General features: G+C 46.9%; 2 protein-coding genes and 1 pseudogene across 7 annotated transcripts in view; all 3 read right to left on the bottom strand.

Annotated features, from left to right (window-relative positions):
• Window positions 1-17042: 17042 nt before the first annotated feature.
• On the bottom strand, window positions 17043-141193 carry slc16a12b (solute carrier family 16 member 12b). Of its 4 annotated transcripts, none has more exons than XM_078413743.1 (7): window positions 140910-141193; window positions 102757-102970; window positions 95684-95787; window positions 67905-68048; window positions 60610-61219; window positions 21405-21664; window positions 17043-18927 (listed from the first exon to the last, which is right to left on the bottom strand). In XM_078413743.1, exons 2-7 carry the CDS (start codon window positions 102864-102866, stop codon window positions 18731-18733), a joined length of 1425 nt encoding a protein of 474 aa, XP_078269869.1. In that variant the 5' UTR covers window positions 102867-102970; window positions 140910-141193; the 3' UTR covers window positions 17043-18730. The 4 variants fall into 4 exon arrangements, with proteins under 4 accessions (XP_078269869.1, XP_078269868.1, XP_078269867.1 ...); XM_078413742.1 differs by lacking the exon at window positions 140910-141193 and adding an exon at window positions 140563-140646; XM_078413741.1 differs by lacking the exon at window positions 140910-141193 and adding an exon at window positions 140194-140274.
• A 62405-nt stretch (window positions 141194-203598) lies between these two features.
• Window positions 203599-214267, bottom strand: LOC144601516 (antiviral innate immune response effector IFIT1-like; annotated as a pseudogene). The gene is made up of 2 exons (XR_013548320.1): window positions 214219-214267; window positions 203599-206143 (listed from the first exon to the last, which is right to left on the bottom strand). The product of XR_013548320.1 is annotated as an antiviral innate immune response effector IFIT1-like (transcript).
• A 16298-nt stretch (window positions 214268-230565) lies between these two features.
• The window catches only part of LOC144601517 (pantothenate kinase 1), a 32626-nt gene continuing 2919 nt past the window's right edge, over window positions 230566-260272 (bottom strand). The window contains exons 2-6 of one of the 2 annotated variants that reach the window (XM_078413739.1): window positions 254577-254830; window positions 253239-253415; window positions 248275-248398; window positions 240797-240922; window positions 230566-236741 (exon numbers count right to left, since the gene is read on the bottom strand). In XM_078413739.1, the coding sequence (XP_078269865.1) occupies window positions 236682-236741; window positions 240797-240922; window positions 248275-248398; window positions 253239-253415; window positions 254577-254830 (741 nt within the window). In that variant the 3' untranslated portion in view covers window positions 230566-236681. The remainder of the gene's footprint in view (window positions 236742-240796; window positions 240923-248274; window positions 248399-253238; window positions 253416-254576; window positions 254831-260272) is intronic. The other variant, XM_078413740.1, reaches the window with a different exon arrangement.

Here is a 260272-nt window from a genome sequence, read left to right as displayed (position 1 = left end):
TGATGCTGGGGGAGTGGGTTCCCTGGATGCGGAGGGGGACGGGGCTGTTGCGGGTCGTGTCTCTCAGTCGGATTCCGGGGGTGAAGGTGGACCGCGGGCCCTGGGGGCGCCCTGTTTTTGTTCTTCCCCAGGCCCAGTTGCAGAGGGCGGGGAGAGTGTGCAGGAGCCTGGCCATACACTGGCCGGCTCATCGCTGTTGGAGGTGTCAGGACTCTCCCTCGACATTGATCCCGGGGGTGGGATCATGCCGGAGGGGGGGGAGGGTGCTGGAGCCAGCTTACACAGTGAAGAGAGCGAGCTGGCAGCCAGTGGCAGTCTGCCAAAGCTGGGCCATGACCTTGAGTGCAGGGAGGAGGAAGATGTTGCTTCAGGTGTCAGTGGGTTGGCAGAATGCCAGGACTCCAGTGCTGTGGCTCGAGCGGCCAGTGGGTTGGCAGAGTGCCAGGGCTCCAGTGCTGTGGCTCGAGCGGCCAGTGGGTTGGCAGAATGCCAGGGGCTCCAGTGCTGTGGCTCGAGCGGCCATTGGGTTGGCAGAGTGCCAGGACTCCAGTGCTGTGGCTCGAGCGGCCCAGTGGGTTGGCAGAATGCCAGGGCTCCAGTGCTGTGGCTCGAGCGGCCAGTGGGTTGGCAGAGTGCCAGGGCTCCAGTGCTGTGGCTCGAGCGGGCCAGTGGGTTGGCAGAGTGCCAGGGCTCCAGTGCTGTGTCTCGAGCGGCCGGGAGATTCAACACCAACGCAGTAGGAGCAAAGTCCGGCTAGCTGCCGAACGGTGGCCAGACCTGGGGGGAACTATCCGGACACTTAGTGCTATCCTTAACAGTAGGGATAATGCTCTAGGTGCTTGTGATAAGCGCCAATTCGGGGGAGTTTTTGAAGCTCCTAAAAGAGAGGGGCTTCACTCCCACAAGGAGCTTGAGGAATAAGTCTAGTGAGCGTTCAGTTCACAGTAGTTAGCCTAAATATAAACGGTGGAAGGGGGGACCTTCGTAGGTTTCACCATCTATCGGTCCTCAGAGAGGGGGAAGTATGCAGTGAGCTTTCTACAAGAGACGCACACTGTTGTTAGTGATGAGCCCACCTGGGTCCTGGAGTGGGGGGGGGGGGTCTACATGAGCCACCTCAGTACAAAGTCAAGTGGGGTGGCTTTCCTGTTGGCCCCGACTTTCCAGCCAGAGATTGTGAAGGTGCAGGAAGTTGTGCCAGGCCGTTTGCTCTATCTGGCCGTGATCCTGGATGGCGTGCCGTTACATTTCATTAACGTGTACGCCCCCAGCACCGGCACGATGCAGGCGCGGTTACTTCAGGAGGTGACTGCTCTGCTGAACACCATTGATTGCGGAGAGTGTGTCTTCCTTGGGGGGGATTTCAATTGTACCCTTGAGACGCGAGATCGCTCTGGTATTCAGTGTGCCCCTGCAGTGGCGAAGAAGTGAGAGGTGTGATTGAATCTTTCGAGGCTGGTTGATGCGTGGCGGAATCTCCACCCTGATTCCAACGCGTTTTCGCGAAGGTCTGAGGGGGGTGGTTCCCGTATCGACCGTGTGTACATCTCCAGAGCGTATGTCTCCCGGGTCTCGGCGGCCTCTATGCGGACGGTGCCATGTTCGGACCCACTGCCTGGTGCGAGTGGATTTTATTCCAGCGCGCACACGGGCTGGGTCTGCGTACTGGCACTTTAATAACCAGCTGCTGGAGGATCGCCGATTCCGGGAGTCTTTCAGGCGGTTCTGGGTGAAGTGGAGAGAGAGGCAGAGGGGCTTCCCTTCCCTTAAGCAGTGGTGGGATGTGGGGAAAGCTTACACCCGTCTTTTCTGTCAGGACTACACGGGAGGGTCGACCAGAAGGCGGGACGCGGCAGTCGAGCGACTCGAGAAGGAGTTACTCGACGCAGAGTCTCGCTTGGGCCGGGTCGGTGAGGACTCCTGTGAGTGGGGAGAGTTTCAGGAGAGGAAGGAAGCACTGAGGGACCTGCAGCTTGAGCGTGAGGTCCCGAGGTGCTTACGTGAGGTCGCGAGTCAGATGCTGCATGATCTGGTCCGGGCTTCACCTTTCTTTCCTCTCTCTGGAGAAAGGGCGAGGAGGCCCGCAAACAGCTCGTCGAGCTGCTCACGGACGATGGCTCCTCGGTCAAAGACCCAGATGGGATTAGTGCGTTAGTTCGGTCCTTTTATGGAACGCTGTTCTCTGCGGATGGTGCCAGCGGAGAGGCTCAGCGGGTTCTGTGGGAGAGGCTACCGACTATAGATAGAGGGTGGTTGAACAGCTTGATGACTCCTTATCATTGGAGGAGGTGACTGGTGCCCTGCACCAGCTCAGAAGGGGTAAGTCCCCTGGGCTGGATGGGCTGACGGTTGAGTTTGTTAGAGCCTTCTGGGATGTCCTGGGGGGTGACTACATGAAGGTTCTGGGGGAGAGCCTGGCGACCGGGGAGATGCCCCTCTCGTGGCGCAGGGCAGTCGTTGTCCTGCTACCCAAGAAGGGCGAACTCCGCCTGTTGAAGAACTGGCGCCCGGTCTCTCTCCTCTGTACAGAGTATCAAGTTTTTGCACGGGCGATGGCAAATCGCCTGGGCTCTGTACTATCCCAAATGATCCACCCTGATCAGTCCTATACAGTCCCTGGCTGGTCCATCCAAGATAACATCCATTTGGTTAGGGACCTGATCCATCTGGCCCAGGGCACTGGTCAGTCAGCTGCCTTTCTATCCCTGGATCAGGAGAAGGCTTTTGACAGGGTGGACCATGATTAACCTCTTCGGGACACTGCAAGCGTTTGGTTTTGGACCGCATTTTGTGGCCCGGGGTCCGGCTTTTGTACACCGCAGCAGAGTGTCTCGTGAAGATTAACGGTGCATTGTTGGCTCCCATTCGCTTTGGGAGGGGGGTACGCCAGGGGTGCCCCATGTCTGGGCAGTTGTACTCGGTCTGTGTGGAGCCATTCCTGTGTCTTCTTAGGAGGCGATTGGCAGGCCTGGTTCTACCAGGACCGGGGGTGGAGGTGGTTCTCTCGGCCTATGCCGATGACATTCTCCTTACGTTCACTGATCCTGTTGACCTGCGGAGGATGCACGAATGCCAGCAGGTGTTCTCAGCTGCTTCGTCCGCTAGGATCAACTGGAGTAAGTGCTCCGGACTTCTACTGGGCCAGTGGCAGGTGGACTCCCTGCCGGAAGAGATGAAGGATTATGCGTGGAGCACCACGCACCTCCTCTACCTGGGGATCTACCTGAGTCCCACTGAGGATGCTTGGCCGGCGAACTGGCAGGAGCTAGAGACGAAAGTCGTCGCCCGGCTGGACGCTGGTCAGGCTTGCTTAGGGTTATTTCTTTCCAGGGTAGGGTGCTGGTCATAAACCAGCCGGTGGCCTCAATGTTATGGTACCGGCTGGCCACTCTTGTCCTGCCCTCTACCTTTGTAACTGCTGTACAGAAGAGGTTAGTGGATTTCTTTTGGGGAGGGAGGAAACACTGGGTCTCAGCCGCAGTCCCTGAGTCTCCCGCTAGAGGAGGGTGGCCAGTCCTTGGTATGCGTGCGTACCCAGGTGGCGGCTCTCCGTCTCAGGACTCTGCGGAGGTACGTGTACGCGGAGCACCCTCCCAGGTGGCACGCTCTGGCCACGTATTGTTTCGCAGGGCCAGTGCCTAAGGGGGGTTTGGCGGTTCCCGGTGGCGGGCATCAGTCGGGAGGGGGGGAGAGGGGGGTAGACGGGGGAGAGGGGGTAGACGGGGGGGAAAGGGGGGGAGAGGGGGGGTAAAGGGGGGGAGGGGGGAGGGGGGGAGAGGGTGGGAGCGGGGGGGGGGAGAGGAGGGAAGGGAGGGAGGGGGGAGAGGGGGAGAGGGGGGGGGGGTGAGAGGGGGGGAGGGGGGGAGGGGGAGGGGAGGGGACTGAGATGGTGGAAAGAGGGAGAGAGATAGAGAGAGGGAGAAATGAGAGAGGGAGATAGAGAGGAGAGAGAGGGGGGTAGAGGGGGGAGAGGGGGGAGAGGGGGGGGGGAGAGGGGGATAGACGGGGGAGAGGGGGGAGAGGGTGGGGGAGAGGGGGGGAGGGGGGAGGGGGAGGGGGGAGTGAGATGGTGGAAAGAGGGAGAGAGATAGAGAGATGGAGAAATGAGAGAGGGGAGATAGAGAGGAGAGAGAGGGGGTAGAGGGGGGTAGAGGGGGGAGAGGGGGATAGACGGGGAGAGGGGGAGAGGGTGGGGGGAGAGGGGGGGAGGGGGGAGGGGGAGGGGGAGTGAGATGGTGGAAAGAAGGAGAGAGATAGAGAGATGGAGAAATGAGAGAGGGGAGATAGAGAGGAGAGAGAGGGGGTAGAGGGGGGTAGAGAGGGGTAGAGGGGGGTAGATGGGGAGAGTGGGGAGAAGGGGGGAGAAGGAGGGAGAGGGGGGAGGGGGAAGGGAGTGAGATGGTGGAAAGAGGGAGAGAGATAGAGAGAGGGAGAATGAGAGAGGGGGAGATAGAGAGGAGAGAGAGGGGGAGAGGGGGGAGGGGGGGGAGAGGGGGAAGAGGGGGGAGAGAGGGGGGGAGAGGGGGGGGAGAGGGGGGAGAGGGGGGAGAGGGGGAGGGCGGGTTGAGGGGGGGAGAGGGGGGAGGGGAGAGAGGGGAGGGGGGGAGAAGGGGGGAGAGGGGGGAGAGATGGGGGGAGAGATGGGAGGGGGGAGGGGGGAGAGGGGGGAGGGGGAGAGGGGGGAGAGGGAGGAGAGGGGGGAGGAGAGGGGGGGGAGATGGGGGGAGAGGGGGGGGAGATGGGGGGGAGAGGGGGGAGATGGGGGGTGACGGGGGGAGAGATGGGGGGGAGAGGGGGGAGGGGGGGGAGGGGGGAGAGTGGGGGAGAGGGGAGAGGGGGGGAGAGGGGGAGAGATGGTGGGGAGAGGGGGGGAGATGGGGGGGAGAGGGGGGAGATGGGGGGGGAGAGGGGGGAGAGGGGGGAGGGAGGTGGAGGGGGGGGAGAGGGGGTGGGGGAGGGGAGAGAGGGGGAGAGGGGGGAGATGGGGGGTGACGGGGGGAGAGATGGGGGCGGAGAGGGGGGAGGGGGGAGGGAGAGGGGGAGGGGGAGTGAGGGGGAGGGGGGGGGTGTGGGGAGAGGGGTGAGAGGGGGGGGTGAGGGGTGAGAGGGGGGGAGAGGGGGGTGAGGGGGGGAGAGAGGGGGAGAGGGGGGGGAGGGGGAGAGGGGGGAGGGGGTGAGGTGGGGGGAGGGGGGAGAGGGGGGGAGAGGGGGGGTAGAAGGGGGGGAGGGGGGGAGGGTGGGGAGGGGTGGGGTGGAGGGGGGAGGGAGATGGTGGAAAGAGGGAGAGAGGGAGAGAGATAGAGAGAGGGAGAAATGAGAGAGGGGAGATAGAGAGGAGAGAGAGTGGGTAGAGGGGGGGTAGTGGGGGGGGAGAGGGGGGGAGAAGGGGGGGAGAGGGTGGGAGAGGTGGGGTGTGTGGGGAGAGGGGGGGAGAAGGGGGGAGAAGGGGGGAGAAGGGGGGTGGGGGAGTGGGGGGGGAGGGGGGAGGGGGAGTGTGATGGTGGAAAGAGGGAGAGAGATAGAGAGAGGGTGAAATGAGTGTGGGGGGAGATAGAGAGGAGAGAGAGGGGGAGAGGGGGGAGGGGGGGAGAGGGGGTGAGGGGGGAGAGGGGGAGAGGGGGAGAGGGGGGGGAGGGGGAAGAGGGGGAGAAAGGGGAAGAGAGGGGGGGAGAGGGGGGGGAGAGGGGGGAGAGGGGGGGAGAGTGGGGGAGAGGGGGGGAGTGGGGGGAGAGATGGCGGGGAGAGGGGGGGAGATGGGGGGAGAGGGGGAGATGGGGGGGAGAGATGGGGGAGAGATGGGGGGGAGATGGGGGTGAGGGGGGGAGAGATGGGGGCGGAGAGGGGGTTGGAGAGGGGGGAGGGGGAGAGAGTGGGGAGGGGGGGAGGGGGGGAGGTGGGGAGAGGGGGGAGAGGGGGGGAGGGGGGGGAGGGGGTAGAAGGGGGAGAGGGGGAGAGATGGGGGGGGGAGAGGGGGTGAGGGGTGAGGTGGGAGAGGGGGGGAGGGTGAGAGGGGAGGTGGGGGGGTGGGGGGAGAGAGGGGGAGAGGGGGGGAGAGGGGTGTTGAAGGGGGGGAGTGGGGAGGGGTGGGGAGGGGTGGGGAGGGAGGGGGAGGGAGATGGTGGAAAGAGGGAGAGAGGGAGAGAGATAGAGAGAGGGAGAAATGAGAGAGGGGGAGATAGAGAGGAGAGAGAGGAGAGGGATCATGGTAGAATCAGAGTTATAGAGTGATACAGTGTTGAAACAAGCCCTTCGGCCCAATAATGTCCAAGCTACCCTAGTTTCACTTGCCTGCTTCCACTTGGACCAGAAGTTCTTCCAGATTATCAACGGATATTCGCTTAACAACCGCTGTAGGAAAAGCCTTTTCCAATTGTTGTCATGGTCCTCTTATTTAGACCACAAATAACCCATCCAAAATGGTCCATCCTCTTTGCTGTGGACCACTTCCCAAGGTTCCAATACCTTGGTAGCATTAGTTCCGATGAATAAGTCAATACCAGAGTCTATTTCAGTTATCTTGATATTCTTCAAGTAAGGCCATTGCTCCAGGTATTCCTGTCTAGGAATGCTTAACCGTGAAACAGGAATGGTCGTACTGGTAAGCATTAGTCACAAAATGCTGGAGTAACTCAGCAGGTCAGGCAGCATCTCAGGAGAGAAGGAATGGGTGACGTTTCGGGTCGAGACCCCTCTGGTAAGCATGTCTGGTAGTTGAACAAAATCATTGCTGTCCAGACCAGATATTTCCAAACCAGAAATAACACAACTGGTTATAGACTTCTCTTGATTCATGGTATGCAGGGTAAACGTCTTCCTTTGTCCTGAGACCTTCAGCCTTCTTACCAGGCTTTCGGTGCAGAAGGTAACTGAACTTCCACCATCCAAGAAAGCGTACGTTTGCAACACCATGCTCCCATTGTAGCTGATTACCTGAATGGTGGCCAATTAGGAAAAGGGGAGATGCAATGTGACCTGGGTGTCATGGTGCACCAGTCATTGAAAGCAAGCGTGCAGGTGCAGCAGGCAGTGAAGAAAGCCAATGGTATGTTGCCATTCATAGCAAGAGGATTTGAGTTTAGGAGCAGGGAGGTTCTGCTGCAGTTGTACAGGGCCTTGGTGAGACCGCACCTGGAGTATTGCGTACAGTTTTGGTCTCCTAACCTGAGGACAGACATTCTAGCCTTAGAGGGAGTACAGAGAAGGTTCACCAGATTGATCCCTGGGATGGCAGGACTTTCATATGAAGAAAGACTGGATAGACTCGGCTTGTACTCGCTGGAATTTAGAAGACTGAGGGGGATCTTATAGAAACATATAAAATTCTTAAGGGGTTGGAGAGGCTAGATGCGGGAAGATTGTTCCCGATGTTGGGGGAGTCCAGAACCAGGGGTCACAGCTTAAGGATAAGGGGGAAGTCTTTTAGGACCGAGATGAGAAAACATTTCTTCACACAGAGAGTGGTGAGTCTGTGGAATTCTCTGCCACAGAAGGTAGTTGAGGTCAGTTCATTGGCTATATTTAAGAGGGAGTTAGATGTGGCCCTTGTGGCTAAATGGATCAGGGGGTATGGAGAGAAGGCAGGTACGGGATACTGAGTTGGATGATCAGCCATGATCATATTGACTGGCGGTGCAGGCTCGAAGGGCCGAATGGCCTACTCCTGCACCTATTTTCTGTTTCTATGTTTAGAAAGTGGTGGTGCGATGGAACAAGCTGCCAGAGGAGGTAGTTGAGGCAAATACTACAACATTTAAAAGACATTTGGATAGGTACGTGGATAGGGAAGGTTTAGAGGGGCCAAATGATGGTAGGTGGGACTTGTGTAGATGGTGCATCTTAGTCAGCATGGGCAAGTTGGGCTGAAGTGCCTGTTTACAGGCTGTACATCTCCATGACTATCTATTTCCAGCAATTAGTTAATATAAATGGCATGTTGTTTTTTTTATTGCAAAGGGATTGACATTAGAAATATTAGAAATAATGAAGTTTTGTTACAATTTAGTGTTTACGTGGCCATATACCCCAGGTCTGCTAAGAACCCCCCTCCTGTCTGTAAAGCACCATAGAATGCCAGAAACTTAAATAAAACAAAAATAACATGTAAACTGACTGTGAATGGAAGGACCTGCCGACTCATCCCCGGTTCCCACCGTCTCCCAGGCCTTTAGAAACCAAGCTTCCACACGGAGCACCAGCGAGCCATTCTCACCTGCTGCTGTTTGTCCACTCCCCGCTCCACCAGCGTCTCCCGTCGCTCTGTCCAGTCGGCCTCATCTCCTCCCCTCCCCCCAGAACACCCATATTGAATCAATGACCAAGAAAGCACACCGACACCTCTACTTTCTTAGAAAGCTCAGGAAGTTCAGCATGACCCCAACAACTCTCACCAACTTCCACAGATGCGCCGCAGAAAGGATTTTATCGGGATGCATCACAGCTTGGTTTGGGAATGCAACAAATTGTAGTAAATTGTGGACGCAGCCCAGACCATCACACAAATCAACCTCCCTTCTATTGACTCCATTTATACCTCACGCCGCCTCAGCAAGGCCAGCAGCATCATCAAGGACAAGTCAAACCCTAGCCTTCTCTTCTCCCCTCACCCATCAGGCAAGGCACACCTCCAGATTCAGGGAATGTTCCTTCCCGGCTGTTACCAGGCAACTGAAACATCCTACCACAACCAGAGAGCAGTCCTGAACTACTATCTACCTCATTGGTGACCCTCAGTCTATCTTTGGTCAATCTTTGCAGGCCTTATCTTGCACTAAACTTTATTCACGTTATTCCCTTTATCTTGTATCTGTTCACTGTGAATGGCTAGATTGTAATCATGTATTGTCTTTCCGCTGCCTAGTTAGCACGCAACTGAAGCTTTTCACTGTACCTCGGTACACGTGACAATAAACTAAACTCAAGCAAACTCAAGACACACACTGCTGGAATAACTCAGTGGGTCAGGTATAAACATGGATAAGTTGAGGAGCGTAGTGGGCCATCGGAAGCTGTTGGTGAGTGCCGTGCAGCCGTCCAAGAGAGGTCCCAGGGGTGGGCGGCCATGAACTGGCTAGAAGTTCTAACGTGGCAGATGAGGCTAATGTAGAATTCCCAGACTCCACACCACTAGGGGCACTAGGGGCAGTACAGTAATGCAGCGGTAGAGTTGCTACCTTACAGCACCATCCTGACTATGAGTGTTAGCAGTACCAAGTTTGTACGTTCTCCCTGTGACCTGCGTGGGTTTTCTCCAAGTGCTCCGGTTTCCTCCCACACTCCAAAGATGTACAGGTTTGTAGGTTAATTGGCTTGGTAAAATTGTAAATTGTCCCTAGTGTGTCGGATAGTGCCAGTATGCAAGGGGATTTCTGGTCGGTGCGGACTAGATGGGCCAAAGGGCCTGTTTCTGCACCGAATCTCTGAAGATGAAAGCATTATTGAAGAGGACACATTTTTAAAGAAATTTTGATAATGTTCTTGGTGTTTCCACTAAAGTTGGACACAAAGTGCTGGAATAAATCAACGGGTCAGGCAGCGTCTCTGGAGAAAGAGGATGGGGAATGCTCAAGCACAGGCCATGACAAAGCTTGCTTTACAGGCTTTCGAGATCCAGCGGGGAAACAGGCCCTTCGGCCCACCCAGCCTACCCCGACCAGTGATCACCGCATCAACACTATCCTACACACAAGGGTCATTTACAATTTATAGAAGTCAATTACCCAACAAACTTGTACGTCTTTGGAAAGTGGGAGGAAACTGGAGCACCTGGAGAGAACCCACGCAGTCACAGAGAGAACATACAAACTCCGTCCAGACAGCACCTGTAGACAGGATCAAACCCAGGTCTCTAGCGCTGTAAGACAGCAACTCTACTGCTGCGCCACCATGCTGCATAGAAACATAGACATAGAAAATAGGTGCAGGAGGAGGCCATTAGGCCCTTTGAACCAGCACCACCATTCATTGTGATCATGGCTGATCATCCACAATTCACCTGTGCCCAGCTTCTCCCCATATCCCTTGATTCCACTAGCCCCCAGAGCTCTATCTAACTCTCTCTTAAATTCATCCAGTGATTTGGCCACCACAGCCCTCTGTGGCAGAGAATTCCACAAATACACAACTCTCTGGGTGAAAAAGTTCCTTCTCATCTCAGTTTTAAATGGCCTCCCATTTATTCCAAGACTGTGACCCCTGGTTCTGGACTCCCCCAACATTGGGAACATTTTTCCTGCATCTAGCTTGTCCAGTCCTTTCATAATTTTATTTGTCTCTATAAGATCCCCTTTCATCCTTCTAAGTTCCAGTGAATACAAGCCTAGTTTTCAATCTTTCCTCATATGACAGTCCTGCCATCCCAGGGATCAATCTCGTGAACCTACGCTGCACTGCCTCAATTACAAGGATGTCCTTCCTCAAATTAGGAGACCAAAACTGTACACAATACTCCAGATGTGGTCTTACCAGGGCCCTATACAACTGCAGAAGAACCTCTTTACTCCTATACTTAAATCCTCTCGTTATGAAGGCCAACATGCCATTAACATTCACTGCCTGCTGTACCTGCATGCCAACTTTCAGTGACTGGTGTACAAGGACACCCAGGTCTCGCTTAATTTACCCTTACCTAACCTGACACCATTGAGATAATAATCTGCTTCCTTGTTTTTGCCGCCAAAGTGGATAACCTCACATTTATCTATATTATACTGCATCTGCCATGCATCTGCCCACTCACTCAACCTGTCCAGGTCACCCTGCAAATTCCTAACATCCTCTTCGCAGTTCACACTGCCACCCAGCTTTGTGTCATCTGTAAACTTGCTAGTGTTACTGCTAATTCCATAATTTCAGGAGTTTGGTGATAGGTGCGTAAATAATGTGGGAGACCTTTTGGAACTTTTTTGAGGATGTGACCAAAAACTTCGATGAGGGCAGAGCTGTAGATGTTGTGTACATAGATTTCAGTATGGTATTCAACAAGGTTCCGCATGGTAGGCTGCTCTGGAAGGTTGGATTGCATGGGATCCAAGGAGAGATAGCTGAATGGATGGAAAACTGGCTTCATGGAAGGAAGCAGAGGGTGATGGTGGAAGGTTGCTTCTCGGACTGGAGGCCTGTGACTAGTGGTGTGCCTCAGGGCGGGACCCAATGCTGTTTGTCATCTACATCAATGATTTGGATGAGAACGTGCACGGGAATATTAGCAAGTTTGCAGATGATACAAAAGTGGGTGGTATTTCAGTGAAGATGGTTGCGTTCTGTCACTCCACACCTCCATCCCCCACCAGGAAGGCCTTAAGGCCCTCCGTTTCTTCCTCAACCACAGAAGCATCCAAATTCCCTCTACTAACTCTCTACTCCGCTTCACGGAGCTGGTCCTCACTCTTAACAACTTTTCCTTCAACTCCTCCCACCTCCTCCAGCTATGCCTGCCTCTTTGTAGGGTACGTCGAACAATCCCTGTTCCAGGCGAACACTGGCCCTATCCCCAAACTCTATCTCCGTCACATTGAAGACGGCATCGGTGCTATCTCCTGCACCCATGCAGAACTCATGGACTTCATTAACTTCACCACCAATTTCCATCCTGCACTCAAATTTACTTGGATCATCTCCGACATCTCCCTCCCCTTCCTTGATCTCACCGTCTCCATCACAGTAGTATGACAATCGACTGACGTCTATTATAAACCCACTGACTCCCACAACTATCTCGACTACACTTCTTCCCACCCTGTTTCCTGCAAAGACTCTATCCCCTACTCCCAATTCCTCCGTCTCCGCCGCATCTGCGCCCAAGATGAGGTGTTCCATATTAGAACATCTGAGATGTCGGAGAACGGGGGTTCCCCTCTCCCATCATGGATGAGGCCCTCACTCGTGTCTCCTCGGTACCCCACAGCTCCGTTCTTGCTCCCCCTCCCCTTAGTCGCAACAGTGATAGAGCCCCCCTAGTCCTTACCTTCCACCCCATTAGCCGGCACATATAACACAATCCTCCGTGATTTTCACCACCTCCAATGGGATCCCACCACTAGTCACATCTTCCCACCTCCACCCCTTTCCGCCTTCTGCAGAGATCATTCCCTCCGCAACTCCCTGGTTAACATCCCTTCCCACCCAAACCACCCCCTCCCCAGGTACCTTCCCCTGCAACCATCGAAGATGTCGCTATACCTCCTCCCTTGACTCTGTCCAGGGACCCCGACAGTCCTTTCAGGTTAGGCAAAGGTTCACTTGCACCTCCTCCAACCTCATCTACTGTATCTGTTGTGCAAGATGTGGACTCTTATACATCGGCGAGACCAAACATAGACTGGGCGATCGTTTTGGTGAACACCTTCGCTCTGTGTGCCTGGACCTATCTGATCAAGCACTTTAATTCCCCTTCCCATTCCCAAGCTGCCCTTTCTGTCCAAATGCAAATTGGAGGAACAGCATCTTTTATTTCGTTTGGGCAGTTTACGACCCAGTGGTATGAAAATTGATTTTCCCTACCCCACCCAAGTCCTACCAGCTTCAAATTTGTCTTGTTGGGTCTCATTGCCTGCAGCACTTTTCACCTAATGCACAGCTAATAATGGCCTTTCTTTTATCATCATTACTTTTTTGCATATGTTTAATTAATCTGTTCTACATCTCTCTACATCATCACCTATATCTCTCCTTTCCCTTTCCCACAACTCTCAGTCTGAAGAAGGGTCTCGACCCGAAACATCACCTATTCCTTTTCTCCAGAAATGCTGTCTGACCCGCTCAGTTACTCCAGCTTTTTATGTCTATCTTCTGTCAAAAATTGCAGGAGGATCTTGATCGGTTGTGCAGGTGTGCTAAGGAATTGTTGATGGAATCAAACACAAAGTGAGGTGTTGCATTTTGGGAGCTCACACAGTGAACAGGAGGAATCTGTGGAGTGTTAGAGAACAGAGGATCTAGGAGTACACACATGGCAGGACACAGTGAAAAGGAGGGCTCTGTGGAGTGTTATAAAGTAGGTGAGTCTCAGGCCTGAATCTGGGGTGTGGAGAGAGGGGTGTTTGGGAAAGGGGAGAGCAGGCCAGCCTCACTGGGAAGAGGTCCCAGTAGGCCAGCCTCACTGGGAAGAGGTCCCAGTAGGACAGCCTCACTGGGAGAGGTCCCAGCAGGCCAGCCTCACTGGAAAGAGCAGGCCAGCCTCACTGGGAAGAGGTCCCAGTAGGACAGCCTCACTGGGAGAGGTCCCAGCAGGCCAGCCTCACTGGGAGAGGTCCCAGTAGGTCAGCCTCACTGGGAGAGGTCCCAGTAGGTCAGCCTCACTGGAAGAGGTCCCAGTAGGTCAGCCTCACTGGAAGAGGTCCCAGTAGGTCAGCCTCACTGGAAGAGGTCCCAGTAGGTCAGCCTCACTGGAAGAGGTCCCAGTCACCAACGCTAATGGGAAGATGCAAAATCGTCCGGTCCAATTAGATTTCCCGGTCTGGAAAATAATCTTAATTGTGAAGGTTAAACAAGGAAACAAGTTTCATTTAATACAAAGCAAAATTACATCATATCAATCATCTGAAAGAATTTATTTCTTCATAAAACTGCAGATATATAGAGAAAAAAAGAGGGGAAAACAAGGCTTCACATTAAATCATTAGAATAAAGATGGTCTCCAATAATTCTAAATCATATGATGGTATACTTTAACAATATTTAAGTTAAAATTATCTCATAAATATCAAAATAAATGTATAGTGTTCTCCCATTGTGCAAGTAGTTCATGTCAGTGTTGGAAACTGATTACAGATGCTCCCCGACTAACGATGCTTTGATGTACGATATTTTGACTTTACAATGGTGCAAACGCTGGGCAATAGCTCACTTCTGGCCACATGATCACGTGTATTAAATGCATTTTGACATACGATATTTTGGGTTTACGATGGGTTTATCAGAACATAACCCCATTGTAAGTTGAGGAGCACCTGCAAACCATATTTATGCATGATCAAGACAGACTTTGGTTTTGGGTAAAGCCTTGTCGCAGCATGTACATATACAATACTGTGGTATGAATAATGCCAGACGATGCAAATTAAACCCCATCTCCCAATAGTCAATAGTCAAGTTTATTTGTCACATAGGACTTGGAGGGCCGAAAAGGCCTGTTTCCGGCTGTATATATATGATATGATATGATATGATACACATAAATGTGCAGTGAAATGAAAGATTACCCACAGTCCAACAATAAGAGCAATAAAAATAAGCAATAACACACACAATCATAAACCAACACCAAACAAAAAGAAACATCCATCACAGTGAGTGGAGGAGTCCAGTCACCTCCTCACTGTGATGGAAGGCCAGAATGTATTTTCTCTTCCCCTGCCGTCTTCTCCCGCGGTCAGGCTGTTGAACCTGCCACGTTCCAGGCCGCGCCGGACGGTGAAAGGTCCGCAGCGGGCCGACCCAAGCCCCACGATCCGGATGAATGACAAAGTGTTTGATATGATCGATGTCAAATGTGATGTGAATGTTGATTGCACAGTGTGACAGTCTGAAGAAGGGTCTCAACCCAAAATGTCACCCATTCCTTCTCTCCAGCGATGCTGCCTGACCCGCTGAATTACTCCAGCTTTTTGTGTCTATCTTTGGTGCATCTGCAGTTCCTCCTTCCTACACATTTTGACTGAAGACACATTTTTGTGAATAAAGTCTCTTGTGCTGCGGATGATGCACACTTCAATGTGAATGCTGACAAGTGAATAATGACGTATGGAATTCTGTGAGATGAATGTCGTGTGATGTGAATGCATGTTACATGATATGGATGATGTGATAATTATTTGGAATTGCATATCAACACAAAAAAAACAAAACTATTTAAAATGCTAAAGTTGAATCCATTCTTCAAACAGAAGAGGACTTATATTCCAGTCTCGGATGTTTAGGATTAGCATGAGCTCACTGCAAGGGGCTGAACTGTGACTGAAACTGTGGAGATGCTTTTGAGGGTTTTGCTATTCATTTACTTCTCTCTTCCAAATGCAATGACGGAAAACATAGGAATCTGTCATAATTATTTAAATAGATTCTGCAGTTTCAGTTCCTCAATATCCTGATTCCTCAATATCAAACTGATGAGACAAACAGTACAGCAATCACCCATACACTAGTACAATCCTGCACACCAAAGTCAATTTACGGAAGCCAATACATCTTTGGAGTGTTGGAGGAAACCTGGGGATGCACCTGGGGAAAACCCCTGTGGGCACAGGGAGAATTTACAAACTCCGTACAGACAGCACCCCGAGTCAGGATCGAACCCTGTAAGGCAGCAACTCTACTGCTGTGCCACCGTGCCACCCCAAAGTTCTTTGACCATTTCCCCAGTCATTCACACACTGTTGAGGATCGCATCTTATTTTGCCCCTTCAATAAATCCGATTATAGGACCAAATGGCATGATGCATTTTTTCTGCTCTTTCACCTTATAATTCCCTCAGAGTTTTACCTCTGTGCTTGGAGACCAAGGCTGTGCATTCAAGGAGGAAAATGGAATCAGTAGCTTGCCTCTTATTTCAAAACCCTTCCCATGAGACAAATGGATGCTGTGGGATTTTGAGTTCATGCAAGGAATGGATCTCAGATTAGCTCATGATCTCTCCAACACAAAATGCCCAAACTATCCTTTCCCAGTGTTTTTCCTTGTCTAAATCACTCGCATGCATAGATTCTAGAAGCATCACCCACACCCACTCTTTACCCCCCATGATGTCCCATAGCTTTGTAAACTCTGAGGTGTTGCTAATCAGCCACCATTCTAACTCATCTGTGCTTGTTTCCAAAGAAGAAAACGTGGAAGGGACTCGTAATCCCTATGTGCCAACCTCTGGTCTATTTTCTGACTGGCATACCACTTTAGTTTAGAGATACAGCGCGGCCCATTCGGCCCACCGGGTCTGCGCCAACCAGCGATCCGCGCAGATTAACAGTGTCCTATACACACTAGGGACATTTGTTTTTTACATTTACCAAGCCAATTAACCCTACAAACCTGTAAGTCTTTGGAGCGTGGGTGGAAACCGAAGAAAAGTGGAGAAAATGGTTTCGGAAAAAACCCACACAGGTCACAGGGAGAACATACAAACTCCGTACCGACTGCACCCGTAGTTAGGATGGAACCCGGGTCTCCGGCACTGCATTCGCTGTAAGGCAGCAACTCTACCGTTGCGCCACCGTGACTGCCCACTTGGAGTGCTTCAACTGTTCCCAAAGAAGCCTGGAGTTCAAATCTCCAAAGGGCTTACATGTTTGACTTAAATGTGCAGAAAAAATCATTAAAATGTGAACCATGATGCAGTGCTTCATCCTGCTTCCTGTGCACAAAGTCTCGACATAAAACGTCGCTCATTCCTTCTCTCCAGAGATGCTGCCTGCCCCGCTGAGTTACTCCAGCATTTTGTGTCTACAACTGTAACGGAGATCACTACTCATATTAAAGGAGTCTGCAGCACTAAGAGTGGGTGGTACGATGCTGTTGCCTCCCTCCGTCCTGGGAATTTGCTTTGATACTGACCTCCAGTGCTGTCTGTGGGGCGTTTGCACTCTGTCACCACGTGGATTTATTCCGGGTGATTTGGTTTCCTCCCACATTCCAGAGATGTGTTGGTCAGTTAACTGGCTGCTCTAAATTACATCTAGCATACATGAATTACATCTAGCAATCACAAAAAAGAATGACAAGGGGAAGGTTTTGTGTGCATGTATACAAGAGAACAAGTAGCAGGAGACGGAGAATAACGGATTGGTTTCTGGCAGCCGCCAAAGACTTGATGGACTGAATGGATAATTTTGCAATTACCGATGATTGCAGGAATGAGGTAGCTATTTCATTAGTCAATATCTCATCATTCAACTATCAATCAACCTTCCGTCAAAACAGAAGATGTAGCAGAAAGCAGGACTGTCTCAGTAATTTATACAGACATCTGCAAGAGAAAGGACAGCTTAACTCCACTGGTATACCACGCCTCAACATTAATGAGCAGCACCAAGAAACAGAAACATCCCAACATTTTTTAATTCCTGCTGACAATTTCAAAGAAGTCAACGCAATTGAACCTCTTTACTGGCTGTGTAGGCAGTAAACTAATGTTCCCTACCTCCCCAACAAGGAAAACCAATCAAAACTGCTGCACATTGAAATTCATCTCAAAGCAGGAAACTTGCATGTTTTATTAATATTCCTGCTCCAATTTGTTTACTTCACAAATACAGAAGATGTGAACATTTCACACTTGGATATGCTGTAAATACATTCAGCACTGACTGAGGAATGTGAGCATGTCTGTCGGCAGATTTTGGGAGAAATCACTGTCATCAACATTCTGGTGCAGAGGCAAGGAATTCCAATCTGTCGATGCGTCAGCTTGCTGGGGAGTCAGGAAGTGAAATCAAAGATGGCACCACACAAGCTTCAAAGCTAAGCATTGGAAATGCCTCCATTGACATGCGGCATTCAATTATGGGTGCCACTTGCAATCCCGAGATCTGCGGTACTCTGAATACTATTGAAGATAAGGCTCCCCTTAAAGTACGTGTCGAAGGGAAGTTTGACAGACCCAACCTAAATCATGCTGGTGTTTGACAGGAAACAGATAAGTTGTTGTTTCTATTAGCAAAAAGGTCTACAAGAACTGGAGACAGATTTAAAGTGAGTAGGTAGTGGAAGGAAACATTTTCCTATACCAGAATTAAAGGGATCCGTAATTTCCTTCCAGAATTATGAACTGGATCATAAAATCTGCAAGAATGGTTTATGGAAATGGAAAAGAGAAATAGATAGATAATCAAAATAAAACTACTTCAGCACTGTAGGGCACAAGAGGAGTGCTGGCAGATGCATGACAAGTCACAGGGTTTCCGTCTGTGTGGAGCTATTCTCCATAATTGGAAGCACATGCCTTACGTTACCTGTCAGTACAAAAGACCAGACTGAAATGGAAACTCTCTTCAAGCATGAAAGAAGTTTGCAAAGGTAGCATGAAGATATACAGTGAAAATGCGTCTTGTGCATGAAGTGGAGTGGCATCCGTGAAGCTCCTTAAAACACACACCTTTTCATGCGTTTCTATCATTCCTATCTCATCCTCAAGAATCTCCAGGCATTACAAATTTTGTACAAATCTACCAGTCAAATGAATAATTTGAGTAAACACAGGTGAGTCAATAACAATTCAATCCAAGCTAATTTCTACATGGCAACAATGCTGAGATTCTCGGTCTGCTTTTTCAGCAGATCGCAGTTAAGCTGCATCTCATCTCATCTCTGCACTCTAATGCACTCTGCTGATCAGAATCGTTTATCTGGCAAAAACCTTTTATTACCATTCTTAAAATTGTCCATTGATACAACATTAACATGTGCAAAGAGAACTAGCCATGAACTAACTTATAAATCTGATCCATTATAGGAGTCACCTAGTCATAAATGCATCCTGGTTTGTTTTATAAAAGGACAGCAAGGACAACTAGGCATGTCGAGGCTTGCGTGGAATGTATGAGGGAAATTAGATCATTTAGAGAAAAAACTTCTGAATATAAAAATACTTTGACATTGAAAGATTTAACAAAATATTTACTGATATTGACTCAAGTGTAGAATGCTGACACAAAATGGTTTCCATGTTTTGAGGATCTTCTGGAAGCCACTAAGTTGTTACTCCTGCTTCTTAGCTTAATAATTTTGCATGAACTCCCGACTTTATTTCCGATTGTCTGATGCAGTCTGAAAAGTTATAATGTTGGGATGCGCCTCTACGACGGTGTTTTGAAGGTTCACTGAATTTCTGCATTTCTTTATCCAGTCAATAGAAATGACCAATGTGGAACTGAATATCATGGACAATCCACTGACAAGAAACGCTGCAGTATAACTTCCTGTTATATCCACCAACCAACCTGAGAAGAGAAAAATCAGTGGATCTAAATACATTGAAAAAACTACACGGCACCCACATCACCACCCACCCACATCACCACCCACCCACATCACCACCCACCCACATCACCACCCACCCACATCACCACCCACCCACATCACCACCCACATCACATCACCACCCACCCACATCACCACCCACCCACCCACATCACCACCCACCCACCCACATCACCACCCACCCACCCACATCACCACCCACCCACATCACCACCCACATCACATCACCACCCACATCACCACCCACCCACATCACCACCCACCCACCCACATCACCACCCACCCACCCACATCACCACCCACCCACCCACATCACCACCCACCCACCCACATCACCACCCACCCACCCACATCACCACCCACCCACATCACCACCCACCCACATCACCACCCACCCACATCACCACCCACCCACATCACCACCCACATCACATCACCACCCACATCACCACCCACCCACATCACCACCCACCCACCCACATCACCACCCACATCACCACCCACCCACATCACCACCCACATCACCACCCACATCACCACCCACCCACATCACCACCCACCCACATCACCACCCACCCACATCACCACCCACCCACATCACCACCCACCCACATCACCACCCACCCACATCACCACCCACCCACATCACCACCCACCCACATCACCACCCACCCACATCTCCACCCACCCACATCACCACCCACCCACATCACCACCCACCCACATCACCACCCACATCACCACCCACCCACATCACCACCCACATCACCACCCACCCACATCACCACCCACATCACCACCCACATCACCACCCACATCACCACCCACATCACCACCCACCCACATCACCACCCACATCACCACCCACCCACATCACCACCCACATCACCACCCACCAGCACAGGTAGACAAGGCTTATCCCCACAAATCTGGTTGCAAACATAGACAAATGCAGGAGTGGGCCATTTAGCCCTTCGAGTCATTCAATATGATCATGGCTGATCTTCTAAAATCAGTACCCCATTCCTGCTTTTCCCCCCATGTCCCTTGATTCCTTTAGCCCTAAGAGCTAAATCTAACTCTCACTTGTCAATATCACCTCTCACCAATATCACAGGAAAAATCTGAAGAAGGGTCTCGACCTGAAACGTCACTGATTCCTTCTCTCCAGAGAAGCTGCCTGACCCGCTGAGTTACTCCAGCTTTGTGTCTATCACCAATATCATATCTTATTATCATGCAAATTGGGGAAGATGTTAATTGATATGCACATGTGGATCTGAGTAGTAATTATGGCCACAATAACCCACAAACGGATAACGCAATATGCCCACCAGTGAAAGCAGGAGGTAGACACGACCGAGGGTCAGCCAGCATTCCCCCTGCAACCAAGGTTTGAGAAGCTGTGGGAAGCACCATCGTTTCCCTATGTCCCTACAGAACAGTAACTGCTGGTGATGACAAGATCTTTGTCAGTGTTTGTGTGATACTTGGAAATTATGAAAGGATAAATTTGGCTGGGACTCATTCGGTTAATGTTTTAATTACAGGGTTCTGAAATGTAGGGCTGCAATTCAGTCACACAATTTAACCAGAGTATAGGTCAGGTATAAAGGTAACAGTAAAATTATTCCACTTGTCCAGTGGAAAGAACTCACTCAGCCTTCTGCACTAAGCTAAAAGGTCGGCAATGCTTGGATTGTCCTTCTGCTAAGGAATAAGCATTCATTACAAAACCATGCAGAGCATGAATTCTGCCCGCTGAACCGTCAAAGTGTCTTTTCATGCATCTGCCAGCAGGTTTAAAGGGAGACTGCAATTTCTTCACTTTTCATGGCACACCCAGGCAGCTTTATAACATGCGGTGTGGCTGAGAAGGGCTGAAGCATATTGAGAAATAGTAACAAATCAGTCCCATTCTCAGATTTATTCACAAAATGCTGGAGTAACTCAGCAGGTCAGGCAGCATCTCGGGAGAGAAGGAATGGGTGACGTTTCGGGTCGAGACCCTTCTTCAGACTGATGTCAGGGGGGTGGGACAAAGGAAGGATATAGGTGGAGACAGGAAGATAGAGGGAGAACTGGGAAGGGGGGAGGGGAAGAGAGGGACAGAGGAACTATCTAAAGTTGGAGAAGTCGACGTTCATACCACTGGGCTGCAAACTGCCCAAGCGAAATATGAGGTGCTGTTCCTCCAATTTCCGGTGGGCCTCACTATGGCACTGGAGGAGGCCCATGACAGAAAGGTCAGACTGGGAATGGGAGGGGGAGTTGAAGTGTTGAAGGGAGCAGTTTGACCTGCTGAGTTACTCCAGCATTTTGTGAATAAATCGATTTGTACCAGCATCTGCAGTTATTTTCTTATATATATATAGTCCCATTCACAGTCCACGTTTACAAATAAAATCTTGAATTAGGCATGAGACATATTACTGACCTGCTATTGGTGGGCCAATAAGGAAGGGTATCCCATGGATAAAGTAGACTATTCCCAGAGCAGAGGAGAGGAACGCATTTCCTGCTATGTCCGATGTCACTACTGGGATGAGAGCAACATATGCCCCATCAAAGTATCCATAAAATACAGCATAGGGAACCAGGAGGGGGAAGGATCTTAGAATAGGAGTGAAGAGAGATGAGGCACCGTCCAGCCCAATGGTTACAACGTAACAGTATTTGCGGTATTTCTTCAACCACCTGCGGATTTAAATTGAGAATTAAAAAAAATCATAACTTCTGTACATCAGTAAACAAATAAAATCATTACTGCCTGTTTTTATTGCAGTTATTATAAAAATACTATTTAAAAAAAAATTAGACTTTTAATATAGAATTTCAGTATCAAAACTTGCTGAACAAAACCTGCAAGTAGCAGCAAATGTATCAGATGTATTAAAACATCATTAGGTTGAAGATAAAATATTGAACAATATTAAAAAGCTGGCAGGAAAAGCAGCAATGTCATACAGCTTACCTATGTGATAGTTTAAAACAGAAAAGTGTTTTCACTATAACACCAAGGGACTCAGAGCCTCAATGTGTGAGGCAAGAGTGAGATCAGGATCAAACCCAGGTGTCTGGTGCTCTGAAAAGCAGCTCTACCAGCTTGGTGTACTTGTGTGTACAAGACTTAATTTCAGAATGTTCAGTTAAGTCTAGAGATACAGCATGGAAACAGGCACTTCGGCCCACCGAGTTCACGTGATAATTGATTACCCATTCACATTAGTTCATAGAAAATAGGTGCAGGAGGAGGCCATTTGGCCCTTTGAGCCAGCACCGCCATTCATTGTGATCATGGCTGATCGTCCACAATCAATAACCCATGCCTGCCTTCTCCCCATATCCCTTGATTCCACTCGCCCCTAGAGCTCTATCTAACTCTTTCTTAAATCCATCCAGTGATTTGGCCTCCACTGCCCTCTGTGGCAGAGAATTCTACAAATTCACAACTCCCTGGGTGAAAAAGATCCTTCTCACCTCAGTTTTAAATGGCCTCCCTTTTATTCTAAGACTGTGGCCCCTGGTTCTGGACTCCCCCAACATTGGGAACATTTTTCCTGCATCTAGCTTGTCCAGTCTTTTTATAATTTTATATGTTTCTATAAGATCACCTCTCATCCATCTAAACTCCAGTGAATACAAGCCTAGTCTTTTCAATCTTTCCTCATATGACAGTCCCGCCATCCCAGGGATCAATCTCGTGAACCTACGCTGCACTGCCTCAATTACAAGGATGTCCTTCCTCAAATTAGGAGACCAAAACTGTACACAATACTCCAGACGTTGTCTGACCAGGGCCCTATACAACTGCAGAAGAACCTCTTTATTCCTATACCGAAATCCTCTCGTTATGAAGGCCAACATTCCATTAGCTTTCTTCACTGCCTGCTGTACCTGCATGCCAAGTTTCAGTGTCTGGTGTACAAGGACACCCAGGTCTCGCTGCACTTCCCCCTTACTGCATCTGCCATGCATCTGCCCACTCACTCAACCTGTCCAGGTCACCCTGCAACCTCTTCACAGTTTACACTGCCACCCAGCTTTGTGTCATCTGCAAACTTGCTGGTGTTACTTCTAATTCATTCATCCAAATCATTAATATATATAGTAAACAGTTGCGGCCCCAACACCGAGCCTTGCGGCACTCCACTCGCCACTGCCTGCCATTCTGAAAAGGACCCGTTTACTCCTCCTCTTTGCTTCCTATCTGCCAACCAATTCTCTATCCATGTCAACACCAATACCATGTGCTGTAATTTTGCTCACCAGTGGAGAGGGCCCAGGACATAAAGGTCAATGTGGGAATGGGAAGGGGAGCTAAGATGATTTGCAACCAGGATATCATGTATGCCAAGGCGGAACGATTGTCGAGTCTGCGCTTGGTCTCGCTGATATCTAGGAGTCCACACCTGAAACAGCGGGTACATCAGAGCAGGTTGGAGGAGGTGCAAGTGAGCCTCTGCCTCACCTGAAAGGTCTGTCGGGGTACCTGGAGAGAGTCGAGGGAGGAGGTATAAGGACAGGTTATAAGGACATCCTGTGGTTGTAGGGAAAAGTACCTGGGGAGGGGGTGGGAAGGGATGATTTAAAGAGGGAGTTGCGGAGGGAACGATCTATAAGGAAAGTGGAAAGGGATGGAGATGGGAAGATGTGGCTAGTGGCCAGATCCCATTGCAGGTGGCGAAAATGTTGGAGGATTATGTCTTGTACGCGACGGCTGATGGGGTGAAAGGTGAGAACTAGGGGGACTCTGTCCCTGTTGTGACTGGGGGGAGGGGAAGCAAAAGCGGAGCTGCGGGGTACCGAGAGCTCATTAGTGTGAGGGCCTCATCTATGATAGAAGGGGGGAACCCACAATCTCCCATATGGGACCTTATCAAAAGCTTTCTGAAAGTCTAGAAATGTAGTGGATGTAGTGGTCTACATCCACTACATCCACTGGCTCCCCTTCATCCATTTTACTTGTCACATCCTCAAAAAATTCCAGAAGATTAATCAAGCATGATTTCCCTCTCATAAATCCATACTGACTTGGACATCCTTTTACTGCTATCCAAATGCACCGTTATTACCTCTTTAATAATTGACTCCAGCATCTTCCCCACCACCGATATCAGGCTAACTGGTCTGTAATTCCCCGTTTTCTCTCTCTCTCTTTTGTTGAAAAGTGGGATAACATTAGCAGGAACTGATCCACATGGATCCACAAGAATTCCAATCCCCAGGAACTGATCCTGAATCTATTGAACATTGGAAAATGATCACCAATGCATCCACTATTTCTAGAGCCACCTCCCTGAGTACCCTGGGATGCAAACCATCAGGCCCAGGGGATTTATCAACCTTCAATCCCATTAGTCTAGAGATTGGTGAGGACGCGAACAGCTGAGTTGAAACACACATACTGGTGGAAAGACCAGAAACAGGGCAGATGAAATTTAACATTTTTTATGGACGTAGTACTATTTTAAAGAGGGACCAAGGAACAGAAAGACCTGCGTATGCATGCAAACAAATCTCTGAAGATAACAGGCCAGATTGAAATAGCAGTTAAAAATCATACATGAATTCTGGGCTTCACAGATAGAAACTCGTGAGGAGACATGGATGTTGAATCTCTATGCATGCTATGATGGGAAGAATTCAGATTATGCAAAAACATTTTTGTGCTAAAACTTCCAGACAGGTTGGGGGATCAGAAAAAGGTAATCTTGGATAGATTCTGGAGTTGTGCAGTGCTGAGAGATATATCAGAAGATTTGGTGGGAAATTCAGAAAAGTTGGCATAGACCACAATCTCAGGAGAATGGTCAGGTAGTTTGCAGTTACTCCAGGAATGAAACCTACAAAAGAGCTGTCTGAAGGCAGTCAAGAAATGACACCTTCAATGTGTTCAGAGGTGATTCAACACCCCCTACAATAGAGCAACCACCTACACAGCGGGAAGGACGACATAGAAATACAAGAAAAAGCAGCTTGCAGGCAGACACTAAAATGGATGCACCAGGTGGGGGACAATTATCATTGTCACAATATTGATTTGATGTTTGGCATGTTTGTTTGTTTGTTTCTGGCTCTCATTATTTGTGCAGAAGGGGACACTGGGGCATGATCTGAGGGATGGCAACATTAGGATAGTGTCACCAGGATAGTCTCTCCTGGGCCTTGGATGTTGCGGGAATTCTACACATGTTGATGATATTATGTGCTACTGTAGATGACAAGATGCCCATTTCCAAATTCATTGCCATGTTTGTGAGGGGAGGACTCATCAAAAGCTATTTCCAGCTTGTTTCTGTTGGGGAGAATTAACAATGGTGAAGCCATCGGCAGTAAATAGGAAATGTGGCTGACAGACCAAGCACCAGTTTAATGGAGAAGTCTGAAGAAGGGTCTCGACCCGAAACATCACCCATTCCTTCTCTCCCGAAATGCTGCCTGACCTGCTGAGTTACTACCGCTGTGTCGACCTGCAGGGTGATACTGCACACTTTGATGCAGGGTCTGTGCATGCTGAGGCACCAAGTGTGAATAGTCTGCAGCCATCGCTGGTCATAGAGTCAGATAGCATGTGGACAGCCTTTCAACCCAATCTATCCTTGCCAACAAAGATGCCCATATCCCATATTGCTCTATCCATGTACAAGTGCAAATGTATTGTAAATGCTGTTCTGACCTACTTCATCAATAACCTCTGGCAGCTCACTCTATATACCCACCATTCTACAGATTTCTAAGTAGAACACTACAGCACAGGAACAGGCCTTTCGGCCAACAATCTTTGTGCTGAACATGATGCCTAGTTCCTATTAAATCTCCCCTGTTTTTGGTTCTTGATTCCCTCCTCTGTCCGTGTCTCCTCCCTCGAGTCCATCCAAGGGCCACGACAGTCTTTCCGGGTGAAGCAGAGGTCCATTTGCACCTCCTCCAACCTCATCTACTGTATTTGCTGTTCCAGGTGTGGACTTCTATATATCGGCAAGACAAAGGACAGACTCGGCAATTGTTTCACTGAACACCTCTGCTTATTCCACCTAAACCAGGGGTGTCAAACTCATTTTAGGTCACGAGCCGGAATGGGCAAAATGCAACTTAATGCGGGCCAGATCAGTTGTGCACGCATGAACGCATAAACGCATGGACACATGGACGCATGAACACATGTGCGCATGAAAACATGTGCGCATGAACGCATGGACGCATGAACGCATGAACGCATGAGCGCATGTGCGCATGAACGCATGTGCGCATGGACGCATGAGCGCATGTGCGCATGGATGCATGGACGCATGACCGCATGAGCGCATGAATGCATGTGCGCAAGAACGCATGAACGCATGAACGCATGGAGGCATGAACGCATGTGCGCATGAACGCATGAACGCATGGACGCAAGAACGCATGTGCGCATGACCGCATGGACGCATGTGCGCATGAAAAGCATGTGTGCATGGAAGCATGGGCGCATAAGCGCATGAGCGCATGTGCGCATGAACGCATGAACGCATGTGCGCATGAAAGCATGGACGCATGTGCGCATGAACGGATGAACGCATGGACGCATGTGCACCTGAACGCATGTGTGCATGGACGTCTGAATGCATGTGCGCATGAACGCATGAACGCATGGTCGCATGAACGCATGTGCGCATGGACGCATGAACGCATGTGCGCATGGACGCATGAACGTGCGCATGAACGTGCGCATGTGCCCATGGATGCATGAATGCATGAACACATATGTGCATGGACGCATGAACGCATGAACACATGTGCGCATGGACGCATGAACACATGTGCGCATGTACGCATGAACGCATAAACGCATCGACGCATGAACGCATGAACACATGTGCGCATGAACGCATGGACACATGAACGCATGAACGCATGAGCGCGTGAACGCATGAACGCATGAGCACATGAATGCATGGACGCATGGACGCATGAACGCATGAACGTATGAACGCACGAGCGCATGAACGCATGTGCGCATGAACGCATGACCACATGTGCGCATGGACGCATGAACGCATGGATGCCTGAACGCATGGATGCATGAACGAATGTGTGCATGAACACATGTGCGCATGGGCACATGAACGCATGAGCGCATGTGCGCATGGACGCATGAACGCATGTGCGCATGGGCGCATGAGCGCATGGACGCATGGACGCATGTGCACATGGACGCATGAACGCATGTGCGCATGAAAGCATGAACGCATGGACGCATGAACGCATGGACGTATGAACGCATGAGCGCATGTGCGCATGTGCGCATGAACGCATGAACACAAGTGCGCATGAATGCATGGGGGCATGGACGCATGAACACATGAACGCATGAACGCATGTGCGCATTAACGCATGGACGCATGGACGCATGAACGCATGAGCACATGTGCGCATGGACGCATGGACGCATGAACGCATGTGCGCATGAACGCATGAACGCATGAACACATGTGCGCATGAACGCATGGACGCATGAACGCATGAACGCATGAACACATGTGCGCATGTACGCATGAACACATGTGCGCATGAACACATGTGCGCATGGACGCATGCACACATGAACGCATGAACACATGTGCGCATGAACGCATGAACACATGTGCGCATGAACGCATGAACACATGTGCGCATGAACGAATGGACGCATGACCGCATGTGCGCATAGACGCATGAACACATGGACGCATTAATGCATGTGCGCATGAACACACGTGTGCATGAACGCATTAACACATATGCGCATGGACGCATGTGCGCATGAATGCATGGACGCATGAACGCACGGACGCATGTGCGCATGGACGCATGAACGCATGTGCGCATGGACGCATGAACGTGCGCATGAACGTGCGCATGGACGCATGGATGCATGGACGCATGACTGCATGAAGACATGTGCGCATGAACGCATGAACAAATGTGCGCATGAACGCATGAACACATGTGCCCATGGACGCATAGACACATGAACGCATGAACACATGTGCGCATGGACGCATGAACGCATTAACACATGTGCGCATGGACGCATGAACACATGTGCGCATGTACGCATGAACGCATAAACGCATCGACGCATGGACGCATGAACACATGTGCGCATGAACGCATGGACGCATGAAGGAATGAACGCATGAGCGCGTGAACGCATGAACGCATGAGCACATGAACGCATGGACGCATGAACGCATGAACGCCTGAACGCATGGATGCATGAACGAATGTGTGCATGAACACATGTGCACATGGGCACATGAACGCATGAACGCATGTGCGCATGGACGCATGAACGCATGTGCGCATGGACACATGAGCGTATTGACGCATGGACGCATGGATGCATGTGCACATGGACGCATGAACGCATGTGCGCATGAACGCATGGACGCATGAACGCATGTGCGCATGAATGCATGAACACATGTGCGCATGGACGCTTGGACGCATGAACACATGTGCGCATGAACGCATGGGGGCATGGACGCATGAACACATGAGCGCATGAACGCATGTGCGCATTAACGCATGGACGCATGAACACATGTGCACATGGACGCATGGACGCATGTGCGTATGAATGCATGAACGCATGAACACATGTGCGCATGAACGCATGAACGCATGGACGCATGAACGCATGAACGCATGAACACATGTGCGCATGTACGCATGAACGCATGTGTGCATGAACGCATGTGCACATGGACGCATGCACAAATGAACGCATGAACACATGTGCGCATCAAAGCATGAACACATGTGCGCATGAACGCATGGACGCATGTGCGCATGGACGCATGAACGCATGTGCGCATGGACTCATGAACGTGCGCATGAACGTGCGCATGTGCCCATGGACGCATGAATGCATGAACACATATACGCATGGACGCATGAACGCATGAACACATGTGCGCATGGACGCATGAACGCATGAACGCATGAACACATGTGCGCATGTACGCATGAACGCATGTGCGCATGAACGCATGTGCACATGGACGCATGCACAAATGAACGCATGAACACATGTGCGCATCAAAGCATGAACACATGTGCGCATAAACGCATGGACGCATGTGCGCATGGACGCATGAACGCATGTGCGCATGGACTCATGAACGTGCGCATGAACGTGCGCATGTGCCCATGGACGCATGAATGCATGAACACATATGCGCATGGATGCATGAACGCATGAACACATGTGCGCATGGACGCATGAACACATGTGCGCATGTACGCATGAACGCATAAACGCATCGACGCATGAACGCATGGACGCATGTGCGCATGAACGGATGAACGCATGGACGCATGTGCACATGAACGCATGTGTGCATGGACATCTGAATGCATGTGCGCATGAACGCATGGTCGCATGAACGCATGTGCGCATGGACGCATGAACGCATGGACGCATGTGCGCATGGACGCATGAACGCATGTGCGCATGGACACATGAACGTGCACATGAACGTGCGCATGTGCCCATGGACGCATGGACGCATGAATGCATGAACACATATGCGCATGGACGCATGAACGCATGAACACATGTGCGCATGGACGCATGAACACATGTGCGCATGTACGCATGAACGCATAAACGCATCGACGCATGAACGCATGAACACATGTGCGCATGAACACATGAACGCATGAACGCATGAGCGCGTGAACGCATGAACGCATGAGCACATGAATGCATGGACGCATGGACGCATGGACGCATGAACGCATGAACGCATGAACGCACGAGCGCATGAACGCATGTGCGCATGAACGCATGACCACATGTGCGCATGGACGCATGAACGCATGGACGCCTTAACGCATGGATGCATGAACGAATGTGTGCATGAACACATGTGCGCATGGGCACATGAACGCATGTGCGCATGGACGCATGAACGCATGTGCGCATGGGCGCATGAGCGCATGGACGCATGGACGCATGTGCACATGGACGCATGAACGCATGTGCGCATGAACGCATGGGGGCATGGACGCATGAACACATGAACGCATGAACGCATGTGCACATTAACGCATGGACGCATGGACGCATGAACGCATGAACACATGTGCGCATGGACGCATGGACGCATGAACGCATGTGCGAATGAACGCATGAACGCATGAACACATGTGCGCATGAACGCATGGACGCATGAACGCATGAATGCATGAACACATGTGCGCATGTACGCATGAACACATGTGCGCATGAACACATGTGCGCATGGACGCATGCGCACATGTACGCATGAACACATGTGCGCATGAACGCATGAACACATGTGCGCATGAACGCATGAACACATGTGCGCATGAACGAATGGACGCATGACCGCATGTGCGCATAGACGCATGAACACATGGACGCATTAATGCATGTGCGCATGAACAAACGTGTGCATGAACGCATGAACACATATGCGCATGGACGCATGTGCGCATGAATGCATGGACGCATGGACGCATGTGTGCATGGACGCATGAACGCATGTGCGCATGAATGCATGAACGTGCGCATGAACGTGCGCATGGACGCATGGATGCATGGACGCATGACTGCATGAAGACATGTGCGCATGAACGCATGAACGCATGTGCGCATGAACGCATGAACTCATGAACTCATGAACAAATGTGCGCATGAACGCATGAACACATGTGCCCATTGACGCATAGACGCATGAACGCATGAACACATGTGCGCATGGACGCATGAACGCATGAACGCATTAACACATGTGCGCATGGACGCATGAACACATGTGCGCATGTAAGCATGAACGCATAAACGCATCGACGCATGGACGCATGAACACATGTGCGCATGAACGCATGGACGCATGAAGGAATGAACGCATGAGCGCGTGAACGCATGAACGCATGAGCACATGAACGCATGGACGCATGAACGCATGAACGCATGAACGCATGGATGCATGAACGCATGTGCGCATGGACGCATGAACGCATGGACGCATGAACGCATGAGCGCATGTGCGCATGAACGCATGAACACATGTGCAAATGAAAGCATGGACGCATGTGCGCCTGGACGCATGAACGCATGGACGCATTAATGCATGTGCGCATGAACACATGTGTGCATGAACGCATGAACACATGTGCGCATGGACGCATGTGCGCATGAATGCATGGACGCATGAACACATGAACACATGTGCGCGTGGACTCATGAACACATGTGCGCATGAACGCATGAATGCATGGACGCATGAAGACATGTGCGCATGAACGCATGTGCGCATGAACGCATGAACTTATGTGCGCATGAACAAATGTGCGCATGAACGCATGAACACATGTGCGCATGTACGCATGGACACATGAATGCATGAACGCATGAGCGCGTGAACGCATGAACGCATGAGCACATGAATGCATGGAGGCATGGACGCATGGACGCATGAACGCATGTGTGCATGAACGCATGAACACATGTGCGCATGGACGCATGAATGCATGAACACATGTGCGCATGAACGCATGGGGGCATGGACACATAAACACATGAACGCATGAACGCATGTGCGCATTAACGCATGGATGCATGGACGCATGAACGCATGAACACATGTGCGCATGGACGCATGGATGCATGAACGCATGTGCGCATGAACGCATGAACGCATGAACACATGTGCGCATGAACGCGTGGACGCATGAACGCATGAACGCATGAACACATGTGCGCATGTACGCATGAACATATATGCGCATGAACGCATGTGCGCATGGACAAATGCACACATGAACGCATGAACACATGTGCGCATGAACGCATGAACACATGTGCGCATGAACACGTGCACATGAACGAATGGAAGCATGACCGCATGTGCGCATGGACGCATGAACTCATGGACGCATTAATGCATGTGTGCATGAACACACGTGTGCATGAACGCATGAACACATGTGCGCATGTACGCATGTGCGCATGAATGCATGGACGCATGAACGCATGAATACATGAACGCATGGACGCATGGACGCATGAACGCACGAGCGCATGAACGCATGTGCGCATGAATGCATGACCACATGTGCGCATGGACGCATGAACGCATGGACGCATGAACGTGCGCATGAACGTGCGCATGTGCCCATGGATGCATGGACGCATGAACGCATGAACTTATGTGCGCATGAACAAATGTGCGCATGAACGCATCAACACATGTGCGCATGGACGCATGAACGCATGAACACATGTGCGCATGAACGCATGGACACATGAACGCATGAACGCATGAGCGCGTGAACGCATGAACGCATGAGCACATGAATGCATGAACGCATGGACGCATGGACGCATGGACGCATGAACGCACGAGCGCATGAACGCATGTGCGCATGAATGCATGACCACATGTGCGCATGGACGCATGAACGCATGGACGCCTGAACGCATGGATGCATGAACAAATGTGTGCATGAACACATGTGCGCATGGGCACATGAACGCATGAACGCATGTGCGCATGGACGCATGAACGCATTTGCGCATGAACACATGAACGCATGAACACATGTGCGCATGAACGCATGGACGCATGAACGCATGAACACATGAACACATGTGCGCATGTACGCATGAACACATATGTGCATGAACGCATGTGCGCATGGACGCATGCACACATGAACGCATGAACACATGTGCGCATGAACGCATGAACACATGTGCGCATGAACACGTGCGCATGAACGAATGGACGCATGACCGCATGTGCGCATGGACGCATGAACGCATGGATGCATTAAAGCATGTGCGCATGAACACATGTGTGCATGAACGCATGAACACATGTGCGCATGGACGCATGTGCGCATGAATGCATGGACGCATGAAAGCATGAACACATGTGCGCATGTGCGCATGAACGCATGGACTCATGGACGCATGTGCGCATGAACGCATGAACGCATGGACGCATGTGCACATGAACGCATGTGTGCATGGACGTATGAATGCATGTGCGCATGAACGCATGGTCGCATGAACACATGTGCGCATGGACGCATGAACGCATGTGCGCATGAACGCATGGATGCATGAACGCATGAACGCATGAACACATGTACGCATGAACACATGTGCGCATGAGCGCATGTGCGCATGGATGCATGCACACATGAACGCATGAACACATGTGCGCATGAACGCATGAACGCATGTGCGCATGAACGCATGAACACATGTGCAAATGAATGCATGGACGCATGAACGCATTTGCGCCTGGACGCATGAACGCATGAACGCATGGACGCATTAATGCATGTGCACATGAGCACACGTGTGCATGAACGCATGAACACATGAACACATGTGCGCATGGACGCATGGACGCATGAACGCATGTGCGCATGAACGCATGAACGCATGAAAATATGAACACATATGCGCATGGATTCATGAACACATGTGCGCATGAACGCATGAATGCATGGACGCATGAAGACATGTGCGCATGAACGCATGTGCTCATGAACGCATGAACTTATGTGCGCATGAACAAATGAGCATGAACGCATGAACACATGTGCGCATGGACGCATGGACGCATGGACGCATGAACACATGTGCGCATGGACGCATGAACACATGTGCGCATGTACGCATGAACGCATGTGCACATGGACGCATGAACACGTGCGCATGTATGCATGAATGCATAAACGCATGGACGCATGACAAAATGAACGCATGGACACATGTGCGCATGAACGCATGGACGCATGAACGCATGAGCGCATGAACGCATGAGCACATGAGCACATGAACGCATGAACGCATGGATGCATGAACGCATGAACGCATGAACGCATGAGCGCATGAACGCATGAACGCATGAACGCAAGAACGCAAGTGCGCATTAACGTATGACCACATGTGCGCATGAACGCATGGACGCCTGAACGCATGAACGCATGTGCGCATGGACGCATGAGCGCATGGACGCATGGACGCATGGACGCATGGACACATGGACGCATGTGCACATGGACGCATGAACGCATGAGCGCATGAACGCATGAACGCATGGACGCATGAACGCATGAGCGCATGTATGCATGAACGCATGAACACATGTGCGCATGAACGCATGGGGGCATGGACGCATGAACGCATGTGCGCATGAACGCATGGACGCATCAAAGCATGAGCGCATGTGCGCATGAATGCATGAACACATGTGCACATGGACGCTTGGATGCATGAACACATGTGCGCATGAACGCATGGGGGCATGGACGCATGAACACATGAACGCATGAACGAATGTGCGCATTAACGCTTGGATGCATGGATGCATGAACGCATGAACACATGTGCGCATGGACGCATGGACGCATGAACGCATGAACGCATGTGCGCATGAACGCATGAACACATGTGCGCATGAACACATGTGTGCATGGACGCATGCACACATGAACGCATGAACACATGTGCGCATGAACGCATGAACACATGTGCGCATGAACGCATGGACGCATGAACACATGTGCGCATGAACACATGTGCGCATGGACGCATGCACACATGAACGCATGAACACATGTGCGCATGAACGCATGAACACATGTGCGCATGAACGCATGGATGCATGAACGCATGTGCGCATGGACGCATGAACGCATGGACGAATTAATGCATGTGCGCATGAACACACGTGTGCATGAACGCATGAACACATGTGCGCATAGACGCATGAACGCATGTGCGCATGAATGCATGGACGCATGAACGCATGAACGCATGAACACATGTGCGCATGGACGCATGAACACATGTGCGCATGAACGCATGGACGCATGAAGACATGTGCGCATGAACGCATGAATGCATGTGCGCATGAACGCATGAAATTATGTGCACATGGACAAATGCGTGCATGAACAAATGTGTGCATGAACACATGTGCACATGGGCACATGAATGCATGAACGCATGTGCGCATGGATGCATGAACGCATGGACGCATGTGCACATGGACGCATGAACGCATGTGCGCATGAACGCAAGAACGCATGAACGCATGGACGCATGAGCGCATGTGTGCATGAACGCATGTACGCATGAACGCATGTGCGCATGAGCGAATGAAAGCATGGACGCATGAGTGCATGGACGCATGGACGCATGGACGCATGAACGCATGATCACATGTGCGCATGGACGCATGAACGCATGTGCGCATGGACGTATGAACGCATGAACGCTTGTGCGCATGGACGCATGTGCGCATGAAAAGCATGTGCGCATGGAAGCATGGACGCATGAGCGCATGAGAGCATGTGCGCATGAACGCATGAACGCATGAACGCATGTGCGCATGAACGCATGGACGCATGTGCGCATGAACGCATGAACGCATGGACGCATGAACGCATGGTCACATGAACGCATGTGCGCATGAACGCATGAATGCATGGACGCATGAACGCATGTGCACATGGATGCATGAACGTGCGCATGAACGTGCGCATGGACGCATGAACGCATGGACGCATGAACACATATGCGCATGAACGCATGGACGCATGAATGCATGAACGCATGAGCGTATGAACGCATGAACGCATGAACGCATGAACGCATGGATGCATGGACGCATGAACGCATGAACGCATGGACGCATGGACGCATGACTGCATGAAGACATGTGCGCATGAACGCATGAACACATGTGCGCATGGACGCATGAGCGCATGTGTGCATGAACACATGTACGCATGAACGCATGAACGCATGTGCGGATGTGCGCATGAACGAATGAAAGCATGGACGCATGAGCGCATGGACGCATGGATGTATGGATGCATGAACGCATGATCACATGTGCGCATGGACGCATGAACGAATGTGCGCATGGACGTATGAACGCATGAACGCTTGTGCGCATAGACGCATGTGCGCATGAAAAGCATGTGCACTTGGAAGCATGGACGCATGAACGCATGAGCGCATGTGCGCATGAACGCATGAACGCATGTGCGCATGAACGCATGGACGCATGTGCGCATGAACGAATGGACGCATGGACGCATGTGCACATGAACGCATGTGTGCATGGACGTATGAATGCATGTGCGCATGAAGGCATGAACGCATGGTCGCATGAACGCATGTGCGCATGGACGCATGAACGCATGTACGCATGTGCGCAGGGATGCATGAACGCATGTGCGCATGAACGCATGGACGAATGAGCGCATGAACGCATGAACACATGTGCGCATGGACGCATGAACGCATGAACACATGTGCGCATGGACGCATGTGCACATGAACGCATGTGTGCATGGACGTATGAATGCATGTGCGCATGAAGGCATGAACGCATGGTCGCATGAACGCATGTGCGCATGGACGCATGAACGCATGTACGCATGTGCGCAGGGATGCATGAACGCATGTGCGCATGAACGCATGGACGAATGAGCGCATGAACGCATGAACACATGTGCGCATGAACACATGTGCGCATGAACGCATGGGGGCATGGATGCATGAGCACATGAACGCATGTGCGCATTAACGCATGGACGCATGGACGCATGAACGCATGAACACATGTGCGCATGGACGCATGGACGCATGGATGCATGGACGCATGAACGCATGAACGCATGGACGCATGAACGCATGAACACATGTGCGCATGGACGCATGGACGCATGGATGCATGGATGCATGAACACATGAACACATGTGCGCATGGACGCATGAGCGCATGTGTGCATGAACACATGTACACATGAACGCATGAATGCATGTGCGGATGTGCGCATGAACGAATGAAAGCATGGACGCATGAGCGCATGGACGCATGGACGTATGGATGCATGAACGCATGATCACATGTGCGCATGGACGCATGAACGAATGTGCGCATGGACGTATGAACGCATGAACGCTTGTGCGCATGGACGCATGTGCGCATGAAAAGCATGTGCACTTGGAAGCATGGACGCATGAACGCATGAGCGCATGTGCGCATGAACGCATGAACGCATGTGCGCATGAACGCATGTGTGCATGAACGCATGGACGCATGTGCGCATGAACGAATGGATGCATGGACGCATGTGCACATGAACGCATGTGTGCATGGACGTATGAATGCATGTGCACATGAAGGCATGAACGCATGGTCGCATGAACGCATGTGCGCATGGACGCATGAACGCATGTGCGCAGGGATGCATGAACGCATGTGCGCATGAACGCATGGACGAATGAGCGCATGAACGCATGAACACATGTGCGCATGGACGCATGAACGCATGAACACATGTGCGCATGAACGCATGGGGGCATGGATGCATGAGCACATGAACGCATGTGCGCATTAACGCATGGACGCATGGACGCATGAACGCATGAACACATGTGCGCATGGACACATGGACGCATGAACGCATGAACGCATGAACACATGTGCGCATGAACGCATGGACGCATGAATGCATGAACGCATGAACCCATGTGCGCATGTACGCATGAACACATGTGCGCATGAACGCATGTGCGCATGGACGCATGAACACATGAACGCATGAACACATGTGCGCATGAACGCATGAACACATGTGCGCATGGACGCATGAACGCATGGACACATGAGCGCATGTGCGCATGAACGCATGAACACATGTGTGCATGGACGCATGAACGCATGAACACATGTGTGCATGAATGCATGGGGGCATGGATGCATGAGCACATGAACGCATGTGCGCATTAACGCATGGACGCATGGACTCATGAACGCATGAACACATGTGCGCATGGACGCATGAACGCATGTGCGCATGAACGCATGGACGCATGTGCGCATGAACGAATGGACGCATGGATGCATGTGCACATGAACGCATGTGTGCATGGATGTATGAATGCATGTGCGCATGAACGCATGAACGCATGGTCGCATGAACGCATGTGCGCATGGACGCCTTAGCGCATGTACACATGTGCGCAGGGACGCATGAACGCATGTGCGCAAGAACGCATGGACGAATGAGCGCATGAACGTATGAACACATGTGCGCATGGACGCATGAACGCATGAACGCATGTGCGCATGAACGCATGAACGCATGAACACATGTGCGCATGAACGCATGGACGCATGAACGCATGAACGCATGAACACATGTGCGCATGTACGCATGAACACATGTGCGCATGAACACATGTGCGCATGGACGCATGAACACATGAACGCATGAACACATGTGCGCATGAACGCATGAACAAATGTGCGCATGAACGCATGAACAAATGTGTGCATGAACGCATGGACGCATGAATGCATGTGCGCATGGACGCATGAACACATGAACGCATGAACACATGTGCGCATGAACGCATGAACACATGTGCGCATGAAAGCATGAACGCATGGATGCATGAACGCATGGACGCATGAACGCATGGACGCATGAACGCATGAGTGCATGTGCGCATGAACGCATGAACACATGTGCGCATGGACGCATGAACGCATGAACACATGTGTGCATGAACACATGGGGGCATGGATGCATGAGCACATGAACGCAAGAACGCATGTGCGCATTAACGCATGGATGCATGGACTCATGAACGCATGGACGCATGACAAAATGAACGCATGAACACATGTGCGCATGAACGCATGGACGCATGAGCGCATGAACGCATGAACGCATGAGCACATGAACGCATGAACGCATGAACGCATGGACGCATGGACGCATGAACGCATGAACGCATGAGCGCATGAACGCATGAACGCAAATGCGCATTAATGCATGACCACATGTGCGCATGAACGCATGGACGCCTGAACGCATGGACGCATGAAAGAATGTGTGCATGAACACATGTGCTCATGGGCACATGAACGCATGAACGCATGTGCGCATATACGCATGAACGCATGGACACATGTGCACATGGACGCATGAATGCATGTGCGCATGAATGCATGAACGCATGGACGCATGAGCGCATGTGTGCATGAAAGCATGTACGCATGAACGCATGTGCGCATGAATGAATCAAAGCCTGGACCAATGAGCGCATGAACGCATGTGCGCTTGGACGCATGGACGCATGGACATATGGACGCATGGGCGCATGTTCACATGTGCGCATGGACGCATGAACGCATGTGCGCATGAATGCATGTGCGCATGAATGCATGAACGCATGAACGCATGAACGCATGAATGCATGGACGCATGAACGCATGTGCGCATGAATGCATGAACGCATGAACGCATGAATGCATGAACGCATGGACGCATGAACGCATGAACGCATGAACGCGTGAGCACATGAACACATGTGTGCATGAACGCATGAACGCATGGACTTATGAACGCATGAACGCGTGAGCACATGAACACATGTGTGCATGAACGCATGAACACATGGACTTATGAACGCATGAACGCATGAACGCATGTGCGCATGAATGCATGGACGCATGTGCGCATGTGCCCATGAACGCATGAGTGCATGGATGCATGGGCGCATGTGCGCATGGACGCATGGATGCATGAAAGCATGGGCGCATGTGCGCATGGACGCATGAGAGCATGGACGCATGAGCGCATGAGTGCATGTGCGCATGTGTGCATGAACGCATGGGCGCATGAACAAATGTGCGCATGAACGCATGAACACATGTGCGCATGGACACATGCCCGCATGAACACATATGCGCATGGACGCATGAACACATGTACGCATGGACGCATGAACACATGTGCGCATGGACGCATGAACACATGTGCGCATGGACGCATGAACGCATAAACGCATGGACGCATGACAAAATGAATGCATGAACACATGTGCGCATGAACGCATGGACGCATGAACGCATGAGCGCATGAACGCATGAACGCATGAGCACATGAACGCATGAACGCATGAACGCATGGACGCATGAACGCATGAACGCATGAATGCATGAGCGCATGAACGCATGAACGCATGAACGCAAGTGCGCATTAATGCACGGACGCATGAACGCATGGACGCATGTGCACATGGACGCATGAACGCATGTGCGCATGGATGCATGAACGCATGGACGCATGCGCGCATGTGTGCATGAACGCATGTACGCATGATCGCATGAACGCATGTGCTCATGAACGAATCAAAGCCTGGATGCATGAGCGCATGAACGCATGGGCGTATGTGCGCATGGACGCATGGACGTATAATAATAATAATAATAATAATACATTTTATTTATATAGCGCTTTTCATATACTCAAAGACGCTTTACAGAGATTTTGAGAACATAGGGAAATTAATAGATAGATAAATAAGTAAATAAATAAATGAACAGAGAAAGGAGACAGAAGGTGAGGTGACCTTCAGTGGTTGAAGGCAGTACTGAACAGGTGAGACTTCAGCGATGTTTTGAATGTGGTGAGTGTGGGGGAGTCTCTAACGGTTTGGGGTAGTGAGTTCCATAGGGTGGGAGCAGCGATGGAGAAAGCCCTGTCCCCCCAGGATCTGAGTTTAGTCCGGATGTGGGGGGATAGGAGATTGGCAGCGGCAGAGCGGAGGGTGCAGGTGGGAGTGTGCCTGTGGAGGAGGTCGGTCAGGTAGGATGGGGCCAGGTTATGGAGGGCTTTGTAGGTTATGAGGAGGATTTTGTACTGGATTCTCTGGCGGATGGGGAGCCAGTGGAGTTTATAAAGGACGGGGGTGATATGGTCACGGATCGAGGTGTGTGTGAGTAGACGGGCAGCGGAGTTTTGAATGTATTGAAGTTTATTGATGATTTTTGAGGGTGCGCCATAGAGGAGGCTGTTGCAGTAGTCCAGACGGGAGGTGATGAAGGCGTGGATGAGGGTTTCTGCAGCTGTGGAGGAGAGGGATGGACGGAGAAGGGCAATGTTTTTGAGGTGGAAGAAGGCTGTCTTTGTGATGCGTTTGATGTGTTTGTCGAAGGAGAGGGTTTGATCAAGAATGATTCCAAGATTCCGGATGTGAGGTGAGGTGGATACTGGGAGACCATCAATGTTGAGGATGAAGTTTTGGGTGGATTTGGTGAGCATTTTTGGACCAATGATGATGATTTCAGATTTGACGTATGGACGTATGGACGCATGAACGCATGATCACATGTGCGCATGGACGCATGAACGCATGAACACATGTGCGCATGACTGCATGAACGCATGAAGGCATGGACACATGAACGCATGAACGCATGGATGCATGAACGCATGGACGCATGTGCGCATGTGCCCATGAACGCATGAACGCATGAGTGCATGGGCGCATGGGCGCATGAACGCATGTGCGCATGGATGCATGAGTGCATGTGCGCATGAACGCATGGGCGCATGAGCGCATATGCGCATGAACGCATGAACACATGTGCGCATGAACGCATGAACACATGTGCGCATGAACGCATGTGCGCATGGACGCATGATCGCATGAACACATGGACGCATGTGCGAATGGACGCATGGACGCATGAACGCATGGACGCATGAGCGCATATGCGCATGGACGCATGAACACATGCGCGCATGAACGCATGTGCGCATGGACGCAAGAACGCATGGACGCATGAGCGCATGTGCGCATGGACGCATGAACACATCTGTGCATGAACGCAGGTGCGCATGGGCGCATGTGCGCATGGACGCATGAGCGCATGGACGCATGAGCGCATGAGTGCATGTGCGCATGTGTGCATGAACGCATGAGCGCATATGCGCATGGACGCATGAATACATGTGCGTATGAACGCATGTGCACATGGACGCATGAACGCATGTGCGCATGAATGCATGAACGCATGGACGCATGAGCGCATGTGTGCATGAACGCATGAGCGCATGAACGAATCAAAGCCTGGATGCATGAGCGCATGAACGCATGTGCGCATGGACGCATGGACGCATGGATGCATGATCACATGTGCACATGGACGCATGAACGCATGTGTGCATGAATGCATGAACGCATGAACGCATGAACGCATGGACGCATGAGCGCATGAACACATGTGCGCATGAACGCATGTGCACATGGACGCATGAGCGCATGAGTGGATGTGCGCATGTGTGCATGAACGCATGGGCGCATATGCGCATGGACGCATGAACACATGTGCGCATGTGCGCATGTACGCAAGAACGCATGGACGCATGAGCGCATGGACGCATGAACGCATGTGCGCATGGACGCATGGACGTATGAACGCATGGACGCATGTGCGTATGTGCCCATGAATGCATGAACGCATGAGTTCATGGACGCATGGACGCATGAAAGCATGGGCGCATGTGCGCATAGACGCATGAGCGCATGGACGCATGAACACATGTGCGCATGAACGCATGTGCACATGGACGCATGAGCGCATGAGTGGATGTGCGCATGTGTGCATGAACGCATGGGCGCATATGCGCATGGACGCATGAACACATGTGCGCATGTGCGCATGTACGCAAGAACGCATGGACGCATGAGCGCATGGACGCATGAACACATGTGCGCATGTGCGCATGGATGCATGAACGCATGGACGCATGAGCGCATGAACGCATGTGCACATGGACGCATAGACGCATGAACGCATGAACACATGGACGCATGTGCGGATGGACGCATGGACGCATGAACGCATGGACGCATGAACGCATGGACGCATGAATGAATGAACGCATGTGCGCATGGACGCATGTGCGCATGGACACATGGACGACTGAATGCATGGACGCATGGACGCATGAATGCATGGACGCATTTGGTCTCCAAATTTGAGGAAGGATATTCTTGCTATTGAGGGCGTGCAGCGTAGGTTCACTAGGTTAATTCCCGGAATGGCGGGACTGTCGTATGTTGAAAGGCTGGAGCAATTAGGCTTGTATACACTGGAATTTAGAAGGATGAGGGGGGATCTTATTGAAACATATAAGATAATTAGGGGATTAGCCACATTAGAGGCAGGAAACATGTTCCCAATGTTGGGGGAGTCCAGAACAAGGGCCCACAGTTTAAGAATAAGGGGTAGGCCATTCAGAATGGAGATGAGGAAGAACTTTTTCAGTCAGAGAGTGGTGAAGGTGTGGAATTCTCTGCCTCAGAAGGCAGTGGAGGCCAGTTCGTTGGATGCTTTCAAGAGAGAGCTGGATGGAGCTCTTAAGGATAGCGGAGGGAGGGGTATGGGGAGAAGGCAGGAACGGGGTACTGATTGAGAGTGATCAGCCATGATCGCATTGAATGGTGTTGCTGGCTCGAGGGGCTGAATGGCCTACTCCTGCACCTGTTGTCTATTGTCTATTGTCTATGAATGCATGAGCGCATGAACACATATGCGCATGAACGCATGAACGCATGTGCGCATGGACGCATGAACGCATGAGCGCAAGGACGCATGAACGCATGAATGCATGTGCGCATGAAAGCATGAGCACATGGACGCATGAACACATGTGCGCATGAACACATGGAAGCATGGACGCATGAAAGCATGGAAGCATGTGCGCATGGACGCATGAACACATGTGCGCATGGACGCATGAACGCATGAACGCATGTGCGCATGTGCGCATGGACGCATGTGCGCATGAACGCATGAACGCATGGATGCACGATCGCATGGACGCATGAACCCATGTGCGCATGAATGCATTTGTGCATGGACGCATGAGCGCATGAACACATGAACTCATGAACGCATGAACACATGGACGCATGTGCGCATGAACGCTTGGACGCATGAACCCATGTGCGCATGAATGCATTTGCGCATGAACGCATGAACGCATGTGCGCATGAACGCATAAACACATGGACGCATGTGCGCATAAACGCATGGACGCATGAACGAATGTGCGCATGAAAGCATGAACGCATGGACGCATGTGCGCATGGGCGCATGAACGCATGAACGCATGGATGCATGATCGCATGGACGCATGAACCCATGTGCGCATGAATGCATTTGCGCATGGACGCATGAGCGCATGAACGCATGAACACATGTGCTCATGGACGCATGAGCGCATGTGCGCATGGACGCATGAGCGCATGTGCGCATGAACGCATGGACGCATGAACGCATGAACTCATGTGCGCATGAATGCATGTGCGCATGTGCGCATGGACGCATGAAGGCATGTGCGCATGAACACATGAACACATGTGCGCATGAACGCATGTGCACATGAACGCTTGGACGCATGGACGCATAAACGCATGAACACATGTGCGCATGAACGCATGAGCGCATGAATGCATGGATGCATGGACGCATTTGCGCATGAACGCATGTGCGCATGAACACATGTGCGCATGGACGTATGTGCGCATGAATGCATGGACGCATGAACACATGTGCGCATGGACGCATGAACGCATGAACACATGTGCGCATGAACGCATGGGCGCATGGACACATGAAAGCATGAGCACATGGACGCATGAACACATGTGCGCATGAACACATGGAAGCATGGACGCATGAAAGCATGGAAGCATGTGCGCATGGACGCATGAACACATGTGCGCATGGACGCATGAACGCATGAGCGCATGTGCGCATGTGCGCATGGACGCATGTGCGCATGAACGCATGGATGCACGATCGCATGGACGCATGAACCCATGTGCGCATGAATGCATTTGTGCATGGACGCATGAGCGCATGAACACATGAACTCATGAACGCATGAACACATGGACGCATGTGCGCATGAACGCTTGGACGCATGAACCCATGTGCGCATGAATGCATTTGCGCATGAACGCATGAACGCATGTGCGCATGAACGCATGAACACATGGATGCATGTGCGCATAAACGCATGGACGCATGAACGAATGTGCGCATGAAAGCATGAACGCATGGACGCATGTGCGCATGGGCGCATGAACGCATGAACGCATGAACGCATGGACGCATGGATGCATGATCGCATGGACGCATGAACCCATGTGCGCATGAATGCATTTGCGCATGGACGCATGAGCGCATGAACGCATGAACACATGTGCTCATGGACGCATGAGCGCATGTGCGCATGGACGCATGAGCGCATGTGCGCATGAACGCATGGACGCATGAACGCATGAACTCATGTGCGCATGAATGCATGTGCGCATGTGCGCATGGACGCATGAAGGCATGTGCGCATGAACACATGAACACATGTGCGCATGAACGCATGTGCACATGAACGCTTGGACGCATGGACGCATAAACGCATGAACACATGTGCGCATGAACGCATGAGCGCATGAATGCATGGATGCATGGACGCATTTGCGCATGAACGCATGTGCGCATGAACACATGTGCGCATGGACGTATGTGCGCATGAATGCATGGACGCATGAACACATGTGCGCATGGACGCATGAACGCATGAACACATGTGCGCATGAACGCATGGGCGCATGGACACATGAAAGCATGAGCACATGGACGCATGAACACATGTGCGCATGAACACATGGAAGCATGGACGCATGAAAGCATGGAAGCATGTGCGCATGGACGCATGAACACATGTGCGCATGGACGCATGAACGCATGAACGCATGTGCGCATGGACGCATGTGCGCATGAACGCATGAACGCATGGATGCACGATCGCATGGACGCATGAACCCATGTGCGCATGAATGCATTTGTGCATGGACGCATGAGCGCATGAACACATGAACTCATGAACGCATGAACACATGGACGCATGTGCGCATGAACGCTTGGACGCATGAACCCATGTGCGCATGAATGCATTTGCGCATGAACGCATGAACGCATGTGCGCATGAACGCATGAACACATGGACGCATGTGCGCATAAACGCATGGACGCATGAACGAATGTGCGCATGAAAGCATGAACACATGGACGCATGTGCGCATGGGCGCATGAACGCATGAACGCATGGACGCATGGATGCATGATCGCATGGACGCATGAACCCATGTGCGCATGAATGCATTTGCGCATGGACGCATGAGCGCATGAACGCATGAACACATGTGCTCATGGACGCATGAGCGCATGTGCGCATGGACGCATGAGCGCATGTGCGCATGAACGCATGGACGCATGAACGCATGAACTCATGTGCGCATGAATGCATGTGCGCATGTGCGCATGGACGCATGAAGGCATGTGCGCATGAACACATGAACACATGTGCGCATGAACGCATGTGCACATGAACGCTTGGACGCATGGACGCATAAACGCATGAACACATGTGCGCATGAACGCATGAGCGCATGAATGCATGGATGCATGGACGCATTTGCGCATGAACGCATGTGCGCATGAACACATGTGCGCATGGACGTATGTGCGCATGAATGCATGGACGCATGAACACATGTGCGCATGGACGCATGAACGCATGAACACATGTGCGCATGAACGCATGGGCGCATGGACACATGAACGCATGAACACATGTGCGCATGGACGCATGAACGCATGAGCGCATGAACGCATGAGCGCATGAGCGCATGTGCGCATGAACGCATGTGCGCATGAGCGCATGTGCGCATGGACGCATGAACACATGAACACATGTGCGCATGAACGCATGAACACATGTGCGCATGGACGCATGTGCGCATGGACGCATGAACGCATGAACACATGTGCACATGAACGCATGTGCGCATGGATGCATGAACACATGTGCGCATGAACGCATGTGCGCTTGGACGCATGGCTGCATGTGCGCATGAACGCATGAGCGCATGGACGCATGGACGCATGTGCGCTGCTCCCACAGCTTTCCTTGCCTTCGATTTTTCTACTTGCTCTCATGTGTCTCAGTCTCTGCTATAACTACAAAGTGTTTCACTTTACGAATTTTGTTTCTTATGACGTAGATTGCCTACCAAGCATTACTTTTATGATTGGTATCTAGGCCCTAGATGAGTGGATGTGGAAATAATGTTTCCAGTAATAGGAGAGTCTCGAACCAGAGATCATAGCATCAGAATAAAAGTCATACATTCAAAATGGAGATGATGCTTGTGGAGTTTAGAAGGATGAGAGGGGATCTTATAACATTTTAAAAGGACTGGACAAGCTAGATGCAGTAAAAATGTTCCTAATGTTGGGGGAGTCCAGAACCAGGGGTCACAGTCTTAGAATAAAGGGGAGGCCATTTAAAACTGAGGTGAGAAGGAACCTTTTCACCCAGAGAGTTGTGAATTTGTGGAATTCTCTGCCACAGAGGGAAGTGGAGGCCAAATCACTGGATGGATTTAAGGGAGAGTTAGATAGAGCTCGAGGGGCTAGTGGAATCACGGGATATGAGTTGAAGGCAGGCACGGATTACTGATTGTAGATGATCAGCCATGATCACAATGAATGGCGGTGCTGGCTTGAAGGGCCAAATGGCCTCCTCCTGCACCTATTTTCTATGTTTCTATGAATGGGTAATGATCTGGGGAATTCATTGTGCATAAGCGGTGGAGGCTGACGGTATTTTTGAGGCAGAGATTGATAGGTCTTGATTACGTTACAGGGAGAAAGACAATAAAATGTGGGTGAGAGAGAAAATAGATCAGCCATGGTTGAATGGCAAAGTCGACTCTCCTCTCCCCTCACCTCTCATGTCCTTCTCTACCCTCACCTTCTTGCTCACCTGCCTTTCCTCAGTCTATCCTGGTTTCTCAACACTTTAACTTCCACTCCCATTCCCACACTGACCTCTCAGTCCTGGATCTTCCCAATGTCATAGTGAGGCCCAGCTCAAATTGGAGGAACAGCACCTCATATTTAGCTTGGGCACCCCAGCAGTATGAACATTGACTTCTCTAACTTCAAGTTAACCTTGCTTTCTCTCTTTCCCCAACTGAGGTGAGAAGAAAACCTTTTCACCCAGAGAGTTGTGAATTTGTGGAATTCCCTGCCACAGAAGGCAGTGGAAGACAATTCACTGGATGAATCTAAAAGAGAGTTAGATAGAGCTCTAGGGGTTAGTGGAATCAAGGGATAAGGGGAGAAGGCAGGCACGGGTTACTGATTGTGGATGATCAGCTATGATCACAATGAATGCCGGTGCTGGCTCAAAGGGCCAAATGGCCTCCTCCTGCACCTATTTTCTACGTTTCTATGTTTCTATCCCTCCCTCACCCTAGCTCTCCGATTGTCCCGATTAAATTTTATCTCTGTGTGCTTCGTTGTCACCTTCCCCTAGCTAACAATGATCTAGTCTACATTTTCCTTGCACTTCGTTCCCTTTGGTAACTCGCTTTCACATCTTACCCTTACATATCCCTGTGACTTCCTCCCCCCTGACTCTCAGTCTGAAGAAGGGTTTCGACCTGAAACGTCACCCATTCCTTCTCTCCAGAGATGCTGCCTGACGTGCTGACTCCAGAATTTTGTCTCTATCTTTAGTGCAAACTAGCATCTGCAGTTCCTTCCTACACATTTCGTTTAGGTAAAGGTCTGTGCATACACTTTACAAGTTTATACAACTCTACAAGATCAGTTCTCAACCTCCTACACTCGAAGAAATAAAGTCCTAGGCTGCACAACCTCTCCCTGTGGCTCAGGCCCTCGAGATCCTTGGTAATCTTCTCTGCATTCTTTCCAGCTTCACAACATTCTCCCTCTTACAGGGTGACCAAAACTGAACACAATATTCCAAATGCAACCTCAGCAATGAATTATACAACTGCAACATAATCATCCAACCTCTATACTCAATACCATGACAGCTGAAGTCCAATGTACCAAAAGCTTTCTTGACCCAATAGACAATAGACAATAGGTGCAAGGAGGAGGCCATTCGGCCCTTCAAGCCAGCACCGCCATTCAATGTGATCATGGCTGATCATTCTCAATCAGTACCCCGTTCCTGCCTTCTCCCCATACACCCTGACTCCGCTATCCTTAAGAGCTCGATCTAGCTCTCTCTTGAATTCATTCAGAGAATTGGCCTCCACTGCCTTCTGAAGCAGAGAATTCCACAGATTCACAACTCTCTGACGGAAAAAGTTTTTCCTCATCTCAGTTCTAAATGGCCTACCCCTTATTCTTAAACTGTGGCCCCTTGTTCTGGACTCCCCCAACATTGGGAACATGTTTCCTGCCTCTAACGTGTCCAACTCCTTAATAATCTTATATGTTTCGATAAACCTACGCTGCACGCCCTCAATAGCAAGAATATCCTTCCTCAAATTTGGAGACCAAAACTGCACACAGTACTCCAGGTGCGGTCTCACTAGGGCCCTGTACAACTGCAGAAAGACCTCTTTGCTCCTATACTCAACTCCTCTTGTTATGAAGGCCAACATTCCATTGGCTTTCTTCACTGTCTGCTGTACCTGCATGCTTACTTTCAGTGACTGATGCACTAGGACACCTAGATCTCGTTGTACGTCCCCTGTTTCTAACTTGACACCATTCAGATAATACTCTGCCTTCCTATTCTTACCACCTCACACTTATCCACATTAAACTGCATCTGCCATGCATCCGCCCACTCACACAACCTGTCCAAGTCACCCTGCAACCTCATAGAATCTTCCTCACAGTTCACACTACCACCCAGCTTTGTATCATCTACAAATTTGCTAATGGTACTTTTAATCCCTTCATCCAAGTCATTAATGTATATTGTAAATAGCTGCGATCCCAGCACCAAGCCTTGCGGTACCCCACTAGTTACTGCCTGCCATTCTGAAAGAGACCCATTTATCCCCACTCTTTGCTTTCTGCCTGCCAACCAATTTTCTATCCATGTCAGTACCCTACCTCCAATACCATGTGCTCTAATTTTGCCCACTAATCTCCTATGTGGAACCTTGTCAAAGGCTTTCTGAAAGTCGAGGTACACCACATCCACCGGCTCTCCCCTGTCAATTTTCCTAGTTACATCCTCAAAGAATTCCAGAAGATTAGTCAAGCATGATTTCCCCTTCGTAAATCCATGCTGACTCGGAACAATCCTGTTACTACTATCCAAATGCTCCGCAATTTCGTCTTTTATAATTGACTCCAGCATCTTCCCCATCACTGATGTCAGACTAGCTGGTCTATAATTTCCCGTTTTCTCTCTCCCTCCTTTCTTAAAAAGTGGGACAACATTAGGTACCCTCCAATCCACAGGAACTGATCCTGAATCTATAGAACATTGGAAAATGATCACCAATGCGTCCACAATTACTAGTGCCACCTCCTTAAATACTCTGGGATGCAGACCATCAGGCCCTGGGGATTTATCAGCCTTCAGTCCCATCAGTCTACCCAACACCATTTCCTGCCTAATGTGGATTTCCTTCAGTTCCTCCGTCACCCTAGGATCTCTGGCCACTAGAACATCTGGGAGATTGCTTGTATCTTCCTTAGTGAAGACAGATCCAAAGTACCGGTTCAACTCGTCTGCCATATCCTTGTTCCCCATAATAAATTCCCCTGCTTCTGTCTTCAAGGGACCCACATTTGCCTTGACTATTATTTTCCTCTTTACATACCTAAAAAAGCTTTTACTATCCTCCTTTATATTATTGACTAGTTTACCTTCGTACCTCATCTTTTCTCCCCGTATTGCCTTCTTAGTCATCTTCTGTTGCTCTTTAAAAGAGTCCCAATCCTCTGGCTTCCCACTCTTCTTTGCTTTGTTGTACTTCTGCTCTTTTATTTTTATGCTGTCCTTGACTTCCCTTGTCAGCCACAGGTGTCTCTTACTCCCCTTGGAATCTTTCCTCCTCTTTGGGATAAATTGATCCTGCAACTTCTGCATTATTCCCAGGAATACCTGCCATTGCTGTTCCACCGTCTTCCCTGCTAGGGCCTCCTTCCAGTCAATTCTGGCCAGCTCCTGCCTCATGCCTCTGTAATCCCCTTTGCTATACTGTAATACTGACACTTCCGATTATCCCTTCTCCCTCTCAATTTGTAGAGTAAAACTTATCATATTGTGATCACTGCATCCTAATGGCTCTTTTACCTCGAGTCCCCTTATCAGATCAGGTTCATTACACAACACAAAATCCAGAATTGCCTTCTCCCTAGTAGGCTCCAGTACAAGCTGTTCTAAGAATCCATCTCGGAGACACTCCACAAACTCTCTTTCCTGGGGTCCATTACCAACCTGATTTTCCCAGTCTACCGGCATGTTGAAATCTCCCATAACCACCGTAGCATTACATTTGTGACATGCCAATTTTATCTCCTGGTTGAACTTGCACCCTATGTCGAGGCTACTGTTTGGGGGCCTGTAGATAACTCCCATTAGGGTCTTTTTACCCTTACAATTCCTCATTTCTATCCATTCTGATTCTGCATCTCCTGATTCTATGTCACCCCTTGCAAGGGAGTAAATATCATTCCTCACCAACAGAGCAACCCCACCCCCTCTGCCCACCTGTCTGTCTTTTCTATACGTTGTGTACCCCCTGAATATTCAGTTCCCAGCCCTGGTTCTCTTGTAGCCATGTCTCAGTGATTCCCACAACATCATACTTGCCAATGTCTAACTGAGCCTCAAGCTCATCCACTTTATTTCTTATACTTCGCGCATTTAAATACAAAACTTTAATTTTGGTATTCACCTCCCCTCTCACACCAGTCACCATTGGCCCTGACCTTACTCTCTTATCCCTTCTAGAACTTCCCTCCCTATTCATACGAGAGTCCTTTGCAATTTCTCCTGTATTCGCTTCCCCTTTAACTCCATCTCCATATTCCCAGTTTGTCAACCCCTCCCCCCCACTACTTAGTTTAAAGCCACACGTGTAGCACTAGCAAACCTACCTGCCAGAATGTTGGTCCCCCTGCTGTTAAGGTGTAACCCGTCCCTTTTGTACAGGTTTCCCCTACCCCAGAAGAGATCCCAGTTGTCTAGAAATCTAAATCCCTGCTCCCTGCACCAGCCCCACAGCCATACATTCATATCCCCGATCTCTCTATTCCTGCCCTCACCAGCACGAGGTACAGGCAGCAGTCCAGAGACAACCACCTTCGACATCCTACTTCTCAGTTTTCTTCCTAACTCTCTAAACTCACGTTGTGGTATCTCCTTCCTCTTCCTCCCGACATCGTTCGTGCCCACATGCACAACCACTTCCGGTTGATCGCCTTCCCTCGCTAGGATGTTCTGAAGCCGCCCCGTGACCAGGGAGGCAACAGACCATCCTTGATCCTGCCGGCCGCCACAGAATCTACTGTCTGTACCTCAGACAATGGAGTCACCCACTACTATGGCTCTTCCTGACTTCAGTCACCCCGGTCGAGTTTCCTTGCCTGGGTTAGATCTGCCAACATGTCCGCCGCTCGGACTGGAAGCGTCTTCTGCCCCAACGGTTCCCAGGAGGGTGTATCTGTTTACAATAGGCACAGCCTCCTGGAGTCCACGTTTGCTCCCCCCTGAAACAGTCTCCCACCTTCGCTCGACCTGGACCCTTGGCGTGACAGCCTCACAGTAGGTCCTGTCCAGGAAACTCTCGCATTCCCGGATGGCCCTGAGGTCATCCAACTGCTTCTCCAACTCCACCACACATCCATTCAGGAGCTGCACCTGGACACAGTTCTTGCAGGTGTAGCTCCCAGAAGCTCCAGCGACGTCCCTATCCTCCCACATCGTGCAGGAAACACACTGCACCAACTTAAGTCAAAAACAATTCAGGTGCAAAAACAAGCGTAACCTCCTCGCCTCAGCCTCCTCACCTCAGCCTCCTCGCCTCCTCCTCCTCCTCACCTCAGCCTCCTCACCTCCTCCTCCTCGCCTCCTCCTCCTCCTCACCTCAGCCTCCTCACCTCCTCCTCCTCGCCTCCTCCTCCTCCTCACCTCAGCCTCCTCACCTCAGCCTCCTCACCTCAGCCTCCTCACCTCAGCCTCCTCGCCTCCTCCTCCTCCTCACCTCAGCCTCCTCGCCTCAGCCTCCTCCTCCTCCTCACCTCCTCCTCTTCACCTCAGCCTCCTCGCCTCAGCCTCCTCGCCTCAGCCTCCTCACCTCCTCCTCCTCACCTCCTCCTCCTCACCTCCTCCTCCTCACCTCAGCCTCCTCACCTCCTCCTCCTCACCACCTCCTCCTCACCTCAGCCTCCTCACCTCCTCCTCCTCACCTCAGCCTCCTCGCCTCCTCCTCCTCGCCTTCTCCTCCTCCTCACCTCCTCAAGATTCAAGATAGCTTTATTTGTCATCCAATATTGGACGAAATTCAGTCACCCACAGTCCAACAATTAAATAAGCATTAAAATTACACAACCCCAAAAAACCCCCAAAACACAGTCCAACAATAAAAACATTAAATAGGCATTCAAATTACCCAACCCCCAAAACACACAAAAAAAGAAACATCCATCAAAGAAACATCCATCACAGTGAGTCTCCTCCAGTCCTCTCCTCACTGTGATGGAAGGCCACAATGTCTTCCTCACCTCAGCCTCCTCGCCTCTTCCTCCTCGCCTCCTCCTCCTCGCCTCCTCCTCCTCGCCTCTTCCTCCTCGCCTCCTCCTCCTCGCCTCCTCCTCCTCGCCTCTTCCTCCTCGCCTCCTCCTCCTCGCCTCCTCCTCCTCGCCTCCTCCTCCTCGCCTCCTCCTCCTCCTCACCTCCTCCTCCTCGCCTCCTCCTCCTCACCTCCTCCTCCTCGCCTCCTCCTCCTCGCCTCAGCCTCCTCACCTCCTCATCCTCACCTCAGCCTCCTCGCCTCAGCCTCCTCGCCTCAGCCTCCTCGCCTCAGCCTCCTCACCTCAGCCTCCTCGCCTCAGCCTCCTCACCTCCTCCTCCTCACCTCAGCCTCCTCACCACCTCCTCCTCGCCTCCTCCTCTTTTTAAACTGCCTTTACACACCGCAATTAACACTTACTTTGCTCTCAGGTCTTCCTTGCTCTGTTCCCGACCTTTTCTGACCCTATCTAGCGGTGATGCCACTCGCCGGGAACTATGCACCTGCACTCCTAGCTTCCTCTGCTCTACTACACTACCCAGAGCTCCTCAATTTGCTTATCTGCATTAAACTCCATGAGCCATTCCTCAGCCCACTTGTCCAGCTGATCATGAGGTAGCTGTAATTTCTGATAATAATCTACACTATCTACAATAACACTCACATTAGGGTCTTGCAAACTTGCCTCTCATCCAAATCATTGATTTAAACTACAATGGGCCCAGCAACGATCCCTGACACACAGCTCCAGTCTGAAAACCCCACTTCCACCCCAATCCTCCGCTTCCTTCCATGAAGCCAATTCTCTATTCAGTTTGTTAGTTCTCCCTGGATCCCATGCGATCCAATCTTCCAGAGCAGCTTCCAATCATCGATAAGATGGAGAGTCTAGGACCAGAAGGCATGGTCTCAGTATAAAAGGATGTACCTTTAGAATGGAGATGAGGAGGAATTTCTTCCCAGAGGCCGGTGAATTGGTGGAATTCATTGCCAGGGACAGCAGTGAAGGCCAAGGCATTAAGTACTTTTAAAGCCAAGATTGATAATAATTGATTAATAAGGACGTCAAAGGTTACACGGAGAAAGCAGGAGAATGGTATTGAGAGGGGGAAATAGATCATTCACCGTTGGATGGCAAAGCAGACTTAATGAGCTGAATGGCCCCACTTTGTCCTATATCTTATGATCTTACGTGCAAGGCCTTGCTGAAGTCCAGAGAGGACATCTATGGCCTTGCCCGCAATCCTTTTGATTACTTCAAAAAAACTCAAATAAATTTGTGACCCGATCTTCCACCTGGAAAATCATGCTGACTATTCTTAATCAGTAGGAAAAAAAACTGCAGCAGCTGGTTTAAATCGAAGGTAGACTCAAAACGCTGGAGTAACTCAGCGGGTCAGGCAGCATCTGAGGAGAGAAGGAATGGGTGACGTTTTGTGTCGAGACCCTTCTTCAGACTGATGAGTGACGTTTCGGGTCGAGACCCTTCTTCAGTCTGAAGAAGGGTCTCGACCCGAAACATCACCCATTCCTTCTCTCCAGGGATGCTGCTTGTCCTGCTGAGTTACTCCAGCACTTTTGTGTCTACCATTCTTAATCAGTACCTGTCTATCCAAAGCATATATCTTATCCTTCAATATCCCCTTCATTATCTTACCTACCACAGATTCAGGCTGTGTAGGAAGGAATCGCAGATGCTGGTTTATACGCAACAAGCTGGAGTAACTCAGCAGGTCAGACAGCATCTCTGGAGAGAAGGGGTAGGCGGCGCTTTGGGTCTGAACCCAGACTGAAAGAGGAGGTTTGGGGGGGGTGGGTGCGTGGGAGGGAAATAAACCTGAATCGAGAAAAGGCCAGTATAAATCAGGGCTTGAAGCAGATGACCGCAGGAAGGTTGGAGACATTAATGACCCATTGTTGACTGGGGAACCCGACTTCCAATTCCTCTGTTTATGCTGCACTTGCTCCCAGGGTGAGCTGTTCCATATTAGGACATGAGAGTTGTCCTCATTCTTTAGGGAATGTGGGTTCCCCCCTTCTATCATAGATGAGGCCCTCACACTAATGAGCTCTCGGTACCCCGCAGCTCCGCTTTTGCTTCCCCTCCCCCCAGTCACAACAGGGACAGAGTCCCCCTAGTTCTCACCTTTCACCCCATCAGCCGTCGCGTACAAGACATAATCCTCCAACATTTTCGCCACCTGCAATGGGATCTGGCCACTAGCCACATCTTCCCATCTCCATCCCTTTCCACTTTCCTTATAGACCGTTCCCTCCGCAACTCCCTGTTTAAATCATCCCTTCCCACCCCCTCCCCAGGTACTTTTCCCTACAACCACAGGATGCAACACCTGTCCTTATACCTCCTCCCTCGACTCTGTCCAGGTACCCCAACAGACCTTTCAGGTGAGGCAGAGGCTCACTTGCACCTCCTCCAACCTGCTCTGCTGTACCCGCTGTTTCAGGTGTGGACTCCTAGATATCAGCGAGACCAAGCGCAGACTCGACAATCGTTCCGCCTTGGCATACATGATATCCTGGTTGCAAATCATCTTAGCTCCCCTTCCCATTCCCACATTGACCTTTATGTCCTGGGCCCTCTCCACTGGTGAGCAAAATTACAGCACATGGTATTGGTGTTGACATGGATAGAGAATTGGTTGGCAGATAGGAAGCAAAGAGGAGGAGTAAACGGGTCCTTTTCAGAATGGCAGGCAGTGGCGAGTGGAGTGCCGCAAGGCTTGATGTTGGGGCCGCAACTGTTTACCATATATATTAATGATTTGGATGAATTAATTAGAAGAAATACTAGCAAGTTTGCAGATGACACAAAGCTGGTTGGCAGTGTGAATTGCGAAGAGGATGTTATGAGGTTGCAGGGTGACCTGGACAAGTTGAGTGAGTGGGCAGATGCGTGGCAGATGCAGTATAATATAGATAAATGTGAGGTTATCCACTTTGGCGGCAAAAACAAGGAAGCAGATTATTATCTCAATGGTGTCAGGTTAGGACGGGGGAAGTGCAGCAAGACCTGGGTGTCCATGTACAGCAGTCACTGAAAGTTGGTGTGCAGGTACAGAAAGCAAATGGCATGTTGGCCTCCATAACGAGAGGATTTCAGTATAGGAGTAAAGAGGTTCTTCTGTAGTTGTATAGGGCCCTGGTAAGACCACATCTGGAGTATTGTGTACAGTTTTGGTCTCCTAATTTGAGGAAGGACATCCTTGTAATTCAGGCTGTGCAGCGTATTTTCACTATATTGATCCCTGGGATGGCGGGACTGTCATATGAGGAAAAATTGAAAAGACTAGGCTTGTATTCATTGGAGATTAGAAGGATGAGAGGGAATCTTATAGTGACACATAAAATTATAAAAGGACTGGACAAGCTAGGTGCAGGAAAAATGTTCCCAATGTTGGGCGAGTCCAGAACCAGGGGCCACAGTCTTAGAATAAAGGGGAGGCCATTTAAAACTGAGGTGTGAAGGAACTTTTTCACCCAGAGAGTTGTGAATTTGTGGAATTCTGTGCCAGAGAGGGCAGTGGAGGCCAAATCACTGGATGGATTTAAGGGAGAGTTAGATAGAGCTCTAGGGGCTAGTGGAATCAAGGGATATGGGGAGAAGGCAGGCACAGGTTACTGATTGTGGATTATCAGCCATGATCACAATTAATGGCGGTGCTGGCTCGAAGGGCCGAATGGCCTGATCCTGCACCTATTTTCTATGTTTCTCTGTCAGAGTAAGGCCAAACACAAATTGAAGGAACAACACCTCATGTTTCGCTTGAACAGCTTACAGTGGTATGAATGTTGATTTCTCTAATTTCAAGCAACTCTGCATTCCTTCACCCCCTCCCCTACCCTAGTCATCCAACCTGTTCCTCTGTATCCTAGTATCCCTCTTTGTATCTATCACATCTTCCACAGCCAACAGTGGGCCATTATCAGCTCCACTCTTCCTGAGATCATCTGTTACCGGCCCTGATTTTTCTGGTCTTTTCTCTCCTGCAGTTTACATCCAACACCCCACCGCTACTTTCAGTCTGAAGAAGGGTTCCAACCGGAAATATCACCACTACTTTGCTCCATAGATGCTGTCTGACTATCTGCGTTACGCCAGCATTTTGTGTCTATCATAGATGGTTAGGCTCACTAACACATAGAAAATAGATGCAGGAGGAGGCCATTTGGACCTTCGAGCCAGCACAAACACTACTTCCACCTGCCTGTGTTTGGCCCGTATCCTTCTAAACTTGTCCTATCCTTTCATTTCTCTGCTTTTCTATCTTCCCCCTTTGCCTTCGGTTATGTGGACACGAGGTATTTGGGAATATAATTGCTTTTATTGAAGGAAATTTAATCTGCAGTTTAGAGCCAGCATGAAAGCAATCCTCTCCTTGCTTTGGCAACGGACTGGATAATGAGAGCCAAACTGAATCATTAGACAGACCTGGCTTCTTTTTATTTTCAAGATATGACATTGATTACTGGATTTCACAGAATAGGCCATTCAGTTGGAAATATCAGCCTGAGGAATAAAGTATTAAATATACCTTTCTCTACACCCCACCTAGTTACCAGATGGAGGAGAAGATCCTGGTACCAGAAAATACAATCAAAACCCAGATCACTGCCGCCAGCCCACCAGCCCACCAGCCCACCAGCCCACCAGCCCACTAGCCACTGCCGCCAGCCCACCAGCCCACCAGCCCACTAGCCACTGCCGCCAGCCCACCAGCCCACCAGCCCACCAGCCCACCAGCCACTGCCGCCAGCCCACCAGCCCACCAGCCCACCAGCCCACCAGCCGCCAGCCCACCAGCCCACCAGCCCACCAGCCCACCAGCCCACCAGCCCACCAGCCCACCAGCCACTGCCGCCAGCCCACCAGCCCACCAGCCCACCAGCCCACCAGCCCACCAGCCCACTAGCCACTGCCGCCAGCCCACCAGCCCACCAGCCCACCAGCCCACCAGCCCACCAGCCACTGCCGCCAGCCCACCAGCCCACCAGCCACTGCCGCCAGCCCACCAGCCCACCAGCCCACCAGCCACTGCCGCCAGCCCACCAGCCCACCAGCCCGCCAGCCACTGCTGCCAGCCCACTAGCCCACCAACCACTACCGCCAGCCCACCAGCCCACCAGCCACTGGCACCAGCCCACCAGCCACTGCCACCAGCCACTGCCGCCCGCCCACCAGCCACTGCCACCAGCCCATCAGCCACTGCCACCAGCCCCTGCCACCAGCCCACCAGCCCACCAGCCCACCAGCCCACCAGCCCACCAGCCCACCAGCCGCTGCCACCAGCCCACCAGCCGCTGCCACCAGCCCACCAGCCGCTGCCACCAGCCACTGCCACCAGCCCACAGTACTCCAAAAGTGCCCAATAAAGGTTTTATAGAGGTGCAGCACGACTTAAGAACGCTTTGACTCAATGCCCTGAGTTCATGCAGTACACCTTCCTTATCAACCTATCCAATTGTGTGCCACTGTCGGGGATCGATTAACCTCTAGCAACACTAATTACACCACCTATATTTCATCTAAATCATGAACATAATTACAACCATTTATAATTCTTGCGAACACAAGAGGCCCAGTGAGAGAATCAACCCACCAATACTGCCATCTATCTTCCACAATGTCAATTTTGTATGTAACTTAACAACTCATTCTGGCTCCCATGTAACTTCATCCGAGTTTGTCAATGTAATATGTTGGGCAGCCATGTGGTGTGTGTACATGGTGTGTGCCAGCCATGTACAAGGAGAGGACACCAGTAAATGGGCAATTAGGGGAGGACAGTGGGAGAGCTGGGAAGGGGGAGGGGAAAGGGAGGAACGGAGAACTGTGCCCTCCCCAGTTCTCCCACTGTCCTCCTGTCTCCCACTACATTCTATCTCTGTCCCACCCCCTCTCCTGACATCAGTCGGAAGAAGGGTCTTGACCCGAAACGTCACCCACCCCTTCTCTCCTGAGATGCTGCCTGACCCGCTGAATAACTCCAGCATTTTGTGATGCCAATGCAGAGAACGTTTGTTCGTTCTTCCAATGCAAACACACAGAAAACAAAGTTGAATAATTATATCCTGCTGCAACCAAAGCAATTTCACTTACTCCCCATTTAAAAGTAACTACGATTGTCTCCTCAGATGGTAGCCTTAATAAAATATGCAGCAAAATAGTCCTCACAAACCATTATTTTATTTAGAGGTGGCTGTATGTTTTTGAAAGCTCATCACACAAAGGAATAAAAAGGGATGGAACATGTGTTGTGCAAACTCTCCACATTAAAGGGGAAATATCACAAGCAATTAAGAGCAGTGGATAGAAGTCTGATATGGACAACACTTTAACAATAGTTTTGAAGAGCTTCATAAGTTTACGTGATAGGTGTAGAATTAGGCCTTAGCCCATTCAACCATGGATTGAACAGTAGACACTAGTCTACGGATTCCAGGCTTTTCCTTGCAGCCCTTAGATAGAGGCCCAACCTTAGCAATCCTCCAGTCAACCAGGCACATAGCCTGTGTCTAATGATAATTCATACATCTTAGCCAAGGCTCCCACAATTTCTCACAGTGTCCTCACACATATATCTGATTAGGCCCTGGGGATTTATTTACCTTCATATGCACTTCATAAGGTCAGTATCTCCTTGACCTTAGTTTGGACAATCCTCAAGACATCCCCATTGATTGTCCCAAATTCGAGTCCTGGAGAGTCATACAGCATGCAACAGGCCCTTCGGCCCAACATTTCCCATCTACATTAGTCCCACTTGGCCGTGTTTGGTCCTTCTAAACCTGTCCCATTCATGTACTTGTCTAATTTAAAAGTGGGATAACATTAGCTACCCCTTAAAAAGTGGGACAACATTAGCTACCCCTTAAAAAGTGGGACATCATTAGCTACCCCTTAAAAAGTGGGACAACATTAGCTACCCCTTAAAAAGTGGGACAACATTAGCTACCCCTTAAAAAGTGGGACATCATTAGCTACCCCTTAAAAAGTGGGACATCATTAGCTACCCCTTACTTCTTGTATCGCTGACCATGACAATGCAGCCTAGAATGCTGTAAATCACCCGACAGACAGCCCTCAAGTCTCATCATTCTCACACAGTATCAAAGAAACATTTGTTTTTTTTATCCTTACCTTCTATCTGTTAACCAGCCAAATGAGATGTTTCCGACAATGTCCACAATGCCAAGGATTGACATTAAGAAGGCAGCTTGTTGCTGGCTGACCCCAGCACTAACAGCGTATGGCACGAGATGCACAAACGGAGTACTGCAGCCATAAGCCATGAACAGCACAGATACGGCAAATACAAGGAAGTCCGGGGTCAGGAGGAAAGCATACTCTTGATGGGATGACCAGCAGGTACAGAGCTGCTTCTTATCTTTTTGTTTTTCGATGGAGGTAGGATCCACAGAATGAAAGGACAGTTGAGGATCTTCATGTGACACTTCGTGGTTACATTCGTCAGCGGCATTTCCAACGGTAGAACTAGATAGATCCTTTGCAAGTACAAGGGGTCGCAGCAAAGCACCACAGACACAAATATTGGCTACAAGGCCCCCGAGGATGAGCAATGCCCCTCGCCAAGAGTACTCTTCAATTAGCAGCTGAACCACTGGAGCTAAAATGAAAGTCCCAATCCCACTCCCAGACATGGCCAATCCATATGCCATGGCTTTCTTTTTGCTGAAGTATTTTCCCACAATAGCAATAGCAGGAGAATAAGCTAAAGCATATCCACAACCTGCAACAAAGAATACAATTTGTTAAATCATGTGTCTCTTGCCCAAAAGTAGGTGAATCGAGGACTAGAGGACATAGGTTCAAGGTGAAGGGGAAACAATTTAATAGGAATCTAAGAGGTAACTTTTTCACACAAAGGGTGGTGGGTGTATGGAACAAGCTGCCAGAGGATAGACACAAACACTGGAGTAGTTCAGCAGGACAGGCAGCATCTCTGGAGAGCAGGGATGGGTGATGTTTTGGGTCGAGACCCTTCTTCAGAGGTACTTGAGGTTGGGACTCTGCCAACATTTATGAAACATACAACTGCATGGATAGGACAAGTTTGTAGGGATATGGACCAAATGCAGGCAGGTGGGTATAGATGTGTAGGGAAGAACTCCTGACGCTGGTTTAAATCGAAGGCAGACACAAGATGCTGGAGTAACTGCAGCATTTAGTGGACAGGCAGCATCTCTGGAGAGGAGGAATGGGTGGCGTTATGGGTCGAGACCCTTATTCAGATTTAAAGGGTGTTGACCTGAAATGTCACCCATTCCTTCTCTCCAGAAATGCGGCCTGTCCCGCTGAATTCCTCCAGCATTTTCTGTTTACCCAGGTGGGACTAGTGTAGCTGGGACATGTTGGCCAGTTTGGGCAAGTTGGGCTGAAAGGCCTGTTTCCACACTGTATCACTTTATGACTCTAGGTATAAAATGGAGTTCTGTCAAACGTCCACAGTATCACATTTATGTTTCCAGTGCTTCGAAAGCCGTGAACATCCTCCTTCAGAATGCTACAAAACCTATTTTATTCTCTTAGCTTTAATGCCAGAAGAAAGATTTCCAAATCGCTGCTCCCACTCATTGCTCTGTGCCAGGCGGCCTTGTGGCAACGAGACAGGAGGACTAAACTCAGACAGAATAATCCTTAAAATGAGCTTGAGAAACAAAGAGATCTTGCTACCCGGGAAAACATTAATATGAGGCAGATCTAGAAATCTAACTCCTTCAACCATTCTTTGTTCCAAAAGGTGTGAATAACAAAATCACGAGGGATGTCCTTCTGACTATTTATGTTATTCAAATGCCTGCACCATAAAGGACTCAACTGGCTAACAATTTTGCAAAAAATTGTTGCCACTGTATCAACCTTATTTGTAACCATGATCAGCTTAGTGAATACAAACAAACATACTTTAAATGCAGAAACAACAAAAAAACCCTGAGCAAAACTCAAAGTACTAGAGGAACTCAACAGTTCAGACGGAATCTGTGGAAGAAATGGAAAACGATGTTTTGGGCAGTGACCCTTTTTCACACTGATGGGAATAGGGGGAGAAAGCTGGAATGCAAAGCAAAGGTAGGACGGACGGGACAATACCTGCCACATGATAGATGTATACAGGCGATAGGCATTATGGAGTCATAAAGTCATAAAGCATGGAAACGTGCCCTTTGGCCCAACTTGTCCATGCTGACCAAGATGCCCCATCAGCACTTACCAGTATTTTGGCCCATATCTTTCAAAACCTTTCCTATCCATGTACCTGTCCAAATGTCTGCATCTCTAGTCAAGTGAGCCCAGCAGCGTTTGCACTTTCTGTGCCGGATGAGAAGGGCACACCTCCCCCATCCCATCCCATCCTCACCACTTTCTACAGAGGCACCATAGAGAGCATACTGACCAGGACTGCAAAGCCTCAGACTGGAAGTCCGTGCAGAGAGTGGTGAGGACGGCTGAGAAAATCATTGGGACTTCACTTCCTTCCATCCAGGACATTGCACACAAACACTGCTTGACCAAGGCCAACAACATTATCAAAGACCCCACCCATCTCCATCATGGACTGTTCACCCTGCTGCCTTCTGGTCAAAGGTACTGTAGCACACAGAGCAGAACAGCCAGCTTCTTCCCCCGAGCCATCAGACTCTTGAATTCACAATAATCTGCCACCATTATTTTATGTGCGAATCACTTATTTGTTTTATTTTATCTATTTTTATTATTGTGAGCCAGATGCAACGGAATTTCGTTCAAATATGAAACTTGTCTGGTGTATAGTTTTTGAATGACAATAAAGTTATATTCATTCTTTCATTGATGTTGTAATTGTTGAAATACCACCCCTGGCAGTTTGTTTCATATACCCACCATCCTCTCTCCCATTTAACCTTAAGCCTATGTCCTCTGGTTCTTGATTTCCTCTGCACTGGTTGTAAGACTCTGCATTCACCCTGTCTATTCCCCTCTTGATTTTATACAACTCTATAAGATCACTCCTCAGTCTCCTGCATTTCAAGGAATAAAGTCCTAGCCTGCTAAACCTCTCCCTGTTGTTCATGGTGTCAGAGTCCTGGCAACATCTTCATAAATATTCTCTGCACTTTTTCCAGTTGAATGACATCCTTCCTATAGTTGGGTAACTCCAAATGTTGCTCACCAATGTGTTGTACATCTGCAATGTAACATCCCAACTTCTACATGCAATACCCTGATTCATGAAGAGCAATGTACAACAACTCTTCTTCCAGCTCGTCTGCACCAATATCTTCTACCTGTAATGTCATTTTCAAGGAACTGTATCTCTGTGCTTTACAACACCCCCCGCCCGGGCCCAACCATTCACTGTGAAGTTGCTGCCCTGGTTGACTTCTCAAAATGCAACACCTCATATTTATCGCCGTTAAAGCCCATTAGCTGAAATTCCTCAGCCAACTAGCCCAGATGGGTGGAGTAAGTAACAAAGACCGGAGGTGAAAAGGGAGTTAGCTAAGGTGTGAAAAGGAGGAGTGAAATGTAAAGCTGGAGGATATGGATGGAAGGGACAAAGATAGGGGGTAGGAAGGGAAATAGGGGACTGAGAGAAGGTTGTCACACTCCTACTCTTTAAAAGCTTTCTCCTCGCTACGCCATCTGTCTGAAGAAGCATCCTGACCCAAAATGGTGTCTATCCATTTACTCCACAGATGCTGCTTGACCCACTAGGTTCCTCCAGTATTTTGTGTGTTTGCTACTTTAAATACAAAAGGGAAAATTGACCAGTTAACAGTAACAGTTAAAAGAAACACAGCAAATGATGACAATTATCCTTATCTTTATTTTTATTTATAATGAATGATCTCTTGCTATCCACTTTGCTGCTGTGACACTGCAAATTTCCCCGGTGTGGGACAAATAAAGGAATAGATTATTATTATTTAAATTGTAATTACCAGAAATGTATAAAAACAAGAATCTGGATATAACCAGCAGAGCATCTTTGCAAGAAAAACAATGGCCACAGGATGTGTTCAAAGCGCAAGGACTGGTCATCATTATGTTCCTGATGAAAGATGACCTGCAACTATGTCAGCAGGGCAGCTGAGTGGCTGCCCTGTCACTTTATGTCACTGAATGTCAAGGACAGTTGCTAAGATCTCTTTTTGGAGACAGTCATTGCCCAGCCACTGTGCAGAATCCAAAGGAATCTTTCCCCATTCTTGCAACATACGTTAGCAGAGCACTTCATTTTCTGAGGAGCTGCAGATGAAACTTAGTCATTGATCCAAGTGCCACAAGAAATTAGAAATGTAACCAGTTCTTGTTCGAGTCATAGATTGATTCAGTGTGCAAACAGGCCCTTCGACCCAACTTCCTGCACCGACCAACATGTCCCATCTATACTAGTCCCACCTGCCTGCATTTGGCCAATATCCTTCTAAACCTGTCCTATCCATGTACCTGTCTAAAACATTCTTAGACAATGCAATAGTATCTCCCTAAACCATCTCTTCCAGCAGCTCGTTCCATATACCTACCACCCTTTGGGTAAAAAAGTTACTCCTCAGGTTCCTATTAAATCTTTCCCCTCAGACATTAAACCTGCTTCCTCTGATTTTCGATTCCCCTAGAGACTTTCTGCGTTTATCCAATCTATTCCTCGCAAGCTTTTGCACACCTGTATAAGATCACACCTCAACCTCCTGCGCTCCAAAGAGTCCGAGCCTGCTTAAACTCTCCCTACAGCTCAGGCCCTCGACTCCTGGCAACATCCCACTAGTCACAGGCCTCCAGTCCGAGAAGCAACCTTCCACCATCACCCTCTGATTCCTTCCATGAAGCCAATTTTCTATGTAATTAGCTATTTCTCCTTGGATCCCATGCAATCTAACCTTCCAGAGCAGACTACCATGTGGAACCTTGCCGAATGCTTTGCTGAAGCCCATATATATATATATATATATATATATATCTCCAGCTCTGCCCTCATTGACCTTTTTGGGCACGTCTTCAAAAAAACCGAGATTTGTGAGACACGACCTCCCACGTACAAACCTATGCTGACTATCTGTAATCAGCCTTGTCCATCCAAATGCCTGTATATCCATCCCTCAGAATACTCTGTGGTAACTTTCCAACTACAGATGTTAAGCTCACTGGCCTATAGTTCCCAGCATTCCCTGCAGCCCTTCCTGAATAGAAGCACAACATTTGCCATCCTGCAATTTTTCGGCACCTCTCCTGTATTTAAAGACGACTCATACATTTCAACCAGGGCCCCCGCAATTTCCTCTCTGGTTTTCCGCAATTCCCTAATCAGCCCTTGTCCATCTAAATGTCTGTATATCCTATCCCTCAGGATCTAGGGAGACAGCAAGGTAATTCCCTGAAAATGAGACACAGGTGGACAGGGTGGTGAAGAAGGTGTTTAGCACGCATGCCAGCATTGAGTAGAGGAGTTGGAACGTCATGTTGCAACCATACAAGTCTTTATTGAGACTACGCTCGAGTACTCTGAACAGTTCTGATTATCCAGCTATAGAAAATATATAATTAAGTTAGAAAGGATGCAGGAAAGAGTCACAAAGATGTTACTGAAATGAGAGCAATTGAGTTATAAACCTGGATCCTGGGCCTGGAGCCGAGGATCCTGAGGGGTGATCTCAGAGAGGTATATAAAATCTTGAGGGGCACAGATAATGTAGATGGACACAGTCTTTGTCCCGTTGCAGTGAAGTCCAAAACAAGAGGGCAACACAAAGTGCTGGATGTTACTCAGCGAGTCAGGCAGCATCTGTGGAGGACAGGGATAGGTGTGGTTTTGGGTCTGGGACCTTCTACAGACTGACTGTTGATAAAGTGGAGAAAGCTGGCAAATAGTTGGGGGCAAGGCAAAGCCTGGCAAGTAATAGGTAAAGACAGATAAGGGGGGTTGTTAGGCAGGTGGAGATTGTGACAAAGGCTAGAGATGAAAAGTTGACAAAAGAGTGTCCGTTAAAGAGAGAAGGTTTAAATCTAGAGGAAGGGAGAGATGTGGAAGGTGTAAGGGGAGGGGGGAGAGAGATAAGGGGGTGGATAGTGGGCGATGTGCGTGGGGGGATAGGGGCACAGGAAAGAGAGAGGGAGAAGGCAGTGTTACTTAAAACTGGAGAATTCAATATTCTTATATTGGTTGTAAGATACCCCAGCTGGAATATGAGGAGCGATTCCTCCAGTGTGTGGTTGTGGCCTCACTCTGGCAATGGAGAAGGCCAAGGACAGAATGATGTGCATGGGAATGGGAAGGGGAGTTAAAATGGGGGAGTGAAACCACATTGACTGGAGGAAGGAACATCTGAGTGGGAACAAAATCTGAATTTCTGTGGAATGTCGGATGTTGAGGGTGGAATTAATCGAAATATATAACATTCTGAGAAGCATAGATAGGGAAGACAGTTAGAACCAGAGTGGAACTGTCTAACACTAAAGGGAAGCTAGAAGGTGAGAGGGGGAAAGTTTAAAGGAGATGTGCGGGGCAAGTATTTTTACACAGAGGATGGTGGGGCCTGGAATGCATTGCCAGGCTTGGAGGTGGTGAAGGCAGAAATGATATTGGCATTTAAACGGCTTTTGGATTAGTGCATGGAAATGCAGGGAAAAGATGGATATGAATCATGTGCAGGCAGATAAGATCAGTTCAGCTAGGCAACATGTTCAGCACAAATATTGTCGGTCGAAGGGCCAATTCCTATGCAGTACAGCTCTGTACTCTATGTTTGCTAATTGTTTGACACAGAGGATGATGGGTATATGGTACAAGATGCCAGAGGACACCAGCAGGCCTACAATTACAATTATAATGTTCAACAAACATTTTGACACGTCCATGGATTGGAAAGATTTAGAGGGATTTGCTAAATGCAGACTAGCACAGGTGGACAACTTAATTGCTTGAACAAGTTGGACCAAAGGGTCTGCTTCTGTACTCTATGACACCAAATACTTTTGCCTAATAAAACTGGAACTGGTGCTGGCTTGAAGGGCCGAATGGCCTCCTCCTGCACCTATTTTCTAAAAGGAATTGGGCCAGGCCAGTGAGTTTAAATTTTTCCATGGCAATGTAAAATTCAAATGTTAAATGAATGGGTCACAGCATTGAAGCTGTTTCTACACAGCTAGAGTGACAACCTTTGTGATAGGTTTGCACGTTCTCCCTGTGAGCACGTGGGATTCCCCTGGGTGTTCCAGCTTCCTTCCACATCTCAAAGAAAGGTCAGATAGGCAAGAAAAGTGCCGGAAACCATTCCAGGTGTGGACTGAGTTCTGATGAAGGATTTCTGAACTGAATTGTGCTGGATTTCTCTTTCCATAGATGTGGTTTCCCGCTGAGTATATGAGTATATTTTTTCAGATTTTCAGCATCAGCCTGTTTTAATTTCTAATCGTAACATAGTTGGGGCTCTTACCAGTCAGAACTCCCAGTGAAAGGTATAGATACTCCAGGCAAGTGGCGAATGAACTGAGAATAAGGCCACCAGCAGCCAATAGTCCTCCGAGAATCACTGCTACTCTGGTAGAATAACGGTTACTAATAATACTCCCAACAGGAGCTAAAGAAAACAAAGAAACAAAGGTCGTGAAAATCATGTGTTGTTAATGCAAGTCCATGCTACATTTCCACTCTGTAAAAGCATAAAAACCATAAAACCATAATTCTCCATCAGTCTTGGAAACAATGCAGAAGGTAATATGATCAACGCTGTCATTCCTTTGGATCTTATATTCCAACTAATTCTACTCATCGGCCTTTCGTAAGGGATGTATTGATTTACCAAACCTCATGGTGTGTTCTGCACTCTGGAGATACATTCTGGGAGATGAAGTCCCTGGGCAGAGTCCTTCTGCCCCTCTTCTGTGAGAATGGTTTTCCCCAGTGGTTTGTCCCCCAGGATGGGGACCAATATAATGCAGTCCGTGTTGAATCAGCACCTTCACACAGTGACTGCTTGGGTTTTCTTTGTGTGCTCTGGGCTTCTCGCATATTCCACGATTATGTTGGCTGATAGATTAATTGGCTGAGGTCAATTACTCCTGGTATGCAGGCAGGTATAGAGTCATACTGTGTGGAAACATTGTCTTCAGCCCAACTTGCCCACGTCAACCAACATGCTCCATCTACACTAGTCCCACCTGTCTGCGTTTAGCCCATATCCTCCTAAACATATCCTATCCATGAACATATCCAAATGTTCTTTCAAATGTTACGATAGTTCTCCTCTGGCAGCTATTTCATATACCGACTATCTTAAAAAGGTTGCCCCTCAGGTTCCTATTAAATCTTTCTCCCCTCACCTTAAATAGTTGAGTATGTACTTTAATAGACTTCAGGTGGACTACACTCCTTCTCCCCCTGTTTCCTGCAAAGACTCTACCGCCATCTCCAATTCCTCCGTCTGCATCGCATTTGCATCCAAGATGAGATGTTCCATACTAGAACATCCGAGATTTCCTCATTCTTTCGGGAGTCATCATAGATGAGGCCCTCACACGTATCTCCTCGGTACCCCACACTCTGCTCTTGCTCCCCCTCCCCTGAGGCACAACAGGGAAATAGTCCCCTTCGTCCCCACCTTTCAGCAGTTACATACAACACATAATCCTCCGACATATTTGCCACCTCCAACAAATCCCACTATTAGCCACATCTTTCTACCTCCACCCCCTTCCGCTTTTCGCAGAGACCGTTCCCTCCACATCGCTCTGGTTAACTCATCCCTTCCCACCCAAACCACTATACATGATTACCGTCAAGCAATCCACAGTGTACAGATAAAAGGTAAAGGGTACAAATTTAGCAGTAGATAAAACCCAATTAAGGTCCTCACCCTGTCCCATACCTCCCTCTCCCCTCCCCTCAGCACTAGCTGCCAACTCTCCAGGTCATGACCCTCACCTGACCTGCCTACTTGCCCCTCACCCGCACACCAACCCCACCAATCGCTTGACTACCTGCAACCACTGGTCGCATGATCTGATGAGCCATGCATCCATCCTCAAAACCAATCGCTCAATGTTAGCCACTCCCAGGTATTGATCGTCAACCATTGTCAAGCTCCATTCACCCCCTTGAGAATTGTGCCAATGACAATCAACCTATTCCAACAATCTATCCCCAACCCAGGGAACACTCAACTGATCCCAAGCAACTCAGCCCATTGGCCGTGGAAACCCTTTTGCCAGACGCCAGTCACCTCTTTCAGAAAATAGGAACTGGTCTCATCGTGTTGCCATGGGTGTATGCGTACACGTGAGAGACATGCCTGCCCTATTGATCAGCTGGAATTATGTGGAAGATGTGAGATGTGCCAAGGTGACGAGGGAAATTTACTGTCTCCGACTACATCTTATCTTTGTCGCGCCCCATTCTCTGACATCAGTCTGAAGAAGGGTCTCGACCCGAAACGTCACCCATTCCTTCTCTCCAGAGATGTTGCCTGACCCGCTGAGTTACTCCAGCATTTTGTGTCTACCTTCGAGGGAAATGAAGGCTCTGGTCAAGAGTAAGGGGGAGGCACAGGACAGGTATAGGCAGCTGGGATCGTGTATCCCTGGAGGGACTTTGGAATAAGCTAAAAAAGGAAATTAAAAGGGAAAGAAGGGAACAGGAGATAGCTCTGGCAGAAAGCATTACGGACAATCCCAAGAGATGTTATAAGCACATAAAGGGAAAAAGGGTAACCAGAGAGAAAGCAGGCCCCCTCAGGAATCAAAGCTGTCCACTCTGTGTGGAGCCACAGGAGATGGGCAAAGAGCTCAATGAGTATTTCTTCGCTGTTTTTACTGTGGAGAAAGACATGACAAAGGAACATAGGGCAGTCACTGGTGATACCTTGAGAGCAGTCAGTGTAACGGTCGAGGAAGTGCTGATGGCCCTGACGCGTATGAAGGTAGACAAATCTCCGGGGCCTGATCAGATACATCTGCGGACACTGTGGGAAACGAGAGGGGAAATTGCAGGAGCCCTCGCAGAGACTTATGAGCTGTCATTAAGACAACCAAGGTGCCGGGAGACTGGAGAGAGGTGAATGTGAATCTATGCAAGAAGGGCGGCAGCAAAACTACAAGCCAGTGAGCCTAACATCTGTGGTCAGAAAGTGTTTTGGTGATGTGACCAAAAAGGTGATGAAGGCAGAGCTGTAGACATTGTACATATGTATTTCAGCAAGGCATTTGTACACTTCTGCATGGTAGGCTGCTCTGGAAGGATAGATCTCATGGGAATCAATGAGAGATAGCTGAATGGATGGAAAAGTAGCTTCATGGAAGGAAGCAGAGAGTGATGGTGGAACATTGCTTCTCGGACTGGAGGCATGTGACTAGTGGTGTGCCTGAAAAAGTTTGGTGCTGTTTCTCATATATATCAATGATTTGGATGAAACCTACACGGCAAGTTTGCAGATGATTCAAAAGTGGTTGGTTGTCTAGATAGTGAAGATGGTTGTCAAACATTGCAACAGGATCTTGATAGATTGACCAGGTGAGCTGAGGAATGGTTGATAGAATTTAGTAATATTAATTAATGTGTGGCGAAGCATTTTAGGATGTCTAACATAGGCAGGACCTACACGGTGAACGGTAGGCCTCTGGGGAGTGTTGTAGAGCAGAGGGATCTAGGAGTACAGGTACACAGTTTGTTGAAAGTGGCATCACAGATAGGGTGGTCAAAAAGGCTTTTGGCACATTGGCCTTCATTAGTCAGAACATTGAGTACAGAAGCTTATTCATGTTGCTCTTATTCAAGACGTTGATGAGGCTGCGTTTATAGGACTGTGTTCAGTTTTGGGCACCATGTTATAGGGAAGGTTTACGAGGATGTTGCCAGGACTCGAGGACCTGAACTACAGGGAGAAGTTGTGCATGCTTGGTCTCTATTCCTTGGAGCACGGCACGATCATGATACAGGGTAAGGGGAGGGAGGTTTCGGGGGGATGTGAGAAAGAACTTTTTCACCCAGAGGGTGGTTGGAGTCTGGAACTCACTGCCTGGGGTGGTGGTGGAGGCGGGAACACTCACAACGTTTAAGAGGCATTTGGATGGGCACTTGAAATGCTACAACATTCAGGGCTACGGTCCAAATGCGGGAAAATGGGATTAAAATTAGACTGTGTTTGGTAATGGGCGGCACGGACACGATGGGCCGAAGGGCCGAAGGGCCTCTTTCTGTGCTGTAGGACTCTATGATTCTATGACTCTATGATCAAGGATGATCTTACAGAGGTGTACAATATCATGAAAGTAATGGATCAGGTAGACACACAGCCCAGAGTGCAGGTGAATCAGGAACCAGAGGACAAAGGTTTAAAGATGTAATAGGAATTTTACACATAGGGTGGTGGGTGTATGGAACGAGCTGCCAGAGGAGGTAGTTGAGGCAGGTATTGTTACAATGTTTATAAAACATTTAGACAGGTACATGGATAGGACAGGTTTAGAGGGATATGGGTCAAATGCAGGCAGGTGGGACTAGTGTAGATGGGACATGTTGGGCTGGTGTGGGCAAATTGGGCCGAAGGGCCTGTTTCCACATTGTAAAACTCTCTGACTCTGTGACCATGTGAGGGGTGAGTGTTGCAGTGATAATCTTTGTTGGATGGGAATTGGTCTTCATTCCACTGATTGAAATCAGATATAAAGTAATGATTGTTTTAGGGGATCAGCAGGACTGATGATTACTGACCTGCACTAACTGCTCTTGAGAAGATTGTGGTCAGGTATGTCTTGAAGAATAAATGAGCATGTTTTGCTACGTCAGGGGTGTAATTACACAATTTTAAACTGAGCAATGATAAATCAGGATGGAGTCTGATTGGGCAGCCTTTGCTATTGCCTTGTATCTGCTTCTACTCTCGTTCTATGTGACGGAGGTTACGGATTTGGAAGGAGTTGGAAGAAAGCCTTGGCACCTTGCTCTTGGCACATTGTCGATGATGGCCGATGCCTCGGGTATAGACGCTGTGAATGTTTACAGTGGTCAAATGAGGCAATCATCTGACTTTTTCCTGAGATCAGGAAAGGCAGCCAACATCATCAGAGTCCCACACCATCCTGCCCACACACTCATCTCACCCCTGCTATTGGGAAGACGTTACAGGAGCCTGAAAACTGTAATGCCCAGGTTCAGGAACAACTTCTTCCTGACAGCCATCAGGCTGTTAAACACTACAACCTCAAATAAGCTCTGAACTGGAGACATGGGGGCATTGGTTTTGTCTTTTTGCAAGATTTAGATTTTCGCCACAATCTTTGGCCCACCTTACTCACCATTATCCTGGGCATATTATGTAACAACTCTTATTCAAATGGAAGCTACATTTTTAAAGCTAGAGACATTTTAAAGTTTAAAATTTTCCTTTCTAACCCATTTCTTGAAGGCCTTCAGCGTGTGACGTCACAATGCGACCTGCACGTCTTCAACAGATCAGCTCGTTCTCCCCCCCCCCCCCCACCCCGGTGCACCGCCACCCGTCCCGGCATGCCTCGCGCCTGATATTCCTCAGATCGGGCAGCGCTGACTGCCGGGAGGTGTAGTCTCTTCTCCCGCTCCGAGAGGGGGGGGCCCGCCCGACTGACGGGAGTGCCGTGCTCAGTGGCTCCCTCTCCCCCAACCCCTCGCACGCCCCCAACCCCGGAGGAGCTTTAAGCGCCCTTGCTGGGCCCGCAGCCAAGAAAGCCGTTAAAAAAGTTAACAAACCCAGGGGAGCGCAGCCCGCCCGAGTGACGGCAGTGAGCAATGGGGGGGGGGAGGGGAGGGGGAGGATGGGGAGGAGGAGGAGGAGGAGGGGGAGGGGAGGGTGAGGGGAGGGTGAGGAGGGGGGACGGAGGGGGTGGGGATGCGGAAGAGGAGGAGGAGGGTGAGGGGAGGGTGAGGAGGGGGGATGGAGGGGGTGGGGATGGGGAGGAGGAGGAGGAGGGTGAGGGGAGGGTGAGGAGGGGGGATGGAGGGGGTGGGGATGGTGGGTGAGGGGGTATAGGGGGAGGAGGAGGGCGGGATGTAGTGGGTGAGGGGGATGGGAGGAGTCGGAGGGGGAGTTGAGTAGGTGAGGGGGAGGGGAGGAGGTGGGGGGTGGGAGAAGGAGGGGGTCAAGTGGGTGAGGAGGGGATGGGGTCCGGGGAGAAGGAGGGGGGTGGGAGTAGGTGAGGGGGAGGGGAGGAGGTGGGGGGTGGGAGGAGGAGGGGGTCAAGTGGGTGAGGAGGGGATGGGGTCCGGGGAGAAGGAGGGGGGTGGGAGTAGGTGAGGGGGAGGGGAGGAGGTGGGGGGTGGGAGGAGGAGGGGGTCAAGTGGGTGAGGAGGGGATGGGGTGGGGGGAAAAGGAGCGGGGTGGGAGTAGGGGAGGTCGAGTGGGTGGAAGGGAGGGTGGAGGTAGGAGGGGAGTGGGGGTGTTGGGAAGGAGAGAATGGGGGTGGGGGGTCGGGGAGAGTGGGGGTGGGGGCAGGGGAGGGGCAAGTGGGGGAAGAGCAAGTGGGGGTGGTGGCAGGGGAGGGGCAAGTGGGGGTGGGTAGGGGGATGGCGTGGGTCAGTGGGGGGAGGAGGGGGGCATAAGAGGGATTGAGTGGGGGGGGGGAGTTGAGGGTGCTACACCAATACAGGGGAGGCTTTGGGTTCAGGACTCACTCAGTCACACCCTCTCCCCTTCCCTGTCCCCCCTCTACGAGGTACAGCGAATGCAGCGCCGGAGACTCAGGTTCGATCCTGACTACGGGTGCTGCACTGTAAGGAGTTTGTACGTTCTCCCCGTGACCTGCGTGGGTTTTCTCCGAGATCTTCGGTTTCCTCCCACACTCCAAAGACGTACAGGTATGTAGGTTAATTGGCTGGGTAAATGTAAAAATTGTCCCTAGTGGGTGTAGGATAGTGTTAATGTACGGGGATCGCTGGGCGGCATGGACATGGAGGGCCGAAAAGGCCTGTTTCCGGCTGTATATATATGATATGATATGATGAATGGGCCCAACGGGTCCACTTGGTCTAGTATATTCTATATATATACACACACATACATATATACATACATATGTTATATATACATATACACACATCCATATATTATGTCTATGTGTGTTTATATTATGTATATGTGTGTATATGCGTTTCCTCTGGGTCACTGCAGAGGCCCAGAGGAGACGCACCGGGAGCAAGGCCCGGGCTACCTCCACTTCCACTGCAGCACCCATCCACTTGTGTCCTACGTGTGGGCATGCCTTCCGGGCCCGGATTGGCCTCACCAGTCACTTCCGGACCCACAGTCACCAATCCTCCAACTGAAAGTGAAGTCATGGTCATCTTCGAACCCGAAGGACGAACAACAACAACAACATACATATACACACATCCATATATTATGTACATGTATATATACACTGAACTTTTTTTCTCATTTATCATATTGTTTACAGTGTACTATGTTCACACATTCTGTTGTGCTGCTGCAAGTAAGAATGTCATTGGGGACACATGACAATAAAACACTCTTGATCATAACTGTGGGGAGCTGAATTGATTGAGGCAAATGGACAGGGGACACCAAGTGGATGGAGAGTACCTGCACTTTCAGAAAGCCTTTGATAAGGTCACACATAGATTAGTGGGCAAAATTAGAGCACATGGTATTGGGGGTAGGGTACTGACATGGATAGAAAATTGGTTGGCAGACAGGAAACAAAGAGTAGGGATTAACATGTCCCTTTCAGAATGGCAGGCAGTGACTAGTGGGGTACCGCAAGGATCGGTGCTGGGACCGCAGCTATTTACAATATACATTAATGACTTAGATGAAGGGATTAAAAGTTACATTACCAAATTTGCAAATGACACAAAGCTGGGTGGCAGTGTGAACTGTGAAGAGGATGCTATGAGGATGCAAAGTGACTTGGGCAGGTTGAGTGAGTGGACGGATGCATGGCAGATGCAGTATAATGTGGATAAATGTGAGGTTATCCACTTTGGTAGTAAGAGCAGGAAACATAGAAACGTAGAAACATAGAAAATAGGTGCAGGAGTAGGCCATTCGGCCCTTCGAGCCTGCACCGCCATTCGGCCCATATGATAATGGCTGATCATCCAGCTCAGTAACCCGTATCTGCCTTCTCTCCATACCCCCTGATCCCTTTAGCCACAAGGGCCACATCTAACTCCCTCTTAAATATAGCCAATGAACTGACCTCAACTACCTTCTATGGCAGAGAATTCCACAGACTCACCACTCTCTGTGTGAAGAAATGTTTTCTCATCTCGGTCCTAAAAGACTTCCCCCTTATCCTTAAGCTGTGACCCCTGGTTCTGGACTCCCCCAACATCGGGAACAATCTTCCCGCATCTAGCCTCTCCAACCCCTTAAGAATTTTATATGTTTCTATAAGATCCCCCCTCAGTCTTCTAAATTCCAGCGAGTATAAGCCTAGTCTATCCAGTCTTTCTTCATATGAAAGTCTCGCCATCCCAGGGATCAATCTGGTGAACCTTCTCTGTACTCCCTCTAAGGCAAGAACGTCTTTCCTCAGATTAGGAGACCAAAACTGTACAAAATACTCCAGGTGCGGTCTCACCAAGGCCCTGTACAACTGCAGTAGAACCTCCCTGCTCCTAAACTCAAATCCTCTTGCTATGAATGGCAACATACCATTCGCCTTCTTCACTGCCTGCTGCACCTGCACGCTTGCCTTCAATGACTGGTGCACCATGACACCCAGGTCACGTTGCATCTCCCCCTCTCCTAATCGGTCACCATTCAGGTAATACTCTGCTTTCCTGTTCTTGCCGCCAAAGTGGACAACCTCACATTTATCCACATTATATTGCATCTGCCATGCATTTGCCCACTCGCCCAATCTATCCAAGTCACTCTGCAGCCTCCTAGCATCCTCCTCGCAGCTAACACTGCCACCCAGCTCCGCAAACTTTGAGATGTTGCATTCAATTCCCTCGTCCAAATCAGATTATTATCTGAATGGTGTCAAGTTAGGAAATGGGGAAGTACAAAGAGATCTGGGTGTCCTTGTTCATCAGTCACTTAAAGTAAGCATGCAGGCAGGAAGAACGCTAATGTCATATTGGCCTTCATAATGAGAGGAGTCGAGTATAGGAGCAAGGAGGTCCTTCTGCAGTTGTACAGGGCCCTAGTGAGACTGTGGAGTATTGTGTGCAGTTTTGGTCTCCTAATTTGAGGAAGAACATTCATGCTATTGAGGGAGTGTAGCGTAGGTTCACGAGATGAATCCCTGGACTGGCGGGACAGTCATGGGAGCGACTGTCCTGGAAAATTCACCCCTGTATCCATAGCATTTATGTGGCTCTTGTAGATATAACATATAACATATAACAACTACAGCATGGAAACAGGCCTGTCCGGCCCTACCAGTCCACGCCGACCATTCTCCCTGACCTAGTCTCATCTACCTGCACTCAGACCATAACCCTCCAATCCCCTCCTATCCATATACCTATCCAATTTACTCTTAAATAATAAAATCGAGCCTGCCTCCACCACTTCCACCGGAAGCCCATTCCATACAGCCACAACCCTCTGAGTAAAGAAGTTCCCCCTCATGTTACCCCTAAACCTTTGTCCCTCAATTCTGAAGCTATGTCCCCTTGTTGGAATCTTCCCCACTCTCAAAGGGAAAAGCCTATCCACGTCAACTCTGTCCGTCCCTCTCAAAATTTTAAAAACCTCTATCAAGTCCCCCCTCAACCTTCTACGCTCCAAAGAATAAAGACCCAACCTATTCAACCTCTCTCTGTAGCCGAAGTGCTGAAACCCAGGCAACATTCTAGTAAATCTCCTCTGTACCCTCTCCATTTTGTCGACATCCATCCTATAATTTGGCGACCAGAACTGCACACCATACTCCAGATTCGGCCTCACCAATGCCCTGTACAATTTCAACATTACATCCCAACTTCTATACTCGATGCTCTGATTTATAAAGGCAAGCATACCAAACGCCTTCTTCACCACCCTATCCACATGAGATTCCACCTTCAGGGAACAATGCACAGTTATTCCCAGATCCCTCTGTTCCACTGCATTCCTCAATTCCCTACCATTTACCCTGTACGTCCTATTTTGATTTGTCCTACCAAAATGCAGCACCTCACACTTATCAGCATTAAACTCCATCTGCCATCTTTCAGCCCACCCTTCCAAAAGGCCCAAGTCTCTCTGTAGACTTTGAAAATCTACCTCACTATCAACTACTCCACCTATCTTAGTATCATCTGCATATTTACTAATCCAATTTGCCACACCATCATCCAGATCATTAATGTAAATGACAAACAACAGTGGACTCAACACAGATCCTTGGGGCACTCCACTAGACACTGGCCTCCAACCTGACATACAATTGTCAACCGTTACCCTCTGGTATCTCCCATTCAGCCATTGTTGAATCCATCTTGCAACCTCACTATTAATACCCAACGATTTAACCTTCTTAATCAACCTTCCATGTGGAACCTTGTCAAATGCCTTACTGAAGTCCATATAGACAACATCCACAGCCTTGCCCTTATCAATTTCCCTGGTAACCTCTTCAAAAAATTCAAGAAGATTAGTCAAACATGACCTTCCAGGCACAAATCCATGTTGACTGTTTCTAATCAGGCCTTGATTATCCAAATAATTATATATATTGTCCCTAAGTATCTTTTCCATTAATTTTCCCACCACAGACGTCAAACTAATAGGTCTATAATTGCTAGGTTTACTTTTAGAACCTTTTTTAAACAAAGGCACAACATGCGCAATGCGCCAATCTTCCGGCACCATCCCTGTTTCTAATGACGTTTGAAATATTTCCGTCATAGCCCCTGCTATTTCTGCACTAACTTCCCTCAATGTCCTAGGGAATATCCTATCAGGACCTGGAGACTTATCCACTTTTATATTCTTCAAAAGTGTCCGTACCTCCTCTTCTTTAATCCTCCTAATTTCCATCACTACTCTACTTGTTTCGCTTACCTCACATAATTCAATATCCTTCTCCTCGGTAAATACCGAAGAAAAGAAATTGTTTAATATCTCCCCCATTTCTTCCGGCTCAGCACATAGCTGTCCACTCTGACTCTCTAATGGACCAATTTTATCCCTCACTATCCTTTTGCTATTGACATATCTGTAGAACCCCTTGGGGTTTACTTTTACATTACTTGCCAAAGCAGCCTCATATCTTTTTTTCGCTTTTCTAATTTCCTTTTTAAGATTCCTTTTACATTCTTTATATTCCTCAAGAACCTCATTTACTCCCTGCCGCTTATATTTATTGTATATCTCCCTCTTTTTCCGAACCAAGTGTCCAATTTCCCTGGAAAACCACGGCTCTTTCAAATTATTATTCTTTCCTTTCCACCGAACAGGGACATAAAGACTCTGTACTCCCAAAATTTCACCTTTAAATATCCTCCATTTCTCTATTATATCCTTTTCATAAAACAACAATTTCCATTTCACTCCTTTTAAATCCTTTCTCATCTCCTCAAAATTAGCCTTTCTCCAATCCAAAATCTCAACCCTTGGTCCAGATTTGACCTTCTCCATAATGATATTGAAACTAATGGCATTATGATCACTAGACCCAAAGTGCTCCTCAACACATACCTCCGTCACCTGACCCATCTCATTTCCTAACAGGAGGTCCAACACTGCCCCTTTTCTGGTATGCACCTCTACGTATTGCTGCAAAAAACTATCCTGCACACATTTTACAAACTCCAAACCATCCAGCCCTTTAACAGAATGTGATTCCCAGTCTATATACGGAAAATTGAAATCACCCACAATCACCACTCTGTGCTTACTACTAATATCTGCTATCTCCTTACATATTTGCTCTTCCAATTCTCGTTCCCTATTTGGCGGTCTATAATACACCCCTATAAGTGTTGCTAAACCTTTCTCATTTCTGAGTTCCACCCAAACAGCCTCCTTAATCGAGCCTTCTAGTCTGTCCTGCCAAAGCACTGCTGTGATATCCTCCCTGACAAGCAATGCAACACCCCCACCTCTTGCCCCTCCGATTCTATCACATCTGAAACAATGAAATCCTGGAATATTTAATTGCCAATCGCAACCCTCCTGCAACCATGTTTCACTGATCGCCACAACAGCATACTTCCAGATGTCAATCCAGGCTCTAAGCTCATCCACCTTTCTTACAATGCTCCTAGCATTAAAATATACACATTTAAGGGACCCATCATTTCTTATTCTCAGTTTATTTCTTTTCCCTTCTTTCTCTCCTACATATTGGGTCTGAGTGTTTCCCTTTTCTGCCTCCTGCCTCACACACTGCCTATTAGCTATCTGTGTTTGAGTCCCTCCCCCCAACCGTACTAGTTTAAAGTCTCCGCAGTTATTTTAGCAAATCTCCCCGCCATGATATTGGTTCCCCTCGGGTTCAGATGCAACCCTAACATACAGTAAGTTACGGATTTGTGGTGCACCCTAATATTTTGATGGTGATGGACTTGACATCATCAACAGAGAATACCATTGCCACTGCAAATGCTAGTTTATACCAAAGATAGACATAAAATGCTGGAGTAACTCAGCTGTGCGGGAGGAAGAGGAAGGAGATACTGCGACGTGAGTTTAGAGAGTTAGGAAGAAAACTGAGAAGTAGGAAGTCGAAGGTGGTTGTCTATGGACTGCTACCTGTACGCCGTGCTGGTGACGGCAGGAACAGAGAGATCAGGGATATGAATGTATGGCTGTGGGGCTGGTGCAGGGAGCAGGGATTTAGATTTCTAGACAACTGGGATATCTTCTGGGGTAGGGGTGACCTGGACAAAAGGGACGGGTTACACCTTAACAGCAGGGGGACCAACATTCTGGCAGGCAGGTTTGCTAGTGCTACAAGTGTGGCTTTAAACTAAGTAGTGGGGGGGAGGGGTTGACAAACTGGGAATATGAAGATGGAGTTAAAGGGGAAGCGAATACAGGAGAAAATGCAAAGGACTCTCGAATGAATAGGGAGGGAAGTTCTAGAAGGGATAAGAGAGTAAGGTCAGGGCCAGGTGTCAGAGTAAGGAGAGGGGAGGTGAATACCAAAATTAACATGTTGTATTTAAATGCGCGAAGTATAAGAAATAAAGTGGATGAGCTTGAGGCTCAGTTAGACATTGGCAAGTATGATGTTGTGGGAATCACTGAGACATGGCTACAAGAGAACCAGGGCTGGGAACTGAATATTCAGGGGGTACACAACGTATAGAAAAGACAGACAGATGGTCAGAGGGGGTGGGGTCGCTCTGTTGGTGAGGAATGATATTCACTCTCTTGCAGGGGGTGACATAGAATCAGGAGATGTAGAATCAGAATGGATAGAAATGAGGAATTGTAAGGGTAAAAAGACCCTAATGGGAGTTATCTATAAGCCCCCAAACAGTAGCCTCGACATAGGGTGCAAGTTCAACCAGGAGCTAATATTGGCATGTCACAAATGTAATGCTACGGTGGTTATGGGAGATTTCAACATGCAGGTAGACTGGGAAAATCAGGTTGGTAATGGACCCCAGGAAAGAGAGTTTGTGGAGTGTCTCCTAGATGGATTTTTAGAACAGCTTGTACTGGAGCCTACTAGGGAGAAGGCAATTCTGGATTTAGTGTTGTGTAATGAACCTGATCTGATAAGGGGACTCGAGGTAAAAGAGCCATTAGGATGCAGTGATCACAATATGATACGTTTTACTCTACAGATTGAGAGGGAGAAGGGAAAATCGGAAGTGTCAGTATTACAGTATAGCAAAGGGGATTACAGAGGCATGAGGCAGGAGCTGGCCAGAATTGACTGGAAGGAGGCCCTAGCAGGGAAGACGGTGGAACAGCAATGGCAGGTATTCCTGGGAATAATGGAGAAGTTGCAGGATCAATTTATCCCAAAGAGGAGGAAAGATTCCAAGGGGAGTAAGAGACACCTGTGGCTGACAAGGGAAGTCAAGGACAGCATAAAAATAAAAGAGCAGAAGTACAACAAAGCAAAGAAGAGTGGGAAGCCAGAGGATTGGGACTCTTTTAAAGAGCAACAGAAGATGACTAAGAAGGCAATACGGGGAGAAAAGATGAGGTACGAGGGTAAACTAGCCAATAATATAAAGGAGGATAGCAAAAGCTTTTTTAGGTATGTAAAGAGGAAAAAAATAGTCAAGGCAAATGTGGGTCCCTTGAAGACAGAAGCAGGGGAATTTATTATGGGGAACAAGGAAATGGCAGACGAGTTGAACCGGTACTTTGGATCTGTCTTCACTAAGGAAGATACAACCAATCTCCCAGATGTTCTAGTGGCCAGAGATCCTAGGGTGACGGAGGAACTGAAGGAAATCCACATTAGGCAGGAAATGGTGTTGGGTAGACTGATGGGACTGAAGGCTGATAAATCCCCAGGGCCTGATGGTCTGCATCCCAGAGTACTTAAGGAGGTGGCACTAGAAATAGTGGAAGCATTGGTGATCATTTGCCAATGTTCTATAGATTCAGGATCAGTTCCTGTGGATTGGAGGGTAGCTAATGTTGTCCCACTTTTTAAGAAAGGAGGGAGAGAGAAAACGGGAAATTATAGACCAGTTAGTCTGACATCAGTGGTGGGGAAGATGCTGGAGTCAATTATAAAAGACGAAATTGCGGAGCATTTGGATAGTAGTAACAGGATTGTTCTGAGTCAGCATGGATTTACGAAGGGGAAATCATGCTTGACTAATCTTCTGGAATTCTTTGAGGATGTAACTAGGAAAATTGACAGGGGAGAGCCGGTGGATGTGGTGTACCTTGACTTTCAGAAAGCCTTTGACAAGGTTCCACATAGGAGATTAGTGGGCAAAATTAGAGCACATGGTATTGGAGGTAGGGTACTGACATGGATAGAAAATTGGTTGACAGACAGAAAGCAAGGAGTGGGGATAAATGGGTCCCTTTCAGAATGGCAGGCAGTAACTAGTGGGGTACCGCAAGGCTCGGTGCTGGGACCGCAGCTATTTACAATATACATTAATGACTTGGATGAAGGGATTAAAAGTACCATTAGCAAATTTGCAGATGATACAAAGCTGGGTGATAGTGTGAACTGTGAGGAAGATGCTATGAGGTTGCAGGGTGACTTGGACAGGTTGTGTGAGTGGGCGGATGCATGGCAGATGCAGTTTAATGTGGATAAGTGTGAGGTTATCCACTTTGGTGGTAAGAATAGGAAGGCAGAGTATTATCTGAATGGTGTCAAGTTAGAAACAGGGGACGTACAATGAGATCTGGGTGTCCTAGTGCATCAGTCACTGAAAGGAAGCATGCAGGTACAGCAGGCAGTGAAGAAAGCCAATGGAATAGACAATAGACAATAGACAATAGGTGCAGGAGGCAGCACCGCCATTCAATGCGATCATGGCTGATCACTCTCAATCAGTACCCCGTTCCTGCCTTCTCCCCATACCCCCTCACTCCGCTATCCTTAAGAGCTCTATCCAGCTCTCTCTTGATAACATCCAACGAACTGGCCTCCACTGCCTTCTGAGGCAGAGAATTCCACACCTTCACCACTCTCTGACTGAAAAAGTTCTTCCTCATCTCCGTTCTAAATGGCGTACCCCTTATTCTTAAACTGTGGCCCCTTGTTCTGGACTCCTTGTTGGCCTTCATAACAAGAGGAGTTGAGTATAGGAGCAAAGAGGTCTTTCTGCAGTTGTACAGGGCCCTAGTTAGACCGCACCTGGAGTACTGTGTGCAGTTTTGGTCTCCAAATTTGAGGAAGGATATTCTTGCTATTGAGGGCGTGCAGCGTAGGTTTACTAGGTTAATTCCCGGAATGGCGGGACTGTCATATGTTGAAAGACTGGAGCGACTAGGCTTGCATACTGGAATTTAGAAGGATGAGAGGAGATCTTATCAAAACGTATAAGATTATTAAAGGGTTGGACACGTTAGAGGCAGGAAACATGTTCCCACTGTTGGGGGAGTCCAGAACAAGGGGCCACAGTTTAAGAATAAGGGGTAGGCCATTTAGAACTGAGATGAGGAAAAACTTTTTCAGTCAGAGAGTTGGGAATCTGTGGAATTCTCTGCCTCAGAAGGCAGTGGAGGTCAGTTCTCTGAATGCATTCAAGAGAGAGCTAGATAGAGCTCTTAAGGATAGCAGAGTCAGGGGGTATGGGGAGAAGGCAGGAATGGGGTACTGATTGAGAATGATCAGCCATGATCACATTGAATGGCGGTGCTGGCTCGAAGGACCGAATGGCCTCCTCCTGCACCTATTGTCTATTGTCTATTGGTCGGGCAGCATCTCTGGAGACAATGGATGGGTGAAGTTTTCTTCCATTTTTGCCAGAAATGTAACAGCCCAAATTGGAATTGGGGAAAACAGAAAATTCCAATTATGTACTTTAATGTTTGTTGCTTGCGCATTACTTGGGTCTGTGATTACAAATTGCACGTCTAAATACTTTGAAAACATTCCAGTTCTTAGAGTAGGGCATTGATTTGTACAAAATAAGAAATGACAAACAGATTTGGTAGAAGTGTCTAATGTAATGGGCAGGGGAAAATCTGTCGCTATTGAATACATGTATTTCACAAGGCATCCGAGAAAAGATTCCTGGTAGGAAACCACTAACTGACATTAAATGTAAAGGTAAGTAATTGAACTAGCCAGGAAATTTACTAAGCAGCAAGAGACCAAAGGTGGAAAAAAATAACACTGAAATTTGTACAATGTGAGTAGTGGTGTCACACAAGATCCAGGTGGAATCAAAACAAATTTCCACATTTACAAACCACTTAGAAGGTCAAGTAAAATCACACCCAAGGTTTGCTGATAGATGGAAAGATTGGAAAGACTGGGCTTGTATTCACTGGAGTTTAGAAGAATGAGAGGGGATCTTTAAATCTAAATCTCTAAATCTAAATCTAAAAAATCTTATAGAGACGTATAAAATTATGTGGGCCACTCTAAAGACATACAGGTTAATTGGGTTCTGTAGATTGTAATATGTCAGGAGATTGCAGGCAGCTGCAGGTCTAATAAGGTTGTCATAGTAGGGGATTTTAACTTTCCCAATATTGACTGGGAATGTCCTGGTGCAAAAAGTTTAGACGGGGTGGAATTTGTCAAATGTGTTTCTTCTGGCAATACGTAGAAGTTCCATCGTGCGAGAGGGCAACACGATCTAATCTTGGGAAATTGGGAAGAGCAAGTGGATGAAGTGCTTGTGGATGAGCCTAAGAATAAAGGGGAGGCCATTTAAAACTGAGGTGAGAAGAAACGTTTTCACCCAGAGAGTTGTGAATTTATAGAATAATCTGCCACTGAAGGTAGTGGAGGCCAATTCACTGGATGAATTTAAGAGAGAGTTAGATAGAGCTCTAGAGGCAAGCAGAATCAAGGGATATGGGGAGAAGTTAGGCACAGGTTACTGATTGTGGATCAAAGGGCCGAATGGCCTCCTCCTGCACCTATTTTCTATGTTTCTATGGGCAGTGTTAGGGGTATGGAGAATGGGAGAGGTAGAGGGAGAGACAACCAGATGCATCCAAAGGATAGATATACTTCTGCAGGTGAATTCATTGCCTTTGATGCTTTCTATTAGTGACACTCACCAACTGAAGCTACGATATTTTTCATAACATGGAATTGAGAGAACATAGAACATATGTCATTGTAGTCGTCTGGGCAGGCACCAAATTTGCTTGTGTTTCTGGTCATTGGCAGTGCTGGATTAACCTAGTAAAAGTAGCAAAAAGTAGTAAAAGTAGCATATGCTACAGGCCCCCCCACTAAATGCTCCGTCAAACTACAGGACCCGCACTAGCTTAATCTGGCCCTGGTTATTGGCACTGGAGGATTCCAAAGTTGTTGCTGTGAGCTCGTGCTTTCTGTGAAGTCGTGTAATTGGCTGAAGAATGGATTCAGTACGGTGGGGATTTGAGAAGGTCTCGGTGGATTATGTGCTCCCCCTTCTGACTGAAGATGCTTAATGATGGCATAGGCACCACCTGCTAAACCTCAGCCTGTGGAAATTCATATGGAGTTTCTTGATTGTCCAATGCCATTGATGACTGGGTGTCATAGAGCCATAGAGTGTTACAGTGTGGAAAAAGGCCCTTCGGCCCAACTTGCCCACACTGGCCAACATGTCCCAGCTACACTAGTCCCACATGCCTGTGTTTGGTTCATATACCTCCAAATATGTCATATCCATGTACCCATCTAATTGTTTCTTAAACATTGGTATAATCCCAGCCTCAACTTGTTCCATACACCCACCACCCTTTGTGTGAAAAGGTTACACCGCAGATTATTAAATCTTTTCTGCTTCTTAAACCTCTGTCCTCTGGTCCTTGATTAATTTACTCTGGGCAAGACACTCTGGTCATCTACCCAATCTATTCCTCTCATAATTATATACACCTCTATAAGATCACACCTCATCCTCCTGCGCTCCAAGGAATAAAGACCCAGCCTACACAACTTTTGTCTATAGCTCAGATCCTCTAGTCCTGGCAACATTCTTGTTAATCTTCTCTGTATCCTTTCCAGCTTGAGAACATCTTTCCTACAACATGGTGCCCAGAACTGAACACAGTGGGGTAAGACTGAAGTGCCAGAACAAGGATATAGTTTCCTTGACCTCATCTTCCTCCCTACCTGCTGATACCTTTATTGGATCATCCTCCATAATTTCTGACATCTTCAGAAACATCCTCCCAGCATCCCCTCCAACAAAATCTAATCCATTCTTCCATCTCCACATGAAGCACAGTAGCATTTCTTTGTTATTGTTCATTAACTCATGATCTATAAAATTTGAAGGAGGTGAAAGGAATGTGGGTGGAAGGGGAGGGAGAGGGGAGATGCTGGTTTACAAAAACAGACACCAAGTGCTGGAATAGCTCAGCATCTCCAGATAACATGGATAGGTGACATTTCAGGTTGGGACCCTGCTACAGAGTGATTGTCGGGGAGGGGGGGGGTAGAGATTGTTGGAAGGGCAGAACAAAGTCTGGCAGGGTAATAGGTGGATACAGTTGAGTTTTAATTGGCAGATAGTTGGTCAAAGGGCAAAGATGAAAAGACAGGAGGTGTGAGACAAAAGGATTGAAGAGTAATGAATTATGAAGCTTGAGGAAGGAATGTAGGTGGAAGGGGAGGTAGAGGAGAGAAATAGGTATGTCCAGGTGCGGGTTTTACCTGCAATTAGAGAATTCAGTGCTCATACAGTTGGGTTACATAGAAAATAGGTGCAGGAGGAGGCCATTTGGCCCTTTGAGCCAGCACTGCCATTCATTGTGATCATAGCTGATCATCCATAATCAGTAACCTGTGCCTGCCTTCTCCCCATATCCCTTGATTCCGCTAGCCCCCAGAGCTCTATCTAACGCTCTTTTTTGTAAGGGAAAATATGAGATACTGTTCCTCCAGTTTGCACGTGGCCTCACTCTGACAATGGAGGAGGCCCAGGACAGAAAGACCAGTGTGAGAATGGGAAGCAAAGTTAAATTAGTTAGCAACCGGGAGATCCAGTGGGCCTTGACAAACCAAGCACACGTGATCAACAAAACGGTCGCCACATCGACAGTTGGTCTCGTCAACGTACATCTGGTACACCGGATGCAGTCGATGAGGCTAGAGGAGTGGCACATGAGCCTGTCTCATCTGCAAGGACTGCTGGGGTCCCTGGATGGGGAAGAGGGAGGAGGTACAAGGACAGATGTTGCACCTCCTGTGGTGGCAGGGAAAAGTACCTGGGGAGGGGGTGTTCTGAATGGGAAGAGATGAGTAAACCAAGGACTTGCAGAGGGAGCAGTCTCTGCGGAAGGCTGAAAGGGGTGGGGATGGGAAGGTGTAACGCGTGTTGGGATCACCTTGAAGGTGATGCAAATGTTGGTGGAGTCCCAGCAGATCTAAACTGGGCACCAATAGTAGTGAGGCGAGGAGACAGGCGAAGAGAATTCCATTCTTTCATTTCAGTGTAAACCTTACAGTGCACCACTCCGCATTGATGAAACCAAATGGAATTGGGCACTGCTCCAGAGCATCCCCATATACCCAAAGGATGACTTGTGAATTGGGAAAAGTCAAGTACATAGTTATTTAATTACAAAACTCTAATCCAGTGGCAGCATTGCCTCGGCAAAAGAACGTACAAATTTCCATTCAACTAGGTGGACAAGTAGGATGTTGCCTGATTTCTAAATTACTCCAGCACTGTGTCTTTTTTTAGGCTTGCTTGGCTTTGTTGCAATGCTAGGGTTGTTGCAACCTTGCGCTGTAAACTCTCCGATGAATTGTTGTCCTGCATGTAGCACTTTGCAGTAGTTACCCATACTTATGAAGGAGGGATTAACATCAGGAATTTACAGTCGCAATTCTATTTTAGTCAAGAGATGAAGGACTAAAAACTTAGAGTTGACAAGGAATTATCTTGTCACAAATATTGGGACAATGCAGGAACATATGGCTGATCATCCACAATGATTATGGATGATCAGCCATGATCACAGTGAATGGCAGTGCTGGCTCAAGGGGCCGAATGGCCTCCTCCTGCACCTACTGTCTATTGTCTCCTTAGAGCAGGATTGCCCCCTTTCCTGAAAGCATTGTTTTCTCACAACCCCCTTTAGAAATGAAATCTAAGCAGGATGTTAACAAAGGTGATGGAGTAAAGCTACAGAACGACACCAGGAAGTCTTGTGATATAGAGAGACTTTGAAGCACAGTTCCAAATCTTAATCTGGTGTTGGTAAATATTTGTCCCAGCACACCAAAGAAAAAGGATTAGGCAATGGGTGGTGGGTGTATGGAACGAGCTGCCAGAGCAGGTAGTTGAGGCAGGGACTATGCCAATGTTTAAGAAAATATTAGACAGGTACATAGATAGGACAGATTTGGAAAGAAATAGGCCAAACACTGGCAGGTGAGACTAGTGTAGATGGGACATGTTGGCTGGTGTGGTCAAGTTCGGCTGAAGAGCCTGTTTCCAAGCTGTATCACTCTATGTCTCTATGACTTTGAGTGCAGTCGGGCAAAGCAGCAGGGAGAACGACCGTTGGCTGGACATGGTGAGTCTTGAGTGCAGGTTTAAAAAGAGTGCAAATGGCAGGTTAGCAGTCTTTGAGTGCAGGTTGGGCAAAGCACATACCTTCAAGCTCATCAGAGGAAGGAAGGTTAGTAGTGAGTGTGGGGAATGGCTGAACAATTAGATTGGAAGATTGATAAATTGAACAATTAGTCAATTTAGCAATTGATATAACCAAGGCTTGCTCAAGGGTTGGCGGCCCTGTTGAGGGAAGTGCCCTGTGAGAAAAGTGCGAGTCTTTGGCTGTGAGTCTTCGGCGTGGAGGCTGAGGGAGGACGCCACACTAAACATTGGAGAGGGTGAGATGCAGGAAGGAAATGTCAAGCAAGCTGATTCAGTGCGATGCATGCAGGATGTGGGAGGACAGGGACACTGCTGGTGCCTCTGGCTGCTACAAGTGTGAGAAGTGTATCCAGGTACAGCTCCTGAAGGACCGTGTTGGGGAACTGGAGAAACAAGTGGATGACCTCAGGTCCGTCCGAGAAACTGAGTCGTTCCTGGACAAGTCCTACAGTGAGATTGTTAGACCGAAGGTACTGGAAGAGAGAAAGTAGGTGATGGTGAGAAAGGGAAGGAAACTTGGAGTGCAAGAGGTGTTGTACCTCTTGAGAACAGGTTCACCCACTTGGAACCTGTCGGTGAAGAAGACGTTGCCACACTGAGCGGCAGACTGGTTTGCGAAACAAAACGTGCTGTTCAGCCAAAACCAAAGAGTCTGACGTCAGGCAACGCCGTGGTAGTATGAGACTCCATTGTGAGAGGTACGGACAGGGGTTTCTGCGGCAACAGGCGATGATTCGAGGTGGTGTGCTGCCTCCCTGGTGCCAGGATCCAGGATGTCACGGACAGAGTACAGAAAATCCTCAAGGGTGAAGGTGAACAGCCGGAAGTGGTAGTGCATGTCGGCACAAACGATGTTGGAAAGAAGGGGATGAATATTCTGCAGCGTGACTTTAGAGAGCTCGGAAAAATACTGAAAAGCAGGACCTCCAGGGTGGTTATCTCCGGTTTGCTTCCAGTTCCTCGTGCTGGCGAGAGCAGGAACAGGGAGATACAGGACCTGAATGTGTGGCTGAGGAACTGGTGCAGGGGGCAGGGATTTGGATTCTCAGAACACTGGGATCTGTTTTGGGGTAAGGGGGAATTGTACAAAAGGGACGGATTGTACCTTAACAGGTGGGGGACCAGCATTCTGGCAGGCAGGTTTGTCACTGCTACATGGGTGGTTTTAAACTAAATAAGGGGGGGGGGGGGGGTGTCAAATGAGATAGTCAAGGATGGAGTTAAAGGGAAAGAGAGTAAAGGGATAGTTAATGACCCCAGAATTAACGGGAAAGAAAGCTCACAAAGGGATAGGAGAGTATGGCCAAGTGTAATGGGGATCGGTGTGAAGGGTGAGATGAGTAAGGAATTGAACGTATTGCTTATGAATGCGCGAAGTATAAGAAATAAAGGGCCTGTCCCACTTAGGCGACTGCCGGTGACTAGGCTATCACCGAACGTTTGCCGGAGTGTCGCGGGCATGATCGTGAGAAGTCTTCCAAAGATCGTACTGGATCGTAGTGGATCTCGGCGAGTCGCCGAGAAATCAACCGGTTTGAAATTTCTCGGCGACAGCTGGCTTGTCACCAGGTATCATTGCTTATTGCGGTCGCTGTCGCATGCCGTCCCCAGGTTTGATAGGTTCTCTTAAGATACATTTAGAAGCACATAATATTAAAATAAGTAAAGTCATTTCAAAATACGATAAAATGCTTGTGTTTAACCAAATGATTCACCGTCAGGACATTTGACATGTAGATTGGAGGCGTCAGTTTGACGGTCAGGTAAGAGTGGGAATTTTCGCGATGTTTTTGGCCATCAGCCATTACATTCAAAGTGGGCTCCCAACCCAGATATGCAACCCAGAAACCAGATATACATCTCCCTTATATTTTCAAAGAATGCCCACACACTTTTCACAAAAATCCACTGAACCACTTTTTAAATTTATTTTTTAATACAGCTATTAGTAAACTGGAAGTAAATCCAGTTTATTCCTTGTTACAGTGAAGCTTGGTTTTTAAGTAACCCATACAAGATGTTATAGTTCAAAACTCACAAGTACTTACCGACTTGTCAGAGATTTCAGCGAAAACCAGGACGCCGGAGAATTTTCACGATGTTTCCGAAGATGCTGTAATCTCGACCTGACTCGGCATTGTCGTGGTCATTGTCATATATAACATATAACATATAACAACTACAGCATGGAAACAGGCCTGTCCGGCCCTACCAGTCCACGCCGACCATTCTCCCTGACCTAGTCTAATCTACCTGCACTCAGACCATAACCCTCCAATCCCCTCCTATCCATATACCTATCCAATTTACTCTTAAATAATAAAATCGAGCCAGCCTCCACCACTTCCACCGGAAGCCCATTCCATACAGCCACAACCCTCTGAGTAAAGAAGTTCCCCCTCATGTTACCCCTAAACCTTTGTCCCTCAATTCTGAAGCTATGTCCCCTTGTTGGAATCTTCCCCACTCTCAAAGGGAAAAGCCTACCCACGTCAACTCTGTCCGTCCCTCTCAAAATTTTAAAAACCTCTATCAAGTCCCCCCTCAACCTTCTACGCTCCAAAGAATAAAGACCCAACCTGTTCAACCTCTCTCTGTAGCCTAAGTGCTGAAACCCAGGCAACATTCTAGTAAATCTCCTCTGTACCCTCTCCATTTTGTCGACATCCTTCCTATAATTTGGCGACCAGAACTGCACACCATACTCCAGATTCGGCCTCACCAATGCCCTGTACAATTTCAACATTACATCCCAACTTCTATACTCGATGCTCTGATTTATAAAGGCAAGCATACCAAACGCCTTCTTCACCACCCTATCCACATGAGATTCCACCTTCAGGGAACAATGCACAGTTATTCCCAGATCCCTCTGTTCCACTGCATTCCTCAATTCCCTACCATTTACCCTGTACGTCCTATTTTGATTTGTCCTACCAAAATGCAGCACCTCACACTTATCAGCATTAAACTCCATCTGCCATCTTTCAGCCCACCCTTCCAAAAGGCCCAAGTCTCTCTGTAGACTTTGAAAATCTACCTCACTATCAACTACTCCACCTATCTTAGTATCATCTGCATATTTACTAATCCAATTTGCCACACCATCATCCAGATCATTAATGTAAATGACAAACAACAGTGGACCCAACAGAGATCCTTGGGGCACTCCACTAGTCGTCGGGTAAAAGAAAAGTTTGCCGATCTGCTACGACTTTGACAGTCGCCGGCAGTCGCCAAAAAGATCGCCTAAGTTAGAGGTTGGTAGATATGACATTGTGGGGATTACAGAGACGTGGCTGCAGGAGGATCGGCCTGAGAACTTAATATTCAGGGTTATACATCCTATAGAAAGGACAGGCAGGTGGGCAGTGGGGTAGCTCTGCTGGTGAGGGATGAAATTCAGTCCCTTGCGAGGGGTGACACAGGGACTGACGTGGTAAAGTCACTGTGGATCGAGTTGAGGAATTATAAAGATAAGAAGACACTAATTGGTGTTATCTACAGACCCCCAAATAGTAGCCCGGATGTAGGGTGTAAGATGCAGCAGGAGTTAAAACTGGCATGTAACAAAGGTAATGCTACTGTGGTGATGGGGGATTTCAATATGCAGGTAGACTGGGAAAATCAGGTTGGTTCTGGACCACAAGAAAGAGAGTTTGTAGAGTGTCTCCAAGATGGATTCTTAGAGCAGCTTGTAATGGAGCCTACCAGAGAAAAGGCAATTCTGGATTTAGTGTTGGCCAATGAACCAGATTTGATAAGAGAAATCGAGGTAAAGGAACCGCTTGGAGGTAGTGATCATAATATGATTAGTTTTAATCTGCAATTTGAGACGGAGAAGGTTAAATCGGAAGTGTCAGTGTTACAGTTCAACAAAGGGGACTATGAAGGCATGAGAGAGGAGCTGGCCAAGGTAGACTGGAAAGGATTCCTAACAGGAATGACGGTGGAACAGCAATGTCAGGAATTTCTGGGCATAATCCAGAAGACGCAGGATCATTTCATTCCAAAGAGGAAGAATGATTCTAAGGGGAGTAGGAGGCAACCGTGGCTGACAACAGAAGTTAGGGATGGAATAAAACTAAAAGAAAAGATGTATAACACAGCAAAGAGTAGCGGGAAGCCAGAGGATTGGGAAACTTTCATAGGACAACAGAAGGTAACAAAACGTGCAATACGGGCTGAAAAGATGAAGTACGAGGGGAAGCTGGCCAAGAATATCAAGAAGGACAGGAAAAGCTTCTTTAGATATGTTAAGAGAAAAAGAGTAGCAAAGTCAAATGTGGGTCCCTTGAAGGCAGACACGGGTGAAATTATTATGGGTAACAAGGAAATGACAGAAGAGTTGAACAGGTACTTCGGATCTGTCTTCACTAAGGAAGACACAAACAATCTCCCAGATGTACTAGAGGACAGAGGATCTAGGGGGGTAGAGGAACTGAAAGAAATTTTCATTAGGCGAGAAATAGTATTGGGTAGACTAATGGGACTGAAGGATGATAAATCCCCTGGGCCTGATGGTCTGCATCCCAGGATACTCAGGGAGGTGGCTCTAGAAATAATGGACGCATTGGTGATCATTTTCCAATGTTCACTAGATTCAGGAGCAGTTCCTGTGGATTGGAGGATAGCTAATGTTATCCCACTTTTCAAGAAAGGAGCGAGAAAGAAAACGGGGAATTACAGACCAGTTAGCCTGACATCGGTGGTGGGAAAGATGCTGGAGTCAATTATTAAAGAGGTAATGGATTTATGAAAGGGAAATCATGCTTGACTAATCTGGAATTTTTTGAGGATGTGACAAGTAAAATGGATGAAGGGGAGCCAGTGGATGTAGTGTATTTAGTCTTTCAGAAAGCCTGTGATAAGGTACCACACGGGAGATTAGTGACTAAAATTAGAGCACATGGTATTGGGGGGAGGGTGTTGACATGGGTAGAAAATTGGTTGGCAGACAGGAAGCAAAGAGTAGAAGTAAACGGGTCATTTTCAGAATGGCAGGCAGTGGCGAGTGGAGTGCCGCAAGGCTCGGTGTTGGGGCCGCAAATGTTTACCATATATTAATGATTTGGAAGAGGGAATTAGAAGCAACACTAGCAAGTTTGTGGTGACACAAAGCTGGGTGGCAGTGTAAACTGTGAAGAGGATGTTAGGAGGTTGCAGGGTGACCTCGACAGGTTGAGTGAGTGGGCAGATGCTTGGCAGATGTAGTATAATATAGATAAATGTGAGGTTATCCAGTTTGGCGGCCAAAAACAAGGAGTTAGGTTAGGTAAGGGGGAGGTGCAGCGAGACCTGGGTGTCCTTGTACACAGGTCACTGAAAGTTGGTGTGCAGGTACAGCAGGCAGTGAAGAAAGCTAATGGAATGTTGGCCTTTATAACAAGAGGATTTCAGTATAGGAGTAAAGAGGTTCTTCTGCAGTTGTATAGGGCCCTGGTAAGACCACATCTGGAGTATTGTGTACAGTTTTGGTCTCCTAATTTGAGGAAAGACATCTTTGTAATTGAGGCAGTGCAGCGTAGGTTCACGAGATTGATCCCTGGATGGCGGGACTGACATATGAGGAGAGATTGAAAAGACTAGGCTTGTATTCACTGGAGTTTAGAAGGATGAGAGGGGATCTTATAGAAACATATAAAATTATAAAAGGACTGGACAAGCTAGATGCAGGAAAAATGTTCCCAATGTTGGGCGAGTCCAGAACCAGGGGCCACAGTCTTAGAATAAAGGGGAGGCCATTTAAAACTGAGGTGAGGAAAACTTTTTCACCCAGAGAGTTGTGAATTTGTGGAATTCTCTGCCACAGTGGGCAGTGGAAGCCAAATCACTGGATGGATTAGATAGTTAGATAGAGCTCTATGGGCTAGTGGAATCGAGGGATATGGGGAGAAGGCAGGCACGGGTTATTATCATATCATATCATATATATACAGCCGGAATATACAGCTAGTGCATCAGTCAATGAAAGGAAGCATGCAGGTTCAGCAGGCAGTGAAGAAAGCCAATGGAATGTTGGCCTTCGTAACAAGAGGAGTTGAGTATAGGAGCAAAGAGGTCCTTCTACAGTTGTACCGGGCCCTGGTGAGACCGCACCTGGAGTACTGTGTGCAGTTTTGGTCTCCAAATTTGAGGAAGGATATTCTTGCTATGGAGGGCGTGCAGCGTAGGTTCACTAGATTAATTCCCGGAATGGCGGGACTGTCGTATGTTGAAAGGCTGGAGCGATTGGGCTTGTATACACTGGAATTTAGAAGGATGAGGGGGGATCTTATTGAAACATATAAGATAATTAGGGGATTGGACACATTAGAGGCAGATAACATGTTCCCAATGTTGGGGGAGTCCAGAACAAGGGGCCACAGTTTGAGAATAAGGGGTAGGCCATTTAGAACGGAGATGAGGAAGAACTTTTTCAGTCAGAGGGTGGTGAAGGTGTGGAATTCTCTGCCTCAGAAGGCAGTGGAGGCCAGTTCGTTGGATGCTTTCAAGAGAGAGCTGGATAGAGCTCTTAAGGATAGCGGAGTGAGGGGGTATGGGGAGAAGGCAGGAACGGGGTACTGATTGATAGTGATCAGCCATGATCGCATTGAATGGCGGTGCTGGCTCGAAGGGCTGAATGGCCTACTCCTGCACCTATTGTCTATTGTCTATTGAAACAGGCCTTTTCGGCCCTCCAAGTCCATGCCGCCCAGTGATCCCCGTACATTAACACTATCCTACACCCACTAGGGACAATTTTTACATTTACCCAGCCAATTAACCTACATACCTGTACGTCTTTGGAGACGATTGGGGACGATCAGCCGTGATCACAATGAATGATGGCTCGAAGGGCCGAATGGCCTCCTCCTGTAGCTATTTTTTCTAAGTCTCTACAAGAGCATTACATTGAATTTGTCTTCCTTTTGTGACATTTTTTTGTCAATATATTAAAAATCCCGTGCACGATTCCAACAAATAAGAGCCAATGATTGTGTTACATTGTCCCTGCTGCCTCTCAGGACACATGAATAAATTGTAATTTACAAATGTCTACAGTGCATGCAAAGAATGTCCACTCACCAAACAACATTGTAGTACAGTCGACAGTGGAATGTATCCATGCTGTCATTGCATAATCCTGAGCAAAATGATTCTGGAACTCCACAAAAAATATAGAAAGGCACCTGCAGATCCAAACAATGTTTGATGTTAACAGTTTCATCAAACAAACCACAATGTCTCACATACACAACAGGATCTGTAGAGAATAAAACATATAGATGCAGGTGCAACGTGGGGGATGGTGGTAGGAGTAAGAGGAAAGAGAGTTGCTTTATTGATTGGGAACAACATCGCGCACAGCAAGGTTTGAGATGACATTACTGAGGATTGTCCAGTGAGACTATTAGGTGGAGTTGGGAATTAAAAAGAGGGAAGATCACCTTGTTGGGATTGCACAGCAGGCCCCCCAAGTCTGAAGAAGGGCCTCGACCCAAAACATCACCTATTCCTTTTCTCCAGAGATGCTGTCTGACCTGCTGAGTTACTCCAGCTTTTTGTGCCTATTTTCTATCCCCCAAGTAGACAACCGGAATTAGAGGAGCAAATATGCCAGGAGATTGCAGGCATTTGCAAGATTCATAGGGTTGTCATATTGGCGGATTTCCTCAGAAAGGTTTATCAGGCAACGTGTAGAGGACCCTACATGGGAGACGGCAAAGCTAAACTCACTTTCTGGGATTTGGGCTGGGCAAGTTTAGTTTAGTTCAGATATACAGGCCCTTTCGGCCCACCGGGTCCGCGTCGCCCAGCGATCCCCGCACATTAACACCCACTCGGGACAATTTTTACATTTACCAAGCCATTTGACCTTCAAACCTGTACGTCTTTGGAGTGTGGGAGGAAACCGAAGATCTCGGAGAAAACCCACGCAAGTCACGGAGATAACATACAAACTCCGTACAGACAGCACCCGTTGTCAGGATCAAACCCAGGTCTCCGACGCTGCATTCTACCGCTGCCCCTTGTGGGATATGAGCATTAAATAGCTATGGATAAGGACAGGGCTGGTGCACAAGTCAAAGTTCTAATTGGGGGCAAGGCCAACTCTGAAGGGGTTAGCAGCTTGTCAACGGTTTTTTGAAGGCAAAGGTGGATGCTTTCAAAAGTGGGATATTGAGTATGCATGTTTGTGTGAGAGTGAAGGGCCATGTGGGTGAGAGTAAGGAACACAGGATAATGAGAATAATGGAGGCTCTGGTCATGAAAAAGGAAGTATAAGTTAGGTATGGCGCAAATGGGTTCAATTGTATCCCTGGAGGAGTATCAGGGATTGAGGAGCATATTTAAGAAGGTAATCAACAGGGTAAAGAAGGCATGAGATATCTGTTGCAGATAAGATTAAGAATTTAAAGAGATTTTTTGAAATTAAGGGAAAAATCTTGCCAGAGATGCGACTGTTTTCCGGATCGTATCTCCGGTTGCTCTGTGACCTAACGTCGTGGAGCAGGAGGTCTTGCTCGAGACTGACTTTGAGCGTCCGATTCCTTGCCTGGATCGACGCTCCAACCGTGGCCTGTGGACTTTACCATCAAGGAGCTTGCAGTCTCCAGTTAAGACCAAAGTCGGAAGCTCCAAGCTGCACGAGGTTCAACTGGCCCCGACCTGGGGTAGATCGCCCGACACGGGGGAGCTGAGACCCCCCCCCCCCGATGCAGGAGCTTGATCGCCCCGATGAGGAAGGCCCGCCGCCGGCTACGGAAGTCAAGATTGTCCCGTCAACGGAAGGCTCGAGGCCCCCGACCGCTGGAGGACAAAGGAGGCAGAGATTGAACTTTTGTATTGGCCTTCCATCACAGTGAGGAATGTGGAAGAGTCACTGTGGTGGATGTTCATGGTAAAATGTATTTTGTGTGTCCTGTTGCTTTTTATTGTTATGACTGTACGGCAAATGAAATTCCTCGGAAGGTGGAAAACATACTTGGCCAATAAAGTATGATTATGATTGTGATTGTGAAAAGCAAGTTGAGAGACCAAAATGGTCAACTATGCTTGAACCCGCAGAATCTTGCAGACGGGCACCATCCTTAATGAATATTTTCCTTTGTTTTCCCTGTGGTGAAAGAAATGAAGGAGAGGGAACTTGGGGAAGTTAATGGTGATGTCTTGATGGCAGTCATTAGGACGTATGAAGGTAGAGAAATCTCTAGGGCCGGTTCAGAAATATCCAAAAACATGGTAGGAAGCTAGAGATGAAATTGCCTGGCTGAGAAATGTAGAATCATCACACTATTTTGAAATGTATTTCCAGGGGTGGTGGAGGCATTTAAGAGGCACATGAATAAGCAGGGAATGGCTCACATGCAGGTAGAGGAGATTAGTTTAGGCATGGCATCATGCTCAGCATGGACATGATGGGCCAATGGACCTGTTCCTTTCCTGTGTTCTACATTCTATGAATAAAGAGGAGCAGTGAACAGACCCTGGCCCAGCGGAGAGTAATCAACAAGGCATGGGTTTAAACGGCGAGAGGAAAGGTTTATTTGGAAACTGCAAGGCAACTTTTTCCACACAGCTGGTGGGAATATGGAACGAGGTGCCGGAAGAAGTGAAAACCAGGAATTGCAAAGGAGAGCTTACAAAAAGAGACACAGTGCTAGAGCAACTCAGTGAATCAGGCAATGTCTCTGGAGAACTCGAGAGGGGCTACAAGGTAGCGCAATGAATGCAGCACCAGAGGCCCTGATTCAATCCCGACTACGGGTGCTGTCTGTACGGAGTTTGTACGTTCTCCCCGTGACAGTATGGGTTTTCTCCAGGATCTTCAGTTTCCTCCCACACTCCAAAGACGTACAGGTTTGTAGGTTAATTGACGTGTAAATTTCCCGTAGTGTAGGATAGTGTAAATATGCAGGGATCGCAGGTCGGCGTGGACTTGGTGGGCTGAGGGGCCTTTTTCTGTGCCTGGTTAGCTTTTCCATGCCTAGCCGCCAGAGGCTGCCCCTGCCTTTCATAATCTACCGCTATCAGTCTGAAACTATCCTGGGCTGATCCAGCCACGACAGCATGAAACTGGGATGGATCAGAGCCACCTTTTCCAGAGTTCCCAGTCGTCTTCCTCAACCAGGAAGGGGCAGCGTAAACCAGGAGGGGGCAGCATTAACCAGGAGGGGGCAGCATAAACCAGGTAAATAGACAATAGACAATAGGTGCAGGAGGAGGCCATTCGGCCCTTCGAGCCAGCACCGCCATTCAATGTGATCATGGCTGATCATTCTCAATCAGTACCCCATTCCTGCCTTCTCCCCATAGCCCCTGACTCTGCTATCCTTAAGAACTCTATCCAGCTCTCTCTTGAATGCATTCAGAGAATTGGCCCCCACTGCCTTCTGAGGCAGAGAATTCCACAGATTCACAACTCTCTGACTGAAAAAGGTTTTCCTCATCTCAGTTCTAAATGGCCTACCCCTTATTCTTAAACTGTGGCCCCTTGTTCTGGACTCCCCCAACATTGGGAACATGTTTCCTGCCTCTAACGTGTCCAAACCCTTAATAATCTTATACGTTTCGATAAGATCTCCTCTCATCCTTCTAAATTCCAGTGTATACAAGCCTAGTCGCTCCAGTCTTTCAACATATGAAAGTCCCGCCATTCCGGGAATTAACCTAGAAAACCTATGCTGCACGCCCTCAATAACAAGAATATCCTTCCTCAAATTTGGAGACCAAAACTGCTCACAGTACTCCAGGTGCGGTCTCACTAGGGCCCTGTACAACTGCAGAAGGACCTCTTTGCTCTTATACTCAACTCCTCTTGTTATGAAGGCCAACATTCCATTGGCTTTCTTCACTGCCTGCTGTACCTGCATGCTTCCTTTCAGTGACTGATGCACTAGAACACCCAGATCTCGTTGTACGTTCCCTGTTCCTAACTTGACACCATTCAGATAATACTCTGCCTTCCTATTCTTACCACCAAAGTGGATAACCTCACACTTATCCACATTAAACTGCATCTGCCATGCATCCGCCCACTCACACAACCTGTCCAAGTCACCCTGCAACCTCATAGCATCTTCCTCACAGTTCACACTACCCCCCAGCTTTGTATCATCTGCAAATTTGCTAATGGTACTTTTAATCCCTTCATCCAAGTCATTAATGTATATTGTAAATAGCTGCGGTCCCAGCACCGAGCCTTGCGGTACCCCACTAGTTACTGCCTGCCATTCTGAAAGGGACCCATTTATCCCCACTCTTTGCTTTCTGTCTGTTAACCAATTTTCTATCCATGTCAGTACCCTACCTCCAATACCATGTGCTCTAATTTTGCCCACTAATCTCCTATGTGGGACCTTGTCGAAGGCTTTCTGAAAGTCAAGGTACACCACATCCACCGGCTCTCCCCTGTCAATTTTCCTGGTTACATCCTCAAGAATTCCAGAAGATTTGTCAAGCATGATTTCCCCTTCGTAAATCCATGCTGACTCGGAACAATCCTGTTACTACTATCCAAATACTCCGCAATTTCGTCTTTTATAATTGACTCCAGCATCTTCCCCACCACTGATGTAAGACTAGCTGGTCTATAATTTCCTGTTTTCTCTCTCCCTCCTTTCTTAAAAAGTGGGACAACATTAGCTACCCTCCAATCCACAGGAACTGATCCTGAATCTATAGAACATTGGAAAATGATCACCAATGCGTCCACAATTTCTAGTGCCACCTCCTTAAGTACCCTGGGATGTAGACCATCAGGCCCTGGGGATTTATCAGCCTTCAGTCCCATCAGTCTACCCAACACAATTTTCTGCCTAATGTGGATTTCCTTCAGTTCCTCCGTCACCCTAGGATCTCTGCCCACTAGAACATCTGGGAGATTGGTTGTATCTTCCTTAGTGAAGACAGATCCAAAGTACCGGTTCAACTCGTCTGCCATTTCCTTGTTCCCCATAGTAAATTCCCCCGCTTCTGTCTTCAAGGGACCCACATTTGCCTTGACTATTTTTTTTCCTCTTTACATACCTAAAAAAGCTTTTATTATCCTCCTTTATATTATTGGCTAGTTTACCCTCGTACCTCATCTTTTCTCCCCGTATTGACTTCTTAGTCATCTTCTGTTGCTCTTTAAAAGAGTCCCAATCCTCTGGCTTCCCACTCTTCTTTGCTTTGTTGTACTTCTGCTCTTTTATTTTTATGCTGTCCTTGACTTCCCTTGTCAGCCACAGGTGTCTCTTACTCCCCTTGGAATCTTTTCTCCTCTTTGGGATAAATTGATCCTGCAACTTCTCCATTATTCCCAGGAATACCTGCCATTGCTGTTCCACCGTCTTCCCTGCGAGGGCCTCCTTCCAGTCAATTATGGCCAGCTCCTGCCTCATGCCTCTGTAATCCCCTTTGCTATACTGTAATATTAACACTTCCGATTTACCCTTCTCCCTCTCAATCTGTAGAGTAAAACTTATCATATTGTGATCACTGCATCCTAATGGCTCTTTTACCTCGAGTCCCCTTATCAGATCAGGTTCATTACACAACACTAAATCCAGAATTGCCTTCTCCCTAGTAGGCTCCAGTACAAGCTGTTCTAAGAATCCATCTCGGAGACACTCCACAAACTCTCTTTCCTGGGGTCCATTACCAACCTGATTTTCCCAGTCTACCAGGAGGGGGCAGCGTAAACCAGGAGGGGGCAGCATAAACCAGGAGGGGGCAGCATAACCAAACATAGTGCTGGAGTAAATCAACAGGCCAGGCAGCATCTCTGGAGGACACGGGTCAGAACTCTTCTTCAGATTCCTCACATGCCTGTAGTAGCGAAGACAGACTCAAATTGCTGCAGTAACTCAGCGGGACAGGCAGCATCTCGGGAGAGAAGGAATGGGTGACTTTTTGGGTCGAGACCCTTCTTCAGACTGATTTCGGGGGTGGAGGGGGAGGGAAATACATAGATAAGGAGGTGTAAGGTGTGAAAACATGGCAAAGGGAATACAGATTAAGGAAACTGTAGAATAGATCATAGGTATCACAAAATGCTGGAGTAACTCAGCAGGTCAGGCAGCATCTCAGGAGAGAAGGAATGAGTGACGTTTCAGGTCGAGACCCTTCTTCAGACTGATGTCGGGGGGGGGGCGGGACAAAGAAAGGATATAGGTGGAGACAGGAAGACAGTGGGAGAACTGGGAAGGGGGAGGGGAAGAGAGGGACAGAGGAACTATCTAAAGTTGGAGAAGTCGATGTTCATACTGCTGGGCTGCAAGCTGCCCAAGCGAAATATGAGGTGCTGTTCCTCCAATTTCCGGTGGGCCTCACTATGGCACTGGAGGAGGCCCATGACAGAAAGGTCAGACTGGGAATGGGAGGGGGAGTTGAAGTGCTCAGCCACCGGGAGATCATGTTGGTTAAGGTAGAATAGATCATTGTTAGCTGGGAGAAGATGACAACAAAGCAAACAGATAAAATGTCGCCAGAGACAGTGAGGGCTTCCAGAATGAGCTTCATCAACATAACTGGAATTGTGAAAGTGTCATGCCGAGGTGTCCCTGAAGAGGGAGCAGAGGAGACCAGTGGGCACTGCAAGGCTGGGATGAATCCTGGATTAACGTAAAATCTTATAAATGAAGTCATTTCTAAAAAAAAAAAAGGCATGCACTCACAAAGTATGGACTACATGGGATAAAGTCCAAAACAAAAATCAGATTAAAAAATAGAAAATTGTACGTTAGAATCAGAACAAAGTTACTTCTACCGTTCTGCCACATGATCACATTGCAGGGCAGCAACATTAGACAGAAAATTAATAGAAGAAAATGAAAATAACTGAGCAAAGTCGTAGGGAATGGAAGAAGTAAAAGTCCCTGTCACCGTGAACTCCTAATGAATAAAAACTGTATGAGACGGCATTCTTAAGATAGGAGACAACAGCAATGCTGGTCAACTCTTGTGATCAGTTACTTGGAAGCAACGACCACATTGTCCTCAGACCATGAACCTGTTCCCCCATTATAAGGGAACAACATTCACATGAGATAATGCAGAGGCAACAACAAGGCACGATTCAAACAAACGTCATGCAGTCAACAGAAGCATTGTCACTGATCACATCAAGCAGTGGGTTCTAAGTTGAATACAAAGCTTGCCCTTAAATGACAAACCTGGACACTGCCCTTGTGCAGACATTGACTAGGAAGCAGCTGATCACAATCATCCAGCCCCATCCGCCATCTGGGGCTTCCTTCAATGGAACTTCAGAGCGACGAGCCATTGCTGCACCGCACACAGATTGCAAGCCCCCTGTGTCCAAGGTCAGTTCACAAGTTCTGCTCGAGTGCCTGGAATATTTGGTTGTAAATGATTTTCGATAACCATCTGGAAAAAATAGACACAAAGGACAGGTAAGGTCTAAGGTCACATCCATATCATTAACATGACGTGAATCATTTGCAAGTATAACACAATAAGGCAAACAATTCAACTTTACATGTTTGAATCAAAAGAATAGTAAGAATGGAAAAAGCAATAATATGTAAACATAAAAATGAAGTTTAAAATATTTTTTTGTTGCACATTTTCTTCAGGAGATAAGGGGAAAGCTAGAGAAAGAGAGCCCCATTGTGAGGCAGTATTCCTGATATTATGACCTCAGGGAAACCTTACAGAAGTCACTGTTACGTAGTACCTTGACGTCTGATATCCCCCTCCTGATTTCCTGACAGATTGCAGACATTGTGAGACTTACTTGATACATTCTGATGGTTTAGTTTAGCATAAAGGTACAACATGGAAACAAGCCCTTCGGCCCACCGACCCAGTGCCGACCAGAGATCACATAGAAACATAGAAAATAGGTGCAGGAGGAGGCCATTCAATGTGATCATGGCTGATCATTCTCAATCAGTAATCTCCCTTCTCCCCATATCTCTCGATTCCACTAGCCCCAGAGCTCTATCTAACTCTCTCTTAAATCCATCCAGTGAATTGGCCTCCACTGCCCTCTGTGGCAGAGAATTCCACTAATTCACAACTCTCTGGGTTAAAAAGTTCCTTCTCACCTCAGTTTTAAATGGCCTCCCCTTTATTCTAAGACTGTGGCCCCTGGTTCTGGACTCCGCCAACATTGGGAGCATTTTTCCTGCATCTAACTTGTCCAGTCCTTTTATAATTTTATATGTCTCTAAAAGATCCCCTCTCATCCTTCTAACCTCCAGTGAATACAAGCGTAGTCTTTCCAATCTTTCCTCATATGACAGTCCCGCCATCCCAGGGATCAATCTCGCTGCCTGGAACTTACGCTGCACTGCCTCAATTACAAGGATATCCTTCCTCAAATTAGGAGACCAAAACTCGACACAATACTCCAGATGTGGTCTTACCTGCAACTGCAGAAGAACCTCTTTGCTCCTGTACTGAAATCCTCTCGTTATGAAGGCCAACATGCCATTAGCTTTCTTCACTGCCTGCTGTACCTGCACGCCAACTTTCAGTGACTGCTGTACAAAGACACCCAGGACTCGCTGCACCTCCCCCGTCCTAACCTGACACCATTGAGATAATGATCTGCCTCCTTGTTTTTGCTGCCAACGTGGATAACTTCACATTTATCTATATTATTATACTGCATCTGCCACACATCTGCCCACTCACTCAACCTGTCCAGGTCACCCTGCAACCTCCTAACATCCTCTTCACAGTTCACATTGCTACCCAGCTTTGTGTCATCCGCGAACTTGCTAGTGTTACTTCTAATTCCTTCATCCAAATCATTAATATATATGGTAAACAGTTGCGGCCCCAACACTGAGCCTTGTGGCACTCCACTCGCCACTGCCTGCCATTCTGAAAAGGACCCGTTTACTCCTACTCTTTGCTTCCTGTCTGCCAACCAATTCTCTATCCATGCCAACACCCTACCCCCAATACCATGTGCTCTAATTTTGCTCACCAATCTCCCGTGTAGGACCATATCAAAGGCTTTCTGAAAGTTTAGATACACTAGCTCCCCTTCATCCATTTTACTTGTCACATCCTTAAAAAATTCTAGAAGATTAGTCAAGCATGATTTCCCTTTCATAAATCCATGCTGACCTGGACATCCTTTTACTGTTAAATGCATCCTTTTAAATGCACCTCTTTAATAATTGACTCCAGCATCTTCCCCACCACCGATCACCCATACACTAGCTCTATCCTTGTACACTAGGGAGCATTTACAGATGTCAATTAAGCTAGTAACCTGCACATCTTTGGAGAACTGGAGGAAAACTGTGCACCCGGAGAAAACCCGCAGTGTCACATGGAGAACGTGCAAACTCCGTAAAGACAGCAACCGTAGTCAGGAACGAACCCAGGTCTCTGGTGCTGTAAGGCAGCAACTCTATCGCTGCACCATTGTGCCGCCCCAAAGGCATTGATGAAGATCTTGCCCTGTGATATTTGATTGTTGAGGGTGCCGCAATTGCCTTGAGTGGAAACTATATTCTTTCATGTTAAAAATGCGTGACTCAGCAGGTAAGGCAGCATTGGTGGAGAGAATGAATAGGTGATGTTTCACATTGGAATCCTTCTTCAGATTGATTGTAGGGATGCGGAAAGAATGCTAGGAATATAGGGGGCAGGACAGAGCCAGTGACCACAGGTGAGACAGATTGTTGGACAAAGGCCAGAGATGAAGAGACATGCATGAGCCCGAGAGGATAAAGACATGAATTGTTATGCTCAGGGATAGAAAAGCAGCAAATTATCTATCCATTGTAAATGGTGCAAGTGGAGGAGGGGGGGGGGGGGGGGGAATGGAGGGGAGAAAATGATATAAGGTCAGTCAGGTTTCAGGGACAGGTGGGAAAATAGGTGGTTCCTGGGGGAGAAAGGGGAGGGCTGCTGAAGGTTAGTCAATTAACAATGGAAAATTCAAGGTTCATACCGTTGGGTTGTGAGCTGCCCAAGTGGAATATGAGGTGGTTTACCTCCAGTTTACATGTCGACTAACTCTGGCAATGGAGGAGGCTCAGGACAGAAATGTCAGTTTTAAAATAGGAAGAGGAGTTAAAATGGTTAGCAAATGGGAGATCTGGTAGGCCTTGGCAGACTGAGCGCGTGTTCAGTAGAACGATCGCCAAGTCTACACTTGATCTCACCGATGTACAGGAGGCCACATTGGAAACACCGGGTGCAGTAGATGAGGTTAGAGTAGGTGCATGTAAACCTCTGTCTTACTTGGATGGACTACTGGGGACCCTGGATGGAGGTGAGGGAGGAGGTATTGGGGCAGGTGTTATATCTCTTACAGTTGCTGGGGAAAGTAGCTGGGGAGGGGGTGGTTTGAGTGGGAACAGATGAGTGAACCAAGGAGTTGTGGAGGGAATGGTCTCTGTGGAAGGTGGAAATGGGAAGACGTGACTAGAGGTGGGAACCCGTTGGAGGTAACGATGTGTTGGATGCGGAGGGTGAAAGGGGATGACCGGGGAATTCTATCCATGTTGTGTCCAGGGTGGAAGAGGGAGCCAAGTCAGATCTACTGGACACAGAAGAGATGCGGGTGACGTATCCATCTGACAAATGGGGGGATCCACCATCACCAAAGAGTGAGGATATCTCGAATATCATTGAATGGAAAGCCTCATCTTGGGAGCAGATGCGGTGGAGACGGAGGAATAGAGTGTCGGGGATAACGTTTCCAAGAGGCAGGGTGGGAGAAAGTGTAGTCCAGATAACTGGGGGAGTCGGTGGGTTTACAGTAGATGTCAGTCAGTGGTCAGTCCACTGTAATGGACACAGTGAGATTAAGAAAGGGGAGGGAGGTATCAGAGATATCCAGGTGAATCTGAGGGCAGGGTGGAAGTTAGAGGTGGAGATCAGGAAGTCCACAAAAGTAGATATAAAATGCTGGAGTAACTCAGCGGGACAGGCAGCATCTCTGGAGAGAAGGAGTGAGTGATGTTTCAGGTCGAGATCCATCTTCAGACTCCATTAACTATTCGTCAGCCTACATGCCCAACTGATCCAAGATCCTGCAGTAATTTTGGAACAATCTTCGCTATCTACAATGCTAGCCACTTGTGTCATCTGCAAACTTGTCCATTCTCATCCAAATCATTCATTTAAACTAGTTCATGTTCTTATTCCTTCCAGCAAGAAAGATTTGTACAATTAGGAAGTAGGATTCACAGATAAATTTGTACAATCATTGATGATGGAATCTGAAACTTTCACACTGGTTATTCTTGGACAGATCATTTGATCCAGTGAACCTTTCATTGATACAAACAGATGTGAAGAATTGAGGTTAGCAGTTCCAGATTCAGTGCATACCTGAACTTCCAACAATGAGCTTCAGGAATGCTGGATTACCTTCGAGAGCTGTTAGGCCAAACACGATTATTAAAAATCTCCTGAGAGCAGCAGCTGGTAATAAGTGATCAAAGTACCAAAAACAGTTGGAGTTAAGTACTACTTCTGTGTGAAGTGAGTTGTGTGCCAAATGAATAATATCTTTTTTACTCTTAGCAGTTAGTACTGAAATATGAGATAAGAGGCACTCAGACGTCCCTTACCATGGAGAAGGTATGTGTTTGGTTTGTGCATAGAATTTGCAATGCAGACATCCTATTCAAAGTGCTACTCCAGTGAGTTAGCAAAGGAACAAAATATTTCCAAGGTTACTGTAAACTTTCTAGGCAACATCTCGTGAATACTGAATGCTGAGGCCATTACTGACCAGGCCAATCTCAAAGCAAGGTGAACAATGAAATCTTTGTCACCATTGCGGATTGAAACTCAGTTCTGTACGAAGGAACAGATTGCAATGGTGCTGAATGCCAGAGAAATGGGAAAGCATCCGGACAGGGTTAAGGAGGCCAATGGCAACACAAAGAATTGCTCTTTTCAATCTGTTCTACTAAGACAGATCAACAAAAAAGTCATAGAGAGAGAACTTGCATTTATATGACTGCAATAACATTCATAAGACATAGGTGCAGAATTAGGCCATTCTGCCCATCCTCTGCCATTCGATCATGGCGGATCTATTTTTTTCTCTCAACCCTATTCTCCTGCCTTCTCCCCATAACGGATGTCTTTCCAAATCACAAATCTATCAATCCCACCTTAAAAATACCCAGTATCAGCTCCACAGCCGTCAATGGCAACACATTCCATAGATTCACCACCCTCTCACTAAAGAAATTCCTCCTCGTCTCCATTTTGTAGGTACATCATTCATTCTGAGGCTCTGCCTACTGGAAATATCCTTTCCATGTCCTCTCAATCTAGACCCTTCATTATCCGGTAGGTTTCAATGAGATCCCCCTCATCCTTTTAAACTCCAGCGGGCACGAGCCCAAAACATTAAAATGCACCTCGTATGTTAACCTAACCATCCCCGAGATCAGTCTCGTAAACCTCCTCTGGACCCTCTCTGAAGCACATCCTTCCGCAGATATGGGGCCCAAAATTACTCACAGTATTCCAAATGTGGCCTCGCCAGTGCCTGACAAAGCCTCAGCATTACATCCTTGCTTTTATATTCTAGTCCCCTCAAAATGAATGCTGGCATTGTATTTGCCTTCCTTACCGCTGATTCAACCTGCAAATATAACCTTTTGGGAATCTTGCACCAGCACTCTCAAGTCCCTTTGCACCCCCGATTTCTGAATCATCTCCCCATTTAAAAAGTAGTTCATTATTTCTATCAAAGTGCATGTCTGTGCATGATGCTTCACTGTATTCCATTTGCCACCTCATTGCCTACTCTCCCAACCTGTCCAAGCCCGCTTTACTCTGTACGACGTTAGTTGAGGAAGAACTATCAACCACAAACAACATTGCTAATCTTATTCAAGATATTGCCATTTATCTTTTTCATTCACCAAAAGAGCAAAGCAGCTGAATCATCAGACCATGGAGCATTCCCATTCAACTGCATTATTTAACCTTTATTTACTGGACGGAGAAGTGAACTTGGATACAAGTCTACTATTAACTGAACCAGCACCAACAGCGTGCAACAGAATAAGCTATTTTTAAAAGCAGGTGCTTAGACTTCAAATAAATACAAGTAAATCCATGGCATGTCAGGGGTTGAACAGAGACCCATGGTAAGTTGTAGCAGGTGCAGCACCATTTTCTGAACATCTTTGCAGAAATGTGAAAGAGTATGTGAATGAAAAAAAAAAAGGCCTCTCAGATTTCTATTAAATCTTTCCTCCCCTAACCTTAAACCTATTTCCTCTGGTTTAGTTTAGCGATACAGTGTGGAAACTTTGCACTAGTTCAATGCTATGAACTAGGAGCAATTTACAATAGTAAATTAACTTGCAAACCTGTGTATCTTTGGAATGTGGAAGGAAGCTGGGGCGCCCGGAGAAAACTCACGCAGTCGCAGGAAGAACGTACAAACTCCATTTAGAGGGCAGCCGTTGTCGGGGTCGAACCTGGGTCTCTGGCGCTGTAAGACAACAACTCTACCGTGCCGCCCAGGAAACATTTTTGATTCCGCTACTCTGGATAAAAGACTCCACGCATTAGCCCTAATCCCCCTCATGAATTTTCAATTCTATTAAGATCATCCCTCATGGAATGGAGGCCAAACCCCAAGGAATAAAGTCAGAGCCTGCTCAGCCTCTCCTTATAGCAGGGGCTCGGGTCCTGGCAACATTCTTGCAAATCTTCTCTCCACCCTTTCCAGCTTCATAGAACTTATAAAGTGTAAGGAGCTTGCTGCGTGGTGTGTTTTTTTGGTGGGTAGATGCAGCATTACATTTGTGGAATTCTCTGCCACAGAAGGCAGTAGAGTCCAATTCACTGGATGAATTTAAAAGAAAGTTAGAAAGAGCTCTAGGGGCTAGTGGAATCAAGGGATATGGGGAGAAGGCAGGCACGGGTTACTGATTGTGGATGATCAGCCACGATCACAATGAATGACGGTGCTGGCTCAAAGGGCCAAATGGCCTCCTCCTGCACCTACTTTTTAATATCCAGTTGTCTTGAGCTCACAATCAATAGACAGCATGTTAAATGGTTTGGTCTGCACAAGCTAGTTTCATCTGATAAAAAAGAAGAAAACGAGACTTCCGGTGGCGCCATGTTGGACTAGACAATCTAAAAAGTTAGCTCTCAAAGAAACCAATTAAAACTAGCTCTTTTAAACATTAGTAACAACAGGAAGCGGTCCAATCGCAAGTTATATCGACAACGAAAGTTAACGATAAATAAAAATATGGAGACAAGGTTAAACAAAAAGGATAATGCGGATACTAAAGCTACGGACTCGGCAAAGAGAGCCACGCCAGATAAGGGAACCAGCTGTGGGGAACAAGACTCCGTAATATTGGCGGAGCTACGCAAGTTAAGACAAGAGCACACAGAAGCGGTAAATGACAACAAAAAAGCTCTGGTGAGACTAGAAACTAATTTAAAGGAGCTTTTGGAGAGAACCGCTTCACTGGAGCGACGAACAGTGAACATAGAAGAAAGGTTGGGGGAGACGGAAGACAGGGCAGCGCGGCTGGAAAGATCAGTCGCCTTTCTTCTTCAAAGAGAGGCGGCGTTAGCCGCAAAATGTGACGACTTGGAAGCAAGAGCGAGACGTAATAACATACGGATACATGGGATCCCGGAGGGCGCTGAGAAAGGCGACACCATAGGATTTGTGACTGATTTCATCCGAACAACATTACAAATCTCGGCGGCCATAGATATCCGCATCGAAAGAGCGCACCGCTCGCTGACTACCAAACCGAAAGAGAGTGCGGCTCCCCCGCGAGCCATCATCGCCCGCTTCATTGACCACCAGGTGAAAGACCGCATCATACAACAAGCATGGAAACAAAAAATAACATATGAGGAACGGACCATTTACTTCAACCATGACTACACTACCGAGATACAGAAGAAGAGGAAACAAGTGCGGGATGTAATAAAAAAGTTGAAGGAGAAAAACATAAAGGCACAGTCCCCATATCCTGCAAGACTGAAGGTGTTTCTGGGAACAGAGACGAAGACATTCAATACACTGATGGAGGCTGCCCCCATGCTGAAGGACATGGGGATCCATGTGGAGGAGGACAAGTGGGAGAAACTACAGAGAGTGAGGATGGAGGGCAGCTGGACTACGGGGACAGGACAGAAGGGAAAGAGGAGACAGCCACCCATCACAGAGGCGGACATACAAGCCCTCGGTCTGTGAACTCTGAGGTTCACAGTGGTAAGGACTAAAAAAAAACAAAAAAAACAGCCTGGAACTAAGGGTAAAAAAATAATGACAATCCTGAAGTATATAGAATGCGGACAATCTGAATTTATGTTTAATGTTCAAAGAATTGAAAAGGAGCTAGTTATGGGATTTAAGTAACACTTATACTGAATAATGTCAAAATTGGTTGAAGGAGCAAAGCTGGATCTCAATTTGAGCAAGGAGCAACTTAATTCTGAGAAGTTGCAGGTGCACATTGTGCTATTTCCCCAGAGAGATTGCCACACTCTCTGATGACGGGACTTTTGGGAGTCACATGTTATTTTTGTATAGTAGTTCAGAGGGAGATGTGTATTGTTTGTTTGTTTGTTCGCTATGTATCGTTTTGCACAGTTGTTTTGATTTATAGGAGGAACCGAGTTTATGGCCTACATCTTAAAATGTCATGAATAAGTTGAACCTTGTTTCTTATAATGTGCACGGTCTAAATCACCCTATTAAGAGAAAGAAAATATTGAGTCAGTTGAAGAAACTACAATGTGCCATTGCACTAATCCAAGAAACTCACTTGAGTGAAAATGAACATAAAAAACTGAAAAGGGAATGGGTAAACCAAGTATTCCATGCTTCATATGGCAAGAAAAGGGGGGTGGCCATACTAATTAATAAATCCCTACCATTTTCTGTAGAGAAAGTGATTAAAGGTGATATGGGAAGATATATCATGGTGGTTGGCACAATAGGAGATATGAGTATTTCAATATTAAACATCTATGCCCCAAATGAAGAAAATGAAACATTCTTTAAAAACATAGCCAATATACTTACCAGTAACGGACGAGGGATGATAATTTTGGGAGGGGATTTTAATACCATACAGAATGGTAACTTAGACAGGTTGCCATCTGAGAGGGGACCAAAAACAAAAAAATCCAGAGTCCTAAATAATGTTATAAAAGAATTAGGTCTGGTTGATCCATGGAGACATAATAATCCTAAAGGAAGAGATTTTACCTTTTATTCTAACCCACATGGGAGTTATTCGAGGATAGACTTTTTTTGTGTGTCAAAACAACAGATACATACAGTCAGGGACTGCAGTATAGAATCCATAACTATAAGTGACCACGCCCCTGTCATACTATCCATTGAGATGGGCAGGGAATCCTTCTTTAAGTACTGGAGACTTAATGTGTCAATCCTATCAGATGAAAAGGTTGTCAAAGAACTAAAACTAAACTTAAAGGAATATTTTCAAATAAATGACAATGGCGAGGTCTCACCATCGACATTATGGGAGGGAGGAAAAGCAGTCATGAGAGGGAAAATAATAGAGATAACTTCCAGATTGAAAAAAACCCGAATGGAAAGGCAAGGAAAGCTAGAAAGTAAAATCAGAGAGTTGGAGTTAGAACATAAAAGAACAAGAAACAACTCTATTCTCGTCGAATTTAAAAAAATGAGACAAGAGTTAGACGAACTTTTAACATATAAAGCAGAAGGAGCTCTTCGTTTTATAAATCAAAGATATTATGAGATGGGTAACAGAGCAAGCCGGTTACTGGCATTCCAACTGCGAAAAGCTCAAACAAATAGAATAGTTACAAAAATAAGACATCCCACTTCCAATTTTATTATGGCTAAGCCAAAAGAGATAGCAAAGGCCTTTGCAGAATATTATAAAAACTTATACAGTGACTCAGAATCTAATCTCACTGAGACCAAAACACAAGAATTTTTCAAAAAACTACATTTACCAGCATTAAAGGTAGAAGAAGCATCTGAAATGATAAAACCAATTTCGTCACAAGAAATAGCCGATACTATAAAAACCCTTAAAAGTAACAAATCCCCAGGTACAGATGGCTTCTCAGGGGAGTATTATAAATGTTTTGCAGAAGACATAACACCAGAATTATGTAAAGTTTTTAATTATGCGCTATCAACAGGAAACCGCCCAGATACTTGGTCAGAAGCCATAATTTCCGTATTACATAAGGAGGGCAAAGATCCGACTTCATGTGAGGGATATAGACCGGTCAGCTTGCTCTGTAATGATTTAAAAATATTAACAAGCATACTAGCACAGAGAATACAACAACATATAACTAAATTAATCAAGCCAGATCAAACGGGGTTTATCCCGGGGAGACAGGGGGCTAACAATATCAGGAGAACACTAAATCTTATATCATGTGCTAAAAATAATCCCAGACCTACCATGCTGCTTAGCCTAGATGCACAAAAAGCGTTTGACCGTGTGAAATGGAACTTTTTATATCAAACATTGAAGGTTTTTGGGTTTCACTCAACGTTTATAGACTGGGTAAGAATTGTTTATAAAAATCCCAAATCACGGATCAGAATTAATGGCTGCTGCTCAGACTTCTTCTACCTCAAAAGAGGAGTCAGGCAAGGAGATTGCCTGAGCCCGCTACTGTTTGCTGCAAGTATTGAACCGTTAGCAGAGTCAATAAGACAAAATAAAAACATTAAAGGAATAAAAGATGAAGGGGGCATAGAACACAAGACGTCATTATTTGCGGACGATTTATTAATATACATAGTGGAGCCCTCCACGTCTATACCAGCTCTACTAGATAACCTAAAAGAATATGGTGAAATATCAGGATATTTGACAAATGAAGCCAAATCAATAGCAATGATGCTCTCAGGAGATTGTCCAGTGGAACTTAAAGAAAAAGTCCATTTTAAATGGACCAAAAAAGGGTTTAGATACCTTGGTATAATTATCACTTCGAATACAGCACAGCTATTTGAAGCTAATTATGGGAAACTGATATCTGAGATAAAGGATGATTTGGCTGGATGGGAGATTTTACCGTTGACTCTGGTGGGAAGAGTAGAAACAGTCAGAATGAATATATTGCCAAGACTGTTGTTTTTGTTCCAATCGTTGCCTATTATGATCTCGGGAGCTTTTCTAAAAAAACTGGATAAAATTATATCGAAATTCTTATGGCAAAGTAAAAAAGCAAGAATTAAATACAAGACGCTTCTTAGCAAAAAAGAAAAGGGAGGGTTGAACTTGCCTAATTTAAGAAATTATTATTGGGCAACGCAACTCAGAGCCTTAATCATGTGGACCACTAAAGAGAAAGATTCAATGTGGGTGGAGATGGAGCAAAACGCTTGTAAAAATTTGCCTTTAGAATCACTCCCATTTTTAAACGAGAAGGCCCTGAAGAGGCTCAGGATGGGCAACGAGTGGATTAGGGTAACAATGAAAATCTGGTCAGCAGTAAGAAAGAAGCTGAAGCTGTCAAATTCTGTAAGCAGGGCTACTAGAATAGCAAAAAACCCAGACTTTGTACCATCTACCATGGACTCAGGATTTGACAGATGGGCTGACAAAGGGCTAATATACATAGATCAAATGTTTCAGGGACAAACAATGAAAATATTCACACAACTTCAAAAAGAATTCAATTTACCTGCTCATGACTTTTACAAATTCTTACAGCTAAGAGATTACCTACAGAAACATCAGGAATGGGAGAACATCTGCAAGACTCCATCTAAATTAGAGGAAGTGTTGTGGGGGTTCTCGGAAGACAAGTCAAAAAAAGGGATTATATCAAAAATTTATGAAGCACTACAACATGAATCCAAAGAGAACAACTTACATATCAAAGAAAAATGGGAACTGGAAGCGAATATCATAATATCAGAAGAAGGGTGGGAGGAATCATTTAAAGAGGGACATAAACTAACTAAGAGCCCAACATGGAGGGAATTTGACTGGAAAGTTAAAATGCGTTACTTTTATACTCCATTCATTACATCGAAATATAGTAATACAACTGATTTATGTTGGAGGGAGTGTGGAGAAGTTGGGGACTCCACTCATATATTCTGGGATTGCCCAAAAATACAGGATTTTTGGAAGAATATTCAAAAGGAAATTAAACAGATTATGGGCATTAACTTCCCTCTGGAACCAGCACTTTACATTTTGGGTATAATTCCTGACAGTATGACAGATAAGAATTCGAAACATTTACTGACAATCCTGCTGCTGATAGCAAAGAAGACGATAACAACTTCGTGGTTGAAACCACAGCCTCCAAGCATAATGCAATGGAGAGATAGGGTAAAAAATGTGTATATAATGGAAAAAATCACAGCAAGGTTACAGTTGACAACAGACATGTTTGATAAAAGATGGTCATTATTAATACAGGCAATGCCGGGACTCTAGTCTCTTCTGTTTTTGGGAACTTAAAGTAAGGGTATTTACATTCAATATGCATCTCCTATGTTTGTTTAGTTTTTGTTTGTATGTATGTAAAAAAAATAAAAATAAAATAAAGTAAAAAAAAAAAAAAAAAAAGAAGAAAACTCCAGATGCTGAAAATCTGAAATGAAAAATTGCCAGAAGCACTCATTTTGGTAACCTCCAACAGAATCCCACTACTGGCCACATCTTCCCATCTCCTCCCCTTTCCGCTTTCCGCAGAGACCGTTCCCTCTGCAACTCCCTGGCCAACTCGTCCCCTCCCACCCAAAGCACCCCCACCACAGGTACTTTCCCCTGCAACTGCAGGAGATGCAACACCTGTCCCTTTACCTCCCCCTCGACTTCGGCCAAGGACCCCAACAGTCAGAGGTTCACTTGCTCCTCCTCCAACCTCATCCACTTTATCCGCTGTTCCAGGTGTCCACTCCTGTATATCGGCGAGACCAAGCGCAGGCTCGGCAATCGTTTCGCTGAACACCTTTGCTCAGTCTGCCTAAACCTATCTGATCTCCCGGTTGCTAAACACTTCAGTCCCCTCCCATTCCCAATCTGACCTTTCTGTCCTGGGCCTCCTCCATTGTCAGAGTGAGGCCCAGCGCAAATTGGAGGAACAGCACCTCATATTTTGCTTGGGTAATTTACATCCCAGCGGTATGAACATTGACTTCTCTAACTTCAAGTAACCCTTGCTTTCCCCCTGTCTCTATCCCTCCCCTTCCCAGTTCTCCGACCAGTCTTACTGTCTCCAACTACATTTTTTCTGTCTGCTTTGTTGTTACCTTCTCCCAACTAACAATGATCTATTCTACATTTTCCTTGACCATTTCCCTTTGTCGCGTTTTAACACCTTACACATCCTTATCTATATACTTAGAAACATAGAAACATAGAAAATAGGTGCAGGAGTAGGCCATTCGGCCCTTCGAGCCTGCACCGCCATTCAATAGACAATAGACAATAGACAATAGGTGCAGGAGTAGGCCATTCAGCCCTTCGAGCCAGCACCGCCATTCAATGCGATCATGGCTGATCACTATCAATCAGTACCCCGTTCCTGCCTTCTCCCCATACCCCCTCACTCCGCTATCCTTAAGAGCTCTATCCAGCTCTCTCTTGAAAGCATCCAACGAACTGGCCTCCACTGCCTTCTGAGGCAGATAATTCCACACCTTCACCACCCTCTGACTGAAAAAGTTCTTCCTCATCTCCGTTCTAAATGGCCTACCCCTTATTCTCAAACTGTGGCCCCTTGTTCTGGACTCCCCCAACATTGGGAACATGTTATCTGCCTCTAATGTGTCCAATCCCCTAATTATCTTATATGTTTCAATAAGATCCCCCCTCATCCTTCTAAATTCCAGTGTATACAAGCCCAATCGCTCCAGCCTTTCAACATACGACAGTCCCGCCATTCCGGGAATTAATCTAGTGAACCTACGCTGCACGCCCTCCATAGCAAGAATATCCTTCCTCAAATTTGGAGACCAAAACTGCACACAGTACTCCAGGTGCGGTCTCACCAGGGCCCGGTACAACTGTAGAAGGACCTCTTTGCTCCTATACTCAACTCCTCTTGTTACGAAGGCCAACATTCCATTGGCTTTCTTCACTGCCTGCTGTACCTGCATGCTTCCTTTCATTGACTGATGCACTAGGACACCCAGATCTCGTTGAACTCCCCCTCCTCCTAACTTGACACCATTCAGATAATAATCTGCCTTTCTATTCTTACTTCCAAAGTGAATAACCTCACACTTATCTACATTAAACTGCATCTGCCATGTATCCGCCCACTCACACAACCTGTCCAGGTCACCCTGCAGCCTTATTGCATCTTCCTCACAATTCACACTACCCCCCAACTTAGTATCATCTGCAAATTTGCTAATGGTACTTTTAATCCCTCCGTCTAAGTCATTAATGTATATCGTAAATAGCTGGGGTCCCAGCACCGAACCTTGCGGTACCCCACTGGTCACTACCTGCCATTCCGAAAGGGACCCATTTATCCCCACTCTTTGCTTTCTGTCTGTTAACCAATTTTCTATCCATGTCAGTACCCTACCCCCAATACCATGTGCCCTAATTTTGCCCACTAATCTCCTATGTGGGACCTTGTCGAAGGCTTTCTGAAAGTCGAGGTACACCACATCCACTGACTCTCCCTTGTCAATTTTCCTAGTTACATCCTCAAAAAATTCCAGTAGATTTGTCAAGCATGATTTCCCCTTCGTAAATCCATGCTGACTCGGAACGATCCCGTTACTGCTATCCAAATGCTCAGCAATTTCGTCTTTTATAATTGACTCCAGCATTTTCCCCACCACTGATGTCAGACTAACTGGTCTATAATTACCTGTTTTCTCTCTCCCTCCTTTCTTAAAAAGTGGGATAACATTTGCTATCCTCCAATCCACAGGAACTGATCCTGAATCTATAGAACATTGAAAAATGATCTCCAATGCTTCCACTATTTCTAGAGCCACCTCCTTAAGTACTCTGGGATGCAGACCATCAGGCCCTGGGGATTTATCAGCCTTCAGTCCCATCAGTCTACCCAAAACCATTTCCTGCCTAATGTGGATTTCCTTCAGTTCCTCCATCACCCTAGGTTCTCCAGCCCCTAGAACATTTGGGAGATTGTGTGTATCTTCCTCAGTGAAGACAGATCCAAAGTAACGGTTTAACTCGTCTGCCATTTCTTTGTTCCCCATAATAAATTCCCCTGCTTCTGTCTTCAAGGGACCCACATTTGCCTTGACTATTTTTTTCCTCTTCACGTACCTAAAAAAACTTTTGCTATCCTCCTTTATATTATTGGCTAGTTTACCCTCGTACCTCATCTTTTCTCCTCGTATTGCCTTTTTAGTTAACTTTTGTTGCTCTTTAAAAGAGTCCCAATCCTCTGTCTTCCCACTCTTCTTTGCTATGTTATACTTCCTCTCCTTAATTTTTATGCTGTCCCTGACTTCCCTTGTCAGCCACAGGTGTCTCTTACTCCCCTTAGAGTCTTTCCACCTCTTTGGAATAAATTGATCCTGCAACCTCTGCATTATTCCCAGGAATACCTGCCATTGCTGTTCTACCGTCTTCCCTGCTAGGGCCTCCTTCCAATCAATTTTGGCCAGCTCCCGCCTCATGCCTCTGTAATCCCCTTTGCTATACTGTAATACCGACACTTCCGATTTTCCCTTCTGCCTTTCCATTTGCAGAGTAAAACTTATCATGTTGTGATCACTGCCTCCTAATGGCTCTTTTACCTCTAGTCCCCTTATCAGATCAGGATCATTACACAACACTAAATCCAGAATTGCCTTCTCCCTGGTAGGCTCCAGTACAAGCTGTTCTAAGAATCCATCTCGAAGGCACTCTACAAACTCTCTTTCCTGGGGTCCATTTCCAACCTGATTTTCCCAGTCTACCTGCATGTTGAAATCTCCCATAACCACCGTAGCATTACATTTTTGACACGCCAATTTTATCTCCTGATTTAACTTGCACCCTAAGTCGAGGCTACTGTTTGGGGGCCTATAGATAACTCCCATTAGGGTCTTTTTACCCTTACAATTTCTCATTTCTATCCATACTGATTCAACATCTCCTGATTCTATGTCACCCCTTGCAAGGGAATGAATATCATTCCTTACCATCAGAGCAACCCCACCCCCTCTGCCCACCTGTCTGTCTTTTCTATACGTTGTGTACCCCTGAATATTCAGTTCCCAGCCCTGGTCCTCTTGTAGCCATGTCTCAGTGATCCCTACAACATCATACTTGCCCATGACTAACTGAGCCTCAAGCTCATCCACTTTATTTTTTATACTACGCGCATTTAAGTACAACACTTTAACTTCTGTATTTACCTCCCCTCTCACATCGTTCACAATTGGCCCTGCCCTTAATTTCTTTTCCGCTCTAGAACTTCTGTTCCCATTCTTCCGAAAGTCTTTTGCAATATCTCCTGTATTCCCTTTTACCTCATCTTCATATTCACAATTTGTTAACCCCTCCCCCCCACTACTTAGTTTAAAGCCACAGGTGTCACACTAGCAAACCTGCCTGCCAGAATGTTTGTCCCCCTGCTGTTAAGATGCAACCCGTCCCTTTTGTACAAGTCACCCCTAGCCCAGAAGAGATCCCAGTGATCCCAGTGGTCCATGATTCAATATGATCATGGCTGATCATTCAGCTCAGTAGCCTGTACCTGCCTTCTCTCCATACCCCCTGATCCCTTTAGCAAAAAGGGCCACATCTAACTCCCTCTTAAGTATAGCCAATGAACTGACCTCAACTACCTTCTGTGGCAGAGAATTCCACAGACTCACCACTCTCTGTGTGAAGAAATGTTTTCTCATCTCGGTCCTAAAAGACTTCCCCCTTATCCTTAAGCTGTGACCCCTGGTTCTGGACTCCCCCAACATCGGGAACAATTTTCCCGCATCTAGCCTCTCCAACCCCTTAAGAATTTTATATGTTTCTATAAGATCCCCCCTCAGTCTTCTAAATTCCAGCGAGTACAAGCCCAGTCTATCTAGTCTTTCCTCATATGTAAGTCCCGCCATCCCAGGGATCAATCTGGTGAACCTTCTCTGTACTCCCTCTAAGGCAAGAACGTCTTTCCTCAGGTTAGGAGACCAAAACTGCACACAATACTCCAGGTGCGGTCTCACCAATGCCCTGTACAACTGCAGCAGAACCTCCCTGCTCCTAAACTCAAATCCTCTTGCTATGAATGCCAACATACCATTCGCTTTCTTCATTGCCTGCTGCACCTGCATGCTTGCTTTCAATGACTGGTGCACCATGACACCCAGGTCACGTTGCATCTCCCCTTCTCCCAATCGGTCACCATTCAGGTAATACTCTGCTTTCCTGTTCTTGCCGCCAAAGTGGATAACCTCACATTTATCCACATTATATTGCATCTGCCATGCATTTGCCCACTCGCCTAATCTATCCAAGTCACTCTGCAGCCTCCTAGCATCCTCCTCACAGCTAACACTGCCACCCAGCTTCGTGTCATCCGCAAACTTAGAGATGTTGCATTCAATTCCCTCGTCCAAATCATTAATATACACTGTAAATAACTGGGGTCCCAGCACTGAGCCTTGCGGTACCCCACTAGTCACTGCCTGCCATTCCGAAAAGGACCCGTTTATTCCTAGGGCCTTATCTATGTACCTCCCACTCCACTGACATTGGTGGAGCGGGAGCACGTGGCCCCTGGCTGGGTGAGGTCAAGTGGGGCGCGAGGTGGTGACGTCACCTTGTCCCTTATTTGGGAGTGGGTTAATTGGCAACCCTAAATCCAGGCAACATGCTGGATAACCTCTTCAGCACCCTCACATTCTTCAAGCAGCGTGGTGACCAGAACTGCACACAATACTTTCGTTGTTTAAGAAAGCCAATGGAATGTTGGCCTTCATAACAAGAGGAGTTGAGTATAGGAGCAAAGAGGTCCTTCTGCAGTTGTACAGGGCCCTAGTGAGACCGCAACTGGAGTACTGTGTGCAGTTTTGGTCTCCAAATTTGAGGAAGGATATTCTTGCTATTGAGGGCGTGCAGCGTAGGTTTACTAGGTTAATTCCAGGAATAGCGGGTCTGTCATATGTTGAAAGACTGGAGCGACTAGGCTTATATACACTGGAATTTAGAAGGATGAGAGGGGATCTTATAGAAACGTATAAGATTATTAAGGGGTTGGACACGTTAGAGGCAGGAAACATGTTCCCAATGTTGGGGGAGTCCAGAACCAGGGGCCACAGTTTAAGAATAAGGGGTAGGCCATTTAGAACGGTGATGAGGAAAAAAGAATTCAGTCGGAGAGTTGTAAATCTGGAATTCTCTGCCTCAGAAGGCAGTGGAGGCCAATTCTCTGAATGCATTCAAGAGAAAGCTAGATAGAGCTCTTAAGGATAGCGGAGTCAGGGGGTATGGGGAGAAGGCAGGAATGGGGTACTGATTGAGAATGATCAGCCATGATCACATTGAATGGTGGTGCTGGCTCGAAGGGCCAAATGGCCTCCTCCTGCGTCTATTGTCTATTCTTTAAGAAAGGTAGAGATAATCAAGAAAATTATAGGCCAGTGAGCCTCACCTCAGTGGTAGGGAATTTATTGGGGAATTTATTCAGTTTAGTTTAGTTTAAAGATACAGCCTGGAAACAGGCCCTTCAGCCCACCGAATCTGCACCAACCAGCGATCACTCATACACTAGTTTTATCCTACACACTTTACACTGTCAACTTACAGAAGCCAAGCAACCGACAAACCTGCATGTTCTTTGAATGTGAGAGGAAACCAGACCCGGAGAAAACCCACACAGGTAACAGGGAGAATGTACAAAGTCTGTACAGACAGCACCCATGGTAAGGATTGAACCCGGGTCTCTACTGCTGCACCACTATGCCGTCTCAAGGGGAATAGCATTTACTCTAATTTGGAAGGGAATGGGCTAATTTGCATGACTTTGCCCAAAGCAGGTTATGTCTTACTAACGATCTAGATTTTGGACGATATGCTGGAGATCGATGAGCAGTCGATTTTGACTACGTGGATTTTAGTAAGGCGATTCATAAAGTTCCCAATATTCAGAATATTAAGATGCATGGATGTTCGTTGAGCTGGCTTACTCATTGAGTTGTGGGGGAAGGGTGTTATCCTGGGTGCAGGGCTGTTACTAATGGAGTTTTGCAGGGGCTTGTGCTGGAAAATCTGTTGTTTGTGAAGTATATAAATGACTTGGACATAAATGTCCAGTTATATAACATATAACAACTACAGCATGGAAACAGGCCTGTCCGGCCCTACCAGTCCACGCCGACCATTCTCCCTGACCTAGTCTCATCTACCTGCACTCAGACCATAACCCTCCAATCCCCTCCTATCCATATACCTATCCAATTTACTCTTAAATAATAAAATCGAGCCAGCCTCCACCACTTCCACCGGAAGCCCATTCCATACAGCCACAACCCTCTGAGTAAAGAAGTTCCCCCTCATGTTACCCCTAAACCTTTGTCCCTCAATTCTGAAGCTATGTCCCCTTGTTGGAATCTTCCCCACTCTCAAAGGGAAAAGCCTACCCACGTCAACTCTGTCCGTCCCTCTCAAAATTTTAAAAACCTCTATCAAGTCCCCCCTCAACCTTCTACGCTCCAAAGAATAAAGACCCAACCTGTTCAACCTCTCTCTGTAGCCCAAGTGCTGAAACCCAGGCAACATTCTAATAAATCTCCTCTGTACCCTCTCCATTTTGTCGACATCCTTCCTATAATTTGGCGACCAGAACTGCCCACCATACTCCAGATTCGGCCTCACCAATGCCCTGTACAATTTCAACATTACATCCCAACTTCTATACTCGATGCTCTGATTTATAAAGGCAAGCATACCAAACGCCTTCTTCACCACCCTATCCACATGAGATTCCACCTTCAGGGAACAATGCACAGTTATTCCCAGATCCCTCTGTTCCACTGCATTCCTCAATTCCCTACCATTTACCCTGTACGTCCTATTTTGATTTGTCCTACCAAAATGCAGCACCTCACACTTATCAGCATTAAACTCCATCTGCCATCTTTCAGCCCACCCTTCCAAAAGGCCCAAGTCTCTCTGTAGACTTTGAAAATCTACCTCACTATCAACTACTCCACCTATCTTAGTATCATCTGCATATTTACTAATCCAATTTGCCACACCATCATCCAGATCATTAATGTAAATGACAAACAACAGTGGACCCAACACAGATCCTTGGGGCACTCCACTAGACACTGGCCTCCAACCTGACATACAATTGTCAACCGTTACCCTCTGGTATCTCCCATTCAGCCATTGTTGAATCCATCTTGCAACCTCACTATTAATACCCAACGATTTAACCTTCTTAATCAACCTTCCATGTGGAACCTTGTCAAATGCCTTACTGAAGTCCATATAGACAACATCCACAGCCTTGCCCTTATCAATTTCCCTGGTAACCTCTTCAAAAAATTCAAGAAGATTAGTCAAACATGACCTTCCAGGCACAAATCCATGTTGACTGTTTCTAATCAGGCCTTGATTATCCAAATAATTATATATATTGTCCCTAAGTATCTTTTCCATTAATTTTCCCACCACAGACGTCAAACTAATAGGTCTATAATTGCTAGGTTTACTTTTAGAACCTTTTTTAAACAACGGCACAACATGCGCAGTTGGTTAGCAAGTGTACAGAAGACGCCAAGATTGGTGGTGTTACAGAGAGTGGGATATAGATCAGCTGCAGAAATGAGCAGAGAAATTACGGATGCAGTTTAATCTAAGCAAACGTGAGGTGTTGCCCTTTGGGTGCTGAACCTTTGAATATAAGGGGAAGGCATACGATTGATGGCAAAACGCTGAACTGCCTCAAAGTACAGCGGGATGGTGAGGTCCACATCCATAGCTCCTATAAATCAGGGACACTCATCGATGGAGTGGTTAATACAACATTTAGTGCACTTGCCTTCGTTGGTCGGGGCATCGAGTACTGGATTAGTTTTGAGATGCAGCAAGGAAACAGGCCCTTCCGCTCACTTGGTCCACGCCGACCACTGACCACCCATTCACACTTGGTCCACGCCGACCACTGACCACCCATTCACACTTGGTCCACGCCGACCACTGACCACCCATTCACACTTGGTCCACGCCGACCACTGACCACCCATTCACACTAGTTCTATATTATCCCATTTTCACGTCCACTCCCTACACACGAGCAGAAATTATAGAGGCCGACAAACCCCCACGTTTGAGATGTGGGAGCAAATCGGAGCACCCAGAGCAAACCCACACGACCACAGGGGAAATGTGCAAACTCCTCACAGAGAGTGATGAGTTCCACCGCCACACTCGGCTTCCTTCCATCAAGCCAATTTCCGACCCAGTCGGCTAGCTCTCCCTGGAATCCCATCCGATTTAACCTTCCAGAGCAGCCTATCATGTGGAAACTTGAGATTTAAGACTATTGACAATGACATTAGGCAGGGGCTAAGGAGGTGGTGGAAAAGATGCTGGAGTCAATTATTAAAGAGGTAATAATGGCGCATTTGGATAACAGTAAAAGGATTGGTCCAAGTCAGCATGGATTTATGAAAGGGAAATCATGCTTGACTAATCTTCTGGAATTTCTTGAGGATGTGACAAGTAAAATGGATGAAGGGGATCCAGTGGATGTAGTGTATCTAGACATTCAGAAAGCCTTTGATAAGGTTCCATACGGGAGGTTGGTGAGCAAAATTAGAGCACATGGTATTGGGGGTAAGGTATTGACATGGATAGAGAATTGGTTGGCAGACAGGAAGCAAAGAGTAGGAAAAAACAGGTCCTTTTCAGAATGGCAGGCAGTGGCGAGTGGAGTGCCACAAGGCTCAGTGTTGGGGCCGCAACTGTTTACAATATATATTAATGATTTAGATGATGGAATTAGAAGTAACACTAGCAAGTTTGCAGATGACACAAAGCTGGGTGGCAGTGTGAACTGCAAAGAGGATGTTATGAGGTTGCAGGGTGACTTGGACTGGTTGAGTGAGTGGGCAGATGCGTGGCAGAAACAGTAGATAAATGTGAGGTTATCCACTTTGGTGGCAAAAACAAGGAGGCAGATTATTATCTCAACGGTCTCAGATTAGGTAAAGGGGAAATGCAACGAGACCTGGGTGTCCTTGTACACCAGTCACTGAAAGTAAGCGCAGGCAGTGAAGAAAGCTAATGGCATGTTGGCCTTCATAATGAGGGGATTTGAGAATAGGAGTAAAGAGGTCCTTCTGCAGTTGTACAGGGCCCTGGTGAGACCACATCTGGACTATTGTGTACAATTTTGGTCTCCTAATTTGAGGAAGGACATCCTTGTAATTGAGGCAGTGCAGTGTAAGTTCACAGGTTAATCCCTGGGATGGCGGGACTGTCATATGAGGAAAGATTGCAAAGACTGGGCTTGTATTCACTGGAGTTTAGAAGGATGAGAGGGGATCTTTTTGAGACGTATAGAATTATAAAAGGACTGGACAAGTTAGATGCAGGAAAAATGTTCCCAATGTTGGGGGAGTCCAGAACCAGGGCCACAGTCTAAGAATAATGAGGAGGCCATGTAAAACTGAGGTGAGAAGAAACTTTTTCACCAGAGAGTTGTGAATTTGTGGAATTCTCTGCCACAGAAGGCAGTGGAGGCCAATTCACTGGATGAATTTAAAAGAGAGTTAGATAGAGCTCTAGGGGCTAGTGGAATCAAGGGATATGGGGAGAAGGCAGGCACTGGTTACTGATTGTGGATGATCAGCCATGATCACAATGAATGGCGGTGCTGGCTCAAAGGGCCAAATGGCCTCCTCCTGCACCTATTTTCTATGTTTCTAATTGAAGAGTCGGATTAAGTAAAATCCCATTGCTTTTTATACATACGTTACAAATAAGAGGGTGACCAGGGAGAAGGTAAGACTGCTGAAAGAGAACATAAAGGTCAGTGAGGAAAATACAAATATGGTAAGGCAGATTGAGATTCAGAAGGAAGTAATGCTGAGGCTCTTCCAGAACATTAAGGTATATAAATCCCTAGGGCTTGACGGGATCTATCCCAGGTTATTGAGGGGGGCAAGAGGGGAGATTGCAGAGGCCTTGAAGAGGATCTTTGTTTCTTCTCCAACCACAAGCAGCATTCCAAAAGACTAGAGTGTGGCCAATGTAACTGAAACCAAGTAATCCTCAGCCACAGGGAGAGGTTGAATAGACTTGGATAGTTTTCTCTGGAATGCTGGAAGTTGAAGGGAGACTTGGAGGGGAACTATAGGCCGGTTAGCCTGACTTTGGTGGATGGTAAGATTTGAGAGTCAATTATATAGGATGAGGATACGTAGTACTTGGGAGTTCACAATAAAATAGGCCAAAGTCAGAATGGTTTTGTGAAGGGAAGGTCTTGCCTGATGAATCTGCTGAAGCTCTTTGAGGAGGTTAATAGCAGGACAGACAGAGGGAATGCTGTAGATGTTGTTTACCTAGATTTTCAGAAGGTCTTCAGTAAGGTCAGGCTGCTAAAGCAGAGATAGATAGATTCTTGATTTGTCAGAGGTTATGGGGAGAAGGCAGGTTATACCATGTGTCAGAGGTTATGGGGAGAAGACAGGTTATACCATGTGTCAGAGGTTATGGGGAGAAGGCAGGTTATACCATGTGTCAGAGGTTATGGGGAGAAGACAGGTTATACCATGTGTCAGAGGTTATGGGGAGAAGGCAGGAAAATGGGGTTAGGAGGGAGAGATAGATTAGCCATGATTGAATGGCGGAGGAGACTTGATGGGCCAAATGCCCTAATTCTAGCCTATCCCTTATGACTTTATGACCTTGAGAGCCCATGGCATTGAAGGGAAGATATGTGCATAGATAGTGGGTTGGCTGGATGGCAGAAGGGAAAGAGTGGCAGTAATTAGTGGAGTTTCACCAGGATCGGTGCTGGGGCCGCTACTCCTAATGATTTTAGATAAGGGGATTGAAGACTTTGTGGCCAAGTTTGCAGATAATGCTAAGATAGGTGGAGGGGCAGGCAGTGTAGAGAAAGTAAGGACTTGGACAGGTTAGGAGAATGGGCAGAGAAGTTGCAGACTAAATTCAGTGGAGCAAAGTGCAGAGTCATGCATTTTGGTAATAAGAATAAAGGCGTAGATTATTTTCTAAATGGGGAGAGAATCCAGAAATCGGAGGTGCAAAGGAAGGCAAATTCAATGCTCACATTGATATCAAGAGGACTGGGATACAAAAACAGGGATGTAATGCTGAGGCTCTATAAGGCACTGGTCAGGCCACATTGTGAGCATATTTGGGCCCCATATCTGAGTAAGGATGTGGTGGCTCTGGTGAGGGTTGAGAAGAGGTTGACCAGAATGATTCTAGGTATGAGTGGGTTAGCATAAGATGAGTGTTTGACAGCACTGGGCCTTTACTCACTGGTGTTTAGACAGTTGAGGGGGGACCTCATTAAAACTTACAGAATAATGAAAGGCATAGATAGAGTGGATGTGGAAAGGATGTTTCCACTGGTGGGAGAATCTAGGACCACAGGTCGTAGCCTCAGAATTAAAGGGTGGTCTTTTAGAAAGATGAGGAGGAACTTCTTCAGTCAGACGGTAGTTAATCTGTGGAACTCATTGAAATCGAGGACTGTGGAGGCCAAGTCAGTGGATATTTTTAAGGCAGAGATAGAAAAGTTCTTGATTAGAATAGGTGTCAGTGGTTATGAGGAGAAAGCAGGGAATGGGATTCGGTGGCAGAGATCACCCATGATTGAATGGCGGAGTAGCTTTGGCACATTGGACTTAATCAATCAGAGTACTGTATAGAAGTTAGAAAGTCATGTTGTAGTTATATAAGACGTTGGTGATGCAGCATTTAGAGTATTATGTTCAGTTCTGGGTACCATGTTATAGGAAAGATATTGTTAGGAAAGGGGGCAGAGAAGATGCTGCCAGGATTCGAAGGACTGAGCTATAGGGAGAGGTTGAGCAGGTTAGGACTCTATCCCCTGGATCACAGAAGGATGAGGGGTGATCTTATAGAGGCGTATAAAATCATGAGAGGAATAGATCAGGTAGACAAACAGGACCTCTTGCCCAGAGTTAGAGATTTGAGAACCAGAGGGCATAGGTTTAAGGAGAAATGGGGATGATTTTATAGGAATCTGAGGGGTAACCTTTTCACACAAAGGGCAGAATGAGCTGCCGGAGGAGGGAGTTGAGGCAGGGACCATCGCGACGTTTAAGAAGCAATTAGACTGGGTACATGGATACGACAGGATTAGAGGGATATGGGCCTAACGCAGGCAAGTGGGACTAGTGTAGAGGGGATATGCTGGTTGGCTTGGGCAAGTTGGGCCAAAGGGTGTGTTTCCACGTTGTATGACTCTATGGCAGGTTGGGCGGTACACCCAAAGACAGGTTTTTTTCTCAACGCAGTTTTAAATGGCCTCCCCTTTATTCTTAGACTGTGGCCCCTGATTCTGGACTCCCCCAACATTGGGAATATGTCTTCCTGCATCGAGCTTGTCCAGTCCTTTCATAATTTTATACATCTCTATAAGATCCCCTCTCATCCTTCTAAACTCCAGTGAGTACAAGTCCAGTCATTCCAATCTTTCCTCATATGACAGGTACAGGATAGGACAGGCTGAGAACAAAATGGGCCAAATGCAGGTAGGTGGGACCAGTGCAGACATGTTGGCCAGTGTGAGCAAGTTGAGCCGAAGGGCCTGTTTCTACTATAACAATCCAAGTTTGTTTTCAGTTCAGATTTCCAGCAACTGCAAAACCAGTTTCATGTCAAGACAATTGCAAAGAGTAAAACCAGGCAGTCACCGAGAGAACATGCAAATCTTCCAGAGCCAGTAATGGACTGCAACCCTCACACAGATGACATCAGATATCGTACAGGTTAGGACTGATCCTGGGTTTGGTTTCACTGTTTAGAGATACAGCGCAGAAACAGGCCCTTTAGCCCACCGAATCCGCGCCAACCAACAATTCCCGCACACCAATGCTTTCCTACACACTATCGACAATTTACAACTTTTGTACTGAAGCCAATGAAGCAACAAACCTGCACGTCTTTGGAATGCAGAAACAAATGGGAGCTCAGAGAGCAAACCCACGCAGGTCACGGGGACAATGTACAAACTCCATATAGACAGCACCCGTGGTCAGGATCGAGACCAGATCTCTGGCACTGAATGGCAGCAACTCTACCGCTACGTCATTGTGCAACCATGGTCACATGCCAGCATGCTAGATCTGTAAGGCAACAGCTCCACTTCTACTAGCCGAACCAGTATTCCACCTGGATAGTGTCAAAATTATGTCTAGGAAAGAACTGCAGATGCTGGTTTAATTCGAAGATAGACACAAAATGCGGTAACTCAGCAGGATAGGTAGTATCTCTGGAGAGAAGGAATGGGTGATGTTTTCGGGTCGAGATTCTTCTTCAGACTGATGTCAGGGGAGTTGGCGGTACATAGATAAGGAACTGTATCGATAAGGAAGTGTAAGGTGTGAAAACAGGACCAAGGGAATGGAGATCAAGGAAACTAGAATAGATCATTGCTAGCTCAGAGAAGGTAACAACAAAACAAACAGAGATAAAATGTAGTCGGAGACAGTAAGACTAGTGGGAGAACTGGGAAGGGGAGGGGATGGAAAGAGAGGGAAAGCAAGGGCTATTTGGAGTTAGAGAAGTCAATGTTCCTGGGTGAAAGGCATAGATAGAGTGGATGTGGAACGGATGTTTCCACTGGTGGGAGTGTCTAGGACCACAAGTCATAGCCTCAGAATTAAAGGGCGGTCTTTTAGAAAGATGTAGAGGAACTTCTTCAATCAGACGGTAGTTCATCTGTGGAACTCATTGACACAGAGGGCTGTGGAGGCCACGTCACATATAAAGCCCTAAACGGGCTTGCCCCCCCCTTATATCAAAAATCTTCTATCCCACCACTCTATCTCCAGGTCCCTCAGGTCGGCCGATATGGGGCTACTCACTATCCCGCGGTCTAGGCTTAAGCTCAGGGGTGACCGCGCTTTTGCGGTTGCAGCTCCAAGACTGTGGAACAGCATCCCTCTCCCCATCAGAACTGCCCCCTCCATCGACTCCTTTAAGTCCAGGCTCAAAACCTATTTCTACTCCCTAGCGTTTGAGGCCCTCTGAGGGGGCGCTGTGAACTGTTTATGTATTGTGCTGTTATGTTTGTGTGCCATTGTATGTTCGTTTATTAGTACCTGAACTGATGTACAGCACTTTGGTCAATGTGGGTTGTGTTTAAATGTGCTATACAAATAAAATTGACTTGACTTGACTTGACGTCAGTGGATATTTTTAAGGCAGAGATAGAAAAGTTTTTGATTAGAATAGGTGTCAGTAGTTATGGAGAGAAGGCAGGAAAATGGGATTCGGTGGCAGAGATCACCCATGATTGAATGGTGGAGTAGATTTGGCACGTTGGCCTTAATCAATCAGAGTACTGTATAGAAGTTGCAGTTATATAAGACGTTGGTGATGCAGCATTTAGAGTATTGTGTACAGTTCTGGATACCATGTTATAGGAAAGATATTGTTAGGAAAGGGTACAGAGAAGGTTTACAAGGATACTGCCAGGATTCGAAGGACTGAGCTATAAGGAGAGGTTGAGCAGGTTAGGACTCTATCCCCTGGATCACAGAAGGATGAAGGGTGATCTTATAGAGGCATATAAAATCATGAGAGGAATAGATCAGGTAGACAAACAGGACCTCTTGCCCAGAGTAGGAGATTTGAGAACCAGAAGGCAAAGGTTTAAGAAGAGGGGATGATTTTATAGGAATCTGACAGGAGAATGGGCAGAATGAGCTGCCGGAGGAGGGATTTGAGGCAGGGACCATCGCGACGTTTAAGAAGCAATTAGACAGGTACATGGATACGACAGGTTTAGAGGGACATGGGCCTAATGCAGGCAAGTGGGACTAGTGTAGATGGGATATGCTGGTTGGCTTGGGCAAGTTGGGCCAAAGCATGTGTTTCCACGTTGTATGACTCTGACAGGTTGGGCGGTACACCCACAGACAAGGTTGCATCAATCAAATTGGCACAGGTGTGAGTTTTGGATTGCCAGTAAAGAGATGAGGGAAATAGGGGTCATTTGCATGAAATAAGTATGATTTAAAATTGTTATAAAATAATTTGGGTTGTTTTATTCTGTGAACCTTCTCTGTCCTGTCCCACGCCAATAGATTCAAGCTAAACCTCGATTGGCTGCAGATGATACAACCTACACTTTATGCAAACCAACCAGTTCAACAGGTTCTTCAATAAAATTATCTACATTACCAATAGGTGGGAAATACTCCCAAATGATAAACTCCACCCTCCTTATCTGGATCCACATATCACATGCCAACCCAACTCTTCCAGTAAAGAGGTCCTTCTGCAGTTGTATAGGGCCCTTGTGAGACCACATCTGGACTATTGTGTACAGTTTTGGTCTCCTAATTTGTGGAAGGACATCCTTGTAATTGAGGCAGTGCAGTGGAGGTTCACAAGGTTAATCCCCAGGATGGCAGGACTGTCACATGAGGAAAGATTGGAAAGACTGGGCTTGTATTCACTGGAGTTTAGAAGGATGAGAGGGGATCTTTATGAGACGTATAAAATTATTAAAGGACTGGACAAGCTAGATGCAGGAAAAAAATTCCCAATGTTGGGGGAGTCCAGAACCAGGGACCACAGTCCAAGAATAATGGGGAGGCCATTTAAAACTGAGGTGAGAAGAAACTTTTTCACCCAGAGAGTTGTGAATTTGTGGAATTCATCACATGTGAAAGAGATGCACTGTAATCAATATGGCAATGTACCTGGGGATTGCCATGGTCAGTATGTTTGTACTTCTGGCTATTCTGAAATATGTATTGGGTTGGGAAGATTAGAAGTCACCTCAGGAGATCAGATTAGAAGGAACATGAGGAGTTCTCATAGAATGGTTAATGGAAGGAATGGGAATATACAGGAGTAGGGATAGTCTGAGACTGGAAGATGGCTGCTTAGAATTAATGGTAATGACATCACGGAGTTTTGTTTCTTTTTTATGAAACCATGTGACACCTAGTGTGCACGTGCCCTGCCTGTGATTGGTCCAAGAAGTTACTACCGGTAAGAAAGTTACTATCTGCTGTATTGAACTGTAAATATGTGACCAGTTGTATGTTGCTCAGTCTGTCTCTGCTCTATTCGTGCCACTCTGGTGAGAGTTTGAACAAGTGGAGCAGAAGAGAGTCCCGTGGAAGACAAAGGTTTTGAACTACAGTGCTGTATTCGACTCAGTGATTGCCGAACCAGACTGAGGGGTATACAAATCGGAATCCACAGAGGCAATGATCCAAAAACATGAGCCCTGGCACCGGCTCCTCTGCCACATGTTCATTCAGGCTGTGCTTGTATTTCTGCCCTCACCACCACATGGCATTGCGGGCAGTCGAGAGATTACCTCTCTCAAGGCCCTTTCCTAACTACCTATACTCACACTGTCTACCCTCTTTGTAGGACTCTGATTAGACTGCATTTGGAGCAGTGTGTGCAGTTGTGGTCATCCCATTAAAGGAAGGATGTGGAAGCCTTGGAAAGGGTGGAAAAGTGCTGCCTGGATTGGAGGATATTAGTCATGAAGGAGAGTTTGGACAAAACTGCATTGTTTTCTATGGAATATTGGACATACAGTGGACAGTTCCCCCCCTCCCCCCCAACCCATACAAGGTGGAAACATCAAGGACTAGAGGACACATCTTCAATGTGAGAGGGGCATACTTTAAAGGAGACGTGCAGGACAGGAGTGGTGGGTACGTGGAACATACCTCCTGAGGTCTGCAGTGAGGCAGAGATGGGAATGCCATGTAAGACGTGTTTAGATAGGTACGCAGATATGTGGGCAATGGAGCATGCAGACAGGGGTTAGTTTAACTTGGAATCATGGACATGCAAAGTCAAGAACTCGTTCCTGTGCTGTCATAGAGTGATACAGTGTGGCATTTGGTCCATATCCCTTCAAACTTGTCCTATCCATGTATCTGTCTAACTGTTTCTTAAACGATGGGATAGTCCCGGCCTCATCTGCCTCCTCTGGCAGCTTGTTCCATACACCTCTCGGTTCCTAATAAATCTTTTCCCCTTCACCTAAAACCTGTGTCCTCTGGTCCTCAATTCATCTACTCTCGGCAAGAGTCTCTGTGCATCTACCCAATCTATTCCTCTTCTGATTTTATACACCTTGAGAAGATCACCCCTCATCCTCCTGCACTCCAAGGAATAGAGCTCCAGTCTACTCAACCTCTCCCTATAGCTCACACCCTCTAGTCCTGGCCAAATTCTCGTAAATCTTCTCCGTACCCTTTCCAGCTTGACAACATCTTTCCTATAACATGGTACCCAGAACTGAACACAATACTCTAAACGCGGCCTCATGGGGAATGTGGGGAATCCACTGTGGTGGATGTTTATGTTAACTTTTATGTAGCTATGTGTCTTGTTGTTATTTTTTTGTATGGCTGTATGGTAATATATCACTGAACCTTAATTGGTACATGTGATAATAAAAGATCTTTGAAACCAACGTATTATACAATTGCAACATGACCTCCCAACTTCTATACTCAATACTCTGACTGATGAAAGCCAATGTGCCAAAAGCCTTTTTGACCACCCTATCCACCTATGACTCCGCCTTCAAGGAACCATGCACCTGTATTCCTAGATCCATCTGCTCTACAACACACTTGGCCAATCGATCCAGATCTTGCTGTAATTCTTCACAATCACCTTTGCTATCTGCAAAACCACCCACTTTTGTATCATCTGCAAACTTGGTAATCTTGCCCTGTATGTTCTCATCCAAATCATTGATGTAGATGACAAACAGCAACAGGCCCAGCACCGAACCCTGAGGCACACCACTAGTCACAGGCCTCCAGTCCGAGAAGCAACCTTCCACCATCATCCTCTGCTTCCTTCCATGGAGCCAATTTTCTATCAATTCAGCTATCTCTCCTTGGATCCCATGCGATCTAACCTTCCAGAGCAGCCTACCATGCGGAAACTTGTCGAATGCTTTGTGAAGTCCATGTACACAACATCTACAGCTCTGCCCTCATCGACCTTTTTGGTCACATCTTCAAAAAACTCAGAGTTGTGAGATACGACCTCCCACGTACAAAACCATGCTGACTGTCCCTAATCAGCCCTTGTCCATCTAAATGCCTCTATATCTTATCCCTCAGAATACTCTCCAGTAACTTTCCAACTACAGATGTTAAGCTCACCGGCCTATAGTTCCCAGAATTCCCTGCAGCTCTTCCTGAATAGGCACAACATTTGCCACCCTCCAGTTTTCCGGCACCTCTCCTGTATTTAAGGACGACTCGTAGATTTCAACCAGGGCTCCAGCCAATTTCCTCTCTGGTTTCCCACAATGTCCTCGGATATATCAGATCAGGCCCTGGAGATTTGTCTACCTTCATACACGACAGTACCTTCAGTGCTTCTTCGACAGTAACACTGACTGCTCTCAAGACACTTCCATTGACTGCCCCAAGTTCTTCTACCCTGCTGTCTTTCTCCTCTGTGAATGTGAATGGATTTGAAGAAGTTGTTCTGTGAATATGACATTTGTCTGAATATGGACCAGAACAAGAGGATCTTTCCCATTCCCCAAAATGTCTTGATACTTTCCGATACATCTTTGGCACAATGTAGGCAACAGAGTCTAATGCATCGTGATTATTCTGCTGCCATGAGTAAATTGTGACCTTCTACCTCCTCCCAATAACCCCTTCCCTGATTGGAGTGTTGGGGGTTACGGGAAGAAGGCAGGAGAATGGGGTTAGGAGCGAAAAATAGATTAGCCATGATTCAATGGCAGAGTAGACTTGATGGGCCGAATGGCCTAATTCTGCTCCTATCACTTATGACCACTAGGTCCAATCTATTTGGGCATGGTAAATTCCAATCAAGTCTATTTGCAGTATACTTTCAGGCAATGTATTCCTGTCATGGAAGGAAATATATTTTCAAGGCAATAATTTTAAGCCTGTGACCTGTGATGATTAACCCTCCTACGAATGGAACTACTTCATACTCCATCAAAAACCTTTTAGGGGCTCATGTTGTCGACCTCCCTGTGGTGAGCCCTCAGTCAGGCTTGTCAACTGACCTCAGTCAGGCGAACGACAACAAACAGAGACAGCAGAAGCAGAAGCAGCTTCATAACTTCTGCTGCCTCAAACGCAAGAAGAAGAAAAACCTTTTACAATTTTGAACACATCAGCCTCACAACAACTTTCAGTAAATATAGACACAAAATGCTAGAGTAACTCAGCAGGTCAGGCAGCATCTCTACATACAAGGAAAGGCAACATTTCGGGTCGAGACCCTCCCTCAGTCTGAGGAAGTGTCTCAACTCGAAACGTCACCCATTCCTTCTCTCCAGAGATGCTGCCTGATACGCCAGCATTTTGTGTCTATCTTTGGTGTAAATCTGCATCTGCAGTTCCTTCCTAGACAACCCACAGTGATGGTCTAATCAGACCGCAGGAGGAGGTTGTAACAAAAAATGATCAGGGACTGGAGGGGGATGGGTGGGAGGGAGTATGATGTCAGACATTGCAACGTGTGCATTCACAGTCTCGCACAGAGCACAAGGGCAAGGGGATTGTTGCAGGGCAAGGGGCCACCTCTGGAGAATATGATGAGAGGAAAATCGGCTGATTGTTACAGGGAGCTCGGCAGATGACAGACATCCACATGTGAGCAACACAGCTGGGTGGGCTGGGCCTAGAGGCCTGCGGCAACTCTGCTGACATTGCTGGCTGACGATCATTACTGTGCAGCCACGAGCCTGATGAACAGAATAGTGCATACCACTGTTCACTTTGGGAAACACAACCTACAGGCAGAAACTAAAAAATGAATCAAGGACACGTGGGCTGCTTTACTGACCAAATCCAATAGTATGTGATTTACCATTTACCCCAACTCACTGCCAGAAAAGTGGCCTATGTGATTTTCCAGTTGCAAAACACTTTAACTCCCACTTCCACTATCAGAGTGAGTGAGGCCCAAGCCACATTGGAGGAACAGCACCTCATATTTCACTGGTGTGATTTTGGATTTCTCTATCTTCAAGTAGCCCGTGCTTTCCCTCTCTCTCCATCCCTCCCCCACCCTATTTCTCCAACTAGTTTCACTGTCCCCCTGATTAATTTTACTGTTTGTATGGCTTCCCCTCAGCCAACAATGATCCATTCTATTGTTCCTTGATCATTGTCAGCTTTGCTCTGTCGTTTTTAAAACTTACCCTTTCATATGTCTAGACTCAGTCTATCCTGACAGTCAGATGAAGGGTCTCATCCATAAATGTCACCTATTCCTTCTCTCCCGAGATGTTGCTTCCTTCCATATAGCCACCAAATCTGAACATAATACTCCAAGTGTGGCCTCAGCAACATAACACCCCAATCTCTCCATTCAATATGTAGGAAGGAACTGCAGATGCTGGTGTAAACAGAAGATAGACACTAAAAGCTGGAGTCATTCAGCAGGACAGGCAGCATCTCTGGAGAGAAGGAATGGGTGACGTTTCGGGTAGAGACCTTTCTTCAGACTGGTTAGGGATTAGGGAAACGAGAGATATAGACGATGATGTTGAGAAATTAAGAACAATGAATGACAGATTTTTCTAACTTCAAGTAACCCTGGCATTCCCTCTCTCTCTATCCCTCCCCCACCCAAGTAGCACCAACTTCTCATTTTCACCCAACAAACAGCTTACAATGTCCAGTTTCATTATCATTTCTACTTATTTGCATATCTTTCATTCATTGTTCTTTATCTCTCTACATCACCGTCTATATCTCTCGTTTTCCTTATCCCTGACCAGTCTGAGGAAGGGTCTTGACCCAAAACATCACCCATTCCTTCTCACCAGAGATGTGCCTGTCCTGCTGAGTTACTCCAAGTTTTTGTGTCTATCTTCTCTACTCAATACCCTGTCTGATGAAGGCCAATCTGCCGAAAGCCTTCTTGACCACCATATGAAACTATGACATCTCTTTCAAGGGAATATGCACCTGCACTCCTAGATATCTGGACTGCAACACTCCCCAGAGCCCTGCCATTCCCTATGAAGGTTCTGTCCTGGTTTGATTTTGTTTTTTCTTAGTTATTCCTTTCTTAGTTTAAATCCCACCCACATTTGGGGTGAGGGTGGTGGGGATTAAAAGTAAGTTTATTACCTCACTAAAATGATGTCATTAACTATTAACAATTCAGTCATGGAGTATGTCCTTATGGTAATGGATCAACAATCATTGAGCCAGGGAATGCCAAAATGTTGGGGCGGCACGGTGGCGCAGCAGTTGAGTTGCGGCCTCACAGCGCCGAAGACCCGGGTTTGATCCCGACTATAGGTGCTATCTGTACGGAGTTTGTACGTTGTCCCCGTGACCGTGGGTTTTCCCCGGATGCGCCGCTTTCCCAGGTAAATTTGCTTCAGTAAAAATTGTAAATTGTCCCTAGTGTGTAGGATAATGTTAGTCCCTAGTGTGTAGGATAGTGTGTAGGATAATGTACGAGTTTTGTTTAAAGATACAGTGCGGAAATAGGCCCTTCGGCCCACCGGGTCCTCGCTGACCAGTGATCCCCGCACACCAACACTATCCTACACCCACTAGGGACAGTTTTTTACATTTACCAAGCCAATTAACCTGCAAACCAGTACGTCTTTGGAATGTGGGAGGAAACCGAAGATCTCGGTGAAAACCCACACAGGTCACGGGGAGAACGTACAAACTCCGTACAGACAGCGCCCGTAGTCTCTGGTGCTGAATTCGCTGTAAGGCAGCAACTCTACCGCTGCGCCACCGTGACTGGCAATGGTCAGCAAGGACTCAGTGGGCCGAAGGGCCTGTTTCCACATTTATCTGTAAAGGCATTGGAGATATTGGATTTTTCCCCAAGAAGGTTTGGAGAATATCCCTTAATCATTCATTATGTCAAAGCAGCACCAACAAATTGGAGGAACAGCACCTCGTATATCGCTTGGGTAGCTTACAACCCAGTGACATGAACACTGATTAATTTTAGGCAACTTCTACATACACTCTCCTCTGCCTTGTCCCCCTTTCCCCACTAAAAGTCAGTAAGCCAGTTCCACAGTTCACAAAGATGTATCCCTCTTGTGTAGGAAAATTACTGCAGATGCTAGTACAAATCGAAGGTATCACCAAATGCTGGAGTAACTCAGCAGGTCAGGCAGCATCTAGGAGAAGGAATGGGTGATGTTTCGGATCGTGACCCTTCTTCAGACTGAAGAAGGGTCTCGACCCAAAATGTCACCCATTCCCTCTCTCCTAGATGCTGCCTGACCTGCTGAGTTACTCCAGCATTTGGTGATATCCCTCGTGATCACACCTTCCCTATCCAACAATCAGCCTATCGGGGAACCACCCCGCCTGAGGTTATCTGTTGCTGGCCCTGATTTGCCTTGGTCTTTTCTTGCTTCCAGTCTCCCCCCCCCCCCCCCCCCACACACACATCTCCCCCCTCAACCTCCAATCAATCTAAAGAAGGGTCCCAACCCAAAATTCCACCTATCCATTTTTTCCAGAGATGCTGCCTGTCCCGCTGAGTTACTCCAGCATTTGTGTCTATCATTGGGATAAAACAGCATCCATTGTACCTTTTTATTACATTGCCTGTCAGTCAGGCCTGATTGATGGAAATGTAGGCTTGGAAGCCAACCGATATAATGATCTCTGAAGGACATCGCTTATAGCCCGAGTTTCAAATAAAATATTGATTCCGAATGTACTTTAAGTTTTAAAGTTATTCGAATATTCCAGAGATCAAACCCAAACCAACAACAACCCTCTTGCCCAGAGTAAGTGATTGAGGACCAGAGGACATAGGCTTAAGGTGTAGGGGAAAGTATTTAATAGGAATCTGATGGGTAACTGTTTCACAGAAAGGGTGGTAGGTGTATGGAACAAGCTGCTAGAGGAGGTAGTTGAGGCTGGGACTATCCCAACATTAAAGAAACAGTTAGACAGGCACATGTATAGGGCAGGTTTGGAGGGATTTGGACCAAATGCAGACATGTCGGCCGGTGTGGGCAGGTTGGGCCACACAGCCTGTTTCCATACAGTATCGCTCTATGACTGAAGCCATGCACACTCGTGTCGATACTGTTCATGGATCATGGCATGAATGATATCAAGACTTTGTTGTAGGAAAAAAAAACCTGCAGATGCTGGTTTAAATCGAAGGCAGACCCAAAATGCTGGAGTAACTCAGCGGGTCAGGCAGCATCTCTGGAGAGAAGGAATGGGTGATGTTTTGGGTCGAGACCCTTCTTCAGTCTGAAGGAGGGTCTCGACCCAAAACGTCACCCATTCCTTCTCTCCAGAGATGCTGCCTGACCCGCTGAGTTGCTCCAGCATTTTGTGTCTACCTAAGACTTTGTTGTGATTTGACCAGATTTCTTAAAGTACCTAAGTGCAAAATCGATCAGATTGTTGTGAAACAGTTCTTCATGTATGTGGCATGTAGCAGAGATAATTACCATCATTTGATCACACATTCTACAATCAGATGAATCTTGTCAATGGACAATAGATGCAGGAGTCGGCCATTCAGCTCTTCAAGCCATTCCATTATAGGAACACCAGCTAAATTCCCAAGCATCAACTGCTTATCAAAAGAGTAATACTTAAAGATTGTTTTATCTTAATTATTGTAGTATGACATTATGGCACCTTAAATATATCAAAAGCAGTTTCATTAATAGAAAATAAAACACAGAGTGCAGCTTTTCATCAATTCATAATCAGCAGGCTGAAATGTTTATTTTGACTTGTCAAACAGCATCAAATTAATCACCTGTATTGTAGCTGCCCAATCTTTCCCCCACTACCAATACCATCTCAATATCTCATTTCATCATCTCCTCACTCTGACACCGAATATTGGATCATATCAAAACTATAAAAGTTTGCCCATAACTGTCCATATTTCTTTGCCTCATTGACTTCCTGCTTGCCCACTACTCCATTTTACCCTGATATCCATAACACTCATTATTACTTCCACATGTCAGTGTCCAACCCAATTATTGTTCAAAGATTTAATCATCAGGGCAGAAACATGATCAAATTCCACTCAGCTCCCTGAAGCTGCAGGCAGGATGTGACGAGTGGTCTTTGTAGTAGTCTCACCTTCTGTCAATGGCCAAATACTTAGAAGATATCGTGAAGTAATATAAATAAATGTACAGTACTCCCCATCTGTTCAATGACAGCCAGCCCCAGCCAGAGAAATCCCTTCCCTTCCATCCACGCAACTGCACCTTTGTCCTCACCTGCTAAAAGCTCAGCGGAAACTTTATTTTGTTTTGCATTTACATGCTCACAACATTTCCTCATTTCCCCTCTCACAAAATGAAGCCTCACTCCTTCTCCAACTCGCTCCGCCCCTTTCGTTCATATGTTTTACATAATAATTTAGATGAAGACCTCAGAAGCACAACATAGACGGCGGTTTACTTGCGAGATTAAAAGATGCCTTTACCGCTGTGAAAGCACAGTGAGAATTCACAGATCTCAATCAGTGCCCACGTCCCACGCCACTGGGCGGCCAATCTAATGACCCGTGAGAATTCAGCGTTTGCTCGTTGGAACTAGCACAACACACTGAGAGCAGAAACCCCTGGCCGGGATCTTTCATTAACTCCACTAATTGGATGGACAATCTCCTCCAGACTATCTCTCCGCTTGTGCTGTTATCTCTGGACCCTCGCCCTCGCCCCCCCCGGTGTGGCAACCATCCCAAAGTACAGCTTGATCCAACAGTCCGCGGGATCATCCGAACTCGGGGCACACACACATTTAACACAAGAACTGTAGAGAATCAGAGTGCAAAGATGAAACCCCTCCCTACCTGCGAGAAATCATGACAACTCATCGCGGCTAAACTACTGCAAGGTAAAGGAAACGTGAACGTCGCACCCCGGTAGAGAGGACATTATCATGGGGAGGATGGACACAAAATGCTGGAGTAACTCAGCGGCTCAAGCAGCATCTCTGGAGAAAGGGAATAGGTGACATTTCGGGTCGAGACCCTTCTTCAGACAGTGGAGCAGTGGCCGGCAGAGGCAGCCCGCTTGGAGCCAGCGAGCAGCCAAACCTCCACGTTCATGGATAACAAGGAAGGAAAACAAAGTGGGTTTAGAAAAGTTCTTCAAGGAGTGCGATCCGGAGCAAATGATGCCGCACAAATCTACTTACCCCGGCAGTGAGACTGCTTCCAGCCCAGCCCAGCCCAGCCCAGCCCCGACCCGACCCAGCACACACTCTCGTCGCTTCCGAGCACAGCACCGACCAAGCCAGCCCGCCGAAGAAACTTGCGTAACGTTAACAAATAATTAATGGGTCAATAATCGCGGGGCGCGGGGTCATTAATACCCCACGACTCTGCCTTTGTGGTCACCCCCCACGGACTCTCCGGGAGCTGCCAGAGACCCTGTTATTTGTGTCTCAGACTCCAACCCTGGACGTTATTCCCCCTCCCTTCCCCTCACTCTTCATTAGCAGGGACGTGAAGTTACTTTTCATTTGACACACCCAGCCCAGAATAAGTAAGCTGCGTTTATAAAGCACGCTTTCGCGGGGCTTGCTACAAGCGAGGAGGTTGTTTTGTTGTGGGGAACGGTGCGACGTTTAGCTGTGAAGCAAGCTGGCACAAACAGCAAGGTGGGGAGGGTCTTTGATAGGAGTGGACCTCCTGTCCCTGTTTCAGGCAAGGAATGTCAGTGCTGGCGCTCACCCCACAACCCCTCCATCCCTCAATGCCATTCAATAACACCCCGGCTCATCCTGCCTCTCAAAACCTCTCTTTAGTTTCGTTCATAGATACCGCGCAGAAACAGGTCATTCGGGCCATCGAGTCCACACCGATCTGCAATCCCCGCACATTAACGTATCTGGATTAGAGCATCTGGACTTTCAGAAAGCCTTTGATAAGATCCCACACAGGAACTTAGTAGGCAAAATTAGAGCACATGGTATTGTGGGTAGGGTGTTGACATGGATAGAAAATTGGTTGACAGACAGGAAGCAAAGAATAGGAGTAAACTGGTCCTTTTCAGAATGGCAGGCAGTGGCGAGTGGAGTGCCACAAGGCTCGGTGTTGGGGCCGCAACTGTTTACCATATATATTAATGATTTGAATGATGGAATTAGAAGTAACACTAGCAAGTTTGCGGATGACACAAAGCTGGGTGGCAGTGTGAACTACGAAGAGGATGCTAGGAGGTTGCAGGGTGACTTGGACAGGTTAAGTGAATGGGCATATGCGTGGCAGATGCAGTATAATGTAGATAAATGTGAGGTTATCCACTTTGGCGGCAAGAACAAGGAGGCAGATTATTATTTCAATTGTGTGAGATTAGGAAAAAGGGAAGTGCAATGAGACCTGGGTGTCCTTCTACACCAGGCACTGAAAGTAAGCGTGCAGGCACAGCAGGCAGTGAAGAAAGCTAATGGAATGTTGGCCTTCATAACAAGAGGATTTGAGTGTAGGAGTAAAGAGTTGTACTGGTGAGACCACATCTGGAGTACTGTGTGCAGTTTTGGTCTCCTAATTTGACAAAGGACATCCTTGCTATTGGGGGAATGCAGCGTAGGTTCACGAGGTTAATCCCCGGGATGGCGGGACTGTCATATGAGGAAAGATTGGAAAGACTGGGCTTGTATTCGCTGGAGTTTAGAAGGATGAGAGGGGATCTTATAGAAACATAAAAAGTATAAAAGGACTAGACAACCTAGATGCAGGAAAAATGTTCCCAATGTTGGGGCGTCCAGAACCAGGGGCCACAGTCTGTCTTATCAACCAACACAGGGAGAACCATTAAAATATTATTTGTTTCTAATCTTCCTTTCGAAATTGCTTGGATTCACAATTCCTCAGATTATGCTTTGCCCCCTTTGTGTTCACGTGCTTAGTTTGTGTCTCTTGTCCACACTGCTGACTTTCCCCCCAACCTTTGTATTCTAAAGAAGGGTCTCGACCCGAAACTTCACGCATTCCTTCTCTCCAGAGATGCTGCCTGTCCCGCTGAGTTACTCCAGCATTTGGTGTCTATCTTCAGTGTCAACCAGCATCTGCAGTTCCTTCCAACATATTGGATACGTTGCAATTGAACCTTTCACTTGCAAGACATAAAAACAGCTTTTTTTCATGAGCAGTAGCTCTGCTCAACAACCAAATGTCCATAGCCTCCTTTTGCTCTGGCATTTTGTTTCATTCTTCACATGTGTAAATTATAATGATTTATTTTAAATTGTTTACTGTATGTCATGTTGTTACTTAAGAACAAAGCACCAAGGCACATTACTTGTATGTATATATACTTGGCCAATAAACTTATTCAATTCAATTCAAGAGTGAACGAAGAAGGCTTCAGTTTCACTTTTGTCTGTTGCTGCATCAGGTTCTACGTCAGGTAAATAAGACTTAGAAGCTGGTCCAGACTGATCATTGAATAATCTGCCTTGCTGATCTCACAATAGGTGGGTTCACAAATTATTGTGAGAAGGACACAAAGAGCCGACAAAGGGCCAATGAGAACTTGGCAGATAGAGTATTTTGTGGGGAAATATGAAGTTATCCACTTTGAAAGGAAGCATGTACAAGAAAAGACTGGAACTACCAAAAAATGTTACTGTACCAAAGGACCTGGAGGCCAAATCCATGAAACGCTAAACTTTAACACACAAATATAGCACGTTATTAGGAAGGTAAATGGTCACCATCCCAATCCATCATCACCTATCCATATTCTTCAGTACATCAACTCTCCATACTCTCCAGGGAGGGCCTCGATCCGAAACGTCACCTACCATGTTCCCTAGTGAGTTATCCAGCAATTTATGTCCTTTAGTGCAGTGCTTCTTAAACTATTTCAGTGTCATTCACCCTTAAGTCTTTATCATAAAATTTCATTCACCCTCGACTAAATTTTCTCATGTTTTTTGGTAAATTTTCGTCTCTATTCGCCCTTGTGTATAATTTTATATATAATTTATTTTGTCACATGAGCAAAATACATAAATCAACTAATTTCTTATGTGTGTATTTTATTCAACTTTTTGAACAACCTAAAAATATGTAAAGAACACTAGGAGTGAAAATAATAAGTTTAATTACCATTGGAGTTGGAAAATTATTCTATTAGAATGATAAAAAACCATTCCAACGTCTAAACACTGGGCTTCAGCCCCATCCTACCCTTTCGAGCTTTGATTACTTGGAAAAGTAATATTTTCTTGGAAAACTAGCTCAAAAAACCATGGACTATGTGATTTCATAAATTAGTATCAAACTAATATAACTTTCTATAACTCTCCCCGACGAAAACTCACAATACCACCAAATATCAATTTGCCATATTTGGTATACTTCTCTCCAGAAGCAGCCTCTTCCACAACCAGATGTATTTTAAAAGTTGTGCATGTGTACTGACATGTATATGTCACATGCATGCTCAAAACATCATCATAGAACTGTTGCTCAGTTCTGAATATCTGGCCATATCTCCCATCCTCCCAACTAGGAGTGACAAAAAAATTAAGAACACAAAAATTATTAAAATTGTTCTAGTTTACACAAAGTAAAGTTAGTAAACAAATGTCTTAGAACTTAGATTCTTAGAAACAATGTTTTCTTATTGTGTATGTTTACCACAAATAAATGACAAGCAGTATACTTCTACATTGATCATCAATGACTAGGATTTTCCTGTACTCCTGTGACAAGCTTCTCAAACAGAGGTTCAATTTCCTTCTCCAAAGCAACCCAGATTACCGAGTCAACATACTGAAATGAACTGCGTTTTTTGGATTTAAATTCTACCAAGGTCGAAAATCCTTGTTCAGACAGGAAAGTTGTTGTCATGATTACTAGTGGTTGAAGGGCCTTCAAGGCAATTGATTTGTATTCAGGGAAAGCAAGTCATCCAACCCAATCGTCTCCATAGTAGGAGTACATCTCAAAAGATGATTTTTGAGTGAAGTCATAATGAAGCTCCATCAACACTTCTGACATTTCCCCAAAATCTGCCTGCTTGATGTGGCTTTTGATAAAAGGATTAACAATCCACATCTGAATTTCCAAGTCCTGCAGATGCTTCTGAGAAAAATATGTTTCAAAACTTTTAGTCAGCAACTAAAATGGTCGAAAATGATGTCCTTCTGTGTTTTCTCCAGATCAGGTTGCTTTTCTTCCCACTCACACTCTTTGAGGAAGGTTTCCAAATGTGGGAAATTGGAGAGATTGCCTTTACGCATGTTAATATGCCATATGGTGATCTTCATTTTCATGGCTTCTATTTTCCCAAGGACATCAAAGATGTCACCTCCTTTACCTTGAAGTGACAAGTTGAGCCGATTCAAATGTTCAAAAATAGAAGTCATGTAACACAATTTGGCCCGCCAAAAATCATTGTTGAAATGCCTTGCTTTCACGTCACCTTGCTCAGTAAGAAATACAGACAGTTCATTCTTCAGGAACAGCACTCTTTCAAGGACTCTTCCAGGATGCAGGATGGGAATCATGTGATCTTTGCATGTGATCTTTGCATAGCTCTGAAAACAGCTGACATTTTTTTGCTTGTTCAGACAGGAAAGTTGTTGACAATAGCATTGACAATTTTCACCACACCTTGCAACAATTCTTCCAGCTCATTTTTCTGGTCATTGCAACAATTGTTCAGTTTCTTGGCAGCCAGTGCTTCCCGATGTAAACAACAATGTAAAATGGTGCAATTCTGGGATTTTTCTTTGATGCGAGCAGTGGCTCCTTTATGTTTCCCCATCATGGCTGCAGCACCATCTGTAGTCACAGCTACACATTTGCTCTAAGATAATTTTTCATTTTCCATGAATTCGTCAAGCTTGGAGAAAGTAAATTCACCTGTAGTTTGCTCACCGACTGGCAAGCAAAAGAGATAATGCTCGACAATTTTTCCCAAGCTTTGATCCGGGAAACGACAATGTTTTTAATGTCCATCGTTTTTAATGTCCATAGTTTCATCAAACTGCAGAGCGAAAAATGGTGCTTCCAACAGTTTCACCATCAGCTGATGCTTCAGATCTTCAGCAATCATAGTAGATCGAAGTTTCATTGTGTCATTGGACAAAGGAATCTGCATTACTTTATCCACTGCTTGCTTTCCACCATGTAGTAGATTGGCAATGATTTTCAAACAAGGTTTGACAACTTTCTCAGCCTCTGTGTAGGGCTTTTTTTCTTTCATGAGCACATGTGCTATTTGAAGAAGAGGTATTTAGTCGCAGTGTCATTCCTTACCATCGACTGGAAGAAATTCTGCTGCTTCCACAAATACTCACGAGTGTTTTTGAAAAACTGCATGGATTTGTTTGGATGATTGCAATGGTTAGTTCTTAAATGAATCTGTAATTTTGAAGGAGCCAGGCACTGGTTGCTATATTTTACACTGTAAAACATGCCCTGAGTTGAGGGAGTAGGTCTTGTTAGTTCATCTTGGGGAAGGAAAAAGCCAGACTTGATATATTCTTCATTCCACTTTCTTTTCTTGAGTTTCGAGGAGAGGGTACTTTGGTCCTGGTATTTTCTCTTGAGATTACGTTTTTCCTTGCTGTATCATTAACAGAGTCATCATCTGTACCATACGTAACTGCATTTTTAAGTTCATTATCCTCAGTTTCCTTGTTACCCTTCACAAGTGACTTGTTTCCTGAACATACCTCCTCTTGAGTCCTGTTCGTTTCACTTTCTTTCAGAAATGAACTACTTACTCCTGCACACTCTTCCTCTAGAGCTGGTTTCTTTAGTTACTTCAACAAAGACATAGTGTCTTAATCTGCAAATCAAACTCACAAAATACTGAAGTCGCTAGAATAGAAAATGCAGAATTTCACTACAAGAAAATGGCACAATCTAACTTTAGATTGCCTAAAAACGGTGCTCAAATCTCCTTAATATAGCTAGAATTCATGTTGCTTGATGCAAATAAGTGCTGGTAGATTGAAGTACAGTAAATATATATAGAATTCTAGTTCTAGCAGAAAAGTAGCTAAATTGGCAACATGAAGTAAAGTTACAGTTCAACAGTTACCTACGGCGATCATCCAGTGTTGCCATTTATAAATTTATGACCCCACTAGCTCGTCTGGTCTTCCCTAAAAGGCAAATTACAGTAAATTTGGGAAATATCCTGCTACTTTGAAATTAGAAAACCATAGGTGGAGAGAAAAAACATATCACATTTCCAGCTCCACTGCCATTAAAACCAATAAGAGCTTACTTTAAGGAGAGAGAAGAAATATATAAATATCTGAATAAATTAAGTCATTCACCCTTCATTCACCTCTCTAGTTTCATTCACCCAAAAAATAATTCATTCACCCTTGGGTAAACCATTCACCATTTTAAGAAGCACTGCTTTAGTGTATTAACCAGCATCTGCAGACAGACACGAAAAGCTGGAGTAACTCAGCGGGACAGGCAGCATCTCTGGAGAGGAGGAATGGGTGACGTTTCGGGTTGAGTCCCTTCTTCAGATACAACCAGCATCTACAGTTCTGTATTGGAAATCTGATCTTTGGTACAGAGAGCAAGGAGAATAAAGGAGGAAAGTCTTGAACCGAATTTGCAGGGTGTTGATAACTGAAATACTGGAAAACTGCAGGAAGTTTTGATCTCCATATGTAAAGAAGGGTGTGCTTACATAGAAAATATAAAAACATAGAAAATAGGTGCAGGAGGAGGCCATTAGGCCCATCGAGCCAGCACCGCACATTGTAAGCAGTGCTGAGAAAGTTCACTGTTAACTCCCAGTATTAGGTGGCTGACGTGTGGTTCAGCCCGATACATTTTACTCATTGGAACCTCGGACGGTGATCTTATTGGAACACCAGATTTCGAGGGCAATTGACTGAGGGTATTAAGAACTAGGAACATAGTTTCAGAATAAGTGACTCTTTTTAAATTTCTAGAGACTAGTGCAAGCAGAGTCTTTGAATAGATTCAAGACAGACATTGACATTTAAACTGTCTGGAATCAAGGCATGGGGAGAGAGTGTGAAAGTGGTGTTCTGGCTAAGACTGAATCCACCATGATTAAATTGAATGGCTGAGCTGTCTTAAGGGGCTTAGTGTTCTACTCCAGCTCATGTTAGAGTATCTACTACTATCTAGCTCATTGGTGATGCTCAAACTATCCTTCATCAGACTTTGCAGGCTTTACCTTGCACTAAACATTATTCCCTTATCCTGTATCTATTCATTGAAACAGCCTGATTGTAATCATGTATTGTCTTTCAGCTGACTGGTTAGCACGCAACATAAGCTTTTCAGTGTACCTCGGTACACGTGACAATAAACTAAACTGAATTGAACTGAACTGTTGCTTGTAATCCTAAGTAGTGTATTGTTGGTCTCAGTGGGTTGTGGAAATTAACAAACAATTCCTGGTATTGATGATAATTTGTAACTTGGAATGGAATCAAGCCAATCTTTGGTCCTGTTGTGGTTGCATCACTTACTATTAAACCTAGCTAAGAGCCATGCAGATAAAGTGCATGTAGTAAATGAGAAATCAGTCGATGCTGAATGGATGCAATCCAAATGAATAAAATAGCTTATTCATCTTTTACCTTGTGACTTTAGTTAAGATGGGGAAAATTATACATTGTTTGGAGCACCCAATCACAATTCAGTTTTGGCCACTCTAAAGACTGGTATTAAATATTTTATGTCGCCTACATGGATGCAGCTTAGTTGACCATTTACTTTATCAATTTTGAACTCAAATCAAGTCAAGTCAAATTTATTGTCATGTGCATAAGTATGCTGAGGTTCAGGTACAATGAAAATCTTTCTTGCAGACACATCTAGACAATAGACTCATACTACAAACATAACATAAATTTTGAAATTCTGAAAATAAGCATGCAGGTAATGCAGTTAAGAAAGCTAATGGCATGTTGGCCTTCATAAAGAGAGGAGTTGAGTACAGCAGCAAAGAGGTCCTTCTGCAGGGCCCTGGTGAGATCACCTGGAGTATTGTGTGCAGTTTTGGTCTCCTAATTTGAGGAAGGACATTCTTGGTATTGAGAGAGTGCAACATAGGTTCACGAGGTTAATTGCCAGGATGGTGGGACTATCATATGATGAAAGAATGGAGCAACTGGGCTTTATTCACTGGAATTAAGAAGGATGAGAGGGGATCTTATAGAAGCATGTAAAATTATTAAGAGATTGGACACACTAGACGCAAGAGAGATTTGAAGGCACTCGACATTTGGATAGTAGTAACGGGATTGTTCCGAGTCAGCATGGATTTACAAAGGGGAAATCATGCTTGATTAATCTTCTGGAATTCTTTGAGGATGTAACTAGGAAAATTGACAGAGGAGAGCTGGTGGATGTGGTGTACCTTGACTTTCAGAAAGCCTTTGACAAGGTTCCACATAGGAGATTAATGGGCAAAATTAGAGCACATGGTATTGGAGGTAGGGTACTGACATGGATAGAAAATTGGTTGACAGACAGAAAGCAAAGAGTGGGGATAAATGGGTCCCTTTCAGAATGGCAGGCAGCAACTAGTGGGGTACCGCAAGGCTCGGTGCTGGGACCGCAGCTATTTACAATATACATTAATGACTTGGATGAAGGGAGTAAAAGTACCATTAGCAAATTTGCAGATGATACAAAGCTGGGTGGTAGTGTGAAATGTGAGGAAGATGCTATGAGGTTGCAGGGTGACTTGGACAGGTTGTGTGAGTGAGCGGATGCATGGCAGATACAGTTTAATGTGGATAAGTGTGAGGTTATCCACTTTGGTGGTAAGAATAGGAAGGCAGAGTATTATCTGAATGGTGTCAAGTTAGGAAAAGGGGACGTACAACGAGATCTGGGTGTCCTAGTGCATCAGTCACTGAAAGGAAGCATGCAGGTACAGCAGGCAGTGAAGAAAGCCAATGGAATGTTGGCCTTCATAACAAGAGGAGTTGAGTATAGGAGCAAAGAGGTCCTTCTGCAGCTGTACAGGGCCCTAGTGAGACCGCACCTGGAGTACTGTGTGCAGTTTTGGTCTCCAAATTTGAGGAAGGATATTCTTGCTATTGAGGGCGTGCAGCGTAGGTTTACTAGGTTAATTCCCGGAATGGCGGAACTGTCATATGTTGAAAGACTGGAGCGACTAGGCTTGTATACACTGGTATTTAGAAGGATGAGAGGAGATCTTATTGAAACGTATAAGATTATTAAGGAGTTGGACACGTTAGAGGCAAGAAACATGTTCCCAATGTTGAGGGAGTCCAGAACAAGGGGCCACAGTTTAAGAATAAGGGGTAGGCCATTTAGAACTGAGATGAGGAAAAACTTTTTCAGTCAGAGAGTTGTGAATCTGTGGAATTCTCTGCCTCAGAGGGCAGTGGATGCCAATTCTCTGAATGCATTCAAGAGAGAGCTAGATAGAGCTCTGAAGGATAGCAGAGTCAGGGGGTATGGGGAGAAGGCAGGAATGGGGTACTGATTGAGAATGATCAGCCATGATCACATTGAATGGCGGTGCTGGCTCAAAGGGCCAAATGGCCTCCTCCTGCATCTATTATCTATTGTCTATTGTATATTGACATCGATGCGGAGTCCTGGGAGAACCTTGCAGCTGACCGTACAAGGTGGAGAGGTAACCAACATCTCAAACCGGGGGAAGAGAAACTGATGAAGCAGCGGCAGACAAGTGGACACGCAGAAAGAAGCGCAGCAACTTCAACAGACCATAGACCACACACAAATGTGACCTTTGCAACAGGGTGAGGTTATCCACTTTGGTGGATACTCCTGCATTGGTCTCTTCAGCCACAACGACGCTGCACTAGCCGAGGTGCGGAGCAAGCAGCCAGCTAGGATGCATCACCCATGGTCAGCCATGACCGAGGGGGGGCCTAGGATGGACACGCTAGATGTAGGAAACATGTTCCTGATGTTGGGGGAGTCCAGAACCAAGGGCCACAATTTAAGAATAAGGGGTAGGCCATTTAGAACTGAGATGAGGAAAAACTTTTTCACAGAGAGTTGTGCATTTGTGGAATTCTTTGCCTCAGAAGACAGTGAAGGCATTCAAAAGAGAGTTAGATAGAGCTCTAGGGGCTAGTGGAATCAAGGGATATGAGGAGAAGGCAGGAACGGGGTACTGATTATGGATGATCAGCCATGATTACAATGAATGGTGGGGATGGCTCGATGGGCCAAATGGCCTCCTCCTGCACAAGTTTATTTTATTTAGTTTATTTATACCGAGGTAGAGTGAAAAGCTTTTGGTGCTTGCTAACCAGTCAGCAGAAAGACAATACATGATTACAATTAAGCAATACAGTGTATAAGGGAATAATGTTTAGTGCAAGGTAAAGCCAGTAAAGTCCAATGCTCACCAGTGAGGTAGATAGTAGTTCAGGACACGACATGATATTGATGCAAAACACATTTAGAAAACAAGTCCGTGGCCGTGCAAGATGTGATCCGCAGTGTTCCTTTGCGAAAAATTGGATTCCGGTTATTTAGGAGTCTGCCAGTTGTAGGACATTAGTTGTTCCTGAACGTGGTGGTGTGGGACTTCAGGCTTCTCTTCCTCCTGACCAACAGAGGCAGAAGAAGAGAGCATGGGTCAAACAGTGGGAATCCTTGGTGATTGATGCCATTTTCTTGCAGCAACATCTGACACAGATGCTTTTGATAGTGGAGAGGGCTGTGCCTGCAATGGACCAAGCCCAGTCCACCATTCTCTGCAGCCGTTTGTGTCCTATTGCATTAGAATTGGCACGATGCAATCAAACAAAATAATGTATTGAGTACATCTGTAGGTTTGCTGGAGTATTCAGTGATATGCCATATCTATTTAAACGTAAGAATTCAGGAATATTGCGTGCAGCTCTGGCCGCCCAATTTAGGTAAGATGTGGAAGCTTTGGAAAGGGGGCAGAAGAGGTTATCAGCATGGAGGCTGGATTAGAGGGTTTTTGCTACGTGGAGATGTTGGATAGACTTGATTGTTTTCTCCAGAATGTCGCACGTTGACAGCAGACTTGATAGAAATGTATAAAAGTATGGAGGCATAGGTAGGGTAGACAGCCAGAACTTATTTTCCCAGGGTGGAAATGTCCAACACTAGAGGCAGTGGGGAAAAGTTTAATGGAGGCTAGCCGGGCGTGGACCCGTTGGATCCAACCCTCTCCTGCGTGCCCGGCAACCCTCTGTCCAAACCTCTCCTGCAGGCCTGGCAACTCCCATTGGGTCCAACCCTCTCCTGCGGGCCCGGTAACCCCCATTGGATCCAACCCTCCCCTGTGGGTCCGGCAACCCTCTGTCCAAACCTCTCCTGCAGGCCTGGCAACTCCCATTGTGTCCAAACCTCTCCTGCAGGCCTGGCAACCCCAGTTGGATCCAAACCTCTCCTGCAGGCCTGGCAACTCCCATTGTGTCCAAACCTCTCCTGCAGGCCTGGCAACTCCCATTGTGTCCAAACCTCTCCTGCAGGCCCGGCAACCCCAGTTGGATCCAAACCTCTCCTGCAGGCCTGGCAACTCCCATTGTGTCCAAACCTCTCCTGCAGGCCTGGCAACTCCCATTGTGTCCAAACCTCTCCTGCGGGCCCGGCAACCCTCTGTCCAAACTTCTCCTGCAGGCCCGGCAACTCCCATTGTGTCCAAACCTCTCCTGCAGGCCTGGCAACTCCCATTGTGTCCAAACCTCTCCTGCGGGCCCGGCAACCCTCTGTCCAAACTTCTCCTGCAGGCCCGGCAACTTCCATTGTGTCCAAACCTCTCCTGCAGGCCTGGCAACTCCCATTGTGTCCAAACCTCTCCTGCGGGCCCGGCAACCCTCTGTCCAAACTTCTCCTGCAGGCCCGGCAACTCCCATTGTGTCCAAACCTCTCCTGCAGGCCTGGCAACTCCCATTGTGTCCAAACCTCTCCTGCGGGCCCGGCAACCCTCCCTCCAACCAACGACCCATGGACCCGTTGAAATCAAATGGCGATCTCAAAATGGCGATCTCAAAATGGCAACCCTCCCCAAGTGCGCACGGGTGGATCTGGCAGCCATCTTACCATTGTGACGCAAGATGAACACATAAGTATTAGATTAACCGTTGGGTTCCCATTGTGGCGTTGAACACGGAGTATTAATAATAATAATAATATAATAATAAGCATTTATTTTATATAGCGCTTTACCAGGTGCTCAAAGCGCTTTACAAAAACAATCATAACATAAAAACAAACAGACAAACTATCCTGACGATATGCGCTGGCACGGCTGACGGGTAGGGCAAGTGGGAGCGATTTATTACAGCTTAAAGAGTGATTTATTAAAGTTTAAAAAGTGAATCACTTTTAAAATATAACAACCATTTGAACCGCAGTCCAATGGTGAGTAAGGTGGGCCTAAAATTGTTGCGCTATCGTGTACCGTTTTTGCTGTATTTCGGGAACAAATAAATAAATATACAAGACGAGAGTATTAGTAATATATATATATAGATGTGTGGGGCAAGTTGTTTGTGTTTACTCGGAGTGTGATGGGGGTCTGGAATGCAGTGCGGGGGTGGTGTTGGAGGCATATATTATAGTGGTGTTTAAGAGGTTTTTAGTTCGACACATGGAAGTGCAGAGAATAGAGGGATATGGATCATGTGCAGGCAGATGAGATCAGTTTAGCTCAGCATCATGTTCATGTCCAGCACTGTCTGTTTTTGTTTAAGAAATTTACAAACTGCCAATTTGTAGAAAAAATACAACAAAAATTGGACATTCAACATAGTAGAAGGGAAAAGGCAAGTTTCCTAGGTGATATCTCAATGAATGACATTACAAGATTTTAGCAATGTAAAGCTATCACATAATCATTTCTGGCAATGTTGCTTCACAAATTATTGTTGAAAATCAAATAGTCTTAATCTACAATCTTACAATAGGGGATTCTTTTACAGCAGACTCCAGTGAGGGTTGAAATTCACTTTCAATGTATCGGTTTTCTTGAAGGAAGGCAAGGTATCAGGACATTTGCCTAATGGTTATGACCTGTGTTAATGAGACACCTCAAGTACTTTAGATTCCACTTAGGCCATAGACATAGAGGATTCTATTGAACGTCTACAGGTGTACAATAGAGAGCATCTTGACTGGTTGCATCACGGCCTGGTTCGGCAACTTGAATGCTCAAGAGCGGAAAAGACTGCAAAAAGTTGTGATCACTGCCCAGTCCATCACCAACTCTGACCTCCCCACCATCCAAGGGATTTATCGGAGTCGCTGCCTCAAAAAGGCAGCCAGCATTATCAGAGACCCACCTACATACTCATTTCACCCCTGCCATTGGGAAGAAGGTACAGGAGCCTGAAAACTGTAACATCCAGGCTCAGGAACATCTCCTTCCCTACAGCCATCAGGCTATTAAACACCACAACCTCAAATAAGCTCTCAACTACATAGACTATTATTATTGTACTACAATTGTTTGCTTTTTGAGTATGAGTGTGTATATATATATACACATATATGCACATATATACATATATATATAGAGCCAGGATGTTTAGGCGCTAAAGATCTCTGAAATAGGCAGGCAAATAGGCATAATAAAATGACAAAAAAGGCATGAAAAAGGCATTTATTGACAGAAAGGCATAAAAAGGCATGTATTTCCACCACCAAAATATGGTTAAAAATAATAATATAAAGGTATACTACATTAAATGACCAAAGTTGCCTGGTTGCACATAACTACTAGCATTTATTTCAAATTATCTGGTGTTAAACTATGCCATCTGACTGACAGAATATGCTTCAGTTGTGAAAAACGTCTTTCTACCCCAGCTGAGGTCATTGGTGCACACCCGAAACAAGCTGCAGACTCTATATTCATGTGGATATCTTGTGCATAACAACTATCTTTGAGAACTTTAGCTATATTTTGTATTTCTTCAAGATCTTTGTTGCCTAAAATCACTCCTTCACATTTTCCTTGTATGTCTTTACCTACATCGCCAGGAACTTTACGAGTATCGTCAGTTACTTTGTTGAAAACCTGCAAGTTATTCACTAATGTTTCTCCACGTTTCTCAAGGGAAGTGATAGCTTGTGGGAAGTTTGCAAAATTGGAAGCAATAAACACAAGATCATGGTGGAGGGACTTTTTCTGCATGATTTCACTGACAATCCTGACTGCAGCAGATTCTCCTTCTTCAAAACAGTTGACGATTTATTTTATCTTTTCAAAATTTGTGGCATAGTAGAGTACAGCAGAGAGCCATGTACCCCACTTAGTCAAAACGGGCTGAGGAGGTAGCCATTTTGGGTGCCATTTCCTTGAACAACTGCTTTGAGGGAGATTTTCTTGACATTGGAAACTAGGCGATCGATATTTGGAAACAAGCTACGTATGTGCTCAGCAATTCTATAGAGTCCGTGAGCTAAGCATGTCAAATGCAACATTTTGGGGAATAAAACTTTAAGTGCACGAGCAGCGTTTTTCATGTACGGAGCTGCATCAGTCACAAACAGAAGAACATTCTTGTGTTTTATACCTTCTGGCCAAAGTACAGCAAGTGAAGATGTAAACAACTGAGCAATAGTTGATCTGTTTGCCTTCTCCAATACATAAATGTCAACAAATACTCCTTTGATGTTTGACCTGTCTCCAGTGTACCGATGACCACATTGGCAACATATCTCCCCACAGCATCGGTTGTCTCATCTGTTGAGATCCATATTTTGTTGCATGCAACTTCATCTCTAATTTTCCGCACAAAATGTTGAAGTTGCTGTCAACATAATTTTTCCGTAATGATGACCCGCTCGGTATATGTTCCTCTGTGTGTTTCTCGAAAAAACCTCTGAGAGATTTGTTTTCCAATTTCCACAGTGGAATTCCAGCATCAATGAATGCCTTGCACAGATCACTGGAAAACTCAGATTTGTGACTAGAGCCAGCAGTAAATGTAGTGAGGAGACAAGCTTGCGTATTTCCCACCTTTAGTTTCTCTGCCGCCGACTTGTGTCTAGCTGTCTGTACATGCTGGGAAACAAAATATTTCTTCTCATGATTCACTGCTTTCTCACATGCTTTGCAAAACAGCACACAGTTGTCTGTAGAGAATATATCACTCCCGTACACTCTCGCCAAATCGTTCAGTTTTTTACAAGGCGTTGACTTGACTTGACGCATTTTGACGCTTGCAGAGGTAGATCCTACAGGAGCGGGGATGCAGACCTCTACAGGCAGGCCAAGTACAAGCTGAGAAGAGGAATCAGAGCTGCCAAGGAAAGGTACTCTGAGAGGTTGAGGAGCAAGTTCTCAGCTAATGACTCTCTTCAGTTTGGAAGGGCTTGCAAGAAATTACAAGCTGCAAGAGGAAATCGCTTGCTCCTTGGACAATCGTCAGCTGACCAACGACCTGAACGAGTTCTACTGCAGGTTCGATAAACAGAAACTGAACCCTGGTACCCCCTCCCCCCCTCCCCAACCAACACTTCACACCTACTCACAGCCGGACTCCAGTTTGAAAAGACTGGATCCTTCACCACCCACCCCTGTCCAATTACCACTGAACACCTACTTACAGCCAGACTGCAAAAGACAGGAGCCTCGTCCACCACCCACGAATGAACGACCAACGGTGGCGCCCCCTGGTTTCACCCCGGTGGTGGAAATGTTCTTATGTTACGTTAACACGGCAGAAAAAGGCTGATTTAGGCACTCGATCGTGAAAAGGGCATTATCTTGCTGAAATCATCAAAAAAGGCATAAAAAGACACTTATGGCAAAATCCTGGCTGTACATATATATATTATATATATATATACATGTGTGATGCGTGTGTGTACTTGTGAATATGTGTATACATACACACTGATTTTTTTTTTCTCTCTGGTTTATCATATTGTAACTGTGTACTATGTTTACATATTATGTTGTGCTGCAGCAAGTAAGGATGTCATTGTTCTATCTGGGACATTTGACAAGAAAACACTCTTGCCTCTTGACAATATTCATTCATATTTGATAGACAATAGACAATAGACAATAGGTGCAGGAGTAGGCCATTCAGCCCTTCGAGCCAGCACCGCCATTCAATGCGATCATGGCTGATCACTCTCAATCAGTACCCCGTTCCTGCCTTCTCCCCATACCCCCTCACTCCGCTATCCTTAAGAGCTCTATCCAGCTCTCTCTTGAAAGCATCCAACGAACTGGCCTCCACTACCTTCTGAGGCAGAGAATTCCACACCTTCACCACTCTCTGACTGAAAAGGTTCTTCCTCATCTCCGTTCTAAATGGCCTACCCCTTATTCTTAAACTGTGGCCCCTTGTTCTGGACTCCCCCAACATTGGGAACATGTTTCCTGCCTCTAATGTGTCCAATCCCCTAATTATCTTATATGTTTCAATAAGATCCCCCCTCATCCTTCTAAATTCCAGTGTATACAAGCCCAATCGCTCCAGCCTTTCAACATACGACAGTCCCGCCATTCCGGGAATTAACCTAGTGAACCTACGCTGCACGCCCTCCATAGCAAGAATATCCTCAAATTTGGAGACCAAAACTGCACACAGTACTCCAGGTGCGGTCTCACCAGGGCCCGGTACAACTGCAGAAGGACCTCTTTGCTCCTATACTCAACTCCTCTTGTTATGAAGGCCAACATTCCATTGGCTTTCTTCACTGCCTGCTGTACCTGCATGCTTCCTTTCATTGACTGATGCATTAGGACACCCAGATCTCGTTGAACTCCCCCTCCTCCTAACTTGACACCATTCAGATAATAATCTGCCTTTCTATTCTTACTTCCAAAGTGAATAACCTCACACTTATCTACATTAAACTGCATCTGCCATGTATCCGCCCACTCACACAACCTGTCCAAGTCACCCTGCAGCCTTATTGCATCTTCCTCACAATTCACACTACCCCCCAGCTTAGTATCATCTGCAAATTTGCTAATGGTACTTTTAATCCCTTCGTCTAAGTCATTAATGTATATCGTAAATAGCTGGGGTCCCAGCATCGAACCTTGCGGTACCCCACTGGTCACTGCCTGCCATTCCGAAAGGGACCCATTTATCCCCACTCTTTGCTTTCTGTCTGTCAACCAATTTTCTATCCATGTCAGTACCCTACCCCCAATACCATGTGCCCTAATTTTGCCCACTAATCTCCTATGTGGGACCTTGTCGAAGGCTTTCTGAAAGTCGAGGTACACCACATCCACTGACTCTCCCCTGTCAATTTTCCTAGTTACATCCTCAAAAAATTCCAGTAGATTTGTCAAGCATGATTTCCCCTTGATGATTTGGTCTTAATCTTCTTGAGTATATTAAAGATAAAAGTAATGATTGTTTAAGGAATTAATTAGCAAGAAGTAGCACCATTTCCAGCATGTTCTTCCAAGAGTAGTGTTGTTTTGTTGCAGTTGAACAGTGGCTGTCAACTAAAGGGTTTGTCTTTGACACAGAGCCAGAAGGGAAAGGACGTTTCCAAATTCCACACCAATATTGCAACCAGATGCCAGTTCCTGCTTCATTTTCCTTCTCAGGCAGTTTAACTCAGATTACAGCTAGTGCACGAGCTGCCTCTGTCGGCAGTGACGGCTGCGTCGGCTGCCCCCACTTATTCAGATAAGGCCCAAGGTCCAAACTCAATCAAGCCCTGTGTCTCTCTGTGCATGGAGGAACTACAGATGCTGGTTTAAACCAAATACAGACACAAAGTGCTGGAGTAACTCAGCGGGTCAGGCAGCATCTCTGGAGAAAGGAATGGCTCGATTATTATCATATACTGGACCAAGTGGACCCGTTGGGCCCAAACCTCTCCTGCATTGGTGCAGCACCCTCTCCTCCCCCCTCCCCTCTCCCTCGCCTCTCTCTCCCTCCCTCCATCCCCTTCCCCTCTCCCCCCTCCCTCCCTCCCATCTGTCCCTCCCCCTCCCCTTCCACCCCCCTCCCTCCCTCCACCCCCTCCCTCCTCCCCCCTCCCCTCCATCCCTTTCCCTCCCTCCCTTCCTCTCCCTCCTCCTCATGCCCCCCTCCATCCTGTCGTGCCAGTGATAGATTTTTGCAAATCACCATTTATATATCACCGTCATATCAGAACATAGCTTAGCCTTGTCTAATTTTATGCAATATCAGTTGAAAACTGTTGTCTCTCCAGTTCTTCCATGTACTGACAGGCTCGGTATGGAATCATTTTAAAGTGAGATACGACAACATTGAAATTTGACATTGGTGGAGGTGAGTGAAATGTTATAATTCAGCACCTCGTACATTCTGCATATTTCCTTTTCCCCTGAAAAATGTTTTAAAACCACTCCCTTCGTTTGATTATATAATGAGGTGAGGTGGAAGGAGACTGGGAGTTCGAGTTGGCAGTAAAGTTGGACCAGAGCACAGCATCAGGCCTCTGTCTTCTAAACGGAGAGGTAAAATCCCTGCTTTATGCGGATGACTTGGTTTTGTTGTCTCCCACAGAACAGGGACTGCAGCAACAGTTAGACCTACTCAATGATTACTGCCAACATTGGGCCCTGGCAGTAAATCGAAAGAAAACCAACATCATGATTTTTCAAAAAAGACCCAGATGTCAGGTAGACAAATACCAATTCACTCTCAATGGCTACACTTACCTTACACTTAACTGTTACAGCATCAGGGAGCTTTAGCATGGCAATGAATGCACTAAAAGAGAAAGCTCAAAGAGCTCTGTATGCAATAAAAAGAAGATTCCACAACATCCAAATTCCAATTAAAATCTGGCTTAAAATATTTGCCAGTGTAATTCAGCCCATTGTGCTTTATGGTAGTGAAGTATGGGGTCACCACAGGCTCAGTCACCACAGCTATACTAAATGGGAAAAACACACAACAGAGGCCCTACATGCGGAATTTTGTCGGAACATCCTCCGCATCCAAAGGAAAACACCGACAAACGCGTGTAGGGCGGAATTAGGTAGATACCCACTGATAATAAATATCCAGAAACGAGCACTAAATTTTTGGAATCACCTTAAATCTAGTCCCCTAGACCCAGAAGGGAGTGGTTTTTAAACATTTTTCAGGAGAAAAGCCCTCCAAACCCGAGGGGAACTCAGAAAAGAGCTCCCTGTGTCAGTTGGTACTGAGACCAACTACCCCTATTCAGCTAAACCTTGACCAGTCTCAGATCAACACTGCTTTCCATAGAGTGAACCAAATTATTAAACAATGCAAAGAAACCTATCTGGAACATTGGGAAAAGGTAACCAAAAGCCAAAGCAGATTAGATTGTTCCCGTGCCCTAACAAGAGATTATAAATTGGCAGACTATCTCTCAACTGTTAGAGATATAAAGCAGAGACAGACCCTCACCAAGTACAGGTTAAGTGACCACCATTTGGCAGTTGAAAAAGGAAGACAGAAGAGATCTTGGCAACCAAGAGAAAATAGAATATGTTTGACAGATGAGGTTCAAACAGAGGTGCACTTCCTCTTAAAATGTAAAACATTCGACAAAGGCTAGCGAGGCTGGAGGGGGATCCACCGCCGGGGATGTGCACACATTCTCGGTGTCCGAGCATGAGGTGAGGTGGGCTCTGACGTGTGTGAACACGAGGAAAGCTGGAGGCCCAGATGGTATATCTGGGCGAGTACTAAAGTCTTGTGCTACTCAGCTTGCTCCAGTGCTCACCACAATATTCAACCTCTCCTTGGCCAAGTCCGTGGTCCCTGCATGCTTCAAAAGATCCATCATTGTACCAGTGCCAAAGAATGCCTCTCCAGCGTGTTTAAATGACTACCGACCGGTGGCCCTCACCTCGGTTGTCATGAAATGCTTTGAGAGGCTAATCAAGAACCACATCTGCGCCCTCCTTCCTCGCAACATGGACTCACTACAGTTCGCATACCGTCCCAACAGGTCCACGGATGATGCGGTCTCCCAGCTTCTACACACCGCTCTCTCTCGTCTGGACAGCCAGGGGGGCTATGTGAGGATGCTGTTCGTTGACTTTAGTTCAGCATTCAACACAATAGTCCCCAGCAGACAGGTTGAGAAGCTGCTGGAACTGGGGCTTAGCACCCCTCTGTGTGCCTGGGTCCTGGACTTTCTCACTGCCAGGCCCCAAGTGGTCAGGATGGGGGAACACACATCTAGCTCCCTCACCCTGAACCCCCAGGGTTGCATCCTTAGCCCCCTACTGTACTCCCTGTAAACACATGACTGTGGGGCCAGGTTCAGCTCAAACTCCATCATCAAGTTTGCTGATGACACTGTGGTGGTGGGCCGGATCTCCAACAACGATGAGAAGGCCTACCGGGAGGAGGTGGCTGATCTGGCACTCTGGTGTCAGGGCAATAGCCTCCTCTTGAATGTCACTAAAACGAAGGAGCTGATTGTGGACTTTAGAAGGGCTAAACATCCAAGGACGTACACGCCACTGGAGATAAATGGGTCTACTGTGGATAGGGTGAGCAGTTTTAAATACTTGGGAGTCCGCATCACAGAGGATCTGACGTGGGCAACGCACATTGCCGCACTGGTGGGCAAGGCAAAGCAGCGCCTTTACCACCTCAGACAACTGAGGAAATTCAGAGTGTTTCTGAGGATCCTTCATTGCTTCTACTCTGGGGCTGTAGAGAGCATCCTGTCCGGCAACATTACAGTCTGGTTTGGGAACAGCTCTGCCCAGGACAGGATGGCCCTGCAGAGAGTAGTGCGTTCGCCCCCCTGCAGGACCTATACATCAGGAGGTGCAGATCCAGAGCAAGTAAGATTATGAGGGACCCCTGCCACCCCAGTAACGGACTGTTCCAGATGCTACGATCAGGCAAACGCCTCCGCTGTCACGCTGTGAAAACGGAGAGGATGAGACGGAGTTTCTTCCCACAGGCCATCAGGACTGTCAACTTTTATAACCCCAGAGACTAAATTTTTGTCTACACTATAGTAACTTATTAACTTTATTTATATGCTGTAAATGTAATTCTTTTTTGTGCACAATCCGCAGGCATTGCCACTTTCATTTCACTGCACATCGTGTATGTGCATGTGACAAATAAACTTGACTTGACTTGACTTGAAAATAAGGAAAATATACTTTGAAAAACTCAGTCTGGCGACCCCAGATTTTAAAGAACTAGATGATATATCAAAACTAAGAATAATCCTTGGCGAAGAAAATACGGCCCAATATGTAACAGCATGCCACAACCTGAGAGACAGTGAATGATCAACATGTACACATACACGCATACATAAATTGACACTAATTGACACAATGAAAATTAATATTGACCTGCTAAACCTGCTACCTTGCTGTACTGCTTACAACTACAAGAACGAGTAGCAATCGATAAAATGCTATAAATGTATTGCGTGTATAGAAATATAGAAACATAGAAAATAGGTGCAGGAGTAGGCCATTCGGCCCTTCGAGCCTGCACCGCCATTCAATATGATCATGGCTGATCATCCAACTCAGTAACCTGTACCTGCCTTCTCTCCATACCCCCTGATCCCTTTAGCAAAAAGGGCCACATCTAACTCCCTCTTAAATATAGCCAATGAACTGGCCTCAACTACCTTCTGTGGCAGAGAATTCCACAGACTCACCACCCTCTGTGTGAAGAAATGTTTTCTCATCTCGGTCCTAAAAGACTTCCCCCTTATCCTTAAGCTGTGACCCCTGGTTCTGGACTCCCCCAACATCGGGAACAATCTTCCCGCATCTAGCCTCTCCAACCCCTTAAGAATTTTATATGTTTCTATAAGATCCCTCCTCAGTCTTCTAAATTCCAGCGAGTACAAGCCTAGTCAATCCAGTCTTTCTTCATATGAAAGTCCCGCCATCCCAGGGATCAATCTGGTGAACCTTCTCTGTACTCCCTCTAAGGCTAGAATGTCTTTCCTCAGATTAGGAGACCAAAACTGTACAAAATACTCCAGGTGCGGTCTCACCAATGCCCTGTACAACTGCAGTAGAACCTCCCTGCTCCTATACTCAAATCCTCTTGCTATGAATGCTAACATACCATTCGCTTTCTTCACTGCCTGCTGCACCTGCACGCTTGCTTTCAATGACTGGTGCACCATGACACCCAGGTCACGTTGCATCTCCCCTTTTCCTAATTGGCCACCATTCAGGTAATACTCTGCTTTCCTGTTCTTGCCGCCAAAGTGGATAACCTCACATTTATCCACATTATATTGCATCTGCCATGCATTTTCCCACTCTCCTATCTATCCAAGTCACTCTGCAGCTTCCTAGCATCCTCCTCGCAGCTAACACTGCCACCCAGCTTCGTGTCATCCGCAAACTTAGAGATATTGCATTCAATTCCCTCGTCCAAATTATTAATATATATTGTAAATAACTGGGGTCCCAGCACTGAGCCTCGCGGTACCCCACTAGTCACTGCCTGCCATTCCGAAAAGGACCCGTTTATTCCTACTCTTTCCTTCCTGTCCGCCAACCAATTCTCTATCCACCTCAACACTGAACCCCCAATACCGTGTGCTTTAAGTTTGTACCCCAATCTCCTATGTGGGACCTTGTCGAAGGCCTTCTGAAAGTCCAGATATAACACATCGACTGGTTCTCCCTTATCCACTCTACTAGTTACATCCTCGAAAAATTCTATAAGATTCGTCAGGCATGATTTGCCTTTCATAAATCCAATGATTTCACCACTTTCCAAATGTAATGCTATCACATCTTTAATAACTGACTCTAGCATTTCTCCCACTACCGATGTTAGGCTAACTGGTCTATAATTCCCCGTTTTCTCTCTCCCTCCCTTTTTAAAAAGTGGGGTTACATTAGCTACCCTCCAATCCTCAGGAACTACTCCAGAATCAAAAGAGTTTTGAAAAATTATCACTAATGCATCCACTATTTCTGGGGCTACTTCCTTAAGCAGTCTGGGATGCAACCTATCTGGCCCTGGGGATTTATCTGCCATTATCTTGCAAAATGGCGGCGCTGCCCTAGCAGCTGCGGCTCACCTGCGGTCCATTTGTCTTTGTGTTTTTGTTGTTTTTTTTTGTCTGAATTGTAGTTGTGATGTGGTGTTTTTGTGTTTGTGTACTATGTGTGTATGTGGGGGGGAGGGGGGGAACTGTAACATTGTAAATAGATGTAAATAGATGTCCCTTCCGAACGGAGACCCGACCTTTGTTTTCTGGGCCGTGTCTCCGTTCCTGCTGCGGCCTACCATCGGCCCAACTCCTGGAGCTGTCGGCCTCCAGGGCTCTGGTTCGCAGAGCCCGCGGATCGGACTTACCATCACCGGAGCCGGCCGTCTTCGGAGGCTGCGGGAGCAGCTGCGGCTGCGGCTGCGACTCGCCTTAGGCTCGGGCCGCGTGGATGCCGACATCGGGAGCTCCGGCAGCGGCAGCGGGTTCGCCCACCCCGGATCGCGGGGCTTGGGGCGCGGACATTTCACCGTCCGGCGCGGCATAAGATGGCCGCGGGATATTTCTCTGCTGGGCGGGGGCTTCAATGTCGGGAGCCACGACTGCCCCGACGTGCAACAACAGCGGCAGCAGCAGCGTGTTCGCCCGCCCCAGATCGGACTTATCATCAGCGGAGCCGGCCGTCTTCGGAGGCTGCGGGAGCGGCTGCGACGCGACGCGCCTTGGGCTTGGCCCGCTGTGGACCGTCCGGTGCGGCCTGCAACCACAACAACCTGACTGCGGGCGAGGACAGCAGGAGAAGGGAAAGACATTGTGGCCTTCCATCACAGTGAGGAGAGAGAGGACTGGAGGAGACTCACTGTGATGGATGTTTCTTTGATGGATGTTTCTTTTTTTGTGTGTTTTTGGGGTTGGGTAATTTGAGTGCCTATTTGATGCTTTTATTGTTGGACTGTGTTTTGGGGGTTTTGGGGTTGTGTAATTTGAATGCCTATTTAATGCTTTTATTGTTGGACTGTGTTTTGGGGGTTTTTTGGGGTTGTGTGGTTTTAATGCTTGTTTAATGCTTTTGTTGTTGGACTGTGGGTGACTGAATTTCGTCCAGTGTTGGATGACAAATAAAGCTATCTTGAATCTTGAATCTTGAATCTCTTATCCATTTAATTTACCAAACACCACTTCCTGACTAACCTGGATTACCCTCAGTTCCTCCATCTCATTAGACCCCCGGTCCCCTGCTATTTCCGGCAGACGGTTTATGTCTTCCTTAGTGAAGACAGAACCAAAGTAGTTGTTCAATTGGTCTGCCATCTCCTTGTTCCCCATGATCAATTCACCTGTTTCCGACTGCAAGGGACCTACATTTGACTTAACTAGTTTTTTTTCTCTTCACATATCTATAAAAGCTTTTGCAGTCAGTTTTTATGTTCCCTGCCAGTTTTCTCTCATAATCTATTTTCCCTTTCCTAATTAAGCCATTTGTTCTCCTCTGCTGGACTCTGAATTTCTCCCAGTCCTCTGGTATGCTACTTTTTCTGACTAATTTATATGCTTCATCTTTTGTTTTGATACTATCCCTAATTTCCTTTGTTAGCCATGGATGCAGTACCTTCCCTGATTTATTCTTTTGCCAAACTGGGATGAACAATTGTTGTAGTTCATCCAGGCGGTCTTTAAATGCCTTCCATTGCATATCCACCGTCAACCCTTTAAGTATCAATTGCCAGTCTGTCTTCGCCAATTCACGTCTCATACCCTCAAAGTTACCTTTCTTTAAGTTCAGAACCGTTGTTTCTGAATTAACTATGTCACTCCCCATCCTAATGAATAACTCAACCATATTATGGTCACTCTTGCCCAAGAGGCCACGCACATCAAGACTGCTAACTAATCCTTCCTCATTACTCAATACCCAGTCTAGAATAGCCTGCTCTCTCGTTGGTTACATGTTGGTTTAGAAAACTATCCTGCATACATTCCAAGAAATCCTCTTCCTCAGCACCTCTGCCAATTTGATTCACCCAATCTATATGTAGATTGAAGTCACCCATTATAACGGTTTTACCTTTGTTGCACGCATTTCTAATTTCCTGTTTGATGCCATCCCCAACTCTACTACTGCCGTTAGGTGGCCTGGACACAACTCCCACTAGCGTTTTCTGCCCCTTAGTGTTTCGCAGTTCTACCCATATCGATTCCACATCTTCCAAGTTAATGTCCTTCCTTTCTATTGCGTTAATCTCCTCTCTAACCAGCAACGCTACCCCACCTCCTTTTCCTTTCTGTCTATCCCTCCTGAATATAGAATATCCCTGGATGTTGAGCTCCCAGCCTTGGTCACCCTGGAGCCATGTCTCCGTAATCCCAACTATATCATAATCATTAATAACTATCTCCACATTTAATACATCCACCTTATTACGAATGTTCCTTGCATTGAGACACAAAGCCTTCAGGCTTGTTCTTACAACACTCTTGCTCCTTATACAATTATGTTGAAAAGTGGCCTTTTTTTTCTTGCCCTGGATTTGTCTGCCTGCCACTTTTACTTTTCACCTTGTTACCTATTGCTTCCACCCTCATTTTACACCCCTCTCTCTCTCTCTGCTCCAGCTCCCATCCCCTGCCACATTAGTTTAAATCCTCCCCGACAGCACTAGCAAACACTCCCCCAAGGACATTGGTTCCATTCCAGCTCAGGTGCAGACCGTCCTGTTTGTGCTGGTCCCACCTCTCCCAGAACTGGTTCCAATGTCCTAGAAATTTGAATCCCTCCCCTTGCACCATTTTACAAGCCACGTATTCATCTGAAATATCCTCCTATTTCTACTCTGACTAGCACGTGGCACTGGTAGTAATCCAGAGATTATTACCTTTGAGGTCCTACTTTTAAGTTTATCTCCTAGCTCCCTAAATTCACCTTGTAGGACCTCATCCCGTTTTTTACCTATATCGTTGGTGCCAATGTGCACCACGACAACTGGCTGTCCACCCTCCCCCTCCAGAATGTTCTGCAGCTGCTCAGAGACATCCCTGACCCTTGCACCAGGGAGGCAACATACCATCCTGGAGTCTCGTTTGCGGCCGCAAAAACACCTATCTATTCCCCTTACAATTGAATCCCCTATTACTATAGCCCTTCCACTCTTTTTCCTCCCCTCCTTTGCCGCAGAACCACCCACGGTGTCATGAACTTGGCTGCTGCTGCCTTCCCCTGATGAGTCATTTCCCCCAACAGTATCCAAAATGGTATATCTGTTTAGGAGGGAGATGACCGCAGGGGACTCCTGCACTACCTGCCTACTGCTACGCTGGCTAGTGGCCATCCGTTCCCTTTCTGTCCGCTTAACTTTTATCTGTGGTGTGGCCAACTCACATTACGTGCTAATCACGACATTTTGTGAATAAATGTCCTATACTTTGGCAATATAACGATGTATCTTATCATGCCAATAAACCATATAACCATATAACCATATAACAATTACAGCATGGAAACAGGCCCGTTCGGCCCTACCAGTCCACGCCGACCACTTTCTCTGACCTAGTCTCATCTACCTGCTCTCAGACCATAACCCTCCAATCCCCTCCCATCCATATACCTATCCAATTTACTCTTAAATAATAAAATCAAGCCTGCCTCCATCACTTCCACCGGAAGCCCATTCCATACAGCCACCACCCTCTGAGTAAAGAAGTTACCCCTCATGTTACCCCTAAACTTTTGTCCCTTAATTCTGAGGTTATGTCCCCTTGTTGGAATCTTCCCCACTCTCAAAGGAAAAAGCCTACCCACGTCAACTCTGTCCGTCCCTCTTAAAATTTTAAAAACCTCTATCAAGTCCCCCCTCAACCTTCTACGCTCCAAAGAATAAAGACCCAACCTGTTCAACCTCTCTCTGTAGCTTAAGTGCTGAAACCCAGGCAACATTCTAGTAAATCTCCTCTGTACCCTCTCCATTTTGTCGATATCCTTCCTATAATTTGGCGACCAGAACTGCACACCATACTCCAGATTCGGCCTCACCAATGCCCTGTACAATTTCAATATTACATCCCAACTTCTATACTCGATGCTCTGATTTATAAAGGTAAGCATACCAAACGCCTTCTTCACCACCCTATCCACATGAGATTCCACCTTCAGGGAACAATGCACAGTTATTCCCAGATCCCTCTGTTCCACTGCATTCCTCAATTCCCTACCATTTACCCTGTACGTCCTATTTTGATTTGTCCTACCAAAATGCAGCACCTCACACTCATCAGCATTAAACTCCATCTGCCATCTTTCAGCCCACCCTTCCAAAAGGCCCAAGTCTCTCTGTAGACTTTGAAAATCTACTTCATTATTAACTACACCAGGCTGTTGAAAGGCTGGAGCAATTAGGCTTGTATACACTGGAATTTAGAAGGATGAGGGGGGATCTTATTGAGACATATAAGATAATTAGGGGATTGGACACATTAGAGGCAGGAAACATGTTCCCAATGTTGGGGGAGTCCAGAACAAGGGGCCACAGTTTAAAAATAAGGGGTAGACCATTTAGAATGGAGATGAGGAAGAACTTTTTCAGTCAGAGAGTGGTGAAGGTGTGGAATTCTCTGCCTCAGAAGGCAGTGGAGGCCAGTTCGTTGGATGCTTTCAAGAGAGAGCTGGATAGAGCTCTTAAGGATAGCGGAGTGAGGGGGTATGGGGAGAAGGCAGGAACGGGGTACTGATTGAGAGTGATCAGCCATGATCGCATTGAATGGCAGTGCTGGCTCGAAGGGCTGAATGGCCTACTCCTGCACCTATTGTCTATTGTCTATTGTCTATCTTAGTATCATCTGCATACTTACTAATCCAATTTGCCACACCATCATCCAGATCATTAATGGAAATGACAAACAACAGTGGACCCAACATAGATCCTTGGGGTACTCCACTAGACACTGGCCTCCAACCTGACATACAGTTGTCAACCATTACCCTCTGGTATCTCCCATTCAGCCATTGTTGACTCCATCTTGCAACCTCACTATTAATACCCAACGATTTAACCTTCTTAATCAACCTTCCATGTGGAACCTTGTCAAATGCCTTACTGAAGTCCATATAGACAACATCCACAGCCTTGCCCTTATCAATTTCCCTGGTAACCTCTTCAAAAAATTCAAGAAGATTAGTCAAACATGATCTTCCAGGCACAAATCCACATTGACTGTTTCTAATCAGGCCTTGTTTATCCATGTGATTATATATATTGTCCCTAAGTATCTTTTCCATTAATTTTCCCACCACAGACGTCAAACTAACAGGTCTATAATTGCTAGGTTTACTTTTAGAACCTTTTTTAAACAAAGGCACAACATGCGCAATGCGCCAATCTTCCGGCACCATCCCCGTTTCTAATGACGTTTGAAATATTTCCGTCATAGCCCCTGCTATTTCTGCACTAACTTCCCTCAATGTCCTAGGGAATATCCTATCAGGACCTGGAGACTTATCCACCTTTATATTTTTCAAAAGTGTCCATACCTCCTCTTCTTTGATCCTCATAATTTCCATCACTACTCTACTTGTTTCGCTTACCTCACATAATTCAATATCCTTCTCCTCGGTGAATACCGAAGAAAAGAAATTGTTTAATATCTCCCCCATTTCTTCCGGCTCAGCACATAGCTGTCCACTGACTCTCAAATGAACCAATTTTATCCCTCGCTATCCTTTTGCTATTGACATATCTGTAGAACCCCTTGGGGTTTACTTTTACATTACTTGCCAAAGCAACCTCATATCTCTTTTTCGCTTTTCTAATTTCCTTCAAGATTCCTTTTACATTCTTTATATTCCTCAAGAACCTCATTTACTCCCTGCCGCTTATATTTATTGTATATCTCCCTCTTTTTCCGAACCGTGTCTAATTTCCCTGGAAAACCACGGCTCTTTCAAATTATTATTCTTTCCTTTCCACCGAACAGGGACATAAAGAATCTGTACTCTCAAAATTTCACCTTTAAATATCCTCCATTTCTCTATTATATCCTTTTCATAAAACAACAATTTCCATTTCACTCCTTTTAAATCCTTTCTCATCTCCTCAAAATTAGCCTTTCTCCAATCCAAAATCTCAACCCTTGGTCCAGATTTGACCTTCTCCATAATTATATTGAAACTAATGGCAATGTGATCACTAGACCCAAAGTGCTCCTCAACACATACCTCTACGTATTGCTGCAAAAAACTATCCTGCACACATTTTACAAACTCCAAACCATCCAGCCCTTTAACAGAATGTGATTCCCAGTCTATGTACGGAAAATTGAAATCACCCACAATCACTACTCTGTGCTTACTACTAATATCTGCTATCTCCTTACATATTTGCTCTTCCAATTCTCGTTCCCTATTTGGCGGTCTATAATACACCCCTATAAGTGTTGCTAACCCTTTCTCATTTCTGAGTTCCACCCAAACAGCCTCCCTAATCGAGCCTTCTAGTCTGTCCTGTCAAAGCACTGCTGTGATATCCTCCCTGACAAGCAATGCAACACCCCCACCTCTTGCCCCTCCGATTCTATCACATCTGAAACAATGAAATCCTGGAATATTTAATTGCCAATCGCAACCCTCCTGCAACCATGTTTCACTGATCGCCACAACATCATACTTCCAGATGTCAATCCAGGCTCTAAGCTCATCCACCTTTCTTACAATGCTCCTAGCATTAAAATATACACATTTAAGGGACCCATCATTCCTTATTCTCAGTTTATTTCTTTTCACTTCTTTCTCTCCTACATATTGGGTCTGAGTGTTTCCCTTTTCTGCCTCCTGCCTCACACACTGCCTGTTAGCTATCTGTGTTTGAGTCCCTCCCCCCAACCGTACTAGTTTAAAGTCTCCGCAGTTATTTTAGCAAATCTCCCCGCCAGGATATTGGTTCCCCTCAGATTCAGATGCAACCCATCCTTTTTGTACAGGTCATACTTCCCCCAGAAGAGGTCCCAATGATCCAGAAACTTGAAACCCTGCTCCCTGCACCAATCCCTCAGCCACTTATTTATCCTCCACCTCACTCCATTCCTATTCTCACTATCGCGTGGCACAGGCAGTAAGCCTGAGATTATTGCTTTGGAAATCCTTTTTTTTAACTCTCTTCCTAGCCCCCTAAATTCTTCTTTCTGGACCTTTTCCCTAATCCTACCTATATTGTTGGTACCTATATGTACCACGACCTCTGGCTCCTCTCCCTCCCTTTTCAGGATATCTTGGACACGTTCAGATACATCCTGGACACCGGCACCAGGGAGGCAAACTACCATCCGGGTCCACAGAATCGCCTATCTGACCCCCTCACTATAGAGTCCCCTATCACTATCGCTCTCTTCTTCCTTTCCCTACCCTTCTGAGCAACAGGGCCGGACTCCGTGCCAGAGGTCCGGGCGCCATCGCTGCCCCCAGGTAGGCTGTACTCCCCAACAGTACTTAAACAGGAGTATTTATTGCCAAGGGGTACATCCACTGGGGTACTCTCTAGTCCCTGCCTCTGCTCCTTGTCCCCCCCTAACCGTGACCCACTTGTCTACCTCCCGTGGTCTAGGAGTGACCACCTCTCTATAACTCCTCTCTATAACCTCCTCACTCTCCCTGACCAGACGGAGGTCATCAATCTGCCGCTCCAGGTTCCTAATATGGTCCCTTAGGAGCCTTCTTAAAAAGAGGCACGACATTAGCCAAGCTCCAGTCATCCAGCACCTCTCTTTGTGACTAACAATGATACCATGATAACCTTCATACACCCTCAGATGTCCTAGAAACATAGAAACATAGAAAATAGGTGCAGGAGGAGGCCATTCGGCCCTTCGAGCCAGCACCCCATTCATTGTGATCACGGCTGATCATCCACAATCAATAACCCGTGCCTGCCTTTTCCCCATATCCCTTGATTCCACTAGCCTCTAGAGCTCTATCTAACTCTCTCTTAAATCCATCCAGTGAATTGGCCTCCACTGCCCTCTGTGGCAGAGAATTACACAAATTCGCAACTCTCAGGGTGAAAAAGTTCCTTCTCTCCTCAGTTTTAAATGGCCTCCCCTTTATTCTAAGACTGTGGCCCCTGGTTCTGGACTCGCCCAACATTGGGAACATTTTTCCTGCATCTAGCTTGTACAGTCCTTTTATAATTTTATATGTTTCTATCAGATCCCCTCTCATCCTTCTAAACTCCAGTGAATACAAGCCTAGTCTTTTCAATCTTTCCTCATATGACAGTCCAGCCATCCCAGGGATCAATCTCGTAAACCTACGCTGCATTGTCTCAATTACAAAGATGTCCTTCCTCAAATTAGGAGACCAAAACTGTACACAATACTCCAGATGTGGTCTTACCAGGTTCCTATACAACTGCAGAAGGACCTCTTTACTCCTATACTGAAATCGTCTCATTATGAAGGCCAACATGCCATTAGCTTTCTTCACTGCCTGCTGTACCTGCATGCCAACTTTCAGTGACTGGTGTACAAGGACACCCAGGTCTCACTGCACCTCCCCCTTACCTAACCTGACACCATTGAGATAATAATCTGCCTCCTTGTTTTTGCTGCCAAAGTGGATAACCTCATATTTATCTATATTATACTGCATCTGCCACGCATCTGCCCACTCACTCAACCTGTCCAGGTCACACTGCAACCTCCTAAAATCCTCTTCACAGTTTACACTGCCACCCAGCTTTGTGTCATCCGCAAACTTGCTAGTGTAACTTCTAATTCATTCATCCAAATCATTAATATATATGGTAAACAGTTGCGGCCCCAACACCGAGCCTTGTGGCACTCCACTCGCCACTGCCTACCATTCTGAAAAGGACCCGTTTACCTCTACTCTTTGCTTCCAGTCTGCCAACCAATTTTCTATCCATGTTAACACCCTACCCCCAATACCATGTGCTCTAATTTTGCTCACCAATCTCCCGTGTAGGACCTTATCAAAGGCTTTCTGAAAGTCTAGATACACTACATCCACTGGCTCCCCTTCATCCATTTTACTTGTCACATCCTCAAAAAATTCCAGAAAATTAGTTAAGCATGATTTCCCCTTCATAAATCCATGCTGACTTGGACATCCTTTTACTGCTATCCAAATGCACCGTTATTACCTCTTTAATAATTGACTCCAGCATCTTTCCCACCACCGATGTCAGTCTAACTGGTCTGTAATTCCCCGTTTTCTCTCTCGCTCCTTTCTTGAACAGTGAGATAACACATATGGAGATAACGTAAGGAGACGAGGAGGGATTTCTTTCGCCAGAGGATGGTGAATCTGTGGAATTCATTGCCACAGATGGCTGTGGATTCCAAGTCAGTCAATCTGAATCTGAATCTGAATTACCTTTATTGTCATTCAAAATGAATTGAAAGAATATCATTTGCCATGCAGCCACAACAGTACAGAGTAAAAGACACAAGACACACAATTTTAACACAAACATCCATCACAGTGACTCCTCCAGACACCCCCTCACTGTGATGGAAGGCAAGAACATTTCTTCTCTCTTCCCCCATGCTTCTCCCACGGGCAGATAGTTCGGCTCCCGTCAAGGAGATGGAAGGTCCCGCGGCCGAGCCGAGCCGAGCCGAGCCGCGCCGCGCCGGCCATACATAATACTTTTAAGGCGGAAATTGACAGATTCTTCATTCGTACTTTCATTATGGGGGGAAGGCAGGAGAATGGGGTTGTGAGGGAAAGATAGATCAGCCATGATTGAATGGCGGAATAGACTTGATGGGACGAATGGCCTAATTCTACTCCTATCAATTATGAACGTATTACTGGATAGCAGGCAACAAAATGCATTTCATTGTACCTCGGTATATGGACAATAAACTAAACTCCATTAGCCAAGTTTCTGTAATAGTTACAACGTCCCGGTCGCACATGCCTCAAATTCCTTCGTCTTGCCCATCAGGCCTCTGGAATTGAAATAAATGCAACTTAGACCAGCAATCCTGCCTCGCTCTCTGCTGTGCTCCTTCCTATCCCATCTACTGAACTTGCTTTATCACCTTCTGGACCAACTTCCATCCTCTCACTGCTGCCTTGGATCCCATCATCCTACTAGAAACCCATCCAAACAGCACCAGCCACAACAGTGGTTCTCCTGCAGTTCAGATGTAACCTCTATACAGCTCACCTCTGCCCCAGAAGAAATCCCAGTGGTGCCAAAATCTGAATCTCTGCACCAACTCGTCAATCTGGAATTCAACAACCTCCCTTCCTTTTCTTGCTCTTGCGAGCACATGGCTCTGGAAGCAATCTATAGATTGCAGGGAAAATGTTCCCAATGTAGGGGGAGTCCAGAACCAGGGGTCACAGTCTAAGAATAAAGGGGAGGTCATTTAAAACTGAGGTTAGAAGAAACTTTTTCACCCAGAGTTGTGAATCTGTGGAATTCTCTGCCACAGAAGGCAGTGGGGGCCAAATATGAATTTAAAAGATAGTTAGATAGAGCTCAAGGGGCTAGCGAAATCAAAGGATATGGGGAGAAAGCAGGCACGGGTTACTGATTGTGGATGATCAGCCACGATCACAATGAATGGTGAAGCTGGCTCGAAGGGCCGAATGACCTCCTCCTATATTTTGGAACATATATTTTCTATGTTTCCACATTTCTATTACTGCTCTATGAATTATTACTACTAATCAGGGATTATTCCCAGTTACTTTGCCTGCACTTCCTCCCATCTTGCCTCTTGCAATGATGCTATCTATCCCTGACTTTCAATCCCTCTGTCTCCACCACATCCCACGGTGGCTTTTCATGTGATGACATTCAAGACATTCTCATTCTTTAGTGAATGTGGTTTCTCCCCAGCTGTCAGAGACGGATGCATCACGCATGTCTAGGGTTGCCAACTTTCTCACTCCCAAATAAACGACAAAAGGTGATGCCCCAAGTGTTCTCACCCAGACAGCGGCCACATGTTCCCGCTCCACCAATGGCGGCCGCCAGGGCTGGGAGGCGGGTTGCTACGCAACCTCCATTAGGCGGCACCCGGGCCTCCCAGGGCTACACTGTCCAGACCTACACTGTCCGGACCTACAGCGGCCCCCGGGCCTACATGTCCGGGCCTACTATTCCCCCAAAACACTGATTACACTGCGAGAGGTATAGTGAATGGCGGGTTCTGCTTACTAAAATGGCGGACGTTACGCTCCTACACTTCAGTATAGGCGATTTTGACGGAGTGGTTCATCTTGCTCCTCCAGTACCTCTTGCCTCGGCTCCATCCAGGGGCCCCAGCAGCCCTTCCAGGTGAGCCTTCAGTGCATCTGGTGTTCCTGATGTGGGCTCCTGTAAATCAGTGAGAACAAATGTAGACTCGACAACCGTTTCGCTGAACACTTGTGCCCAAGGCCTACCGTCTCCCGGTTGCTAATCACTTTAACTCCCCTTCCCATTCTCACACTGACCTTCTTGTCCTGGGCCTCCTCCTTTGCCAGAGCAAGGCCACACACAAACTGGAGGAACAGCACCTCATATTTCACTTGGACAGCTTACAAACCTCCAGTATGAACACTGAATTCTCCAATTGTAGATAACTTCTACAAACACTTCTCTTCCCCCTCTCCTTTCTCCCCCCTAGACTTCACACCAGTTTCTCCCCCACCCCTCTCTTCATTAAAAGTCCCATGAACCAGCTTCACAATCACAACTATGTTTCCCTCTCTAGGGTTGCCAACTGTCCTGTATTAGCCGGGACATCCCGTATTTTGGGCTAAATTGGTTTGTCCCGTTCGGGACCGCCCTTGTCCCGTATTAGGCCCGAGGGATGCTGTAGGCCCGGAAGCTGTAGGCCCGGACGCTGTAGGCCCGGACGCTGTAGGCCCGGACGCTGTAGATCCGGACACTGTAGGGGATAGAAAGGGAAAGCAGGGGCTATCTGAAGTTAGAGAAGTCAATGTTGTACAGGAGGAACGGGTTACACCTGAACTAGAGGGGATCGATATCCTGGCAGGCAGGTTTGCTGGGTTTAAACCAGATTGGCAGTGTGTGTGGGGGGGGGGGGAGATGGAATGCAGGACTGAGGCAGTTGAGAGACAAGTAGTCAGCATGAAAGATGAGGAACGAAGAAGTGGCAGAAACACAGCAGGGAGCAGGGACGGACTGTTAGATTGAATTGCACTGATGTTAATGCGAGAGTTTGATGGATCAGGTGGGTGAACGCTGGCCACAGACAGGTAAGTGTGACTGGGACATTGTAACCGTTACACACACCTGGCTCAGAGAGGGACATAGAAACATAGAAACATAGAAAATAGGTGCAGGAGTAGGCCATTCGGCCCTTCGAGCCTGCACCGCCATTCAATATGATCATGGCTGATCATCCAGCTCAGTAACCTGTACCTGCCTTCTCTCCATACCCCCTGATCCCTTTAGCCACAAGGGCCACATCTAACTCCCTCTTAAATATAGCCAATGAACAGGCCTCAACTACCTTCTGTGGCAGAGAATTTCACAGACTCACCACTCTCTGTGTGAAGACATTTTTCTCATCTCGGTCCTAAAAGACTTCCACCTTATCCTTAAGCTGTGACCCCTGGTTCCGGACTTCCCCAACATCGGGAACAATTTTCCCGCATCTAGCCTCTCCAACCCCTTAAGAATTTTATATGTCTCAATAAGATCCCCCCTCAGTCTTCTAAATTCCAGCGAGTATAAGCCTAGTCAATCCAGTCTTTCTTCATATGAAAGTCCTGCCATTCCAGGGATCAATCTGGTGAACCTTCTCTGTACTCCCTCTAAGACTAGAATGTCTTTCCTCAGATTAGGAGACCAAAACTGTACATAATACTCCAGGTGCGGTCTCACCAAGGCCCTGTACAACTGCAGCAGAACCTCCCTGCTCCTATACTCAAATCCTCTTGCTATGAATGCCAACATACCATTCGCTTTCTTCACTGCCTGCTGCACCTGCACGCTTGCTTTCAATGACTGGTGCACCATGACACCCAGGTCACGTTGCATCTCCCCTTTTCCTAATTGGCCACCATTCAGGTAATACTCTGCTTTCCTGTTCTTGCCGCCAAAGTGGATAACCTCACATTTATCCACATTATATTGCATCTGCCATGCATTTGCCCACTCGCCTATCTATCCAAGTCACTCTGCAGCCTCCTAGCATCCTCCTCGCAGCTAACACTGCCACCCAGCTTCGTGTCATCCGCAAACTTAGAGATGTTGCATTCAATTCCCTCGTCCAAATCATTAATATATATTGTAAATAACTGGGGTCCCAGCACTGAGCCTTGCGGTACCCCACTAGTCACTGCCTGCCATTCCGAAAAGGACCCGTTTATTCCTACTCTTTCCTTCCTGTCCGCCAACCAATTCTCTATCCACCTCAACACTGAACCCCCAAACCGTGTGCTTTAAGTTTGTACCCCAATCTCCTATGTGGGACCTTGTCGAAGGCCTTCTGAAAGTCCAGATATAACACATCGACTGGTTTTCCCTTATCCACTCTACTAGTTACATCCTCGAAAAATTCTATAAGATTCGTCAGGCATGATTTGCCTATCATAAATCCATGCTGACTTTGTCCGATGATTTCACCACTTTTCAAATGTAATGCTATCACATCTTTAATAACTGACTCTAGCATTTCCCCCACTACCGATGTTAGGCTAACTGGTCTATAATTCCCCGTTTTCTCTCTCCCTCCCTTTTTTAAAAGTGGGGTTACATTAGCTACCCTCCAATCCTCAGGAACTACTCCAGAATCTAAAGAGTTTTGAAAAATTATCACTAATGCATCCACTATTTCTGAGGCTACTTCCTTAAGCACTCTGGGATGCAGCCTATTTGGCCCTGGGGATTTATCGGCCTTTAATCCATTTAATTTACCTAACACCACTTCCCGACTAACCTGGATTACCCTCAGTTCCTCCATCTCGTTAGACCCCCGGTCCCCTGCTGTTTCCGGCAGATTGTTTATGTCTTCCCTAGTGAAGACAGAACCAAAGTAGTTGTTCAATTGGTCTGCCATCTCCTTGTTCCCCATGATCAATTCACCTGTTTCCGACTGCAAGGGACCTACATTTGTTTTAACTAATCTTTTTCTCTTCACATATCTATTAAAGCTTTTGCAGTCAGTTTTTATGTTCCCTGCCAGTTTTCTCTCATAATCTATTTTCCCTTTCCTAATTAAGCCCTTTGTCCTCCTCTGCTGGACTCTGAATTTCTCCCAGTCCTCCGGTATGCTACTTTTTCTGGCTAATTTATATGCTTAATCTTTTGTTTTAATATTATCCTTGATTTCCCTTGTTAGCCACGGATGCACTACCTTTCCTGGTTTGTTCTTTTGCCAAACTGGGATGAACAATTGTTGTAGTTCATCCATGCAATCTTTAAATGCCTTCCATTGCATGTCCACCGTCAACCCTTTAAGTATAAATTGCCAGTCTATCCTGGACAATTCACGTCTCATACCCTCAAAGTTACCTTTCTTTAAGTTCAGAACCGTTGTTTCTGAATTGACTTTGTCACTCTCCATCCTAATGAAGAACTCCACCATATTATGGTCACTCTTGCCCAAGGGGCCTCGCACAACAAGACTGCTAACTAACCCTTCTTCATTACTCAATACCCAGTCTAGAATGGCCTGCTCTCTCGTTGGTTCCTCGACATGTTGGTTTAGAAAACCATCTCGCAAACATTCCAAGAAATCCTCTTCCTCAGCACCCCTGCCAGTTTGGTTCACCCAATCTATAAGTCACCCATTATGCACCTTTAGTGCACGCATTTCTAATTTCCTATTTGATGCCATCCCCAACCTCACTACTGCTGTTAGGTGGCCTGTACACAACTCCCACTAGCGTTTTCTGCGTGTTTCGCAGCTCTACCCATATCGATTCCACATCCTCCAAGCTAATGTCCTTCCTTTCCACTGCTTTAATCTCCTCTCTAACCAGTAACGCTACCCCACCTCCTTTTCCTTTCTGTCTATCTCACCTGAATATAGAATATCCCTGGATGTTGAGCTCCCAGCCTTGGTCACCCTGGAGCCATGTCTCCGTAATCCCAACTATATCATAATCATTAATAACTATCTCCACATTTAATACATCCACCTTATTACGTATACTCCTTGCATTGAGACACAAAGCCTTCAGGCTTGTTTTTACAACTCTCTTACCCCTTATACAATTATGTTGAAAAGTGGCCCTTTTTGATTTTTGCCCTGGATTTGTCTGCCTGCCACTTTTACTTTTCACCTTGCTACCTGTTGCTTCTACCCTCATTTTACACTCCTGCTCCCATCCCCTGCCACATTAGTTTAAATCCTCCCCGACAGCACTAGCAAACACTCCCCCAAGGACATTGGTTCCATTCCAGCTCAGGTGCAGACCGTCCTGTTTGTACTGGTCCCACCTCTCCCAGAACTGGTTCCAATGTTCTAGAAATTTGAATCCCTCCCCCTTGCACCATTTTTCAAGCCACTGCACTGGCAGCACAATGTTCCTGGTACAGTTGATACAGGCAGGACAGGTGTGGGGGTAAAGGAGGAAGGGGTGTTGCTCTATTGGTTAATGAGTATGCCAGGGCAGTGATCTGAGATGATATACTGACGGTTCACCCACAGGCTCCATGGCTGGAGATGAGAAATAAAAAAATAAATCCGCCAACATTTCCGTCACCTACAACGGGACCCCACCACTGGCCATTACTTCCCATCCCCTCCCCTCTCTACGTTCCACAGAGACTGTTCCCTCCGTAACTCCCTGGTCCACTCGTCCCTTCCTACCTAAACCACCCCATCCCCGGGCACTTTCCCCTGCAACCGCACGAGATGCAACACCTGTCCCTTTACCTCCCCCCTCAACTCCATCCAAGGACCCAAACAGTCCTTCCAGGTGAGACAGACGTTCACCTGCACCTTCTCCAACCTCATCTATTGCATCCGCTGCTCCAGATATCAACTTATTTACATCGGCGAAACCAAACGCAGGCTCGGCGATCGCTTCGCTCAACACCTGCGCTCGGTCCGCGTTGGCCAAACTGATCTCCCGGTGGCCGAGCACTTCAACTCCCCCTCCCATTCCCAGTCTGACCTTTCTGTCATGGGCCTCCTCCAGTGCCATAGTGGGGCCCACCGGAAATTGGAGGAACAGCACCTCATATTTTGCCTGGGCAGCTTGCAGCCCAGTGGTATGAACATCGACTTCTCCAACTTTAGATAGTCCCTCTGTCCCTCTCTTCCCCTCCCCTTCACAAATCTCCCTCTATCTTCCTGTCTCCACCTATATCCTTCCTTTGTCCCGCCCCCTGACATCAGTCTGAAGAAGGGTCTCGACCCGAAACGTCACCCATTCCTTCTCTCCCGAGATGCTGCCTGACCTGCTGAGTTACTCCAGCATTTTGAGAATAAATACCGTCGATTTGTACCAGCATCTGTAGTTATTTTCTTATAATAAAAAAGGGATAATCACCTTGTTTGATATGTACCAGAGGTCCCTAAATAATCAATGCAAATTAAAAGAGCAAGTATGCCAGAAGATTGCAGGCAGCTGCAAGATTAATAAGGTTGTAGTAGGGGGGGGAACTTTCCCAGTGTAGATTTGGATTGTCATTGTGCAAAAGGCTTAGAAGAGTTGCAATTTGTTAGATGTGTCCTGGGAAGTTTCCTCAGGCAATGTGTAGAGGGTGATATCTAAAGCCTAAGCTGCCCTCCGGAAATTGGGACGGGCAGGTGACTGAAGTGTCTGTGGGGAAGCCTTTTGGGACGGGTAACCACTGTTCTATTAGTTTAAAATAGTTATGGATCAAGACAGGGCAGGCACACAAGTTAAAAATCTGAATTGGGGAAGGCCTACTGGATGGTGTTCGAGAGGAACTTGCTAAAGGGATTCAAGTTTCTGGATCATTGGGACCTCTTCTGGGGGAAGTATGACCTGTACAAAAAGGACGGGTTGCATCTGAACCTGAGGGGAACCAATATCCTGGCGGGGAGATTTGCTAAGGTAATTGAGGAGACTTTAAACTAGTACGGTTGGGGGGAGGGACTCAAACACAGATAGCTAATAGGCAGTGTGTGAGGCAGGAGGCAGAAAAGGGAAACACTCAGACCCAATATGTAGGAGAAAAAGAAGTGAAAAGAAATAAACTGAGAATAAGAAATGATGGGTCCCTTAAATGTGTATATTTTAATGCTAGGAGCATTGTAAGAAAGGTGGATGAGCTTAGAGCCTGGATTGACATCTGGAAGTATGATGTTGTGGCGATCAGTGAAACATGGTTGCAGGAGGGTTGCGATTGGCAATTAAATATTCCAGGATTTCATTGTTTCAGATGTGATAGAATCGGAGGGGCAAGAGGTGGGGGTGTTGCATTGCTTGTCAGGGAGGATATCACAGCAGTGCTTTGGCAGGACAGACTAGAAGGCTCGATTAGGGAGGCTGTTTGGGTGGAACTCAGAAATGAGAAAGGGTTAGCAACACTTATAGGGGTGTATTATAGACCGCCAAATAGGGAACGAGAATTGGAAGAGCAAATATGTAAGGAGATAGCAGATATTAGTAGTAAGCACAGAGTAGTGATTGTGGGTGATTTCAATTTTCCGTACATAGACTGGGAATCACATTCTGTTAAAGGGCTGGATGGTTTGGAGTTTGTAAAATGTGTGCAGGATAGTTTTTTGCAGCAATACGTAGAGGTACCTACCAGAGAAGGGGCAGTGTTGGACCTCCTGTTAGGTGACGGAGGTATGTGTTGAGGAGCACTTTGGGTCTAGTGATCACAATGCCATTAGTTTCAATATAATTATGGAGAAGGTCAAATCTGGACCAAGGGTTGAGATTTTGGATTGGAGAAAGGCTAATTTTGAGGAGATGAGAAAGGATTTGAAAGGAGTGAAATGGGACATTTTGTTTTATGAAAAGGATATAATAGAGAAATGGAGGATATTTAAAGGTGAAATTTTGAGAGTACAGAGTCTTTATGTCCCTGTTTGGTGGAAAGGAAAGAATAATAATTTGAAAGAGCCGTGGTTTTCCAGGGAAATTGGACACTTGGTTCGGAAAAAGAGGGAGATATACAATAAATATAAGCGGCAGGGAGTAAATGAGGTTCTTGAGGAATATAAAGAATGTAAAAGGAATCTTAAGAAGGAAATTAGAAAAGCGAAAAAAAGATATGAGGTTGCTTTGGCAAGTAATGTAAAAGTAAACCCCAAGGGGTTCTACAGATATGTCAATAGCAAAAGGATAGTGAGGGATAAAATTGGTCCATTAGAGAGTCAGAGTGGACAGCTATGTGCTGAGCCGGAAGAAATGGGGGAGATATTAAACAATTTCTTTTCTTCGGTATTCACCGAGGAGAAGGATATTGAATTATGTGAGGTTGTCGAAACAAGTAGAGTAGTGATGGAAATTATGAGGATTAAAGAAGAGGAGGTACGGACACTTTTGAAAAATATAAAAGTGGATAAGTCTCCAGGTCCTGATAGGATATTCCCTAGGACATTGAGGGAAGTTAGTGCAGAAATAGCAGGGGCTATGACGGAAATATTTCAAACGTCATTAGAAACGGGGATGGTGCCGGAAGATTGGCGCATTGCGCATGTTGTGCCTTTGTTTAAAAAAGGTTCTAAAAGTAAACCTAGCAATTATAGACCTGTTAGTTTGACGTCTGTGGTGGGAAAATTAATGGAAAAGATACTTAGGGACAATACATATAATTATATGGATAAACAAGGCCTGATTAGAAACAGTCAACATGGATTTGTGCCTGGAAGGTCATGTTTGACTAATCTTCTTGAATTTTTTGAAGAGGTTACCAGGGAAATTGATAAGGGCAAGGCTGTGGATGTTGTCTATATGGACTTCAGTAAGGCATTTGACAAGGTTCCACATGGAAGGTTGATTAAGAAGGTTAAATCGTTGGGTATTAATCGTGAGGTTGCAAGATGGATTCAACAATGGCTGAATGGGAGATATCAGAGGGTAATCGTTGACAACTGTATGTCAGGTTGGAGGCCAGTGTCTAGTGGACCCCAAGGATCTGTGTTGGGTCCACTGTTGTTTGTTATTTACATTAATGATCTGGATGATGGTGTGGCAAATTGGATTAGTAAATATGCAGATGATACTAAGATAGGTGGTGTAGTTAATAATGAAGTAGATTTTCAAAGTCTACAGAGAGACTTGGGCCTTTTGGAAGGGTGGGCTGAAAGATGGCAGATGGAGTTTAATGCTGATAAGTGTGAGGTGCTGCATTTTGGTAGGACAAATCAAAATAGGACGTACAGGGTAAATGGTAGGGAATTGAGGAATGCAGTGGAACAGAGGGATCTGGGAATAATTGTGCATTGTTCCCTGAAGGTGGAATCTCATGTGGATAGGGTGGTGAAGAAGGCGTTTGGTATGCTTGCCTTTATAAATCAGAGCATCGAATATAGAAGTTGGGATGTAATGTTAAAATTGTATAGGGCATTGGTGAGGCCGAATCTGGAGTATGGTGTGCAGTTCTGGTCGCCAAATTATAGGAAGGATGTCGACAAAATGGAGAGGGTACAGAGGAGATTTACTAGAATGTTGCCTGGGTTTCAGCACTTAAGCTACAGAGAGAGGTTGAACAGGTTGGGTCTTTATTCTTTGGAGCGTAGAAGGTTGAGGGGGGACTTGATAGAGGTTTTAAAAAATTTTAAGAGGGACGGACAGAGTTGACGTGGGTAGGCTTTTCCCCTTGAGAGTGGGGAAGATTCCAACAAGGGGACATAACTTTAGAATTGAGGGACAAATGTTTAGGGGTAACATGAGGGGTAACTTCTTTACTCAGAGGGTGGTGGCTGTATGGAATGGGCTTCCGGTGGAAGTGGTGGAGGCTGGCTCGATTTTATTATTTAAGAGTAAGTTGGATAGGTATATGGATGGGAGGGGATTGGAGGGTTATGGTCTGAGTGCAGGTAGATGAGACTAGGTCAGAGAGAGTGGTCGGCGTGGACTGGTAGGGCCGAACGGGCCTGTTTCCGTGCTGTAGTTGTTATATGGTTATATATGGTTATAAAGCTGATGGGGAAAGGAATGTCCAGAAAGTGATTGCTGTTAGAGGTTTGATGACAAGAGTTCAGGATATGCACGTTCCTATTGGAGTGAAGGGCAATGCAGGTATGAGCAAGGCAGCTTTGATGATGAGAGAAATTAAGGCTTTGGTCAGAAAGATGGCACATGATCAAGTCATGCCCTGGAGTTTCAGCTGAGGAGCATCCTTAAAAAGGAAATGAGGAGGTAAAAAGGAGGGGATAACTCTGGCAGATAATATATAAGCAAAACCCAAAGAGACTTTATAACTACACGTTGTACCTGGGATATTGAGTCCTATTGATTGAAAGATACAGCAGGGAAACTGGCCCCTCGACCCACCGAGTCCACACAGACTGTTGATCAAGAGTCAAGAGTCAAGAGTCAAGAGTGTTTCATGGTCATGTGTCCCAGATAGAACAATGACATTCTTACAATTGCAGCAGCACAACAGAATATGTAAACATAGTACTGTAAACAAGATGATAAACCAGAAAAAAAGTTCAGTGTGTGTACACACATGTACACACATGCACACACATGTACACACATGTACACACACATGTACACACATGCACACACACACATAAAAACAAACAATAATAGTGCAATAATAACAATAATAGTCTATTGTAGTTCAGAGCTTACTTGAGGTTGCAGTATTTAATCACCTATTGGCTGTAGGGAAGGAGCTGTTCCTGAACCTGGATGTTGCAGTTTTCAGTCTCCTGTACCTTTTTCAGGGGTGAGATGAGTGCGTGGCCTGGGTGGTGTGGGTCAGTGAGAGTGTGGCCAGGGTGGTGTGGGTCAGTGAGAGTGGGTCAGTGAGTGTGTGGCCTGGGTGGTGTGGGTCAGTGAGAGTGGGTCAGTGAGTGTGTGGCCTGGGTGGTGTGGGTCAGTGAGAGTGTGGCCAGGGTGGTGTGGGTCAGTGAGAGTGGGTCAGTGAGTGTGTGGCCTGGGTGGTGTGGGTCAGTGAGTGTGTGGCCAGGGTGGTGTGGGTTAGTGAGAGTGGGTCAGTGAGTGCGTGGCCTGGGTGGTGTGGGTCAGTGAGAGTGTGGCCAGGGTGGTGTGGGTCAGTGAGAGTGTGGCCAGGGTGGTGTGGGTCAGTGAGAGTGTGGCCAGGGTGGTGTGGGTCAGTGAGAGTGTGGCCAGGGTGGTGTGGGTCAGTGAGAGTGTGGCCAGGGTGGTGTGGGTCAGTGAGAGTGTGGCCAGGGTGGTGTGGGTCAGTGAGAGTGTGGCCAGGGTGGTGTGGGTCAGTGAGAGTGTGGCCAGGGTGGTGTGGGTCAGTGAGAGTGTGGCCAGGGTGGTGTGGGTCAGTGAGAGTGTGGCCAGGGTGGTGTGAGTCAGTGAGAGTGTGGCCAGGGTGGTGTGGGTCAGTGAGTGTGGGTCAGTGAGTGTGGCCAGGGTGGTGTGGGTCAGTGAGAGTGTGGCCAGGGTGGTGTGGGTCAGTGGGTGTGGGTCAGTGAGTGTGGCCAGGGTGGTGTGGGTCAGTGAGAGTGTGGCCAGGGTGGTGTGGGTCAGTGAGTGTGGGTCAGTGAGTGTGGCCAGGGTGGTGTGGGTCAGTGAGAGTGTGGCCAGGGTGGTGTGAGTCAGTGAGAGTGTGGCCAGGGTGGTGTGGGTCAGTGAGGGTGGGTCAGTGAGTGTGGCCAGGGTGGTGTGGGTCAGTGAGAGTGTGGCCAGGGTGGTGTGGGTCAGTGAGTGTGGGTCAGTGAGTGTGGCCAGGGTGGTGTGGGTCAGTGAGAGTGTGGCCAGGGTGGTGTGGGTCAGTGGGTGTGGGTCAGTGAGTGTGGCCAGGGTGGTGTGGGTCAGTGAGAGTGTGGCCAGGGTGGTGTGGATCTCTGATGATGCTAGCTGCCATTTTGAGGCAGCGACTCCGATAAATCCATTCGATGGTGGGGAGGTCAGAGCCGGTGATGAACTGTTCACAACTTTTTACAGTCCTGGGCATTCAAGGTGCCGAACCAGGCCGTGATGCAACCAGTCAATGTGCTCTCTACTGTACACCTGTAGAAGTTCAAGAGAATCCTCTCTGACACACCGAATCTCCGTAATCTTCCCAGGAAGTAGAGGATGTGCTTTATTTATAACTGGACCAAATGGACCTATTGGGCCCAAACCTCTCCTGCATTGGTGCAGCACCCTCTCCTCTTCCCCTCCTCTCCCCCTCCCTCTCCCTCCCTTCCCCCTCCCTCCACCCACCCCCCCCCCCCCTCACTCCCCCACTCTCAGCCCTCCCACTCACCCCCCTCATTCTCACCCCCCTCATTCTCACCCCCCACTCTCACACCTCCCCACAATCTCCCCCCTCACTCTCACCCCCGCGGGCTCCACAACCCAGGCCCCAGCCACGGGCTCCGTCGACCCAGGCTCTGTTGACTGTTGGCCACGGGCTCCACAGACCCAGGCTCTGTTGACTCTGTTGGCCGAGGGCTCCACAGACCCAGGCTCTGTTGACTGTTGGCCACGGGCTCCGTCGACCCAGGCTCTGTTGACTGTTGGCCACGGGCTCCGTCGACCCAGGCTCTGTTGACTGTTGGCCACGGGCTCCACAGACCCAGGCTCTGTTGACTCTGTTGGCCACGGGCTCCACAGATCCAGACTCTGTTGACTCTGTTGGCCGAGGGCTCCACAAACCAGGCTCTGTTGACTCTGTTGGCCGAGGGCTCCACAGACCAGGCTCTGTTGACTCTGTTGGCTGCGGGCTCAGACCCGCGATCTCCCCTTCTGTCATGGGCTCCGACCCACGAGGCTCCGGCCCGGGCTTCTCCGCGGCCTGCCCAACACAGGGAGGACGTGGATACCCTGGAGAGGGGCCGCAGAGAGGTTTGCTACTATGCTGCCTGGATTTGGGGATATTAGCTACAAGGAGAGGCTGGATTGTTCGTTCTGGGTCTCCAGAGGTTCAGTTCCTTCCTGCACATTATTTCAGCTGTTCAGCTGCTGTTTGTCACTATCAGTATCAGCAAGGGAGATATGCTGGCCTTTGTTTGGTATATCGATGACTTGAATGAGAGAAACACCTCAAATGGAACGTAGACGCAAGGAACTGCAGCTGCTGGTTCACAAAAAAGATGCAAAGTGCTGGAGTAACTCAGTGGTCAGGTGGCATCTCTGGAGAGCATGGATAGGTGATGTTTCAGGTCAGGACCCTTCTTTAGACTGATTGTGGTTGGGGGGGGGGAGATAAAGCTGGAGGAGAGGAAGGACAGGACAAAGCCTGTCGAGAGATATGTGGATGCAGATGAGGGGCGTTTATGATAGGCAGGTGGTTGGACAAAGGCCCGCGATGAAAAGAAGAAAGGTGTGAGATGAGATTGATGCGGTGCGAATTGTGAAGTCAGAGGAAGGAATTAAAGTGGGGCACAGGAAAGAGAGGTGGGAAGCAATTAAAAGATAGATGGGGAAAGGGGGGTGCAGATTGTATACATGTTAATTATCTCCAATTGGAGAATTTAATGCTTATACAATGGGGATGTAAGCTTCCCAAGCGGAGTCTGAAGTACAGTTCCTCCGTCTTCTGTGTGGTTCACACTGACAACAGAGGAGGCCCAGGACAGAAAGGTCAGTGTGGGAGTTAAAATGCTTGGCAACGTCAAGCAGGCCTTAGGGCAGCATGGTGCACAGCGGTAGAGTTGCCGCCTTACAGCGAATGCAGCGCCGGAGACCCAGGTTTGATTCTGACTACGGGTGCCGTCTGTACGGAGTTTGTACGTTCTCCCCGTGACCTGCGTGGGTTTTCTCCGAGGTCATTGGTTTCCTCCTACACTCCTAAGACGTACAGTTCTGTAGGTTAATTGACTTGGTAAATGTGAAAAAAATTGTCCCTAGTGGGTAAAGGATAGTGGTAATGTGCGGGGATCGCTGGTCGGCGCGGACCCGGTGTGCCGAAAAGATCTGTTTCCACGCTGTATCTCTAAACTCTAAAAAAAAGAGCGTGAGTGTTCAATGAAATGGTCGCCGAGCCTACACATGGTCTCTCTGATGTAAAGGTGGCCGCCTGTGGAACACCAAAGGCACAAGATGAGGTTGGAGGAGGTCCAAGTGTTACATCTCCTGCGGTTGCAGGAGAAACTACCTGGGGAGGGAATAGTTGGGTGGGAAGGGATGAGTGAACCAAGGAGGTGTGGAGGGGAACAGTCTCTGTGGATGGTAGAATGGGGTGGGGATGGCCAAATGTGACTGGTGGTGGGATCACGTTGAAGACTAATCTTCTGGAATTCTTTGAGGATGTAACTAGGAAAATTGACAGGGGAGAGCCTGTGGATGTGGTGTACCATGACTTTCAGAAAGCCTTTGACAAGGTTCCGCATAGGAGATTAATGGGCAATATTAGAGCACATGGTATTGGAGGTAGGGTACTGACATGGATAGAAAATTGGTTGACAGACAGAAAGGTTGACATGACCCAAAATGGCGGCGCTGCTCTAGCAGCTGCGGCTTACCTGCTGTCTGTTTGTCTTTGTGTTTTTGTTGGTTTTTTTTTGTCTTAATTGTCGATGTGATGTTGTGTTTTTGTGTTTGTGTACTATGTGTGTGTGTGTGGGGGTGTGGGGGGGAACTGTAAAATTGTAAATATGTGTCCCTTCCGAACGGAGACCCGACCTTTGTTTTCTGGGTGTTGTCTCCGTTCCTGCTGCGGCCTACCATCGGCCCAACTCCTGGAGCTGGCGGCCTCCAGGGCTCTGGTTCGCAGAGCCCGCGGACCGGACTCACCATCAGCGGAGCCGGCCGGACTCACCATCAGCGGAGCCAGCCACCATCAGCTGCGGGAGCGGCTGCGACTCGCCTTAGGCTCGGCCGCGTGGATGCCGACATCGGGAGCTCCGGCAGCGTGTTCGCCCACTCCGGATCGCGGGGCTTGGGTCGGCACACCGCGGACATTTCACCGTCCGGCGCGGCCTGAAATAGGCCACGGGATTTTTCTCTGCTCGGCGGGGGCTTCAATGTCGGGAGCCATGACCGCCCCGACTTGCAGCGGCAGCGCGGGGCTTGGGTCGGCCCGCTGCGGACCTTTCACCATCCGGCGTGGCCTGGAACGTGGCAACAACACCAGCCTGACCGCAGGAGAAGACGGCAGGGGAAGAGAAAAGACATTCTGGCCTTCCATCACAGTGAGGAGAGGACTGGAGGAGACTCACTGTGATGGATGTTTCTTTTTTTTTGTGTTGGTTGGGGTTGTGTAATTTGCTTATTTTACTGCTTTTATTGTTGGACTGTGGGTGACTAAATGTCGTCCAAAAAACTTGTTTTTTGGATGACAAATAAAGATATCCTATCCTATCCTATCCTAAAGCAAAGAGTGGGGATAAATGATTCCCTTTTAGAATGGCAGGCAGTAACGAGTGGGGTACCGCAAGGCTCGGTGCTGGGACCGCAGCTATTTACAATATACATTAATGACTTGGATGAAGGGATTAGAAGTACCATTAGCAAATTTGCAGATGATACAAAGCTGGGTGGTAGTGTGAACTGTGAGGAAGATGCTATGAGGTTGCAGGGTGACTTGGACAGGTTGTGTGAGTGAGTGGATGCATGGCAGATGCAGTTTAATGTTGATAAGTGTGAGGTTATCCACTTTGGTGGTAAGAATAGGAAGGCAGAGTATTATCTGAATGGTGTCAAGTTAGGAAAAGGGGACGTACAACAAGATCTGGGTGTCCTAGTGCATCAGTCACTGAAAGGAAGCATGCAGGTACAGCAGGCAGTGAAGAAAGCCAATGGAATGTTGGCCTTCATAACAAAAGGAGTTGATTATAGGAGCAAAGAGGTCCTTCTGCAGTTGTACAGGGCCCTAGTGAGACCGCACCTGGAGTACTGTGTACAGTTTTGGTCTCCAAATTTGAAGAAGGATATTCTTGCTATTGAGGGCGTGCAGCGTAGGTTTACTAGGTTAATTCCCGGAATGGCGGAACTGTCATATGTTGAAAGACTGGAGCGACTAGGCTTGTATACACTGGAATTTAGAAGGATGAGAGGAGATCTTATCGAAACATATAAGATTATTAAGGGGTTAGACACGTTAGAGGCAGGAAACATGTTCCCAATGTTGGGGAGTCCAGAACAAGGGGCCACAGTTTAAGAATAAGGGGTAGGCCATTTAGAGCTGAGATGAGGAAAAACTTTTACATTCAGAGAGTTGTGAATCTGTGGAAGATGCTGGAGTCAATTATTAAAGAGGTAATATTAGTGTATTTGGATAGGAGTAAAAGGATAAGTCCAAGTCAGCATGGATTTATGAAGGGGAAATCATGCTTGACTAATCTTCTGGAATTTTTGAGGATGTGACAAGTAAAATGGACGAAGGGGAGCCAGTGGATGTAGTGTATCTGGACTTTCAGAAAGCCTTTGCTAAGGTCCCGCACAGGAGATTGGTGAGCAAAATTAGAGCACATGGTATTGGGGGCAGGGTGTTGACATGGATAGAAAATTGGTTGGCAGACAGGAAGCAAAGAGTAGGAGTAAACGGGTCCTTTTCAGAATGGCAGGCAGTGGCGAGTGGAGTGCCACAAGGCTCGGTGTTGGGGCCGCAACTGTTTACCATATATATTAATGATTTGGATGAAGAAATTAGAAGTAACACTAGCAAGTTTGCGGATGACACAAAGCTGGGTGGCAGTGTAAACTGTGAAGAGGATGTTATGAGGTTAATAATAATAATATATAATATATTCCTTTATTCGTCCCACACCGGGGAAATTTACAGTATTACAGCAGCAAAGTGGATGGCAAGAGATCAAGAGATCATTCATTATAAATAAAAGATACCTAAATAGTCATCAGTTTTCTGTGTGTTCTTAGCTGTTATTGTTGACTGGTCTGCTGGGAGCAGTGCTGGTTGTGCAGTCTCACAGCAGCGGGAAGGAGTCTGTCACTGAAGGAGCTACTCAGTGCAGTGACCGTGCCCTGCATGGGGTGGGAGTCATTGTCCAGCAGCGATGTTAGTTTTGCCATCATCCTCCTCTCTCCCACCACCTGTACTGAGTCGAGGGGGCAACCCAGGACAGAGCTGGCCTTCCTGACCAGCTTGTCGAGTCTCTTCCCTTCCGCCCCTGAGTTGCTGCTGCTCCAGCAGACCACTCCATAGAAAATGGCCGATGCAACCACCGTGTTGTAGAAGGACCTTAGAAGTGCCCCCTGCACTCCAAAGGACCTGAGTCTCCTCAGCAGATAAAGTCTGCTCTGGCCATTTCTGTATAGCGCATCGGTGTTTTCAGTCCAGTCCAATTTATTGTTGAGGTAAACACCCAGGTACTTATAAGAATCCACCCTCTCGATGTCCATTCCCTGGATGTTCACCGGTGTCGGGGGAACCTGGCTGCACCTGCGGAAATCTACCACCATCTCCCTGGTTTTCCCCGCGTTGATCCGGAGGCAGTTCCGCTGGCACCAGTCCACAAACTCCTTGATCAGTTCTCTGTACGCCCTGTCCTCGTCGCCCGTGATGAGGCCGACGATGGCAGAGTCGTCAGAGAACGTTTGTAGATAAGAGTTTGCAGAGCTGTGGCTGAAGTCCGCAGTGTACAGGGTGAACAAGAATGGAGAACCCACTGCGGAACCCCAGTGCTGCAGACCACCCTGTCCGAGACCAGGTCCTTTGTCCTCACATACTGTGGTCGGTTGGTGAGGTAGTCCAGAATCCAGGGTGTGAGGTGGTGATCCACTCCTGTGCGCTCTAGCTTGTCCCCCAGAAGCCCCGGCTGGATGGTATTGAATGCACTGGAGAAATCAAAGAACATGATTCTCACAGTGCTATCCGGCCTCTCCAGGTGTGAGAGAGCTCTGTTCCGCAGGTAGGATGCAGGGTGACCTGGACAGGTTGAGTGAGTGGGCAGATGCGTGGCAGATGTAGTATAATGTAGATAAATGTGAGGTTATCCACTTTGGCGGCAAAAGCAAGGAGGCAGATTATTATCTCAATGGTAATGCTACGGTGGGTATGGGAGATTTCAACATGCAGCTAGACTGGGAAAATCAGCTTGGTAATGGTCCCCAAGAAAGGGAGTTTGTGGAGTGTCTCCGAGATGGATTCTTGGAGCAGTTTGTACTGGAGCCTACCAGGGAGAAGGCAATTCTGGATTTAGTGTTGTGTAATGAACCAGATTTGATAAGGGAACTCAAGGTACAAGAGACATTAGAAGGTAGTGATCATAAAATGATCAGTTTTAATCTACAATTTGAGAGGGAGAAGGGAAAATCGGAAGTGTCAGTATCACAGTTGAGCAAGATGGACCATGGAGGCATGAGGGAGGAGCTGGCCAGAGTTGACTAGACAGAGGCCCTAGCAGGGAAGACGGTGGAACAAAAATGGCAGGTATTTCTGGGAATAATACACAAGGTGCAGGATTAGTTCATTCCAAAGAGGAAGAAAGATTCTAAGGGGAGTAAGAGGCAACTGTGGCTGACAAGGGAAGTCAAGGACAGTATGAAAATAAAAGAGAAGTATAACATAGCAAAGAAGAGTGGGAAGCCAGAGGATTGGAACTCTTTTAAAGAGCAACATAAGATAACTAAAAAGGCAATACGGGGAGAAAAGATGAGGTACGAAGGTAAGCTAGCCAATAATATAAAGGAGGATAGTAAAAGCTTTTTTAGGTATGTGAAGAGGAAAAAAATAGTTAAGACAAATGTGGGTCCCTTGAAGACAGAAGGAGGTGAATTTATTATGGGGAACAAGGAAATGGCAGACGAGTTGAACCGGTACTTTGGATCTGTCTTCACTAAGGAAGCCACAAACAATCTCCCAGATGTTCTAGTGGACAGAGGTCCAAGGGTGAGGGAGGAACTGAAGGAAATCCACATTAGGCAGGAAATGGTGTTGGGTAGGCTGATGGGACTAAAGGTTGATAAATCCCTAGGGTCTGGTGGTCTGCATCCCAGAGTACTTAAGGAAGTGGCCCTAGAAATCGTGGACGCATTGGTGATCATTTTCCAATGTTCTATACATTCAGGATCAGTTCCTGTGGATTGGAGGGTACCTAATGTTGTCCCACTTTTTAAGAAAGGAGCGAGAGAGAAAACGGGAAATTATAGACCAGTTAGTCTGACATCAGTGGTGGGGAAGATGCTGGAGTCAATTATAAAAGAAGAAATTGTGGTATATTTGGATAGCAGTAACACGATCGTTACGAGTCAGCATGAATTTACGAAGGGGAAATCATGCTTGACTAATCTTCTGGAATTTTTTGAAGATGTAACTAGGAAAATGGACAAAGGAGAGCCGGTGGATGTGGTGTACCTTGACTTTCAGAAAGCCTTTGATAAGGTCCCACATAGGAGATTAGTGGGCAAGATTAGAGCACATAGTATTGGGGATGGTGCCGGAAGATTGGCGCATTGCGCATGTTGTGCGCTTGTTTAAAAAAAGGTTCTAAAAGTAAACCTAGCAATTATAGACCTGTTAGTTTGACGTCTGTGGTGGGAAAATTAATGGAAAAGATACTTAGGGACAATATATATAAATATATGGACAAACAAGGCCTGATTAGGAACAGTCAACATGGATTTGTGCCTGGAAGGTCATGTTTGACTAATCTTGAATTTTTTGAAGAGGTTACCAGGGAAATTGATGAGGGCAAGGCTATGGATGTTGTCTATATGGACTTCAGTAACGCATTTGACAAAGTTCCACATGGAAGGTTGATTAAGAAGGTTAAATTGTTGGTTATTAATAGTGAAGTTGCAAGATGGATTCAACAATGGCTGAATGGGAGATACCAGAGGGTAATGGTTGACAACTGTATGTCAGGTTGGAGGCCAGTATCTAGTGGAGTACCCCAAGGATCTGTGTTGGGTCCGCTGTTGTTTGTCATTTACATCAATGATCTGAATGATGGTGTGGCAAATTGGATTAGTAAGTATGCAGATGATACTAAGATAGGTGGTGTAGTTAATAATGAAGTAGATTTTCAAAGTCTACAAGAGACTTGGGCCTTTTGGAAGGGTGGGCTGAAAGATGGCAGATGGAGTTTAATGCTGATAAGTGTGAGGTGCTGCATTTTGGTAGGACAAATCAAAATAGGACGTACAGGGTAAATGGTAGGGAATTGAGGAATGCAGTGGAACAGAGGGATCTGGGAATAACTGTGCATTGTTCCCTGAAGGTGGAATCTCATGTGGATAGGGTGGTGAAGAAGGCGTTTGGTATGCTTGCCTTTATAAATCAGAGCATTGAATATAGAAGTTGGGACGTAATGTTAAAATTGTACAAGGCATTGGTGAGGCCGAATCTGGAATATGGTGTCAGTTCTGGTCGCCAAATTATAGGAAGGATGTCAACAAAATAGAGAGAGTACAGAGGAGATTTACTAGAATGTTGCCTGGGTTTCAGCACTTAAGCTACAGAGAGAGATTGAACACGTTGGGTCTTTATTCTTTGGAGCGTAGAAGGTTGAGGGGGGACTTGATAGAGGTTTTTTAAATTTTAAGAGGGACGGACAGAGTTGACGTGGGTAAGCTTTTCCCTTTGAGAGTGGGGAAGATTCAAACAAGGGGACATAACTTCAGAATTAAGGGACAAAAGTTTAGGGGTAACATGAGGGGTAACTTTTTTACACAGAGGGTGGTGGCTGTATGGAATGAGCTTCCGGTGGAAGTGGTGGAGGCTGGCTCGATTTTATTATTTAAGAGTAAATTAGATAGGTATATGGATGGGAGGGGATTGGAGGGTTATGGTCTGAGAGCAGGTAGATGGGACTAGGTCGGAGAAAGTGTTCGGCATGGACAAGAAGGGCCAAACTGGCCTGTTTCCGTGCTGTAATTGTTATATGGTTATATGGTTATATGGCTATATGGGGGTAGGATGCTGACATGGATAGAAAATTAGTTGACAGACAGGAAACAAAGAGTAGGGATTAACGGGTCCCTTTCAGAATGGCAGGCAGTGACTAGTGGGGTACCGCAAGGATCGGTGCTGGGATGCAGCCATTTACAATATACATTAATGACTTGGATGAAGGGGTTAAAAGTTTCATTAACAAATTTGCAGATGACACAAAGCTGGGTGACAGTGTGAACTGTGAGGAAGATGCTATGAGGATGCAGGGTGACTTGGACAGGTTGTGTGAGTGGGCAGATGCATGGCAGATGCAGTTTAATGTGGATAAATGTGAGGTTATCCACTTTGGTGGTAAGAACAGGATGGAAGATTATTATCTGAATGGTGTCAAGTTAGGAAATGGGGAAGTACAACGAGATCTGGGTGTCCTTGTTCATCAGTCACTGAAAGGAAGCATGCAGGTACAGCAGGCAGTGAAGAAAGCCAATGGCATGTTGGCCTTTGTGACAAAAGGAGTTGAGTATAGGAGCAAAGAGGTCCTTCTGCAGTTGTACAGGGCCCTAGTGAGACCGCACCTGGAGTACTGTGTGCAGTTTTGGTCTCCAAATTTGAGGAAGGATATTCTTGCTATTGAGGGCGTGCAGCGTAGGTTTACTAAGTTAATTCCCGGAATGGCGGGACTGTCATATGTTGAAAGTCTGGAGCGACTAGGCTTGTATACGCTGGAATTTAGAAGGATGAGAGGAGATCTTATTGAAACATACAAGATTATTAAGGGATTGGACACATTAGAGGGTATGGGGAGAAGGCAGGAACGGGGTACTGATTGTGGATGATCAGCCATGATCACATTGAATGTGGCTCGAAGGGCCAAATGGCCTACACCTGCACCTATTGTCTATATTCTATTGTGTCAGGTTAGGTAAGGGGGAAGTGCAGCGAGACCTGGGTGTCCTTGTACACCAGTCACTGTAAGTTGGAGTGCAGGTACAGCAGGCAGTGAAGAAAGCTAATGGCATGTTGGCCTTCACAACTAGAGGATTTCAGTATAGGAGTAAAGAGGTTGTATAGGGCCCTGGTAAGACCACATCTGGAGTATTGTGTGCAGTTTTGGTCTCTTAATTTGAGGAAGGACATCCTTGTAATTGAGGCTGAGGTTCACGAGATTCATCCCTGGGATGGCGGGACTGTCATATGAGGAAAGATTGAAAAGACTAGGCTTGTATTCACTGGAGTTTTGAAGGATGAGAGGGGATCTTATAGAGACATAAAATTATAAAAGGACTGAACAAGCTAGATGCAGGAAAAATGTTCCCAATGTTGGGGGAGTCCAAAACCAGGGTCTTAGAATAAAGGGGAAGCCATTTAAAACTGAGGTGAGAAGGAACTTTTTCACCCAGAAAGTTGTGAATTTGTGGAATTCTCTGGCACAGAAGGCAGTGAAGGCCAATTCACTGGATGAATTTAAAAGAGAGTTAGATAGAGCTCTAGGGGCTAGTGGAATCAAGGGATATGGGGAGAAGGCAGGCACAGGTTACTGATTGTAAATGATCAGCCATGATCACAATGAATGGCGGTGCTGGTCAAAAGGCCGAATGGCCTCCTCCTGCACCTATTTTCTATGTTTCTATGTTTCTATCTGAGAAGAGGAGTGAGATCAGAACAAGGGACACAGAGGAGACGTGGGTCAGGGATCTATCGATGACAACAGGGGAAAGAAGAAAGAGGACATCTTGGATGTCCCAGAATGGAAAACCTCATCTTGGGAGCAGATGCGGCAAAGACCGTGGAATTGGCATGAGGGAATAAGGTCTTTGCAAGAGACAGGGTGGTCAGAGGTGTGGTCCTGTGGGAGTTGGTGGGCCTGTAGCAGACATCAGTCAATAGTCTATCTCCTGTGATGGAGACAGAGAGGTCAAGCAAGGAGAGGGGTGTCAGAGATAGTCCAAGTGAATTTGAGGGCAGGGTGGAAGTTAGTGGTAAAATGAATGTAATCAATGTTTTCTGCATTGGTGCAGGAGGTAGCCCTGATGCAGTAGTAGCAGAGATAGGGGAGGGGGATGATGTCAGTGTACATTGGAACAACAATGTTCAACGTAAACCAACAAAAAGACAGGCATGGCCTGCTGGACACATTGTTTATGGCAGAGTAAGGATTAAATGCACTCCTTTTCTTTACATGCTTTCATAATTGAATACTTCAGCATTTAATTGAATTATTAACAGAACCTTCAAATATGCCAAACTGTCCTTAACATTTTGCAATAAGTTGGTTACCAGTCCAGTCATTGTACTGACTTAGATCACACAGTGAACTCGATAAAATCCACTTTAAAGCTGTGCAGTTCTAGTAAATGAACCAGGAACCGGTGTGTATGTTAATGCATTTGCCTAGCTGCAGCAATGTTTCTGATTGTCAGTGGAGCAGCATTTAAAAAACTGAGTAAAATTTGCCCACGTGAGTTTACATTGACAGTTTCACAGGGATCTGGATTATTTAGCGCGGCCCAGTTACAATGGATAATTGATTAATTTGTTTTAACCATTTAATTGGCACAAAGTGCATTCATTCTGCCAACGGTTGGATTGTGCTGTAACCATGGGTTCTCTCAGAAACACAAATGAATATTCATGTTACCCAAACTCTCAACTCTTTCAGCAGATTGGAGCGTGATTTTGTTTCAGAGTAATGCTTCAAAGATTAGCTGCTTGGAGAGATGAGTAAAGAAATGAAATGTTACATAGAAACACAGAAAATAGGTGCAGGAGGAGGCCATTTGGCCCTTCAAGCCAGCACCGCCATTCATTGTGATCGTGGGTAATCATTCACAATCAGTAACCCGTGCCTGCCTTCTCCCCATATCCCTTGATTCCACTAGCCCCTAGAGCTCTATCTAACATAAAATGGTTGCATAAACAAGACCAATGTTAAACTTTAAAAGCTAAATTAAGGAGGTCAAGATAATGTCTTCCAGGTTTTTCTGCAAACTTTTGCCAGGCAAGAGAGTTGCCTGCAGAGCACGACGTATTGGCAGGCAAGAGAGTTGCCTGCAGAGCACGACGTATTGGCAGGAGGACGAGACGAGAGGGCCAGTTTGCAACTTCACAGTTCCCACTGCAAATGGATACCACAATTTCAAATGGAATCAGCCAATGATTGAAACACTTAGCAGTTCATGTAGCAACTATGGAAAGAGAAGCAGAGTTAATGTTTCAGGTTTAGTTTAGTTTAGAGATACAGCACGGAGTCCCTAGAGACAGTCGGCTGGTCCCTCGTGTGTCCGCCTTCCGGCAACTCCTGCAACCGAGTAGCCCCAGACATAGCAGCCATGGCGTTCCTCTGGACTCAGCCTACCCTCGAGAGGGGAATACAGATGCTGGGCAAGTCTGTATTCCCATTTACCTGCCCAGGCTCAGCGACTAAATCAAATGGAGAGGACACTTCATCCTTGCTGGACACAGTGAGATGTAACCACAGATGAATAATCCCCCTCTCCAAGCAGGACAATGGTGGCGCAGCGGTAGAGTTGCTGTCTTACAGCAAATGCGGCGCCGGAGACCCGGGTTCGATCCCGACCACGGGTGCCGTCTGTACGGAGTTTGTACGTTCTCCCCGTGACCAGCATGGGTTTCCTCCGAGATCTTCGGTTTCCTCCCACACTCCAAAGACATACACAAATCCTCTCGTCATGAAGGCCAACATGCCATTAGCTTTCTTCACTGCCTACTGTACCTGCAAGCTTACTTTCAGTGACTGATGTACAAGGACATCAAGATCTCGTTGCACTTCCCCTTTACCTAATCTGACACCATTGAGATAATTATCTGCCTCCTTATTTTTGCCGCCAAAGAGGATAACCTCACATTTATCTACATTATACTGCATCTGTCCACTCACTCCACCTGTCCAAGTCACCCTGCAACCTCCTAACATCATCTTCACAGTTCATACTGCCACCCAGCTTTGTGTCATCCGCAAACTTGCTAGTGTTACTTCTAATTCCATCATTAATATATATTGTAAATAGTTGCGGCCCCAGCACTGAGCTTTGTGGGACTTAACTCTCCATTGCCTGCGACTCTTAAAAGGACCTGTTTATTCATACTCTCTGCTAACCAATTCTCTATCCATGTCAATACCATACCCCCAATGCAATGTGCTCTAATTTTGCTGACCAATCTCCCGTATGGTACCTTGTGAAAGGTTTTCTGAAAGTCTAGATACACGACATCCACTGGCTCCCCTTCATCCATTTTACTTGTCACATCCTCAAAAAATTCCAGAAGATTAATCAAGCAGGATTTCCTCTTCCCAAGAGAGAGTTAGAGCTCTTAATGATAGAGGAGTCAGCGGGTATGGGGAGAAGGCAGGAACAGGGTACTGATTGTGAATGTTTAGCCATGATCACATTGAATGGCTGGTTCAAAGGGCCGAATTGCCTACTCCTGTACCTAATATCTATAAATCCATGCTGACTTGGACCAATCCGTTTACCGCTATCCAAATGCGCCGTTATTACCTCTTTAATAATTGACTCCAGCATCTTCCCCACCACTGATGTCAGGCTAACTGGTCTATAATTCCCCGTTTTCTCTCTCGCTCCTTTCTTGAAAAGTGGGATAACATTAGCTACCCTCCAATCCACAGGAACTCATCCTGAATCTATTGAACATTGGAAAATGATCACCTATGCATCCACGATATCTTGAACCACCTCCTTGAGTACCCTGGGATGCAGATCATCAGGCCCTGGGGATTTATCAACCTTCAGTCCCATCAGTCTACCCAATACTATTTCTCGCCTAATACAGATTTCTTTCAGTTCCTCTGTCTTCCTTGAGCCTCTGTCCACTAGTACAGCTGGGAGATTGTTTGTGTCTTCCTTAGTGAAGACAGATCCGAAGTACCTGTTCAACCCTTCCGCCATTGGACACGCTAGAGGCAGGAAACATGTTCCCATTGTTGGGGGAATCCAGAACCAGGGGGCCACAGTTTAAGAATAAGGGGTAGGCCATTTAGAACAGAGGCGAGAAAAAACCTTTTCAGTCAGAGAGTTGTGAATCTGTGGAATTCTCTGCCTCAGAAGGCAGTGGGGGCCAATTCTCTGGATGCTTTCAAGAGAGAGCTAGATAGAGCTCTTAATGATAGCGGAATCAGGGGGTATGGGGAGAAGGCAGGAACGGGGTACTGATTGTGAATGATCAGCCATGATCACATTGAATGGCGGTGCTGGCTCGAAGGGCCGAATGGCCTACTCCTGCACCTAAGTCTATTGTCTATTGCCATTTCCTTGTTACCCATAATAGTTTCACCTGTTTCTGCCATCAAGGGGACCCACATTTGTCTTTACTAATCTATTTCTCTTAACATATCTGAAGAAGCTTTTACTGCCCTTTGTATTCTTGGCCAGCTTCATTTCGTACTTCATCTTTTCATCCCGTATTGGCCTTTTTGCTATCTTCTGTTGTCCTTTGAAAGATGCCCACTCCTCTGGCTTCCTGCTACTCTTTTCTATCTTATACATCTTTTCTTTTAGTTTTATTCCATCTCTAACTTTCCTTGTCAGCCACGGTCGCCTCTTACATCCCTGAGAATCTTTCTTCCTCTTTGGAATGAAATGATCCTGCAACTTCCGTATTATGCCCAGAAATTCCTGCCATCTCACAGAAAACCCGCGCGGTCACGGGGAGAACGTACAAACTCCGTACAGACAGCACCCGTTGTTGGGATCCAACCCGGGTCTCCGGTGCTACATTCGCTGTAAGGCAGCAACTCTACCACTGCGCCACCGTGCCCGCCCAATGATGTGTGAACTTATGGAGTCAAACCAGGGAATGACAGGGCCCTGGTGAGTGTTGTAGAGCAGAGAGATCCAGGAGCTCATAGTTCCTTGAAAGTGGTGTCACGGGTAGATAGGGTACATGGACCTTCACCATAATAATGTTGTGTATAGAAGTTGGAATATTACGTTACATTTGTCCAATTGAGGCCACATTTGGATTATTGTGTTCACTTCTGGACACCCTGCTGTAGGATGTTGTAAGCTGGAAAGAGTGCAGAACAATGTTCTGGGGATGTTGCCAGGACTTGAGGGCCAGATCTATAACGAGAGGTTGGGCAGGGCAGGCTAGGACTTTATTCCTTGGAGCACAGGAGAATGATATGCAAATCTTATAGAGGTGTATAAGATCCTGAGGTGAATAGACAGGGTAAATACACAGAGTAGGTGGATCAATAACTTGGTAGCATAGGTTTAAGTTGAGAGGTTTTAAGTTTTTCAGTGTCAAGAGAGCGGGAGAATTTGAAAGGTTGGCAGAGGAACGGCAGGTGAAGGAGTGAGTGCAGGGATTGGCTGCAGAGGTTAAAGCCTTGGTGAGTTTAAGAGCCGGTTATTTAAAAACCGTTAACTAAATCTGTAAATTAGTTAACTGAACAGCAAATTAAAGCAGGGCTTACTCTTGGGGGAGTGAAGTGCCTTGCTGAGTAAAGTGTGAGTCTTTGGCTTGAGAGTCTTCAGCGAGGAGGCTAGACTGGATTGAAAGTCCATTGAAGAAATGGCAGGCAAGTTGGTGCAGTGTGCTTCCTGCAGGATGTGGGCGGTCAGTGACACCGCTGGAGCTTCTGGAAACTACACCTGCAGGAATTGTGTCCAGGTGCAGCTCCTGTGTGACCATGTTGGGGAACAGGAGGAGCAGCTGGATGACCTCAGGACCATCCGGGAAAACGAGAGTTTCCTGGACAGGACTTACATTGAGGTTGTCACTCAAAGGGTACAGGAAGAGCAAAGGTGGGTGACTGAGAAAGAGGGGTAAACGTGGAGAGCAGGTGGCTGTGCCTAATGAAATCACAGGTTGGAGCACAGGCTTGTGGCTCCAATACCAACGATGAGACTTGACCGGCGAGACCGACGTCGGGCAGAGCCATAGTGGTGGGTGACTCCATTGTCCGAGCTGCGGACTGGAGATTCTGTGGCGGCAGGCGAGACTTGAGGATGGTTTGTTGCCTCCCTGGTGCCAGGGTCCAAGACGTCTCAGACCGACTTCAGAACATCTTCTGAAAGGTGGGCAGCCGGAAGTGAAGAAGAGGAAGGAGGTTCTGCAAATGTAAGTTTAGAGAGTTAGGAAGAAGGCTGAAAAGCAGGACTTCTAGGGTGGTTATCCCTGGATTGCTTCCAGTACCTCGGGCTGGTGAGGGCAGGAACAGGGAGATCGGGGATCTGAATGTGTGGCTGAGGGGCTGGTGCAGGGAACAGGGATTTAGATTTATAGACCACTGGGATCTCTTCTGGGGTAGGGGTGACCTGTACGAAAGGGACTCCTGGGCCGTGGGGGACCAGAAGTGGGTGAACGATCTGAACCTTTTCTTCCACAGGTTCGATCAGTCACATCCCCCTCCCCTGGTCCAGTCACCCCTGCTGCAGCCCCCCTTGTCTGCACGTTCAGTACACTGCCCCACCCCCCCCCCTCCCACAGCACTTGGGTCACAGTCTCCACCTTCTGCTTCTCCTGCCCCAACCCCACCTCCTCTCCCCACACCATTCCCCCCCACACCCCCTCCTCCCGTGAGCACCCAGCCCCTGTGCTCCAATCTGTCTTTCTCCACAGACCAGGTGAGGAATGAGCTCAGGAAGATCAATGCCTGAAGACACTGGAGCAATGGACATCGAGAGGGTGGATTCTTATAAGTACCGGGGTGTCTACCTCAACAATAAACTGGATTGGACTGAAAACACCAATGCGCTATACGGAAAGGGCCAGAGCAGACTTTATCTGCCAGAGCAGACCATAAAAGTTGATGGGTGTATGGAACAAGCTGCTGGAGGAGGTCGTTTAGGCAGGGACTATCGCGACGTTTAAGAAACAATTAGAAAAGTACATGGATGGGACAGGTTTAGAAGGATATGGGCCAAACACGGACAAGTGGGACTAATGTAGATGGGAAATGTTGGGCTGAAGGGCCTGTTCCATGCTGTATGACCCCCCTAGGACTCAAACTTGGGACAATCAATGGGGATGTCTTGAGGGTCCATACTAAGGTCAAGGAGATACTGGATGTGCCAGTGCATATGAAGGTAAATAAATCCCCAGGGCCTAATCAGATACATTCTGTGTGAGGACACTGTGCGAAATTGTGGGAGCCTTGGCTAAGATATATGAATTATCATTAGACACAGGCGAGGCTGGATGACTGGAGGATTGCTAAGGTTGTGCCTCTATTTAAGGGCTTCAAGGAAAAGCCTGGAACCCATTTACTGGTGCCCTCCCCTAATGCCCCATTTACTGGTGCCCTCCCCTAATGCCCCGTTTACTGGTGCCCTCCCCTAATGCCCCATTTACTGGTGCCCTCCCCTAATGGCCCATTTACTGGTGCCCTCCCCTAATGCCCCATTTACTGGTGCCCTCCCCTAATGCCCCATTTACTGGTGCCCTCCCCTAATTCCCCATTTACTGGTGCCCTCCCCTAATGCCCCATTTACTGGTGCCCTCCCCTAATGCCCCAATTACTGGTGTCCTCCCCTAATTCCCCATTTACTGGTGTCCACTCCTCCCCTAATTCCTCATTTACTGGTGTCCTCCCCTAATTCCCCAAAGGAGTCATCAGCAAACTCATATCTTCAAAGGAATTCAAAACAAAACTGATAGCGCTTGCTAAGATAGCAAGCGACCTGTTTTCCAGTCGTAGTTTCCTTATACAACTTCTGAAAAACAGCTTTCCTATAAAGCTTAATGCTACACACTGGCTTTCAGTTTTCCTTTCTCCTTGGTCAGATTAAACGCAGAAAGTGATCTTATCAGTCTGTTTCAGGTTCAAAGCTTTTGCAATAAAACCATCCTTTGTTCCACAGTCGATACACAAGCTCCAGTCCCACTCCTAGAGCTGGTTCCTTTTAAATGGCTCTCTAGAGACAGGTTACTTTATCTTCTCTCACCGAGGATAGCTCGATCTATTCATTCCAGCTGAGGAAGGTTTTACAATAAATCACTCTAGTTCAGATAAGTTCTTACAATAGCGCTCTGGCTAAAGATAAGTTCTTACAATATAGCAGCAATGTTGGTCCTTCCCTATAAAGTCCTTAAGCTTTTCTTGACGCAAATAACACCAACAGAGAGATCTTCACGACATTGCAGTCTAGTTAGTCGTTTATTGAAGTAACAATACAAAATGGGTTAGTATACATGTCATTAACTTGTTTGTTTGGTAACAACTTCGTATCTCACCGTCACTACTTCGTATCCTGTTATTGACTTTCTAAAACCCTATGTTTTAGTAGACTTGGCTTCTCTTTGCTAAAACCCTATTATCTTAGCGGGCTCCTGGTCACACTGAAGCATTACGTCAGTGCTGGGTGAATTATACTCATAATTCTGGCCCCTCCCTGTCCATAAACTTAAACCCCAACATTCATCTCAGGACAATCCCCTGGTGTCCAAAATAATACAGCCGGATACAAAATAATATAGTAACATGCTAAGATAGCTAATAAACACAACATGTTTCCCACAGGGTGGTAACGAAGGCTCTGGTACATTGTAAGGGTCAGTCAGGGTATTGTGTGTGGAAATTGGGACATTCTGTTAAGTTGTACAAGATGTTGTTGACGCTGCATTTGGAATATTGCCTTCAGTTTGTCTTCCTATGGCAGGTCGCACTGCTAGAGTAACTTCCTTCTTGGATTCGCATTGCCTTTTCAAATATTCTTGGGCGACTGGAAATATACCATTAAGAACTCCTTTCATAAAGACCACACCAATCCAATCTTCACTTTGAAACTATAGTTCTCAGCCATTCTGTGGAAGACATCTTATATGGTATTGCAAATTTAATCAAATTCCAAAATTAATTCTTCAAAAGTTACATTTGTTCAGCAGGATTCATGTAACAAATTGAAAAGCAGCATCTACATTTCAGGATTAATAAATGAATGAAATGAGTAGAAATGTTCCACGATTCTCACAGAGCTTTCTTCATTGTCTTCAAAAGAAAAGTTTCCTGTCACCACCCTTTACTCCACACATTATAATCCAAAATATCAGGAGCCATATATGGCAGGGGTATCATACGGATGGTATAATTAAGGCATCACCATTCAAGAACACAGCAGAGAGGCAGATAATGATTGTAGTATGATTATTGTTTGGGAATAACATTCGCATGAGTAATAGTTTCATTTGCTGCAAGAATACATCGTGAAAATAGGTGCCTCACCAACCTGTCTTCATATCAGAATCAATGCATCTATCAGTATTATTTTAGCCCTTAAGAGAAAGGCATAATACACCAAGTGCACTCAGATATTCCACATTATCACGATCAAACTCCAAGGCCTTCTCAAAATATTCAACAGCTTTAAACTTGTCCCCATCCAGCTGACAGAGTGAGCCTTTGACACCAAGAGCCATGCTGTCATGTGGAGCAAGGTGCAGTTTTCTGCCAGCCCATTTAATTAATTGTTTCTTGCATAATTTCCGTGCTGCTGAGTCATATTCAACTCTCAGACCTTTCAGGAACAGGCTGATGGCTTTTGTTTCAGATCTTGTCTGGTACAGTTCAAATGATCCAGCCTGTAAACATATATTTTGCATGTTTTCTGGACGAATGTCATTTAACTTCACCAGATGGCTATAGATCTCTTCAGCTTTGGAGTAGTCTCCAATTATTCTGCAGAAATCTGCAAAATCCAACTGTGGTTTAATGGCTGACCTTCGATGCTCACATGCCTTTACAAAATGATTTTTGCATTTCTCGATCAATTTACATTTTTGCTCAAATGCACGACTTGCGCCACGAGGAATTTTCAGCAGTGGCATGAGTTGACTTTTGCAACACATTGCAATCTGATGGTGTAAGAAGCAAGAGGTGTGGAGATAATGCTACTGCTTTCTCCAACAGCTCGACTGCTCTCTGCATGTCTCCTATTCTTCTGTAAAACATTGCTGCGTAGCGAAGCACATATGGAAAATCAGGGGTTTTCTGCAATGCTTGTTCAATTAATTTATGTGCTTCCTTTTTTTGTCTGCACTGTTGCAGTTTTAGGCCAAACAACACCATGGCCACCGAGTTATCTGGGTCCAGCTCCAGTACACGTTGCAGATACTTCTGAGACTGACTTTTTCCATATTTCTGTGGCGTTCCAGGAAATGATTCCAGACGATACAAAGCAGTTGCTTTGCCCATGATCCACTCTGTGTTATTGGGATCTTCCTCCAGAGCTTTCTCAAAACATTCCATAGCCTCCTCATAGTATGGAGCTGCCGATTTCAACAATGACCATCCCTTCTCCCCATACACTTCAGGTATCATTGCTGTATAGCGAGGGCCATCAGTGAGTGGTTTACAGATCATCTCCAGCTTGTCAAGGTAGGACTGGGCCTCGGTCAGTTGTCCCATGTGTCCCATGTGGTAATGCACCCAGGTGATGATGCTGTTTCTTTCAAATGTATCTTTGTGGTTCTCCCTCAGAATCCTGTCAGCTTCCTTTAAGTTTTGAAGAGCTTCCTCACAGTTGCCTTGCAGGCAGTTTATGAAAGCGAGTTGGTTGTAGGATGTGGCTTGATGTTTGACAGAAAAATTGATGGCATCTTTTAATCGGTACACCATATCGTCCAAGTCAAGGGTCTCCTTCTGTGGGCCCCACGTGAAGTGACACTCAAGCTGATCGAGCTTCTCTTTCAACAAGTCTTTTGGTGTGCTGCTGCAAGAGAAGAAACTTCATGAAACTCCATCTCAGATCAGGTGAAGTATGTCTGCTCTTTAATACAGTTTTATTTCACTAAAGCAGAAAAAGCCTGGAAATATTCAGCACCTCAGGAATCATCTGAGAGTTAAAAATCATTAACGTTTCATCTCAATAACCAAGTATCAAGAGTTGATTCAAGAGGGGAGAGAAGGGAGTTGTTGTCATCGGGGATTGGATTTAAGAGAGTCAGATAGAGCTCTAGGGGCTAGTGGAATCAAAGGATATGGGGAGAAGGCAGGCACGGGTTACTAATTGTGGATGATCAGCCATGATCACAATGAATGGTGGTGCTGGCTCAAAGGGCCGAATGGCCTCCTCCTGCACCTATTTTCTATGTTTCTATGGGATAGTATTGTTAGGGGAATAGACACTATTCTGTGTCATGAGGATGGAGAGTGCTGAAAGCTATGTTGGTTGAGGGCATCCCTTCTGACCTGGCGTGGGAGGGGAAAGCTCCGGTCGCTGTGGGCGGGCCATGTGGGTACCAATGATGTAAGTAGAACAATGAAACAACTTCTGCTAAGGGAGTTTCAGCAGCTAGGCATTACATTGAAAAGCAGAACCATGAAGGTAATAACCTGTGAATTGCTACCATTTGCAAATTGGGGATTGGATTGAGAAGATTAAAGAGTTGAACACGTGGCTCAAGGACTATTGTGGAAGAAGTGGATTTGAATTTGTGGGACATTGGTATTTGGGAGGGACGGAACTGTTGTGTAGGGACATGTAGGACTCCACGAACCCCAACATAACCAAGGCTGGAGAGCTTTAAACTAAATAGTGGGGGAAGCCAAGAAATTGGAAATGTATGGGTGGAGTTAAAGGGAGGGAGAGGATACTGAGGTCTCCAGAAGTAATACGACCGAAAGTTTAAGAAGAGAATGGAGAGTAAGGTCGGGTAAAGTTGGGACCAATGTGGCAGGAGGGATGATGAACATCAAACTAAAGACGGTCAAAATATGGCCCGAGGATGCCACCCTACAACTCCAGGACTGCTTTGATCGCACCGACTGGGACCTGTTTACACAGCAGGCGACCTGCGGTTCTGAGGTAGACTTGGAGGAATACGCATCCACTGTGCTCTCCTACATCAACTGCTGTGTGGAGAATGTCACGGAGGACAAGGAAATAAAGATGTTCCCAAACCGGAAACCCTGGATGAATAAGGAGGTACAGAACCTGCTGAGGGCACGCAACAATGCCTTTAAATCTGGTGACACTTCAGCATGCAATGTTGCCAGATCAAACCTGAACAGAGGTATTAAAAGGGCCAAAGACACCCACAGGCAACGGGTGGAAGACCACTCCAACACCACGGACACCAGAAGCATGTGGCAGGGTGTCAGGGACATCACTGGCTACAAGAGCAGCCCTGCCTGCCCCCACAGCAATATGGCACTAACCAACGAGCTAAACACCTTTTTTGCCCGTTTCGAAACTGGCAACACCACCTTGAGTGGAAGAACCCCAGCCGAGGCGGAGGGAATGGTCTTGCAACTGAGCACACAGGAAGTACAACGCGCTCTGCAAAGGGTCAACCCACGCAAAGCTGCAGGCCCGGATGGAGTTCAAGGAAGGGTACTTAAGACTGTGCTGAACAGCTGGCTGAGGTATTCACCAGGATCTTTAACCTGTCACTATCTCTGGCTACGGTCCCCAAGTGCCTGAAGTCGGCTACCATAGTGCCGGTGCCGAAAAAAGCAAAGATCTCCAACCTGAACGACTACCGTCCGGTTGCCCTAACTCCTATAGTCATGAAGTGCTTTGATAGGCTGGTCCTCTCACACATCAAATCCAGCATCCCTGACTCACTGGACCCACATCAATTTGCATACAGGGCAAATAGATCCACAGAGGACGCCATCTCTCTGGCTCTTCACACTGTCCTGACTCACAGGGCACGTACGTGAGGATGCTATTCATTGACTATAGCTCTAACTTCAACACGGTCATCCCCACCAAGCTCATCACAAAACTCCACCAGCTAGGCTTCAGCTCGTCATTATGGGACTGGATCCTGGACTTCCTGCTGGAGCGACCGCAGGCAGTGAGAATGGGCCCGCACCTGTCCTCCACTATCACCCTGAGTACCGGCACACCACAGGGCTGTGTTCTGAGCCCCATGCTCTACTCCCTCTTCACACACGACTGTGTTCCTGCATTCGACACCAACACCATTGTCAAGTTTGCAGACGACACAACGGTGATCAACTTCCATAGGTCACATAACGGGGAATACGCCCCGATCTTTATCAACAGGGACAGTGTGGAGAGAGTGTTCAGCTTCAAGTTTCTGGGCACTCACATTTCGGAGGACCTAACATGGTCCAATAACACTGCTGCGCTGGTCAAGAAGGCACAGCAAAGACTGTTCTACCCAAGAACACTGAAGAAGTCTGGTCTACCCCAACAGCTGCTGACGACCTTCTACCGCTGCACCATAGAGAGCATCCTAACACATGGCATCCCTGTGTGGTACCTCAGCTGCACGGAGGCAGAAAGGAAAGCTCTTCAGCGAGTAGTCCATAAAGCTCAGAGGACCATCGGAACACAGCTACCAGCCTTGGAGGGCATCTACAACACCCGATGCCTCAGAAAAGCCACCAGCATCCACAAAGACTCTTCACACTCCTGCAACAGTCTGTTCAAACTCCTTCCATCGGGCAGACGATACAAGGCCTTCTACGCCCGCACCTCCAGACTCAGGAACAGCTTCATCCCCAGGGCCATAGCTGCTATGAACCGGTCCTGCTGAGCCGGATGGTCACATCGCACAGTGAACCGGCACAGATCTACTTGCACTTTATTCTGTCTTAAAATTGTTACAATTTGTTTCATTGGGTTGTTGTTGTTTAAATTAATACTGACTAGCTAATTAAATTATTGCATCGTATGGGAGGCGCATTCCCAATCTCGTTATACCCCTGTACAATGACAATAAAGATATATTGTATTGTATTGTATTTGAATAAACGTGGGATAAGGAACAAAGTGGACGAGCTTACAGCAGGTTAAACGTCCTTTTGAAAAGACAGACAGGTGGGGAGAGGGGGCTCTGCTGGTAAGGAATGAAATTCAGTCCTTAGCAAGGGGTGACTTAATATCAGAGGATGTAGAGTCCATGTGGGTACAGCTGAGAAACTGCAAGGGTTAAAAGACCCTGATGGGAGATATTTCCAGGCCCTCGAACAGTAGCCAAGATATAGGATACAAATTACATCAGGAGATACAATCTGCATGTAAGAAAGGCAATGTGCCCACATTAGCGGAAGTGGCGGCGCCTAACGGCTGCGGCTCGCTAGCAATCTGTTCGTTTTTTTTCCTTTTTTTTTTGTTGTGTGTCGGTGTTGGGATGGTTTTTTTTTTTTTGGTTGTGTATGTGTGGGGGGTTGTGTGGGTAGGGGGGGGGGTGGGGGGGGAAACCTTTCTCTTTTAGGTCTCTTCCTCACGGCCACGGGACCTAACATCGCCCGGCGCGACTCGGCCGCTGGACTTAACAGTGCCCGGTGCGGCTTGGCCGTGGGGCCTAACATCGCCCGGCGCGGCTCGGCCGCGGGACTTTTCATCGCCCGGTGCGGCTTGGCCGCGGGGCCTTCCATCGCCCGGTGCGGCTCGGCCGCGGGGCCTTCCATCGCCCGGTGTGGCTCTGCCGCGGGACTTAGCTGCGTAAGGCTTGGTCGCGGGGCCTTCCACCGCCCGGTTCGGCCGCGAGACGTTTCAGCGCCCGGTGCGATTCGGCCGCGGGGACTTCCATCCCCTTGCGGGGACTGTGCGGGTCGGTCGGGGACGAGCTGTCTGTCCGTGGGCGTGGGGAAGAGAGTGAAAGTTTTGTTGCCTCCATCACAGTGAGGGGGTGTTTGGAGTCACTGCAATGGACGTTATGTGTTGAGGTCATGTGTCTTGTGTTCTTTTTTGTGTGTGACTGCTATGTAGTTTTGTTCGGTACCTTGGTACCGAATGACAAATAAAGCTCTGTTGTTGAACTGTTGATTAAATCAGGAGATACAATCTGCATGTCAGAAAGGCAATATGCCCACATTAGAGCAGCTGGTAGTGCAGCCGACAAGGGAAAAGGCAATTCTGTATTTGGTGTTGTGTAATGAAGAGGATTTGATGAGGGAGCTTAAGGTAAAGGAAGCACGAGGAGGTAGTAACCATAATACTGTATGTAAGGGGACATGAGAGAGGAGCTGGCTAAAGCTGATTAGAAAGGGAGCCTAGCAGGAACAGCAATGGCAGGAATTTCTGGGAATAATTTGGTAGACACAGGATCTTTACATTCTAAGGAGGAAGAAAGATTCTAGGGGCAGAATGAGGCAACTGTGGCTGACAAGGGAAGTCAAGGACAGTATCAAACTAAGAGAGAAGGCATAGAACACCGACGGTCCTAATTCTGCTCCTTTACATGAACTAACATATTAAGGATGGAAATGTGCCTTGTGAGCTGCAGAGTCAGCAGAAATGTTACTGCAATGTTGGTACAATCCTTGATATTACACGTGCAGTAGGGCTCCCATTACATGAGCATTTTGGTCTCACATAAAACATAGAATATGCAGCACTACAGCACAGGAACATGTCCTTTGGCCCATGGTGTTTGTGTCGAACATGTTGCCAGGTTAAACTGGTCTCAGCTGCCTGTACATGACCCATATCCCTCTGTTCCCTGCACTTTCACGTGTCTATCTAAAACCCCTTTAAATGCCACTATGGTGTCTGTCCACCAGCACCACTAGCAAGGCAAGGCGTTCCAGGCCCCTATACTCTGTTTCAAAAACTTGACCATTAAACGTCCCCCCTCTCAACTTGTAGCTATGACCTCCAGTGTTGGCCATTCCCACCCTGGGAAATAGGTTCTTACTGTTAACCCTACCTGTTCTCATATAATTTCATATACTTCTATCAAGTTTCCCCTCAATCTCCGACGTTTGGAGAAAATAATCCAGGTCTATCCAGCCTCTCCCTATAGCTCATATGCAGTTTAAAAAGGTGCAAGGGTCTATTCATGTCAATACCCTACCCCCAATACCATGTGCTCTAATTTTGCCCACTAATCGCCTTTGTGGGACCTTATCAAAGGCTTTCTGAAAATCCAGATACACTACATCCACTGGCTCTCCTTCATCCATTTTACTTGTCACATCCTCAAAAAATTCTAGAAGATTAGTCAAGCAGGATTTCCCCATCATAAATCCATGCTGACGGACCAATCCTTTTACTGCTATCCAAATGCGCCGTTATTACTTCTTTAATAATTGACTCCAGCATCTTTCCCACCACCGATGTCAGGCTAACTGGTCTGTAATTCCCCGTTTCCTCACGCTCCTTTCTTGAAAAGTGGGATAACATTAGCTATCCTCCAATCTACAGGAACTGATCCTGAATCCATTGAACATTAGAAAATGATCACCAATGTGTCCACTATTTCTAGAGCCACCTTCTCAGTACCCTGGGATGCAGACCATCAGGCCCCGGGGATTTATCGGCCTTCAGTCCCATCAGTCTACCCAATACTATTTCTCGCCTAATGCAAATTCCTTTCAGTTCCTCTACCCCCCTAGATCCTCTGTCCTCTAGTACCTCTGGGAGATTGTTTGTGTCTTCCTTAGTGAAGACAGAACCAAAGTACCTGTTCAATTCTTCTGCCATTTCTTTGTTCCCCATAATAATTTCACCTGTTTCTGCCTTCAAGGGACCCACATTTGTCTTTGCTACTCTTTTTTTCTTAACATACCTAAAGAAGCTTTTACTGTCCTTCTTTATATTCTTGGCCAGCTTCCACTCGTACTTCATCTTTTCAGCCCGTATTCCTTTTTTTTGTTACCTTCTGTTGTCCTTTGAAAGTGGCCCAATCCGCTGGATTCCCGCTACTCTTTGCTGTGTTGTACACATTTTCTTTTAGTTTTGATCCACCCCTAACTTCCCTTGTCAGCCACGGTTGCCTCCTACTCCCCTTAGAATCTTTCTTCCTCTTGGAATGAAATGATCCTGCATCTTCTGGATTATGCCCAGAAATTCCTGCCATTGCTGTTCCACCATCATTCCTGCTAGGATCCTTTTCCAGTCGACCTTGGCCAGCTCCTCTCTCATGCCTTCATAGTCCCCTTTGTTCAACTGCAACACTGACACTTCTGATTTAACCTTTTCCCTCTCAAATTGCAGATTAAAACTAATCATATTATAGTCACAACCTCCTAGCAGTTCCTTTACCTTGAGTTCCCTTATTAAATCTGGTTCATTAGACAACATTAAATCCAGAATTGCCTTCAGGCTCCAGTACAAGCTGCTCTAAGAATCCATCTCGGAGGCACTCGACAAACTTTCTTGCTTGGGGTCCAGAACCAACCTGATTTTCACAGTCTATCTGCATATTGAAATCTCCCATAACCACAGTGGTATTTATTACCTTTGTTACATGCCAGTTTTAACTCCTCCTGCAACTTGCACCTTGTATCCAGGCTACTGTTGGGGGACTTGTAGATAACTCCCATTAGTGCCTTCTTATCTTTACAATTCCTGAACTCTATCCACAGTGACTTTACCACTTTACCTATGTCACCCCTCGCAAGGGACTGAATTTCGTCCCTCACCAGCAGAGCTACCCCACCGCCTCTGCCCACCTGCCTGTCCTTTCTATAGGATGTATAACCCTGAATATTAAGTTCTCAGGCCCAATCCTCCTGCAGCCACGTCTCTGTAATCCCCACAATGTCATATCTACCAACCTCTCTACCTGAGCCTCAAGCACATCTACTTTACTTCTTATACTTTGCGCATTCATATATAATACTTTTAATTCCTTAATCATCTCACCCTTCACACCGATCCCCATTACACTTGGCCATTCTCTCCTATCCCTTTGTGAGCTTTCTTTCCCGTTAATTCTGGTATCTTTCACTTTTCCTTTACTCTCTTTCCCTTTAACTCCATCCTTGTATCGCCAATTTGTCCCCCCAGTATTTAGTTTAAGCCCACTCGTGCAGCAGTGGCAAACTTGCCTGCCAGAATGCTGGCATAGATTCATAATAAAGATAAGAGACTGAGAGAGCTGAAGAAGGAAGTTGTTACTGAGAAGGGTTTAAACTGAGCCCAGTGCGTGTGTGGGTGTTGAGGCAGGAACTCTCACAATGTTTAAGATGGATCTTTCCGAGCACTTGCCTCACTCAGCCACAGAAGCCTGGTCGGATGGCCGAACCTGCTCGTTAGACGTGGAAGCGCCGGAGGCCCGGTCACTGAACACACATGGAGACTCCACTGAACAGCCGACACCGGGCCCATTCAGCGGGCGGCTGCGCTCGCTTGGAGGCTCCTTGGATGCGGAACCGCCCGGGAGCTGATCGGATGGGGAATACTGGGATGGAGTTGCTGTAGACATTGGGCGGGGACAGCAAGGGCCGGTAGGAAGGTGAAGTGGGACATGGCTCCAGCGCCTCTAAGGTCGGCTGCAGGAGGCTGCAGGAACACCAGATGCCCGGCGAGGAGATGAGAAGGTCGTGGGCGACGGAGGGATGGGGAGTCGCTGCGGGAGAAGCAGCACACGGCAATCCAGAGGGTGAACTCAATGGAATGGCCCCACACTTGATGGCACCGGCGTTACCTGCAAAATACACGCCACTGTACTGTGTGTTTGCATTGTGACAGAAATATCCATGAGCTGGGAGCAAATAGGGTGGATCGGAAGGCCCACTTTTGTCTGTAGGACTGTGACTGATAAACATACTGTATGTAGTAACCACCATGACAGAGAAACTGTTGCACATGCAAGAAGTCTGAATAACAACAAAAACATTTGTTTTCTGAAGTTTGGCTGTATGTTTGCCAGATAGGATATCAGATGCTGTTCTAATAATGAAAATTCATCAGCTTGAAGTAACTTTCTTTCTACACGTACAGCCTAACCTACACTTAATAACCTGTCTCTGAACATACAGTACCAACTACATGCAGCAAATGTATCGTAACGCATTACACATACTTTCAAACAATGATTGACATCAACTTAATACAGAAGGAATTGCAGTGTCCTGTACCTCATGGTATTCATTCGATACAAAGCTCTTTGAATTTCATTCACAGCTTTCGCTGTGTAGCGACCATAGAGAATGGCCCAGGTCGTCGAACCCTCGGATTGGCCAGCGAGGTCACGTGTGAACGCGACCATGGGGATTGGTCCAGGGAGCGACATCGCTGATTGGCCAGCGATGTCAGGTGCGCTTTTGGCGCCCGAAATAGCCAGTTCGGCGAAGTCTTCGAAGAAGACAGTAAGTTTTTGATGGTTGTCCTTTACCTTGTTGTTTAACTCTGTATTCGAATATTGCGGCTGCAATAAACTTCTTCTACAACCAACAAGTTTTCGGACTCGCCATATTGGTGACCCCGACGTGATCTGGACGATCACCGACTAAGCAGGAACCCGACGCCTCGTTGACGATGACCGCGCCGGGCACACCGGAGTTAAGCGCGGCAAGCGTTCACCTTCCGTTGTTTTGGACACACGCACCGCAAGCTTGGTTTATCCACACCGAAGCTCAATTTCATATAAAGAAGATATCGGACGAATCCACGATGTACTACTACCTCGTCAGCGCTCTATCGCCGGACACAACCAAGCGCGTGATGCGGTTCATCGTGAATCCACCTGCGGAAAGCAAGTACGAGGCCATGAAGAAAGTATTACTGCGAATCTTCGGGTTTAATAAGCATGGTGGTGCGGCAAAACTTCTGCACCTACCGGATCTTGGAGACCAACTGCCTTCCGTCCTCATGTCCGAAATGATGATGCTAGCCGGTGAGCATACGGATTGCCCTATGTTCGAACAGGCATTCCGCGAGAGACTTCCTGAGGATGTCCGACTGCTGCTCACGGATTGTTCTTTTAAGGACCCCGAAGCATATGCAGCGAAAGCGGACGCGCTCATAGCGGCAAAAAACAAGGCAAGCGGTTCGATCAACAAGGTCTCGACATCAGTGACCACGCCACAGCGACGGCAAGATGGCGCCACGTCTCCCGCCAATTCTCCGAAAGCCCGCCAAAAAGATCCGCACAAGCGCGGCTGGTGCTATTATCACCTACGATGGGGTAACGAATCCCGCAACTGTCGTTTGCCTTGTACCTTCGCGGGAAATGCCTCGGCCGATCGTACATAGGGGCAGTTACGATTGGCCAGAACCGGCGCCTCTATGTCCATGATCGATTCACGGACACAGAATTTTTGGTGGACACGGGAGCCATCGTCAGTATAGTGCCGCCGACCGACCTTGAAACCAGATCAGGTAAGACAGGTCCCACCCTCATCGCGGTTAATGGCAGCCCAATTCGCACTTTCGGTATACGGAAGATGTCCCTTGTGTTAGGCCTCCGCACGTACGAATGGCCATTCATCATAGCCGACGTCAAACAAGCGATCCTGGGCGCAGATTTTCTCTGGGCTTTTTCACTGGTCCCTGATGTCCGCGGTAACGACCTCCGACCCTCCGCCGAAGATGAGCACGTCGCTCCGACAATCGCCTCCTCGCCCAGCCCTACTGTCCAGGCCGTCGTCGCGGCCCCCGACTCGTATGCTGAGATTCTGGCAGAGTTTCCAGAGCTGCTCATCCAACGTTTTGACACGCCTTCGGCCAAGCACGGCGTGGTCCATCACATCCGCACTGAAGGCCCTCCCGTTTTCGCTCGGGCCAGGAGACTACCGCCAGACAAACTGGTGGTGGCACGGGCGGAGTTCAGGAAGATGGAGGAAATGGGAATTGTCCGTCAGTCTGACAGCCCGTGGGCCTCGCCGTTACATATGGTCTCCAAGGCATCTGGGGGGTGGAGACCATGTGGCGATTATCGGCGTCTCAATGCTGTCACCACGGCTGATCGCTACCCCATACCGCACCTACAGGACTTTTCATCTGGGCTGGAAGGAGCGGTGGTGTTTTCCAAAATCGATTTGGTGCGAGGATACCACCAGATCCCGGTGCGACCGGAGGACATACAGAAAACTGCAACGATTACTCCGTTCGGGTTGTTTGAATGGTTGCGTATGCCTTTCGGTTTAAAGAACGCGGCACAGGCTTTCCAACGACTGATGGACCGCGTAGGCCGGGGTTTACCCTTTTTGTTTATTTATTTAGACGACATCCTGGTCGCCAGCCCCTCAGTGCAGGAACACCAGGCCCACTTGCGGACCGTGTTCCAGCGGCTCCAAGACCACGGGCTCATTATCCAACCTTCCAAATGTCAATTCGGCCTTCCTGCTCTTGATTTTCTAGGGCACAGAATTACCCCTGCCGGCGCCGCCCCTTTGCCCGAGAAGGTGGAGGCTATCCGGGCATTTCCCAGGCCCACCACAGTAAAAGGGCTACAGGAGTTCGTAGGCATGGTTAATTTCTACCATAGGTTCGTTCCGGCAGCTGCGTGAGTCATGCGCCCGCTTTTCCAATGCCTTGCAGGGAATCCGGAAGAGTTGATATGGTCCCCGACCGCAGAGTCGGCTTTTACAGCAGCTAAGGCAGCCTTGGCAGACGCCACCATGTTGGTCCATCCGAGCCCCTCCGCCCCCACGGCCCTGACGGTTGACGCCTCTGACGTGGCGGTGGGCGGGGTTCTGGAGCAGCAGGTCGGTGGCCGTTGGCAGCCTTTAGCGTTTTTCAGCCGGCAACTAAATTCGGCCGAGCTGAAGTATAGCGCATTTGACCGAGAGCTTCTGGCTCTCTATTTAGCTGTTCGTCATTTCAGGTACTTCCTCGAGGGCCGCCCATTTGTGGCCTTTACGGACCACAAACCATTAACATTTGCTTTTTTGAAATTGTCTGACCCATGGTCGGCCCGCCAGCAGCGGCACCTGACTGCTATCTCCGAATTTACCACCGATGTCCGTCACGTCGCGGGTAAGCTTAATGCCGTTGCTGACGCCCTGTCTAGACCCGCTTTTCCCCCTATTCCGGCGGTGGACTGCGAAGTGGATCCCCAGGAGCTTGCGGAGGCACAGCTTCTAGCGGATACCGTTTCGGCACCACTTCGGGATTGAAGTTGGCCCAGGTAGCTTGTGGGTCGGAAGGCACAAAAGTCTGGTGCGATGTTTCTCTTCCCCGTCCCAGGCCGGTAGTACCGCCCTCCCTTCAGCGCCGGGTTTTCGATGCCATTCATGGGCTGGCGCACCCGTCCATCCGCTCCACCTCTGCCTTGGTAGCAGCGAGGTTTGTCTGGCATTGCCTACGGAAACAGGTAGCGGGTTGGGCACGTTCCTGTGTTCCCTGTCAGACCGCTAAAGTCCAGCGCCACGTCCAGCCCCCCGTACAGGATTTCGAGGTCCCAGCAGTTCGTTTTTTCCACATCCACGTGGATTTGGTCGGGCCTTTGCCTTCCTCCCGGGGCTACACCCACCTCCTCACGGTGGTGGATCGGTTCACCCGGTGGCCAGAGGCTTTCCCATTGTCTGATATTTCGTCAGCGTCTTGTGCTAGGACTTTGGCCCTGCATTGGGTAGCTCGTTTCGGGGTCCCGGCAGTTATTACCACTGACAGGGGGCCGCAGTTCACTTCGTCCCTCTGGGCCGCGCTGGCGGAACTGTACGGTTCCAAGTTACAACCCACTACTGCATATCACCCCCAGGCAAATGGACTCGTAGAAAGGTTCCACCGTCAACTTAAGGCATCCCTCAGTGCAAGGCTTGAAGGCCCGGACTGGGTAGACCAGCTCCCTTGGGTTCTTTTGGGCATCCGGACTGCTCCTAAGCTAGATCTCGGTGCGTCGTCCGCGGAGCTAGTATATGGCTCGACACTTCGAGTACCCGGAGATTTGTTTCCGGACCTTTCAGACCAGCTGCCTACAGTCCCTTCGGTGTTAGCATCTCTCCGGGAACGGGTGGGCTCCCTGGCCCCAGTTCCAACTTCACGTCATGGGTGTCCCATGGTACATGAACCGCCTTCCCTGAAGGACTGTGAGTTTGTTTTTCTGCGAAAAGATGCCCATCGCGCCCCGTTGCAGAGGGTCTATCAAGGGCCGTTCCGGGTTTTGCGTAAGGGAATGGCTACCTTCACCTTAGACATGTGCGGCAAGAGTGAGCTCGTCTCGGTGTCCCGGCTCAAACCTGCACATTTGGATCCGGATCAACCAGTCCTGGTCGGTCAAACCCCTAGGAGAGGCCGACCTCCGTTAGTTCCGCTCAGTCCAGGACCCCCCGTTCCGACAGTTCCTCCAGGACCCCCCGTTCCGACAGTTCCTCCAGGACCCCCCGTTCCGGTAGTTCCTCCAGGACCTCCCGTTCCGGCTGTTCCGCCAAGTCCGGAACCTCCGGCTCCTGTGGTTCAGGCTGTCCCTCTCCGTACTCGTTATGGTCGCGAAATCCGGCTCCCTGCTAGGTTCCGCACCTCGGGTTCTGGGGGGGGTCATGTAGCGACCATAGAGAATGGCCCAGGTCGTCGAACCCTCGGATTGGCCAGCGAGGTCACGTGTGAACGCGACCATGGGGATTGGTCCAGGGAGCGACATCGCTGATTGGCCAGCGATGTCAGGTGCGCTTTTGGCGCCCGAAATAGCCAGTTCGGCGAAGTCTTCGAAGAAGACAGTAAGTTTTTGATGGTTGTCCTTTACCTTGTTGTTCAACTCTGTATTCGAATATTGCGGCTGCAATAAACTTCTTCTACAACCAACAAGTTTTCGGACTCGCCATAGCTGCACTTTTAATGTTGAGTCGATTGAGAAGGGTGCTGCAGGCAATGATTTCCTCAAACAGATGCTGAATAGAAACTTAACCTCGAAAGTGAAACTAGCTTTCCCAAGAAACAATACCAACGAGACTACTTATGTCTGGCAGTTATCACCAGTTGCATAAACTAAACCACAAAACTCATGACTTGGACGCAGAGATTACCCACATGAATGAATTGGCCAGATTCACTCTGTTGGCAGGGGGAGTCTCCTCTGAGTTTTGAACTCACAACTTTAGTTTAGATTAGTTCATAGAAACATAGAAAATAGGTGCAGGAGAAGGCCATTCGGCCCTTCGTGCCAGCACCGCCATTCATTGTGATCATGGCTAATTATCCACAATCAGTAACCCGTGCCTGCCTTCTCCCCATATCCCTTGGTTCCACTAGCCCCTAGAGCTCTATCTAACTTTCTTTTAAATCCATCCAGTGAATTGGCCTTCACTGCCCTCTGTAGCAGAGAATTCCACAAATTCACAATTCTGGGTGAAAACGTTCCGTCTCACCTCAGTTTTAAATGGCCTCCCCTTTATTCTAAGACTGTGGCCCCTGGTTCTGGACTCCCCCAACATTGGGAACATTTTTCCTGCATCTAGCTTGTCCAGTCCTTTTACAATTTTATATGTTTCTATAAGATCCCCTCTCATCCTTCTAAACTCCAGTGAATACAAGCCTAGTCTTTTCAATCTTTCCTCATATGACAGTCAGTTCAGTTTAGAGATATAGCAAGGCAACAGTCCCTTCAGCCCACTGAGTGCACCGACCATTTTTGAAAGGACATTGTGGGAAACTAGAGAGGAAATTGCGGGAGCCCTGGCTGAAATTTAAGAGTCGTTTTTAAACATAGGAGAGGTGTCGGAAGACCGGAGGGTGCCAAATGTTGTGCCTCTTTTCAAAAAGGGCTGCAGGGAAAATGCTGGGAACTATAGGCCGGTGAGCTTAACATCTACAGTTGGAAAGTTACTGGAGAGTATTCTGAGGGATAGGATATACAGGCATTTAGATGGGCAAGGGCTGATTAGGGACAGTCAGCATGGTTTTGTACGTGGGAGGTCGTATCTCACAAATCAGATTGAGTTTTTTGAAGATGTGACCAAAAAGGTCGATGAGGGCAGAGCTGTAGATGTTGTGTACATGGACATCAGGAAGGCGTTCGACAAGGTTCCGCATGGTAGGCTGCTCTGGAAGGTTAGATCACATGGGATCCAAGGATAGCTGAATGGATAGAAAATTGGATCCATGGAAGGAAGCAGAGGGTGATGGTGGAAGGTTGCTTTTCGGCCTGGAGGTCTGTGACTAGTGGTGTGCCTCAGGGTTCGGTGCTGGGCCCATTACTGTTTGTCATCTACATCAGTGATTTGGATGAGAACAAACAGGGCAAGATTAGCAAGTTACATAGATACAAAGAAAATAGGTGCAGGAGTAGGCCATTTGGCCCTTCGAGCCATTCAATGTGATCAGCTGATCATACACAATCAGTATCCCGTGCCTGCCTTCCCATATCCCTTGATTCCGCTAGCCCCTGGAGCTCTATCTAACTCTTAAATTCATCCTCTCTTAAATTGGCCTCCACTGCCTTCTGAGGCAGAGAATTCCACAAATTCACAACTCTCTGGGTGAACAAGTTTTTTCTCATCTCAGTTTTAAATGGCCTCCCCTTTATTCTTAGACTGTGATACCTTAGTTAGTAGACACAAAATGCTGGAGTAACTCAGCGGGTCAGGCAGCAGCTCTGGAGAGAAGGAATGTGTGATGGTTTGACTGAGGTCAGGGAAGTGGGCGGGACAGAGATAGAAAGTAGTTGGTGACAGTAAGACTGGTAGGAGAACTGGGAAGGGGAGGGGACGGAGAGAGAGGGAAAGCAGGGGCTATTTGAAGTTACTGAAGTCAATGTTCACACCGCTGGGGTATAAATTAAGGAGAGGAAGTATAACATAGCAAAGAAGAGTGGGAAGACAGAGGATTGGGACTCTTTTAAAGAGCAACAAAAGTTAACTAAAAAGGCAATACGGGGAGAAAAGATGAGGTACGAGGGAAAACTAGCCAATAATATAAAGGAGGATAGCAAAAGTTTTTTTAGGTACGTGAAGAGGAAAAAAATAGTCAAGGCAAATGTGGGTCCCTTGAAGACAGAAACAGGGGAATTTATTATGGGGAACAAAGAAATGGCAGACGAGTTAAACCGTTACTTCACTGAGGAAGATACACACAATCTCCCAAATGTTCTAGGGGCCGGAGAACCTAGGGTGATGGAGGAACTAAAGGAAATCCACATTGGGCAGGAAATGGTTTTGGGTAGACTGATGGGACTGAAGGCTGATAAATCCCCAGGGCCTGATGGTCTGCATCCCAGGGTACTTAAGGAGGTGGCTCTAGAAATAGTGGAAGCATTGGAGATCATTTTTCAATGTTTTATAGATTCAGGATCAGTTCCTGTGGATTGGAGGATAGCAAATGTTATCCCACTTTTTAAGAAAGGAGGGAGAGAGAAAACAGGTAATTATAGACCAGTTAGTCTGACATCAGTGGTGGGGAAGATGCTGGAGTCAATTATAAAAGACGAAATTGCTGAGCATTTGGATAGCAGTAACGGGATCATTCCGAGTCAGCATGGATTTACGAAGGGGAAATCATGCTTGACAAATCTACTGGAATTTTTTGAGGATGTAACTAGGAAAATTGACAGGGGAGAGTCAGTGGATGTGGTGTACCTCGACTTTCAGAAAGCCTTCGACAAGGTCCCTCATAGGAGATTAGTGGGCAAAATTAGGGCACATGGTATTGGGGGTAGGGTACTGACATGGATAAAAAATTGGTTGACAGACAGAAAGCAAAGAGTGGGGATAAATGGGGCCCTTTCGGAATGGCAGGCAGTGACCAGTGGGGTACCGCAAGGTTCGGTGCTGGGACCCCAGCTATTTACAATATACATTAATGACTTAGACGAAGGGATTAAAAGTACCATTAGCAAATTTGCAGATGATACTAAGCTGGGGGGTAGTGTGAATTGTGAGGAAGATGCAATAAGGCTGCAGGGTGACTTGGACAGGTTGTGTGAGTGGGCGGATACATGGCAGATGCAGTTTAATGTAGATAAGTGTGAGGTTATTCACTTTGGAAGTAAGAATAGAAAGGCAGATTATTATCTGAATGGTGTCAAGTTAGGAGGAGGGGGAGTTCAACGAGATCTGGGTGTCCTAGTGCATCAGTCAATGAAAGGAAGCATGCAGGTACAGCAGGCAGTGAAGAAAGCCAATGGAATGTTGGCCTTCGTAACAAGAGGAGTTGAGTATAGGAGCAAAGAGGTCCTTCTACAGTTTTACCGGGCTCTGGTGAGACCGCACCTGGAGTACTGTGTACAGTTTTGGTCTCCAAATTTGAGGAAGGATATTCTTGCTATGGAGGGCGTGCAGCGTAGGTTCACTAGGTTAATTCCCGGAATGGCGGGACTGTCGTATGTTGAAAGGCTGGAGCGATTGGGCTTGTATACACTGGAATTTAGAAGGATGAGGGGGGATCTTATTGAAACATATAAGATAATTAGGGGATTGGACACATTAGCGGCTGGAAACATGTTCCCAATGTTGGGGGAGTCCAGAACAAGGGGCCAAAGTTTAAGAATAAGGGGTAGGCCATTTAGAACGGAGATGAGGAAGAACTTTTTCAGTCAGAGAGTGGTGAAGGTGTGGAATTCTCTGCCTCAGAAGGCAGTGGAGGCCAGTTCGTTGGATGCTTTCAAGAGAGAGCTGGATAGAGCTCTTAAGGATAGCGGAGTGAGGGGGTATGGGGAGAAGGCAGGAACGGGGTACTGATTGAGAGTGATCAGCCATGATCGCATTGAATGGCGGTGCTGGCTCGAAGGGCTGAATGGCCTACTCCTGCACCTATTGTCTATTGTCTATTGTCTATTGCCCAAGGGAAATATGACGTGCTGTTCGTTCCATTTGTGCTGGACCTCACTCTTGACACTAGAGGAGGCCCAGGACAGAAAGATCAGATTGGGAATGGGAGGGGGAGTTAAAGTGCTGAGCCATTGGGAGATCAGGTAGGTTAAGGCGGACTGAGCAGAGGTGTCAACGAAACCGTCACCGAGCCTGCTCTTGGTCTCGTCGATATACAGGAGTCGACACCTGGAACAGTGGATTCAGTAGATGAGGTTGGAGTAGGTGCAAATGAACCTCTGCCTCACCTGAAAAGACTGTCGGGGTCCTTGCATGGAGTTGAGGGGGGAGGTAAAGGGATAGGTTTTGCACCTCCTGCGGTTTCAGGGGAAGGTGCCCGGGGATGGGGTGGTTTGGGTAGGGACAATTAACCAGGGAGTTGCAATGGAACGGTCTCTGCGGAAAGCAGAAAGGGGTGGAGATGGGAAGATGTGAGCAGTAGTGGGATCCCGTTGGAGGTGGCAAAAAGTGTTGGAGGATTATATCTAACCTTAGTTAGTAAACAGGTGCCAAACGTAACTAGAGGGAGGAAGTGGAACTCAAAGCAGGCAGTACAACAAACACAAACAGCTCTGAGGCGTACAGACATTGTTGGTAGGATGCAGCAACAGAAAGGATGCCTAGTGCTTGAGGCTGGTCCAACAGAGAGGAGGAAATTGGTTGTAGAGCAGATACGTCATCAGGAGGAAGTAGTGAAATGTGTAAGGGCAGTAACTCAAGTTAAGCAGGGACAGTGGATGAACTGGGAAAGTGTAGAAAAGGGGAGGTTTAGCTGGAGGGATCTGTGGTGTATGGAGGTGGGTCGTGTACGTTTCCTTATAAGGGCTCTTTAGGATGTGTTGCCACCACTGCAGAACCTCAAACAAGGGGAGGTTTCCTTGTGTTCAGAGGTGGCAACGTGAGGCATATTTTGTCAGGATGCAAGACTAGTCTCTCAGGGTCGGTATACTTGGTGGCATAACCAGTTCTTGAAGTGTATAGCTGTTGAAATTGGGAGGAGAGCACAGGTGAATTCAGTAGGATCTGGACTGAGAGTGTTGCTATTAATTTTGCCCGCAAAGGAGGGAAAGATAAAGTGTTGGGTAGACTGAAGGCCTATAAATCCCCAGGGCCTGATGGTCTACATCCCAGGGTACTTAAGGAAGTGGCTCTAGAAATCATGGACGCATTGGTGATCATTTTCCAATGTTCAAGAGATTTAGGATTAGTACCTATGGATTGGAGGGTAGCTAATGTTATCCCACTTTTTAAGAAAGGAGGGAGAGAGAAAACAGAGAATTATAGACCAGTTAGCCTGACAACGGTGGTGGGGAAGATGCTGGAGTCAATTATAAAAGATGAAATAGCTGCACATTTGGATAGCAGTAACAGCATGGATTTACGAAGGGGAAATCATGCTTGACGCATCTTCTGGAATTTTTTGAGGATGTAACTAGGAAAGTGGATAAGGGAGAGCCAGTGGATGTAGTGTACCTGGACTTTCAGAAAGCCTTTGATAAGGTACCACATAGGAGATTATAGGGAAAAATTAGAGCACATGGTATTGGGGGTAGGGTACTAAAATAGATAAAAAATTGGTTGGCAAACAGGAAACAAAGAGTAGGGATTAACGGGTCCCTTTCAGAATGCCAGGCTTTGACTAGTGGGGTGTCGCAAGGTTCGGTGCTGGGACCGCAGCTAATTACAATGTAATACAGTTTAAGAATAAGGGGTAGGCCATTTAGAACGGAAATGAGGAAAAACCTTTTCACCCAGAGAGTTGTGAATCTGTGGAATTCTCAGCCTCAGAAGGCAGTGGAGGCTGATTCCCTGGATGCTTTCAAGAGAAAGCTAGCTCTTAAAGATAATGGAGTCAAGGGATATGGGGAGAAGGCAGGAACTGGGTATTGCTTGTGGATGATCAGCCATGAATGCAGTGAATAGCAGTCGAAGGGCCGAAACCACCTATCGTCTATAGAGCTCTGGTTCATTAATGCTTAGGACATTTCTCGTTAGTCTATTTACTGCATCTTTCTGTAAGAAATCTTGGACACTCCTCATTGTACAGAGCTTCTGAGCTGTGTGGCGCTGACGATGTCTGCCACGGTGTGCTGCTCCTTGCTGTTTTGTATGTATTTGTTCGTTCGTTTGTGTTGTCTGTGGTAATCCCACAAGGTTACCTTCAAACAGGTTCCGGATTTCTCTCACTCGCTGGGTTATTTGGACATACTCGTGGGCGGGGCTGTGGCTGTGTTCAAGGTCTTGAAACGGAGGAGGACCCGTGGGAAGCCCTCTGGAGCACTCGCCTGACAACGGCGATGAGGATTACTCACACCGCTCCCGAGTATATTCCTCGCAAATATACGTTCTCTCAACAAAGTGGACGAACTGCAACTCCTATGCCACACTAACAAAGACTTCTCTCGAGCCGCTGTCCTGTGCTTCACCGAGACCTGGCTGTGTGAGTCGACCCCCGGACAGCGTGCTGCAACTGGCTGGCCTTCAACTACACAGAGCGGACCGCCATGCAGAGGCAGCGGGGAAATCAAGAGGAGGTGGAATATGCTTCTACACTAACCAGGATTGGTGCAGCCACATCACGGCACTGTGTAACTTCTGTTCCCCCAATCTAGAATCGTTCTTTATAAACTGCAAACCCTTTTACTCTTCGAGGGAATTTACCTCTTTTATTCTCGCTGGAGTTTACATCCCCCCCCCCCCCAAGCCTGCGTACGTGAAGCGCAAACGCAACTCGCTGACCAGGTACTGAGGGTAGAGAGTGACTTCATGGTCATTGTTTTGGGGGACTTTAACAAGGCCAACCTCAGTCGTGAGCTCCCAACGTCCAGACTTCATGTTACCTGCCCCACCAGAGGGGAGAGGACACTTGATCACTGCTACTCTTCAATCAAGAACGCATATCGCTCTGTTCCCCGGGGGGCTCTGGGTCTCTCCGATCATTGTTTAGTTCACCTTATTCCGACCTACAGGAAGAAACTAAAATCTGCTAAACCTGTGGTCAGAACAACGACAAGGTGGACAAGCGAGGGCATTGAAAAACTACAGTCCTGCTTTGACTGCACTGATTGGAATGTGTTCAGGGAAGCAACCTCAAGTCTCGATGAGTACACAGACACTGTGACATCCTATGTCAGCTTTTGCAAGGACAGTCGGATTCTCACGAAGACCCGAATCTGGTTCAACAAAAACATGCCCTGGTTCACAGCAGAACTCAGACAGCTCCGCCAGTCAAATGATGAGGCCTACAGGAGCGGGAATACAGACCTCTACAGGCAGGCCAAGTACAAGCTGAGAAGAGGAATCAGAGCTGTCAAGGAAAGGTACTCTGAGAAACTGAGGAGCAAGTTCTCAGCTAATGACGCTTCTTCAGTTTGGAAGGACTTGCAAGAAATCACCAGCGACAAGAGGAAACCTCCACTCCTTGGACAATCGTCAGCTGACCAATGACCTGAACGAGTTCTACTGCAGGTTCGAGAAACAGAAACATAACCCTGGGACCCCCTCCCCCCACCCCCAACCAACACTTCACCCTCAACAACTTCTCCTTTGACTCCTCCCACTTCCTCCAAACCAGAGGCGTAGCTATGGGCACTCGCATGGGCCCTAGCTACGCCTGCCTCTTTGCCGGGTACGTCGAACAATCCCTGTTCCAGACGTACACTGGCCCCATCCCCAAACTCTACCTCCACTACATCGACGACTGCATTGGTGCTACCTCTTGCACCCATGCAGAACTCACTGACTTCATACACTTCACCTCCAATTTCCATCCTGCCCTTAAATATACCTGGACTATCTCCGACATCTCCCAACCGTTTCTGGACCTCACCATCTCCATCACAGAAGACAGACTAGTGACGGACATTTACTATAAACCCACTGACTCGCACAGCTATCTGGACTACACTTCTTCCCACCCGGTCCCCTGCAAAAAGTCTATCCCCTACTCCCAATTCCTCCGTCTACGCCGCATCTGTTCACACTAGGGCTTCAGAGATGTCCTCGTTCTTCAGGAAACGAGGCTTCCCCTCCTCCATTATAGATGAGGCTCTCACTAGGGTCTCTTCTACATCCCGCAGCTCCGCTCTTGCTCCCCCTCCCCCCACTCGCAACAAGGACAGAATCCCCGTCGTTCTCACCTTCCACCCCACCAGCCAGCGGATCCAACGAATCATCCACCAACATTTCCGTCACCTACAACGGGACCCCACCACTGGCCATATCTTCCCACCCCCTCCCCTCTCTGCGTTCCACAGAGACCGTTCCCTCCGTAACTCCCTGGTCCACTCGTCCCTTCCTACCCAAACCACCCCAACCCCGGGCACTTTCCCCTGCAACCGCACGAGATGCAACACCTGTCCCTTTACCTCCCCCCTCAACTCCATCCAAGGACCCAAACAGTCTTTCCAGGTGAGACAAAGATTCACCTGAACCTCCTCCAACCTCATCTATTGCATCCGCTGCTCCAGATGTCAACTTATTTACATCGGCGAAACCAACGCAGGCTCGGCGATCACTTCGTTGAACACCTGCGCTCGGTCTGCATTAATCAAACTGATCTCCCGGTGGCCCAGCACTTCAACTCCCCCTCCCGTTCCCAGTCTAACCTTTCTGTCATGGGCCATAGTGCCATAGTGCCTTAGTGCCATAGTGAGGCCCACCGGAAATTGGAGGAGCACCTCATATTTCGCCTGGGTCGACTTCTCCAACTTTAGATAGTTCCTCTGTCCCTCTCGTCCCCTCCTCCTTCCTAGATCTCCCTCTATCTTCCTGTCTCCACCTATATCCTTCCTTTGTCCCGCCCCCCTGACATCAGTCTGAAGAAGGGTCTCGACCTGAAATGTCACCTATTCCTTCTCTCCCGAGATGCTGCCTGATCTGCTGAGTTACTCCAGCATTTTGTGAATAAAAACCTTCGATTTGTACCAGCATCTGTAGTTATCTTCCTATACCACTTCACAAGTACTCAAAGACTGACTCCAGTTTGCAAAGACTGGATCCGTCCCCACCCACTCTTCCCCAAGCAGTAATTCACACCTACTCAGAGACTGGCTGGAGTTTGCAAAGACTGGCCCCACCCCTCTGCAATCACCAATTTGCACATCCTCACAGAATGACTACAGTTTAACTATAGAAATTATAGAGGTGGAGAGGCTATTCAGAAAACAGAAAAGCCGGAAATCTCCAGGCTTCCCCCCCCCCCCTACCCTCAAGCTCTGTGCCAAACAACTGGCACTGATCTACACAGACATTTTCAACCAGTCCCTGCAAACCTGCACTGTCCCAGCCTAATGGCAGGACTATCATATGTTGAAAAATTGGAGCGACTAGGCTTGTATACACTGGAATTTAGAAGGAAGGGAGGAGATCTTATCGAAACGTATAAGATTATTAAGGGGTTGGGCACGTTAGAGGCAGCAAACATGTTCCCAATGTTGGGGGAGTCCAGAACAAGGGGCCACAGTTTAAGAATAAGGGATCGGCCATTTAGAACCGAGATGAGGAAAAACCTTTTCAGTCAGAGTTGTGAATCTGTGGAATTCTCTGCCTCAGAAGGCAGTGGAGGCCAATTCTCTGAATGCATTCAAGAGAGAGCTAGATAGAGCTCTTAAGGATAGCGGAGTCAGGGGGTATGGGGAGAAAGCAGGAACGGGGTACTGATTGAGAATGATCAGCCATGATCATATTGAATGGCGGTGCTGGCTCGAAGGGCCGAATGGCCTCCTCCTGCACCTATTGTCTATTGCTTCAAGGTCTCCACTATTGTCCCTGTACCCAAAAAGACAAGGATCACTGGCCTTAATGACTACAGGCCTGTCGCACTGACCTCTGTAGTCATGAAGACTTTCGAAAGACGTGCTGGCCCAGCTGAAAAACATCACAAACCCTCTGCTGGACCCCCTGCAGTTTGCATACAGGGCCAATAGATCGGTGGATGACGCAGTCAATCTAGGCCTGCATTTTATCCTCCAGCACCTAGACCACAAGGGGACCTATGCCAGGATTCTGTTTGTGGGCTTTAGCTCTGCATTTAACACCATTGTGCCAGAGCTACTACACTACAAACTCTCCCAGTTAACTGTGCCTGAACTTCCTGACGGACAGGAAGCAGCATGTGAGGCTGGGAAAGCACATCTCGGACCCACAGACCCTCAGCATAGGAGCACCGCAAGGCTGCGTACTCTCCCCTCTCCTTTACTCTCTCTACACCAACGACTGCACCTCCACAGACTCCTCTGTCAAACTCCTCAAGTTTGCGGATAACACTACTTGAGGAGTGAGGCCCACCGGAAATTGGAGGAACAGCACCTCATATTTCGCCTGGGCAGTTTGCAGCCCGGTGGTATGAACATCGACTTCTCCAACTTTAGATAGTTCCTCTGTCCCTCCCGTCCCCTCCTCCTTCCTAGATCTCCCTCTATCTGATCATTCTCAATCAGTACCCCGTTCCTGCCTTCTCCCCATACCCCCTGACTCCACTATCCTTAAGAGCTCTATCCAGCTCTCTCTTGAATGCATTCAGAGAATTGGCCTCCACTGCCTTCTGAGGCAGAGAATTCCACAGATTCACAACTCTGACTGAAAAAGTTTTTCCTCATCTCGGTTCTAAATGGCCGATCCCTTATTCTTAAACTGTGGCCCCTTGTTCTGGACTCCCCCAACATTGGGAACATGTTTGCTGCCTCTAACGTGCCCAACCCCTTAATAATCTGATTGGACTGATCCAGGATGGGGAGGAATCTGCCTACAGAGGGGAAGTGACACAGCTGGCATCCTGGTGCCATCGCAACAACCTGGAGCTCAACGCTCTCAAGACAGTGGAACTAATTGTAGACTTTCGAAGAGCTCCTCCTCCCCTCCCCCCACTCACACATCTGTGGAGTCATTTAAGTTCCTTGGAACCATCATCTCCAGGGACCTTAAATGGGGGGCCACCATCGACTCCACAGTCAAAAAGGCCCAACAGAGGATGTACTTCCTGCAGCAATTGAAGAAACACAATCTGCCACAGGCAATGATGGTCCATTTCTATACTGCCATCATTGAGTCCGTCCTCACCTTCTCCATCATGGTCTGGTTTGGCTCAGCCACCAAGCACGACATCCGGAGGCTGCAACGGATCGTTCGCACAGCTGACAAGGTTGCTGGCTGCAACCTTCCCCCCATTGACGAACTGTACACTGCAAGGGCCAGGAAGCGAGCGGGCAAGATCATCTCTGACCCCTCTCACCCTGGCCGCAAATTCTTCGAAGCACTTCCCTCTGGAAGGCGACTCCGGACTGTCAAAGCAGCCACAGCCAGACATAAAAACAGCTTTTTTCCAGGAGTGATAGTTTTACTCAATACCCAAAGTCTGTAGTCTCTTTTTTGCTCTGGTTTATTTTCATCCACATGGTTAGACCGTAATGTTGTATCCTTATTGTTTTGATGTGTTTATGCTTTATTCTTAATTGTTAACTGTATGTTTGTGTTGTTATTTGTGAGCGGAGCACCAAGGCACATTCCTTGTATATGCACATACTTGGCCAATAAACTTATTCATTCATTCATTCATCCATTCATTCATCCATTCATCCATTCATTCATTGTACTTTTTCACAGTCGCCTTCATTTGTCTGTATTTTCCATCCAGCAATAAGCAATTTCCAAACTTTCAATCAGGCTGGAATTACTTAGTTGTTCCCAAACTATACCGAAATAATGCAATTAAGTTGAACATTTCAGTTAAAAAAATGCCATTGAGAAGTTTGAAACTGGATTTATTAAAATTGATTTTTTTTCTTCTTTCTAATTACTTAGAACATACATTGTACAGTCTCATTTTAAATGCTCTTCCAAGAGCAACATGAGACAGACCAAAAACCAGTGATGTACATTAAAAGACCCTTCCAATTAGTGTTAAACAGTCAGGTCAGTTTGTAACGAACCTTACATATTTCATCTTGTCAATTTCAGCAGCCTTGGTCACTGGAATGCAACAGGATTAATGCTGGTAAACTTAATTAGTCTAATGTACACATGAACCTTTCCATAACTGGCACAGTACACCGTTTTTTTTAGTCCATAATAGTGATCTTTAAAAACACAGATGTAGGTAAAAATGAATAGAAATAGAAATATTGGAAAGATGATATAAAAATGTTGGAAATAATCAGCAGATCTGTAGAGAAAGAAACTTATTATTTCAGATGGATGACCTTTATGAGAACCACCGAATGTGCAAGATAAAACAATCTTCAACAGAGGAAGAACGGACAAGGATCTGTGCTGGACAGGATAAGTTGTGACTGATGGGATGATAGTGATTGGGAAAAGGAGGTAAAAGACAAGAGAATGAAGCTCTGAAGATGCAGGGAGAAACTCAGCATGACAGGCAGCATCTCGGGAGAGAAGGCATGGGTGATGTTTCGGGTCGACACCCTTGTTCTCCAGACTAGCTTTCGTCTAGTTAATGTGTAAATACAAGCAAATAATCTGAAATTGCCAAGGGAAAGTGGTGTGAATATTGGAAATATGGAATAGAAATGCCTGAAAGATTGATAATCTGCAATTCTGTGTTTCTATGTTTCTTGATCTCAATGTGAGGTCTGCAAAGCTGTAATTTCTCAGTGATGATGATGCAGTGCATTGCAACAGCACAGGAGGCTGAAGCCATCCGCTGATGATGATGATGATGCAGTGCATTGCAACAGCACAGGAGGCTGAAGCCATCCGCTGATGATGATGATGCAGTGCATTGCAACAGCACAGGAGGCTGAAGCCATCCGCTGATGATGATGATACAGTGCATTGCAACAGCACAGGAGGCTGAAGCCATCCGCTGATGATGATGATACAGTGCATTGCAACATCACAGGAGGCTGAAGCCATCCGCTGATGATGATGATGCAGTGCATTGCAACAGCACAGGAGGCTGAAGACCTCTGCTGTTTCTCAGCAGAACAGGCAGCATCTCTGGAGAGAAGGAATGGAAGACATTTCGGGTGGAGACCCTTCTTCAGACTGAGAGTCGGGCAGAGGGAGACACGGAGATAAGGAAGTGTAAGGTGTGAAAACGAGATATCAAAGGAGATGTGAATCAAGGAAAATGTAGAATAGATCATTGTTAGCTAGGAGAAGGTGACAATGAAGCACACAGAGATAGAATTTAATCAGGGAACAGTCAGACTGGTCGGAGAACTAGGAACAGGGAGGGACGGAGAGAGAGGAAAAGCAAGGGTTACTTGAAGTTAGAGAGGTCAATATTCATATCCCTGGGGTGTAAGCTGCCCAAGTGAAATATGAGATGCTGTTCCGCTGAGTTCCTCCTGCATGTTGTGTCTATCTTTGGCTGCAGACTCAGGTCTGCATGGGAGAGGGATAGGTAATCATCTGACAGGCCATCTGAGAGGGATAGGTAATCATCTGACAGGCCATCTGAGAGGGATAGGTAATCATCTGACAGGCCATCTGAGAGGGATAGGTAATCATCTGACAGGCCATCTGAGAGGGATAGGTAATCATCTGACAGGCCATTGAAACTTGGGCTCACATTTGTGTAATGAATGGAGGTTCAAAACATTCCCACAATTTGCATTTGGTCTCCGTAATACACGGGCTGCCACATCATTTGCAGCAAATATCTTGCACTAAAGTGGATGTAGCACTTCACGTAGAAGTGGCTGCATGGGTGGGTGCCATGGTTAGGGGAATGGAACATAGAAAAAGGAACATCTTCGGAGTTCGCTGGGCGGCACGGACTTGGAGGGCCGAAAAGGCCTGTTTCCGGCTGTATATATATGATGATGATATGATAGTACTGTCAATGGAGGGAGAATGAGATTGGTGGCGGTATAACAGCTCTAGATATAAGAAAACAGTAATTGTGGGGGGTGACCTGTTGAACAGCGAACATACATGAAATGGAAAGCTGGAGTAGCTCAGCGGGTCAGACAGTGTCTCTGGAGAAAAGGAATAGGTGATGGTTCGGGTCGAGGCACGTGTGAGGCCACTCCTCAATATCCCACAGCTCTGCTCTTGTTCCCCCTCCCCCCCATGTACAACAGGGACAGAGTCCCCCTAGTCCTCACCTTTCACCCTATCTGCCGTCACATACAAATACATAATCCTCCGACATTTCGCCACCTCCTACTGGATCCCACCACTAGTCAGATCTTCCAATTACCACCCCTTTCCGCAGAGACCATTTCCTCCGCAACTCCCTGGTTAACTCATCCCTTCCCACCCAAACCACCCCCTCCCCAGGTACCTTCCCCTGCAACCGCAGAGGATGCAACACCTGTCCCGATACCTCCTCCCTCAACTTTCTATCCAGGGACCCTGACAGTCCTTTCAGGTGAGGCAGAGGTTCACTTGCACCTCCTCCAACCTTATCTACTATATCCGTTGTTCCAGATGTGGACTCATATCAGCAAGACCAAGACATTCGTTTAGCTGAACACCTTCGCTCAGTCCGCCTGGACCTACGTGATCTCCCAGTTGCCACACACTAACTCCCCTTTCCATTCCCACACTGACCTTTCTGTCCTGGGCCTCCTTCATTGTCACAGTGAGGCCAAATGCAAATTGGAGCAACAGCACCTCATATTTTGCTTGGGCAGCTTACACCCTAATGGTATGAACATTCTCTAACTTCAAGTAACCCTTGCTTTCCCTCTCATATCATATCATATCATATCATATCATATATATACAGCCGGAAACAGGCCTTTTCGGCCCACCAAGTCCGTGCCGCCCAGCGATCCCCGTACATTAACACTATCCTACACCCACTAGGGACAATTTAAAAAAAAAACATTTTTGCCCAGCCAATTAACCTACATACCTGTACGCCTTTGGAATGTGGGAGGAAACCGAAGATCTCGGAGAAAACCCACGCAGGTCACGGGGAGAACGTACAAACTCCTTACAGTGCAGCACCCGTAGTCAGGATCGAACCTGAGTCTCCGGCGCTGCATTCGCTGTAAAGCAGCAACTCTACCGCTGCGCTACCGTGCTCTCCCCATGCTTCCTCCACCCTCGTCGTTGTATTAATTTCACTGTCATCCTGTTACATTTCACTGTCTTGTAATCTACCCCACAGCCAACATTGGACCACTGTGGGCTCCACCTTTCCTTGACCATCATTATGTTTTCATATCTTTCATTCATTTGTTCTAAATCTCTCTACATCACCATCGATATTTATCAATTGCTTTTCCCCTGACTCTTAGCCTGTCGAAGGATCTCGACCTGAAACATCACCCATTTCTCCTCTCCAGAAATGTTACCTGACCCTCTGAGTTACTCCAGTATTTTGTGTCTATCTTCGGTTTAAACCAGCATCTGCAGTTCCTTTCTACACAGGAAATGGAACTAGGTGGAGTCATATCAATTGCAGTGGGAAAATAAAACAATGATTGAGCTAATAGAAAGATGCATTAGAAATAGGAGAATGCACATCTCTCAGTATAGATGCACCAGAAATGGAGAAAGCATGAGAATGCAATGGAGTTCCTTGAGAAATGGGAGGAGCTGAGAGCCTGTGAAATGGGGACTAGTCAGAGATGGGCTCTGAAGATAACGGTAGGGTGGAACTTGGAAGCAAAAATGATGGCATCGAGGCAAGAGTATGAAGTAGCAACAGGAACGTCAATGTATTGGAATAAAGCGAGGGTGGGGGGTGATCTGACTGAAACAGCGTAGGTTGCATCCATGGAGGTAAACATTGACATCATCTCTTTGGAGAAAGTGAGTAGAATCAAAGGAGATATAAATGGGAACAATCTTAATTAATAATGAAGGGTGCAGTGGAGCGAAACTCGTCAATCTCTGTTAAAGAAAACAAAACACTCAATCTGTCCCCGGTGAAACATAAGTTGGGTTTGGGAAAAGGCAGAGAGAATGGACAAAAAGAGAGTGGGGGCATGGCAATGGAAATAAAGACCCCAGGACAGTATGCAACAAAGGAGAAATAGTCACAATGACTAATTGCAGGAGCACTTCAGTGATTTAACCAATTAAGACAGTGAGCAAGCAATCAGAGGATTTGGAGAGAACATATCATATATCATCATCATATATATACAGCCGGAAACAGGCCTTCTCGGCCCTCCAAGTCCGTGCCGCCCAGTGATCCCCGCACATTAACACTATCCTACACCCACTAGGGACAATTTTTTAAAAACATTTTACCCAGCCAATTAACCTACATACCTGTACGTCTTTGGAGTACAGGTATGTACATGCCACAAACCAGAATTGTTTGGGTGTTCCAAAATCCTTTGTAAGGATATTCCAAAAACAAAATGTCCTGCTGTTATGAATGTAAAATGTAGAAAGAAAAAAAAAAGTTTTTTTGCTAGTATTAATTTTTTTTTAAAAGTCCTCAACGTAACCGATTGTTTTAGGAACGTGATTTTAAATAATCATGGAATACATTCCACAGATATGTTCATATTTAACACACAAAATCCACTGGCATCTTTCCATGTGTACCTTTCCTATGATTAAATTAAAAAATCAGATATACCCCACATTTAAAATATTTATTAGAGTACCAATCTAAAAAATATCTACCACAATGATAGAATTGTTTAAAAAAAATGTCTTACCATAACAGATAATGAACAATCACAGTTCAATGATTTAGTTTGAAGGAAATTCAATCACAGCCTTTTAAAGAAGTTATTTTCTTTAAAAACAGCACAATTATTGAAGCAGTTTCACATTTGTGGGAAAGTTTCCTCAAGTGTTTTAATTCATAACATGGGCACATCAAGAAAGGACTGGCTTTCTAAGATGGTCATTATACTGGCATATCAGCCAATGGTCACTAAAGTGTGTGTTCAAAGAAAGGTAATTCTTCATAAATTCTTATGCTGGAGTATTACACCAATCAGCCAAAACATTATGACCACTGACAGGCAAACTGAATAACATTGATTATCTTGTTACAATGGCACCTGTCAAGGGGTGGGATATATTAGGCAGCAAGTGAACAGTCAGTTCTTGAAGTTAATGTGTTGGATGCAGGAGAAATGGGCAGGAGTAAAGGCCTGAGCAACTTTGACAAGGGCCAAATTGTTATGGCCAGACGACTGGGTCAGAGCATCTCTGAAACGGCAAGGCTTGTGGGGTGCTCCCGGTCAGCAGTGGTGAGTACCTACTGACAGTGGTCCGAGGAGGGACAAACCACAAACCGGCAACAGGGTGTTGGGCGCCCAAGGCTCATCGATGCCCAAAATTTTTAATGGTGGTCATGGGAGGAATGTGTCACAATACACAGTGCATCGCACCCTGCTGCGTATGGGGCTGCATGCAGAGGACCAACAGCATATTAGGCAGGTGGTCATAATGTTTTGGCTCATCAGGTCACAATGTTTTGGCTGATCGGTGTCTATAAAGGCCAGAAAATGAATGAGCTGCAACTTTAACAGGTTAATTTCCAGCTTTGCAGATTTCATTTGTAATCAAGGACAGAATTTGAAATAAGATGGAAAATAATTCAAATCTTCCAGGCTGTTTATAAATAATATTTAAACAATTATAATCTTGATCATTCACAAGGCAGTACATCCCAGAATTTTTTTTATCAGTGCACATTTATACAGAAATTATTAAAAAATATTAATACATAAAACCAGTGGGTTTTGGCTATCTTGCACAGTTTAAAATAGCTTCAGAATTTACACCAACGGGTTATTTAACATCCCTTTGAAACGAGCCTCAGTGCAGCAGAACAGGACTAGTCAAAGTGTTTGAGAAAATTAGAAGTTAATTGTTTGGTGAGAGGAACTCATTTTGCCACTAATTTTCTGACCAAGGTTTTCCGGAATACTCGCACGTTTTGTTGATAGTGGTGGCTCGGGAGCAGCAGCTCAGTGGACATCTGACATCTTCAGCAATTCCAGCAATGCCCCGACTGCTCCAAAATAACCCTGCACGACCAAAAGGGAACAGATTTTTAGGGGCTGCCAGACATTTTCCCCAAGGAATGGTAGACAACAGCAATGCTCAGCAAATTATGATGCTGCAATTCAAGATACCGTTTAGATAGCAGTGTGAAATATCTGGTCCACATCTGTACCAATGACATGAGAAATTAAATATAAACACTCAATTTATATTGAGTAAATAATTAATATAAATTCTGATAACTGATCATAATTAATAGATCAATTATGGTCGATAATTATCATTATCAATAATGGTTTTGTTCTCTATTCTGCTAGAAATATTTACATAGATAATTTTTCAAACAGAGGGTATTCCACATGGTATCATTTTATGACTCGATGACTATCATTTCAAGTAGACAGGTTGACATGTCCTTACATGTCTACTTGGCAATGGCGAGTTGAATTAAAGAAAATCTCATAGCAACACGATAAAAAGGCAACACCGCTCAAGAAGAGAGGGAATGTGTGCTTGGTCTGGGGTTGTAGGCGAGGTACTAGAGTACTTTACATCAGCTTTCACCAAGGAGAAGGACATGGACCTTCATGGTCCTTTTCCTTGGTGGAAACAGATGCACAGCATTCAGTGTGGAGAATGCTGATATGCAAGGGTTGGTAAGTTTGCAGATGACACCAAGATTGCTGAGGTTATGGAATGTGAAGAATGCTGTCAGAATGTACAGCAGGAAATAGATCAACTGCTACAATCGGTGGAGAAATGGCAGATGGAATTTGCCTTCATATTGGCCTTCATAGCGAGAGGATTTGAGAAAAGGAGTAAAGAGGTCCTTCTGCAATTGTACAGGGTCCTGGTGAGATCACATCTGGAGTATTGTGTGCTGTTTTTTTTTCCTAATTTGAAGACGGACGTCCTTGCTATTGAGGCAGTGCAGTGTAGGTTCACGAGGTTAATCCCCGAATTGGCAGGACAGTCATATGAGGAAAGATTGGAAAGGCTGGGCTTGTATTCACTGGAGTTTAGAAGGATGAGAGGGAATCTTATAGAGACATATAAAATTATAAAAACACTGGACAAGCTAGATGCAGGAAAAATGTTCCCAATGATGGGGGAGTCCAGAACCAGGGCCCACGTTCTAAGAATAAAGGGGAGGCCATCAGAGCTATCCATGCCCACCTCCCTTTGTGCAAACATCTGGCTCCACACATCTCCCTTAAACTTTGGCCCCTTTCACCTTAAAGCCATGCCCTCTGGTCTTTCAGAGTTCCACCCTGGGAAACAGGTTCTAACTGTTATGCCTCTTATAACTTTATATATTTCTAGCAGGTCTCCCCTCAGCCTCCAACACTCCAAAGAACTCGTCTCGACCCGAAACGTCACCCATTCCTTCTCTCCAGAAATGCTGCCTGACCCGCTGAGTTACTCCAGCTTTTATATCTACCTTCGATTTAAACCAGCATCTGCAGTTCTTTCCTACGCAAGTTTATCTAACCTCTAATAGCGAATTCCCTCTAATCCAGGCATCATTCTGGTAAAACGTTTTCTGCACTCTCTCCTAGGTTTCTAGATCCTTCCTGTATTGGGGCAACTCTCGAAATGTGGCCTAATCCAAAGACGTACAGGTATGTAGGTTAATTGACTGGGTAAATGTAAAAGTTGTCCCTAGTGTGTGTCCCTACTGTTAATGTGCGGGGATCGCTGGGTGGTGCAGACTCGGTGGGCCGAAGGGCTTGTTTCCGCGCTGTATCTCTAAATCTCTAATCAAAGTCCTCAAAGAAACCGATCAAGTAAAGCAAGGTCTGACATATTACGTGCAAAGCCAGGCTGATTGTCCCTAATTCACTCAATGTCTTCCAAAGCAGACTCAATTCTATCCGGAATTATCTTTCCTACCGTTGACGTGAAGCTCAACAGCTATAATTCCCTGGATTCTCCCTACTTCTCTTCTTAAACAAATGAACAACATTGGCTGCACTCCAGCTCGCTAGAACCTGGCCATGGCCGGAGAAGATGCAAAGATCTTCGCCAAGGCTTCTGCAATCTTCAGTGTTGCCTCTTTGAATAACCTGGAATAGATCCCATCTGGCTGGATTTATCCACCTTACTGCACTTCTTGAACGCCAATACCACCTCCTCCATCTCTCGGTGGGCCGAAGGGCCTGTTTCTGCGCTGTATCTCTAAAAACTAAGCTGCTGTCTTTCCCAATAACAACTGCTCTCATTTTACTCTCCCTTGTTCCTGCCTAATAGCATTGTCATTTGCGTTACTCTAACTTAGTACCTTCTCCCAAGGTCCAAACTTATCCCTTTACAAAACAATCAGAACATAGAATTGTGATCACCAAAATGCTCTCCCATTGAAACACCAATCACCTGGCCAGGCTTGTTACACAACACATGGACCAGTTTGGTCCCTCCTCCAGTTGAACTATCCATATACTGTTTCAGGAAACCCTCTTGGATACAAATTCACTCCATTGAAGCATTTTGCTCTCAGTAAGTCCCAGTCAATATCGGGGAAGTTACAATTTCCCACTACCACAACCCGAGTGGGTATTGCATCTTTCGATAATGTGTCTACATGTCTGTTATTCTATCTCCCGTTGAAAATGGAGCCTTTTTTTCAACACTAGCTTCATGAAGTGGACACGCAGCATGCTGGGCTGAGACCATCATACACCCATTACTTTTCAACAAAGCAGTCTGCTTTCCCTTTAAGAGCTGAAGGGAGCTTCTAAAAAAGTGGTAGATACCCAGGACCTGAGTTCCCTGCTGCTGGTCACATAAAGTGAACGGAATTATCACTAGCAGTTCAACTCTAGGTGACACAGTGGCACAGCCTTACGGTGCCAGAGACCTGGGTTCCATCCTGACTACTGTTACTGTCTGCACGGAATTTGTACATTCCCCCTGTGACCATGTGGGTTTTCTCCAAATGCACAGATTTCCTCCCACATTCCAAAGATGTGCAAGTTTGTAGGTTAATTGGCCACGTAAATTGCCCCTGATGCGTAGAATGCAAAACTGGGATAACATAGAACTAGTGTACAGGTGATTGTTGGTTAGTGCAGACCCGGTGGGCCAAAGGGCCTCTTTCCACGCTGTATCTCTAAAACTAAATCTAGAAAAATAAAACTAAACTGATAAACATGGTGTCTACCATGATAAAAGGGGGGAGTCCACTGAAATCAATAGACCCTGCTGATTCTAAACCAATCACAAAAATCTACCTGGAGGACTCTTCAAGGTCTTTTGTTTTAGTCACCTTGTGTGTTCTAAATGCAACAATAGATTCACTTTAAATTTCTTCCTTTTGCTTTACTGAGTCTGAAACAAAAAATACTTTGTATTCATAAAAACTCAACAAATATTTTTAAGAGATGAGCATTTGATGTTATTCAGATCACATATCCCTTAGGTGTCACAGGTGGCAATGTGTACAGTTTCAGCTTTTCATCAGCTTTTTTGAAAGTGGTGCATGCTTTGTTGAAAGAGAGCAACATGTCTCATAATTTAATGGGACTCCAATCTGCTCCATAACATGTCCATGGCACCACCTACTGGTGTGATATCCCTGGCATCTACTCATTCAAACTGAAGCATCTATCTCTCGACCCCAAACAACACCCATTCATTCTCCCCTGAGATGTTACCTTTCCCGCTGAGTTGCTCTAGCATTTTGTGTCCATCTGCCTAGATACCTTGGCATCACACACAACGGGGAAACCAATGATCTCTATTGGTTTGAAGTCTGAAGAAGGGTCTCGACCCGAAACGTCACCCATTCCTTCTCTCCCGAGATGCTGCCTGACCTGCTGAGTTACTCCAGCATTTTGTGAATAGATCTCTATTCATCCTTGTACAATACTGAAGTGTCCCCAGTTCATTAATACATTTGGTAAAAGACTATTTGAACAATTCTCATCTTCATGACATGGTTTCTGTGATGAGTTAAAGTAACTCCACTCGAGTCTCGGGTGAAACCATGCAGTGAAATTGAGATGTTTATATTTCGATCTTGCCTTAGTTTTGACTAATTTACTGTATATCAATTCAACTAATGTAAAACAGCACTCACCTCATGCTCCAAGAATAAGGCTTTCAGTTGCCCATTCGACCAATAATCCATTGCATAGGCTAGTAACTTCATTGAGACCATATTAACTCTCAAGAAATTTCCAACAAATACCACTCTGTTGATATTCTATAAAACAGCCAATATTTTGTAGATTAAGACATAAAAATTAACTTCATAAATTTCAGAAAACCTGTGCCCAATTAAGTGCATCACCTTTAAACTAATCAAGCCTTATCCCTCATTGTTAATCTGTCATAGTTATCTTTCAACTGGACAATGTGCGAGCGTGTAACTACAGCTAATGTATCTTTAGCTATTGATTTTGTGGGAGATGGGGGTCAACAAAACCTCCAAATCTTACAGGAAGATATGACTGATATAGAAAAATCAAAGACTGCACTCTTTGCGGTGGCACAGCGGTAGAGTTGCTGCCTTACAGCGAATGCAGCGCCGGAGACCCGGGTTCCATCCCGACTACGGGTGCTGTCTGTATTGAGTTTGTACGTTTTCCCCGTGACCTGCGTGGGTTTTCTCCGAGATCTTCGGTTTCCTCCCACAATCCAAAGACGTACAGGTTTGTAGGTTAATTGGCTTGGTAAATGTAAAAATTGTCCCTAGTGGGTGTAGGATGGTGTTAATGTGCGGGGATCGCTGGTTCGGCGCGGACCCGTTAGGCCGAAAGGGCCTGTTTCCGCACTGTATCTCTAAACTAAACTAAACATTCGGACTCTTCATACCAACTCTATGATCATGACCCCACAGACGAACACCTGGCCACCATCTCCAAAAGGGTTTTTGACCTGATAACCTCTGGCAATCTCCTCTCACAGCCTCCAGCCACATAGTTCCCGAGCCCCACACTGCCCACTTCTATCTCCTTCCACAATCCACAATCAGGAACGCCCTGGCAAATCCACAGACTGCCCTTCCTGCTCCTGCCCCACAGAACTCATCTCCAAATAATATCTCCCAAATACCGTCACAACTCTTCAATCCATTTGCCTCACACCTTTTGTCTTTTCAACTCCGGGCCTTGACTACCTTCTGCTTATCAAAAAACCCTAACTGTACAACCTATTGCCTGCCAGGCTAATGTAACCCCACTTTTAGCTAATGTAACCCCACTTTTAGCTAATGTAACCCCACTTTTTAAAAAGGGAGGGAGAGAGAAAACAGGGAATTATAGACCAGTTAGCCTAACATCGGTAGTGGGGAAAATGCTAGAGTCAGTTATTAAAGATGTGATAACATTACATTTGGAAAGTGGTGAAATCATCGGACAAAGTCAGCATGGATTTACAAAAGGCAAATCATGTCTGACGAATCTTATAGATGTAACTAGTAGAGTGGATAAGGGAGAACCAGTCGATGTGTTGTATCTGGACTTTCAGAAGGCCTTCGACAAGGTCCCACAAGGGAGTTAGATTGGTGTACAAACTTAAAGCACACGGTATTGAGGGTTCAGTGTTGAGGTGGATAGAAAATTGGTTGGCGGACAGGAAGCAAAGAGTAGGAATAAACGGGTCCTTTTCGGAATGGCAGGCAGTGACTAGTGGGGTACCGCAAGGCTCAGTGCTGGGACCCCAGTTATTTACAGTGTATATTAATGATTTGGACGAGGGAATTGAAACATCTCTAAGTTTGCGGATGACACGAAGCTGGGTGGCAGTGTTACCTGCGAGGAGGATGCTAGGAGGCTGCAGAGTGACTTGGATAGATTAGGTGAGTGGGCAAATGCATGGCAGATGCAATATAATGTGGATAAATGTGAGGTTATCCACTTTGGCGGCAAGAACAGGAAAGCAGACTATTACCTGAATGGTGACCGATTAGGAGAAGGGGAGATGCAACGTGACCTGGGTGTCATTGAAAGCAAGCGTGCAGGTGCAGCAGGCAGTGAAGAAAGCGAATGGTATGCTGGCATTCATAGCAAGAGGATTTGAGTTTAGGAGCAGGGAGGTTCTACTGCAGTTGTACAGGGCATTGGTGAGACCGCACCTGGAGTATTGTGTGCAGTTTTGGTCTCCTAATCTGAGGAAAGACGTTCTTGCCTTAGAGGGAGTACAGAGAAGGTTCACCAGATTGATCCCTGGGATGGCGGGACTTTCATATGAAGAAAGACTGGATAGACTAGGCTTGTACTCGCTGGAATTTAGAAGACTGAGGGGGGATCTTATAGAAACATATAAAATTCTTAAGGGGTTGGAGAGGCTAGATGCGGGAAGATTGTTCCCGATGTTGGGGGAGTCCAGAACCAGGGGTCACAACTTAAGGATAAGGGGGAAGTCTTTTAGGACCGAGATGAGAAAACATTTCTTCACACAGAGAGTGGTGTGTCTGTGGAATTCTCTGCCACAGAAAGTAGTTGAGGCCAGTTCATTGGCTATATTTAAGAGGGAGTTAGATGTGGCCCTTGTGGCTAAAGGGATCAGGGGGTATGGAGAGAAGGCAGGTACAGGTTACTGAGCTGGATGATCAGCCATGATCATATTGAATGGCGGTGCAGGCTCGAAGGGCCGAATGGCCTACTCCTGCACCTATTTTCTATGTTTCTATGTTTCTATGTTTGTCATGTCCCTTCTCTCTTCCAGCTTCCTTCCCCCATCGACAAGCAGTTTGAAGAAAGGTTCTGACATGAAATGTCACCTATCCATGTTCTCCAGAGATGCTGCCTGACCCACTGAGTTACCCCAGCACTCTGTGAAACGTCACCTATCCATGTTCTCCACAGATGCTGCCTGACCCACTGAGTTACTCCAGCACTCTGTGAAACGTCACCTATCCATGTTCTCCACAGATGCTGCCTGACCCACTGAGTTACTCCAGCACTCTGTGAAACGTCATCTATCCATGTTCTCCACAGATGCTGCCTGACCCGCTGAGTTACTCCAGCACTGTATCCTTTTTTGTAACCCAGCTTCTTGTCCAGTCCCTTCCACGGGCTCCAGCTATACCTGCCTTTTTGTCGGTTACGTTGCACAATTCTTGTTCCAAATATACACTGGCACCAACCCCTAACTCATTCTCTGCTACAGCAATGATTGCATTGAGGCTGCCTCCTGCACCCATGCAGAACTCATTGATTTCATCAACTTTACCACTAACCTCCACCCTGCCCTCAAATTCACCGGGACTTTCTCTGACACCGCTCTCCCCTTTCTCTATATCTCTGTCTGCAGAGACGGACTGTTGACTGACGTCTAATACAAACCTGAACGACACTTCTTCCCACTTTGCCTTTTGCAAAAAGGTACTGTCCCTTACTCTCAATGTCTATGTTAGTGCCGTATCTGCTCCCAAGGCAAGGCTTTCCATTCTAGGCTATCCAAGATGTCCTTTTTATGGTAATATGGTTTCCCCTCTGATGTACCAAGTGTAGCCAAGGAGACCGTTTCACCGAACACATGCTCTGTCCACTAAGGTCTACTGGATCGCCCAGTTGTTATCCATTTTAACACCTCTTCCCAGTCTCATACTGACATTACTGTCCTGGCCTTCCACCATTGCCAGAATGAGGCCACACACAAACTGGAGGACAGCACCTCATATTCAAACATCCAATGGTATGAACATTGAATTCTCCAACTTTAGTTACCTACAAATTCCACCCTCACCTTTTCCACCCTTTACCCCCCCCCCCCTCTCCCACCGGGACTCACACCTATTTCTCCCCCCTTGCACCTACATTCTCTCCTCTTGCTTCATAATTCACAACCATTTGTCTTTTCATCTCTGGCCTTTGTCCATCCATCTGGTTATCATAAATCCTGGTCACCTGTAACCTCCTATTACATGCCAGGCTGTCCTATCCCTCCTCGCTTCCAGCTTTCTTTCCCCCACACCCTACAATCAATCTGAAGGAGGTTCCCGGCCCCAAATGTCAACTATCCGTGTTCTCCTGTGATGCTGCCTGACCTGCTGAGTTACTCCAGCACTTTGTGTCTTTGTCTGACTAGTCTAACAGGTTACTTACACATTGAAAGACTGAGGTGACAACGTGGAGCCTTGCACTGGGCTTCCCCCACTCGACATTGGCGAGACCAAGCGCAGGCTAGGCAAATGCTTGTCTGTGTGCCCATGCTCTACCAACCATGGCCTCCCGGAGATACTGAAGGCAAGCCATTTTAATTCCTCTTCCCATTCTCTCACTGCTCCATCCATCCTCAACCTTCTCCACTGTCAGGGTGAGGAAAAAGAGGAATAGCACCTCAAATCCTACCTGGCATGATCAATTAATTCTCCAAAGTGGCCTCGAGTCCCTCTATCCTTGTGATCTACCATGTTACACAACCTCAACCTCAACCTCCTATCACCCAATTAGTCCCCCCCCCCCCCACTCCATCTATGTATCAGTCACACACGCCTCCCACTAGGTCCCTTCCCCCAACTGTCTCATCTGCTCATCCCACCTCCCTTATTTGGTTCCACGTTTCACTTTCCTTTCCTACCAGATTCCATTCCCTGCAGCGTTTTGTTCCCACCACCTGCCATCCCCCAGCTTCTGTCATTATTTCCACTATTCCATCCCCTGCCCTTCTCCATCTTTCTCACCTGCATCCGCCTAATGCTTGCCTTGCCAGCTCCGGCACTACCCCTCAGCTCTTTACACCGTTATTCCTCTCTATCCTCTCAGTCTAGAGAAGGGTCCAGACCTGAAACGTCACTGTTCATTTCCCCACTGATACTGCTCGACTTGCTGAGTTACTCCAGCAGTGCGTTAGAGCTACATGTTCCAGCAAATTGCACTCTGGTCCACGTTAGACACAAAATGCTGGAGTAACTCAGTGGGACAGGCAGCATCTCCTTCCCTCTGACTCCCCCTCTGTTGGGTCTATGCTTAGACTGAATCTCTATTTGCAAGCTAGCAAGGAAGGGCATTAATTTGTTGTTTCAAATAGGTAGTAAAAGGTAATTTTCCTGAACTACTTTAATGGGAAATTTTAAGCGAAAAGATTTACGTCCTATTTTGGTTAATCTTTCACTAAACCACTTGATGCAGGATGCACCAGCCTGGAATGTCCCCCTGCAGATTAGCACGTGACAACAGTGCCTCTCTGTTCAAGTTATTAGTGAACTCTTTTACTCGTTCTGGTATTAAAATTGGTTGAAGCCCCCAAGGAATAAAAATGTAATGCAAATCCTCTTAATTGCTGCAGACTAATACTGTGAACTGGAACTAACTGCCTCATAAGCAGACATGATCTAAAACCCAGAAACATTGGTAAGAACCAACTTATGTGTATAGTTCAAATTTAATTACAAACACTTTGAGCAGGTATAACATTTTCAAAACATTTGTCGTGCAGTTGGAACAAATGGTTGTGTGCTACATTTATCTATTTTACTTCCTTTAAACACATGGTATTTAAAACTAAGCATCACTTTCAACATTGAAAATATGATCATGATTACTCACGTTCGGCAAAATTATGCAGCACAGAGAAAAGCTTTCATTGCCCAGTCCAAGATGCCAATCCCCATACTTTGATAGCCCTGTACAATGCTGCTTGATCTCCATGCTACAAGGCAACACTGTAAAGAAGCTCAAAGCATCGAGGACACGTGAAGGAAGATCTGCAATTTTTTAGGAATTTTCACCCAGGATTTTCTTTTATTGGAGCAACTTCTGCAAATATCAATCACTGATTACATTCCAAACATTCTGCCGTGTTTTGTGGGTAATTCTCCTCTCCCGAGTTACCCAATTGATTTATTATACCCCCATTATGGAATGGAGAGCCTACGAAAAAGGATTATCCTGGCCAGAGGTGCAATCATTGGCAGTAATTTAAGTTCAGGGGCTGGGTCAGATCACAGACCTGGAGATCCCCCCAGACACACCCAAGAGCACAACTGCTTCAAATACACCCTCTGGTGCCTGATAACACACAATGATATCAGGGCCGTCTTAACGCATGGGCCTGATGGGCACTTGCCCGGGGGGCCCATGCTGATCTGTGTATGTTAAGTGACTTGCAATAAATAAATACTACTTTAAAAATGTAGGTTCAATAAGTGCTTTTTTCACAACATTTTCCATCCCTAAGTGCTTCTCACAGCGATCTGTAAGTGCTTTTCGCAACAATGTAGCACCCTGTCCATCGCTATGTGCTTTTCGTAAGTGCTTTTCGCCGGCACGACAGGGGGGGACTGGTAGGGAAAGGGGGGTGGGGGAGAGTAACGGTGGGGGCCCCAGTACACTGCTTTGCCCGGGGGCCTATAATGCAGTAAAAACGGCCCTGAATGATATCACTTACTGATAGGGAACAGAATTTGCCCAGGTGCTGCCTCAGTAATGCCTCCAGAGTGAATTTAAGGAGGTAGAATTTCAAATTTCCACAACCCTTTGTGTAGGAATGGTGTTTTCCTATCTCTGTGGTGACTGGAGTAGCTTTAATTTTAGGATTTTGGTCCCTTGTTTTGAATTTCCCAAATCCTTTCATTGGTATTCTTGCCACAAACACCGACTTGGAATCCTTCAGCAGTCACTCACATTTCCTTGTGGTTTGAAAACGTGTTTAACAGAACCCTCCACTGTCAGAGTGAGGCTCAACGCAAATTGGAGAAACAGCACCTCGTATTTCGCTTGGGCAGCTTATAACCCAGCGGTATGAATATTGATCTCTCTCTGACTTCAAGTAACCCAAGCTCTCCGACTAGTTTCGCTGTCTTCCTGTAGTTTCACTGATTGTATGCCTCATTGTCGCCTTCACCTCATCCAACAATGAACCATTCTACATTTCCTTGACCATCGTCTGCTTTGATCTGTAGTATTCACCCATTACTCTTCCATATCTCAAGTCTCCCTCTTCCCGACTCTCAGTCTGAAGAAGGGTCTCACCCATTCCTTCTCTCCAGAGATGCTGCCTGTCCCGCTGAGATGCTCCAGCATTTTGTGTCTATTGTAGAATTCTTTGGTCTGGTTGCAAAAGTTCCAAATTTCATCCATTTACAAAAAAAGGCTATTTCTATCAGACAGTGACAGATAAAACATAAGTGCTGGTATGCATACTGTATACCATTTCATGCTATGCTATTGTCTGCTAAATGGCAATCTAATTTTCAGCTTTTTTGAGAAGGAGGCATGTCGTACTGACGCTTTCAATCACACAAAAAGCATCGTAAATAACGCAGCAATTGTGAAATTGAAAGGCAAAAAAGTAAAATAGCATTTGAAACAGTTTGAAAACAATCTCAAACTGCACACGGACTTCAGGTGTTCACCTTCGTATTTTACTCTTTTAACTAATGCTTGCTAATATAATTGAATTGAATTGAATACATTTTATTAGCCAAGTATGTACACATACAAGGAATGTGCCTTGGTGCTTTGCTCGCAAGTAACAACACGACATACAGTAGGCAATTAAGAATAAAACATTATAACTTACACATGTTATACTGAGGTGAGCAAAGAGAGAGCCATCTACAACTTTGCAATTAATATAACTAAATGATAACTTCTATTATAATCTTACCTCATTCAGCGCACACATGCGAGCTATGGACCCAATGTTGTTTGTGATGGTGACCAGTGTTGCTCTGGCCAAGTCTTCCTTACTAATGGAATCTCGCTTCTCCTTACTCATCATGTGTCCAAAGCTGCACAAAATTACAGTCATGGCTGAAGACACGGAATGTACTGGAATTATTGGATTGCTCCATGTCAAAATCGGTTCTCAATCGTTGATTTAACCATTATTCCACTGTTTTAATGTTTCACATTAAGTAATGTTTTTTACTCATGTCTCACATATTTCAGTTAGTCTGGCCCAATAATTAAGTTTACAGAAGGTAGAATACCATACTAATGGAAATTAATTATTCATAGATCAATGATAATAATGCTGATATGTCTTGTTTGCACACTAAAATATTCCAAATATTATACATCATTCTTCATTAACTCAGCAGAAACAGAAGCTCTTGCCAGCTCCTCCATCCAAATTAACCTTTTCTGATCACCTTATCCATGTTTATTACAATTTTCATATTAATATAGCCTTATTTAGTGGATACCCTTAAGACGGTCACGGTGGTGCAGCGGTAGAGTTGCTGCCTTACAGCGAATGCAGCGCCAGAGACCCGGGTTCCATCCCGACTACGGGTGCTGTCTGTACGGAGTTTGTACGTTCTCCCCATGACCTGCGTGGGTTTTCTCCGAGATCTTTGGTTTCCTCCCACACTCCAAAGACGTACAGGTTTGTAGGTTAATTGGCTGGGCAAATGTAAAAATTGTCCCGAGTGGGTGTAGAATAGTGTTATTGTGCGGGGATCGCTGGTCAGCGCGGACCCGGTGGGCCAAAGGGCCTGTTTCTGCGCTGTATCTCTAAACTAAACCTCTAATCAGGTTCTATCTCAGCCAAGAAACAAAGAACTGCAGATGCTGGTTTACAAAAAAAGAGTAACTCAACAAGTCAGGCAGCTTCCCTGGGGAACATGGATAGGTGAAGTATTGTGGTCCTTCGACAGATTGATTTTAGGAAGGGGGGGGAAGAAAGCTGGAGGAGAGGAGGGGCAGCACGACATGTGGCAGGTAATAGGTGAACACAGCCCAGGGTGGTTTTTGATAGGCACTTGTTTGGACAAAGGCCAGTGAGGCCTCATGCAATCTGGAGGAACAGCACCTCATATTCCGCCTGGCAGCTTACAACCCAACGGTATGAACATTGAATTCTCCATTTAGGTTACCTCTCCCTCTCCATTTTCTCCCCCACATACTCCCCTCCCCCATCTCTCCCCTGTGCCTCACCGAGACTCACACAGAGATTAACTAAAAGGTGTTTGACAAAATGATTGAAAACTTATGCGATATGAAGCTAGAGGAAGGAATGTAGGAGGAGAGGAAGGGGAGAAATCTGTGTGAGTCTAGGTGGGACACAGGGGAGAGGGGAGTGTGTGGGGGTGAAAATGGAGGGGGAGAGGTAACCGAAATGGAGAATTCAATAGGGAGAGAACGAATGTGTGACGTTTCGGGTCGAGACCCTTCTTCAGACTGATGTCAGGGGAGGGGGTGGGACAAAGATAGAATGTAGTCGGAGACAGGAAGACTAGTGGGAGAACTGGGAAGGAGGAAGGGATAGAGAGGGAAAGCAGGGACTATCTGAAGTTAGAGAAGTCAATGTTCATATGGCTGGGGTGTAAACGACCCAAGCAAAATATGAGGTGCTGTTCCTCCAATTTGCATTGGGCCTCACTCTGGCAATGGAGGACAGAAAGGTCAGATTGGTAATGGGAGGGGGAGTTGAAGTGCTGAGCCACCGGGAAATATTCTATTCATACCGATGGGGAATAAGCTGCCCAAGCGGAATATGAGGTGCTGCTCCTCCAGTTTGCACGAGGCAATGGAGGCAGCCCTGGACAGAAGGGTCAGTGCTGGAATGAGAAGGCAAGTTAAAATGGTAGACCTTGGCGGACCCAGCACGTGTTGGGTGAAATGGTTTACACTTGGTGTTGCCGATGTACAGAAGGCCACATTGGCAACACTAGATGCAATAGATGAGGTTAAAGGAACAGCAAGTGATCCTCTGTCTCACATGGAAGGAATGTCTGGATGGAGGTGAGGGAGGAGGTATAGGGACAGGTGTTACATCTCCTATGGTTGCAGGGGAACGTACCGGGGGAAGGGGGAGTTTGCGTTGGAAAGCATGAGTGAACCAAAGAGTTGCAGAGGGAGCGATCTCTGTGGAAGGTGGAAAGGGGAAGATGCGACTAGTGGTGGGATCCCTTAGGAGATGATGGAAATGTCAGAGGGTAATGTGTTGGATGCTGAGGCTGGTGGGAAGAGAGGCAAGGACCAGTAATACTATCTTTGTTCCGTCTGGGGGGAACCGCAAGAAACAGAGGAGACGTGGGGGATGGTAGCAGAGATTAAGTTTACTAAAGAAGGAGGACATCTCGGACGTCCTAGAATGGAAAGCCTTATCTCGGGACCAGATGCGGCAGAGACGGGGTAAGTGAGTAGGGGATAGTGTCTTTGCAAGAGGCAAGGTGGGAGGAAGTGTAGTGTAGATAACTGGAGGAGTCAGGTTTGTAGTAGACGTCAGTTGACAGTCTGTCCCCTGTGATGAAGACAGAGAGATCAAGAAAGAGGAGTGAGGTGTCAGAGATAATCTAGGTGAATTTGAGGGCAGGATGGAGGTTAGTGGTAATGTTAATGGAAGGTAATGAATAGCTTTCTTCCCCTCCCTGCCCGCTCACCCTACAATCAGTCTGAGGAAGGGTCCTGACCCAAAACGTCACTTAGCAATGTTCTCCAGGGATGCTGCCTGACCTGCTGAGTAGCTCTAAGAACTCATCTACTACCTTTATTAATTCTCTTTCTAGAAAACTTAATACGTCACTTGCTTCCTTCAGCAAGCTTATCCATGCACGAATGAATTGAGAAACCTATGACAAATCCCACCAAAGTGTCCTGGCTCTCTATTTTGAATCGGTGCTGTATGTGATACAATGAAAATAAAAATGCAATGATAATAGGTCTAATAAGCTCACTTGAGATAGTTATTCACTCAACATCCCAAGTACTAATTCAACGAGTAGCAGGCACTCCGCAAATGCTTCACACCCACTTCAGTCCAGAAACTCAGCAACCTGATCTTTGGAACCTTTTATTTCTACAATTATTTTTCCGACTTTTGCTTTCTGTCCCGCGGCAAGTCCCGGCGAGCCACCCGTGTGGCGGGAGTGTCCCGTGGAGCCCGATCCACCTGCCGGACAGCCACGCCACCGACCGGAGCGCGCCCTCCCTGGGGACTGGGGAGAACCCGGGTGGCAAGGCCTGTCTGGGCCCAAGGAGCTTCGGCGGCAATGGGAGCCTCGGTAGCAGTGGGACCCTCAGCTTGAGGGGGGAGGGGAAGACAATGGGGACCTGGCGTGGGGGGACCAGCGTAGGGGGATGGTGGGAGAACACAGGGTGGCACGTTGTGGGCGGGAACTTTAGTTTTAGAATCCTCTGCTCTGGGGATAAACCTGTGTTTGTTTGTTTGTTCGTTCATTCCGGTTAAGGCGCTGTGCACACCACTGCCAGCCAAAGGTCACTTGTCTTTTTCTTTTTTTTCACTTTTGATTGAATTTTAATTTCAAGATTTCGTGTACCTTGTCGTGTGTTATGACTGTTGGCAGACCAATTTCCCTCCGGAGATGAATAAAGTTCTATCGTATCGTATCGTATTTCTATTTCCTTTCTTGATATAATTTTTCTTGCACTATTTTTGTTTTATTTGATCTAATTCACCCTGATTTCATCCAACCTACTCCTGTGTCTCATAAATGTGAAGCAGGTAACAGTGTTGAGCCCATTATTCTTGTGCACAAGATGCCAATGCTTCTCCTTCCCAACTTTGCAGTTCGAGCAACTTACAAGGCAAAACACAGGGAAAAAAGATGAATAGAGTTAGACTCCAGTAAATTCTGTCCAACACCTAATTGTTTAATGAAACCCAGCAACTCCACAAACAGGTTCTATTCACTCAAAGCCTAGAAGATCCACCAATGTTCACAAAGACAAGGTGCAGGAGGAGGCCATTTGGCCCTTTGATTCTTTGTGATCATGGCTGATCATCCACAATCAGTAACCCGTGCCTGTCTTCTCCCCATATACCTTGATTCCGCTAGCCCCGAAAGCTCGATCTAACTCTCTATTAAATTCATCCAGTGAATTGGCCTCCACTGCCTTCTGTGGCAGAGAATTCCACAAATTCAAAACTCTCTGTTTTTTTCTCACCTCCGTTTTAAATGGCCTCCCATTTATTCTTAGACTGTGGCCCCTGGTTCTGGGCTCTCCCAACATTGGGAACATTTTTCCTGCATGTGTAGATTAATGTGTAGTTCGAAAGGTTTTCTTTCTCTGCTTCACAAAGTGTTCACATGGAAAGGATTCTGTTGTAAAACACATTTTCAGCTAAGTAGCACTAACCTTCCAGGAATTTCAGGATATAAAGGCCATCCAACAGATATGCTTTATAGAACACAGAATGTATTGAACACTAAGTTGCAACAGACTATTCATTTTTAGAGCATCGAACCTAATCTCAATTCTCAACAGTTCCCACAGGAATCGAGCGTCCACCCAATCCCATTAGGGGCGGCATGGTGGCGCAGCGGTAGAGTTGCTGCGTTACAGCGAATGCAGCGCCGGAGACCCGGGTTCCATCCCCACTACGGGTGCTGTCTGTTTATACGTTTTCCCCGTGACCTGCGTGGGTTTTCTCTGAGTTCTTCGGTTTCCTCCCACACTCCAAAGACGTACAGGTTTGTAGGTTAATTGGCTTGGTAAATGTAAAAATTGTCCCTAGTGGACATAGGATAATGTTAATGTGCGGGGATCGCTGGTCGGCGCGGACTCGGTGGGCCGAATGGGCCTGTTTCCGCGCTGTATCTCTAAACTAAACTAAATTAAATTAAACTACTGAAAATGGGTAATCAATTAGTAAGGAATTACCTGGAAGCTACTGCACATCCCAGTAGACCAAAACGTTCATAATCCCCTCCATAGATATCTTTAACTAATTTATCCACATTGGTGCTGTCCCCTTTTGCTGCCATCGCCAAAGCTTCTTCAAAGGTCTCACATCCAGTAAGCAGACAACACAGGCCAAGGAAAGTCCCTCCGCCAAGACTGTGGGCAGGGGAAAAGAAATGTTTGTGGAGGAAACATAAATACAAAGCACTTCAAATGGCTGCATTTATTATTTTCCAGATATATTATTTGAGTTTCGTGTGCTGAGATAATCTCTGGGTTTAAAAAAAACTTAGTTTAGTGCACAATAAAAAAAGTAATCATTTAGCAAAATAACAATACTCATTAGGTCTGGCACTATACTGAATAGCAAAAGATACCTAAAGGTGAAGTACAAATTAGTTAGGATTAGGATAAAAGGACTGGACAAGCTAGATGCAGGAAAAATGTTCTCAATGTTGGGGGAGTCCAGAACCAGGGGCCACAGTCTAAGAATAAAGGGGAGGCCATTTAAAACTGAGATGAGAAAAAACGTTTTCACCCAGAGTTGTAAATTTGTGGAATTCTCTGCCACAGAAGGCAGTGGAGGTTAATTCACTGGATGAATTTAAAAGGCAGTTAGATAGAGCTCTTGGGGCTAGTGGAATCAAGGGATATGGGGAGAAGGCAGGCACGGGTTACTGATTGTGGACGATCAGCCATGATCACAATGAATGGCGGTGCTGGCTCGAAGGGCCAAATCATAAGTGATAGGAGCAGAATTAGGCCATTCAGCCCATCAAGTCTACTCCGCCATTCAAACATGGCTGATCTATCTCTCCCTCCCAACCCCATTCTCCTGCATTCTCCCCATAACCCCTGACACCCGTACTAATCAAGAATCTATCTATCTCTGCCTTAAATGGCCTCCACTGCCATCTGTGGCAAAGAATTCCACAGATTCACCGCCCTCTGACTAACAAAATTCCTCCTCATTTCTTTCCTAAAAGAGAGCTGTGCCCTCTGGTCCTAGACTCTCCTACTAGAAACATAGAAAATAGAAACATAGAAAATAGAAACATAGAAAACAGGTGCAGGAGGAGGCCATGGCCTCCTTGATTGTTTCTATGATTGTTAGAGAGAGTACATTTTCCCTCTTTCTATTCATCGCCACCCAGCTCCTGTTTAGGAAGGGGACCTAAAAATTGACCATTAAAAATAAGAGATATTAATTTGAAGTTTTAAATGGTATGCAAATATGCACAGGATTATAGATCTCACTTTATCATTTTACAAACACAAATACCGGTGAGATAAGTTGATGAGAGGCTGCGTGCTTACCTGGTTCCAGTCACCCTTTTGTAGTTATCTTTGGAATAAAGAGCCAAAATGCTGACCCCTGAACCGATGTTGACCAGCAGCATTGGGTAAGGGTTATCCAAGCAGTATGGCTTTTTCTGGCACTGCTCAAAGTCAGTGGATTTTTCAAAGTAGTAGCATTCAGACTGACCATTGAACCCGACGGAATCAATGTAGAGCAGACCTTGGATTAAACAGTCCAATTCATCCAGTTTGTGAAGCTGCAAATCGGCCATCTAGAAAACAGCAAATGCCTGTGTGATTACCATGCTCAACGAAACACCAAACTCAACCCGTGACAGACACAAAAAGCTGCAGGAAAACTAAGACACCATCTCCAAAGAAAAGGAATAGGTGACGTTTCGGGGCAAGACCCTTCTTCTCAGATTCTTCTCGACTAAGCCAGTTGTACATAGATTTGTTTTAAATAATAACATAAAATGCTGGAGTATTAGGTCAAGCCTCATAGTAAAGAGGTCCTTCTGTAGTTGTACAGGGCCCTGGTGAGACCACATCTGGAGTATTGAGTACAGTTTTGGTCTCCTAATTTAAGGAAGGACGTCCTTGCTATTGAGGCAGTGCAGCGTAGGTTCACGAGGTTAATCCCTGGGATGGAGGGACTGTCATATGAGGAAAGATTGGAAAGACTTAGCATGTATTCACTGGAATTTAGAAGGATGAGAGGGGATCTTAAAGGGACGGATAAAATTATAAAAGAACTAGACAAGCTAGATGCAGGAAAAATGTTCCCAATGTTGGGGGAATCCAGAACCAGAGGCCACAGTCTAAGAATAAAGGGGGGGAGGGCATTTAAAACTGAGGTGAGAAGAAACTTTTTCACCCAGGGAGTTGTGAATTTGTGGAATTCTCTGCCACAAATTTAAAAGAGAATTTAAAAGAGAGTTAGATAGAGTTCTAGGGTCTAGTGGAATCAAGGGATCTGGGGAGAAGGCAGGCACGGGTTACTGATTGTGGATGATCAGCCATGATCACAATGAATGGCGGTGCTAGCTTGAAGGGCCAAATGGCCTCCTCCTGCACTTATTTTCTGTGTTTCTCTGTGGGAACAGAGTTAACATTTCAGGTTGCAGATACTTACTCAGAACAGAGAAAGAAGCTTGTTAAGGTGCAGGGAGGGGGGAAATGTCTCTGATAGGGGCAAACAAGGAAACCATGAGGAGAGGTGTGCAGGAAGGAACTGCAGTTGTTGGTTTAAACTGAAGATAGACACAAAGTGCTGGAGCAGCTCAGTGGGACAGGCAACATGTCTGGAGAGAAGGAATGGGTGACGTTTCAGTCTAAAGAAGGGTCTCGAACCGAAACGTCATCCATTCCTTCTCTCCAGAGATGCTGCCTGTCCCGCTGAGTTACTCCAGCATTTTGTGTCTACCTTCGATTTAAACCAGCAACTGCAGTTCTTTCCTGCAGATTTGCAGGTTAATTGACATCTGTAAATTGGCCCTAATGTGTATGATGCAAAAGTGGGGATAACATAGAATTAGTGTACTGGTGATTGCTGTTCGGTGCGGACTTGATGGGCTGAAGGGCCTGTTTCCACGCCGTATCTATAAACTAAACGGGTCTGAATGAGAATTTCCTCTTCTCCCAGAGGGTGGAAAAGGAAATACAAACACGAGCTGAGCCAATATAACAAATGAATGCCTGATACAGACAGAAACTAAGTTGAAGACAAGAACAGCAGCACAAGACAGAAAGCTGCAGCCTGCAGAAATGGGAGGTGCTGATTGTCATTGCATTGGGCCTCACTGTAACAGTTCAGGAGGTCACACGTCCATACGGCAGAGTGGGAGTAGCAATTAAAGTTGCAAGGCACCAGTTAGCTCAGCGTCATCACAGCAAACTGAGGGCAGATGCTCCGCAAGGCAGTCACCCTCCTCTCTGCATTGGTTTATCCAATGTAAAAGATCACAGTGTGAACACCCAATGTACACCGCTAGATTGGACGAGGTGCAAGTAGATTTTCAGTCCCTTCCCCTGGAAACTGTTTGGTCAGGGACGGTGGGAAGGGATGAGATGAAAGGACAAGTGTTGCATCACTTGCAATTGCAGAGCCTTTTTCAATGACGCCCCCAGATGTAGAATACCCCACCCAGGGCTATGAGAGACGGCCCCAGATGTGGAATACCCCACCCAGGGCTATGAGAGACGCCCCCAGATGTGGAATACCCCACCCAGGGCTATGAGAGACGCCCCCAGATGTGGAATACCCCACCCAGGGCTATGAGACGCCCCCAGATGTGGAATACCCCACCCAGGGCTATGAGAGACGCCACCACGCTGTGGAATACCCACCCAGAGCTATGAGAGACGCCCCCACGCTGTGGAATACCCACCCAGGGCCATGAGAGACGCCCCCACGCTGTGGAATACCCACCCAGAGCTATGAGAGACGCCCCCACGCTGTGGAATACCCACCCAGGGCCATGAGAGACGCCCCCACGCTGTGGAATACCCACCCAGGGCCATGAGAGACGCCCCCACGCTGTGGAATACCCACCCAGGGCCATGAGAGACGGCCCCACGCTGTGGAATACCCCACCCAGGGCTATGAGAGACGCCACCACGCTGTGGAATACCCCACCCAGGGCTATGAGAGATGCCACCACGCTGTGGAATACCCCACCCAGGGCTATGAGAGACGGCCCCAGATGTGGAATACCCACCCAGGGCCATGAGAGACGCCACCACGCTGTGGAATACCCACCCAGGGCTATGAGAGACGCCACCACGCTGTGGAATACCCCACCCAGGGCTATGAGAGACGGCCCCAGATGTGGAATACCCACCCAGGGCTATGAGAGATGCCCCCACGCTGTGGAATACCCACCCAGGGCTATGAGAGACGCCCCCACGCTGTGGAATACCCACCCAGGGCTATGAGAGACGCCCCCACGCTGTGGAATACCCACCCAGGGCTATGAGAGATGCCCCCACGCTGTGGAATACCCCACCCAGGGATATGAGAGATGCCCCCACGCTGTGGAATACCCCACCCAGGGCTATGAGAGATGCCCCCACGCTGTGGAATACCCCACCCAGGGCTATGAGAGATGCCCCCACGCTGTGGAATACCCCACCCAGGGCTATGAGAGATGCCCCCACGCTGTGGAATACCCCACCCAGGGCTATGAGAGATGCCCCCACGCTGTGGAATACCCACCCAGGGCTATGAGAGACGCCACCACGCTGTGGAATACCCCACCCAGGGCCATGAGAGACACCCACTCAGATGTGGAATACCCACCCAGGGCCCTGAGAGACGCCTACGCAGTTGACATTTTTAAACGGAGCTAAAAACTTATCTTTTAATCAAGCTTCTATCTGACGTTACTACCTTTGTCCTTTTACACTCAATTTTACATTGTATATGTTTATATACTATTTTGTATGCTATTAACTGCCTATTACTGTTTTAAATTGTATTTTAGTTTAGGCATGTGTTTGTTTTTGTGGAAAGCACTTTGGGCTGCATTCAATTGCATGAAAAGTGCGAGATAAATAAAGTTATTATATTATATTATACGGAGAGTAATTCATAGCAATGGGTGAGGAGACCAAGGAGTTGAAAAGGTTAGATCACATGGAATTCAGGGTGAGCTAGCTAATTCAAAACAAAATTGGCTTGACGTAGGAGAGAGAGTGTGACAGTAGAGTGTTGTTGTTCAGACTAGAGGCCTGCAACAAGTGGTGTGCCACAGAGATCCATGCTGGGCCCATTGTTCATTATTTATATTAAGAATTTGGATGAGAATGTAGGTTAGGGTTGCCGGGACATCCCACATATTGGGCTGAATTGGTTTGTCCCGCCCTTGTCCCAAATTAGGCCCGGGGGCTGCTGTAGGCCCAGACAGTATTGGCTCTGAGGCCCGGGCGCTGCTTGATGGAGGTTGCGTAGCAACCCGCCTCCTGGCCCGGGCGGCCGCCATTGGTGGAGCGGGAGCATGTGGCCGCTGGCTGGGTGAGGTCACGTGGGGCTGTGACATCACCTTTTGTCCCTTATTTGGGAGTGATAAAGTTGGCAACCCTAATGAAGGTGCCATGAATCATTAGTTTGCAGATGAAAACTGGTGTTACAGTTGGACAGTGCAGAAAGCTTTCTAAGATGACAAGAGCACCTTGATCAACTGGGCCAACGGGCCATGGAATGGCAGATGCCGTTTAATTCAGATAAATGCAAGGCGTTGCATTCTGGTAAGATGAACCAGGGCAGGACTTGTACATGGTAGAGCCCTGGGGAGTGTTGTATAATATGGAGACAAAGGGGTGCAGGTACAATTACATAATGGTACAACAGTAGAGGTGCTGCCTTACAGAGCCAGAGACCCAGATTCCATCCTGACTATCTGTGCTGTCTGTGTCTTTTTTGTACATTCTCCCAGTGACCGCGTGGGTTTTCTCCAGCTGCTCTGGTTTCCTTCCACATTCCAAAGGCATGCAGGTTTGTAGGTTAATTGGCTGCTGTAAATTGTCCCTGGTGTGCAGGATACAGGTGATCGCTGGATGGCATGGACTCGGTGGGTCAAAGGGCCTATTTCCACTTTGTACCTCTAAAACTAAATCCTAAACTAAAAGATACTTGGAAATGTATGGGGCAGGTGCAGGCAAGTGAAACGAGCCTGGTTAGCAAACTTAGTCGGCATGGATGAGTTGGGCCGAGAGGCCTATTTCCCTGCTGTATAACTCTGACTGTGACTATCTTTACCCCTGTTCTGTCTTGGAGGAGGAGGAGATACAGGAAGTGGATAAGATGCAGTCTGGGGCTGCGGTAACAATTTTGATTTCCACATATACAGTTGAATGCCGGATATGAGCTGCCAGAGGAGGTAGATAAGGCAGAGACACCATTTAAAACACAGGCACATAGATAGGAAAGGTTTAGAAGGATATGGGCCAAACGCAGGCAGGTGGGGCAGGTTTAGATGGGACATGTATAGCAAAAAAAACTGCAGACGCTGGTTTAAATCGATTGGTTTTGTATAAATTGTCCCTGGTGTGTGTAGGGTAGTCTTCATGTGTAGGGATCGCTGGTCAGCGTGGCCCCGGTGGGCCAAAAGGGCCTGTTTCCGCGCTGTATCTCTAAAACTGAAACAAAAACTAAAAGGTTAGTTGTTTAAATTTAACGTCTGAGTTTGTACGTTCTCTCCGTGACCTGCATGGGTTTTCTCCAAGAACTTCAGTTTCCTCCCACGTACAGGTTTGTAGGTTAATTGGCTTTGTATAAATGTAAATTGTCCCTAGTGTGTGTAGGATAGTGTTAATGTGCAGGGATCGTTGGTTGGTGCAGAAAGGCCTGTTTTTGTGCTGTTTCTCTAAACTAAGGTGTGCTAGCAGGTTCAAAATTAGAAATCATGATAATTTTGAGATTAGCGGAGTTACCGGAGTGGAAAGGGGGAATGATGGCAGATAAAAAATCTTTGCAGAACAATAACAGGCAGAAAGAAAGTGCGACTTAAAGGGCAGGAGATTTTACGATGATGTAGAACAGGGGTGTCAAACTCATTTTCACCCCGGGCCACATCAGCATTATGGTTGCCCTCAAAGGGCCGGTTGTAACTGTAAGACTGTATAAATGTAACTAATCCTTAACATATTGTTAAATAACTGTCTGCATTTGATTATTATTTATTGAAATGAACAAATATTGTACATGCATTAAC

This window comes from Rhinoraja longicauda, chromosome 16 (assembly GCF_053455715.1).
Source record: "Rhinoraja longicauda isolate Sanriku21f chromosome 16, sRhiLon1.1, whole genome shotgun sequence".
NCBI lineage: Eukaryota > Metazoa > Chordata > Chondrichthyes > Rajiformes > Arhynchobatidae > Rhinoraja > Rhinoraja longicauda.
The sequence above is the reverse complement of the archived record's forward strand: the minus strand, read 5'-3'. Positions and strand labels throughout refer to the sequence as shown.

Coding starts and splice junctions, on each gene's coding strand:
- slc16a12b (XM_078413743.1), bottom strand. CDS start 102,866: ATGGCTCGTCGCTCTGAAGTTCCATTGAAGGAAGCCCCAGATGGCGGA. Junction 68,049..95,683: donor CTGTACTACAATGTTGTTTG/GTGAGTGGACAT, acceptor TGTTTTCTTTAG/CTCCTGTTGGGAGTATTATT. Junction 21,665..60,609: donor GGCTGGTTAACAGATAGAAG/GTAAGGATAAAA, acceptor TTAAATCCGCAG/GTGGTTGAAGAAATACCGCA.